Source organism: Natrix helvetica (genome assembly GCF_964273705.1).
Source record: "Natrix helvetica genome assembly, chromosome: 1".
Taxonomy (NCBI): Eukaryota; Metazoa; Chordata; class Lepidosauria; order Squamata; family Natricidae; genus Natrix; species Natrix helvetica.
The window spans coordinates 64,530,401-64,818,758 of NC_138548.1; the positions used below are offsets into that span (position 1 = coordinate 64,530,401).

The 288,358-nt window shown below is 37.4% G+C and overlaps 1 protein-coding gene across 9 annotated transcripts; it reads left to right on the plus strand.

The window, feature by feature from the left end:
• The first annotated feature begins 2,494 nt into the window (after positions 1 to 2,494).
• NOVA1 (NOVA alternative splicing regulator 1) lies at positions 2,495 to 150,839 on the plus strand. 9 transcript variants are annotated; one of them, XR_014173829.1, is made up of 6 exons: positions 2,495 to 3,137; positions 4,917 to 5,060; positions 96,396 to 96,562; positions 109,555 to 109,626; positions 144,824 to 145,068; positions 145,274 to 150,839. XR_014173829.1 is itself a non-coding variant. In XM_081935829.1 (5 exons), exons 1-5 carry the CDS (start codon positions 3,002 to 3,004, stop codon positions 144,923 to 144,925), a joined length of 621 nt encoding a protein of 206 aa, XP_081791955.1. In that variant the 5' UTR covers positions 2,495 to 3,001; the 3' UTR covers positions 144,926 to 150,839. The 9 variants fall into 9 exon arrangements, 8 of the variants coding, with proteins under 8 accessions (XP_081791955.1, XP_081791956.1, XP_081791951.1 ...); XM_081935829.1 differs by having other exon boundaries at positions 144,824 to 150,839; XM_081935830.1 differs by lacking the exons at positions 144,824 to 145,068; positions 145,274 to 150,839 and adding an exon at positions 110,996 to 111,168 and having other exon boundaries at positions 2,497 to 3,137.
• Positions 150,840 to 288,358: the final 137,519 nt, after the last annotated feature.

Consider the following 288,358-nt stretch of genomic DNA (forward strand, 5'->3'; position numbering starts at 1 on the left):
GCACATCTGACAAATTATGCTTTATTTATTTTTATGTACCATTGTGGGATTTACTTTTTCAAGCATTGGTAATAAAATGCTTCAAATAAGTACAAAACCTGATATGTTTATTACCATTGCATGTAGTTAATATTTTTCAGTGTCACCGCTGGAAAATACAGATTAATGTTTCTAGCCACTTTTCCCTTTGAAGTTACTTCTAATTACTCCTTTTGCAGGATTAATCAATATTGATATACAAAAAAGTAGTAATAGTACAAAAATAGTAACAACTGACATGAGATAAAGTATTTCTGTAGTATTAGAATCCATGTTTATTTACAGCCATGCTGCCTGAACTGTTCTATGACCCATGTTCTGTAATGCATATCCCTACAGGGTAGCTATAGCTCACTTGTGAAATTAAGAGTTGAGATAGCAAAGAACAGCCTGTCTGCAGTTGCTTACCCATCCTTTCTTTCTGGAAGACAATTTTTTAAGAATAGGGAGTGATGAATTATCCATTAAAAGAAGTATTTTTTAACTTACTTGCATTCTTTTTATATAAAGGAGAAAAAAATGAATTAGAAACAAACTGCCCAGAGAGAACACGTACACAAGACAATATTGTCTTTTTATATTTCATCCTGGCTTTATTTGGGCCTGTGAAACTTTCCTCCCAAACAGCACAAACAATCATTTCTGCCATGTCATCTTCTTTCTGTGAACAGCAAAGGGGTCCAAACTTGATCAATTTTTCTAAATGGTAAAAGAATGAGTAAAGTTATATAAGAAAGTTAGGGGTATTATTTTATACAAAACACACTAGCTTTGGAGATTCTGCCAGCAGGGATTGAATTGAGCAAGTGTACTTTTTATTGTAAAGTCCTAGAGGAAGAGGAAAGAGAGGAAAAATTATGAGCAAGAAGCATGGTAGAGATCTCATTGAATGAATAACAAAAAGTAATACACTGACTTTTTCTAACCTGAAATCCATAAAGCATCTTTTAGCATGATCAGCCATCTGAGAGGTTTTCAATAAGCATCCAATACTGGATGAATCAGTGATAATATATCTGGGCTTCAAAAAACCATATAACCACTAGATAGCAGCAGTGACGGCAAAAAAAAACCCTACTCTTTTTTTTTGCTGTCTAGTAGTTGTTCGGTTTTTTGAGTTTTGGTAAAATGCTATTGTAGCTCTAAGTGTGATTTAACCAGCTCATATTGAGTATTGCCCAACCAGAAAGCAAGGAACTAACTAGATACCAAAGTGAAAATGCATATAAACAATCTGAAGTGTAGTAATTGTTCTTTATAATCATCACTTGAAAATGCTGGTATTTTGGTGTGCAGGGAAGATCAAAAGAAGCAATTCCTATTCCACTGCCCTTTATTCCTCTCAGAATGGAATACCAAAGGAGGATCAGCCTTCAGTCATATGGGCATGTGCAAATTTTCTACCTGTTGACACACCTCTCTTTGTAAGATGCTTGCTGGAAAGTCAGGCTCCAGAGGAAGTGTGTAGGAAATAAGAGGAAACAGCTTTGAAGAATAACTCTATTCTACTGTTTGTTTCCCTGCTTTTTACACAATACTGAGGAAAGGACAAGGCTCATCTAGCCTAGCTCCTATTCATATGGAGAAAAGGAAATGGAACAACATTGAAAATCTGGTGCCTCCTTCCTACCATGCTACTCCATCACAGAAAGTACATGATCAACTATTTTGGCCCAACACATTTCTGCTGTCTTCTGTTCCTTAAGGTGGGGCAGTCAGAAGCGGAGAATGGTTCGAAATCGGCTGTTTTTATTTATTCCTGGATGGTCCCATCTTAGCACAACCAGGGGCGGGATTCAATTGTACCCATCAGGCACCCTTTCGCTGTCTTTTTTGGCTTAACCTTCCAACCCGCGCCTCAAGTTCTTCGCCTCGATTGGTTCAGCTCTCCGGTTCTCTGGAAGGCCTGCACACGTATATTGTACTCTCTCTCTCTCTCTCTCTCTCTCACACACACACACACACACACACGTTAAATACATAAATAAATACATACCTCACTGCCCTCCCTTCCCCGCTGGAGTGTTTGGGCACGGAAAGTGTGTCCGCAAGAGAAAGCTAGGGCGAGCCCCCTTCGTTTACAACCCGAGTCGCGGGAGCCCGAGTTTTTTTGCGCGTAAGTGTGTGCTGGAAGGAGATAGACAGAAAGAGAAGGAAAGAAAAAGGGAGAGCGCGGCCGGGAAAACCGGGGGGGGGGGGGAGAGAGAGAGACTCTCAGCGAGCAACTCCTGACAGAGTCTAGCCCGACAGCGCGCCTGAGACTCTTCAACTGGGAGAGCGTGAGAACGCGAAAGCAGTAACAGCCCTTCTCGGCTCCGGCAGCCGCTTCTCTTCGCCAGCTGCAAGCGCCCGACTATCGCCGGGAGAGAAAAGGCGGGGAGGGGATTCTGGAGGGGCCACATTCCCTGAATCCAGTTTCACTCTTTCTCTCTCCCTTCCCCAACCCCAACCTCCTCTCTCTCCCCCTCCTCCCCTCCCCGCTCTCCCCTCCTTTCTTTCTTCCTCTCGCTTCCCCTCTCTCCTTTCCTCCGCCTCACTTTCTCCCCCTCCTCTCTTACCTCTCTTTCTCCCCTTATTTTGTCTCTGCTTCCCCCTCCCACCCCACTTCCCCCTTTTTAATTTTTTTTAACCTCAGCTTTTGCTGGCACTGCACTGCAGCTGCTCCTTCAGCCAGCCGTCCAGCCTGCTTTCCCCCCCTCCTCCTCTCCCTTTTTCTCTCCCCCCCCGGCCCGTTTCACCGGTGCCAGACAAACAAGCGCCGGCCCCCCACTCCAAGGAAGCATCTTTTCTGGGGGGAGGGGAGCGGACCGATCTCGCAGATTAGCCTGAAATTTCAGAGGACGGAAGAAAAGCGAAAGAAGCGGGACGAGCCCCTTCCTCCTCCTCCTCTTCCCCCTCCCTGCTCCCCCCACCCCGAAGGGAGAAGCCAGTTATCCTTCTAGCAGCGGCGGCGGCAGCAAACATGATGGCGGCAGCTCCCATCCAGCAGAACGGGACCCATCCAGGGGTACCCATAGACCTGGACCCGCCGGACTCTCGGAAAAGACCACTTGAAGCTCCCCCTGAAGCCGGCAGCACCAAAAGGACCAACACGGGCGGTGGGTATTTTCCCCTCCTCCTCCTCCTCCTGCCACTACCCAATTCCCCACCCACCTTCCCCTTTCCTACCTGCCTCCTCGCCTCGCCTCTCCCTCCTTTTCTTCCCCAAACATTCCTTATTTCTCAAATGTTATCATTCATCAAAATGGCGTCGCCTTTCAAGCATCTAGCAGCCCTGTTTTATTTTAATTTCACATATTCGTAGTGGCGGGGCGGAGTGGTGGTGGTGGGGGGCGCTTTTCAGCCTTGACCCTCTGGGCGAAGGAGCTCAGAAGTCTTCTTGCACCGACCCTCTTGCACGCGTGGTTAACAGTTGGAAGAACTAAACGAATAAATGGCGGCTGGAAAAAAGGCACTTTCACCCCCGGTTCCTTCTCCCCCCTTTTGTGAGTCGCCAGGTAGATTAAACGGCGGCGGCGGCAGCAAAACTTGTCTTATTTCCTGGCACCACTTTCCTTTTCGGTGGAAAATGTTGCACAGATTTGTGCTTCCTGGGGCTGGGTCACTGTGATGGGGTGTGTGTAAGCGCGCGTGTGTGTGTCAGAGAGAGGTTTGAGGAGGGAGGGCGGGAGTTGTCTGTCTTGGTGCGGTGACTTGTTAGTTAACATCCTGCTCTTCCTGGATGAGATGAGTTATAACGGGACCAGCATCTCCTCTATTCATTTGCACTGGAGTCTTCATAACAATGCACCGAGGCAGAGGTGAATTTATTCATCCAGCGTTAAGAAACAGCAGAAGTAGATAGCTGAAGTATTTTAAACGTTTGTATAATGTTTGGGTGGGGGATGCACCTGTATCAGCTGGGACGTTGACTCTGAGAGAAAGTGAGGCTGCTGTTAGGTGGCTCCTTGGTGAAAGCAAACTTCTAAGATGCATTTAATATAAAAACAAAGTTGGGCTGTTTAATAAAGAAGGGTTTTAAAATGTGTGTTGGTTTTTACATGCAGTCCTGTCAGAGCAGGTTTTTTTTTCCTAGTCCATAGAATTGATAGTGTAAGACCCGTGAAGGAGGCAATACAATTGTTCAGTTATAAAGGAAAAGTTGTTTTATTCATGGTACTGATTGTTCTTACCTATTTTGGGACTTTTTAAACTCTTTACTTTGAAAGTATTTACATTAACAGTCACTCTTTAAACGCATGCAGGATTTTAGCTTCCTTTTAACTGAGAAAAATTCTTCTTAATGTCCTTTAATGAGCTTAAGAGATCATTGCTACCAAGAAATGTTGAAGAAATACATCAGGATTACTTAGGCAAATTATCATAACCACATTATTTTGAGTTTTCTTCAGGATAACTTTGAGTAAAGCCTCGGATTCCGGGTTATTTAACAAAAAGCAGTGTATTCTTTGAAGACTGTAGGGAAACAATACATAGCCTTTAGTTCTAACAATTTTCTTTCTTTAATTTGATTGTACCATTTTAAGGACTTTGATCTTTCTTAATCATTTTATTTGCCTGTGTGTCTCTGTGTCTGTGTGTGTGCCTGTACACGTGTGTGTATGTGTGTGTGTGTGGTTGTGAGAAATACACTTTGGCTCATGTTATCAAGTTAAATAGAGACATACAGGAACAATTTTACGCCTAGAATTATAACTTGAATTAGGTCATTGCATCCCATAGCCCCACAAATTTAAGAACACATTAATTTAATATTGGCTAAACAATTACAGTCTGTACAAAAGAACAGTATTAATTTGTAAGATAAAGGTATATTTTATAGGTATAAGAGAAAATGTTTTGGAACATAAATTAACCTTTTTGTCTCTTTTTTCCAGAGGACGGCCAATATTTTCTAAAGGTCCTCATACCTAGTTATGCGGCTGGATCTATAATTGGTAAGGGAGGACAGACAATTGTTCAGCTGCAGAAAGAGACTGGGGCTACCATCAAGCTTTCTAAATCCAAAGACTTTTACCCAGGTAGGTGTAAACCACGGTTCTTTCTTGAATAATTAAAAAGAATCATACCGCTACCATTAGTAGGAAAGTAAATTATCAAGTGTAATTCTGAACAAATACTGATTTTGGTTATTGTTTTTTTAAAAATCAGCTTATTATCTAGTCCTAACTCTTGTTACAATAAATATTTTAAAAAATTAGATTTCACCTTTGGTATTTTGTTCAAGAAAATGTCAAATATTATAATCAAAGCCATAAGTTCAAACCATATCTGTGTGCTCCTTTTAGAATAGGCCATTTGCCTTAAATTTGCTATGTACTTTGGTTCTATTTCATTTCTTTGTTCACTTATATTAGTCAAAATAAAAGAGAGGAAGTTGTGCTCTTCAGATATTTCCTTGGTATTTGGTTATTTTAGTTGTGATAGTTAGTAGAAACCTATTGTGAGATAATTGACACTAATGAGAAAAGGAGATAGATGTAGTTATAATGTGGGCATAAGCATTAACACATTACTTACTATTCACTACATGGTGAATAATGTATAGTGATATATACATAATTTTTTTTAAAGATTTCTGAATTCCTGCATAGATACTGATTATTTAATATAAATTAAAACAAGTCCTTAATGTTTATAGCAGTAATAGCAATAGTCCAGATAGTGCATTGATTTTGTAATTCTAACAGTGGTAGCTTTCCATTGAGATGGCCTTTTTTCTTGTAGTGAAAGGAAAGCTGCTTTGCATTTGCTGATTGTTTTCAAAGATATGTCTTGCCTTTAAAATGAGTTTAAAAGGCAATTGTGAAGGTAATTGAAAGAAGCATCAGGAATGTTTCATTTTTTGCTGTCTTGCATTTTGAAGTTTACATTATGTTTGGATATAGATATTGTGCTTAAGTATTTGTGATTTTACAAACATATATGTGTAGATGAAATTCCACTCGTGAAATGTTTTAAAAATTGATGATACAGCTTATATAATTTTTGGTAAGCATGAAAGACAATATATGGTTGACATAATGTATAGATAATAATACTGAAAAAGCAGTTCTGAGATAATAACCGAGCTGCTAAATTGAATTTGGACACAATAGTTTAAATATAAATTACATATTTATATGATCCATAAAGAAGATTAGAGATGATGGAGTGACGGAACAGATGCTATGACTGAGAGTGCAAATTTGAAATTTTATTCAGCTTAAGTATATACTGCGAAGAAAGATTACTTCTGCCTGCTTCTTTACAAGAATTTCCTTCCTAATTTAAATAAACATTAAATGTTTAATTGAATTGACTCCTGGATGCTTATGCAGGCACTTTACTAAAGCTTCAGCTGAAAATAGAAGCTTTGCCTAAGTTTTAAAAAATACAAAAGGGATGGTGAGAGGTTTACCACATTGTGTTCCTGTGTGACGTAAACACATTCCCTTTGAAGGAAATGATAGCATGGAGTTAGCTTGTGTAATCTGTAACAGGTGTAGATGTTACTGTATAACTGAAGTTATACTATAGGATAGCTTTCATAAATTTGGTATACATGAATTAGATTTTTACCTGAAGAGATGGACATACGTGAGACACTCAGTTATTACTTGAGCTAGAAATTGTTTCCCTTTTAACCATAAACACAAAAAATCTTAATAAACTAACATTTTTTAAGTTGCCAACATTTGGCTTTATTTCAAACTAAATTTTAAATTGAACTATGCTAATATTACAGTAGTCTTAAATTAAAATGAATATTCATATTTATAATTATAAAATTTCAGTTAATGCTAGTAATTTTATACTGTAAACTACTTTTAGTAGGATTATTAGTGCTAGAAATGGCTGATACTTAGAGATATTGGGAACATATTGTACAATAAAATTATGTAACCTATAATATATGTTTGTATTATGTATTGTACTATTGTACTATTATGTACATATAGCACTATATGTACTGTATGTACTATTATGTACTACATGTGATAAATAGTTACTGATCACAGTAAATAAAAGTAAGTCTTTAAATAATGCTTGTAATTAATACTGAAAACTCTTTATTAAAAAGCAATTTAAAAATTTATGTTAAAAACATAATGTAAGTATTTATAACTTACTGAATTTTTTCATCATAAAATTTTCATTCAGAGTTTAAATGCAACTGGCCAGATATTCAGAAATTATTACCATTATTCAGGCATATAACTAAATAAATTGTTAATGACTGTTTCCTACTATGCAAATTGTTTCCAAATGAAGATTTTCAAGAAGTGACATGATTGAATATTGATCATTTTTCTTGATAAACTGTACATTGGTTTGATATTTTCTTGCATTCTGTGTGATAAATCAATGGCTTTATTTCTTGAAATTCATTTTTGTAAAGTGCAATAAGTATCTTCTGAAAACTGTTACATATGTACTTGTGCATATGACAACAATATGTATGACCCTGTTCTAGTTAAAATGCTAGTTATGCGAGAGGGAGGGTTGATATGTTATACTTTGTAAGGAATATTTTAAATTGCTTGATTTTAGTATATCATCTGAATCCAGTGTGGAATGAGAGGGTTTTATGAAAATTTAGTAAATAATGTTGAACAATAAATCGAAGTGTGGATGCAATACTGTTTTGTTTTTCATCTTAAATACATGCAAATGCATGCTCACATACATGGCTAACTATATGTCAGTGTTTGTCTGGGGTTCATAATCTCAAGCTAATTAGAGAAAAGACCTTTTTAAAAGTGTTGTGTAATACAAAAATGGAAAATGTTAATGAATTTAGAAAATAGATGTTAAATATAAATGGTTTCAAATCATTTTTCATGATTTTATTTTTAAAGTGTTTATTAAATGCATAATTAAGATTGAAGTTGAAACTTAAAACTAATACATGAAGAGATTGTGTAACTTGGCAGTCTGATGCTTGAAGATGTGTTCCAATGAAGATGTCATTTTGCATAATGGAACAATGAGATTATATGTCTTTTAAGTTTTAGCATTTGCCCTGCCTTTCCTCTCTTTATCTCAAGATGTTGCTTAAATAAAAGAACATTATTACAGTTGTATTGATGTTGCCAACCTACTTGAGAACTGATTCATAAATAGTTCTGCTGAATATTCAAATTGGATCACTATGGGCCTTGTGATCTGCAAAATTATTTTCCTTTTACATCTGTGTCCAGTCATCGAATCCAAGCTGTTCAAAGGTATAATTCTTAGCTGTACATTTTTTTTAACTTTCTGTTTTAAGAAAAATGAAAGGATTGTTTTAATAATAGTTCTATTTGTTTTATATTAATGTTGATTATATATGTTGTGGGGGCAGCTTGATGTAGTTTTGTGTGTTTAGAATATTTTTGTTTGCTGGCTTTTTTTTACCCAATGGAATTTTACCATTTACCATATATTTTATAATTGTTAAGACTTAATGAATAACAGAGTTAGGGTTTTGGAGTTGCTGATTGCATTTTCTGTTGTTAGAGAAGAGCTAGTTTCTTTCAGTTGTAAATTGAATTGTACGCTTGTAAAAACGTAACATTTTTTTAAAAAGTCTGTTATTTATATTTAGAGTGAATCCTGACCGCAGAAGAGTCTGATGACTGTTTATGAGTATAACTTAAAACTGTCTTCTAGTAAAATGTGCAGCGGATTTTAGCCTTGTATATAAACAGTGCTAGAAAGATTAAAGTATCACCTTGTGAACTGTTAATTCTTGCTCTCTTTTCAAGTCAATTAAGCTATCAATCTCTATTAATTCCTGAAGCAAGGTTCTTAAATGAAAATGCTGCTATATTCTGAGTATGATGTATTCTGCCAAGTTACGTCAAGGAAGCTCAGTATATTTATATGCAACTAAACATTTGGAAGTGATTTCTAATGGAATGTGTTTTGGGATTAGATTATCAATGAGTATAGTTGAGAAATTCTCAAAAGTTGCCTCTCTGTTTTGCAGATGTTACATATCCTATTGAGTTACTGAAATTTGAGAATTACAAAACTGTGAAAGAAGACACATAATTCAGCTATGTTTTGAAATATTAATATTTATTAATTTATTAAATTTCTATTTTAACAAAGTTGTAAGATGTAGCGATACATAATTATATAATTAATGCATGTATTCTCTTGTTGAAAAACATGTAGCGTTTTTTATTTTTGTTAGAAAGGGAGATATCCAGTTTAGGATAAATCTTTACTCTGTTCACTCTTTCTTTTTTATTCATGTTCTATGCTAGTGGTAAAATGAATGTAAATGCTCAGTGTACTAGCATGTTAAGTTATTTCAACCAATATTTAAAACTGATATCCTATTACTTTTTTGAAAAAAGTATGTCCAAAGTAGAAATACCAAGTAGTATTTCTCTTTAAATTAATAGAGTTTTACTTACTTCAAATATAAGTTGGTAAATGTTCATTAAAATTAAAATTATATAATGTCATTCAAAATTTTCATTGTAATTTTATGTGTTTTATCAAACAAAATTATTTTGAATGGAGAACATTTCTCTTTAACTTTCTCTCTGATTTCCCAAATACCATAGGTTTTGAACAATTATTAATTTTTTTTTTAATCACTCTATTCCATAGTTTTTTTTTCTACCAATAAGGTCTAATTCTTAACATGGTTGGAAAGAAAAGAATGTATTATTGAATTGTTTTTGTATGTCAGACAGCATAGTTGGAAAGCACAAATTATTGTGAAGTTGAGATTTAAATGGGGGCTTTGTGTAATAATCACCTTTAGCCATAGTTCCAGTTTAAACAACATCTGTAGAAACTTGATAATGTTTGTACTTTGCAGCAGGTGTAGTTGGAGTTGTAACCATTCTGAGAAAGAGTTCAGTTTGCTTTTATGTATCACCAGTCTGGTGGGAATGAATGATTTGGTAGACTTGAAGGTTGTCAGTTGTCCTGTGTTGGAATGCTGCAGGTAATTGGGCTAGACTGGTGGGAATTATGGCAGTGCACTTCTCACGTTGCACTGCAGCTGCTGTTGATCTTAATTAATCTGACCCTTAGAGGCTGCAGTGTCATAGCATAAAAGGCAATACTTGCTACAGATTTGAAGTGCTGTTGTCATGCACTTGTTTTAAAAACAGTTTTAAAATGGCTGATCATTTATTTTCGCTTTTGACTGTGATAAGGGCAGATGTTTGCAAAACTTTTTGGATCTTTGGACATATATAGTTGTAATTTGCAAGATGTGTTTGTATATTTGGATAAGTATTTTGAGCATTCTTTTGTTGAAATAAGTTGCGTTGAAATCAGTAAGAACTATTTAGAAGAATGTGTGGCAAATGCCAGATTAGAATCAGTATTGAATGCAGTGTAGAATACATTTCTTTACATAGAAATGCATTCTTTATATAGATTTTGATTTATATAATTTTGACTTCACAATTAGTGATATATATATTATCTTTACTTATTACATGGGATTTAATTTGGTATGTTAAGTACTATGTACATATTTATTTCTCCTAAAACTTTTTTGTTGACTGAATCTGACAAAACTGCTCTACATACTGAATGCTATTTTGAATATATATATATATATATATATATATATATATATATATATATATATATATATATATATATATATATATATATATATATATATATATATATATATATATATATATATATATATATATATATATATATATCCATGTAAAAGTATTTGTTGATATTAAGTTTTGACACAATTTTTAGTAGCATAATTGTAAGCATTCTGGTTCATTTTAACAATTCAGGTAGTTGAAATTTAAAATTGCATGATTCTGACTTTATCATACTTTTTTTCAGAACTACTAAATATTTAAATAATTGCTAAAATTCAGAGATTTTTAAATCTTTGCATTATAGGACAGCTATGACTCAGCTGTATATTTTATTTTGTTTGGGCCAAATATGCTAACCTAGCAAGTACAACTTTTCTTAAGGTACTTTGTATGTTCCCAATTTCAAATTGCATCTTACTGTATAAATCACACTCACTGAACAATATTGCTATGAATCTAATTCATTTTAGTGTTCTAGTACTAAATCTAGTATTTTCCGGAGCAAGGGACAGGAAGCTACAATGGATGGTATTGACACGCCCATTTGGCCACGAGACTGGGATGAAGCTGAAGACACGCTTCTGTGCTCCACCCTTTCTCCTCCAGTTCATCTCAGTCTGGCCAATTTCTATCTCTACTGGAACTTCCTTGCCTCTGCAGTCTCTGAATCTAGCTCTCTGTTCTAGCCTGTAAATAGCTCTACGTGGTTTTCCTTCCTAACCACCAGGCAGTGTTACTTTGTATCCTAGGGATCCTTAGCCAAACACGTGGCGCCAATCCCTGGGTTTTTTTGCGATCGAGAGGCTAGGGATTCCCAGCCCAGAGGCCCCCCCATCACCCCCATCAACCTTTAAACGGATTCGGCGGCTGGATTCAGCCGCGGTGAGTACGGAGCACTGGGAAGAGCACGAAGTTTTTTTCAACTGTTAGCGTGCTGCGGAGTGGAGGAGAGCGCGCGAAGCTACCCAAGCAAAGGCAAGCCTCGGCGGCAGCCCCCAAACACATCACTCTCGGTGTTGAGGCAGGGGCTGCCCAGAAGGGGAGAAAGCAGCATTCTCTGAAATTGATTTCCCCTTTAACTGTTGCAGCGGAGGAGAGGAAGAGCCAGGAGGCTGCGCAAGGAGGGTGAGTAGTTTTTTCCTTAGTTTCTTATTCCCCACGTGGCCAAGATGGCGGAGGAGGCAGGGAGGTATCCTGCTCCCCTGGGAGGGACCTTCAACCAGGCAGTGACCCACTGCTTCTGCCAGGTCCCTAAAGGCTACCAACCCCCGCCTCTCTCGGGCCACCCAGAGGGACAAACTGAGGAGGCACAGGGTCCTCTCAAAGACCTTTTCCAGGGCTGAAAAACTGAGGGCCTTGCAGGGTAGGCTCAGTGCTTCCCCCCCGCTCCAGATCTCCATTGGGGGGTGAGTTCCAGCCTGGACACCCTCCAGGTTCCCCAGACTCCCTAGGGAGATTTTTGGGGAAAAGGTCTCTTCTCCCCTTTCCCCAAGAAGACCAGGACATGGACTTGGAAGATTCCTGCACCCACGTGTATTCTAGGAAGGATCAGGCCCTACCCAGGTCCACACTAGCTCTCCAAGCTGGGGTAGCTCATGAGCCAGAGAATTCCGCCTGAGATTCTCTGGATGTAGATAATCTGCCAAGGGGGCTGCAAAATTTCATCGAAAGAGCAATTGCCTCCGGAATTGCACATGGATTGCAGCAGCAGACTGCTCGGTCCTTATTACCAGATCAAGGTGGGAATCCTAGGGCCAGCTCATCCCAGGTTTGGCCTCCATCCAAACCCATGAGCTGCCCTGCCTCTCCTTCTCTGATTAGTGAAGGCTTAGTAGCAGGGAACAGAGCCCAGAGAGATCCTGACCTGTCTGAGGATGAGGAGGATGACAAGCCGGAGCCTCCGGCATTTTCTGGACTATTCCCCCCAAATTTATCCCGGTCTCTTCTACGCAAAGCACGTGCTACTGCACAGGTAGAAGAGGAGGGGGGATATATGGAGCTAGGGAGGGGGCTAAAGAGAGCGCTTCAGATGGGCCTGCAGCAAAAAAGCCTCAGGGCCAAGTTTTTTCTGAACCCAAGGTGTTGAAGGAGGAGATTCCTGCCCTTCACCTCTTCCTGGAAGTCGTGAACAAACAATGGGAAAACCCCACTGCCTTCCCAAACCCTGGCTGTAACGACAGACGTTTTTATAATAGTGAGCCAGATTTCTCCCAAGCATTACAGCTACCCGCCGTGGACCCACCTGTGGTGGCCCTGGTGTCTCCTGCATCTCTGGTGGCCAAGGACGTAGCAGACAACCTTAAGGCAGATGACTGGAAGGCGGAGATGACCCCGAGGAAGACATTCCAGTCAGCAGCCTGGGCCATCAAGGCAGCAGCATCGGCCTTATTCTTCAGTCGCACGGCTATCCTGTGGATGGAGAAGATCCAGGAACACATTCCCCCAGAGGATGTGCGACTACATCAGGATTTAAACAAGTTAGTGGCAGTGGCACAGTTGTCGGCTGATGCCACACTAAATGTGATGAAGTTTGCCTCCAGGGCTATGGCATCATCCGTGACCTCCCGTCGCCTCCTCTGGCTCAGGGGGTGGCAGGTGGACAGCAAATCCAAATGGCAGCTGGCATCGTCCGACTACACGGGGGGCTCCATCTTTGGGGCAGCCCTGGAACCACTCCTCGTGGAGGACAAAAACAAGAAAAAAGTCTTATCCACCTCTGCGAAGAGGGCGGAGCAGAGGTCTACCCCGTTTTACTGCAAGCCCTCGTACCGTCCCCTGAAACAGGCGGCTCAGCAGAGCAGGTACTCATTTCCCAGGTCAGAGAGGACATCTGACCGCAACTTCAGTAGGGACAGATCCCGTTTCCAGTCTCAGAGTAAGCGGCCCTTTCAAGGTGGGCGCCCCTACTACCGGGGCAAATAGGTTGAACCCGACCACCCATTGGCGGTTGCCTGGCTCTCTTCTACGAGGCCTGGGCGAGGATTTCCTCTGATGCCTGGGTAATCAGCACAGTCTCACACGGGCTTCGGCTAGAGTTCCTCTCCATTCCCCCTAAACACTTTTGCCCATTCCCCACGGCACAAAATCTAGACAAGCGCACGCATCAGGCCATTAAGCATCTGCTTGACATTGCTGCGATAGAACCGGTCCCCTCGGACCAGGAGGGCTGGGGGTTCTATTCAAACCTGTTCTTTGTGCCGAAAACCTTGGGGGGTTGGAGAGCTATTCTCAACTTGAAGCTCTTGAACCAACATCTTGTGTACCGCAAGTTCAAGATGGCCTCGCTCAAATCCATTCTAGCAGGCATACGGGAGGGGGAATTACATGGCATCTATAGACCTCATAGAGACGTATCTCTATCTTCCCATCTTCCCACTACATAGGTGGTTCCTATGGTTGTCCTATCTGGGTCGCCACTACCAATACAGGGCCCTACCCTTTGGGTTATCCTCTGCACCTAGGTCATTCACCAAGGTACTGGCGATGGTGGTAGCCTACCTAAGGGGTTTCCCCATTAGGCTGCATTGCTACCTGGATGACATCCTCATCTAGGGGGCATCCCCGGGTCAAACGAGGGCGGAACTCTGGCAGGTCATGGACACCCTTCAGGGGCATGGGTTCTCCGTCAACTTTGAAAAGAGTTCCCTCACCCTATCAACTAGAATTCTCCATTTAGGGGCAGTTATAGACTCCCGTGCAGGGAAGGTTTTTCTCTCCCCGGACCGCAGGGCCAGTTTAGTTAAGATGGTTAAGCAGGTCCATAGGGACCGTTATGTTCCCATAGCCCTTCTATCCAGCTTGTTGGGGACACTCATATCCTGCATCGAGGTAGTACCATGGGCACTGTTGCATGCCAGGACTCTGCAGTGGCAACTCCTACTGTTCCAGAGGACCAACACCAGCAGCTCACCAGCCAAGGTCGAGGCCACCCCTCAGGTACTGATTTCCCTCAAGTGGTGGCTGTCCCCAGCCTTGCTCAAGGGGTGAGAGTTCAGAGATGAGGAGCTCCTCGTTCTCACCACAGATGCCAGCCTGTTCGGCTGGGGGGCAACCCTGGGGTCGCAGTTGGTGCAGGTCCTGGCAGGAGCTCCAACAGAACATCAACTGGCTGGAGTTCCGGGTGATCCATCTGGCGCTTCAACATTTCTGGACCGCTGTCAAGGGTCATCACGTCTTGGTCCTCACCGACAATGTGGCGGCGAAGGCCCACATCAATTGGCAGGGCAGCACACGTTCCAGGGCACTGTACACCGAAGTGATGTCGCTGGTCAGCTGGGCAGAGAGACACCTGTGGTCGATCCGGGCGGAGCACATCACGGTGATCGACAACCATCAGGCTGACTGGCTCAGTCGAGAGATGGTGGACAACGGAGAGTGGAGCCTGTCTCAGGAGCTGTTCCAGAACATCTGCCGTAGGTTCGGACGGCCAGTAGTGGACCTCTTCGCCACTCTGGCCAACACCCAGCTTCCACAGTTCTTCTCTCTGTCCCCATCTCGGGGAACGGAAGGGGTCAACGCCCTTTGCACAAGGTGGCCAAGGGGGCTACTGTACGCTTTTCCTCCCCTCCCCCTCCTTCCCGGGATAGTTCAGAAGCTAGTCAGGGAGCAGGCAGAACTGATCCTGGTGGCTCCTCACTGGCCAGAGGAGACCCTGGTTCGCGGACCTCAAGATCCTCTCAGTCCAGCCTCCATGGCAGATTCCGGAGGAGGAAATAGAGCTGCACCAAGGGAAGCTAATACACCCGGAACCACACTGGCTGCAACTAGCCATGTGGAGATTGACAGGGAGCACCTAAAAGGAGCTCAATTTTCTCTGTGGGTGATTAGAACCATAGAGGCCTCACGCAGAATTCCATCTCGAGGATCTATGACTCTACATGGGTTGCCTTCGTTTCCTGGTGTCAGGCAAAACGGGTTGAACCCACCAGGGCCTCAGTCCCACAAGTCCTGGAATTCATCCGGGATGGCCTAGACAAGGCGTACTGTGCGTGGGCAACTAGCTGCCCTTGTCATGATCCTCCCGGGCGAGGGCCCGGTCTTTCTCACCCAACTACTCGTGAAGAGGTTCCTTCGGGGGGTCTCCAACCTGCACCCCCCAGTGGTGCATAGATTCCCCACGTGGAATCTTCCCACTGTGCTACGGGCTCCCATGGAGGAGGCCTTTGAGCCATTGAGAACAGTTAGCTTGAAGCACATAACCCTTAAGGTTGTATTCCTAGTCGCTATCACGTTGGCTAGAAGGGTGTCAGAGCTAGGAGCACTTTCCTTCAGGGAGGAATTGTGCATGTTCCACAACAACTGGGTCGTGTTGAGGTTAGACCCAGCCTTCCTTCCTAAGGTGAATGCCATATTCCACCGTTCCCAGGAACTTGTTCTCCCTGATTTCTGCCCTAATCTGGCTAGGGAACGGGAACAGCAGTGGCACCAGTTGGATGTTCGACTTGACATGGGCATCCCCATCGCCGTTTATCCAACATTACAGGTTGGACGCGTTCGCATCGGCTGATGCGGCATTTAGGCACAGGGTGCTACAGCAGGTTATTGCAGAGCATGAGTTCCCTGCCCATGGGACTTAGCTTTGGTAGGTCCCATCCACTGGATCCTTCTGTCCCTCGCTCCGGAAAATGGCAGTTGGTCTTACCTGAACTGCTATTTTGGGGACTTGGACAGGAGGCTCCAGTTCCCTAGGTTGTAGGATATCTGGGGTGGTGGGAGTTCTCCTTTGTGTCTTGTTTTCAGGTCTGGGGGGAGCTCACTTCGATGAACTGGAGAAGAAAGGGTGGAACACAGAAGCGTGTCTTCAGCTTCATCCTACTCTCGTGGCCAAATGGGCGTGTCAGTACCATCCACTGGACCTCCTGTCCGAGCCCCGAAAATAGCAGCTCAGGTAAGACCAACTGCCATTCTTAAGAATGCTAGATTTATTTAATATTGCTAAAACCTTAACATGAGAGACACTTTGGTGCGGTGATTAAATGGACTAGCTAGAAAATGGTAGGTTGTGAGTTCCAGTCCTGCTTTAGGCATGAAAACTACTGGGTGATTTGGTGCCAATCACCCTTTCTCAGCTGTGAGAAGGAAACAATGACAAGACACTTTCCATGTAGCTCTTCAGAATGAAGACTGACTTGAAAGCACACACGTATATAAATGGCCATTCTATAGTTTAAAACATTTAGTAATGATGTCATCATTTCTTTTTTGTTGCTTGATTTTATATGGTCCCTGATATTTATTTTATGCTGGGCTCCATATTGCCTCGGTCAGCTTGAATATATCATTCTATCATAATTAATAGATAATATTTTAAGATATGGACATATGCACATCTTTTATTTGTTTTCGTTGGCTTGTGGTTTATGTTTCTTGAAACATGATAACCTGTAACCACTAAGGAGATATTATCTTGTCAGTTTAACCTTGAGCATAGCTTTATTCATTTTATCATTATTTATTTATTTATTTAAATAATTTATATAACTCGGAAAAAGTGACTATGGATTATTATTTATTTATTTATTTATTTATTTTCAATATTTCTAGACCGCCCCCTCTCCTCGAAGGGACTCGGGGCGGTGTACAGGTGTGTCATTAAAACGAATACAAAAGACGAATATCCCATACCCTTAAAAACGAATTAAACCTCATACAACTGTACAAAAAGTAAAAATTAAAAATTAAATTAAAAAACAACTAAAAGTATACCCCTAGAAAATTTTAAAAAATGCAGGCTTGAGGAATTAAAATTGGGAATTAGGAATTAGGCCAGGCCGGCTAGATTGAACAGGTGGGTCTTTAGTTTCTTACGGAAGGAGCGGAGGTCGGTGATAGTCCTGATATCTGGGGGGAGGTCATTCCAAAGGGTCGGGCCCATCACAGAGAAGGCCCTACTCCTGGGCGTCGCCCGCTGGCATTGCCTAGTGGACGGCACCCGGAGGAGTTCCTCTCTGTGAGAGCGAATCGGCCGAAGGGATGTATGGGGCAGGATATGATCCCGCAAATAACTAGGTCCTGTGCCATGGAGCGCTTTAAAGATGATGACCAGCACCTTGAAACGCACCCGAAAAGCCACAGGTAGCCAGTGCAGCCCGCGCAGCAAAGGTGTTATGTGGGAGTATCTAGTAGCTCCCACAATTGTCCGCGCGCCCGCATTCTGAACCAACTGCAGCCTTCGGGTGCATCTCAAGGGGAGCCCCATGTAGAGATGGTCCAATTCACCCCGAAACAAAGCAAATAAAAAATACAAGATAAATTTTCCCATAAATATATATATTTATATATATAGGCAGTAGTTCCACATATTGATATTACTAGCTTTTGGCAAGTTTGTTATTAACAAAAAAATTAGAAAATAGTAGAGCTTATTAGAGTTTACAAGGACTGGAGTTCAACATCTTTAATACTAGCATATGCATTATTTTTACAATTAATGCAAAAAGGGAAAAAATAATATTTTGGATAATTACATTTATGCCTGTACATGTTGAGTAATAGCAGTTTTAGCATGTAATTCGAATTAAAAAAATAAATGCAATTTTCACTGTTACATTGAATGTAAAAGTGATATGAAATGATATACTAAATGTAGTATGAAAGGACTTTATATTTGCTGCTTTATGCAATTCAATAAATGTTTGTTTTAAGTTTCAAAATTGAAGGTTTCGGTTATTTCTGAAAGCTGCAACTCTATATTTTCTATATTCTCTTCTGCATCGTCTCTGCTGTAACTTTTGGTCAAGCAAAATGTAATATAATAGCAGCCATTGGTTTAGAAGTACCTGGAATGATATCACATAATATCAGTTGCCTTAGATACTGTATGAGCAAGGAATTAAAGTTCTTGTTTTGGATGGTGATCTTGCATAAACAACTACAATGTAGTCAAGATTAAGATGTACATGGGAAAGTTAAAATACCATTTCTGAAAGATAATGGTTCATTATTGTAGAATCTCAGATATTCAGATACAGTAGTACCAACAAATAATAATCATCTTTTTTTAATTGCAATAAAACTAATACAATTTTCACTTACAATAATTAGTTGAATCAAATAGAAACTTTGTACTTGTTTTCAGAGGTATTATTACTTATATAGTACTTTATATCCAAGCAATCACTGGTGTAGGAAATACTTCTGTTTTTATTTAAAACAGATTTTTCCCAATAGAATTCAGAGTGAAAATGCTGCATTGGCCCTCTCCCATGCTGTCATTTTGATTCTTTCTCTTCCATCCCTTACCCCCTAATCTACAGGTCTGCTAGCGAAAATGTTCAGATGGACAAATAACAACTTGGGGGCAAGTATGACTATATAAATGAAAAAAGGACATGATTAAGTATTTTAATCTTTTAAATTAAATAAATATTTTAAATAAAAGATAAACAGTCTTTAATATTATAAAATATTGAGATATTTAATTATCATGTATCTTTTCTATTTTATAAAGATAAACCCTTAAGCAAATCCTGTTGTATGGCTTTATTATGTTTTACTCATTATTACATTAGCATGCTTTTGTTTCATTGTGTATTTCTGTAACCATAAGAGGTAAAGAGCTAATTTTTGCCTTATGTGCTTTTTTATCATTTTAAAAACTGTTCAAAGGGTCTTCTTAGCCACTGAAATGCGTTTGGAGAAGGGTTGAACTCAGAAAGGAAATGTATATAAAGTTTTGAGTCTCTTCTACTTACAGAATCCTCTGCCAGATCAAAAAGCCTTCTGTGAACTGAGGGGTAACATTAAATTTTAAACGTAAACAATTCAAGAGTTCATTTCTGAGTAAAGTTCTACCTATATTTCTGATCAGTTAAGCTGGTGGGTTTAGTTTATTGTGTAATGTCTGGGAGTGGGGTCTCCTCAACATAGTGTCCCAGGTATGGAATACTGTCTTGTGTGAACTTCAGTAGACTGTTCTTCTGATTGTTTATTATTTTGCTTGGTTTTTTAATCAAGTTCATTTTAATTAATTTTGTTGTTCATAAGCATTGTTGGTTTTGTTGTGATGGTTTCATTTAAGATAGTTTTGTTCTCTTATAAATGGTGCTGGGTTGTTCTGAGAATAAGAGGTTGTCAAAATAAACAATTATATGTAGTCATAACGGTCTGCTAAATATGGACAGACAAAAAATTAACACTAAATTTAATATTTTATTCTTGCAAATTTACTCATCCAGGCACTATGATTGTAGCACATAGCTGTCTTTGTCTGAGGATGGAAGGGTTGGGACAAATTAGTCCCTCTTTGATTGGACTACCAGGAAATACCAGGACGGTAGATTGGATTGGTTACTTGAAGACATATTAGAAGAAAGCAATACGAGACTGCTTCTTAGAACAAGGCTAAGAAACTTCAAATTTAGGTCACTGAAGACACAAAGACTCAGCCAGTTTGAGGACATCTTTATTGGTCAAGACAGTAGGATTAGTGTTGTGCAACTTCCAGTTAGTTTTTTAAATATGTTTTGGCAATTTCAGCTTTCATTTCCATGATGTTTAATTTCATTTTAGTGTAATAATGCTTTCTGGTGTAACTGCATTTTTCAAAGCTTAAATGAGGAATAACTTTTAAGAATCTGATTAGAGAAAAATAAAGTTTAGTGTAGTGGTTTAAGGCATAAATTATACTCCAATTTTAAAGGTACAAAGCCAACTGGGTAGCTTGGTCAGTGACTGTCTCCCAATCTTCGGAAGAAGGCAATAGCAAACTACTTCTGAAAGAAAATCTTGCCAAGAAAAGTGCAGACATATGTTCAGGAAATCGTCAAGTATCAAGACTGATTTAAAGAGAGAAATAAATAAAAATAAGTAAAGAAATCAGAGGATATTCATAATTAACCTTTATTAGAGTAGCTGCATGATGAAGGCTTCCTAGTCTAACTTTAAAGTTTGCTGAGTGGAACTTGTAGATGAACACTGCAAATTACTGTAATGCAAAAAGGTATTAGTTGCATATAAGAACATTACTGACTAAATTAGCAATTGTTCAAAAATCGTTGTAATAAAGTTAATTTACAGGGAATAACATTTAAGTAGGATCCAGTTAGAATTCCAGATTCCTATCTCATAATGTTCTATACCTATAATAAACTTTATGCTTAGTTATAATATCACGTTGATGTAGTGCTTTTAAGAAATGCTTTTATAGCTGGAGGGATATAATTTTCAATGTAACATATTTACTCTCTTTACGTGTGTCATGATTCAACTACTATTGCTGCTATTCTTTCTCTTTCTATAATTTAGCAGAATTTAGTAGGAAGATGGTTTACATGTTTTCCCTGTCTCCTCTCTCTCTTTTGGGAAATGCTTTTCCTTATTTCTCTGGTCCTTTGTTCTGTGTTCCCTTGGCCTTTGAAGTTCTATGCTGAGAAATTAGTTTGAAGAAAAGAAAATTATTCAGATAGAAGCTTCACAAAATTATGATTATTACTATATATAATTATTTAAGCAGTGAGATGGGTGGCAAACAAATCAAATAAATAATAAAATAAATAATTATTGTCATGTAGCTATATAATAGAGGAGCAGCACTGGCTATTTATGTGCAGTTTAAGGTGCTGGTTAACACCTATAAAGTCCTGTGTAAGCCTGGGAACCTCTGAAGTGGCCTGCCTCAGATACTTTAGCTGGCCAGTCTGTACAAGCACAAAATGCCTGTTCTGAACGTTGACTGCATAAGGTGACGTACAAGAGGCATGAAGACAGGCATTCTCTATAAGTACTTCTTTCCTTTGAAACAACGTATGAACAAGGCTGGCTCTTAGTTCTATGAGCTTCTGAAGACTGTTTAGAAGATCTGTAAAGATTATTTTATCACTTTCTTGGAAAAGATAGATGAATAGTTGAAAACTGAGTTGTAGGTTGTAGTGAAATAAGAGGCATTCAAATTTGGTCAAGTAATTGAGGCAATACTGCTATAATGTTGTATTACTGTATTTATGATTTGCATTAGTTTTTATTGAACACTATAGATTCATAGGTTGAAAGACATTGGAAATCTTATAATCCATTAGAGCAGGTATCTTCAGACCACCTGGAGCAAACACGGCTGTAAAACCTTTTTTTTTGAAAACCTCAAGTGATGAGGCACCTGACATCAAGAGTCATATTGTTCTACTGCTGAATAGCTCTCATGGTTAAGAAATTGTTCTTTGTTTCAACTTGAATTTCAAAATGACTATCAGGCTCCTTAGTTGTCTTTTCTTTAGAAGTTGGCATGTTTAGTACCCAGTTCTATTTACCATTCTTCATATATTTAATCTAGTCTTTTACCACCTTTGTTACTCTTCTCTCCATCTTTCTAGTTCCTTAGCATCTTCCTTGTATTAAGACAACCAGCATTTTAGATGTAGATAGATCGTATTTTAGATGTAATTTGACCAGCATAGAGCAGAACTGTTACTTACTATGATCTCAACATTGTAACTGTTGATAGAGACCAATATTCCACAGAGACTCTTGGCAGCTAGTGTATGTCACTTTGCTCATGCATAATCTATGATTGATCAAGATCAAGTTGTGTCATGGCGGCACAGTAGTTGGAATGCAGTATTACAGCTATGTCTGCTGACTGCCAGCTGACTGCAATTTGGCAGTTCAAGTCTCACTAGGCTCAAGGTTGACTCATCCTTCCATCCTTCCGAGGTTGATAAAATGAGGTTCCAGTTTGTTGACGGCAATATGCTTTCTCTGTAAACTGCTTAGAGAGGGCTGTAAAGCACTATGAAGCAGTATATAAGTCTATAAGTGCTATTGCGTATTGCTATAAGCAGTATATAAGTATATAGATGCTATTGCTACCTAGACCCTTTCACAAATATTACTTCCGAGCCATATACAGCCCCTATTCATGATGGCAAACGTATGGCACAAGTGCCACAGGTGGCACGCGGAGCAAATTTGCCGACACAGCAGCCCTCGGCAGTCCTCAGCTCCAGCATGCATGTGTGTTCTGGCCAGCTAATGTTCGGCCTTCCGGAGTGCTGGGGGAGGCCATTTTCGCCCTCGCCAGGCTTCAGGAAAGCCTCCGGAGCCTAGAGAGCGTAAAAAACAGGCTCAATGGCCCAACTGGAAGTTCAGGATTAAACTTCTGCTGCCCATTGGGCCTGTTTTTCACCCTCCACAGGCTCTGGAGGCTTTCCTGTATCCGGGAAGGGCAAAAAACAGCCAAACGGGCAAACTAGAGGTTTGTTCCAAAGGAAGTTGTTTTCACCCTCCCCAGGATTCAGGAAAGCCTCCAGGGCCTGGAGAGGATGAAAATCCTCCTCCCCACACAGAGAGGGGTTGCTTGCTCATGCATGGGGGGGGGTCACTCAACCATGTGTAGGTGGGGGACCCTTGCAAATGTGCAGGTGGGTGCACACACAGTTTTGCCACACCTTTAGAAAAAGGTTAGCCATCATTGGCATATATGATTTTTGGTATTTAAGTGTAGAGCCCTACTTGCCATTCAGTTCATTGTTTTTAGAAAACATCCAGTGTCCAAACTGAAAACGTCCCAATGTACAAAGATCATTTTGAACATGTCTTGTGAACTGTTAATAATTTTCTTGCAATTTTCTCTGAGTTGTCTGTAAATTTAATAAGCATCTGTTTATCATCTTTTCTAAGTCATTAATATTGAAAAGTGTTAGGTCCAGAATGAACCCTGAGGTAGATTACCATGCGCTTTTCTCTGTGTACATATACGGTAGATTTATTAAGGATTCTGTATTGAGTATGATTGTTCAACGAAGTGTGAATCAATCTGATAGAAGGACCATTTATCAGGTGCCTTATTGAGGTCTAGATACACCAAATCCATCACTTGTCATTGGTAATCTAATTACTTTGTCAAAAATAAAGTAGTAAGATTTGTCTTGTCTGATCAATGTTTAATGAACTATTCTGGCTTTTGACAATCACCTAGTTCCTTTCTAAGTGTTTGCAAACCAATAGCTTGATGATCTTTTCTAGAATTTTTTAAGTATTTATGTCAGGTACTTATTTTTAAATAGAATGTATGTGAAGCTGATTGTAGTAAGTTGCCTATCTCATTACAACTTTGTATCACAGACTAGTTAAGCAATATGCAGTATGGTAAAAACTGAAAGAATGAAAAATTGTGGACTAAAACTTTAATTCATCAATACAATTTCCTGCCAAGACAAACAATAGTAAATCATATGCCTTAGCTAGAGAGTCAGGGCATTGGGGCAACATTAGGGGAAAACTATTTCAGAGGGCAGGTACCATGATAGAGAAAACACACTGTCTGTGTCACTTCATATGACATTGTTTTAAGGGTGGGACTTGCTCAGTGCCTCAAAAGTCTTACTGGATGGCAGAAACAATGGGAGCAAGGTGATTCCTCAACATCATTTGATGTCATTTTCTAATAGCTTAGAGGCCTTAGATCAGGGCTGTCAAATTTGTGGCCCGCAGGCCAGTTGCATCATGCACTGGCCATGCGATTTAGCAAAGGGGAAAGTCCTGATACGTCATGTGATGCTGTTGTGACGCCATGTTGACACTCTGCCTTAGATTGTTTATATGCAATCAGGTTGTTGTCAACTCTTAGCAATTATATTTGTAGTAATCCATGTCCTTGTCATTATCATTATCATTTTCATCATCCTGCTCTACCTTTTAAGGATTTTTGTCATGTGTGCCTTTGAGTTAGTTAATCTTGAATCCTGGTGACTGCTTGGAAAAAATCTAAGCAGTTTTCCTGGCCAAATTTTCGGAAGTAATTTTCCATTGCCTTCTTTCTAGAGTTAAGAAAGAGTGAGTGGCCCAAGTTTGTGGAACATGATCAATATACAAAGGGTTTATTTTTTTCCTTATCTCCTGCGATTTTTCAGCAAGGCTATTTTAAAGATTTTATCCATGGGAAATATTACATTTTTGTTATTCCTGTTTGCTGAAGTGAAAAATTCCATTATCTTTAAGCTCTGCTCTTTCCTTATACTTATTAGACCATGGTGGGAAGAAAGTAGTTAACAACTGCAGTATAAGGTTACATCTCTTGTTGAGTTCCATAGATTACCAAGATTTTCTGGCTTTCTGTTCAACAATGGCAGGAATAACACATCTCTTTCCTGCTTCTGCTTCCACCACGAACAATTCTAACACTGCTGTAATGAAGAAAAGCTGAGATAACTGGGCTAGATTATTGCATGGAACTGTAAATTCCATTCTGTGGAAATTAATACTTTTACTCTAATTGGAAGATGGAAGATTCTAGGAGAAAAATTAAACTGATATTGCATGATTAAGTTCTGCTTATCCATGAATTAACCTGTATTGACTTTTTTTTAAAAAAAGTATATTATAAAATGCCATGATTATTTTGAATAATCAGTAAGATTTGAATTATTCCCAAGAATATGATTCATTTATATTCATTATGATTAAAATTCATGAAGAGAGGGAATGACTTCTATAGGCAGGCAATACTAAAGTTGTGGAATTGTTTTCCCATGGAATTATCTAAGCAATATGCAATGGATTTAAAATTATTTATTACATCAGGAGAAAGTTATATATTCTAGTATATTGAATAAAAACTATATGAAGCTTTCAATTTAAATGTGTAATCCTGTGCCCAAGCAGCACATATGAATTAGATTATAGGGGAAAATTCTGTGCTAGGTACCGTTAAAACAAGAAGAGAAAAATTAAATTGCTACTATTGTGGTAGTCCTATTGTGAAATCTTTGATGTGGTTGCAGTAGGAAAACCATATACTGTTCTAATCTTGGTTCCTGAAGGATTCTGTAGATTTAGAAAAGAAAAGTAAAATGCTAAAGCGTCGGTAATCACCTTCCTACAAGAAAAGGTTCAAGTACTAATGACTGTTGGGAATGTTATAATGCATGAAAAAGAAATATATATTTCTTTTGGTATCTTGAGGTTGTCAGGGTTAAATTGATTTCTAGTATATTTGGAGGTGGTTAATCTCTTCAGATACACTATATTGCCAAAAGTATTCGCTCATAACTGAGTCTGATTATGTGGATGAGTGAGCAAATGCTTTTGGCAATATAGTGTATGTATATATAGAATTTACTATGGCAAGTTGTAGCAATGGCTACAATTAGGTGACTTTAAATGGATTAACTAAATTAATAGAAGATAAATCCCAGTGGTTATTAATCATGATGAATACTTGCAGCTTCTAAACCAGCATATGCTGAATATAATTTGCTTGAAAACAAAACTACAAAGAGGTGATACCTGCTGGACTGGGCAGGTTTTTATATGATTCACTAGGCTTGGGTCTTCTTAAATGTTATTGAATGTATTGCAGTGTGATATAGACAAGAGATTAATGATAAAATATACCAAAATTAAATGTGAATATAACAGTTTTGAATATATAAAGTAACAAAGTTAAGTACATATGTCAGTGCAGTGTGTATGTCAATGCCATATTCTGAATCTGAATCTGTATTCTGTATCTCATTCAGACATGACATTGAATCAGTTTTTATTTCTAAAATCATTTTATATATATATACACACACATATACACATACATACATACATACATACACATACATACACACACATACATATATATACATACACACACACATACATACATACTAAAGTTATGTAGCACATTTAAGTGCAATAGTATTTATTACTCAGGAATCTTTTTAATAGATTATAAATCTAAATATGTAACAATACTAGAGAGTAGATATAAATTGTACATTTTCAAGGCTGTGAAACTTATTGATTGATGGAGTGATTGGTAGTTTGAAGCCACCTTACTGAAAAGTCTCGGGATAATTTAACAATATGTATAGTATTTAAGTATGCATTATTTTAAAAACATGGGGTTATGATGGCTGACATGTTAAAGACACTGAGGTAAAAGCATTCTATGTGCCTCAGTGCATAGTCATGCTGGCCACATGGCCATGGAAATTTCTTCAAAGAATGTATGTACTCTTGGCTAAGAAATGGAGATAAACACCGCCACCTAGAATCGGAGAAAACTGGACAGCGGAAACCCTTACCTTTTACTTTATATTAAAAAAAATATTATTTTCAAAAATGTCTGCTTAGATAAAACCACATAAATTGCAACAAAGATGATAAGGGGTCTGGAAGCTAAATCATATGATGAACAGCTTATAAAGAGAAAGCTTGGGGAGACATCGGTCTTTCAATGCTTGAAGGGATGCCACAGGGAGAAGGGTGTCAATTTATTCTCTGCAGACCTGAGACAAGAAACAGTAGGTGGAAGCTCATCAGAGAGATATTTAATCTGGAAATAAGGATACATTTCCTGACAGTAAGAAGAATTATTCAGTATAACAGCTTGTCTCCTAGAGTTGAGGGTACTCCACTGCTTGAGGTTTTAAAGAAAAGATAGGTAAAATTGGATGGTAAAAGGATTCCTGCCTTGGACAGGGGGTTGGACTAGATGACCTCCAAGATCCCTTCCAGATTTTATGTAATGAGTTCCTTCCCCCCAAAAAAAAATATATATCCTGGCCTGGGTATAAATCTTAAAAGATTTGTGGCTTGGGACCATATGTATGTCTGGAGGATACTATTTCATATGGTAGGGATTGTAACACAGACAATACACTGTCTTGATATCACAAGATTACTATTTAATTGAGGAGGTCTTACTACATGTATTGGAATGGCAGGAACAGTTGAAAATGGGTAATTCCTCAAATAACCAGGTTCCATGCCATGAAAAACTTTATAGGTGATGATCAACACCTTGAATTGTATCCGGAAGTCAACTAGTAGCCAATGCAGCTTATGAAGCAGTACTTACACTTGAGAATAATGAGGAGCTTCCATTATTGCCATACTACTGCATTTTGAGCCAACTGTAACTTCTAGATCAGGGGTCTCCAACCTTGACAACATTAAGCCTGGAGGATTTCAACTTTCAGAATTCATCAGCCAACTGGCTGGGGAATGCTGGGAGTTGAAGTCCTCCAGGCTAAAAGTTGTCAAGGTTGCAGATCCCTGTTCTAGATGGTTTTCAAGGGCAGCCTTATGTACAATAGTCCAATTAGGAGATGTTTAGGGCATGAGTAACTATTTCCTGGTCAAATAAATGGTGTGTTTGTGGTATTAAGTGAACTTTGAAAGGTCCTGCTGCCTATAACACCTGCATTTTGAGCAGGAGCTTTGAGCCTACGAATTGCATAGTAGCCTTGAATTGGAAAGTACAATACTATCCAAGATCTAAAGTGTAAATGTCCCTGACTAGGGGACTAAAACACTTATAGTCATTAAGTCTTTTCAGGATTGAGCCAAAATCTTTTCCTCTCCATCCAGAATATCTCTCTAAACTCTGACATAGAATTTATGTAATTTCTCTTACCTCTCAGGTATCCAAAGCTGATTCTTCTTCAATTTGGGAAAGTCCAGCAGAAAGTCTAGCCTTAAAAAAGAAAACAAAGTTTTAACAGTTTCAGTTATGAAAGACGTTGATGTGTTTACCATGCTCCTGGTACTACCGTGGAGATTACTCTGAAAATTTTACACTATAGAAACAATTTAAGAAATATCACAAGATGTAAAAAACAGTTATGAGGACAATGGATGCTGATTTTCCTTCTTTTTAATTAGCTGGTCAGTTGTACAGTGGACTCAAAAATTTCTTTTCCTAAGTTGCTCAACAATTGTTTGAGAACTTTAAGAACTGATACAAGCATCTTGGAAAGGAAAGCATATCAATGATAAGTGTGTCATGTCATAGTTCAAAGACACTATGTTCCCTAAATACTTTGCATTTGAAAGTAAACTATGTGTAAACATACAGTACATACATATATACTAGAGTGATTTGGGTGCAATAATGTAAAATGTCATAGAAATTGGGGAAAAAAAGCACCAGATGTCTGGTTAGAATAGATATCTTATTTTTAATAACCAGGAATGCCTGGATGAAATAAAAATGCAGTAGGGCACATAAATTATCTGTTTAAATTTGTTTTAAATACTATAATATTTTAATTATGCATTTGTATATAAGAGATAATTGGATAACAAAACAATGTTGTCAGAACAGAGAAATTGTTCTGAATCCTCTTTCATTTACTGTGAAACACACACACACACACACACACACACCATCTCACTGTTGAAATATGTTTGCAGTGCGAGCATGGTAAGTTTATAGACTTTTATTTTTTGCCATTTGTTTAGGTTTTTTTTTTTTTTTAAATTATCTATTGGCCTAAAATAGATGTTTACTTTAGTGCTTGACTTATAATTTAGTAAATGTGTATTTTATGAGTATTTAAAAAATTTCCCAAAAGCGTTCAGTCAGTTACAGTATTTGATTAGAAAAAAATCTAAGAAAGAATCCCAATGCCTAATAAAAAAATCTAATTAATTAGATTATTATAATTAGTATTTTATGTTTAGCACATTAAAAGTTTTGTTTAGAAGGTATCTAATCAGATATTCTTTAAAAAAAACCTTAAGTCTTGAAAACCCAAATTACGATTTGAGTATATAATACTTTTATATTAGTATTTAGAAATGTTCCCACAAAAGAAAAAAAAACTTTTAAAATTCACAGTAGGAGAAAAATGTCCATTTTGGTTTCTGATTCTATAATCTTCTCAAAATATTTTTGTAGAAAGTTTCCTAGTCAATATCACTCACAGAAGCATCACACAGTTCCTTTCTTTTTACCACTATAGTGGTATTTGTAACTATGAAAACAGGACTAAATGCGAAAATAATTGCAGATGATCACTGTTAATATTGTGAAGTTATCTATATGGAGTTAGTATCTACCTTTCTGACATGATTGTTGCAACTAAGAAATGAGTATGACAATGTGAAATTTAAATTGTCATCCTAATGTCAGCTTCAGATCACATTAGTGTGTTCTGAAATGTTTGTAAATCTTAACAGGATTTGTAAATTTCACTTTCATTTGATACCTCTGTACTTAAAACAGTATTTAGTATAATTTTATGTGTATTAATATACACATACATATACACATACACACACACACACACACACAAATACATACATACATACATACATACATTACACGTAAAATTATACTAAATACTTATAAAGCTTATTAAGAATTGATTATATTTATAAAGGTTAATTATAAAAGAAAGACCCCTGAATCACATTATTCAATTGTTAATGAATGGTATTTCAATATTCATTATACAAGATATAACATTTATTTTTACAACATCTCCCACAACAATATTACAGGTAGCTTCCATTAAATAGGTAATCCTCAATTTATGATAGTAATGGGGCCTGCCCATTAAGATGGTCACCCAGTTAAATGAAACCCATTATGTGAAACAGTGTCCATCTTGGATCTCCCCAATGCATACAGTATGTTAAACAAATGCAGAGGCTGTTAAGTGCACATGGGATATCTCAGGGATGCCTGCCTCGGGCGTCCTATGGCTTCCCTTCTATCCCTGAGACACCCTGTGCTTGCTTCCCACCCTTGGTGTCTCCACAGCCACTTCCACCTCTCACAATCCCTCACTTACCCTCTGAAGATCTGCAGAACTCAGGAGGTGGGAGAGGGAAAGGAAAGTAGGACTTTCTTGCTGGGCCATGTGGAATAATTATGTTGGACTGACAGTTCAACAAACCATTATAGTAATAATCCATCCGTGAGGCACTATTTTTACATGAGGCTTGTGTTTCCTGTGTTCTCTGAGGAAGATGATAGCTATGCCAGAGGATCAACCATACTGGACAAGTATGACAGATGAGCCAGATGAAAAGTGATGAGTCTACTATAAACAATATGGTGATGTGTAATTTGTAGAAATCCATACCAGATCAACTGTCGCCCAGGTTAACAAAGACCACAGGAGGAATTGGAGTTCCTGGATGTCTGGCGACAGAAGAGTACAGGACTTTTGGCTCAGCAACCAGGGTCAACCGCAGCTGCAGCACAACTGGAAGAAAAAGTATTTACCCATTGCGAATATACAAAAATTGAAAACAAAGAAATAATGATCTGTTATTATAAATCAAGTTCAATGAATAGAGAATATATCAAACAATGTGCTAGTTCTGGAAAGAACAAGATCCAGAATCTGTCAATGCTCAAAAAAGAAGAAACAGTGCAGTTTTGAGTGCAGTTAAGTGGCAACCTAAAGAAACACACGAAGAATGCAGCTTGCATAAAGAAAGTGGATAAGAATAAAAAAGAATCTGAAGTTAAATAAAAACATGTAATAGCAGCAGAAATAGTGGAAAAGAGGCAGGAATGATCAAAATTTGAGAAGTGCCAGGTGAAAAACTGCATAGGTTTTGGTGAAATATCTGACTGATTTGCACCTACTCATTGCAAGCAGTTTAACATCATGTTGCAAGGTGGTAAAGTTGAGGATTGGTTAGCAGCTGGTAAAACCTATTTGATAATGAAAGATCTGACAAAAGGGACAGCACCAGGCAACTATAAGCCAATTACCTGCTTACCAGCTTTCAGATTGCTAACTGATGTGGTGGTTGATGCAGTTTATCAGCATCTAAATAAAAACAAGTTATTTTCACTTGAGCAGAAAGGAAACATCTCAAACAACAGAGTAATAAAAGATCATTTTGGAAAGTTGCAAGAGAAGGAAAATCAACTTGAATGTAGCTTGGAATTATTATAAGAAGGCATTATTCTCCCTGACATATGATTGGCTAATCAAGTGCCTAGAAATACCAGGAGTCATAAAAAGATTAGAAACTTTGTGCAAAGATCAGTGGCACAAAGGAAAACAGTTCCTGACCAATGCTGGTAGAATATCAAGAGGGGAATCTTTCAAGGGCAATGATTCTGTCACCACTACTGATTGCCATTTCACTGATTCCTCTGTCAACAATATTGAATATATCATGCCATGATTACCAAACATTAAACTATCTGCCAGACTATCCACATCCTTTACATGGACGATCTGAAACTGAATGGAAAAACATTGAAAGTCACTACTCAACATTGTTCATATATACAGCCAACATATTATAATGAAATTTGGACTGGACAGTGTATGGTATGCCTACCATCAAACAGTGAAGAGTGAGAATTGAAGAAATCAAGATGCCGTATGGAAATATCTTTGTCTGGCTCTTTGCTTGGCCACATAATACCTTCCATACCTTCCATACCACATGGAAATACCTTGGTCTTGATCTTTGCCTTAAAAAATGGAAGTAAGTCACGACTAATGAGATAACCCCCCCCCCCCATTGGAGACAACATCAACTCTTTCCATCATGTGAGATCTTAAAGTCCAAATTCACTGGAGGAAATACATTAAAACAATTAACACCTGGCCAAATACGATCATAAATACATAGCTGTACTCCAGTAGAATTGAAAGCCCTGGATAAGAAGACAGAAAATTACATGGCTAGTACATGAAAAACCTAGCAGGCAAAGTAAATAACAACAAGGCTTGGCAATGGAAAGTGCAGGAAAATTGAAGAAAGTGACACAGTGACCAATTGTGGTTGCCCAAGACCAAACCTTTACAATGACAACCTGCACAAGCAGCCGGCGAGTGGGCAAAACTCCATTTGTGCAAGTAGCGGGGGTGCGTGTACATATACATAAAGCTCCATTTGTGCAAGTGGCGGATGCACAGACCCTTCATTTGCACAAATGGAACTTCATGTGCAAGTGCACATGTCCACCACTTGCACAGATAGAGTTGCATGCACACAGATGTGCCCACCACGGCACAGGACCGTCCTCTCTCCTGCCACTGTCACTAGCCAGTCTGCAGTACCAGAAAGGTTGGGGACCTCTGCTATATATCTTTACCATTGTTAAAGGTCAGGAATTTGTGGAGCTATAATTCAAGGAATATGGAGGAATATTGTTTCCCTTTCCTACCATGTATAACATGATTGGGAAATATACTATCTGTTAATTTTTACATTTGCAAATGATCATTTTTACAATGAATATAATGAATAAATATTTATTTTTATAATGAAAAGAGACATACAAATACAAAGCTTTCAGTAATTTAAATGACTCAGTTTCCTAGCCTTTAATTACCTTTCAATATAAGCAGTTAAAATCTCTTCTATGACAGCCAAATGATAATTGGATTTATGGAATGATGTTGATGTTTAAAGCAGGTATTGTTTTTTACTTGTTTACTTCAACATTTTAAACAGATATTGAAACAATCAGAAAATACTGAAATTGTATATCATTGACATTTCTTCATTTATTGTAGTATTAATGTTCTAAGATTCTAAGCTCTTTAATCTATTACAGGAATGATTTTTAATTCTAAATGTATATGTGAAATATGAGATTTATCATATGTTGTGTATTCTGTTGTGAAATGTAATATATTAGTTTCATATATTTAAGTATTTTTCTGAGACCTGACACTATTATGCTGAGATTAAACATGACCTTATTTAAACAGCACTGTTCAGAACTGATGAAATAATTGGCCCAGTTTGCACAAAGTGTCTCAAAGGACTAAGCAATCAGGTCTGTAAGCAGATAAAAATAGAACAAGAAACTACAAATATGGAATGCTTTCAAGAAATGTATAAATAAATTCATTAGACAACAGTTGTTAATGTCCTTTAAACTACTAAAATACGGAGACTAAGAATTAACTTAATGTATCATAATATGAAATTAAAACTCTTTATATTATTCATATGAAAACATCTTTCACAGTTAATGTAAGTTGTACTTCTGGTAAACCGGCAAGCTTTGCCAAAGAACATAGCCTTATCTGATAGCTAAGACGTCTATTAATTTCTGTCTAGCAGTTGTAAAACACGATGACATAAAATTCCCATCAGTAACATCTAGGATTTCCATTCAACTTTCATAAATTATTATTTTGAATATGCCTTCTTCCTTGCTTATGCGACTCTTTATTGCTTGTTGTATCCAATTTAATTGACTATTGTTTGATTACTATACTACAGTCTGTTTTTGTCAAATCTGTTAGAAATCAACCACTATAATGGAAGGCAGGTTTCAAGCTTAACATCTCTTAAATTGATATATTATATTATGTAATGACTTTTAATGTGATATGCAAATCTATCACCTATATTCTATAAATGATTATTTCATGGGGTAGTTTCTTACAAGCTTAATTCATAATAAACCAAAAGTAATACATTGTGATTCAATATATATATATTGAAATAGGTTTATGAGAGTAATATGGCAGGAATCACATTTTGGAGAGCTGCTCCTTGTTCATATTTAGCAAGCATGATTCTGCATGATTCTGCATGATTCTGCTTTTGTTTGACCTTGGCAGGTGGAAGCTGTGTTATTTGCTTTGACAAGGTCAGACTCTCTGGTAACAGCTCACACACTTCCACCACTTCACAAATTCTGCTAGGCCAGGGCCCTACCTACCCCTGTCCAGCTCCCCACATCCCAGCCCATAAAATGGCTGTCTCACACCTCATATATACTGCAAGTCCCGTGGAGGAGGTAGCTGGAGATGAAGCAAAGCAGAGAAACTTCACACTGATCAAAGCCCGGCCCTGACGTCACCGCCCACTGTCACTCCCAATGAGCTGCAGTCAGGCATGTGCACTGTCCTCAAGCAGAAGACTGTCTGCCACAAAAGAAGGGCGGTGACGTCAGGATCGGGCTTCCGATGCGGCCCTCTCACCGCCCTCCCTCCTGTGGCAGACAGTCTTCTGTCGCTCCCAACGCGCCGCCCTCAAGCAGAATATGTAAATGCGGCCCTCCCACGGCCCTCCCTTCTGATTGAGGGCGGCGCGTTGTGAGCAACAGAGGGCGGTGACGTCAGGATTGGGCTTCCGATGCGGCCCTCTCACCACCCTCCCTCCTGTGGCAGACAGTCTTCTGCTTGCCACCCTCAATCAGAAGGGAGGGCCGTGGGAGGGCCGCATTTACACAGAGCAGGGAGGGCTGTTAGAGGGCTGTATTAAACCGCCCCCCCTTATCAGTTGAGCCAGAGAAATAGGTATGTATTTGTGTACATGCTGATAAGGAGGAGAGCCTGTGGCTTAGTGGCTAAGACTCCTGCCTAAGATATAATACAGCCCAGGTATATATATAAAGGCAACATTAAAAATAAAAATATGGTTTTCTGCCTGCATGGTCTTCTGTGATGAGCCGAAGGACAGAAAGAGGGAGTAGTGACCTTCCTCCCATATTTAGGCATACCAGGGGTTGTAACACACACACACACACACACACAAAACCTACCTACCTACCTACCTACCTACCTACCTACCTACCTACCTACCTACCTACCTACCTACCTATATATATATATATATATATATATATATATATATATTTAAATTGTTATATTGTCTTTCCATTATAAATAATAATTCTTATTAAACTATTTATAATAGCAAAACTAACACAAATTAACTTAAAAAATAGAAAAAAGTACAAGAAAAAAGAAAAGAAAAATGAAAATATATGTAAGCACACACACACAAACACCCACACACACACCCCACACACACACACACACACAAACACAGGTACCTTTGCACTTGTCATTAATTGATCCTTGGAAGTGTGACAACTACTAAATATGAGTACCAAACAAACTGTGGCTAATGTATAACCCTTTGTTTGGCTGGAAAGGGTTGCAAGTCAGGAGGCAGCTGACAACAGGTTGTAGCTTGTATGTGGAATACCAAACAAATGACAAGTACTGGGACAAAATGTTCATGTCAAAATGTGTTGAGTACCAAATTCAAATTTCAAAGCAGTTGACTCTGTGTATTGGAATAAAAAGAAGAAAGAAATTACTTCCATCTTTATCACCAATATAAACAAATTTAGTGGCTCTTCACCAAATCATATGCCCTATGTTATATCCGGTGTAAAACACTTTTGTACAGATAGTCCTCAATTTATGACTGGTCATTTAATAACGCTTCAAAGTTATAATAGACTTTTAAAACATTACTACTTAAAACTTTACTTTGCTGGCTTTCCCATGCAGTCATGTGATCATATCTGTGCGCTTATCAGCTGGCTCGCATTTACAACTGGCTGCAGGGTCACACATTAACATGGCATAATTTGTGACATTTTTGTCAGCTTTTGGAATTTTTGCTGGTTTCTAGCAAAAAAAAAAATGTCCATTAGGAAGAATGGATTCACTTAATAACCATGTGATTCACTTAAGAACCATATTATTCATTTTATGGCAACCACATATTTACTTTATGGCTGTAGTAAAAATGGAATCCATGAAACAAAAAATCCATGAAACAAAAGTCCAGCCACAATCATAATTTGATATTGTGGCTATGGGGATAGACACAATTTTCTTGTTTTAGTATAATGGAATACCAGATTTAACATGGGCATGAAATAATATGGAAGTTTATGGTTTCTTAAATTAGGCTATAACTTCTTTATCCCTCAATTTTGATTAAAAAAAATACCAACACTCTATGTAGACATTATTTCATTAGTGTGTTTGTTAATAGGTTATATTATATATTATTTAAAAATTATGAAAACAAAAGAAACAAAATTGGTAAGAAAAATTGTATTTTCATATTATACACATTTGTTTTCTAGGGACTGCAGGTAGTCCTAGACATACAACCATAATGGAGCTTCCCTGTTACAATTGTATGTCATAATGGTTGTAAAATGTAACCAACCTGATTTGTAAATTTTTTTTGAAGTGGTTGTTAAGTGAACGTGGTAGTTGCCTAATGATTGTAGTGGTCATTAAAGTGCATTAATAGTTCGCTTGTGCCTGTTTTCAGCAAAACCATCATAAAATGCAGTCATGGATTGCATCCTACTGCAAATTTCAAATCCAGGTCATTAGTTCTTTTTTTGGGGTCATAATTTTGAATGGCTGCCAGGTGACTGGTTGTAAGTCCAGGTGTAACCTGAATGTAAATTATAAGGCAGAACTATAAATTTGTACTTGAATGGTCTATTTATTAAAAGTTATCAAAATCATTCACATCATCAAAAGTTTTGTCCTCTACTAATAATGCTTAACTGTAAAATCAATTGCTTTGTTTTAGCTAATTTTAGCTAAAGATAGAAATTCATGCTCAAATATTTCATTCACATTAGAACGTTTTGCATAGGAAATTTGCATGCAAAAGAAAACATTGCAATTAACATTTTAATGTATTTTAATAATTATTAATATTATTAAATATTAATGTTAATAATATATTAAAATAATGTTTAGTATAATGTGGTTATTTGACTGCAGAACAATAATATACTATAAAAAACAATACAAGACCCAGGGTTTGGGTCCGATTTTGGTCTTATCGGCACATGTTTGGTGTTCTGAAACCGCAGGGAAATAAGGGATAATCTTCATTGCATTTAAGATACCTTTAATAATGCTCAAATTGTTGAGTTTGGTATAGTTTCTTTGTATTATGGCCTATTTTGTTTGTAATTAAACTTTTTAATTTTTTTCTTTTGATTTTGATGTTGGAAATTTGTGTCATAATAAATCATTCTATTATAATTGAAAAATTATTTCAATAGTGAACAGAAAGCAGCTGTGGTGGCTGTGGTTTTCTGAGATTACAGAGTTTATGGAATAATATTCATTTTTGTTTCCCACTCATTTTCAAATAGTAACCAAACCACTAGCCGCAATATGTCTCTTGGGAATTGCTGTTTAAAGTGATTTTAAAAAGTTTGTTTAACATATATAAGTGAACTGTGCAAACATATTTGTCTTCATGATTTACAGTCCTCCTTAAAGGTGCTACGGATATACCAGTTTTAAAATAATGTGAATGCATTACAAATATACAAGTAGATAAAATGCCCTGAATTTAAATATCAAGTTAATAATTATATGTGCGCTAGTATATTGCTATGACAGAGTTTTATAAATGTTATTCCTGTTTCAGTTATATCTAACACTTTTAAAATAATTTATTAATGAGATATTAAATATTGATGTTGATGCTGGTGATTTAAACATGACTGATAGTATATTAACAGAGCTTTATGTGAATGATGCCATTAAAATAAAACCATTTATGGTATTGGGACATTATAAAACAAAGTTCCATTTTTTAAAATAATAGAATAATAAAATCTATACAATTATTAATGTTAAGAGTTCATATTAATAGATCCCATGTAAAAAGAATCATACCAGTATAGCAGGGATAAACACATGTTTTTGTGTTTAACAGTCTTTGTACAGCAGACAATTTCTGATAGTTTTATTCAAAATATCAGGAGGTTGCTCAGTGCTATAAAAAAATAACCTTTTTATTAAAATAAAATTAATAATATTTTGCTCCATGTTTTCAAATGAGTCTTTACTCCTGAAGCTAATATGAAACAAGCCCAAGCAATTCTTGGCAACTTTTTCAGAAGTTTACCATTGTCTTCTTTCTAGAGTGGAGAGACAATGTTTGGCACAAAGTTACTAAACTGGTTTTTTTTCCCTATGGCAGGATGAAAACTCATAATCTCATAGCTTCCAGTGATACTAATCCACACATCTGACTTTCTTTTGGTTCCTGGCAGCTAGATATAATACTAGTAATAGAGTAAGTTAGAGAATATTTGTCTATGGAATTTTAACCCACATTCCATTTCACATGGACTAACTTGTTGCCAAAACCACAGCCACAAAAACTTTTGCAATTGCTAGTGTGGTTTTCCAGCAAATATATCAAGAGTATTATGTAACCAATCATGTAATTCTTTTGTAACGCAAACAGAAAATAAAAGTGGCTAAAAGAAGTTAATATGCTATCAAGTAAGGATTGAAAGATAAACTTGTATATTCCGAAAATGCTAATGACATTGAAATGGTATCAGATGTACTTTGATATGATGACTGGAATGTTATTTTAAAAAAGCAACAAATCAGAGATTGGATTAATTAGCTAGTATAATTAAAATTATAACAATTTTTAAAATTATTATTATTATTATTATTATTATTATTATTATTATTATTATTATTATTATTATTATTATTATTATTATGTATCAACAGAATTGTATCACAGCGGCCAGTTGTTTCGCCGGATTTGGCATTAATTACTATTTGGGCCCCACCCAGGGGCCTAGGACGTCGTAACGTATTTTCGTAATATGTGTGCGGATCCAAGCAGTAGTAGTAGTAGTAGTAGTAGTAGTAGTAGTAGTAGTAGTAGTAGTAATAATAATAATAATAATAATAATAATAATAATAATAATAATAATAATAATAATAGCTATGCTTTAATAATAGTTAATTTTAATTTCTATATAACAAATAATCTATTGCTATATTTTATTATTATATTGTTATATACAAAACTGCCTGCATTTAAGCCAAAAACATTTCTATAAGGCAGAATTTCTGAAACGGTGAATCTTAACTCTTTAAGGGACTCAGTATTACTTAATTTATAATTTTTAACTTCCTCTAGTTATGTGAGCAGATGGAAATTGCCTGGAGTTATCGAGAGCTTCACTTATAAAATGATAAGCATTATATATGTAAGGAATATAATGTTTGACATTTACTCACATGCAGGGCCATGAATTTTCAACAATTATAAAAATCTTAATGTGAGTACCTCTGAGAACAGAACAGAGTAATGTTCGCCCATGATTGTTTTTCACTTCTTAGTATCATATGATGGAGAGAAAAGCATACTGGATACATAAATAATCCATAGAAGTCAGTCTCTCTCTGTCTCCCACCCCCTCTCTCCCTCCCCCCTCTTTTTTAAGCCAAGTTTTTTTATTTACATATAAATATTTTGAATTTTCCAAGCTTATCATTTTACGAAAGACAAGAAAGAAAAAAATAACACATACATTAATAATAATAACAATAACAACAACAACAATACTAATAATACAGAAGAATAATTCTAACTATATTTATAATTATATTTGCTTATTTATGTTCCTATTATATTAGCATACTTATAATTATAGAAAACATTCATATTTTATTTAATCATAACAATGATGCTTCATCTAATTTCTACCTCTTATCTCTAACCATTGATAAAACCTATTCAACGTTAAATAGTATTCTGTGTCTTCTTTATCTTTTATTTTCAAAGTTTATATATCTCTGCACAATCATCTCTCCCCCCCTACCCCTTGTGTGTGTTGGGTATGTGTATCATCATCATTTAGCCATAGTCCATTCACTGCAGGATGAAGGGCTCTTCCTCATGTTTGCAAGCAACATTGTCCTGAGCTTTCTTTCGCCAACAATACAGAGAGACACGTTTCATTACCCAACTAGGTAATATCATCTGCACTGATGAGATTACCAAATTGGGTAATTATATATCACCAAAGACTCCATGAAACAGGTTCTTTTTTTGCCAAAGGCTAACCTTTTTGTTTCTTGTGTGCTGAAAGTGGATGCTCGACAGTGCATATGTATGTGTGCCCATACCCATAATTCAATTCACATGCGACACCCCCCCTTGCGTGCCCTGCCCCCACATATGTGTGTGTGTGTTCCCCGTGTTTCCTTTCCCCCACAAATGGGCATGTGATCCTCCCAGAGGGGCCTAGCATGCCTCTTTGAAGCCTTCTGGGACCAAAAATAGGATGGGAGGGGGCAGAGACCCATCAGCTAGCTGGCCCAGGAGGGTATTTTGCTTGCACGCGGAAGAAACAGATGACAGAGAAAAGGGGAGAGAGAGAGATAGAGAGAAATGAAAGAGAGCTGGAAGGAGAGAGGGAAAAGAGAGGGAAACAAATTAGAGGGAGAAGGGGGAGAGGGAGAAAGACATGAAAGAGCTGAAGGGAGGGAATGAGAGAGATGGAAAAGAGAGGGAAACAAATCGGGGAAAGAAAGGAAGATAAAAGAAAAAAGAAACTAACTTTGATTTTAATAATCTTTATAGATGTTAGGATCTTTTAAATACCTTATTTTTTTTCAAAAATCTGTTTAATATATACAATTGGAAAATATAATTCATCCATGTAAATGTATGTAATTTGACTGAATAATAAACCTGATCCTATTTCTTCTTCTTAACAAGAATCCTGTAATTCCTTAGTATAAGATTTTCGAGATAGATCACACTATGAGACTAAAGTTAAGAATGCTGACACTATTTTGATTATAAAGTTAGAGTAAAGGGACCTTGAATATCTGAATGTGCCTTCCTTCAATCTCCCTCCCCCCCTTTATCTGTAAGAGAACAAGCTTTGTCAAATTGCTTTTCTGCCTCAGACTCAAATTTCTTTTATCTGACGATTGTTTTGGTTGCAGTTCCTTCCCCATCAAAAGTTATTCCTACAGCCCATGACACTTGGCAAGAAATTGAGAAGTCTCATTTATCTAACTTTTAAGGAATGTAGCATCTCTTCAGTTTTGCTTGTGTAGAATTTGGCAAACAGGCAAAAAAATAACACTAATAACAGAAGCAACATCAACACAGAATAAATGCAAATTAAATTATATAGCTTACATTTTATTCTATGTTGTTTTAGAAAAAGACTTTATTAGGAGAGGACAAAGTGAAAAAGAAAAAAAGGCCATTTTGCCATGTGCCTTATCATTTTTATTCTGAAGAACAGGCACTTGCTACTTTCTTGAATCCTCACAGGTTTTTACAACCACACTTAGGATCACAATTTCTGTGATAAGTTATTGTGGTCAAAAGTCCATTTAGACCTGATCTTGCAACATTTTTAGGTTGATTGTTAAGTGAATCACATGGTCAGTAACCCTATCACACAATCGCTAAACAAAGCCCTTTTCAATGGGTGCTTTTATAAAAGGCCGCAAAGCACAATCATGTGACTATAGGATATTGCAACTAATTGTAAATATGAGCTACTTGCCAAGCACGCAAATTGCAATTACATGACCATAAGGATAGTGCAGTGGTTGTAAGTATGAGCGCATGTGATAAATCACTATTTTCATGTTTTTCATAACTTTGAACTGTTGTTAAAAATGGCCATAAGTCGACTACCTGTATTTTTTTATGATTTCTAAAACTGCTTAATTTTATGATTTCTAAAACTGCTTCGTTTGCACTGAGACAAACGATTTCATCCCATTCCATTACTTTGTTGCTTGACTTGCTATATTTCCAAGTTTACATCAATTTTAACATTTTAACCATAACAAGTTAGAAATATTAGGAAGCGTTCCCTGTTAATTCCTCATTACATTTTTCTACCCCAGTTTTGGAGTGGGAGGGAAAAAAAGAATTGGGAAAATATATTTCTTCAGTTTTTTTCTTCCATATTCTAGGAATGTAAATAGATAGTTGCACTTAACTTCAGTCCAAGTTGCACTATGAACCTAATTCTATTGTTCAATATTCTAAGGTAGTTTTAATGTTACAGGTCCTCAAAGCTGGCCTGCAAAATTTGTGATTTTCACACATTAGCATGAAATTGGATTATACAAATTTTGAAGCTCTTCCATATTTATGTTTCCCCTTGCTGGACCATGTATTCTGACTTGACATACTGTATCTCATTTCAAATTAATCCTGCATTAGGATTATTTTTAGGATAACTAAATTAGAATACAGACAAATTATTGCAGTTCTGTTTTATGCTTGTAAGATGGGATATTAATTAGCATTCAAATTCAGTATATTCAAAGTCTCAAACATCTTCATTGATTTTTCTGAGCAATTTACTTTTATATCCTTTGGGGACATTTAAAATTAGCTTCTCATCGTGATCTATAAAATAACTGTCCTGTACAATGAGACAGTTTGTTTCTTTATGCTTTTTCTTTGCCCTTTTATCAGTCTGTTAGTTCCATTATCATATTTGCTTGATATTCAAATTCTTCCCTTCCCCATATTCTATATCTAACGAACACATTCAGTTTTCAAATGATTGCTTAGGATTTTCTCCAATTAAATTCTTCTCTAAAAATAATTTATCAATTTGCATTACACTTTAGTCACAACTATTAACTCGAATTTTTGACCTTTTGTAAACACTAAGGTTTTTCAAGTCATCCAATACATTCCTTTTGTTCATAGGTGCTGCTACTTTGGCTCTATATGTGTACAGATCACTTCCTTTCAAAGATATGTGATGCATCATCTATGGAAGGTTGGTGTGGTAATGGACTACAGTGGAGCAACAGTTTCCCTGGAGAAAGGGAGTACATTCCAAGTATGAGACCGAGACAGGGAACAAAACAACCTGGAGCTGGATAGGATAAGAGGGCAAGAGGTAGAATAGCTACTCCCTAGAATCACCCAGGATATATCTGCTGGGATAAGAAAAGTAAAGATTTAATCTGGCAAGAGTCTAGTCTATTGGTGTGAGCAATTAAAGAACTGAACTTTGATTGGATTGTTCTATGTCGTCCTTGGCTGGCCCTGACAAGTTCATGTAAAATAACATGATGATTAGTTAGCTCCCTTGTCTCTTAACTATAGAGGTAGCCCTTGACTAATGGCCACAATTGGGACCAGAATCTTGGTGCTTAAGTAAAGCATTTGTTAAGTGAGATGCCCAAGTTAGTGCTTTACTTAGCGACTATAATTCTGGCACTCCTGGTTGCAGTTGTTAAGTGATCTCATAGGTTGTTAAGTGGATAGAATGAAAGAGCTACCTGCCAAGTTCGGTTCCCTTCCATGCATGGGAGACAAGTGTTCCCAGCTGCTGGACCAGATTTGGCATCAAACAACCGGTTGTAAATTGAGGACTACCTGTATGTGTTTAGTAGTTTTTATTCTTTGAAAGTATGATTTATTACTATAGCTTTAGCATGATTAAATATTCTGGCAACCTTATCTCCCCTTTTCTCCCAATGAGCCAATTTTTCATTGGCTTTTTGTATCCAGTAATCTAATATGTGTTATGAATTGGACAAATACAATGAACGGAGAAACTCTTCAGATATAGTAGTCAGAGAGCTAGGGTATTAAGTGGATGCCTCAGAGACTTATTATGCTGCCTATTTTATACAGTTTGGTGTTCAGCTTTACTCCCTCTCCCTGACCCTAATTACACCAATGTGTACCAATATGGATAAACTCTCTTTTTGCTTATGAATCTGCAGAAATAATACATGGCAATGTGACTAGGTGTTATACAGCATCCTTTAAATAGGAAAAATGGTTAATCATGTACATGTGCAAATTTCCTTCACACTATGTATAAAATTAACCAGTTTTCAAAGATAATTGTGAAGGTTTTTTACTTAAAAAAACTGTTAATTTTTTAATTTGACTTTTTACACTTATATTTTCTTTTGGGTGATGCATTTTGTTGATAATTTGTCTAACACTAAATATAGTTAAACTAATATTTAATTTATAAACTTTTACAGAACAGTGGGTTTCATCCCATAGCTATAGGCCTCTTCCATATCTGTGGCTCTCATAAAGAATATTACTGTATACATGAACTTCTCTCTACTTAGCATAAATATTTTTTGCATGGGTTGTCATATGTATAAAAAAATAAGGGGAAAAGGATTTATTTGTAGGAAATGCTTTAACAGTCCAAATAGCAAAAGAGAGTCATTGCTGCCAAGGTTAAACTTTCCAGTCTGTAATCAATGCATTAGTAAGTAAATGTTTTGTTGAATGCAATTGTATACTTTTTTTCATAAATTTTATAATAATTTTACAATTTACTGAACTGCATTAAGGTACAATTTGCAGTTAATTGTATATAGACTTTGTCTCAAAATATATTTGTATACATGTAATATAGTATTATTCATAATACATAGATAGGAATACCTCTTCTATGCCTTAAAGGGAAGTTCTGATGTTTCAGAGCTAGATTTATTTCTTCCAATGAATACATAACATGCATTCTTGACTTTCAATTGTTTGTAAAGGTATATGAGTTCATAAGCCTTGTTGAAGAAAATGATTATACTGAACTGGTTCATTAAAAAATAGTTTCGTTTCAGTTTCAGAACTGAGGAAGCTTCTTGGATGAAAAGCAAAATGTCTTCAAGGAAAAACAAAGGAAGTTTATTTTATTTATTTTATTTATTTATTATTCGTATTTATAGACCGCCCCCTCTCCCGAAAGGGACTCGGGGCGGTTCAGTTGCCTTTTGAAAAAAACATCTTAAGGATAGTTTCATTTCTAAAACAATACCCTACCTTCACCCCCCGCCCCCTTTTAAAGGGAGTTATAGGTACATACTTTATTTTGCTTTGATATACTAGTGGGAAGTAACTTTTATTCCTATGTCTGCATCATAAATTCAGGATATAGGAGGGAGGACATGTTTACCATTATGGAAACCGTCTTTATAGTATTTTTAAAATATTTTTTTCCATCTCCTTCCTCCACTCTCCCCGAACTTTGTTCTTCAAAATAATGAAGTGTTCCTTCTCCGATGGATGAGAAAGATTAAAGTTTTGCATTGCTTGTTAATGTTAACAATATATTCTATTTAAATCAGTGAGCATATAATTAAAATATATAGTTAATATACATTAGATTTCGTGCTTGTATAGCAGGATTTATTTTCTTGCACTCTGATCTGATATTTTCTCAGTGTGCTGAAACTATTGAGGAAGTCTTTCTCATTGAATGTCCAATATTCAAAAATCATCAAAAACCTGAATTAAAAAAAGCAAGTTATTTTTCTTGTGACTTCTATCAAAATATGAACCAGAGAATAATTATTTAAGAGTTCTCATTCCTTAAACACATACATTTTTTGTCACCAACCTCTGAAAAGCAGAGACAGATATGTGTATAAGAAGCAGACAACTCTTTCCAATCCTTGTTTATCTTCCTAGCATGCTGGTTTAAAATGGATATCAGTAAACCGTTTGGGAGAAGAATACATTCCATGCATTTAAGGTTTTAATTAAAGCAACTATATAAAAATACCTACAAAACAAAATAATTTGAAAAGTAATTCAGTATGAATTTGGGAAAGTTTTCTCTTATGTGGTAAAGTAAGAGAAGCTTGGGATTATGATGATAGTTTTTATTAAATCTCTTAGATACAGACTAACATTTTAATTCTAGCATATTTTGTGTGCCTTTAGAACTACATTATTTAATTAATGATATTTGTTTGAAATGCAGCAACATTACTGAATTTCACAAATACCTAATTCATAAATTTAGGGAGTGATTCATGTTTCAGCTTTTGTACAAAGTAGAACAAGTAAAGACTAAAGCTTAATAAAGCAACACTAATGAGTGGTGATGAACATAGGAAGCAAATTATAAAGGCCGGAAACTGTTGTCTAATCATATTTATGCTCTTTTTAATATATTTCAAAAGATAAAAATAGCTTACATTTGATGAGAAATTTAAGGCAATGTGGATTTTGTGCATTGTGAATTTTTTTAACTGGGAAACACAAATTATGTATTCTAGAGGAGTCATACTTGATAAATTGTCAGAGAAAAATATATAAGCATAACTTTAATATTGAAACGAGTGTGATTTGAAAGTAATTCACATTGGTTAATGCCTAAATATTGTGTATTTCCTGGTGAATCTTGTATAAATTTCCACTGTGTTTCCCCGAAAATAAGACAGGGTCTTATTTTCTTTTGACCCCCGAAATAAGCACTTGGCCTTATTTTCGAGGAGGTCTTATTATTTTTGAGGTGCAGGAAGCAGCGAGTGTGGTCACCTCATGGCTGCTGCTGTGTTGCAATATTTTCAGGGAGGGCTTATTTTCAGGGGAGGGCTTATTTTAGTGCAATTTAGGGGAAACAGGGTACTTAGATAAAATTATAGTACTTTTGATATTTTATGTAATTAAAATATATTGTGTTCCTAAATGAACCTTAAAATAGCTAGTAATAATGGACTGATGAAACCAAGCAAGATAAATAACAACAATTTAAGTATTATATTACCTTATGAGCAAAAAGGATATGAAGCATGATTGATTGACAGAAAAAAATCAAGCACTTCAAGTTAATATGCTAGAGAATAATCAGATAAATTAATCAGCATAGTGAAGAAGTAAAAAGGAGGATTCTATGAGATTATGTTAGCAGAACAAGTAGGTTTATCAGAGAAAATTATATTAAAGAAATATGTTCCTTTATTTAATTATGTGCGAATTCATACACAAGATGCACGAATGACCATAAATATATTGAAAAAAATTAAAAATAAATCCAGCATATTTTCCAGTAGTGTGGAGGGAGGGGTCACAGCAGCAGGGTTATCGCAGCCTGATTGGTCCATTTGACTGAGAGAAAGCTTCTTAACCTTTGGCTTCTCCCGTTGGTTCCCAGTTTCCTCTCAGTCAAGGTCCAAGACTCAGGTTTGGTTCCTAGTTAGAGAGTTTTTTATAGCTATTTTAGTATTGGATTTAGTAAAATTGAACATTATAAATTTACAGATTTTTTTATAGTTGGTCTGCCTTGCAGGGCTGTTGTTTACTGCCCTCGGAAGGATGAGAAACAGGGGGGGGCGTTCCATGCCTTCCCTCTCCCAAGGGGATCGCCCGGACTGATGCCTGGAGTCTCGGGCGTGCTGGGCGATCCTGTTACCTCTTTTGCTGCCTAGTCTGCAGCGACACGTTTAAATTGACTGGAGCCGCAGCGCGCTGGGGTTTTTCGGCGCGAAAGCGGCAGATCGGCTTCTTTTCAAGTCGCCTTAATCCTGGGGCCGGTTGCAGCTCGCGGCAGAGGCGCGGGAGAGTTTTTATTGCCTACGGGGGTTTTTAGGCTCCCTCAGTGAGTGCTGGCTAGGATCGGGGCGGCGAGCTTGCGAGCGGCCGCCCAGAGGCTCAGGAAGCGTCAGTCGAGGTCGGCGGCCATTTTTTTGGGCGCGCTTTGTCGGAGGACCGCCCAAAGAAGCCGGCGGCCATTTTGACACACGTGGCTGGGCCTGCAGCACGTAGAGGCCGGAGGAACGTGTTGGGGCGAGTGGCAGAGTCGCAGGGAGCCCGGAGCAGGCGTTTCTCACCAGCTAAAGGGCTATGGCTGCTTATTTTCCCTGCTTTTTCGTTCTGTTCACCACCTGGAGCACGTGAGTGGGGCGATGGCAGAGAGATCAGAGTCCCAGCAGGCCGCGCCATCTCAGGCGGGCGAAGATAGGGCGGATCCCACCCCCACAGTTAGGCCTCGAGCTCCTCGGCCTTGCGCAGAGGAAAGGCCTTCAAGGGCTCTGCAGAGAGATGAGCTCAGGCGATCCAGGGCCATTGAAAAAGTTATTGAAAGGGCTGAGAAAAGGCAGGCCCGGGATCCTGGGCCTAGATCCAGATCCCCACGTCCTTTGGCTTCCTGCCCTTCTCCTCCTGTGGCCAGGGGGTTTAGCCCTTCATCTTCATCTGCCTCCTCATGTAGATCTGATAGGAGTCAGGGGCGGGGGGATCCTCGTTCTCCTTCTCCTTCCCCGGGGGACTAGAGGGGCAGATAGGGAGGACCCTCTGGAGGGTACCTCTGCAGGCCCGAGTAGGGGCAGTAAACGTAGCAGGGCCCATGTGACACCAGATTATGATTCAGAGGGCGATGAGGAGGATCTGGAACACCTCCCTGAGAACCTCAAAAGGCTCATTTCCGCGGCCATCTCTAGGGGCATAGCCCAAAGGGACAGGCCGTATCATCACAGTAGGCTTACTCCTTTTGGTAGATCTAGGTCTAGGGCTTCCTCCCCCTCCCTCATGAGTGAGGTCTCCTCAAGGGGGGAGGCAAGGAGGGATGATTGGGGGTTTTCGGAGGAGGAGGATGCGGCCCCCGAGCCGCCTCGTTCCTCAAACCTGTTCCTCCAGGCCATGTTCAAACCTTTGCTTAAGAAGGCTAGGAGGACCACCAAGGTGGGCACTGGGGACCCCACAGTCCCGCCGCCCACTGATCCAGACATGGTCATGTTCTCAGCGACAGCCACCAATAAGGAGGAGATCCCTGCTCCTCCCCTGTTTTGGGAAGTAGCTACTAGTCAGTGGGCCCATCCTTCTAACTTTTCTCCGCCTGGCAGCAACGACCGTCGCGCCTATAACATGGAAAAGTCGTTTGTGCAGGCTATTCAGCTTCCGAGTATAGATCAGCCCATAGCAGCTCTAGTCTCATCTTCCCCAGTGGTTTCGGGGGACGCGGCAGACAAGCTTAAACCAGAGGACAAGAGGGCGGAGCTCACTTTACGTAAAAATTTCAAGGCCTCAGCATGGGCGGTGCGGGCGGCGGCTGCCGCCTCGTACTTCAACCGTACAACGGTTATGTGGCTTCGCCAGCTTCAGGATCGTATTCCGATCCAAGATGAGCGGGTACACCAGGATTTGGCTAAAATAATGGCAGCGTGTCAGTATTCGGCTGATGCGACCCTAGACGCTGTTAGATTTGGTTCAAGTGCTTTGGCCACCTCTGTGGCCTCTCGTAGGCTCCTGTGGCTCAGGAACTGGCAGATGGACTATAAGGCCAAGTGGGATCTAGTAGCTGCCCCCTTTGAGGGTCCAAATTTGTTCGGGGCTTCCTTAGACCCGATTTTGGTGGAAAACAAAGATAAAAAGAAAGTTATGCCTACATCCACCAAGAAGGCGGAGTCCCGTAGTCATCCCTATCGCAGGCCCCAGTTCAAGTCTTATGACAGGGATCAGGACCAGCGATACCAACCGTACAGGCAGGACAGGTCATTCAATAGGCAGAGTTTTCAGGACCGTTCTAGATATCAGCCGCAGTCCAAGCGGCCCTTCGTGGGGGGGGGGGCGGCCGCCCCTTCCGCAGAGGGAAATGACTCGAACCCGAGTCATCCCATCGGAGGCCGCCTGGCACTGTATGCGGACGAGTGGGATCGGATCACGTCAGACGGTTGGGTCAGGGCGACCGTTCGCCACGGCCTAAGGTTAGAATTCCTCTCCAAACCCCCAAGTTTTTTCAAAGTTTTTCCCCCGGCTCGGGATCCGAAGCGACGTCGCCTCATGGACCTCGCGGCCGCCCATCTTCTAGAAATCAGGGCAGTGGAGGTCGTTCCGGAGCCGGAGAGGGGTCTGGGCTTCTACTCCCGCCTGTTCGTAGTTCCAAAATCCTCGGGGGGTTGGAGGGCGATCCTCAACCTGAAACGCCTGAACCGCTACCTAGTATACAGGCGGTTCAAGATGGCGTCCCTGAAATCCATTCTGCAGGGCATTCGGAAGGGGGATTACATGGCCTCGGTAGATTTGACGGGGCCTATCTCCATGTCCCCATCCTTCAGTCTCACCGGCGTTATCTCAGGTTCTCTCACCGGGGCAGGCATTACCAGTACCGGGCTCTCCCGTTTGGTCTGGCCTCAGCTCCACGGACGTTCACCAAAGTCCTGGCAGCACTGGCGGCTTACCTGCGTTCCGTTCCGGTGAGACTTCAGTGCTACTTGGACGACGTCCTTGTTCAGGCAGGGTCCCTATCCAGAGCCAAGTCGGATCTTCGGCTGACGATCCGTTGGCTTCAGGCGTTGGGGTTTTCCGTGAACTTTCCCAAGAGCCACCTGTCCCCATCCAGGCAGATCCTACACCTAGGGACAGTGATAGACTCAGAGTCAGGGAGGGTCCGCCTGTCTCCAGAACGCTTGTCCAGCCTACGCCAGCTGGTCTCCTCCGTACAAAAAAGACGGTCTGTTTCCATCCTGACCTTGTCTCAACTCCTGGGGAAGATGGTCTCTTGCATAGGGATAGTGCCCTGGGCCCGGCTCCACCTGCGACCTCTCCAATGGGCCTTGATCCCGGTCCAGAGAAGGATGATGAGCAACTCCTTGCGGCCAGTTCCTCTACCGGTGGAGGTGAGACTCTCGTTTCGGTGGTGGTTGTCCCCAGCGCTGCAACAGGGGGCCTGTTTTTGGGAGCCCGAGAGAGTCACAGTGACGACGGATGCCAGCCTCTTCGGCTGGGGGGCCGTGATGGACTCCGACATGACCCAGGGACGTTGGTCTGCCTCGGATCTCCGCCACAACATCAATTGGCTGGAGCTGAAAGCCGCCAGACTTGCCCTCAGGACTTTTCGTCATCACCTGCGGGGGCGCCATGTTCTCCTGCTCACGGACAATGTGGCGGCGAAGGCCCATGTCAATCGCCAAGGGGGCACCCACTCCCGCGCTCTCTGGCGGGAGGCACAGTTGTTGGGCCTATGGGCGGAGAGGCATTTGGCCTCGATCGTAGCGGAGCACATCTCGGGAGTATCGAATCTCCAGGCGGATTGGCTGAGCCGCACGACTCTGGACGAGGGCGAGTGGCAACTGGGCACGGAGCTGTTCCGGAAGATCTGCATCAGATTCGGCTTGCCGCTGGTGGACCTGTTTGCCTCACCCGAGAACGCCCAGCTGCCACGTTTCTTCACCCGGTTCCAGACTCCCTCGGCGGAAGGAGCGGACGCCCTCAGGAGCCGGTGGCCTCCGGGCCTTCTTTATGCATTTCCTCCCCTTCCCCTCATTCCCTGAACGATAAGGAAGGTAGTCACAGAGAGGGCTCTCGTTATCCTGCTAGCCCCGTACTGGCCGAGGAGACCATGGTTCGCAGACCTGGTCCAGCTGTCGGTCGTAGATCCATGGAGGATTCCCCCAGGGGAGGTCGTTCTGCGTCAGGGTACCGTGGATCACCCAGAGCCACAGTGGCTTCATCTGACCGCTTGGCTCTTGAACGGGGGATTTTGAGGGGGCGGAGGCTATCATCAGGAGTCATAGCCACCTTAGAGGCGTCTAGGAGGCCTTCCACGGTTAGGATTTACAACGCCATGTGGAAGGCGTTTGCAAAATGGTGTGTTCCACTGGGGTTGGATCCCTCTAGGGCTACCGTCCCGGATGTGTTGGAATTCCTCCAGAAGGGATTGGAGGACGGCTTGTTGCATAATACTCTCCGGCGACAGGTGGCGGCTTTGGCCACCATTTTGGGGGGGGGAAGGTTCTCCGACTCTTTCCCGTTCCCCCCTGATTAAGCGTTTTCTGAAAGGGGCGGCTAATATCCGTCCACCTCCGGTTCATAGATTTCCGACCTGGGATCTGACCTTGGTTCTCCAGGCTCTGACGGGCTCCCCGTTCGAGCCACTTAGGACGATACATATGCGTCTGCTTACCCTTAAGGTGGTGTTTTTAGTGGCCATTACATCGGCCAGGCGCATTTCAGAGTTGGGGGCCCTTTCTTCCCGCAGTGACCTGTGTGTAATTCACCAGGACAGGGTGGTCCTTCGTTTAGATCCTTCGTTCATTCCGAAAGTGAATTCACAGTTTCACAGGGCACAGGAAGTCGTGCTCCCGAATTTCTGTCCCAACCCTTCGAGGGAGCAGGAGTTAGTGTGGCATAAGCTAGATGTCCGCCGGGCGGTTCGCATATACTTAAAGCGAACGGAGAGCATTAGGAGGACCGAGGCGTTGTTTGTTCCTTTTCACCCAGGCTCGTTAGGACGCAAGGTGTCTTCTTCCACCATAGGACGGTGGATAAGGTTGGCCATAGTTGAGGCTTATGGGGCTTCCGGGAAGCCCCCCCATCAGGGATCACTGCTCACTCCACCCGCAGTGCCGCTACTTCTGCGGCCTGGGCCACCAGGGCGCCCTTAGAGGATATTTGTAGGGCGGCTGCCTGGGCTTCCCCCACGCCTTTTATTAGGCATTATCGTTTGGATGTTTATGCCTCGGCTGAGGCATCGTTTGGCCGGAGGGTCCTTCAGAGGGTGGTGGCCGATTCTTCACCTGGGACCCAGTCTGCCCGCCCAGGGACGTAGCGTGGGTATGTCCCTGCTGTGACCCCTCCCTCCACACTACTGTTGGTCTTACCTGAACGTTTTTTTCTGGAGATGTGGAGGGAGGGGTCACATTCCCGCCCTAGTTAGTTAGACAGGGTCCGGGAGGTGTAGAATCGGGAGGCCCCGGGGGGGCTTGCCCTTGTTTGTGTTTAATTTACAGGTGCTGACCGTGACATTGCGGAAACTGGGAACCAACGGGAGAAGCCGAAGGTTAAGAAGCTTTCTCTCAGTCAAATGGACCAATCAGGCTGCGATAACCCTGCTGCTGTGACCCCTCCCTCCACATCTCCAGAAAAAAACGTTCAGGTAAGACCAACGTTCTGTCTACTCCCTGAGATTCTTAATATTATAATTGATTGGTAGATTGATTGCATATCATCACATTATTTCAATTACTGGTGACTACATAGATAGATATCTCCATGGTGATGGTTACTTAGTCTTTCAGGCCTTCCATCATTGTACCCATTGTCACTGAAATTAAGTCCATCCTTGCTGCAAGTTTCTTCTTCTTTTCCTTCCATCTTCCCCAGAATTGCAGCCTTTTCCAGGGAGCTGAGTTTAAAATGAGCATAAAATAGGATAATATGAATCTGATCATTTATGTCTCAGGTAAGAAATCTGGATTAATTTGTTGGATAATCCATTGGTTTATTTTCTTGTCCGTTCACAGTATTGGAGTGTTCTCCAACATTAAAGTTCAAAGATATTAATATTCTTCTTATTTTGCTTCAATAGAGGCAAATGTTCACATCCATAGAGTATTGTAGGGAATACTAGGGCTGGCACAGTTGTTTCAGTATACTCCATTTTTCTTTCATCTTCTTTGAATTGCTTACTATCTCTCAAAACTAATTTAAGGATGGAATATCTTTCTGAGCTCAGCGATCTTTTGAAATGCTTTTCTTGTTTTTCCAAGTGTTTTTCCACCTTAAATGTTTTTACAGATATTGCAGTAGTGCTGTAGTTCTGTCCTGAGATTGTTTTCTCTCTATCCTCCCTTGATTTCTTGTCTCTTCTTGGCATTTTCCATGGCTTTCTCCCTTGGATCAACAGGAGAGTCCATGATGGGTAACTCTAGCCTGCTATCTCTATTGACTTTCTGTTCTGACCCCCCCCTTCCTCCGTTGCCCACACAGTACACACACTCCGGAACAGTACAAGGGAACAAGGTTTATTACACCAACAGACAAGAGGCTTTGTGGCAGCAAGCCACCAAGACAGAACTCACAAAGACAGAACACACAAAAGCAGCAATCCAGCTTGCCAGGATCTCAGACTAGAGTTGCTGTCCAAAGTCCTTTGTTGATTGCTACGCAGAGCCTGTCCAGAGTCAACCCTTTTATAACCTAAAAAGGGCGTCTCCCAACAGCACCTGAGAGCTCTTTACTGCCTATAATTATGCCCACGCTCCTGGCGTTTGTGGGCGCGCCGGAAACGAGCATCCCGAAACGCCCTACTAAGTCCTGAGTCACTATCCTCTCCGCTGCTCCAAGGCAGGGCAACGGGAGTCCTCCTCCTCTCGCTCTCACCGCTGCTCCATGCCTCTGGCGCCACCTGGTGGCCGACCAGACTCTCGGATTCCTGCTCAGCCTCCGAATCCTGTCCAGGATCGCACATCCCTTCTGTAGCTGACTCGCATGGAGTATCACTCTCGGAGTCTGGTGACAGCGGCACTGGCTGGGCCACAACAACTTGCTATATTTCCAGTTGAAATTCTGAGGACACAACTTCCTGGTAACGATCTCCAGGCTCCCATCTTAGTTTCAGCTCGTTAGGATGCTTTTTTCAGAGCTCAGGGATCTGGAGGAATAACTTTGTTGGTGTTATATTAAATTACCTAGTTATTCCATCAAGACAGTAAGGGGGTGTTAGGAGGTCTTTAAAAGCTGCTGTGAGGCTTCAGAGGCTTTTAAAAAGCCGCGGTGAGCGCTTTTCACACCTTTTGGAGTTGCAGGCAGCAAATGGCCTTTGAAGCCTGGCAGGGCTGTTGGAAGGTGCCAATTTTGCGTCTTTCTTGGCGTGAGCCTGGGAAACCAGGACAGGAGCTTTAGAGATCCTAGCAGCCATTCTTTCAGCAGGTCCAAGAGTCTGTCATTCTTGAGGCTTCTTCGGCAAGGACTTTCCCCGGTGCAGCAGGAACCGAGGTCTAGACGGCTTTTAAAGACGCAGGAGCAATCTGACTCCTCGCTGATTTGGCTATAGTTACTTTTGTGCCATTTTCATCGCAATGAGCCTTTCTGCACAGCGGAGGTAATAAGGTTGCGTTAGGGAGGCTTGGGATTAAGGCCAATATTATCTCCACAGGCACCATTTGGAGAGTGAGTTGCCGGGTGATAGAGCTGCCAGGGTCCTGGATTCTCCACATTGCCGCAGTGAGTTGCTTAAGACTGCCAGGACAATAGCGGTGGAGCCAGCCTAAATTGCCAAGCCTGGGATTAGCCCAGTGACTTGAGGATCCTGCTCCACTTTACATTACTGGATCAGGGCCCCATTGTACTATACTGGGAGGGGGGCGGTGCTCCTGCCCGAATTTCGGGAGTAATTTTAGGAGCCTGCAGCAGGCTTTCAAGTGTGTTGCATTGGTTTCAGGCATTCACCTGTGCTAAATTAAATGATGGAAGAGGCCGGTGAAGGCTCTGGCCCAAGGCATGGAGAAAGAGGGTCTCCCTTAGAAACAGAGAGGAATGACATTGGCCCAGTCACGTCCAGGTCAGCTAGCTTAGCTGAAGTGCCCAAGATTAAACCTAAGGCTTGGGCTCATAAGAAATCCTCCAGGGCAGAGGAAAAGGCTGCCAAGCAAAGGCAGAAGGCCTTGGATGGGGAATTTAATAGAGCCAAAAGAGAATAGGATCTGCAGAGTGCATCAAGTACCTCCTAGAGCCTGGTCCCCAAATGCCCTTAGTGAGCAGGGTGATCAGGAGCAAATCAGGGTGAATAGGAGCAAATCTAGGTCCAGGGCACAGGGAGACCTTCTGGTTCATATGAGGCCAGAGTTTCCTGAGACAGCTGATGGGTTACAGTCTGGTAGGGGACACAGGCATATTCCAGAGGCAACCTTCACCCCTACAGCGGCGGGGCTCTACCCGGGGAGAGGGGTTTCAGGAACAGGACATGGCACCTTTTTTGAGACTTTGGATTTCTCAGGCCATCAGACAGGAAATTGCTGAGATGCATCAGAGCCAACAATTACCTGGGCAAGTTGTCAACCAGGACAGGCATCTTGAGCTAGGGCACCCTGCAGGGGAGCCCCTCAATTACCAAGGGCCGAGCCAAGGGCCTTATTTCCTGGGGATATCTGTCCAGAGCCAGTCTTCCCTGTCTTTTGAGTTAGCGTACGACAGAATTAGATTCTTTATATCACAATTTCTTTAGCCTTAAATACCACAATTTAAGGGGAACAGTGACTAATTAACTCAAGCTCCTTCATACAATTTATATAAACTATAATAGTAAAGTTTTAGCCTAATATGAGCATTTTATAATTTTTATTTATGATCTGTGAAACTTAAGAAAACAATCTAATCAGGACTACATTATTATTCATTTCCACAATAAAAATGTCAAATATTTCTAGTTCAACTTATTTTTGTAATGTTTTAATCTATGTTATGATAGTAGTTGTGCTTTGTCAGAAGTTGGCTAACGTAGAATAGTTTAGTTTAGAAGTTAAATAAAATTTCGTCTATTTGCAGATAGAGAATATCAGGGCCATTGGTTTGATTGAGGAAAAGTCAAAATGACAAGCCAATTCTGTGTTGTTGCTAAGAATATTACATAAACTTGTCCATGAAATTCCCAGGATTCCAGTTTGAGCTGAAGGAACTTTACTTTTTAAGTATTAATATTTAATATTTCTAAATTATTTTTAATTATATTCAGTTAATGTGATAATGAAATGGTTAAAATATATTTATGATAAAATACTTATTGTTCATATCATTTACTACAGAATACTGTTCCAACTTTCTTCTACTTATAAATGCTTGTTTTCCACAACTTTGCCTCATCTCCTTGTTAACTCAAGAGGGTAATTTTAAAAGGATAGTTTCACATTTATCATTGATCTCTTTTCCCCCTGAACACTTCAATTTTGCTGTAAAGAATTGGAAAATAATTAGACTGCAGACCTAGAGGACATAAGTGAAAATTGGCTATTTCTTTCCTTCTAGCTTTAAACTTGGACTGAAGATCCATCTCTGAATAGCCAATGCATCTTCATTTTGGAGAAAAGAATCCAGGATCCAGTCATATTTTTGCTATATACTACGCCTATAGTAACTGTACTATATATGACTAATTACGTCACAGTCTTAATATTCATCCAAAACCTTTAGATTTATTTTTATTCCTCAAATATAAGATACTTGTATCTTTTGTGGTTCAATTGAAGCATGTCACATATGTGGAACGGGTGTCACTCACAGCAATCTTGATCACTATAACTATGTGTGCTCCTTGCTTATTACATTTCTCCTATATTTTATAGATAAGATACCAAAAATATTAAATTTAACTGAATATGTGACATGAACTGAATATGTGACATAACCAATTCGTATTTAAGTACAATGGCAATAAAGATTATACTTACGAGCTACATCAAAATATGTCATTATGCTCATATAAGACTTTCTACACATGAGATGGTACATTTAGATCCGGCCCAGTAACATAAACAAGTAATTTTTCATATTTTAAAACTATTCTGTTTTATTTGTAGATTCATAATTTTAGATGATAAAATATTTCTCTGTGAATTAAAACTATTGCTTTTCATTGTTCCTTTAAAAAAAGAGTCTTAGATTGTATGAGGACAACTACTGAATGATATTCTTTATTCATGTTTTTATCACAATTACCAAATATGCATGCACATATTTATGAAAGAGTGCAGGATGTTCGTGAAATTTTACCTGTATCTATGTTAAGATTTCATATGGTCTTTTTTATGGGACATATAAATAGACCGGTATGCTACTTCATGAAAAGAATAATGTTAAAGTAAATCTATTTATGGTAATAAACATTATTGGTGTAATTATACAGTACATACATATTGATTTCATCAATAATCACACTAAATCTTAATATGCTGTATATACTGGCACACCAAGATTACTTTCTTGTCCCACATGTTTTCAAATAAACTAAATGTATAGATTATTATCAAAATAATTCAAAGCTGTGGTAAACTATGTATAGCCCAATTCTGACAGCAATTCATAGATAGTCCTCAACTTATGATTACAGTGGGAACCAGAATTCTCATTGATAAAGAAGGTGGTTGTTAAATGAGCCATGCCTCATTTTATGAGCTTTTGCCACATTTGTTAAGTGAATCAAATGGTAGTTAAGTGAGTCCACTTTCTCGATTGACTTTACTTGTCGGAAGCCAGCTGGGAATGTCACAAATGGTGCATTTGTCATAAATATGAACCAGTTGCCAAGTACCCAAATGACATTGATCACATGACCAGGAGGATGCTGGGATATGTGGTCTTGGTGAGCATCTGTGTTGTTTGATCTGTCTGCTGGGAATGTCACAAATGGTGATCACATTAGTTCAAGATGCTGCAACTGTCAAAAATACATGGCTGTTTCCAAACACTCAAATTTTGAACATATGGCCATGGGTATGTTGTAGTGGCAGTAAGTGTGAAGTGTGCTATTGTAACTTCAAGCGATCACTAAGTAATGGGTGTAAACCTGTATACATTTGTAAGCCACCTAGAGTTAGTGTTAATTTTTTTAATTGGTCAGCCTATGAATTGTATAACTAAAATAATATTGTCCTAGTTTCAACTAAATTAGACCAAATATGAGTTTACCTAGGTAATATATTTAACTTATAAAATTGTTATAAATATCAAACTGTCTATTCTATTTTTGTAATTGTTCTTCATTAATTGCTTATTTTAATAGTGCTAATTTTTGTCACAAGGAATTACAGACAATATTATATATGTCATTAATTCTGAATGCAATACATAGAACCAGAGCTATTTCACCATTGATTTTAAAATAGCTCTCACAACTTTTTATTTTTCATGTTTTATAGAACATCGCTGAACTTAGCCAAACATGCCAGTGCCATTTTAATTAGACTTAAATGTTAACTTCCATTATGAAAACTTTCGGTGTGTACAGTATGTATATATTAATTTATTTTGTACTTGTGTGTATGTAAACTCCTGTTTAGAATAACTTACATTCATATATATGAACATTAACATTAAGAATAATATAACCATTTTGAATAGTTACTTAACAATTCATAATGTTAAACGTTTGCAACATATCAGATGCTACAACTGGGGAAATTCTCAGCCTTTAACAAGTCTCTTCATTCTAAGCTTAAACATAATCAAAAACTTTTCATGAATAGTTCCAAAGTGCCAAGGACCCACTGATCCAGTGGACACTGCTATTTTATATTTTTCAGGAGCACATTGGAGCTGACGCGATCCTGCCAACTGCTACGTTTTCTGGGACGTTGAAAGAACTGTCAACCCTACATTTAAAAAAAAAAGTTTTTATTTTTAATTATTAATCAAATAGTCTGCAAATTCAAGAACAAATGGCATTTTTTGTAGTTGCTTTACATCACAATTATCCTGGACGTAGCTATATGATCTTGATAATAGAAATTGTATGATTTTATTATTTATATATACCAAATATCTTAAAAAGAGGTTTATATTTCAGGATGAATTGAAAGAAAAATAACAGTGTATGTACTATATGCATTTTGAATCCGCATACATAATTGTTGTAACAATATTTCCAATTTTGTTAACCTATTTAAATATATATATATATATATATAATTTGGAAATTGATATAGACCTGAAGCTATATTTTTACAGTTTTAAAAAACAGAATAAGATTAACTTACACATTGCTGCCTTCAAAATGATGTACAATTTTCTTTTTCTTGGTAACTACAGACTGTTTCATAAAAATAACTGTTGGTTAGTATGGTTTTCAAGTAGATTGCCAAAAATATTGACACGTGATAATTTCTCACAAGAGTTGATTTTTTTTAATAGTAAGATTGCTAGTTAATGTTATGTCCAAACTCTATAGACATTAAAAGTAAACAATTGAGAATAAATACAATTTCTGTTTTAAGTAGTTTCTGTTTTAAGTAGTTTCTGAAGCTAATATTGGATTCTAAAATCCAATTGCTGGATATTCTATTTCTGCCTTTTGTAAGTGCTGGGTTCTATTACTTTAATTAATTAGATCTTACCCACTTGTGCTTTGGGTCATTTCTGTCTGTGTTAAGAAAAATCAAATTCTTTAGACAATTTTGTTTGACTGAAAAATCTTGGGTAAAAAGCAGTGCAATTAATTGTGATTGATGTTACATCTATACTCAAGATTAGGTTACCTATAGTCACCTTTTAATTAATGGCTTAATTAAACAGATACATTGGAAAAATATAATTATATTCAGAAGTATAACACAAAGTTTGTCTGAAATATTTTTAAAAATGCAATCTTATTCAAAAATAAATTGCATGGAATTCAGTAGTGCTTCATTTTAATAAGTGACTATAGAGTTGTAGCCTAATTTTGTAATCCTAAACCTACTAACTTCTGAAGAAAAAAGTTTATATATATATATATATATATATATATATATATATATATATATATATATATATATATATATATATATATATATATATATATATATATATATATATATATATATATATATATATATATATATATAATCTGTTTAATTCATTGTGTCATCCTTTTAAGTGAGGGGATGGCATATAAAATATTAAACACATGCATTGACAAGTTTATTAAATAATCTCTATGTAGGATTAAACTGTTAGTATGCTTTATTTTGTCATATCTGTCTATGTAAATAGATTGTAAGCTCTTTTGGGCAAGTTTTATGAGTTTAAGCCTCATGCAGATTACGCTTGCTATTAGGATAGAAACGTTTTTATCACTTTCTTTTTCTTTATACTTACATTTTGGAATATGTTCAGAGTTATTGATTATTGTATATAATTTTTTTCTTTGAAATATTTAAGGTACTAACATACAAGGTATTTCAGTAATTCTTATTTAATAAGATACCAGCATTAATTTTCAATGTAGACATAGTAAAATTATAATAATAAAATTGTTTTCTGCTCTTTGGCTCTTTTATAAATGAACTCATGGACCAATAGTTTATCTTTCATTGTATTTCACTTCAATTTAATGTAATACTAATTGAAAATAAGTTTACTTTCAGTTCTTGCATACTTTCATTGAGATCTATTTACAATACTGTTTGGTTCAGATAACAGTATTATACACACATGGGATATCCGTTGGATCATTTTGAGTTCCTATTTAGAATGATAAATTTACAGCTATCGACTTAATGGCAGCCATTTTAATTTTGTTAAGGTAGCAGAAATAGAAAGGATAGGGAAAATATTTCACATTTGACAACCAACTGCATTTTGCAGGTGAAAGCTATAAGCATATGGAAGGATGAAAATCATCTGGAGGCATTAGAACAGTGGATGAATGATGAAAGTCATTGATGAGCAGTCATGAGAAGATAGTTTCCAACTTTTAGTAACATCTATTAACAAAAATAAATAAAGAATTATGCTGAATATGTGAAGGAAAACTAAGCATTAAGATTTTTACAAAATGCATGGCTTTAAGGATATCTGCTTTAAGTACTGCAAACTCACCACTAACATTTCTGCAAGGTGTATGGTATAGTGGATGTTATATTTTACTCCATCTGGTTGATTTAAATCTTAAAACATCCAGTTAATTTTCTAATCAAATGTTTAGCTATAACATTTAGTTCACCTGTCTACCAATATATTTGCATAACTTGAATGTAAAAAATAATTTAATTATACACACACACAGACACAATTGTTACATCTATTTACTGATTTGGCTTGTTTTTTTAAAAAAATAGAAATATAAATTTAGATTTTTAAATAAAAGACATATTTCATTATTATTCACAATTTTGCAGCGATTTAACCAAGCTCCTGTATCACTAAGAAATAACTTACTAGTGCAGTGACAACCTTTCTGATCATATATCTGAATAACTTCAATAGGATGAGTGTTACCCTATTGATCTAAGTAGTACTTGAATAGAGGATAGGGTGGTGCTCAGCCATATCCACTAATCTTAAAATAAACACACCTCCTTCCATGTTTTCCAATATGGAATATCATTTCCATATTGTTGCCTAGCAAATCCCATAGGTAATTCTATGTAGTCACAAGTTCCTCAACTTGTGTTGAGGAATCCTTACATTTAGTACTTGAGTGCAACTTCTTACAAATTCTTTCCTCTCACACTTCCTCTTGCTAAATGTAGTTTAAATTCATCATCTCACTTTCTTCATCCTAAAGTACGTGGTTTTTCTTTTTTAGCGGCCAAGTAAAACATAGAATTATGTGACATAAATACGTTTAAAACAGGGTTTCACTGTTTGTTCCTGAACACATTGATTGTATTACATGATTTGTTAACAGGAAATACAATAATATCATTGACTAGGAAAATTGTCCAATTTTTAAATTATCTTTTATTGGAACCGAGTTGAAATTTAACAGTGGATAGTTATGGTAAAGCCAAATTACAAACATTAGTAAAACATGTCCTCTATTTGCATGAGTTAGAAAAGCGAACAGTTACAAGATTTGTTTTGCCAGAACGCAATTATTAACTCTTAACACACAATTTTATTAAGTTTAAATGTAATAGCATTAGACAGTGTACTGATCAATTTTCCTGTTTTTTAGTTGTTTAGATGCTCAGCTGTCAAGCAAGTGTTCATGGTTGAATGAAAACTCAAGCTCTTAAACTAAAATTTGTTACTTTTAAATGGTGCATTGTGTTACTTACAGTGTTCAATATAATTGACCTCAGTGAAGTACTTAAATGTGTACTTGAGTCACTCTCACTAAAAATAATAGAATTTTTAAATGTCTAATTTTTACTTTCACTATTGTTTTCAAAGAATTTTCGGGAGATAGAATACTTAATCCGCAGCAGATTATTCCTTTAATTTAACAGATTTTTTTTTTAAATCAGTGGAATAGAGAAAGATTGTTTTTGGTCATCTCTTTCCGTACAACCATCTGCCCTACTATTTTAAGAGAATACCTGTTAACAATGCAGGGAAGATGTCAAGGGAATCAGTAAAAAACAAAAGCTTTCCCATACTCAACTGACAAAAAAAAACAACCCTCTGTAAACCAAAGAAACTTAATGGAGAGCAATTTAAATCAACTTTCAAAGTAACAGACTATATCCATTTGCCATTTTGCAAGTACGTAATCATTTTATGCATATGTAAAATCCAGTCCTAGTTTATGTATGTGTAAAATGCTTAAAATATACATGCATAAATTGCCATTTGATGATAATTGATTTCTCAGTATCTCAACAATTTTAAAGTTTGGATCTAATCTATCCTGGTCCAAAAAAATAGAATGCAATTTGACCTACTTGAAAAAAGATATTGGAGTTAATGTTTTTATTTGTAATAGTCTTCTGCAAGGCTTTTGACAAAGGCAATCTGCTGAAATGTCAATGTTGACATTGCATGAAAATCCTGCTGCTCAAAGAAAGGAAAGAAATAATTTTAATAGGAAATGGAATCCAATAAATGAGGTTAAGTAGTATTTTGTTCATTGTGATGGTGGTTTATTTTATTATTAGCGTAGTATAATAATATTCGGAGCATAAGACACATCTTTTCCCCCCAAAAAGAGGCTGAAAATCTGGGTACATCTTATACACTGAATACATCATTTTTGGCCTCCTGAAACCCTGCCCCTTTAGCAAAAATGGATATGCAGAGGGTTTGGGAGGCCTGCAAAGATCTCCTGGGCGCTGGGGAGGCAAACACTAAAATATGAATTCCAGTACTTTAATTCTATTTGCAGAAATGCTTGTAGAAGTTTATTAAGGGAGGGTTGAATAATCAACGGAGCTGGGACTTTCTTATCCCCTCCATTTCCTATTATCCTCTCATCTAATTTTGATGGCAATTTAATAAGAAACAGACAATCTATTTTAAGAAGAAAAAAGAAACTAAAACTTTTCAATTCAGAAAATACTCGTTTACATTTTTTCCCATTTTTAAAAAAAATATATTCCTTTTTAACTGTTTGCAGCATTAGCTGTTTTAGTTACACTGGTGTAATAGAACTGCATAGTGATAGCTGCATGTAGTATTTTGTGGCATTTGTGTCAACTTTATTTTTATACAGAATGGCAACCAGTTTCATAGTCATATAACCTCTTCTGAATAAGATTTATGCATTAAAGGGAGTGAGTCATTAGACAGCTTGCTCATAAACCAAACAAATCAAGAATGTACAGTTGAATCATTCTGTGATTAAGCAATATTTTCTAGATATTAGCAATAACTACATATGGTCATTTCATAATCTAAACAAAGATAGGGTAAGCTTAAAGTGAACCATACTTAACACAACCTTTTGTGCTTTTTTGATGTTTGAGATGTTCTAGTTAAATTGAGTTAAAATTAGAAAGAGTTATTGCATTTTGATGCCTCAGTTTGTTCTTACAAGGAAAATAAAAAATGTCCATTAAGTGGTATCCAAGTTATATATTTTTGTATTTAATCACTCTTTGATGTCTTAAAAGAAACACCTATTTTACAAAGCTAGTAAATGACTCTTTTGTAGCTGTCATTAAGCAAATTCTGTGGCTGTTAAGTGAGTCCATCTATTCCTATGAATATTTTTTGCCAGAAACCAGTCAGAAAGCCATAAACTGGTAAAAAAAACATTGTAAATCATGGCCACCCTATGGCAGAACTCTGCAATCGTAAAGCCGGTTTCCAAACACCAGAAATATAGTCAAATGTCTGTGGGATGTGTGCAAATGTCAGGAGTCCTGAACTGGGTCATAAATGGCTTTTTGTGGGGGGATTGTAACTTCAAAATGTCACTAGGTGAGGAGTACCTATGTTTAGTGATCATAGTTCAAGGTCAACTATTTAATTTCATAGAATACTTTTAACATGTCATGTTAAAAGTATTAGAGCATAATTTGTTTTCTTACACTGTAAATATAGTTGCACAACAGTTAATCTGTTTTTTGAACAAAGTTGTGCCAATGATTTAAAGGGAAAGCTTGAGACTGTTTTGTGAGTAATAGAGCAAAATATGCCTTTGTAAGGTAGAATAATAGCATTTTGTAGAAAAGTTTGGAGGGGCACGTGGAACCATATTTGGCAAGTATGTGTGACAAAATTGATAAAGCAACAATTTTGAAACTTCTTTCCAAAACTGCATGGAGTTTTTAAATGCTTTAAGATAAGGGTGAAGTCTTGCCTCCACTATGGTTCATAAAGTAACAATTACAATTTTGTAAAGAATCTGACTAGATTTTGTTCATGAGATAAATAGTTCAGCAGCACAGTATATATCTAATTTCCACGCACAATATAGTTATTAAAAATTACAATATACACAACTGGGTAAAACCACAAATCCTGTTTGATTTTAAAATGTAATCTATTTATTTAACTTTGTATGTATGTGTTGGTGGATGGGCATTTTCTGTAATACTACATTCTGATTTGGAGTATATATACAAAATCCTGGAAATATTTTTTAGACACTTTAATAGTATATTGAGTATGTTCAAATATAGTGTTGTATAATATATAAAAGTTCTCTACAAAACACAAAGTTAATATAAACAATCCTTTTAATAATATCAGTCAGATAATAGAAAATGTGGTAAAAGCATTGCTGTGAATTATTACTAAACTTTTAGTGTATCCATATCAGTGGTGGGTTTCAAATTTTTTTAGAACCTCTTCTGTAGGTTTGGACTGCTTTGTGGGAGTGGCTTGCTGGCCATGTGACCAGGAGGGAGTGGCTTACCAGCCATGTGACTGGGTGGGCGTGGCCAAATTGTAAAATGTGGTGAAACTCACTTAACAACGCTTTTGCTTAGCAACCAAAATGTTGGCTCAGAAACTCTGGCATTTGAAGCACGCAAGTCTTAAAGCTGTCAAGTGACAAGACCCTTGCACCCCTAACCCTTTAGAAAAAAAATCAGGGGCATTCAAACTTGACAGCTTTAAGACTTGTGGACTTCAACTCCCAAAATTCCTGTTCTTGCTCTTCATCTTGATGATGTGTGGATGGGCGGGGGGAGGAAGCTGGAATCTGTTCTAAACAGCACTGTAGATTTGTGGAACCTCTTCTATAGAAGAGGTTAGAACTGGCAGGAACTCATCTCTCATCCATCCATATATATATTATTAACAGAAACATTTCATGTGTGTGCCATTATTTTAATAGTGACATCCAAAGTTCGGAATGAATTAAATCAGGAGACTTGGAGTCCTTGCAGTAAATAGAACCCCTATGAAGTTATGCAGACTGAATTGAAACTATCTGCAGTCTTAGTGTCTTTTGGGACTTCAAGGGTGTATAGGGTAGAAGAAATAAGTGCTTGTGATGATTCCTTGACCTGAAGCAAATATAAATTTCAGATTAGTCAGATAAACTATTCAAACAAAATATTTATAGATACATTTACTTTTTTTAATGGATATAAATTTAAAGAGAGTAGTAGCAATATTATATTGCTGTTTAACTGCTGCAAATAGTAGGAAATTTTTAAGTTATCACTAGCAAATATGTGCAAGGGGAACCTTTACCTTTATGTCCATTTAACTCTGATTCACTCACACTGAATTTGATAGAACCTATTCTAACTGTACCTGTTGAGGTGGTAGTGGCAGGTTGCAAAGTAAGATTTATAAGAGTAATCTATTTGCCAATAAATAAAGTCTAAAAAAAAAGCATAGCTACCATGTGGCACAAAAAAACAGACTTTAAAATCTTTTAATGTATGGGTTTCTAACTTGATCGCATCGTGTGATGTATCATGACTGTTTTGCCTTTGTGGAACTGTGATGGGCGTGGTCTGTGCATGACGCTACCAGGCCATGGGCCATCAATTTAACATCCCTGTTTTAATATATATATGAGGAGAACAGTATTCTTATATTGGGTACAAGCTGATTTTTAGGAATAATTGTAAATTTCTGCAGTAAAATAATAATCCACACTTTGTCTTTAACCACCACCATAATTTATGAAACCTTCAGAAGAGTGAACAAAATCAGAGAGATAACATATCCCCAAATTTATCTTTGTTTCAGATTTTTTTGGAATGTTTAAAAAATTTGAACATTTGACTACTTTATTTCTTATAAATACACACAGTGTTTTCCTCTTTAAAAATGACAGCAATAGTTTTTGAGCATTTGTGAAAAATTGAAATATGCATTAGAAGTATATGCAGTAATAATTATCTTTCTATTATATAAATAGATTTAGGTTTAGGTTTCTCCTAAAGGACTCAGGGCGGCGTACAACATAAAAACACATATTACAAAAGTTAAAAGAAAGATTAAATAAAATATCCAAAAAAAACCAATAGACATTTACAATGAGATTTAGACATTAAATTAAAATTAACAATTAAAATTAATAATTTATTTTATTCAGGCCAGGCCGGCTTGCTGGAAATGCCAACTTTTTAGGGCATGCTGGAAGGACCGGAGGTTGGGAATTACGCGAAGCTCTGGGGGAAGCTCATTTCAAAGGGAAGGCACTTCCACAGAGAATACTCTCCCCCTGGGGAGAGCCAGCCAACACTGCCTGGCCGGTGGCACCCTGACGAGGCCAACTCTGTGGGATCGTACTGGACCGTGGGAGGCTACCGGTGGCAGTAGGTGGTCTTGCAAGTACCCTGGGCCTAAGCCATGGAGCACTTTAAAGATCATAATTAACACCTTGAATTGCACCCGGAAAACAACCGGCAACCAGTGCAGGCCACCTAAAAGGGGTGTAACATGGGAGCACCTAGGTACCCCATGACAACCTGCGTGGCCGTATTCTGGACCAGCTGAAGCCTCTGGATGCTCTTCAAGGGCAACCCCATGTAGAGAGTGTTGCAGTAGTCCAGGCGAGAAAGGAGGAGGGCATGAGTGACTGTGCACAGGGCATCCCGATCCAGGAAGGGGCACAACTGGTGTACCAGGGGAACCTGGTAAAAGGCCCCCCTGGTCACGGCCGTAAGGTGTTCTTCGAAACTAAGCCTCATATCCAGGAGGCCTCCCAGATTGCAGGCCCTCTCTGAGGGGGCTAACATTTCTCCCCCATCATCAAAGATGGTACAAGATGCACAAATTGGGATGATGGGCACCACAGCCACTCAGTCTTGGAGGGATTGAGCTTGAGCCTGTTCATCCCCATCCAGATCCATACAGCCTCCAGGCATCGGAACATCACATCGAGGGCATCGTTTGGGTGGTTTGGGGTAGAGATGAAAAGTTGAGTATCAGCGTATTGATACCATACCCCCAAACCATGGATGATCTCCCCCAGTGGTTTCATGTATGTGTTGAACAGGAGAGGTGAGAGAACCGACCCCTGGGGCACCCCACAAGTGAGGTGCCTCAGGGTCGATCTCTGCCCTCCAGTCAACACGAACTGCGATCAATCCGACAGGTAGGAGGAGAACCACCGCAAAACGGTGCCCCCCACTCCCAATCCCCCGACTCATCGCAGTAGGATACCATGGTCGATGGTATTGAAAGCCGCCGACAAGGACAAGAACAGAGGAACAACCAATGCCGTCTCCGTGCTGTACCCGGGCCTGAAACCCAACTAAAACGGATCCAGATAGGCAGCTTCGTCCAGTACTGGGGAAGCTGACGTGCTACCACACTCTCAACATTGGAGACCGGATGATAGTTGGCTAAAGAGCCTGGGTCCAGGGAAGGCTTCTTAAGGAAGGACCTCACCACCGCCTCCTTCAAGGCGGTGGGAAAGAACCCCTCTCTCAATGAAGCGTTGGTAATCCCCTGGAGCCAGCCTCTTGTCACCTCCCGGGAAGACGAAACTAACCAAGAGGACACGGGTCCAGCACACAAGTGGCAGCACTGAGTCTCCCCATAATCCTGTCCATGCCCTCGCGAGTCACAGGGTCAAACTCATTCCAGATAGTTTCCACAAGATTCATCCCCGTTGATTTGCCCGAATCTACCCAGTCAGAGTCCAAGCCTGTTCGAATCTGAGCGATTTTATCCTGCAGATGCTGAACAAATTCCTCAGCCCTACCCTGCAAGGGGTCTTCCCCAGTTCCTTGATTAAGTAAGGAGCGGGTCACCCTAAACAGGGCGGCTGGGCAAAGGAGATAAGAACTGGAAAATGTTGCCGTTTTGCTGCTTTTATCACCACTAAGTAGGATTTAATATGAATTCTTAGTGTTCAGTCGGATTCGGATTGGCTGGCCCTCCAATCACTCTCTAGGTGTGTTTTCCGACATTTCATCCCCCGGAGCTTGGTAAACCAGGGAGCTACCCGGGATTGACACCGGGTCAGAGGCCGCAAAGGCACAACGTGTTCCAAGGCCCCAGTGGCTGCCCTATCCCAGGCTTCCTCTAGAGCTTTGGTCGAACTGTGAGCAATGGATTCAGGAAAAGTCCCAAGCTCCATTTCAGGGTCCATCAGGCGCCTGGGGTGGAACCATCTAGTTGGTTCCACCTCCCTGCGGCGAGGAGTGGCAGTATGGAAGTCAAAACTAAGGAGGAAATGATCCGACCATGAAAAGGGTTGGATAGAAATATCTCCTAAATCTAGATCATTCATCCACTGTCCAGAGATGAAAATCAGATTGAGCGTGTGTCCCCTGTTGTGAGTGGGGTCTTGAATTAACTGAGTTAGGTCCATAGCCATCATGGAAGCCATGAACTCCCGAGCTGACTCGGATGTCTCACCAATGGAAGGCAGATTGAAGTCCCCCAGACCATAAGCCTGGAAAAATCAACTGTCAATCTGGCTAACACATCCAGTAGCTCCGGCAGGGCCGGTGAAATGTAGCAGGGAGACAGGTACATAACAAAAAGGCCCACCTGGACTCCAAGGCCCCACTTCACAAAAAAAGGGACTCACACCCACCTATCTGAGGCACAGTAACCTCCTGAGGTCCAAGACCTTCCCTAATAACCACCGCTGCCACCCCCGCCCTGCCCTGGGCTCTCTGCAGAAACACCCAGAAGCCTGGTGGGCATAATTCAATGAGGGGAACACCCCCCTCATAGCTAACCAGGTCTCCGTAATGCACGCCAGGTCCGCTCTCCCCTTTTGTATAAGGTCATAAATGAGGGGAGCCTTATATACCATGGACCTGGCGTTAAGCGATACCAGCCGGAGACCCGGGTCCTGTAATCCCGAGCACTCAGGGGTGCGAGAGGGGCAATGAGGGTCGGAGCACGCGATCACTCTTAAAACAGCAAACCCGCATCCCCCGGACATAATTTGGCCCTATAATATTTTACAGATTTTCTATGAACTATAGAAAAAACTTAGGAATCTTGGGAAGAGGAAAAAGGAGAAGTTAGATCCTCCTCTTTCAGGATCTTTGCCTTCATGAATAGAAGCACTATACATAGTATAGTACATAGTATAAGAATTGAATAGGATAAATTTTCCCTGTAATTCATTTTTCAGTTCCAGTACAACTAGAGGTGTACCTTACTGAACAGTACAGTTTTCCAAGCAACCTAAATTAATAATTACATAGTTATCAAGAGTTACCTTGTAGGTTTTTTAAAAAATTAAAAATAGATTTTCCAGTGTGAAAAGATAACAGAAGTAGTAGATAAAAAATAACGGACCAAATAGCAAGCTATAGAATGGAGAAGCTTTTATACAGTATGGACACTGCATACATAAATCTAATTTGTGTATTACTTTATAACTTTAAATAAGGACTCTAACAGCCTGGTTTTCAACAAAGTTATTAGGAAATTCTATTACAGTTTAGAAAAAAAAAACATTAAGTAGGAATCTAGCCATTATGGAGTAGTTCTTGATTATACAACTGTGTATACTGACATAGAACTTCAATAAATCAGTACACTTTTATTTATTATTGGACTGTGAATATTGTTTTAGTTCATCAAAACAAAATGTTGCACTTCCCTGCACTTATATTCAGATGAACAGTATGTACTTCATTAGACTTAGTATTCATCGTATGGTTTATTAAACTCATTATACATCTCGGACACTAGAAGAGATTATTTAAGGAGTAAGTCTGAAAGAGGTTACACTCCTTTCAGACATGAATTATGTCTGTGATTCAGCTATTCCTTAATTTCTGTGTACACAAATGATTAGAAGAATATGCAGAAAAGGCAAAACAGACTATCAACTGTATATTCATAATCAAAGATTAATAGGCAAATTTAAGCAAGAATAACCACTGTATATATTAAATATACAGCAGAATAATTTTAGACATTTGGAGCATGGTTTAAATAAAGTTATGCAGCTAATAAATTATTGATGAAAGGATTCAAATAGTTAAAAGAAATTTTAAATGTTTAATATAAAGCATATATATCTAGGGTTGTACTTAGCAATTGGGGAAAGAAGTGGAAAGAAGGAAAAAAATGTATTATTAACAAATTTCCCCAAGTATTTTATTTATTTATTTTCTTATTTTTCTTTAGTATAATAGTTCCATCTTCCATTAAACAGTGTGTCATCTGGGTACAAGTATCTTTGTGGAATAATAAACAAAATTTCCAACAGTATTCATTACATTAATATTAATTCTCTGATTTTGCAATACTAATATTGAATATTATAAACATATTCACTTCTCCCTCTTAACATATCTTCTAATAAGAATATAATAGTAATATTAAACATAATCCTATGATTATTATTAATAATAATAATTATTAAAGTGTTTACATCTCTCTTAACATATTTTCTATATTTCGATAATCTTTTATTTCCCTATTTCTAACTTCTGTTTTTATTCTCTAACCATCAATAAAATAATTCCTATGTCATGCAATATTCAATTAGTTCTTTTCCCTTAATTGCAAATGTTAATCTATTCATTTTTGCACATTGTAATATTTTCCTAATCACATTCTCATCAGTAGGGATCTCTTCACTTTTCCAGTTTTGTGCAAATACAATTCTAGCTGCATTTAATACATGAATAATTAGATATGCATTTCCCTTACTATAGGTTTCAGGTAAAATCCTCAACAAAAATATTTCTGGTTTTAAAACAATGTCTTTTTAAATCATCTTTTACAGCCAAGTATGTATTTTTGTCCAGTATTTTTTTTTTTTTGCTTCTATGCATTTTCACCACATAAGACCCAGGTATCTGGTGGCACTTCCGACATTTAGCTGACTTATCTTTAAACATTTTTGGCAACCTCCCTGGCACAAAGTGCCATCTATAAAAAAACTTATACAAATGTTCTTTATATGCAATTGACATTGTTAATTTATAGTTCCTGTCCCACAATTTTTGCCATTTGCCATCTAGTTCTATTGTGTAGCCAGAGTTTTTCCTGGGAGGTGGAAGAAAAAGTGTTTCACCTATTCCTTTTTAGGTCCCACTTTAACCCATATGTTTTCTATGGGGCTCTTTCTTCCATGAAAATTAAAAATTAAAGGTTAAGTGTCTCTCACCCAGATCGATCACACTGTTCTTCGATCTACCACACTTTTTCCGGTGGTTATCACAGCTTTGGTTTGGCACACAATAGTAATCTTTTCTTTCCTGTCGAGTTTGAGAGCCTTCGCTGGCTCAAGCAGGGAGTTTGCAGGCTCCCTGAGATCAGTGGAGTGTGCACTCTTTATTCAACACCCCTCCGAGGTGATTTAGGTCCGTCCAGGCAATTCGGATTTCAACACTATCTCATGGAGCCCCATGAGACACGTTATGTCACTGCGACATCAGTCATGCCTTTCCCAAGTGTTTTTGTTTATGTTTTATTTTTACTTAGTGGTGGGTTTTTGTTTTGTATATTTATGTGTGCTATTCAGCTGTTATTATCCAACTTAGACCTTTGCATTTCATTAGTCTAATAATAAAATATCTTGAAATATTTTTACAATAGTATAATAGGATGTTTCAGTGAAACAAAATGTTTCCACATTGCTGTGAGATTTAAATTATGCCTAAACCAAAATATGATACTAATAATAAAATAAATCTTAATAAATCAAGAAAACTAAACTTGTCAGAACTGTACATTTATAGGTAGACACTTTTGGATAAGATAAATATTTATTGGTTAAAAGTAAAGTGTAAATCTGCTGGTATAATCACTACTTTGGATGAAGCATTAGCAGTACTTGACATAACCTTAAGCTATAGTTTAGCATAGTTAGCACATGTATTCCACATGCTAAAATACAGTTTAAAGTGACATGAAAATACACTTTGTCAGTGAATTCTACTTCCCTTTTCTTTTTAAATAATTTAAATAATTTGTTTCAGTTTTGTTTTTTTATTTAAAAAAACCATGTTATTCAATCCATTGGAAGACTTTTAATTTATTTCATGTAATTATTACTCAGCCAGTGACAAGTCCTGTATGTACAGCCTTTAGAAATTAATTATTTACTGCAGCATTTTTTTTACTATTACTAAAATTTTGCACAATAAAATGGTATTTGCTTTTTTAAAAAAGTGATTAGCTACTGGTAGCGCAGCAAATTGCAAATAATAATACTTCTGTACTTCCATCATTGGACACCAGAAGGCAGGGAGAAATAACATGTCCTATGTTTAAGTTTCTTACAGGGATTCAGTTAAAAATTGTGTGACAGAGATGAAGCAGCATTCTTGTGATTTTGCTCTCTAAGTGTTATTTGCTCTTATGTTCATATACGGCATGATCATACATCCATAGTGTTTGCATGTAGAAATTTTGTACAAGCATTACTGAGGCTGTTAATTTTTATAAATGCAAAACTTGGTTTCTCACAATATTCCGTGTTGAAACATGTCAATAGACTAGATAATCATAAAATTATTATAATTATCTTATAATTATATAATATGTAATATATTAAAGTATATTAATAATAAAGGACTAGTGTTAGCACTTTGCCTCAGTATTAAATATTTATTAATGGAAATAAAACCTTAGCTTTATTTGTTGTGGCAATGAAAAAATGTTAAGTGAAAGTTTCACAGAAGCTTCTATTGTGAATAGAGAAAGCAGCAGAAGTAATCTGCAGCTCTCATGATTGTGATCTGCCAACTCTCATTTCACCTGAGCCCATTCCGCTAGGTTCACTCTTGCTTATGATAAAACAGGTAATGAGAACACTATCCAAGCTTGCTAATTGTTTTTATTTAAGATTAACAATTGCAAGATGTTTATTTGATTTGAAGAAATGAGAGTAGCAAATTGTTTGTTTTAAATTTATTTTTTCCTATTTTCCTTGAAAATCTATTCTACAATGATGCTACCAGATCCTGGAATAGCATGGGAAATGTACCCCAAAAGTGCAGACTTTCATTATATTACTCTTCGGTCAGCAGAGACTATGACTAAATATAAACAATTGACTGTTGTTCTCGTCACTGAAGAGATATAGTAAAAAAGAGGAAAAGAAAATCCATGATAATATCAAAATAATTTGTGAAAGTGCTATGTAAGACTTTGGATTTGTTTTGGTATGCATGTGATATAGTACTTGCTTAAAACTTCTTAAATCATTTGTATTCATTGCACATCAATTGGAGCAGATGCCCATGCAATCCCAGGTAAAGACTCAGTTGTGTGGTGCGGTTGCAGCTAGATGGTACATGAACCCTCAAATTCATACCCCACCACTTCTTTTTGCCTCCAATATAGTCATATGTATAGAAAGGTGGATGATGAAAGACTTGTGTTTTGTATGAATTGGTATTAAATGAGGTCATCTTAAATATTATTTAAAAGTTTTAATTTTTTTAAAAAAAATATTTCTTGCAATTAAAAAAAAATTCTCCACAAATTGAAAATGTCTGAATTGTTTAAAATGTCATCCAGCTAAAAATTAGAGGGAAAAATTACTTCAAAAGGAAGAGAATAAAAGTGGAAATTGGAAGAAAATGGCTTCCACTTGGATTTTTAACTTTTTTACATTAAAAAGTTGATACCCAACAAAAAAACCTATCTATTTTACGGTACAATTCTATATTTAAAATATATATGCCTATCCTTAAGTAATTATTTAATAGGAAAATGAGTTTGTGTAGGTTACAGCAAAGTACTTATCTCTTTAAAGATTAACTAGTATATTTTAATTTATATGAACGATTCTGTTGTGAACCTTTAGATAAAGAAGAATGATAGCTAAACTGAAAAAAAAAACCAAAGCGCTCAAATTAGAGTAGACAAAAATGGGACAACAATTAGATACACACATCCCTGTATAATCAAAAAAAATCTGGCTGTGTAAACTATAATGGTTAAAGCAATAGTTTTCTGCAGTATTTTCAATGAATATTGCACAAGCAAGGTTGTCAGATTAAAATAAAAATGAAATCTAAGATTATTTTTTGAAAAACATGTAACCATTATTTGTTTAGTCAAGAATTCCTATGACCTTCCTATTGAAGAGAGATGAGCAAAGTAATTTAAACTTGGATGGGGTTTCTGTTTGTGTCTGGAGTTAAACATGCCTATTTGTCAACTACTATTCTAAGGTAACTGAAACTGTTAAGATGATGATGATGATGATGATCAGTGTCATGGTATATTCACTAATGTATTGGTAATCTGTATGAATAATTCTTCTATGAACATTTAAACACAAAGAATGATGGCTGAACTAGCTTTGCAATAGTAGAAACGGAAGGAGTCATGATATAAGGAACAAATTAGTCATGAAGTGTGAGAAAACTGAATTTTGTTCTTGCTGGGATTTACTTCTACATTGTCCCTAGTGACAGAAACAAATGTGGGTTGCTCCCAGTTCGGACGAACTGGTAGTGGTATTTGGACCTGGGTCGCCGAACCGGTCTGACTCACGCCCTGCCTCGCCTTCGCCATGTCCATCCATAGAACTTCCTCCTCCTGCCTACACACAGTTAAGCATTCACGGTAGCCTAGCCCCCCCCCCAGGGCAGCATTTCCCGAAGCCACTGCTGTTGCAGCTATGGTGGGAACGGGGACAGCATGCTGGAGAGGGCAGCGGTGGCAGGAAATGGCAGTGACAGTGAGAGGAGAGGGTGGCATCCAAAGTACCGGAGTGAAAAACTGAAAGAGACACCTCCCTTGAGCTCCGCTTGTTCCCCACTGGAAATGTCAGGATTTAGTTTGGATCTGAGGGCTGCCAAGGAGCGGCTTGGCTTCATCAAATTCCTGCAATGGGTAGAATGGGTAGACAATCCCGGAAGCATTGTCGGGATCTGCAGGATCTCACTTTGCTCGCCAGAATGGCCCTGACAATCAGCCACCCCCTGGCCACATTCCAGCATTGTCGGGAGCAGTGGCGCCGGGAGACGCCCAGCCAAGCAAGGGCTGGGTGGGTTGTGGAGCACAGAGCCAGGAAAAACCATAAGTTTTCTAGAAGGAATCGAAGCATTCAACTTTGCAGCCTAGAAGCCACACATGTTTAAATCCAGGGGATGAGGAGGGGGCAGAACAACAGGAAGGAAAGGGTGGGAGATAGGAAAAAATGCAGGTGGAGGCATTTTTGACTGTGCAAGCAGGATAGGAGGGAGGGAGGAAAGTTCACCAGCTACTGGCTCATGACAAGGGGAGAGGAGGAACCGACGGCAACCCCCCAAAACACCCCCAGGTGTGCCGGGGGCCGTGGGATATCACAGAGCCAAGATGTCAAAACTATCCCAGCCCCAACCAGGGAGAAAGCATAGGAGACTCAGTTGATGAAATCTCTAGTCTTTACTTCTCTTACAATGGCCGAAGCAACAGGGTACAGAGTGAACGTAAACACACCAAACACATGCAGTCAGTGCTAGGAGCTGCTGCTTCCCACCACATTTTATGGCCTGGGCTTAGGCTACACCACTGGCTTGGCGACTATGCCCCCCGGCCAGCCAGCATCTGGCCATGCATAGCCAGCATCTGCCCATGAGTTAGAAAAGTCAGTGAAGTCTAGCAGGATCTAGGAAGCCTCAGCATATTGGTAGAGAAGCGGCAATGGCGTACCAATCCCGGAAGCATTGTCGGGATCTGCAGGATCTCACTTTGCTCGCCAGAATGGCCCTGACAATCAGCCACCCCCTGGCCACATTCCAGACTCATAGTTGATGAGCGGCCGCTTCCGAGCATGCCACTGCTCTGGATTGTGCTGCTCCCCATAAAAAATTGAGGATCGGCTGGTGTGGGCACCGGGGAGCCGTCCACCAGCAAGATGGACCCCTCCATGCTTCCCCCTTCATGACCTCCACCTCCAGGTATGCTGAGCCCATCCCTGGACAGAAAGTGAAAAAACGCCTCACCTCTCTGAAAACCATCTGAAATAGTATTCAGTCAGAGCATAAAACTTCTTTTTTGCTGAATAAAAGCAGTAAAATTTCTTTTACTGCTCTTGACCTTGAGTGGTAAAGTGCAGACCATATTTGGAAAATTAATGGTTGGTGTCAGGAAAGTAAACTAAGGTTTTTTAAAATTTAAAATAAATTAAAGTTGTAGATATATTGAGCTCTTCAGTAATGTAGAAGGGTCTACCTCTTAGTACATTAACAATTACATGTGAAAGAATTCATAAAAGTATGGAAGCCGCATCTAAGGCATTAAATGACTACCTTCAACCCTGATTGTGACTTCCACCACGTGTGATAGTTGACAGTTTTGCAATGGATAGTGCTGCATAATTCGTAATTATGGTATTTGTGTGTTTAATTTTGTATACATGATCAAACATGACTTCCAGTTATACAATTTTATAACTATTTAGGAATGCCATGAGTACCAGCTATATGTTTTGAAACTAATACTTTTTTAAAGTTATGTTTTTCACATTATATACCACTGAAATATCTTGTAAAAGCAAGGGGGCTGTCAAAGTTAATATTTTGACTTGTAATCCAATTTATGACTATCAATCTAAAGCTACTTGGCAATAGGATATTCTCCTTGTATCTGCCTCATTATAGTTAGTAACATTATCCTAAGACAAAAATAGCACATTTGAGTGGTTAAATGATTTCTTTCAGTATCAGCATTCCTGTTATGAATAAAACAATTCTCTCATTACTTTTCTCATGTAACTGGATAATGTCCACTTGTAGTACCCAACCAGAAATGCCAGTTGTCAAAATGATAGATAATTAAGGATTATGACTGAACTTTTGACACTTTTACTTTTCATAGTATCAAAACTACTTTTTATGCAGCTGTTTAGATAAAGTACAACTTCTTGATATAATTCATTAATAGAAAAACAGTTGGAAATAAAGTTTACATACTCTGAGATCCAGAGGTGGGTTCCTGGACTACTGCCAGTTTGCTCGTGGGCGCTTCGCAAGGGTGCGTTTGGTGCACACTGCATGTGTTTGATGTGCACTGTGCATGCGTTTGATGCATACTGTGTGCATGTTTGATGTGTGCTGTATGTGTGTTTTATGCGTGCTGTGCGTGCATGTGCACTACAATAAAAATTGTTCTGTGCATGCGCAGAAACAAAAAACAAGATGGTGGCGCCTACAGCACCGCCCAGTGAACCGGTTCAGAGACGTGGCAGGCCTGGGTCACTGCCGGTTCCAGCAACCCAGGCCACTAAACCACTACCGGTTTGGCCAAACCAGTCCAAACCAGTAGGAACCCACCACTCATGAGATCACAGCAAAGAAGGACATGTGCAATTCTCATATTCTCACACATATACAAGTACTTATTAATTTAGATTTTATTTTTTCTTCTGCTTAATCATGTCTAATTCTCAGTGACTGCCTTAACATGTCCCTGCAGTTGTTTTGGCTTTTTTTTTTTCATAAGTGGTTTACCCTTCCTAAACTGAGAGAAAGTGATTGGCCCAAGGTCATCCATCTGTCTTTGTTCCCAAGACAGGACTGGAAGTCTCTAGTATCTAGCCTGATGCCTTAACCACTAAACCACACTGCCTCTGTTACTCTGATAAACAAATCCCAGAAATACGTGTAATTAAATCATTTATTCTAGAGATCTCTGTGGAAATAATGATAAAAAATCCAGCTATTCCTGTGTTAGACTTCCATTGTCAGATTCTTTCATTTTTGAATAAATTTTATTGATCTAAAGTACATATCTCTAATTCCCGATATATCAGGCACTCCTGATGTAGTATTTTTTCTGCAAACCATTGTGTTGATTCAAGTTCAGTTCACTATCTGTATTCTTTAAAAAATAAAATTTTCCTCTTAGTTTCCTAAATCAGATTTGCCATTGAAGGAAGATGATAAACTATTTCTTGAGTTTTATAAAGCAGCAAATGGAGGTTTGTCAAAAGATAGAGAACTTAGACCTTTTCAAGAATTGGATAGTGTTATAATAGATTTAGGTAGGTAGGTAGAAATTTAATATGAATGCCATCTTCAATTATCAGATATTATATTTTCATGCATTGAATTCTTTTTTAAAAAGGAAATGTAACAAATATAGTACATTTTAAAGAAAAAATGTAAATATGTTGCATCATATTCTAATTACAATATAAAATTTTAATGACCATAATATTTTGCCTTTTTTTAAAATAATATATTTACTTATCTGCCATCCCGACTTATATTGCAATGTTGATTCAATATTCATCTATAAGCAGAAAAGTAGAAATGTATAGCTTCTATAAATTTAATTTTATGTTGTGCAGATTAATTAAATTATATCCCTATTTTCTATGTTTATAAGGAAGCATAATTCAGTTGGGGAACTTGCTTTGTATGCAGAAGTGCCTGGTCCTTGCATTTCTAAGTTAAAAGATCAGATAACTATTTATAGGAAAGTCTTCTGCACCAGATTCGGGAAAGGAACTGCTATTAAAGTGGATTCTGGACTGGAACCCGAGCAGGCCATCTTAGATATATTTTGTTAAACTAAAGTCCCAAAGGCACTTTTTCAAGAGAGAACTTAACTTTTTTTTTTTTAAGACGTTTGACTTCTCATTCAAGAAGCTTCTTTAGCTCTGACTGGATGGTGGGGAATAAAAGGTTTTATATTCCTTCAAAGAAAAAGCATCTTTGAGGCAACCATGAGCAGGATCACTTTAGAATCTCCATAGACTGTTAAACTAAAGGTATCTTGTAAGTGGGCATAAGAGTTTGGAGATGAAATAGTATTTGGAAAAGAGAAGACCTGCACAACTACCTACTTTTATAGTAATGCACATGTTACTTTTTTCATAACAGTAGTATCTTCTCTTTCTGAAAAAATGAATGTAATACCAAAGCTTAATTGACTTTCTCTGTGTTTTAGCTTCAATGGGATCATCTACTATCTTTTATTTATGTGTGTCACTTCAAGTGGTGACAATTTTTTTTATCTTTAATGAAGTTGATGGCATTCCACTGAAATGTTGGTTATTCAGTTCCATTACTTTTGGAAGCCATTTTATAATTTTAATTCCCTCTGAACAATGAAGAATATCATTCTCTAGGCCAAACATTGCTAATCCAGTTGCCAATTTATAGAGTTATAACCAGCTCTACGAAAAATTCATTTTGTAAAAAAATAATTGATTTCTTTTATAGCTCACATTTTAAGAACTGAAGAACTGAATTTATTTTTCTTCCAGTTACCCATCTTATAACTTTGTTTTTGCCATGGTATCTTTTTTCCTCGCTTCTCTAGGGTTGGCACTGATAGTGGCTGGTTTATTTTCTTTGGAGTCTGGTTCATGGCCATACGCAAAGATTAGTAAGATCAACAGAGAATTTTACTCCCTTTCTGAATAGAGCAGCAGCTGTAAATTAACTCATCTGGAAAAAAAATGAGAATTGGAGATTACAAAAGGCGAGAAAGACAGATCTGGATCTGATTGTGTAAAAAGAGAGAGCAACATAAACTGTTGCTTCTCGTCCAGGATCTGAATTGATTTTGAATAGCATGAATTATTTATCAGTTGGAAGTTTAAAAATATGTTGGTTTACCACAAGCCAATTTTCAGATAAAAGTAACAAGTATGGGAGGAAAGAAAGTTTCATTAATGAATCCTTTAGGCTAATTATATAATGCCATGATAGAAGTCCTGTTCAAGCTGAGACCTCTGCTAAGAGTTATCTGTCCTTTTCTTGCAGCTGGCTGCTCGGAGTAGAGATAAGAGAAAGAGGAAAATGGGAGAGAGAGAAATAGGTTCCCACACTTAATTTTACTTCTGACCCTAATGAACACATCATTAACCTATGGATTTACTTCTACATGAGCTGGTGATGCCCACTACTTTTAAAAGACAATTTGATAAGTTCAGGCACTTTCATCAAGGACTATTCCTATTGCAAACTCTGTATTAACTTTAGTTTGAGCAACATGCCTACAGAAGAAAAATGGCTAAAGATTAACCACTATGAGAAAGAAAATACTTGATTAATGTAAGCCTTGAATTTTTAATTTCTTGTTTCAGCCCACCTAGAGTGGAGCTCGTATGGGGGAAAGTAAGACTTAATGATAAGATGTGGACTCTGATTTATACAATAATTATTATTTATTCTTGGTTTCAAGTTGAAATTCCTGCTTATTTCATTTTTACAATATCATTTCAACAGTTTGTACAACAAAATACTTGTTTTTGAGCTTTTATTTTAACTTTAAAATTGTAATTACATTTTTCTAAAATATTTCACTCTAACTGGAATCTGAGAAAAAGTAATATCTTCAACTGTACTTCAAGTATTTTTTTAATTATGAAATCAATATTCATTTATATTTATCATATTATAGAAGCATTTTTTTTCATTTTTACCTCATGTAAATAACTTTTCATCTATGAAATTTTAGCTAATTCCTATATAATTGTTATACCTGCAGTATTTTCTCTGAACATTAATAACTAATTTTATTTTTATTAAGATTTGGCAATAATTTCCATTATGGAAAGATTATTAAGTAAAGGATTCCATAAAAATCCTTGGCATTCTAGTGGAGCGACATGCCTCCAAAAAGGAAAATGAAGACTTGAACTGTATTAAGAAAAATATAATTTCCAATGAAAATGATCTGCAAGGTATAGTAAAGGAAATCAAGAAACACAAAGTGGAATTATGATTAAAAATGAAGAAAACCAAACTAATAACAACCAGTCTTAGAATTCAGCGTGAAAATACGTAGAAAAGTGTTGGATTAATTCAGCTTTTTAAACAGTCAACTGTCAACAGTAAGGAAACTAACAATCAGGAAATATGCCTAGAACTATCATTTAGTAAGTTGGCAATGAAAGCCTTGGAAAAAAGTTTCCAAGTTTCAGCAAGTTTGGTCTAGTGGTTAAGGCACCAAGGTAGAAACTGAGAGACTGTGAGTTGAAGTTCCACCTTAGCTATGAAAGCCAGCTGGATAACCTTGGACAAGTCATGCTATCTCAGCCCAACTCACCTTGCAAGGTTGTTGTTGTGGGGAAAATGTGTTGGATATGTTCGCCAGTAGTTTGTAAAAAATAATGAAGCTGGGATATAAATAAAAACAACTAATCAGATACCATGTCCCTACCACAAAGATCAGACTCATGCAGATCTTTTTCCTTATGATAAATCTATGGAAGTGAAAGTTCTGCTTTGAATAAGCAGGATACAAAAGGTATTCTGAACTTTGATATTGGAGAAGGCATTTGAAATTATGAATAGTCTAGAAAACAAATATATGAATCACAGAGCAAGGAACAAATAGCAAAGCTCAATTTACATTTTAGATGCATTATGCAAAAATCTTATTTCTCTGGGAATTACCTTTCCCAGAATTAATTCATAATACTGGGAAAGATACAAGAAAAAAAGAAGCCTGTCTAATGAGAAGATAGGACTCATTGGAAAAGACCCTGTTTTTTGGAAAGATTGAAGGCCAAATAAGAGAAGGGAATAGTGTCACTATTCATGAACATGAATTTGGGCAAAGTTCAGGAGATAGATGGCATTATAGCAGGTTGATTGTTTTCTTGCAGAGATTTCATTACCCAACTAAGTAATATCATCAGTTCTAGAAGGGAGTGAGGTTATGTCTCTATTTATATCTAGAAGTGGCTTTCCCTGTCAATATTGGAGGTAAGGTTCTTAATTGTTGGGAAGGTTCTTTGTTTAAGCCCTTGTTGAAACAGCAAGTTCAAGCTTAATAAGTACAAATTTAAATAACGACCAAGCTTAGAGAACACCAACAGTTCAGCCTCACAGTTCAATTCTGAGCTACAAATATTCTCTTCTATTGGCATTATAAGAATTAAATGGAGAAGAATGATTTCTAAAGAAGACACCTGCAGTCTGGAGGAACCATACTAAGGATACCATTTTAATTGCTGAAAATGTCAAAAATAAGCTACTCCCAGATTTAAAATGCATTCCCCTCATGGACTTGACGCTACTGTTTCTTACTATACCAATTAGGTCCCAGGAATGCAAGCCCAATATAGTGAACAGTTCTTCAGAGAATAGAAAAACAGGTTTATTTATAAATAAGTGAATATTATAAATAAATCAGGAAAGAAAAAGGAGACAATCAGGTTGTCTCATTTTTTTTTCTTTCCCTCAATCCTCAAGAGCAGATGTTACTGTTCACGGCTGACAGAGATGACAGAGAAGGGGAAGTCAGCTAATAGTTCAGTCATTGCAAATACTTATTTATATTCTGCACTTTATTTAGGTATCTGAATATATAATGCCACTATGCCTGCTTCTTAACTACATGAAATTTAATTGTATGGGATTGCTATGTGGTTAATCCAAAAACAAGATATTGTAATTAGATTAAAAATAAATATTATACAGCAGCAGACAGGAAAGATATAATTTCAAATCACAACTCCTGAAAGTGAGAATTACGTTTAAGTCTGAATGTGTACATGTGTGGTGACAAGATCTTCCAGTTTAATCAGATTTTAAATATATAATCAAGAAGAATACATTTAGTGAAGCTTAAGTAGAATAATATTATACGTCAGAAGAGAAAGTGGAGTTGAGTTGAAATTTGAACAAAGTATGGTCATCTGAATTTTGGCATTTCTACTGAATTTTGAATTGAGACATGAGAAATATAAATAGAATGCATATTTATAGGTTAAGCTGCTTTTTTATATTTTACATAGCTGATTAATTTCTATAAATGTTTGTTCTTAGTTCATCTCTAGCTAAGGAAGCCAGCGTTATCCAGAGACACATCCATGGTTCATATGGTTGGCATGACTATATGCTGAGGCACATGGAACACTTTCCCACAAAAGTGGTACCTATTTATCTACTTGCACTTGCATACTTTAGATTGGATATTTGTTTAAAACACTTACGATAATTTAACAATCATGAATTGGAAAAACACATTTAAATCATTTATTAGTTTTCCCTGACTAGTTTTTTTTTTTTTAGAAATGTTTTGCCATTGCCTTCTTCCTATGATTGAGGAGTAAGTGACCCAAGGCCACCCAGTTGGTTTTGTGTCTAAGTTAGGACTAGAATACATGGTCTCATAGTTTCTAGCCTAGTGCCTTGACCTCTTCTCCAAAATTGTTCTCCCCTACTAATACAATAATGCACTGTAAAACATCTCTTACGCCATCTCCTGAATACATCCAGGAAGAGGATTAAGTATTGAGCTGTTCTACTGCCAAATTGGTTTTACCACTATGATATTTTTTCCACTAATATTTTCTTAGAAACTTCTTTTGTGTGATGTAAGAACATTTTTCTCTCTTCTTTACTCTTGGTCCAAGAAAATAGTTCGTGACTGTCTTATGGGTTCATACAGTTCTGGTGACCACGATACAAAAAACATACTGAGATCCTAGAAAGTGTGCAGAGAAAAGCAACAAGGATGATAAAGGTTCTGCAGACTAAATCATATGATGAATGGTTGAGGAAGCTAGTTATGGCTTGCCTATGAAGAAAAGGATTAGGGGAAAATGATAACTATGTTCCAGTTATTGAGGGCTATCACAGAGAAAAGGCCATTGACTTATTTTCCAAAGCACCAGAGGGCAGGACAAGAAATAATGGGTGGAAGGTTGAAGAGAGATCCGACCTAGAAGTAAGGAGAAATTTTCTGACAGTAAAAGCAATAGTTTGCCTCCAGGAGTTGTGGGTACTCCATCACTGGAGGTTTTCAAAAGTAGACTTGACAATTATTTGACTGGAATGGTATGAGGATCCTGCCTTGGTTAGGGGATTGTACTAGGAGACCTCCAAGGTCTCTTTCAGTTATGTGATTCTATGTTCTATGTGACAGCTCTTTAGAGATTTTAAAAGTGCTATCATACCTTCCCTACCCCTTAAGTTGCTTTTTTCCAAGGCGAAATATATTCAATTTCCTCAATCTCTCTTTCATTAGTTCCTGAGATATAGTTATTGACACTGTTCTTATCTAAAGTATTTCAGTTTCTCTAAATCTTAAAATGCTATGCCTGGAAATGGATTCAGTAGTTGAGATGAAATCTGATCAATACACAATATCGAATGCAACCATTTACATCTATGATCAGGAAACACTGATGTAACTTACTTGCTTTTGTCCTTTCTAGCACCCAGCTGATTCGTGTGCAGATTGTGACAAATTACAGTTTCAAGATAGCATTTGGAATATGTGAAAACTTAATGTGTTTTCTTACTAAATAATTTTGATTATTAAAATACATTTTTCATTCAAGTTATTAGATATCTTGCAGCCAAACCTCAAAAGAGAAGGAAACAAAGTGAACAAACAAACAAAAAAGATGGATGTGGAGACCCAAAATTACAAGGAATGGATGGAAATTTGTAACAGCTTTCTTATTTTTAAACAATAACTATAGTTACTTCAAATTTAGCATGCAATGATTTCATCATCCACTGGTTTAATACACATAGATTCTTTATCTTGATAGTATCTAAATGTCAAATTAAATTAAATATACTTCTGACAAATTAGTCTGTTATTCTTTCATCTCCTATGTCTTTGTGTGAAACAGTATATTTGTTTTCTTAAATTACTTTACGTAATTTAAGAAATGTAGGTATGTACAGGGACAGAGATGTATGTTTAAGTGTATCGGTATATATAGAATGTTATAGCTGGCTCACTTAACAACTTATTATGAGTTTTAAATCTCTGCTTGGCTTTGTTTGCATTCCTTGAAAATGAGTTTGCATTCCTTGAAATATGCAGGCGGCTCTGCATATTTTGAGTATCTCATGGATCTCAGATTGATAATCAGGAATATTGCACTATTTTGCTATTATAATTTGAACATGCTTTTGTGAATTTGAATTGTAATCTAAATTATAAGTGCCTTACCCTTCAACATTTGAAAACATTTAAGCATTCTTAAGAAAAACAGTAACCATCTATTTAATTATAAATAAACTTTTTATTATAATTATATGTATAGGAGACATTGGTAAATTTATTTTGTAAAGCATATTATATTTTGTCTGTTAATCCTTAATTTTTTTTGCAGGGAAAGTTAATGTTATATTTTATTTTTACTATTTATAAATTCCATTTAGTTAAGTAGCGTAATAATTATTTTGTTTGCTTGTCATAGTGGCTGATGCATATTTTTTTAGGTTCAGTTTTTAGAATCATAAATGGATGAAGCAAAGAACAAACAATGAATCCTGTATTATAATTTACATTTTACCTTTTCTTTGTACCTTTTCTTTATATCTTTTTCTAAGAAACTTACTTATAGGAAGATATCCAGAATTACAACAATGAAAAAAATTCACTACTGATGTTGATTTTTAAATTTGCAGAAAGGCTTCATTTAAAAGGAATTTCTCTTGGGAATATATGTTGAGAATGTATGCTCAATTTATTTAACAGTTTGCATAAAACCTTATGCTGATTGAAGTATGTGTTAATTTTATTTTACTTTTGTCACACAAAGAATTTCTGCTAAGTAAGAAAAATATTCAGCAAACTACTTAGCCAATTTTAATTCATTTTTCATTAAAGAGTTTTATAAGTGTTTCATTATTTCATTCTTAACACTTAAAATTTCTTTTTACTCTTTAGATTGACATATGTATTATGTGGCCTGATTCTTAGCCTTGATGCACCAGCAAATAAGCACTTGTGTTGCTATAATTGTACATACATACTCTGCTTTTACAACTTAACAAAACATAATGTTCATTTGTTTTGTATTCATCTGTATAAATATATATAACTGTGATTCTACCTTAGGTAATGGAGCAGTTCATAAATTAAGTCTCATGTGCTTATTTCTTATTTCTCTTATTTAATAACGTTGTTTCTTCCCAAATTCTTTTTAATCCTGTTATTATTTATCAATTCCTATTTTTTTCCTTTATTGTTGGAAACATTTTGTGTTACAAGTTGTAGTAACAGCTTAGCGTAATGAATAAACCTTTGATGATTTTTCCTAACAGTTCATTTTCATATTTTAAAAATGTATTTATGTGTTTATTTTCTATACCTTTTAACTTCTCTAACAAATTGTTTTTCCTTTCCCACATTCAGAAATGCCCTAACGTAGCAACAAAGATTTTCCCAGTCTCTGTCTGTTAAAGATATTGAGCTTTCCAGTAAGATTCTTACTTGTACGTTACTACAGGGTTTACTGATACTATCATTTTAAAAAGTCCTTTTGAAGTATCACCTAGTGTCAAAATATTTGTATGTTTATTTTTTGGTTATGAACAATTTTGATAAAATGGCAGTGCTATTATCAGCTATAACCTGATAAAAGGAGAGAAATTGGGAACTTTTGAAAATTTTTTTCTTTAGAGAAAGCTGTGCCCCTATTTCTTAGCTTTCGAAAAAATATTCAGAGCTTTGTAAGTTCTAAAATGTGAGGGCTGGACAGTGCCATGGGGCGGCGCCTAGGATCTCATGGTCAGATCACTCACTCCTCCGACTTGACTTCCCTGGTGCTACCCCTCGCTGCGGGGAGGCGGAACCGGAAAACACTAGATGGTTCCGCCCCAGGCGCTTGATGGAACCAGACAGGTTCCAGACGGAGCTTGGGCCACCTCCTGCAGCCCTGACCCGCCCTCGGGTAGAGGACCTGGTGGCCGCGTGGAATAATGCGACTACCGGGGCCTTGAACCGGGTGGCGCCTTTGCGGCCTCTCCGGCGGCAACGATCCACCCTGGCTCCTTGGTTCACCGAGGAGCTAAGGGTGATGAAGCGCCGCAAGAGATGCCTAGAGAGTCGTTGGAGATCCTCCCGATCCGAATTGGACCGAGCACAGGTACGAGCCCATTTAAGGACGTACCTAGTGGCATTGAGAACGGCCAAACGTCGATATTGTGCCGCTCTCATTGCATCCGCAGAGAACCGCCCTGCCGCCCTGTTTCGGGTGTCCCGCTCCCTTCTGTTTCAGAGGCCGCGGGAGGCCCCTCTACAGGGTAGAGCAGAGGAGTTTGGGAAATATCTGCTGGATAAAGTCGCTCAAATCCGGAAGGATTGGGTCCCCTTCAGTGGCCCAGTCGAGACGCCAGTGGCGAGTCTTGAGAAACCTTTTTGGGAGGAGTTTGACTTGGTTGCCATCGAGGATTTGGACAGATTGCGTGGACGACTGCGACCTACCACATGTTTACTGGACCCGTGTCCCTCCTGGCTTGTACTGGCTTCCTGGGAGGTTACACGCGACTGGCTCCTGGGCCTAGTGAACGCTTCGTTGGGTGAGGGGTCTCTCCCGGCCGCCTTGAAAGAGGCGGTGGTGAGACCCTTGCTCAAGAAGCCTTCCCTGGACCCTACGGAGCTGGCCAATTATCGTCCTGTCTCCAACCTTCCGTTTTTGGCGAAGGTTGTAGAGAGTGTGGTGGCTTCTCAGTTCCCACGACATCTGGAGGAGAATGATTATCTAGACCCGCGCCAGTCCGGCTTTCGCCCTGGGCACAGCACTGAGACGGCCTTGGTCGCGTTGGTAGACGATCTCTGGAGGGCCAGAGATAGGGGTTGCTCCTCTATCCTGGTCCTATTAGACCTCTCGGCGGCTTTTGATACCATCGACCATGGTATCCTGTTGCACCGACTGGAGGGGTTGGGGGTCCGGGGCACCATTTTGCGGTGGTTCAGCTCCTACCTCTCCGGCCGGACGCAACGTGTGTTGGCAGGGGGGCAGAGGTCGACCCTAAGCCCCCTTACTTGTGGGGTGCCACAGGGGTCGGTCCTCTCGCCGCTCCTGTTCAACACATACATGAAGCCGCTGGGTGAGATCATCCGTGGTTTCGGGGTGGGATATCATCTGTACGCTGATGATACTCAGCTGTACATTTCCACCCCGAACCACCCCAACGAGGCCATCGAAGTGATGTCCCGGTGTGTGGAAGCCGTACGGGTCTGGATGGATGACAACCGACTCAGGCTCAACCCTTCCAAGACGGAGTGGCTGTGGGTTCCGGCCCCCCGGTTCAACCAGATAATTCCATCTCTGGCCATTGGGGGCATTCAACTTGCCCCCTGGAGCGGGCGCGCAATTTGGGCGTCCTCCTGGATGCCAGGCTGTCCATGGATGAACATGTGACAGCCGTGACCAGGGGGGCGTTCCACCAGGTTCGCCTGGTGCGCCAATTGCGCCCCCTATTGGACCGGGACGCCTTACGCACAGTCACCCATGCGCTGGTGACGTCTCGCCTGGACTACTGTAACGCTCTCTACATGGGGCTCCCCTTGAAATGCACTCGGAGACTGCAGTTGGTCCAGAATGCGGCCGCGCGGGTGATTATGGGGAGTACCAAGTACTCCCATGTGACACCTCTCCTGCGCGAGCTGCACTGGCTTCCTGTGGTCTATCGAGTGCGTTTCAAGGTTTTGATTACAATCTTTAAAGCGCTCCATGGCTCAGGACCTAGTTACCTGCGGGATCGTATTCTGCCCCATACATCCCTACGACCTATCCGCTCGCACAGAGAGGGACTTCTCCAGGTGCCGTCTACCAGACAGTGCCATGGGGCGGCGCCTAGGAGCAGTGCCATGGCGGGCCCAGCCCTGTGGAATGACCTCCCCCCGGATATTAGGACTACTACTGACCTCCGCTCCTTCCGTGTCAAGCTCAAGACCCACCTTTTCCAAATAGCTGGCCTGGCTCGACCATAACTTAGTAACGCTCCTGATGGGTTTTTTAATTTGGTAATTTTATTAGGGGATTTTAAATTGTATTTTTAACTGTCTTTCACTTAAGTCCATCCTCCTCCATGCACATATGTATATGTCTCTGTTCTTTTGTATATATGTTTGTCTTATGTGTATTTTTTTTCTGTTTGATTGTACGCCGCCCCGAGTCCTTCGGGAGAGGGTTGCGGCTAATCAAATAAAATTATTATTATTATTATTATTATTATTATTATTAATTGTTTTAACCATAATAACCTTATTGGATTCCAGTTTTTAAATTAAAGTAAGCATAGCCAGTTCTGAGAATTGTAATCAAGCAACACCTAAAATTAATTGGATTAATGTTCTTATAAATGTACATATGTTTTGATTGCCAAAATGGAATTTCCTCAGTGCTAAAACATGCATTTGGTTTTATTTTAAAACATGTACTATATTTAATGGCATTTAAAAACATTTGAGAAATTTAGTCATTCCTACTTTTATGTTCTGGTTTTAACAGTTTAAAACTGTAAATGCCTTAGCAGTTACATTGGGACATTAATAGAATGCCAAAAGCTTTTAAACTGACAACAAATTGCCAACTTTGAATTATAGATTTTAGTTACACATGTTGCTGAAAACAGCTTCATCTACAAGTTAGTCTATGGTGTTAAAATTAGAAATAATATGAGATTTGAGAATACATGATATATAAAACAGTAAAACAAATAAGCAAAAAAAAGTTTCAGACTTATTTTACCTTCTTATTCTTTTTTGAAAAAAACCCTCTCTTCTTAAAAGTCCAAATAATTTTACACATACTATTTTACATGTAAAAGAATTCCTTTGTATACATTTAGGAAAGTAAGAAATGGGGTTGGGTTTCAGAAATATCCCAAAGGTGTCTCCACTAAAACTAAAATGGAGGATTTGTAAATGCAACTAAGAATAACTACATTGGGGATATTTGGTTTGTGTTTTATATGTTATTACTAAAAACTGGGGAAGGGAATGGAGAGTGATTATTTTGGAGATGGATCCATTGCTCTTGAAACTTAGTTATTACTTGCAGACATTTTGTTACCAGATATTTCGTTGTAAGACTAAGACTAAGTAACATCTTCATTGCTAGAGGGAATGGGCTTTCCATTTATAGTCAATTATCAGTCATCAACACACAGAGATAACAATATTTACACGTCATTAAAAAGAGACAATAAAAAACTAAAAAAGAAATAAAATGATCTGAACACCACCTCACCAGTAATCAACACTCAAATAAGTAACGATTAAGACCAGGATTAAGCCCACACAAGCCAATGAAGGAGTAAACAAAAACCTGATCAGGAATTACTAGTGTAAACTACCACCAACACTGGCATGGCAAGGTACTGTATATAAACAAAGAGTAAATGCCGCTCTCTCCTAGTAGTGAAGATGGTAAAGAAAAGTCTTCAAGGAAACAGCCAATCTCAGAGACCATAGGGACTCCACTAAATCATGAATGTGTTCATTTTCTGTGTCCATTTCTCTTCCAGTATATCCATTGCAAATAATTTGTTAATACATTTAAGTAGGCATGTTTCAAGGTATGTTATATGGAAAAGGTGAGAAAGTAGTAATGGGATATTGAAAATGGATTCATTGAATGCTGGAAGATTGATGAAGAAGACTAAACATTAATAAATTAAAGGGGAAAAAAAAGAATGGGACCTAAGAAATCATTGATTTAGTCGTTAACTCTGCTCCTAGGTAAACTGGTAGAACTTTTTCTAAGCTAGGACAGTTCATTAAATTTGCAGATAATGCCAAATTAGGGCGATAAAGTTGGATACTAAATTACCTCAGCAAGTTTTTATAATGGTCGAAATCCAACAGGATATTATTCAGAGGCGACAAGTAGGAAAGTAGGAATGCAAAGGTAGAGAATTGGTGAGACATCGTTTGACATTACTACATATGAGAAAGATTATACACCAGTATAATGCTGGTGTAATATTTACAGAAGCATTACATGTAAACCACAAGAGGTAATAGTTCCATTATATTATTCTAGATAAATCATAGTTATGAGTGTTGGATTTACTTCAAGAGACCACATTTCTAAAATGATGTGGTCTGCATGGGTTCTGATATATATTACCATGATAATAAGACATTAGAAAAATTGAACACTATAAAGAATGATTAAATAGCAATAATGCTTATACCAGTTCACAGTCTTTATAGCCCTCTCTAAGTAGTTTATAGAATCAGCATAGTGTTCCCAACATTCTGGGTCCTCATTTTACCAATCTCAGAAGGATGGAAGGCTGAGTCAACTTTGAGCTGGTGAGAATCGAACTCTGAACTGCTGCCTTCAATACTGCATTCTAATCATTGTGCCACCCCAGCTCATGAAAAGAAAGAGGAAATTTTAATTTGCAAAAGATAAGATAGAGGGGAAGCTATAGGTAACCTATCAATAGCAGTAGTTGAACCTGTTCTATGTTGAAATCAAGGAACAAAAATGAAATTGAAAGCATGGGCTGAAAAACCAATGGGTTGAATTTTAAAAAAGAAAGAATTCAGACTCAACTTTAAAAGAAATGTGCTAATACCAAGAACTGTTTTAATTTAGGCAACAATATCTTCCAAACAAAGATGGCCTTATCCTTGCTATAGGCCAGGGGTGTCAAAGTTAAGGCCCAGGGGCCGGATCCGGCCCACAGAATGCTTAGATCTGGCCCCCAGGACCCCCTGGAAACAACAAAAGACTGGCCAGAGGTGCCTCTGCCAGCAAAAACAGAGCTTCGAAGGGCCTTATGTGGCCCTCACGAGGTCCATGTTTACTGGCAGAGGGTTGCAGTAGAACCTAAGAATAACTTCAATGCTCTGAGCACATAGAGCTTACATTTCCCCAACTTTTATAAAGACTGATTTGTAAAGTAATAGCAGTCTTCATATCTAGGAGAGGGGGCAAGTTGTAATGACCGTGCAGAGTATTGTATATGTGAAATCTATTTAGTAAGATATAGTACAAGTTCTCAACATATGACCATGATTGGGATCAGAATTTCCATTGCTAAGCAAAGCTGTTGTTAAGTGAGTTGCTTAACAATGTCAAGTGAATCATTACAATTATTAAGCCTATCCAACTTCCCCCACTTACTTTGCATGTTGGAAGCCAGCTGGGAAATTCACAAATGGTAATCGCATGGCCCCCAGGATGCTCTGACTGTTGTAAATACATGCCAGTTGCCAAATACATGGATTTTGATCATGTGACCATGGGAAGGCTGCAATGTCATTAAGTGCGAGGACTGGGCATATGTTACTTTTTTCAGTGCCATTGTAACTTTAAACAACTGTTGTAAATCGAGAATTAATTGTACTTGCCCTTCTTTAGAGTAAATCAAATAAAATACCCATGTTTGGGAAGGATCACCAATCACTTTGGTGTACGTCAAGATAATATTATTGCTAGGCAAAGCAGTTGACGTGTTTGTGATTTGTAATCAGCTAGGATAGTCACAAATGTCTCATTTATTAGTATATAAACTGATGCTGTTGCAATCTCCCTCTTTCTCTGATCCCAGTATTCTTTCTATCACCTGAATCTAACCAAAGCACAAGGCTTCTGTAATAGAATACCTCTGAAGTTTATGAAAACCAAGGCCATTGTTGGAAATAGGAATTATGCAGCTGATTCTTTGCTTTGCACTCTAATTAGCTCCTTCGTTGTAATTAATGCCACATTTTTCAATTAAAAGAATTGTTAAAAAAAATAGGACGATCAAAGAGTCTGGCAGGGATCTTTGGTATACCAGGAATATTGGTACCTCATGGATGTAAACTGGGCCAGATTTATGGAGAGTTCACATTACACTGCATTATGCACATGGTGGACAAGGGGGAAATTTCTTTAGGCTCACAATTCACCATATTGCATTATAATGTGAGTATATTTTACTTTTATGTTGTATTTTTGTTATTAAAAAAACCTACAATTCAGAATTCTAAGCTGAAACTTTGCAGTGCAGAAAAGTTTGATTTGAATGCCAGCTTAATGAAATTTCTATTTGGGCTCTTTCATTTCTGTTGTTTTGATACTATTCATAGTGTTCATCAGTTTAAGTGCTGTTTATGTTAGTTTCCATATCATCAATGTAAACTGATATCTGTTTTATATGAATGTTTTGTCTGCTGATCAAGAAAGAGCACTTGCATTAGCTACATTGATCAATCCACAATGCTTCTTATCATATAGTAGACAATTAATACTTCATGTAAAGACTCCCTAGTGTACTTGTTCAGAAATAGAGCACTTTGATGCAGGAACCACAGGAGTTCTTCTCCAAAAGAGAGCTTGTAGAGAGTAAAGATAACAAGGGAGAGAGAGGGAGCGAAAGAGAAATAAACCACAAGAAATTGCATCCATAGATCAAGTTAATTTATATATCAATAGTTGTGTTTTCTGCAAAATATCTTCTAGAATAATGCTGTAATTTTTTGAAATAGTTTAGATAGCAATTACACGTGTACCGTGTTTCCCCGAAAATACAACAGGGTCTTATATTTTTTTGACCCACGAAATATGGCCTTGGGCTTATTAAAGGGGAGGGCTTATTATTTTTGGGTTGCCGGGCGACTTCTCCCTTGCGACTGTGTTCCCAAAGAGCCGGGCACAGCCTCAGGGTCGAATGGCTGTGTTGCGCTGTCACAGCTGCAAAGGGGGTTGACGGGCAGCTGCTCGCGAGCTAGGTCACCTCATGGCTGCTGTGTTGCTGCTGTGACAGCGCAACACAGCCATTCGACCTTGTGGCTGTGCCCGGCTCTTCGGGAGCCCGCTCACAAGAGAGCAGCTGCCTAGCACCCCCCCTCTTCAGCTGGGCACAGCACCGCTGACTGACCTAGAGGTACTCCGAAAGCACCAAGCAATACGAGTGCCTTTGCCCCCACCTCATTCCCGTGGCTTGGTGCCTTCGGGATACCGCTAGGTTGGCGAGCAGTGCTCTGCCTAGCCAGAGGGGGGATTGTCCAGGGGGCTTATTTTCGGGGTTATATTTTTGCCCATGCGAAAAATGTGGCAAGGCTTTAGTTTCAGGACAGGTTGTATTTTCGGGGAAACACGGTATGTGAGTATGTTTGTGTACAAACACACACAAACAAACATATATCTCACAGTTTAGTAGAGATTGCTGAAACCATATCTTTCAAGAAATAATTCTATTTTAAATTACATATTGTTCTACTGCAGTCAATACAGATTTTATAATTCAGTCTCTCTCTTCCTATAGGTAACATGTTATAGTAAAGAAAAGAATACATTTACCTATGTATCCATAATAACTAGAGGTGTATTTTCAGTTATTAAATTATATCTTGTTATCTATAATTTAAAAAAATGAAAATAATTTATTAGGACCTACCTAAGCATTCAGTAGATTAAAAGTGATGGCAGGAAGCTTGTACATTCAGATGTGCTAGATTCTGTAGAATTAGCTTATCTAGTTGTATTTCCTGTCTGGTTTACTAGGAGGGCTCATATCTGCCTTACTGTTTCCTAGAAAGTATAGAATTGACCAAGAGGAGTCAAGTTGAACTTCACTTTAATAAAAGTGAAATAGACTTCCCTTTTATTAAAATTAAATTACGGTAAATCATTATAAAATCATTCCTTCACACACACAGAAAAACTAGAAATCTGATTTTCTCAATCAGAAGCTTATACATCCTTTCATAGTAAGTATCATTGAGGTTGATCGTTCTTGTATCCAGGTAAATATTTGTTGCCTTCTGCTAGGCTATGTTAGTTTTGTCTATCTTAATCCATGTTTATTCTAGCTTTTCAGTCCTACTTGGTATTGAAACATGAAAATTCTAAGACTGCTATAATAGAATTTGGGAAATGTTTATAGATCAGTTTAGAGCACTATGTCTCAGTATGAATTGTGGTGGTGCAGGGGTTAGAATGCAGTACTGCAGGCTATTTCTGCTCACTGCCGCTGCCTACAATTTGGCAGATCGAATCTCACCAGACTCAAGGTTGACTCAGCCTTCCATCCTTCCGAGATGGGTAAAAGGAGGACCCAGATTGTTGGGGGGCAATATGCTGATTCTGTAAACAGCTTAGAGAGGGCTGTAAAAGCACTGTGAAGCTGTATATAAGTCTAAGTGCTAATGCTATTTGAAATTGTAGTTGAGATGCTTTTGGACAAGTTATAGTCTCTCAGCCTAACTGACATTGTTTTTTAGCCTAAAATAGTCCTTTATATTCCTTAGAGTCAGGGCTTCAGTGGGGCTCTGAGTGGTGCACAATTTAATCAATAAAATTAACATTAAAATAAAAAAAGTTTTAAAATTATAAAAATAACATAAAATTCAAAAATGGGTTGTTAGCAGTTGTTAATGCAAGCAGGGAAGTGTTCCTATGTGGCCAATCAGTCCCACATGTGTATGGGTCTCTATGTTCTTCATGCAATGCTGCACATCCAGATTTTGATCCCTCTGCGCAAAGCCAAGAGATTGGGAGCTTTCCTCCCCTCTGAGGGCAGGGTGCTCCACAATACAGGAGCAGTAGCAGAGAAGACCATCCTCTTAGATTCCACCAGTCAAAATTCTTTGGCTGATGGGATCTGTAGCATACCTGCTCTGCCTGAACAAATGGGATAAGCTGATGTGGTGGGGCAAAGCCAGTTCTGTGATAGCCTGGCCCTATTGGTGTTGACTGAACCCTTGAATTGGACCTGGAAGCAAAGTGGCACCCAATGCATTTCACGGAGGAAAGGTGTTACATGTGCCCTTTTTTGGGTACCTACTATGGCCCACATTGCAATAGTCCAATTGACAGATGACCAGCGTATAAGTGACCAAATAGAAGGCCTTCCTGTCTAGGAAGGGGTGTAACTGGCGCACAACACAGAGATGGGCAATATTTATCTAAATATATCCACATTAATACACAAAAATATTAAAAAAGAAAAAAATGCCTATTCTCCATTCTTGTGCATTAAGCTCTCATATTCTAGTCATTGTGCATCACAATATGATATTTTCATGAATTGGTTATTCTGTTCAAATTAATTAGGCTATATAGTCTGATTAATTCCTGCACACGCTTAATATTTAAAAGCAAGACAACAATATGTATTTTATTTGTTTCTGAAGGTACGACAGAGCGGGTGTGTTTGATCCAGGGAACAGTGGAAGCACTAAATGCTGTTCATGGCTTCATTGCTGAAAAGATACGAGAAATGCCTCAAAATGTGGCCAAGACAGAACCAGTTAGTATTCTGCAGCCTCAGACAACCGTCAATCCGGACCGCATCAAACAAGTGAGTTGTGGGGTTTTTTTGAGAGAAGAATAAACTGGTGATAGATCAAATATATTGCAGAAAACCCTAAGCAATTTATAAGTAAAGCAACCATAGTGAATATATTTTGTATAAGTATCAGAAATGTTTCAGCATTTCTGATTTTGAAACTCTTATTTCATACTTTCCATTCTGACATTCATCTCCTGACTTTGACATCAATTGGAAATCCTACAGAATTACTACTATGTAAGAAGAATAAGTGCATTTATATTTATGCTAAGAGAGAAAGAGCACAGATCAGTAATTTTAGAATTTGTACTGCAGTTAATTTCTTTAAATTTGGAAAGACAGAGGTGAATTTCCACCATTAGGCTAGGAAAAAAAATAGTAGCTCTATTTTTTTTTCCTGCTCAGACGGAGTGAACTTACAGGAAAACTTGTCTGTTAGATGGTTATCACCAAATTTCTCAGAAACCATTGCAAAGGTTTTCAATTTATTTTTCTAAGTGCATATCACTTTTTTTGTTTCAGGGATGTGAAGAAAATTGCTGTGATAATGGCTGTATGGAATAAAATATAAATAAGACAGGCTGAGTTTTGTGCTCCAAGAAAGGAGGTGGCAAGGAATAACTATACCCTTTCTTGAATATGGAGGAGTTGATTGTTAGGTGTTGAGGCAAAACTGGACTTTTCTGAAAAAAAATTAAGGATTTTTTTAGAACTGTTGATTAGCTAACTCAGCTCTTAAAATTTTGCCAGGCATCTCAGGACAAGCACAGATTTGATGAAGCAAATTTTAAAAGTATTTGTCTCCCAAGATCTGGCTTGCTGCTAGTGAGATAACTAATGATGGTACGATTACAAGGATGAGGACAAACTTATCACTTAATCCAGTAGTTACCTTACCACCATTCCCCACTATGAAGTGTTGTATTAGTGACAACTATCTCCATGACTTCTGCAGCAGTACCACCAGTTGTAGCTTAGAATTTTTTTGTGGAGACTTAGATTAAGAACAGTTTAGTTTCATCATCTTCATCCCAAGTACATATAGATTTGTTCCAATTTACCAAAGGAATTTATTTATTATTCCCAGAGTAGTTTTCTGTAACCCTTTCCAAACTACATTCCCACATACACAGGCATTTTTTTTCATATTTTAAAAAGTTTAAAGTGTAAGGGTTAAAATAATAAATTGGCTACCTTACATCTCTGGAATATTTAAGGAGCAATTATGTTACTCAACCCCAACTTTCAGATACCACAAACATGGAAATAAATAAATCCCTCCCCCAAACCAAGTTCCCACCCCCTGATTTAGCAGTTATTAGGCAATTAAAGAGGAGGCAATACACTCTTAATATAGAATCAGTGATTAACCTGTGGTTTATATTAGTTACATTAACATTATGGTATCACCAGTAATACCTGTTACAGCTCAAAAGAATACTTGCAGCCGTCTAGGTAACAAATATAATTATTTGAAATATTAACTTTTCAGATGGATAATCTTTTCAACTGAACATTACAAAAAATATTTAAAGTTGAACATTTTTAAGCACTATTTTTGTTTCTGGTATTTTTCAATTTTTGATTAGATGTAATCATTCTAAATTCGTATGCTACCTTTTCTGTTTTGCTATTTGTAACAATTACATACTAGATGTAAAGGAAGAAAATGTTTTTTATTCTTTCAACACTTTCCAGTTGAAGCTATTTTTAAAATCACTTTATAAGATAGCTAGCTGTAAAACTGTTTTAATGTTTTGTTTAAGCATAATTAAGGATAAAGGATTTTTCTACTTAAAAATCTTGCATACTTTCTCTAACAATTTTCATGAATACTATTACTTTCTGATTTTTTTTAAAAAAATGAAATAATTTGAATCCTATTCAGTAGTATGTTCAGTAGTATTCAGTAGTATGTTAAAATCTGCATTACTGGACTCAACAATTTGAGCCTTTCATTTTATATGCATGTATATATGTAGTCTACTATTTTCTTATCTCCATTAATATCCATTACATTTAAAATGGCTGAACTCAGTTTCTCAAAATTATTATATTTGACTGAACTTATGCCATAGAATATATTACCCATAATATCTCATATCATTTTCTACTGTTGGAGATAATGAAGATGCATATGGGGTAAAAAAAACACCTATTTCAGTTTATCCCTAGTTCTATATTGTTCTAAAGATGCTGTTGGGGATTATTGCAAGAACAAGCTGGGTTAAACTATATTTTTTCTCTTCATGCGCCTTGGCAATTTCAGCCACTTTTATATATTTAACTTTTACTTGTCAGGAAACACAACTGCATGATGACATGATTTTAAAAATAGGCTTGTCCTACGTGATCTACAAAATTATATCTATTGCAATTTAAGTGGATTTTAGATTAGAAGAAGTTGAGTACTTGGGATAAAATATGTATACATGGTGTTGAGAAAGCTGAATAGAGAGTGTTTTTTTCATAATACTGGTAGTAGAATGATGTCACTTTATAATAATGATCATTCTAGTTATGGGAAAGCAATTATCATAAATATATAAATTTTACTATATCTGATAATTAAAATATATGTAGGACTTGTTATTACAAGTCACAATAATGAGTCTGTTTAGATTTTTTTTCAAGTTTGCTAAATTCATGGAAGATAGATGTTAAATGGCTCCCAAACATAAAAGCTACATGCTGTGTCCAACATCACAGAGAGTAGCCCTGGGAAATATCAGCATAGAAAGGGAAACTCCATATGCTTTTAAAGAAATATTACTGCCAAATGTAAACCATTACTCAAGAAATGAGCTCAATGTAGCAGATGTCTGTATTAATAATCTATAACAGGATTGTCAAACTCAAGGCTTTTAGATCTGGCCCGCAGGAGCTCCCTAGAAACAGCAAAGGACTGGCCCAATGCTTCTGCCAGTGAAAAAGGAGCTTGGGAGGGCCGTGTGCAGCCCTCCCAGGTTCTGCGATAGCCTCCTGCCACCCTCGGCCAGTGAAAACAAAACTCCGTTTCACTGGCAAGGGTGGCAGGAGGGCATCATAGCTGAAAATGAATCTCTGGAACCAGTTTTCGCTGGCAGAGTGCTTGGGCCACCACAGTCACACCCAACATGAGTGATGTCAAGCTGGCCACGCCACCCTGGCCACGCCCATTCGTCCCCAAGATCAGACAACCCTATGTGGCCCTCAATGAAATTGAGTTTGACACCCCTGATACATAAAGTCATAATCTTAAACATTTCAGGCTAGTACATACTTGCAGTTTTCTTTTTATTAAGAACAGACAGAAAAATACAAAGAAAACTCTTTTTAAAATCATAATTACTTTATAAAAAATAAGAGGGTTATATAATAGTAGCTTATATTATTGGATTAGAAATGCTCTTAAATTAGAAAAATTGGCATTACTTAATTAAGAAATTAACCTTTTGCTTCATATTCTAGATAGATGATAGATAGATAGATAGATGATAGATAGATAGATAGATAGATAGATGATAGATAGATAGATAGATAGATAAAGGTAAATTAGAGTTTCATCATACTTTATACTTTTAAATAATGATTGAAATCTATTTGAATTATTTCTGTTTACCTTCCTTCCCAAAGAACACTTAATAGGAAGGAAGTCACTTATAGATTGGTTCCAGTTTACTTCAGATAAAAAATATACCTTTGTCATAATAAATATTGTGAATTTTCTAGAAATTAAAATATTTTATAACAATTTAAAAAATATTTTTTCTTAAAGGTTCAAATGGCTTTAATATGTGGAAGTCTCACTAAAATGTTTATTAAGTACAGAACTCATAATTCAAAAACAACTCATATGATCTTTCTATTGCAATAGAGGGACAGCTTTTTATAAGTATATGGAGGGACTTTTTAAATAAATATATAGACTTTTTTCTTTCAGTATCTATCAAAAAATAAATATGGAGAATAAAACCATAGCTTTGCTAAAAGGTAGCTAAAATGGATTGAATGAATGTGCCACTGCCAAAACAGATACCCTTAAAAGTGAATTACTTTTATAGTCACTTTTCAATCCCATTGCTAAAAGATCTAGCAATGCAAGCATTTTCCTAATGCAAAATGTTTTTAAAAGGATTTTTTTCTTCAATATAAAGTAATTTGTTAAAAGTTTCTAGCTTTCTTTAGGCTAATGTACAAAGTATTTATTAAAAGCAATAAACATTTATCATTAAACATGGTTTTTGTGTGTGTATGTATATGCATACTATTATATTCAATTCTACATAGAAATGATAGCTTTTTACTTAGGCTAATTTGCATAAAACACTACTAATAAACACCACAAAGAAGTCTTTTTATTATCCAATATCTTTTTTGTCATTTTTATCAGCATAACTTGCAAACTGAAAAAGCACCATTTGTTAGAGCAAGAGTCTGACAGAATTTTTTTGCCTTTTCTTGGATGGGCAGATTCATTGTATAAGCAGCCTCTTGATAGAGCTGTTACTTGGTCTACTTCAATTGCCTATTAGCTCCACTGCTCCCTTGCCACTTGTTTGCCCTTGACTTAATTCTCTTGCTATTTTCCTGCTATTCTAATTTTCTCTAAAGCCAGTGATGCATTATTTTTTCTATGCTCATCTTGATGATAGATAGATGATAGGTAGGTAGGTAGGTAGGTAGGTAGGTAGGTAGGTAGATAGATAGATAGATAGATAGATAGATAGATAGATAGATAGATAGATAGATAGATAGATGATAGATAGATGATTGATAGACAGACAGACAGACAGACAGAGTCAAAAAGTTAATTATTTATTTAAAAACTGACCCCCGCCTTCTCCAAATCTTCTTTATATGCAATATAGTGTGATTTTGTTGCTTACTTTTAAATTTAGTTTTGGTTTTTTTTTTCTTTAACATGATTTTTAACAAGATAACTGACAGTACTAAATTTGGAAGCATCAAGCAAGTTGGTAAATGGCAAGAAAATGCTTCAACTGTCACTTTTCAACAGTCTTACTTGTTTTGAAATTATTGAAGAAGAAATGTTTTATTTTCTTCCCTAAGCAGTCATAGTACTTTTTTTTTACATTTTCTATTTACAAGATGCCTGAATTACAATTCTGTCCTAAGCAAGGGCACCATTATATTTCAGGGATCTCTGAAAGGCGTCTTTTGAAGTTCCTACCCTTCCCTTACGCTCTACCTGTAAATTTATGTTCTGCTGCCAGTGCTCTACTTTTCTACCTGGCAGTAGAATTCAAGGCAACACATTCTTACTAACTGACAATATAAATCCTGAGCAAAGTGCCTTTATGTTCAGTACACCAAAATTCAGTGATTGAAGACTTAACTGGACAATGGCTCATTGGAAGAAATATACATTTTGGAGAACAGGTTTGCTGGAGCCCACACTGTTCTAGGCTTTCTTCCAATATTTCCACCCAAATGCCTATCTTTTGTTTCTATTCTATGAAAAATCTATAACCTAGAAATGATTGATCTACTTACAGTTTGTACTTTTTCCTGGTGAGTGTTTTGCCCCATTCTGAGAACAGCTGTCTTTCATGAGTTTAGTTAAATTTACGTTTTTCATTTTCTTTTAGTCAATTAGATATTTCTTCCTCTCTTCTTGCTTATTCCTTATTCTTGCTTGTTTTGTTTACTAATTAATACTATTTTGTCATACTCTGCTGTCCTCTTTTTTATGTAAGCATAGCTATTCTTGACTCACTACCAACATTCTTTCATATTTCCATTTGGGGTATGTTTTATTAACATACATCATTCTATATTTTACTGTCTAAATTGTTCAGAAATCTGAACCAGTCCTCATGGAATATCTATTATCTAGATTCAAGGTTCTGTTAAGTAATACTGTTATTGATTAATATCTTAGTTTCTTAATCAACACTTGACTAACAGTAGATTATTTTTAGATGGAATGGATCTATGCATTTCAAAAGGAAGAAATAACCTTAGGATAAATTTGCTTGGTCAGGCACAATTCAGAAGGAACTTATGAAAAATAAAAATATAAAATGAATAGATTAAAATTATTTGTAAGGAAGACTAGCAATCAATAAGGAATTTCCATATAAACAATATGCATTCTCTTATTTTTATTTCCTGAGGGAGAATACCTTTAAAATATCACCTTACCAAATATCTATAAGAAGTTGTGAGGACTGAAGCTGACAAGAGTGCAAAGTGGCTGATGAAAGAGGTCTAAGTTACAACACTGAGCCAGCATGTGTTGGTCTGGATTTCTGTGTCTATAGTAAATGACCATGTGTATAAATATAAAATAAAGGTTCTCATATTAACAGCTTTTGGGTTTGGAGCGAAGGAGAAGAGGATAGGTTCAAGTATTTAAACAGCGGGCGTGGAGCCATGATAGATTAATTTAAAAAATACTCTTCTGAAGTATCCAAAAGGCACTGCCTGTATGCATGGACACATGTGTATGTATTTGCTTGCTTATACTGGTCAAGCAAATAAGTTTTGGTAAATTTATTTCAAGATAGGAAAGAACCGATTAAGAAATTAGCAGAATGCAGAACATGGGATTCTTTTAAAGAGATTTAAAACAAATTATGATGCACAATGTAGGAAGCATGCAAGCAGATGTCTTCCTCATTTCCACAATAAATCATTACATGCTTGTTAAAACATTTAATTTAAAAAAATTCTAGTATTTTGCTAAAGATCAGTTCAACTCTAATTCTATTTATTCTAGTAAGTTAATGGGCAGAATTACAGTTCATTTATCAAGCTTTTGTTTTAAAGATGATCAAAACTTATAAATCAATCATTTCCCAGCACGGGCCCCTATGTAGTGTACTACAATTTGTATAATCCTCCACTACTAGCTTTCTTATATGAAGTTGTTAAGAGTTATAGTCTAATATTTAAGAATTCAAGCTTTGTTTTACTAACCAAACTCTATAATATAGTGACAAGGTTAAATTAAATTTTTAAATGATAGATTTTTTTCACCTGTCATTCTCTCATCCTAAAAACAAATTATAGACATAAAAGCAATTCCAACTTAATTTGCAAATCCCAACAGAAATCATAGAATGACTTTTTATACTTTTTACTGTTGGCTAACTAACATGAGAATGGAGAATAAATGCAGCTGTCTTTATTTTTTTTCTGTAGTTTCCTTCTTCAAAATAAAAAAGAGATAAGTTTGAGCAAAGTTCTTTTAATAATAAACAACAAATACATGCATGCACACATACACAGAGAGAGGAAGAGAGAGAGAGAGCTGCATTCCTCTTTAGTAGTTGCTTTATTTCTAGTTAGCTATTTACTTCGTTAAAAGAGGGAGATTTCATCTGATGTAATTTTTGTCCATTTTTTCCCCCTAAGCCTGTGATGGCGAACCTATGACACGCGTGCCACAGGTGGCACACAGAGCCATTTGTCAGGGCACGCAAGACGTTGCCCTGTCAGCAGCAGCACGCATGCACGCGCTGGCCAGCTGACTTCTGACTTCTTTTGAGGCTCCGGAGGGCAAAAAACGACCCTATGAGCAAACTGGAAGTCACTTCCGGTTTGCTCCTAGGGCCGGTTTTAGCCCTCTGGAGCCTTCAGGAGGCTTCCATGAAGCTCCGGAAGACAAAAAACGAACCTCCGAGCAAACCAGACTTCCGGTTTGCCTGTAGGGCCAGTTTTTCGTGCTCTGCGGGCTTCTGGGAAGCTCCTGAAGCCTCCAGAGGGCCTCCGGGGGGGAGGCTCTTTTCGCCCTCTCCAGGCTCCTATAAAGTCTCTGGGGCCTGGGGAGGGCGAAAAAAGCATGCCAAAAATGGGAGGAGCACTGGCCGTGCACGCACTGTGGTTGTGCGCATAGCATTATGGGTGTGACATGCTCACGCATGATCCCCTGCGGTCCCCCCGCTTTTGGCACACGAGCCAAAAAAGGTTCACCATCACTGCCCTAAACAATTACTTATCACTTAATTTGTCAAGTATCAGAATTAAATTCCTTCTTCCAATTGTGTTCACATTTATTCTTTAAAAACTGAAGCAAAAATTGTCAATTCTAAATATGTCATTCAACAGAGGTTCTGAGAATAAAACTTTTAGATGATAATTATTGTCATAAAACTATGTCTCATCAAAACTGCCACGGGGAACCCTTCTGAAGCAGAACTATAGCGAGAATGACAAAGCCTAAGTTGAACCGCACTATCGTTTGAAAACATCCCATAATCTACTTAAATAACTTTCTAGTAATACAATTCTTCAGACTTCCCTCTCTCCTTTTTGTGGAAGTAGACATGCAGACAGACATTTTTATATATGTGTGTATATATCCACATGCACACTCCTCTGCAGCTTAGTTTAAGGAAAGAATCCAGAAAAGTCTTGGTTGTGGTTCAATTTGAAAGTAGTGGGGAAAAAAACATTCATATATTCTTTTCATCTTTTTGCACTAGTTTTATAGTATATTATTAAGGACCCTATCCATTTTAATTTTTTATTATCAATGAATTAATACTCAAATAGTTAGCATTTATGGAGTTATCTCATGAAATAATTACGGAACTAAAATGTGTGTCTAAACTCTTAATCAAAAAAGTGATCATCTTGCCTACCCAAAGGGCTGTTTGATACTTAATATTGCATTTTTCACATTCTTCATTGAGCATTATGGTGTCACCTACAATTTGACTTAATTCATAGAAAACAAAATTGTTTCTTGGAGAAAAAACTAGTCCTTTTCTTGTTCTGTCTTAACTAGTGTTACTTTGGTTGAATATTTTTATAAGTAACACAAGCTATTGACAAGGAAAAAAGGTGGGTTTCCTTTTTTCACCCTAACAGTTTTCTTACCTTTTAGAAAAAACCTTTTTTTAGGTAGTGGCAATAACCCATAAATATGGTTTATTAATGGACTACTCTTGAAGAACAATACTTTCAGGTAAGCTATTTTTATATCTTAATATTTTTATAATATGTGATTAACAATGGAATATTTTATGCAGTGGACATATGATCTTAATTCATTTGATCTTAATTCTGCTGCTCTTTATTGGGCTTTCTCTATAGCCACTGCTTCAAGAATGGCATAGGGATTATAGTTGAAAAGTGCATATAGCAGGGCCTTTGACCATAGCTATCTTTTAATAAAGTAAGCAATATTTTAATCATACCATTGATGTTTTTGTGGAATTAAGGTAATTAAGGGAAATGTTAACATTTTATTTGTTCTGCTATTATAATAGCTTGGGTTTTATTTTAAATAGAATTGATGTTTCAATAATTAATTAGGTAATATATTATTTCTAATCAATTAAAAGTATTCCCAATTAATCATTTAATGAAATATAAAGCTACATGAAATAGCAAGTGACTACCAATATTTTTTAAAAAAAATTCTCTTATATAAAGGAGGTATACCTTATCTAAATTATTTAATTTGATACATGATTGTAACATCTAACATATAATGTTATTTCAGAAATATTGTGGCTATAAATTTCACGATAATAAAATATGTAAAACTGAGCAAAAATTCTTTAGTCAGATTGTCATCCTAATGTTAAAGTAATTTCATCCGAGAATAATATTTGTATTCTAATTCCATTGTAACTCATGATAATGTTTATAACCAAGGATAATCCATATGTTTCAATGGTTAAAAAGGATGGCTTGTTTTTCAATTTTTTTAATTACAGTTTTGTGAATATTTAGACACTTGTCCTTATTATTTAATGAAATATATATTAGCAGCTTGGTGTGAAGCATTTTTATCATATTTATTTTTACAGGATTCCAAATGTTTAGTATTCATTTTTGTTGTTTCCTCTTTCAACAATAGGAGATAAACCAACATTTATTTATTTATGACATGCTGCTTTTTAGTAAGCAACATCTATATTTTGAGATTATGTTTTTAATACAACTATATCCATCTATGAAATCATTTTGTACTCAGTTATTGTGCTATCATAAATGCAGCATATTTAAGGCACTAGTTTGTCAGGGAACAGAGTGATTAAGATATTATATATTAGAATTGTGTAGAATATTCAAAAGACATTATTTGGAAATCATATTTTTATAATTGAGGAATCTTCCTTGAGATCATTAAAATAGCCATGTCCTTTTACAGGGCTCATGCAATTGCTTTGAAAATATGCTTCACTATTCCTCTAGTTCAGTGCTTTTCTCTTTCCTTATGTCCTTGATTTCCCTGTTTTGTTGCAATGTTACATGAAAACACACTAATAAAAGGAAGGAAAAATATAGCTTATTATCCATTCAAACATGTATCAACTTAATGAATGGAACAAATGGTCCCGTGAATTAAGATTGCATTAATAAGACTATCATTTTACGAAAAAGAGATGCAATTTCACTACTATAGTAGAGATGGTGTGCCTATTAAAGACATACTGTATTGCTAACTGTGGGATATAAAAAAACATGTGACCTCCCAGATGCTGTTTGACTCCAACTTCATCAGCCTCACTGAGGGTAGCCAATAATTAGGTATGATTGATATTGTAACTGAACAAATTCTGGTTCCACTTTTAATATACTATTCTTAATATATTGGATCTCATTTTAAGTTATTATGAGAAAATATAATTTTAAAATAAAAAAGTGGGAAGTACTACAGTACAGTAATGAATGAAACTAGGAGTATATTGAAAGAATTAGTTAATATCAATATTTGAAATTTAGTCCCAATACAATGTTATTGTTTGCTGGTGAATGAGTACTCTGGTCATAACTGTACTTCCTTGAAATGTTGTTATCTTCCCTCTTCCTTCTGGCATCTCCGTTCTGTAAGATGTCTTAAATCTCTTATTTGTTATCATTTTTCTTCATCCAACAATTTTATGAGAGAAGGAGAAAGCAGAAAATTGACCATTGGTGTGATATACATGCAGTTACCAAAATTGTGGGTGCGGGGAATGACAATAATGGGCAATACATGGAAGTAGCACTAAAGTTTATCAGTAACATTAATATGTCTTTTCTCCTTTACCCAAACATACATACTGATCTCCTCAGATTTTTTTTCACCTGTGCTTTTACTCTCATAAATTCTAAAGCTTTGCCTTCTCAACTCATTATCTGCCATTTTCATTTTCTTTGTGACCAAATAAATTTCCATCAAGTTTTGGAAACATCACTTTTTACCTGTTTCTCCTGATTATAATCTCTTAAAGCATATATGCAGAAAAGGACACTAGAACAGGACAGTAGAATTCATATCCGTTAGAAGAATCATTATTTTACGACAAAAGTTGTACTATTTATATATTTATGGAATTGTGATTGTTGTGGAAATTTTATCAGGTCTTATATGTTTTGGTAATGTTTACCTTGTTATATTAAAAATAGTTTTCTGTTCTGATAATTTATCAAATTTAAAATTATTTAAATTTATCAAACTTAATTTATCAAAATTAGTTATTTTCTTTAGCATTGAGATGAATAGTTATTAAATTTTCTAAAATTATAATGTTAAATATTATCAGAGTGTTTCATACTTGAACTATTAAATGAAATAAACCATATAGTGTCTTTGGAAACATATCCCCTAGAGTATTGGTTCTCAACCTGTGGGTCGGGACCCCTTTGGGGGTTGAACGACACCTTCACAGGGGTCGCCTAAGACCATCAGAAAAGACATATTTTCAAAAAAATACGGAAAACATATAATAATTTTATGGTTGGGAGTCACCACAACATGAGGAACTGTATTAAAGGGTCGCAGCATTAAGAAGGCTGAGACCCACTGCCCTAGAGGTTTTCAAAAGAATATACATATCTCTTTAGCACTTCTGTATGTAGTATGACTTTTCTTTTAAAGAGGAAGAGCTTTCCAATTGTTATTCCAGTCCATAATGGTAGTTTTACTATCAGTGTTTCCTCTTTCCCAGTCTCTGTACTGATTTTAACAAGTAGAAATGTTATAGTGCTGACATTTGATTGTTTTAATTGTGATCTTTACCTCTAAAGTAATTGATACTTTTTTTTACCGTAAACTGAACTTTTTACAACTTTTTATTGTAACTGGATTTTTTAAAGTGACATGGGTCAATCTCAGAGCTTCTCTGTATGCTACAGAATAACATTTGCATAAATCAAGAAATACTTTTACATAACAATAACCAGAGAAACTGAGATACTTACAGTTTGGGTATGTTGATAAATTTATAAATATTATTTATTATATTATTTGATGTTAAATCTATTTTGTTGTTGCTATTTCTAATATGTTGAAAAGCTTGAAATATACAAGAATTATCTTACATTATAAGCAAAATTAAAAAAAAAAACCTTTATCTTGAAAGTTGATTTATGGCTTTCTCATTAGAGTTATGTTAGATTGGTAACTGAGACTTTCCCATATTAGAAAGTGCTATGTGAAATCAATTCTTGTTCATTATAATATGATTTAAAATTGTGTAGCTTACAATTAATATTGACGTAAGTTCATTTTAAGGACTAATTTTAGTGTTACTAAAAATTGATTTCAATGTATACATATTATATAATGCATTTATTATATAATATAGAAATCTAAATTTATATTTTAATTGTGTAAGATAAAAGATGTAGTATTGTGGCAAAAATATAACATCAGAATGCAAGCATTACTTTTCCAAGCATATGGTAACAGAATTGGTGGTTCATCTGCTCATTGAACTTGCTGGAATTTGTATTTACTACTCTTTAGTCCCAAGAAACAATTATTGGAGAAATATTCATAGTAGCAGTGTATTTTTTATTTATTTTGTGAGTCTACCATCTTAATTTTAAGCCATTAATTTGTTTTACATATGTATGCATGCATACTTGCATGCATTACTTATTGCTTGATTGGCATTAAATTCCATTAAGTTCCAATGAGGAAGATAAAATTTAGTTTTTCAGGCTTTTTCTATTTAATTTTATATTACATTACATTTGTTTATTTATTTTTTTTGACTGTTTGGTCTAAGGCTTGTTGAGGTTGATTTGCTCCTGAACTGCTTTGTTCCCAGACATTGCCATCATCCCCAACTACCACCAAGTCCTCTCCATCTGATCCCATGACCACCTCCAGAGCTAATCAGGTATAGTATCATTCTATCATCTACACCATATTTTTCACAAGTGGCTTGCAAACTGGAGAAAAAGATATGGTGGGTTGAGGTTTTATTTATTCATTTACACCCATAATCATGAATATTGAATGCTGTTGCTCAAATAATATCATTTTAGCCTGATAAATAACTCAGATTCATTTTTATCAACATGGCATGTGACTCTTATGAAGTTGCAATCTCATTGCTTATATTCACATTTTATTTCTTCCGAGCAGCAACTTTTGGGATTGCATTAGAGATGCTAAATATCTCTGAAGCATCCAGAGTGTAAATTAAATGCAACACGAGACTTTTAGGGCTTATGTTTTTCAAGGGGATTTGGTACTTGATAATAATAACTATATAGAATTATTTTTGTAGTAGTAACATTATGTATACAAACAGGCCGGGAGGATGAAAAAACCTCATTTTTTAAAAAAAAAACAAATTTATGGTCTCAAATTTTAATAGATTTTTGACACCTTAAAAACTTGTTTTGTTTTTAAAATTAAAGTAAAAGATGATGTAAAAATTTCAACTGTGAAGTTGTGATATCTTTTATTGTAGGTCTTATAATTAATATTTATCTTTCTTTAAAGTAGAATAAATTTTCTTCTTTTGCTAAACAAGAAAGCTGTGATTCCAGATTTTCATAATATGGAAAATTGGAAGGTCTATTGTGTTTCTTACGGTGGAAGCTTGAATGAGGAAAGTGAAATTAAATCTGTATTTGCTTTTCTACTTATGCAAATGGAAAAGTAAGATAAGTGCAATAAAACTGCTTTTTAAGAGATAACTTAAATAAATGTCGGCAATAGAATAGATACTGTTCCATTCCTTGTCCTTTATATTGAACTTGTGATGTATTTCTATGGTTCCCTGGTGTCTAATTCCAAGGACGCATTTGATACTGTGAAACAATCCCTAGGGTTCATTGCTTGAGGGTGAATAAACTGAAATTAAATCCAAGCAAGATAGAAGTACTATTAGTATAAGATGTTGTTGTTGTTTTTGTTTTCTGGAAGGAATTCTGTTTTCCTGAAATAACATATCTCTGTCCTGGGAATTCTTAATCCTACCCTGTGTCTGGGTTTCTAGATGCCAACAGTGACAAATTATGTTTATGAGTCAGTTGGATTCATTGTTCAACTAGTCTAAGCTGGCAACAGTTATCCATGCCTTGTTACATCACAACTAGATTTCTGCGTTTCACTCATTTATACAATAGGAATTGCTTTATTACTCAGAAATGCAATATCAGAATAATATTTTAAGTAACTGGAAAGATATGTATTGGTTACAAGTTTTTTTTTTCAGGGCACAAATTAAAGTGTACTTTTATCTTTTATAATTATAGATTTAAGATCTCGCTGCAAGAAGAATTATGTCTGTTTTTATGAAACCTTCTAGAGGTGAACTCCATTTCAAGATACTCTTTCAGATTTACAAAAAGTCTTTCCTATATCACTCCTAAACTGTAGAACTTCATCTTTAGAAATGAGTTTGGTTTACCTCTCTTCACCCTTGGTTTTGAGGACACATTTCTTTAAATAAAATGTTTTCATTAATATTATACTATTTATGTCCTTTTAGCTATGTTTAAATTGCATTTAAAAAGAATAGTTGAGTTTTTTCTTCTTGTTGCTGCTAGTGCCCCAAGAATCTTTTTTCAATTTGAAAGATGGGATATACAGGTAGTCTTCATTTAACTTCTACTCATTCATCAACCATTTGAACTTACAGTAGTGCTAAAGAGGACTGGCCCTGATAGTCGCACCATTACAGCATTCCCACAGTCATGTAATTGCAATTCAGACACTTGGCACTTAGTTTGCAGTGATGATATTAAAGCATCCTCCATTTCCACCTTCACTACTGATGTCCAACAAGCAAAAGTTAATGCGGAAACCAGCAGGAGGTTGCAAATAGATATCAAATGACTGTAGGACACCACAATCACATGGGATTCACATAACAGCAATTAGATCTGCAAGAACTGCAATCCTACATAAATGCAGTCCCATGATGTTATCTTTTAAAACTGTGTTGTTTAGTGATGGAGTTCTTGATCCCAATTACCCTTGGTAAGTAAGAACTCCCTGCCAATCTAAACAACTATATATATATATATATACCTTATTACATTATGAGTCATGACATTAAGCCATAGAAACTGTGTATGTCTAATAAATAACAGTAAAATGTAATCAGTCAATAACCAGAAACATTCAAAAAATATTTAAGAATATACGTCTCCCAGGATAATGTTGCAGAATACTATCTGAGTTATTCACCACAACCAGAGATTTTGACTTCTGAATTTTTGATTCGTGCTGGGAACCATCTTCAGGGAACTTCTTTCTAGCAGAGTATGTGCAGAGTGTAAACATAAAAACTGTGTCCAGATTACAGCTTTTTAGAAATATTTTTAAGAGATATATACCGTGGTGGGCTGCTGCTGGTTTGGACCGGTTCAGGCGAACTGATCAGTGGCCCACCCTAGCACTATCACGTCCTATATAATTGCCAGTTTTTCGATGCCATGTGCATGTTCGGAAGGCACACAAGCAAAGCATGAGTACACTCTCACGTTTTTGCTTCTGGGCGAACCAGTTGTTACAATATGTGATGCCTGCTTCTGGGTATATACCTCTTATAAATTACTATATTTATAATTTATAAACATAATTATAAATAATTATAATGTAATGTTTAGAATAACTTAAATGAACAAATCTTTGTACATTATACTATATCTTTGTTATCAGGTGTTCCATACAGCTGTCTCTGGAAGGTTAATAATAAAGGATATAATCACCTAGAAATTTTAGATCAGTAATTTTAAATTATAGTCAGTCAATCAGTAATTTTAAATTACATAAAAAAGAGTTTTTGAGTTTGCTTTATTAAAACCCTTAGTAAAGATTAATTATATCTCATACTTCTTTCACTCTCAGGACATTCAGTTAGACTTCAAAAATTGTAGTGTTTACAATCATGCCTTTGTCACAACAGTTTCTCTCCACTTATCAGGATAGGAATTGTGAGTAATTTATATTACAATGGTCCTGATTCACTGAAAGTTGGTTTGGTGTAGAGATTAAGATATCAGGGTGGAAACTGCAAGACTATGAGTTCTAGTCTAGTCTAGCACTGTAACTTTGGACCAGTGACTCTTTCCTAGTCTTAGATAGAAAGCAATGGCAAATCACATCTAGGAATACTGCCCCTCAAAAACCTAGCAGGCGTGAATACTGGCATTGAAGGCAACCCGCCTACACCTACCCTCAAAAATCCTGTTTCTTCAACATTTATTTTCTCAGATATAATTCATATTGATATTTTAATCCATTGTGATATTAACTAAGTGAAGTGATTGCATGTGTCTGACTATAATATATCAGACGATATCATGTGCCCATATCCTGAGAGACAGATTGTCTCAGGGGAGTTAAGGCAAACAGAATACAACATCAAAGGAATATTACTAAAACATATCTATAAGTAGGAAAAGAGATAGTGGGTGAAAGTTCTAATGTTTTTTTTTTTAAAAAATCATCATAAACAGGAAAAAGTGGTATTTCTATTCCATAAAGTGGAATAAAGATGTGCTTAGTCATGTGCCTCAAATGATTCTGAAGTTTTCTAATTCTAAATGGTATAGTTTTCTGTTTTCTATCTCCATAGCTTTTCTGAAATCAGTAGAGAATTCTAGTTGTATATTAAAAGTTCTGAAACATGCCGCTGCTGAACATTTCTAGGCCTCAGATAATCTTGATTTAATATTCTAGTCCTTTAGAATATGTCTTAGTTCCACAATAAGGAATGTAGCAGATATATTTAAAATACCACCCGTGGGAGAATCATGACATTAGAGGTGATTGAGTACATACTGCAACTTAATTCTATATCAGAGAAAGATCATCTATATCTATATAAATAAAAATGTAATGTATGTTTGTTCAAAATCTCAAATCTCCTAAAGTTCTTCACCGATTGCTTTGAAATTTTGACACAACATTGCATTCTAATATACATATGTCTTTATATACATAAATTACATAGATGTCACACCTGTGACAGGTAAAAACATGTTTTTTTGTAAAAACATGCTTTTTTGAAAACCAGCGCCATCTGCTGGACGTAAAAGCAACACACGCTATACCAGCGATGGTGAACCTTTTTTGGCTCGTGTGCCACAAGTGGGGGGAGCGCAGGGGGGTCGTGTGCGGGCGTGCTGCACCCATAATGCAATGTGCGACCCCCGTGCGCATGCGGGCACAACAGGCGCAGACCCCCCCATTTTTACATGCTTTTTTCACCCTCCCCAGGCTCCAGAGGCTTTATAGGAGCCTGGGGAGGGTGAAAAGAGCCTCCCCCGCGCCCCCCCGGAGGCCCTCCGGAGGCTTCAGGGACCATCCGGAGGCGTCCCTGAAGCCTTCGGAACGCTTAAAACGACCCTCTGAGCAAACCGGAAGTGACTTCCGGTTTGCTTGGAGGGTCGTTTTAAGCGTTCCGAAGGCTTCAGGGACTGTCCGGAGGCTTCCCTGATGCCTTCGTCGTTTTAAGTGTTTCGAAGGCTTCAGGGACAGTCCCTGAAGCCTCCGGGGGGGCGGGGGGCTCTTTTCGCCCTCCCCAGGCTCCTATAAAGCCTCTGGAGCCTGGGGAGGGCACAAAAATGGCTTTTAAAAACGGTGCCCTGACAAATGGCTCCGCGTGCCACCTGTGACACGTGTGCCATAGGTTCGCCATCACTGCATTATACCATATCATTCATTTCTTGAGTATAGTACAGTGATGGCGAACCTGTGGCACGCGGAGCCATTTGTCAGGGCACGCGAGTTCACCCTTTTTTAAAGCCATTTTTCACCCTCCCTAAAGCCTCCAGAGGCTTTAGAGGCGCCTGGGGAGGGCAAAAAGAGCCTCCCCTGCCCCCCTGCAGGCCTTCCGGAGGCTTCATGAGCTTCCCTGAAGCCTCCAGAGTGCAAAAAAACGTCCCTGGGGGCAAACCGGAAGTTCGGAAACGGACTTCCGGTTTGCTCGGAGGGTCGTCTTGACTGCTTTAGAGGCTTCAGAGAAGCCTCCTGAAGGTCCCTGAAGCCCTCGGAGCGCTCAAAGCGACCCTCCAAGAAATCTGGAAGTGACTTCCGGTTTGCTCAGAGGGTCATTTTGAGCGCTCTGAAGGCTTCAGGGAAGCCTGAAGGTCCCTGCAGCCTTCGGAATGCTTAAAACGACCCTCCGAGCAAACCGGAAGTTTGCTTGGAGGGTCATTTTGACTCCTTCGGATGCTTCAGGGAAGCCTCCTGAAGGTCCCTGAAGCCTCCGGAGGGCTTCCGAGGGGTGGGGGCCTGTTTTTGCCCTCCCCATACTCTTATAAAGGCTTTGGAGCCTGGGGAGGTGAAAAAAGCATGCAAAAATGGGGTTGTGCCTGTAGTGTGCGCATGCACACTGGGGGGGTGTCGCACATTGTATTATGGGTGTGGCATGCCTGCAAACAACCCCCCTGTGCTCCCCCCACTTATGGCATATGAACAAAAAAAGGTTTGCCATCGCTGGTGTACTATATTTGGAATAGTTCGGCCTCTCTCCAGCTTCGTCCTGATGGTCCCTTTATATGTGTAGCTGGGCTGCAGCTGCACCCTTTCCTCTTTCTGCCCCTCCTCTTCGCCATTTCCACCAAGGGGAGCCGAAGCCTTTTGGCCTCCCCCTCCCCTCTCTCTCCTCCCCTCCCACCAGGCCTTTGCTGTCTGTGGCGGAGCAGCGCCTGCCCCATCCCTCGGCCGCCTCCTCCCACCCTGAAGCCGGCTTCCCCCCGCCCAGCCCAGTGGAGCTCCAGAGGAGGTGGAAGCGGAGCGTCTCCTCAGCCCGGCCAGCTGTGCGCACTCTCCATCTGTTTCCGGCCTGTAGCTGACCTCCAGAGCCAGAGGGACGCAGTTTTTGCCCTCCCAGATGATCGAGGTAAGCTTCCAGAGCCTGGGGAAGGTGAAAACTGTCCCCACACCATGGTGCAAGAAGGCCAACTACACCATGTCCATGCCCCCCCAGCATCTGGGCAAAAAAGCCATTGCTGAAATTTTTGAAGTTCACCCTGCGATATAACACAGTTCTGAGATAACTTCATCTCAAAAGAGGCAAAATTACCGTATTTATCGGCGTATAACACGCACAGGCGTATAACACGCACCTTCATTTTAAGAGGGAAATTTCAGGAAAAAAAATTAAATTTCAAATAAAGAACTTTGAAGCAAAATAAGGGTAGCTCAGAACTTTTTTTTATTAATATTATTACCACTTATAAGGTAAATAATGTAAAAGGACAGTAAAAGCAACTATGAACACTGCTGCTTTTACTGCTACTATCTTCCACCCTCCCTTCCTCCTTCCCTTCCTTCCTGCCTCCCTTCCAGTTCCCTCCTTCCTCTTTCCTCCTGCCTGCCTGCCTTCTTTCCCTCCTGCTTATCTATGCTTCCTTCCTTCCTTGCACCTCCCTCCCTTCTGCCTGCCTGCCTTCTTTCCTCTTTCCCTATCCTCCTATCCTTCCTTTCTCCCTCCCTCCTTCCCTGCCTCCCTTCCAGTTCCATCCTTCCCTCCTTCCTTTTTTTTATTAACTTTTAGTCGGGAGTCTGGGGAGAGGAGAGACGGCTCATCCATTCTCTCCTCCTCTCACCCACACCCCGCTGAGTAGCGCTCCGTGATCCTTTTCTGTGCGCCTGGTGTTTAGATAGATAGCCGGATGTTTAAAACGCCAGGCGCACAGAAAAGCAGCTGCTTTTGGGGCGAAGCGCTCCACGATCCTTTTCTGTGCGCCTGGCGTTTAAAACATCCGGCTATCTATCTAAACGCCAGGCGCACAGAAAAGGATCGCGGAGCGCTTCGCCCCAAAAGCAGCTGCTTTTCTGTGCGCCTGGCGTTTAAAACATCCGGCTATCTATCTAAACGCCAGGCGCACAGAAAAGGATCGCGGAGCACTTCGCCCCAACAGCAGCTGCTTTTCTGTGCGTCTGGTGTTTAAAACATCCGGCTATCTATCTAAACGGCTGCTGTTGGGGCGAAGCGCTCCGCGATCCTTTTCTGTGCGCCTGGCGTTTAGATAGCCGGATGTTTTAAACGCCAGGCGCACAGAAAAGCAGCTGCTTTTGGGGCGAAGCGCTCCGTGATCCTTTTCTGTGCACCTGGCGTATATCGCCTGGCGTATATCGGCATATAACACGCATACATCATTTGCCCCCTATTTTTCGGGGGAAAAAGTGCGTGTTATACGCCGATAAATACGGTATATTACCTGTCCAAATGCTTCTTTGATTTACGTTAATATCTGAGGCAGACAAAACTCAGCTTGCTGGTCCTTTTCTTCCCCAGAACACACTTTACTTAAAAAAAATTGTCAGCAGTAAGGATTGTTTGTTTCTTTGGAGAAGGATAGGGTGTAGGGATGGGGTTTTCTTTCTATTGAAATGGATTAAGGCTTTCACAATGGTTTACAAAATTAAAGTATATTTGGGGCATCCATTACATTTTCTAGCTTCTAAGGACATTGTTTTATTCTAGCTGATACTGGGAGGTTCATTTTAAAGGAGATTATTTGTAGCTCAGGGTTGAAATGAGGTCTTTGGTGCTCTCTCAGCGAACTCTCTGGTGAACTCTTGTTTGTTTTCTTGCAGACATTTCATTACCCAAACTAGGTAACACCATCATTGCTAGTGATGATGATGATCACTAGCATTGATAATGTTACCCAGTTTAGGTAACGAAACATCTATAAGAAAATCTCAGACAGCACTAAAGATCGCTCAGGTTCATTTTAATAGTATTACTACTGCTTCCTTCTGAAGGAGATACTGTTGTGATTAATTTTAATAAAGCGCTGGAGAAAGTATTCCAACAAGTCTTCCAATAATGCATCAATCGCCACTGTAATCAAAACTATCTACCTTGCTGCTAGCCATTTTCTTCCTTTTCTTCCATTGGTAATAGTACCAATCACTTATGTTTCCTTTTCATAAAATCCTACAGATTTTTTAAAATGTGAGGAGCACAGTGATACATGCCTTCTATAGACCACTTGGGAACTATCCCATCCCTCAAGGAGACATATATCATCAATCCATCTATCCACCCCATTTTTTGTAGTTTTCATTTGTATGGTGGGAAAGGCAGACTACAGCCTTCAATTATTTTGCTCCATTCATCAAATTGTGCAATTTTAAATAGATCCTCAGTAATAATGGAATAATTCCATGTATCTTTTATTATGTGACAGCAAAGGCAAATAAGTAGACATTAATATGATTAATTGAAATGTGATGCAACTTTGTCAGAGCAACCTTTTGCTTATTCAAAGGGTAGTATCTCATTTTAAAATTTAAAATATTTATTTCTACTCTACCTACTATCTAGTTGGATTGCAAATTTACGTCAAAGCATTAAAAATATAGTAAGTGTGCTACAAAATTCTACTATATCAGTGACATTTTAAAAAGTTCATATGGATATCAGATAAGACTTTCTAAAAGTAATTTCACAAACAATGTTTCACTATTGAGAAGGTATATCATTTTCTAGCCATGTAGACGTTCTTTGCAGATCATTTTCTCCACATAGATTTGCAGAAAGGTGATTATCCGTGAAAATTGAATAAGCCTTAAAAGCTTTTTTTTTAACTTTTCCAACTTATTTCAACATACATTCATTTTAACAATATTGATAAAGAGTATATAGTATAAGTATCATTTTAAATAAGCATGAGTGCCAATTTTACATGTGGAAAAAGTAACTATACCCTTACATTTATCACTACCTGAAATATCTAAAATTAGAATTAGGGGCACTAAAAGAGATACAGATCGTTAGAACATCATTAGAGAGGATCTCAAAAGAATCTTTTTTTTTTTTAAAAAAATCTGAAATATTTAATCAATCCACTATCCAGAATATCATTCACAAGTGGAAAAGTTTTCAAATTGCTACCAGTTACTGGTCCTGGTCAGGCTGACCCAACAAGTTCAGTCAAAGAGCAGAGTGTAAGATGTTGAAAGAACTGCAGAATATCATAATATGACTTAAAAGCTAGCCCTCACTACTGTCAAAGTGCAGCAGTCTACCATTAGAAAAAAACTTCACAAGCTAAGTCTATGTGGGAGGTCCTAGAAGGAAATCTTTTACTGTATGGAAAGAACAGCAGGGCAAAACTTAAGTTTGCTCATGAACACATAGGCAAAGACTGGGATTTCTGGAGTAAGCTGCTCTGGACATACAAGGCAAATATACAGTTATCACACCATATTGCCAGAAGAAGAAAAACAATTACAGCACTTCATCAAGAGAACTTGACTCTTACTTGTAGAGTATGCTGGTGGAAATGTTATGATTTGGAGCTACTTTGCCATCATAGAAGCCACTATGAATTCTTCATTGTAACAGAGGGTGGTAAGAATAATGTTAGACCATCATTAAATTATAGCTTTATCAAAAATGGAGTTTTTAACATGATAATAACCCTAAACATTCCAGTAAATCCATCAAAAATGACTAAAAATTGATCTAGAATAGCCAAATCAAAGCCCAGATCAAAATTTATTTGAGATGTTGTAGAGTGATTTCAAATGGACTGCATGAAAGAAACCTCTCAAACATTGCATAATTGATTTTTTTTTTTTGCGCGAGTGGGGAAACATTCTTCCAATAAATATCAAAGAGACTGGTAGACAATTATAAGAAATACCTATTATGAGTTGTTTCTGTCAAGGGGACAATACAAGGCATTAAAACCAAGGGTGTACTTACTTTTTCCACAGAAGGAAATTGGATATTAATTAATTTTCTATTGAATAAATGATCTCAAGGTCATTTTTTGTTCAAGTACAGCTTGGATAATGGTAAAATATTGATATGCCAATTAAGTTAAAGAGGGACAAAAAATTAGATGGAGTGTGAATATTTTTTCACATGATGGCACAGTAACTGGTGAATATATGTCAGAATTTCACAGGAGATTTTTTTTTTTGTCACTACTCTGTGTATGTTATAAACATACTGTGTCCAGAATACACAACTTCCTTGATAACTCTTTCTTGTTGAGCTCATTGTTTGACCTCCTTACTAATTCACTTTCTTATGTTACACTGGAAAAAAAAACGACAGGTAACTTGAAGTTGGGAAACTTTATAAATTGAATTTAACTATTCAATATAATCGTGTGATATGATAAAAAATATCTTAAAATAGTTAACAGACAAATGCAAATATGTTTATATAACAAAAAACAGATAGATGTGCAAGATGAAGTTACCTGGCTTGATACTACTATTTACAAAAAAGGTTTTGGAATGGTAGTTGATTTCAAATGAATGCTACAATTTTCCTACAGTATTTAATATGTGTGTATTTAAAATAAATGTATATACATACACCATAGAACCATATTGTATCGAAAGTAGGTATAAAAATATGTATTTCCAGAAAATGGAATGCACACACATTTGTTTTTTATTACATTAATTCACAAAACTATCAGGTTTAGTAGAGTTACAGTATTAAAAATGCATAATACATTTTTGTACATAGCAAATGTTCATTCCAAGGTAATTATTGATTTAACAAATAATGGAACGGAATTGAACTTGAAAATAACAAATTTGATAGAAAAAGAAATATTCATCTTTGCCTTTTGATTTAGTCAGTTTGACAAGAAATGTAGCACTTTCATTCCATTGTGTTATAAAAATATGTCCAGCTGGTTACTTTTGCAAAGCTTGTTATATTGATTTGTACCATGTAAATATGCTAACAGATATAACTATTCACAAATCTACCGGAATCTGTCCAAGTGAAGCCTATTCAATCATCAGTGATGACTAGTTTATGCTTGCTGCACATTCTAGGGGCAGGGGCTTGGAAATCAGCAACTATACTGAAACAGTGTAACATAATCGTTTCTATGAAAATAGACTTGACCTCTTGCCAAATACTGCTGATATTTAGATAAGAACACAAGTGAAGAATGCTGTCCCCTCACATACTGTATCTATACTACTAACATAGTAGGAAGTGACAATGCATAAGCTTTACTTTGATATATATCAATTTCATATTAAAGGTAAAGGTTCCCCTCGCATATACGTGCTACTTGTTCCCGACTCTAGGGAGCGGTGCTCATCTCCATTTCAAAGCCAAAGAGCCATCGCTGTCTGAAGACATTTCATATTAGGAAAGAATATTTATAATGTTTAGTTGGAGTAACTAAACATTGCATACCTATATGTTCACTTTACTACCAATTAAAACCAAGTTACAGTATTTAGGATGTTCTAATACAGGGGTGTCCAAACTTGGGAACTTTAAGACTTGTGGATTTCAACTCCCAGAATTTCCCAGCCAGCCATGCTGGCTGGGGAATTCTGGGAGTTGAAGTCCACAAATCTTAAAAGTTCCCAAGTTTGGACACCCCTGTTCTAATAGGTATTAATTAACTATATTTAAAGAAATCTGTTTTAAGAATTGTAAAGCTCTTTCACAGACAAAGAAAATATAATTATGCAGAGCTAGATCTACACAGATTTCCCCAAAAGATGAAATGGTAGAGGTTGCTGTTACTTCTAAATATAGATAATAATTTTTAATTGAATATAGTATTTTTCCCCTTGGGGTTTTTCTTTCTTACTATATTTTATAAAAAATATTTTATCATAAAACTATAAAAGAAAGATGTCGTATTAATATTAGATATACAATACAATACAATACAATAGTAGAGTTGGAAGGGACCTTGGAGGTCTTCTAGTCCAACCCCCTGCCTAGGCAGGAAACCCTATACTGTTTCAGACAGATGGCTATCCAACATCTTCTTAAAGACTTCCAGTGTTGGGGCATTCACAACTTCTGGAGGCAAGCTGTTCCACTGATTAATTGTTCTAACTGTCAGGAAATTTCTCCTCAGTTCTAAGTTGCTTCTCTCCTTCATTAGTTTCCACCCATTGCTTCTTGTTCTACCCTCAGGTGCATTGGAGAATAGTTTGACTCCCTCTTCTTTGTGGCAACCCCTGAGATATTGGAACAATGCTATCATGTCTCCCCTAGTCCTTCTTTCTCTTAAGCTAAACATACCCAGTTCCTGCAACCGTTCTTCATATGTTTTAGTCTCCAGTCCCCTAATCATCTTTGTTGCTCTTCTCTGCACTCTTTCTAGAGTCTCCACATCTTTTTTACATCGTGGCGACCAGAACTGAATGCAGTATTCCAAGTGTGGCCTTACCAAGGCATTATAAAGTGGTATTAACACGTCACATGATCTTGATTCTATCCCTCTGTTGATGCAGCCTAGGACTGTGTTGGCTTTTTTGGCAGCTGCTGCACACTGCTGGTTCATATTTAAATGGTTGTCCACTAGGACTCCAAGATCCCTTTCACAGTTACTACTACTGAGCAAGGTATCACCTATACTATACCTGTGCATTCCATTTTTCTTGCCTAAATGTAGAACCTTACTCTTTTCACCATTGAATTTCATTTTATTAGATAGTGCCCAATGTTCAAGTTTGTCAAGATCCTTCTGTATCTTAAGCCTATCTTCTGGAGTGTTGGCTATTCCTGCCAGCTTGGTGTCATCTGCAAATTTGATGAGTTCCCCATTTATTCCCTCATCCAAATCATTGATGAAGATGTTGAAGAGTACTGGGCCTAAAACAGAGCCTTGGGGTACTCCACTGCATACTTATATGTGTTCACTGCCTTGACTTATTTCTACAAACAATAAAGACAGAATATAAATAAATATTTATAAATGAATCTGAGCATGCCCATTTGAGACATGTTGTATTAGAATAGGAATTGTCATCTTGAATGCCTTTATGTTTGAGGCTTTTAAGTTTTGGGAGCCATGTTTAACTGTTTAAATAACCTGTTTAAAGGTGATTTATATCTATAATGTGGCACAGTAAAAACCTGACATTTTCTTCTTACTCTTGTTTAAATTGTTGCTTTTCTTCGTTTATCAAGGGTAATTGGCAAAAATCTATTCTCAGATTATGGATGAACCTTGAATTCTTAACAAGAAAATAGATGATGATGATTATAAAAACAGAAAAATTATTCAGCTGAGATGCAGTAATTCTTATTTTTTTTAAACTAACATACTGTTTTATACAGTGCCATATCTAATTTATAAAGAAAGCTCATGAGCATAATCTAAATATAATATATTTTTTGTATTTCAGATATTACTATGCCTTGCTGCCTTTGAATTTGAAAACTCACTATACTGTTATCATAAAAGCTTAGTCCCTGGTAGATTCATTATTGATGACTTTGTTTAATTCATTTCAAATGTCATCTGAATAAGTGGCCTCATTTTTTTTCTATCAGTAATCTCTATCAAATAATGATTCAATGCATGGGTAGTATATTCTTGTATTTGTTCTGAATGTATGCATATAAACTTCAAAGCACTAGTATTAGCCCTTGTAATGAATCAACAAATCTGATGGTACTGTTATTTAATGCCAGATTGCTCCATAATAAAATAGTGTGTTGAAAACATTTTGGGATAGAGTTGTAGGGACCGAAGACCTCTTTTATCAGTTCAGGAAATGAAAGCATTTTTCATAGATAATTCTCCTAATCATTTTTGGTGAATAGAAGATACCACTTTCTTTAATAAATGCAGTTACTATTATTATTAGGAACTTTTCCTAATAAGGTAAAGGTAAAGGTTCCCCTCACATATATGTGCTAGTTGTTCCCGACTCTAGGGGGCGATGCTCATCTACATTTCAAAGCCAAAGAGCCAGCACTATCCGAAGATGTTTCCGTGGTCATGTGGTCAGCATGACTAAATGCCGAAGGCGCACAGAACGCTGTTACCTTCTCACCAAAAGTCGTCCCTATTTTTTCTACCTGCATTTTAACCTACTTTCGAACTGCTAGGTTGGCAGAAACTGGGACAAGTAATGGGAGCTCACTCTGATATGTGGCACTAGGGATTCAAACCGCTGAACTGCCAACCTTCTGATTGACAAGCTCAGCTTAGCCACTGAGCCACCGCGTCCCAAGTATTCACTTTTCTATAGCTAAATTTCTATTCTGTGTCCTTTCCTCTGGAACAAAAGAAAACACACCATCATATATTATTGTTAATGTTGTCATATTGCCCAATACCACTATCACCACCCATGCCATCAATAACACCCAGGTTTGTTTTTTTTTCATTTTGTCTTGAGTGGAGGTTTTTTTTTTTTTATGTCTCTGATCAAATTTGTTGACTTTCTCTGATGAAAGCAGAATAAAGTGAAACAATTTCTCCCTGTCATTTTGAAATTATATTTCAATTGATGCATTCTAAATTGGAAATGCTTTTTTTGCTGGGCCATCATACTGCTGACTCATATTAAGCTTGTAATTAATCACAATTCTAAGCTTTTCACACATACTATTACCAAGCCCTGTTCATTTTTTTTCCTAACTATGGAAGCATATATTTTTCTCTGTTTTTATTTTATTACTCCCATAACCAACAAGATTATTTTGAATTTTAGAATATTAGCTATCCCATCTATTTCTGTGTTATATGCAAATTTGCATTTCTGCCACTTCTTAATGCAAATCACTGCTGGACCTAAGGCAAAGTTTTCATCACCCCCACTTAATACCATTGTAGTTTAATGAGGAGCTAATGATAAACGCACTTTGAATATGAATTTCAAATCAGCTATTGATGCACCTAATAGATATACTATCTAAACTATATTTAACTATCTTAAACAGTAAAACTATGGACGTTTTTCCCCCCCAACAATGTGAAGCCCAATCCCATTTTGGCTCTGCTGCCAGGCTGGCCACACCTCATCATCATCAGAATTAATAAGATAGCAAAGGGCCACTGGAGCAGTGGAGCACAGGTCAGCTGGGGTCTGCTGGGGTCCTGGAGTGACGGTACTCCAAGGGTGTACCCCTATATTGCAAGGGTGACTGTGGCTGGGACTGGATTATGCTAAGATGGCTGGAGCTTCCAAGAATGTGGCAAGCCACAGAGCCATATTATTAATGGGATTGCTTGCTGCCCTTCAAAATGTAGGACCGGCAAAAGGACACAGAGAGGGAGAAAATAGTTGTATGTGGGGGACACCTCACTTTAGTGAGTTTTGGGTTTAGGAGGCACCAAACCCGGAGTGGTTTGCATTGAGTTGGGTACTAGATTGGTGACTTGCAATTCTTGAACATTACTAACAAGCGATGCTGTCATGTGGCATCTCACTTTACTACTGCATCATTAATGACATAAATTCCATCCCAATTGTGTTCATGAGTTTGTGACCACTCTATTCTGTGCCTACACTGTCTGCCTACTTTGAATGGAAAACAGCAAAGTGGTTGTAAGGCTACAGAAAGTCATAGCAGTTTGATCAATTATTGTTATGTAACTGTTGTATTCTTCATTGTAACTATCTTGTGAATATGAAACCTCCTAACATCCTAATTTTGTGAGAAAATAAGCAGAAGATTCTCAGAATTCCAAGTGCTCCAATCAGCCTTATAAACTTAGCAGCCTCATAGTGCAGCTTTCTTATGTTAATATAATAATTAATAAAATAAATAAATCAGTATAGAAAGAAACTTGGAAAGTTCTGACTTACATTTTAATAAATTATGCAGCTGCTGTTTTATAAGTATTAATAACATGGGATTTAACACATCTAATTGCATGCTTCTTGTGTCTGAGAATCTGCCAAGAAAAAGATATTAGCAGCCCTGATGTTAGGAAATCATTAAATTGCTCATAATTAATGATGTGCAACGAATAAATGAAATAAGGCTCAGTTGGCTAATGCGCACACTATTGGAGCAGATAATCACTTCATACAAGCACAAATGATATCAGAACCGTATCTTCTTCAAAACATTCTTTACTGTTAAGAGTATCTCTCATCTGCCATTGCATATCTGGCTCTCAGTAGATCTACCAAGTCCTTCTACATTATAGAATGAAGAAAACAAATAAACAGAAGGCCTTAAATAAGCACAATTTAATTTTACCAATCATGGTTATGAAATAGCTACATTATAAAAGAGAGAAATACAGATACATTTATGACCGCCATTTAGAATTTTTCTACATTTTACATAAAAGAGAAAGATTTTATGACTACCATTTAGTGTTTTTATACTTCTGCATCTATGTTTTTGTAATTACATAAATCCTAAAATCTGATATAGTGTAATAACACAGTAAAAAAAACTAAACTGCTTTATGGATATTAGCTTAGGGAATGAAATAATGAGCATTTGTTTCTCTATATAGATAATACCTAGGACTTCACTTATAAGGCTAAAATGTCATCATGCTCTAATCATTTGATTTTGCTTTCAAGAATAATTCTGCTCTATTTCAGTCTCCATAAATTGTCTTGTTTTATCTCAAGTGCTTATATTAATTAACATTTAATTATTTTTGTCTTTAAATAATTGCAGCTTAAACTTTATGTTCTCATCTCATCCAACTTTATGTCATAGCAGAAGAAATGGGAATTGAGGAAAGAAAAGTGATATCTTAAGATATCAGATCAATTGAGAATCATTATCCTTTGTAGACAGGAAGAGCCCCTAAAGGAAATATCCCAACCTACCAAGACTCCAGTTCATCTAGAAATTGGTTGCTAATTTTTTTTTTTTTTGTTAACTATACCTACTCCTCTTAATAGAAGCCAGATATAGCAATACACTAGATGAAGGTTTCTTCACACATACTTGCATCATGATGGAAAGTTTTATTGTTTTACATGAAGAGATGATCAGAAGTGATTATAGTACATGAGAAAAAAGATGACAGAAAAATGAGTTATGAAAAAAGTATAATCAATGAGAAAAATAATTAATCTGGAGATCAAAAGTGTGTATGATGTTGACAGAGAATGGAAAAGCAAGAATACTAAGGGGTCTTTGGTGCTCTCTGAGCTTGGTTATTTTCTTGCAGACATTTCATTACCCAAACTAGGTAACATCAGTGCTAGTACTAGCTAGTATTATAACATCAAACACACTAGTAATAGTACTGATGATGTTAATTAGTTTGAGTAATGAAACATCTGCAAGAAAACAACTAAACTCAGAGAGCTCCAAGAAGCTGTCCTTTCAACCCTGAGCTACAAATTTTCTCCTTTATTGTCAAGAATACTGAGTAAGTAGGTAAAACATCTGAGCAAAAATTGCAATGAAATTTTCAATTAATTGAAATTAAAATTGAACTTAAAAACATGATTCCAAGAAATGAGATTAATCATGTCTTGGACAATATTAGTATTTGTTTTTCATAGAAGCAACTATCCTTGTAATGCTGCACTATATTTAATTGTTACAATGTTTTCTTTTGGTGTATATCCCAGCAGCAATTTCAGCATGTTGTGGCCCAGGTAATATAGAATGAATAATTAAATAGTTAATATTTAATAATGTTAAATACTATTTAATATTAATCAGGATTTGGAGGCTATTTGTATTTGATACATCAAGTATCATACTATTAAATATAGAATTATGAAACACAACATAATACATCCTATTACATTTAAGATAAGTATTCTAACATTCATAAATATACTATTGTCAAACTATATCAGAGAATGAGACTTATAATTATGGTTTTTTTTAAAAAAACTTAATTGTAAGTGAAACATCAGTGATTTTCAGTTGTTCATTCTTATGTTTAATGTAAAACTAAACCAAAGTTGTCCAACGTCTCTACTGTAAATTGTACCCTTCCTTAGTAATATAGTAACAGGGGGACAGAGGTCGACCCCGAGGCCACTCACTTGTGGGGTGCCACAGGGGTCGGTCCTCTCGCCTCTCCTGTTCAACACATATGTAAAGCCGCTGGGTGAGATCATCCGTGGTTTTGGGGTTGAGTATCACCTCTACGCTGATGATACTCAGCTGTATATTTCAACTCCAAACCACCCCAACGAGGCTGTCGAAGTAATGTCCCGGTGTTTGGAGGCCGTCGGGGTCTGGATGGAGGACAACAGACTTAAACTCAACCCCTCCAAGACTGAGTGGCTGTGGCTACCGGCACCTCGATTCAGCCAGCTGATTCCATCGCTGGCCATAGGGGGCGAGCAGTTGCCCCCTGTGGAACGGGCGCGCAATTTGGGCGTCCTCCTTGATGCCCGGCTGTCAATGGATGACCATGTGGCGGCCGTGGCAAGGGGGGCGTTCCACCAGGTTCGCCTGGTGCGCCAATTGCGCCCCCTACTGGACCGGGATGCCCTACGCACGGTCACTCATGCGCTGGTGACGTCCCGCCTGGATTACTGCAACGCTCTCTACATGGGGCTGCCCTTGGGACGCGCCCGGAGACTGCAGTTAGTTCAGAATGCAGCCGCGCGGGCTGTGATGGGGAGTACGAGGTACTCCCACGTAACACCTCTCCTGCGCGAGCTGCATTGGCTACCTGTGGTTTTCCGGGTGCGTTTCAAGGTGCTGATTACCATCTTTAAAGCGCTCCATGGCACGGGACCTAGTTACTTGCGGGATCGCATCCTCCCACATACATCCCTGCGGCCAATACGCTCACACAGGGAGGGACTTCTCCTGGTGCCATCCACTGGACAATGCCGGCGGGCGACACCGAGGAGTAGGGCCTTCTCTGTGATGGGCCCAACCCTCTGGAATGACCTCCCCCCCGACATTAGAACCACTTCTGACCTCCGCTCCTTCCGGCAAAAACTGAAGACCCACCTGTTCCGATTAGCAGGCCTGGCATAATTCAACTGTCCCTCCTGGCAAACGCACTATATCTGGTTATTTTAGGGGTTTTTAAATTCACTGTATTTGTTTTTAGGGGTTTGAACTTATTTTAATCTGCTTTGTACAGTTCTTTTAATGTCATTCTTACCTCCTCCATGTCAACTGTCAATTGTACATACTTAATTTTATTGTATCTGATATATTTTGTATGAACTGTACACCGCCCCGAGTCCCTTTCGGGAGAGGGGGCGGTCTAGAAGCATTAAATTAAATTAAAATTAAAATTAAATTAAATTTAGCCAAAACATTATATTTACTATTACAATTTTATATACCACATTCTGTGATGGAAACCTTAGCAATGCAGTTTACAGATCACTTCATAAATAAACAGTAGCAACTATAAAAAATATGTCTTACAAACAGTTGATGGCAATGACTGCATGTGGGGAGTGTAGTTAGAATAGATTAAAAAAAATTTGTCTATCTTCTTCCGGGTGTTTTCAAGAAATCTTCATACTGGGCAATTTCCAGTATTGGTATATGAAGAAAGGGAGACTGTCAAACACCAGAAAATCAGGAAGTCCAGGCAATTCAAAATAATATGAAGTTTTATTGCAAGCTTGTGCCCTGCACAAGAATCTGAACTGCTAACCGTCAAACCAAATAGGTGGAAGATAAGAGTAAATAGAATTCAAGGTGGGGGGGACTTAGATCTCTTGTGGGTATGAAGTGACACGATACTAATGACATGCTTGATCCTTCCTTTGGGCTCAGCGGGTCATCTTCTACATCAGTTCAACCACTTCAAATTGTGTGGGAATGATTGGGTGATCAGAATCCTACTTTTTTTAAAAATATGCATTACATGCACATTGAAAAACGGTAGCATCTTGATCAACAATCATAGCCACTATGTTCAAGTTAACCACCCATCCAGTCCATATCTTACAGAGAGAGCACAGATAGGTATTTTGTTATTATGTTAGACAAAATTATCGCTCATTTGTCTGAAATAAATGCCAGGGCACTATGTGAGAATGTGCAACATTTGGGCCTTTTATATCAAAAGGCTCTCCCAATCCATTCAAGGCCCTTTTCAACTGCAACTGTAGACGTAACTGTCAATATTGCAACTATATTACAGAAGTATCCTTATGGCACACATATTTGCTCTTTTTTATTGTTTATTTACACAAAATACTATGTCCTTATATTCTGTCAAAATTCAACAAAGCACATAGGCACTATTTCTGGGTAAATATATTGTGCTATTGACATGAAAATGATGCCATTTATTACGGGAAAAAATTGAGATTTTAAACTCATTGTAAAGTTTTACAGACCGCTATATATTTTCAGTTACTGATATGGAAAAGAAATAGAGATAAGCAATAGTATATCAAAGAGTAAGAATAAATTTTAAAGAGAACTTACAGAATTCATTAAACTCTCAGGGCAGGTAAGTAATGGGGAATACTTTAATTTAGGTAAAAAAAAGCATTACAGTTAAATCTGTTCAATTGATGAAAATCTGAAGAGAGCAGAATGAGCCTCTAACAACCTCTGAATCAGCTCATTTCAAGATCTGCCTACTAGTAGAATACCCAGAACATCCTTTTACAAGTTTTCTTATTCTTCTTCATCCACTTCTCTTGTCTTTCATTCCCATAGGCTTCACTGTTATATTGGGTCAGTGACACAATAGCAACAAACAATTATTCTGTAGAATATTGTTTGTATCACTTTATCCCTAAAGGGGTACCCTTGAGTATGTCAACAGATTATCACATTTTCTGCTAAACTGCTATATTGCCTTCGTTTTATTTTGTAAAAAAAAAACCCAATATAGAAAGACTAGGATTTCTGACATGTTTGTAAAATGGTGGTTTTTTTAAAACAAAGATTAATTTAGAAAAATAATGGTAACCTGAAATGTAATTTTCTAGATTACTTACCTAAAAAATAACATTTAACAACTTTATAGCTATTTTTAAAGTAGAATGGGAAATTATACCCTTCCTCCCCCCAAAAATGAGAATAATGGAAAGCAAGTGAACTGTTGCTGCTAACAATGTAATAAAGACATCTTATATAAACAAGATAATATATTTATTTCATATTTTAAAAGATTGCACTAGTGACTCAGTAATTCAATGTGTGTGTGTGTATGTGTGTGTGTAAAATGATTTATCAGATTAGCCATAGAGTAACAATAATAGCAAAGGATAAATACATATCACTCATTTGGAAAGCCACCATTGAAGAGCTTAGACTCACAACAGAAATATGTTTTCTAATACAAATGCATATTTTTAAAATAGTTTATGGACACAGGCTATTTTATTTTTTTAAAAGAGTGTTTTGATATTATAGACTCCAAAATGTTAATCTCCATTGCCTTGATAGACATCTGCTAGAGAGAAGCAAGTAAGAGCAGAAAACTTCCTAACCGTTTTTGTGTGTCTGTGCTTAGCAGGGAATAAACCTATGTAATGGATAGAGAAGGTAGGTAATGGTTTCTAAACATATCACAAAGGCACTGGATCTATAAATCATTGGCTCAAATTGGCACCTACCTTTGAGGTCCAGTATTTTTTTTTCTGCCTTTGATATTGGGTATTATGAGGAGAGAATCTTGGGAGATAATTCCCACACTATTTAATACTTTTAAAATTAAAGCAAATTAAATTCCTTTAATTCTTGTGCTGTGGTAAAATCATTGTTAATTCACTTTCTTTCAATTTTCCTGAAAACAGAAATACTTTCCCAAACAATAAATATTACGTATCTTTCATTTTTGAATCAAAACCTACAAAATGCATGCTTTTATGTTGCTTGGTTAATTAAGAAGACAGGAAAGCTGCACATATGCATTTTCTTTAGCTATTACTAACAAATAATTGAATTGTGTGTTTTTTTATCTATGGAAAACCGTATTGACTTTTTCATTCTCAAACACATTGAAAATATTTATCCATTGACACTCCTCCCTCATAAATCACTTATCTACCCAAGAAGCTCTTTTCCATTTTTGGGGTGGTGGGGGTGGTGGCACTGTGGCTTCTGTCCCTTATCAAATATTTAAAATTGTGAGTAGATATTTATGAAACCATCATGAAACTAATGAGAGAAAATAAGGTCATATTTGCTAATGCAGACAGTTTGCAAAATCATTAGCAATCAGGCAAATTGTAAAGACAAGGATAGAAGGGAATGGATGTGATGTGATGTGCCCAATTTTAGCTTCTCCCAAAGGATCTATAGATAAGGGAAGGGGAGGTAGGAAGGAAGGAAGGAAGGAAGACCAAATAGCAATCTCCAAACAACTAATCTTTTCCAAGCAATCTGATATTAGAAACCCTAATAGTGATGTTTTTTCTCAGAAATAAACTAGACTTTAAAGGAGTAGAATATATAAACTATTCCTTTCCTTTATGTGTATTCCCTCAACTCACAGGGAAGAACCTTTAAAATGTTTGCATTCATTTATAACGACATACAATTTATGAACCATTTAATTATTAAAAACTTTACTTGTTCTCTGACTGGACAGATGAATAAGCATGGTCATTTCACTTTAGCAATAGCAGTAGTACTTAGACTTATACATCACTTTACAGTGCTTTCTAGCCATCTCTAAGCAGTTTACAGAGTCAGCATATTGCCACCCAACAATCTGGGCCCTCATTTTACCCACCTCAGAAGGATGGAGGGCTAAGTCAACCTTAAGCCTGGTGAGATTTGAACTACCAAATTGCCGGCAGGCAGCGGAAGTAGTCTACAGTACTGCGCACTAACCACTGTGCCACATAAATAAAGAACTATTCATGATCTCTTTTAATTACAAATTTTCAAAAAATGTTCAAGACAATTTTCTGTTCTATTTTTGATAATCTTACCTAGATCAGGGGTCTACAAATTTGACAACTCTAAGACTTAAAATTCCAGGAAGTCTAAAAGTTGCCAACTTTGGCCCTTGCTATATATGATCTAGTTGGCTCACAAATAGAGTAACTTTAATTAGTGAAAAGCATTTCACAATGTTGTTCTTTAAAAAAAGAAAATGTATTTATAAACAACTCTTGAGGTTTTAATGTTTTTTTATCAAAAACTTTTGATAGTCAAAGAGAACCATTTTAAATAATTTGCTGGAATGAATATAGGCCATATAATTCTGTGATGAAAATCCTGTTCAGTTAATCCATTTTTGTTTGAAATAGAGCATAACTTTTACAAATAGATTGTGCCACCATCAATGCCACAAAGCAGCAGTAAAATTAATAGATTGAGTTCGCTAGAGAATCAAGTTTTTTAAAAAATCATGACAGGCATCATTTTCTAGAAACTTGTATTTTATTGTTTTTAAGACATTCAGTAGTTCTGAGAAAATGATGTTAATGCATTCATTGGGAAAATGACAACAGATTATTGCTGATTTTAGAGTATAGTGATGTTTTTGTTTAAAAATGAATTAAATATGGTTTTGAGCATCCACTTTTATTAAAAATTACTTTAGCAACTAAAATTGCATCATCTCCTCATGGAGAACACCCTCTCTCAAATGTTCTTCAGATGGCAAACAATGACATTTAAACATTCTGTTCTTTACAGTGTTTTAAAATATGCTACCATATTTTCACTAGTCTTATACTGAATGTACCAATCTTGCCCTGGTTATCCATAGAGGAGAAAAAATAAATCAGAAATATACAGTATCCTTTTTAATATTACAGTTTAGGGTGGGGGTGGGGGAAGTTTCTCTTACAAAGTAAAATAAATCTAACCAATCAATAAATGAGTAGCATTACCAGCAACTGTTTGACCATCTATGTTAAACAAATGTCCCTTAAGTGTGGCCTTTACTAGCTTATAGCCCAGAAATAGTAAGTAAATGGGGGAAGTCCTAAAAGAGAGAGCTTGTAAACTACTGCTTTCTACCCACTTTGAAATCTGTCCTCTAATGTCAGTGGCATTAAGCCTATAGGGAAAAGTGTCAGCTTCAGTCACTAGTGTAACACAGCTTGCCGTCACATAAAATAAATAAACCACATCTCACTTCCCATAGAGTAGAGTTTAAACTTTCAAGAAGTGATTTCTGATATAGCCAACTGCTACTGATTTTGGAACAGTAAAAATATACTCTTATAATATGGGTATTTTGGTAGAAAATTATGCCATTGTCATATTTTAATTCTAGGATTTTGAAATAATCATACCGAATGCTTTTAAATTTAAATGAATGTTTGGGTGCATTATATAACAATATTACACATCTGATCACATTTTATATTACCAAATGTGTGAATTATTTTATATATTGCACATTGGGCTTCAGTACTTTGGATTCAATTTCAAAAGTGTGTGTTAGCATACATGAGAATACAAATGTAATACTTGTCTGGAGTTCCTCAGAGTAGCATATCTTTCCTTAAAATTTTATACCTGCTTCTGCGAGCTTCCATATATTCCCACGTAATTGTGTGGCTACTTTAATAAGTTGTAGGCAAGTTCTTCATTTTCATCTCTGAAATGCTTTTTTGGAATAAAAACCAAAATATTACACAGCCTTATTGTATATGTCGATGTGCAGGCAGCCACATTTATTATTATAAAAAATTGAAGCACATAAATGAGGCAATTCAGAATTCATCAGTTGCTTTTGCAAATGTAATTTGAAAGTTATGAAACATTAATGTGTGAAGTACAAAGTGCCTTTAGACCATGGCATAAAAACAAATGGAAGATACAGATTATATTAAAACTATGCATCAATATAGTGTGCTTTCACTAGTCAAAATATGCTTAATACACAAAAAGTATTTGTATATGTATTTTGGGGCAAAGAAAAAAACATGAACATGTACAATGCATGCACAAGGTTGATTTCTTTTCAAGTAGATATCAAATTATTCTAAATGATATGCCCCCTTCACTCTCTTTATAGCATACAGAGATGGCAGTGGGAAAACAGCTTTGATTCATTGTTTTTATTATTTCTACTTAAATGTATAAAATCTAACTTTTTGCATGGATTTGAATGATAGTGCTGTTTCATATGTGTAGGCAGTAAAATGCACATTTGTTTTTCAGTTTGAAAAAGCTTTCTACAGTTTGAAAGCTCTGTCATTTTTCAGTGTTTATCATAAATTTCCGAAGTAAAAAGCTGCTTAATGAGTTGCAAAAAAAGGCCTCCCTCCCTTATTTTCTTTCTTCTGCTGGTTTTGTAGCTTCCGCAGCATCCAAACCTTGTTAGTCAAATTCATCTTAATGCTGTATATGGTAGTGATGGTAGTCTGCATATGCTCTTACTCCAAATGCTATCCTAGATAAAGGTACAAAAAAAACCAAGTGATTAATTTCAAAGTAGGCAGGGTCACTTAGAATCTTGTAACACTTGTCTGGGACAAAATTTAGAATAACTCAAGGGTTTCCACGTTCCATCTGGAACAAAACTCAAAACTTTCTACACGTGTTGGCTAGAAAAAAAAATGTGAACTCATAATAAGCACTTGCTGTCTACAATTTCACTGGGGGCCAAAAGAAATTATTTAGAAGAAAATATTGTTGGCATTCATGCATTCATGCAACAGAGGCCTACAACTGTCTCCATTTAGGTAAGGACATTGTTATCGTCCAGTCTATACTAGTATAAGATATTCTAGGTGGGACTGGTTCTACAAACCCTTGAAAATCCTAAACCTAAGAATCTGATCCTTAAAAGAAATGTTCTCTAGAAGAAGTTAACATAATTAGCTGTTGTCAGTTCCACTACATCAGGGGTGTCAAACTTGTGGTCCACGGACCAAATGGGTCACTTGCTGGCCACGCCCACCCACGGTTTAGCGAATGGTAAAACTTGTGATATGCACTTGACAAAAACTTGACGCTACGAGTTTGACACCCCCGCACTGCATAGACAAGATCAATTCCTCAAGAAGACTAAAACTATTTTTATTGAGACTAATTTTAAAGAATCTTCAAGTCAAATTGTGTGATGCCTCCTGCTCCTGTTTTTGTAGTACAGTGAATTAGGGTAGTATCTGCCTAATCTGCTTTTAAATCATTCTCCTGGACTTAAAAATTGCTTCAGCCCCTTTTCTTTAAATAACAGTTTCTACACATCTTTGTCAATATTAGGTGGATTAAAAATCAATTTATAGATTTTCATGTAATGAAGAATAGGCAATATATTCTCATTACATTATATTGATTACTAAAATCAAGTTTCTGAACTGTGTAAATCAAATCAGATGAAAAATAAATTATTGCATGTTATTGTATTCAATCTTCAAAGAATACTACAATAAATGTTACAAAACATCGGTAGCAAATTAGATTATTACAGGACCTCAATAATCGTTTCAATAATCATAAAAAACTCACATTCTGAAATGGCCACATTTTTAACATGCATTATGGTTTTCTGCTATACTTTCCCATATGTACTTTATTTTTCAAAAGAACTTTTACTAAGTATTAGAATAAAGTTTAGAATATACAAATAGCAAATGAAGTGTATCACAAGAAAATATTTTTTTTCCAGATATTGGGTAGAAAGTTCTACATACAAAACATGTAATTCACTAATTCAAGTGATTCTTGGTATTTCTATCAAATATGTCTATATTTGGCTCCTGGAGAGACTAAAATTATACATAGTAATTTGAATGTCTTTTTTTAAGACTGGCAAACATTTTTAGGGAAAAGAATACACCTTTGTTATGCAACTTCTTTTGAGCTAACAACAGAACACAATCTCTGAATAGCAGAGAGGGAACCAAACACTGACATTAATAGGAAAAATGTCCAATCATTACATTGACTTGGTTTTATTTTATATTTTGCTTAATTAATATCAAATATAATTGGTATAATTTGTTGTCAATCATACATTTAATTACTTTATTCTGTTATGCTAAAATGTACACTTTATTAGCAATTTTAGTAGGTTTTTGTAAGTTTTCTTTGCCCTCCATTGTGCACTTTTGACTCAGGCATAAAATAGGTGGAAGAATAGAGAAATCAAGTTCATATTAAGATGTTTATATGGAGACGACACATTACATGGTGTAGAATGGTGGGGAAATAGCAATTAAATATTTTAATTATGTATCTGAGTTCTCTCTGTCTTTCATTCAGACCAGTCACCAATGCAACTGTGTTGCTATTAGAAACATAGTATAGTACCTTGAGAATACTGTGATCAGTTTCGGTGACACTTTAAAAATTGAACCATGTGCAGACATCATTTAATAAATGTGATTTGTTCTGTCTACATTAATATGTATCCCAAGCTTAACTATGAAAAATAACATCCTAATATTTCCATGATGTCAAGAGTTATTGAAAGTCAGGTGGCGTACAAGCTTCATAAATTATTATTCTATTGAGAATGAGATATCCATAAAACATGCTAAAAAGATATAGGAAACGTGTTAAAATGGAAGATAGTCACTATAGTATAATCTTAGTTTAGATCAATGTAGTGAGCTAAGTCACATTTACAAATTAGAAGAATGATTTGTTCTTGATTAATTCAAGTGTTATTGTTTTCAGGGGAAACTTAGTCATAAGTACAGAGATTATGATCTATTTTATGATTTGCATACAATTTCAGCATGTGTTGAGCTAAATCTTAGGTAATGGTTGTGTATTGATATACAATATGCTGCGTAAGTATTCTAGGCCAGTTAATTTTAACACTAAATTCTATACAGTTGATTAAGAATTGAACAAATGCAATCATAGTTTAGATTTGGCGCAAAATTTCCTACATTATAGGAATTGCCTTCAATAACATTATTCTGTTGGAAAATGTTTGTCTGGCTCAAACCCAAGTAGCATGTTGAATTAGAAAAACATATATTATGATTAGAGTGGGATATTGGTAGGTAAATATAAGTGGAATACAGATATCACACATTTCTTACTTAAATGTAATTGCACAAAAATCTGATTTTTTAACCATTTGAAGCTATTTCAGTATCAATTAGTTTAATTAGTTCCTTAGCTAAATTATTATCTAAGAAAAATGAAAAATTGCATAGAGAACTATTTCCCCTGAAATTTGACACAAATTCCCATGTTTCCTTATTCTTTTTCATCTTAGATTATTTGTGCATAAAGGATTACTATCAAGTAAGGGCTTTTTGTTAGAAAATACCAGAATAGTCATTGTATAAATAAATAATGACCATAAAAATAATGAACTTAAAATAATCAATTAGAATAGATACATGTCCAATTACTTTTTCTTCCATTCAAAGGCTTTCTAATTCACTGAAGCATTTGTTTACAGAAATGCTGTTGAGTTATGTATTGAATGATGACCAATGATTTATTAGAAGGTGATCTGTTATTGACTATTTGATGAATCGTGAACAAAATTATTATAAAATATGTTTATTTATTTTACTAATATAATTTCAATTTGTCTAAGTATTTCACTGTTAAATGAGCTCTAAGAATTTTATTTTTCCTGCAATGACTATATTTTTCAAACCATATACCGTTTTATGTCAGAATTCATATAAATAGTTAAAAGTATGAGCTTGATTCTTAATTCAAACTCATATTTGTAAGAAAATAACACTTTTGAGCTTTTCCACTTATTAGGGGCAATAAAGAATTTAACTATATTGTATGTGCAAAACAGAAGTATTATTCATATATATTTTTTTCAATTACAGGTAAAGATAATAGTTCCCAACAGCACAGCAGGTCTGATAATAGGGAAGGGAGGTGCTACAGTCAAGGCTATAATGGAGCAGTCAGGGGCTTGGGTGCAGCTTTCCCAGAAACCTGATGGGATCAACTTACAAGAGAGGGTTGTTACTGTAAGCGGAGAACCTGAACAAAACCGAAAAGCTGTTGAACTTATCATCCAGAAGATACAAGAGGATCCACAGAGTGGCAGCTGTCTCAATATCAGTTATGCTAATGTTACAGGTCCAGTGGCCAATTCCAATCCAACGGGATCTCCTTATGCAAACACTGCTGAAGTACTACCAACAGCTGCAGCTGCGGCAGGGCTCTTAGGACATGCAAACCTTGCTGGAGTTGCAGCCTTTCCAGCAGTTTTATCTGGCTTCACAGGCAATGACCTGGTGGCCATCACCTCTGCACTTAACACCTTAGCCAGCTATGGATATAATCTCAATACTTTAGGGTTAGGCTTAAGTCAGGCAGCAGCGACTGGGGCTTTGGCTGCAGCAGCTGCCAGTGCCAATCCAGCAGCAGCAGCAGCCAATTTGTTGGCCACCTATGCGAGTGAAGCCTCAGCCAGTGGCAGTACAGCTGGTGGTACGGCGGGGACATTTGCATTAGGTAGCCTGGCTGCTGCTACTGCTGCAACCAATGGATATTTTGGAGCTGCTTCTCCTCTAGCTGCCAGCGCTATTCTAGGAACAGAGAAATCCACAGATGGCTCAAAGGATGTAGTTGAAATAGCAGTGCCAGAAAACTTAGTTGGTGCAATACTTGGAAAAGGAGGGAAAACATTAGTAGAATACCAAGAGTTGACTGGTGCAAGGATACAGATCTCCAAAAAAGGAGAATTCGTTCCTGGCACAAGGAATCGGAAGGTAACTATTACTGGAACACCAGCTGCAACCCAGGCCGCACAGTATTTAATAACACAACGGATCACGTATGAGCAAGGAGTTCGGGCTGCCAATCCACAGAAAGTGGGTTGATCATGCTAAACGTGAGATTGTTTTAAACCCCTCCTTACCTTATTTTCAAGAAGGATGTACTGTACTTTGCAGAAGTGAAGTTTTTTTTCTGTTATTAATATATAATTATGCAAATGAATGCGACTATGTTGACAATGTGTATATGTAAATATAATGTGTTTTACCAGATGTTTCATAGAAAAAAAAATTCTTGACCTGTTTTGTTCTCTATACTTTGCTTGTGTATATTTGTCAGAGGTGTTTCTAGTGTAAGATTTAAGCCTGCCATTTTACCAGCATTATTGTAGTTTAATGATTGAATGTAGAGAGGGAAATGCGTAAAGTTTTCAGTATTAGTTCTAGCTAACACTAAATTAACTACTGTTAGGTTGGGTATGGTGGGGTCAGTGACCTAAAATGGAGTGAGGCCAAAGCACTGTCATGTCAGTCTTACTTCCTGCTTAGGGCACAGTGAAGTAGGAAAAAATATTTTGAAACTAAGTTTTAAAATTTAAAATTATCAAAAAGCAATATAGTTGCATAAAAGCACTGTAAAATATTTAAAAGGTTAAAACTGTGGAAAATTATATTGGTAAGTTTACAGATCAATAAAAAGCACCTGTTCTCCATCTGAACTAGACAATGGAAATAATGCTGCATGCTGGCCATGGCCCATTCTTCACCATTTGTAAGTTCAACAAAAGTTCTCACATGGAGTCCCACCTCTACCTGAGGTTTGTACATTTGTTTTTAAGCACTGAAATCACTACTGATCCCATTGCCTGGCCAGTAGAACAGTCATTACTCCATTAACATCCTCACTGTTTAGACACATAACTGTGGTACAGTGTATTGGAAATTTTATAAACAAAAAAGTGGAAGTGCCAACAAATTATTGATAGCTGATAATGTTTCATTATCTGCAACTGCTTGAGAAGTATGTTGCATTTTAAGAGCTTATAATTGTGTATAATTTGTTAACACTAGAAACCTATTAGTATTGTGAATGTAGATTTTACTGTGAAGCTATCTGTGATTTAGCTGTTTTGCTCCCATGATGGAGTCTTTGCAGCATGGCGCTAGCAGCCAATGCAGTTTCTGATACTCAGTAATTTGCATGTTTTGTGGAACATTTTTATGTCACCAATCAGACAGTATTTCCTGCATGCTTATTTAGAAGAGGCAGTTTATCTTGAGAGGTAGTGTGGCCTACCATTGTCAGGCTTTTTGACAGGTCATTTCAGACTAAGTCTTTGTTTCCAAGACCCTACAACTGTCACCCTCTTCTGTACCTCTCCTGAGTGCCAACTGCCCAGGCCATTGACCCACCATCTGTTAACCTCTGAGTTTGCCCACTCAAGGCCACTCATAGGGGCATCCATAACCAAGCACGTCCTCATGCTGTGCATGCAGTCTTAAATTCAATGGACAAAAATAAAATGCTGGCTACCTCTGGATCATCTGGCTGAGCAACTGAATTTCAAAAGAGAATTACTTCCATCTCAACTTCAACCCATTGATTACGTCCATCCTAGCAAGCTAAATGGCATCCCAGCTGCTCCTTTCTGTGCAACCAATTAAAGAACAATGAGTGTGATGCTCCATGTCTGAATTTCGTCCAGCCTCTCTCTGAACTGTGATCTTTGTCCTCATGAACTTTCCCTTTTGTTCATTGAACTATATGGACTCTTCATTTCATATTGATTTACTGTGCAATTTACTTTTGGACATTGAGAACTTGAAATAATTCCCTGATCCTTCCCTTCCCCATTCCCCCCACTCCTTCACTATTAATAACTCATTTCTGTCAAACTGTAAGAGTAGAGTCATTTTTATTTTCATTTTAGTTTTTAACATAGGATTGTTATTTCATTTAGTTCTCGGTCTCTAAATATTTATTTAGAGAATTATTAAAAAGGGAATGATATGCTTGTTTAAAATGAAAGAGAAAAGCTGTAGTAAACTGTGTTACTTGGTAATGACTATTTATCGTCGATACTCTGTAGCTGTGTAAGTTTTGACAAATAGTGTATCTCGTGAAATCAGTGGTTAGCATTGCCGCTATTATATTTACTCATTTTATCATTATAAATGTGCTTAGTTCATCATGTAGCATCACTTGTCTCCCGTCTCATTTTTTCCTTGCATGTCACAAGTCTCAGACCATTTATAATACATTAACAGTGAATAATATCTATGTAAATTTGTCCATGCTGTCTCAGAGTCAGCATGGATGCAGGCAAGGCAATTATTGGGGCCCTATCCTAGTTTTAACTGGTAAAGGGGATGAAAAATAAAATGTATTAGGTTGTATAATAGAAGCATTTCAATTGTTGGGTCTTTAAAATGTTTTATTTAGTCTTAGAAGACTTTCAACCTGTTATATCAAAATTCTACTAGTCCACTGTGGAAACCATACATTTCATCTGGAATTAATGTTAAATTGAGATCATCCTTTAAAGAAAAATACACTGTGTATTTTTTTTAGCTGTTGATGTTGACAAAATGCACATAGTTGAACTTTAAAAGTATAATTGACAATCTGGAGCTTTTGTGGCCCACCACCAATGCATATATTTATTATATATGTGTTGGTTAAACTCTATTGCTAAATTGAAATTATTAATCTTTAAATTGTGATAGTAATAACAAGGGTTTGCATGAATTATCTGTAAGCCAGCTTCATGCTGTTTAAAAATATATTTTGAAATTTATAGGTCATATAGTATTGATTTGTAAAAAGATTTAACTTATTGCAAAGCAATTAGTATATGGTTTCAAAGCTCATCATGTGTACAGCAAAGGCTGTTCCACTAAAGTGATTTAAAATGGAGAAAACTAATGATACAAGGGCCAAACATCTTATAAAATGCACCTATTTATAGATTTGTTTTACTATAGGGAGGCTGGTGAACACACTGAATAAGAATTACCTCAGTTCTGCAGCTTTCTATGTCTTTTTAATGCATTCTGTTTCAGGGTCACTTTCAATCAATATTTCATTTACTTACTGAGATTGAATAGGCGCTCTGAGACACAGTGTGCTGTTTATCATACAGATTGGACACCTCATTCTAGATCCAAGATCTTTTCCTCAACGCTGGGAGCTGTCCTTTCAGCACCACAAATTACTGCTTGAAGTTGCATTGCAGTTTTTTTTTAATTTTGTTTTGTTTTGTTTTTCTTTTATCACCTGGAGCTTTTCTTTCAGCACCACAACATTGCACTTAGACTTTTTAAATGGCTGCCTTCCTCTTTGCACTGAAGACCTATTTCGTCTGCACTTCCAGTTATTGCTATTACCTGTAGGACTTTCAATCCTATTCACCCACCACCACCACTTCACCCCTTTCTACAAACAGTTTAAATCTATATATTTCCGTGGAAGTCATTTTTTCTCATTGAATGATCAGAAACAAAGATAAATTCTAACCTTTAACGGCTCATTCCGACTCATTGCTTACAGTAGATCTAAGCTCTTTTTTCTGCTTATTCGACTCCTTCCAGCTTCCCATCACATCTGTAACAAACTTTTAAAATATTGCCACACCACCATGCACAAGCCTACCTGCACAGTAGAGATAGATTATTCCATCACATTCAGATGGTTAACAGAGGTTAGCAAGTCCTGTATTTATATATCTATATATTTATATCGCTTTCTAAGAAAGTGCATATTAATGTTTACTTTAAAGAATGTGTAAATGGTGCTATCAAGAAATCTGATAAATTTTATCCCAGTTTTGTGTACCAGTTCAAATGTATGAGATTTATTTTTCTATTGGAAAAAATAAACAGTCTTGAAGCATTACAATTGGTAGATTTTAGTAATTTAACAGTGAATGTAATCCCTATGTCACAGTTTCATTGGGCATTTTCATGATGGGTCACACAAATTACAGCACATATTCTGATAATTATTGCATACTTTGTAATGAACATTTCCCTTAAGGTTTTGCCTAATTCAGAGTATCTACAAAATCAAGAACCTAATAAATCTGAGACAAACATGCTTGAAGAAAAGCTTTGTTAATACAAAAAGTATTATTCACTTACAGTGTCTGGTGGTTCCTCAAATGGGCAAAAACAGTTTTAACTGAATGCATATGGTGCATATAATTCCATATTTGTTATATACTGCTTGTTTTGTTTAATTCTTCACAAGGAGGAAAGTCAGTTTAGCCTTAATTATCTAAAAGTTTCCTCCTTGAATCTATTTCTTTGCTTCTTAGCATTAATATGCATAGTTAGCTGCAGTTGTATGTCAGAGCCATTTAAACAATTGGTAAGTATTATCAACATTTAAAGATTCTCAGCAGAGCATCTAACATTCAGCTCATTCAAAATTCATGGTACCCAAAGTATTAAACGTCAAAAATCATACATTACCCAAGTCTGGCCACATAGTACAAAAATCCAGTGTCATAATATGAGATTACTGCATACTAAAAATACAGATCAAAATAGTTAAGAAAAAAAAGACAATGTTCCAGAAGTATTGGTATGAAAATATAAGTTAATTTCAGTATTTAGAAATAGAAAAGTATCCAGCCATGTGTATTTTTTTAAAATAAATAACTTTATATCATACTATTGAAAAGACAGGTGTCCCCGTTACAATGGGGATATCTAGATGATGTTAAATGTTAATGTCTAGACATTTTAATAAATTTAAATGAATCTGAAACATAGCAATCTATTTTGGGAGAATTCTGGATAAATGACTTATTTGTATTGTTTTATAAATACACACATGTTTATTTTTTATTTAAATTATATAGAATTTGTAATATGAGTATATAATACTTGTTTTCATTTTTCAGTTTTATGGGAGAAACTAGTGATTCATTGTAATTCATTTATCTCTTTTGGATGCTGGTGCTCCAACATGTGCATGTAATACCCTTTTTAAAAATGGCTCCCTTTCCCATTCTGTAAATTAGGAAAATTAATCTTGGATGCACATTTTATAGCTTATAGATATGCTACTGTAATTAAATGGGAAGGTCATGTAGGAAAGTGCCTACAATTTTTTTAGGATTTATATGAGTCAAGAATCACAGTACCTCTCACATAAAATGAATATTGAAATATGGTATATGTTCATATATGCTTAAAGGAATCAAAATATGTATTATTCCTCAACATTTCAATTGAACAGAGTTGCTCTGGGATACAAAATGAGGAAGTATTCTACTTCATTGGAAATTTAGGGTAACAAAAATATGCTCACATTTTCTATCACATATGTTTTCCCTTTGCTGAAAATAATAATTAGGATAAATTATTTGGATATTCCAGTAATAGGTTATAATTGCACATGGTTTGTTAACATGATGCAAAATCTGCAGAGATAACTAACCAGAAGGTAATAAACCATAGAAAGCAAAACAAGTACTGTAAATTAAAATTATACTCAGTGTCAAGAGGGCATTGTGCAATATAATCCCTGTTTGTAGTAAACTATTACTATAAAATAATCTTGCTATTTTTCTATATCATGATACTAATAATCATTGTATTTCTTCTTTAACATGCAATGTTGAAGTGTTACAATTTTAAACCATGTTGATGTTATGAAATGCAACTAAGGTTAATATTTGCCATTTGCTTGAGAAGAAAAAAAAATCAAATGTGTATGATGGTAGCAGGACCTTGTGGCACTTTTAAACAGTGATCATTTGTATGAAACTACATATATTAAAATATTTCATACTATTGTTGCTTGTATTAACTGTTCTCTTTTTTTTCTTTTCTTTTTTTCCTTTTTTGCACAGGAAAAAAGCATTCTAAGTAATCTAATGGTTGCTATTCTAAATGAACAGCCTAATCTTACAAAGATGCACAGATGTCATGAAATCTGCTCAGTATATAACTGAACAGATATATCATATTTATAACCTCCCAAAGAGATTTTGCATAGTCAGCAGTTATAAGGAATAGGCTTTCCTGAGATCCTGTAACATCAGGCGTGTAAATTATATGAGTGACAAAGACTATGCTGCATCTTACATGTCAATGAGTAAGTTTCTCATCCGCTTTAAGAAGAACATGTTTACAGTTCATTATTTAGTTTTTAGTTCTTTTTTAAAGTTTAAATAATATTTATGGTATACGTCCATGCAATTAAGACAGTGAAACCGTGTGACATATTAGAAAACTCAAATGCCCAAGTTTTTCTTTATTATTTTCTGTATTCTCACTTTAAATTGTACGATTTTTGGCAGGCCTAAGTAAGCAGATTCAAATCACTGGGCGAGGTTTTCACTCAAAGACCATTCATTGTTATCCAACAGAATGAATGCTACTTCACATTAATTATACTTCATGTTAGGAACATCTCCTGTTATTGTCAAATAAATATTCAACATGGAATACAACATTACCACTTGTATAAATGAAACAATCCCTGTACAAAGACCTTCAGACTGGAGTCCAGATGTCTTGCATGCCCTTTAATATCAAGAGATCTAAAACTTCAAGGATAGTAATGTAAAGGTAACTAACAACTATAATTATTTTTAAATAAAAAAATGAAGAACTATAGAGTGCAGTGTTCTTTCTCCTAGCAATCCCATAGTTCCTAAAAATTTTCATTGAATGCACATGTTGAAATAAATCCAAAGTAGCCCTATGGCAAAATAGATGGGAAATAAATTTAATAATAATGATAAAAAACAGTTGTTGAATAAGGGGAGAAAAAAGGGAATGTTATTTTGAATCCAGACAGAGATAGCAAGAGGAACATTGTTTAAAATCAGTGTCCCCTTAATTCCCAGTTCTAATACATGCAGAAGAGTTTCCTATCCCACATTAGCAGAAGGTTCTCCGGTTGTTGGTAGAAGGAATGGAGAAGCCAGCTTCAAGAAAATTATGTCTGTAATGTGATGGCAAAGACTTACGTCATTAGTCATCACGTTCTAAATTTACCTTAATGAAAAGGTGCATGTAATCACTGTTGAGTTGGCAAGTGGTATAAAATTCCATGCATGCCAGATTGTTTTATTCTATAAACTGATTTGATTTCCATTTCTATGCAAAAAAGTTTCAATCCTTCAAGTATTTGTTTCTGAATGGCCTGTTTAAAAAGGACTTATCTGAAAGTAAGAAAATCTTAAGAGGTTTTGTTTTTAATGTTTTTAATGTAGTCAAATTATTCTTAATTGCTATCAACTTGCTGGATAAGTAGTGACTTCCCATTGCCTGCTCCCTAAGGCTGTGAGAATGACTAGCCAGCTAGGAATACAGCATGTGGTCTTCCAACTTCTAGCCTGCCACTTTGAACATCTACACCTAACTGGCTTTCTTAAGAATTTTAGCAGAGTTTATAATAATTGTGAACAATGAATAGGAGCAGCATGATGGCCTAGTGGTGAAGATGCTCACCTCCCACTTGGAAGGTTGAGAGTTCAAGCCTAGGTAGCAGCAGATGTTTCTCCTAGAGTACAAAGAAAAAAAATATCTGTTGTGAACTCCATGTTGCATCAGGAAGTGCATCCAACCAGAAAACACTTCAGCTCCATCCAGTCGCCCCAACTCTAACCCAATTTAAGGGATTACAGGATGATGAATATGGAGAGTGTATAGTAAACATAGATATAGAAATTAACCCAGTAAAATCCCTTAACCTAATCGTGTAATATGATATATGTAGGCAAAGTTATTCCTGGAATAAGGCCTGAATTAAATGACAAAATATCACCAAACAAATTTTATGACAGTTTTCCATCTTCTATTATCTACATGTAAACCGAGTATTGTAATCATCAGTGAAGGAGAAGAAAATAGTTTTCCTTCACTATTTTTACTGCACTTTTCCAGCAGCCATGAAAATCATATTTTATCTCCGAAATCAGAAAATAAAACTAGAATTATGTCTGAATGATATATCTGTTGCTTATTAACTGGAAAATGTTTTTTAAATAAGTTGACTTATTTTGATCTCATATATGTTTAAAAAAATGAAACGGTTAATACTTATTCATAAAAACAGATCTAAAAATGCAAAAAAAAAATTGCATTGTGCCATGCTCACTTTAAGGATCTATGCTTCTTTGTTATTCCATTCTAACAGATGGTAGAACATCTGAATTAGAAATTCACTTCTAACAGGCCAACGAATTTGCTAAATTCTCACACAAAATGATATAAACAATATTGTTAACCGATATGTGTAAGTCATTGAATGTACTGTTTTAATATTTCTGAATGATAGAAATTTTAGTAAATGTCAGTGAAATGAAATAATATCAAAGATCATCATTTTTTGGTTTTATATGATAATCTGGTAATATATATCTGCAAATCTATTTCATTGGAAACCTAAGATGGAACAATTAATAAGGCTTGTTAATTTTAAATTGTGCTTTTTTATAATTCATAAGAATAATAAATTGCTTACAATAGCAGCTTTAGACATTGGCATATTTGGCATAAGAAAATGGATTAAAAAAGCACTTGATTCCTCAGGAACAAAACAATCAGTTTTTGGTTTGGTTTGGTTTTTTTTTTAAAGAGTAATTAATATCTTATCATTAAATTAAATAATGCATTCCAATTGAATCAACTCAGACTATGTTAAACTGAGAAGAAACTTTAGTGGCTCTGATTTTCATCCTCTAGAAGTTTGGACACCAGAAGATAGTCCAGATCAAGATGAATCATCCCATAATTCTGCAAGAATTTTCCACGACATCTTTAATATTCTAAGTACAAAATAATCCTAAATATATTTATGATTCAATATGTTTAATCTTGGGATGTACAATTTTATTGACTATTAAACAGTGATTCCAGCAAGGCCTGCTATTTTTAAGGAGCTGAGTGTAAACACACAATTATGTCACCTTTTCAAAAACCCTCATAATCTGATTATTATACATCACTGCCTTAGTCCTACCCAATAAATTGACAGGAAAGTAATTTGATTCAAAATATGATCTTAGTGCCCCTGTAATGGACTGCCAATCCAGAAACTAATATAATAAATAATAGAGAGCTATAATAAAAACCTGAAAACTTTAACATGAATGATAGTTACACCCATAACTTAGTTATGTAACCATCATTCATGTTAAAAGCATATTCTTTATTTTCCTTTTTCTCATTGAAATTTAAGTTCAATATACTTATTTTTACAAATGTTACTTGTATTTCAATCACTCCTATCTGTAAATAATTTTAAGAAATGGTTTTTATGTATATTAGGGTTTCCTTCAATGTAACAAAGGATGATTGTTTTCCAGAAAACAATAAAATTTTCACAAAGTTGAAAGGAAAGATACTTTTTCAATCAAAAATAATTTGTATAATCCATTGCTTTATAATTGTTATTGTAAGTTTTGTTTAGAAGCAGCTACTTTAAAATTGTTACCCACAGATGGAGTAAAGGTAATTTTGATACTTCTGTCAAATGTACAAGGATATGGGAAGAGGTGTTAGAGTTGTCCAATTTCTATGTGAATTAATACATTCAATGAGATATATAGGAATGGAATCTCTTTTCTGCATTCCCCCAGCCATACATTCAGGTCCTATTAAAATAACTAGAAACTTTGCATAATATACATTATTATTTTGAAACTAACTAAGAATTTCCCCTTCAGAATGGGATTTGATCGGTACAGTTGTTGTTTTTTCTATATAAGTACAGTTGAAATGAATAACACAGTACTAAAGCATTGTTGTACTTTTGCACGAGACCCATTCATTTTAAAGGGATTCGCATAGAGCAGCTTCCTAAAGAATTGCCCTTATGTTATTTTTTGTTTGGTTATTCTGTCCTTTCATGTCACACTTTTAAGTATAACCAAAAAAATGGCCTTTTTTGCTTTTTTACTGTATATCTTTAGAAGAAACAAAAGTATTCCATCCCTAACTGAGTTGTTACAATGGCCATTATGTTAATTTTTTAATATCAGTGGGTGTTGTTGGTTAATATGACTACATTTGGCTTTGATTCCTTTCTTATAAATTCACTAAGGTGCTATATTTATGTTTGCGCTATATGGACATTTTGTAACAGCTGTATTAAGAAGCCACATAATAACTTTACAAAAATAAAAATGGGTGGATAAACCCTACTAATTGAAACAAAATCAGAATGACTTCCCATAAAGTAAATTAACTACATCTGACCAAGCACTTGAAAAAAAAATAAGCAGTGGAGAAAAAGAAAGCAGCATACTGAGTAGCATGTTTTAATGCCACTGGTCATCACAATCTCATACTGCTAAAATACTATCCCAACAAATATACTATTAGTTATTCATATAGAAGAGATAGGTTGCAGAAAATACAGTTGGGCTTATATGAATTCACACTATCAAATGTAACCCAATGAGAGGTAGGAATTTCCATTCTGTTCTGTAATTTTGTACTAAATAGGTAATGCTGTAAGGAAGATAAAAATTTCTAATGAACTACAAGAATGTCTTCTGTCCTCAAAACTGGTTCAAATGTCACCTGAATTATTCATGAGATGGTGTTTAAATTCTGTAAGGAGCATATGCAGCTAAGAGTACAGATTTCAGTTTAAAGTATTCAACAGATGTCTACACGTTGGTCTTGCAGATTCTGAATGCCCACTTTGGGATTAGTAAATATATAATTTACTATATGTGGTGTTCTTGTGCCTTCTCCATTTGTTTCTCTTTCAGATATATGTTCTATTTGACCTATTTTAATCATTTTCTCAATGTTTTCTAATTTGAAAAAAATGTAAATCAATCTGAATATTTTTTTTTAAAAAAACCTGTAAAATAGCCATTGTAATGAATAAATGCAATGTTAGTAGCTCACTGTCATAACATTGTACTCTAGGCAGAAGGAAGATGGATGAGTTAATCAGGGAACTCCTGTCTCTAGACAAATTTTGCGGAAATATAAAGAAGATGCATTTGGCCAGGAATTTTGAAGTCTGTTATATGAAAGGGCATTTTTAGTGACCTAATCAGTTTTAAAGGATATTTTGCCAGAGAATGCCTGGCCTCAGTCAGCCTATATGAATCCTGGTTTCTTAAGAATATTGTAGAATTATGTTATTATTCTACTATTATGTTTGGTTGCATATGTCAGCCAGATGTTTGGTATGGATTTGGCATTTTTGTCCTCTTATCAAGTACTTAAAATACCTGGGTTAGACAGGTGTTATGTAATAATATGAAAGTTATTGCTGCATACAGGCAGTCAGATTTTGGTGTAATTATTGTTAATATTATTATATGCACAACTGTGTGAAATCACAACTGCCAGTCTGCTATTGGCCTTCATTTGCATCACATTTTCCCAAAGAAACTAGGATCTCAAAATGTTTCTGCATAGTATACTGTGTGTGTGGATCCAAGCAGTGTGATATTTTCTAATTAACATGAAAATTTTGTCAATGAACAGATTTTCGGTGCTATCCAACTGTGTTTATTTTTTGGTATGGCACGCAATGTGCAATAAATTGGACCACCACAGTAGATGTTATAAGAATGTTATTTTGTAATATTTTATTATATTATAAATTAAAACTTAAAATATTTTATTTTGTTATTTTACATTGACATTTGAATGAGCACAACTGTTCATATTAAGAAAAAAGTTTTTAATGTTAATATCCATCTTATATGAACATGTATCTGCAATGACAATGTATTTTGTCTTTGTTATAATCATTTTAATTAAACATAATTACAACATTTTACTTCTTTTGGAATATCTATAAGATAAATAACATATAGCATTTTATAAGCAAGGACAAATGTTAGAATTTGAATGTTTAAAAAAGTATTGCTTCCTTAGCCATCAACATTTATAATATTGCTAAAACTCTCATTTCTATAATCTTTGACTGGTCAAAACAGTAAATCATAGGAGAGCCATGTTTGAACCAAGATACCTCAAATGAATTCAAATTCTGGAAGCCGTGACTCCTTAGGCTGTAATATTTAGGGAAGTTGTGGCTGCTTCAAAATTCTGCTGTGGTTGGATTGCTACTGCAGCCATAGGATCCTCATTTTCAAAGTTCTGTGACAGTTTTGCAACCATTTTCACAATCTCTCACTTCCTCCCCCATGCAGTAGCAGTCACTTGCCTGCCTCCTGAGAATGGAGAGAGAGAGGAACAGGACAGAAAGAAGCCCCATGCACTCTTTCAATCACATGCTATTCCCACATGTGCCTTACCCAACCTGAGTGTGCACCTTCCCTGATCCATGTGGCACCTTTTGCATAACCTCTATGAACCACCCCCCACTCATGCTTGCTCCCATTTGCTTAAATCAATGCAGCATTTCTTGTGAACATTCATGAAGCCTTCCTGACCCATGCTATCGCCAATGCACTATCCCTGACCTCTGTGGCATCTCTTGCACACTTGTAAGCATTTCTAGGTATCTTCTCCAACCCTTCTTGCCCCCCAAAGCCCTGCCAGACCCACACACATCTGCTTCTGCACATCCCTGCACCCTTCTTATTCTGAAATCCCCCCCACACACAAACCCTATCCAACCTACACAGCATTTCTTGCTCCTGTGCAGCCCTTAATTCACACCATCCACCTGTACACCTTCCACAACCTATGTGGTGTCTGGTTCCGGGCCCATGTGGCACCTCTCATGCACCTCCACATATCCTTTCTGACTGCCAATCCTTTACACCTCACTCATTCAACTCGCTCAACAGCAACTGCCTACTTGCCTGGTGGCCTTGGATTTGCAACTTCCTGATGACTTTCTCCTTGCAAGCTTTTCACAACCAAAGTAAATGAAGAAGCTGGCAGGAAGAAGGCAGAGAGACGAAGGAGGAAGGTAAGGTTTTCTATGCTCCATGCCAGCTTCCCAGAAGAAAACAATAGGAAAGATGACAAGCAGTTGGAAGTTTTCTCCCACTGCCACTGCTTTTTTGTCCACTTGTTATTCTGTTTCTGTTTATGTAAGGAAATATCTCTGACGCAATGGGGCACAAGTTGTCTAGTGACAAAGTAAAATCTATCTTTGTTAGTGATACGGTATTTATCTATAATGATGGTGGAATGATACTGAATGATAATATAAATCACCATCTGGAAATTTCTTTAGTATCTATAGCACTTGGTTTTCAATCTTCAGTTCAATGGACAGAATCTCATGTTCATATAAAATGCCCCAATGTCCCATTCTGCTTGAAAAGAAGAGTCTTCTTTCAGAATTTCCTTTTGATATACGTGTAGTGTTTTCTTTCTTTATTGGATTGAACAGTGTGGACAAAACAAAAGTCCACCAAATCATGTTTTTTCCCCTATTTCATCAGAAACATACAAAAGAAAAAAGCTAATATAAACTAACCAACATGTAAAAGAGGAAAAGTAAAAAGTGCAGAGAGACAAATGATGAAAGGGGTTTTCTTCTGTTTCTTTATACATATGTGAAGGAATAGAAGAAAAAATATGAAAAAAAATGGCTTTCTCCTTCAAGTACAAACATTTTTAGTAACTTAACACATTCTCTAAAGTTTCAACCATCAGCTTTCACTCAGGGAATGGCGCTGTGAGTGCATGTCAATCCTCTAATAAAAAAGTTTTCAAACTTGAAATTATCAGACTGTTGATAAAATCTTTTTAGAACAAAATAAAAATTTTGTTTCATTTTTTTTTAAACTGAGCAATGGCAACCAGACCCATATCAACAATGATAACTCTCAGCTTACAGGGTTCTAAAACATGCTGGAGACTACTGTTTTACAATCTTATTGTGAGCAGCATATGTACAGAATACTCTGGATGATCTCAATTCTTCTCCTTAATCTAGAGAGGAGTTCAGGAAGCCAATTCATTCACTTTCATCTTCAAATTTTTTCTTTTAGCTACTCCATTTATGTGTTAATGGTCAACTTAAAGTATTCAACAATATCCATATCAATTTCATTCTGTGTTATCAGTGTTACTGAATTGGCATTGATTCACAATGTTATGAAGAACTGAGAAATGGAATCAACTTACTTGTTAGTATTACTAACGATTTAAATATTTTTTCTTTTATATTCTTGGATAGTTTGGAGAGACCTTGAAGATGTTTTTTCAGCAGCTGGACTTCCATTTAATCAAAAGTAATAGGTATTTTCTCCTATGTTTTACTTACTATATATTTTAGCAATATTCATTCACTTTCTGTGGTGAAATTACTTTCCTCATAAAACCAATTGAAGATAAAGCAGCTGAGTGCTTTAATGAGGTAACCTCATGAGATCTGGGCAGCACCTGTGCATTCTTCACCTGTTGGAAAATTAAAATTGCAAGACATTTATGAAAAACAAGTACCACAAATTCAAGTTAGAATTATTTGTGAATAACCAAACAGATTATCAAGTTTATAATACATTTATAAAATATAACTAGACAACCAATGCCCCATTGGGTCATTATTTCAGATATATTTCCATACCTAAACAGATGACCATGGACAGAGATAAAACCAGTGGGAACTGGAGTGATTTCTGATTTCCTGTCAGCAGAGGTGGGCTGCACATACATTAACAACTGGTTTACTGGAAATGTGAGTATGAATGTGCCTTCCTCACTTTCATACAGCCTCAAACACAACTAATCATCTCAGGCAGCCGCGATGAATAGAGCAGGCGAGGCGCGGCAATCAGCTGGGCTGCGCACACAGGGAACAAAGCCAGAAAGTGAGATAAATAGGACAAACTAGCGCTGGGGTAAGTGGGCAGGTCCAGCTAGTGGTCAGAACTACCGGTTCGCCCAAACCGGTCTGACCAGGCAGCAGCACAGCACTGGCTGTCAGCTTATCCATTACGTTTTCTTGTGGGAAGCTGGTGTTAAGCATCGGAAATCATGCATGCATATGCATGCATGCTTCACTGAGCCCCCTAGTGTAAAGGGAATAGCATTCTGTTGAATTTGTGGGAAGGTGTCAGGGGACATTGAAAATGAGGATTTCCTGATCTTGGCTAACTATGGCTGTACAGAGGTGGCACTGAAGCAGCTGTAGCACAACAACACTGAAACAATCAAAATTCTCCCAAATGTTATTTCCGTAAAAGTCATGAGACCCAATGTTCTATAAGTTGGCCCATTTGGTTGAAAATGTTTTTTTGCCCTTATGATGCCCAGTTAAAGATTACACAAATGAGAGTTTTAGAATTATATAGATATGCCGTAATATTGGGAGAAAAATGCTTCATTGAAAATTTTGAGAGTCACTACACACTATCAGAACGAGCTATGGTGCTGCAATGGTTAGAATGCAATATTGCGGGCTAACTCACTGCTCACTGACAGAATTCAATTCTGACCAGCTCAAGGTTGACTCAGCCTTGCATCCTTCTGAGGTCAGTAAAATGAAACCCCAGATTGTTGGGGGCAATGTGCTGATTCTGTAAACCACTTAGAAAGGGCGGTAAAGCTCTGTAAAGCAGTAAGTGTCATTGCTAAGAACTGTAAAACACAGTCTCCTTTAATAATATTGCAACGTATTCACATTCCCGCATCTCCAAATGGAAGTACTATTTGAATAACTTAGCATTAATCTTTTAGATCAGGATCTAGATTAGAATGAATAGCCAAAATGCCTGATGCCCGTATCTTTAATAACACCAAAAGAGAAATGTTATTGTTACAGTATGTATGGCAAATTTGTACTTTGAAACACCAGACAAGATAAAAGCCAAACTGAATAAATTTATTTTTTTTCTACTTCCTTTACTGTCACTGAATGAACTGATACCTTGTCAGGAGTCCTTTATCCTGCATTGATGTTTTACCACTTTTTGCTTTTATTACAACGTGTACAGGAGCTTGTTTTAACAGACTGTATTTATACAGGAAGACAGTATATGGTCATATTTTGGTCATTTTTGCATGATTTCTTTTTTTTTTCAAGTTCTTAATAGTTCTTATCTTTTTTCACCTCCAACTGGAAGAGAAAAGAACTGTCAACAACTGGTTTAAACTTATATGAGTGTTGATTCAACAGTTAATGTTCTAAAGGTTAATCAGGTCAGTAAGACTTGTTCTAATAACACCAATCAAGACTCTCCTGACATTTCAAAATAGATAAATCCTTAGGAAAATTCTTTGGACAACATGGCATGGCTAATTAAATTATGTTGCCACTGAAAGGGACACAATCAAATAATTTTGAATTAAGCCAGTTAATATGTATTAAATAATGTTAAAAGAATTCAGATCACACCTATATTAAAGTTAAGTATTATCCACATCCATGCTTGGAATAATTTATTTATTTAACCCATTTTGCAGACTATCTTAACAATGTGAAATGTTGATGGAATGATATTAGTGATGCAATTATATTAGCTTACTTAAATATTAAGCATTTCAGGATATACATGCAAAGAAATACATTATACTTGACACTTAATCAAAAATTTTACATTTAGTTGAAATGTGAAATGTTTTGGAGAGCTAATGCCTAATCAGCAAATTGTCCTTTTCCATATAAGTATGCCAATCCATTATGTGAATCATCTGTTAGTGTCTTGGCTGAGGATTTCTAAAATGATTATCCTGGGCAAGTCCCACAGATCAATGAAGCTTTCTCCAAAGGGAAGGTTTAATTAATAAACATGTTTCAATTATTTATTTTCTTTTTTATTAATTCTGTAAATTGCCTTCAAAATGCAGCAATGTTAACATTGGCAAAAAACAAAACAAAACAAAAAAAGCAAGTTTATAAATAAATAAACATGTACACATACAAATGTGGTCCTTTGAAAAACCTGGTGGGCACCTTCCTTTGATTTTATGCATATAGCAACAAAATTCATTCCTCCGAAATGTTTGTTATTTTGTCACGAACACATGCTCAGGTGCCGAATAAACTCAGCTGCAGCAATTTTCCCTGCTGCTGTGGCGATTTCCCCTTCTGCGCCATTTTTGTGTGTGTGTGCTCATGCGCATTCAGTCTTCCTTCTGGTCACAACCAAATTGGGTGCCAACCAAAGTCCTGGAATGGATTACGGTCTACACCTGAGGTCCCACTGTAACAAGAAGAGAAACAAACAGAAAATAACTTCGAACTAATCATCTGGAGCTCTACAGTATATAATTCAGCCAAAATCTCTGATGGCTCCTGGAAAAACCAACTTGTTTCAGGGGCCAGGTGATTTTACAGAAGGAAAGCCCAGACATATTAATTAAGTTATGTATTTAATTTGTTTTTTAAACCTTAACCCCCTCATAGAGGAGCTCTGGGTGGTAAATAGCAATCCCATAATAAACAATCCATATAAGACTTCATTGGCTATTGTTTATATAACCAACACATCAAATTGCACTTAGAAACAAACCAATAGTCAATGTATCCTCTGTAATAACAGAAATACAAGGCAGTATTGTAATGAAACAAAGTTGTAAATACTTTGGATATCTGTGGAGTCCTTAGTGCTTTCTGATCTTGGTTGTTTGCAGACATTTCATTATCTAACTTTGTAACATCATCAATGTTAGTATGGATGGAGTTTGTTCCCTGTTTATAAACAATAGCTGCAAATTGTCTTTTTTGAGACTATCAGTCAGACAAACAAGAAGAAAACAATGTGCTAATCAAGGAATTACAGAGGAGAAAACCACAAACCCACCAATGCTGGCAGGATAAGCTACTGTATATAAACAGGGAGCAAACCACACATCACTAACACTGATGATGTTATCTAAGCAGGTAATGAAACATCCGTAATCAATTAACCAAACAGATCCCAAAGGCTCCATAGTTCAACCCTAAGCTACATAGATTTTTCTTCTATTGATATATGGATAGATGTGTATTTCACAATGTGATATTTCTGGGGGATCTTCAAGTGCAGTCCCATGTACAACAAATTGCAATAATTCAAGCAAGAAGTCACAAGAATGTGAGTGCTTATTCTCAGTATGTCTCTGTCTGGGAATGGCTGCAATCCTGACTGCCAAGGATACTGATAATCTGCTTCTTAAATCCTTTCAAAAGCCACTCACCTTCTAATCTACAGTATAATTTCCCCAAATGAAGAGGTGGACTATGAGGTAGAATTTATCCAAGATGTTGAATCTATGTGAGACTTAAGGAAGTGATGAAGTAGCCCCTATTTCAAAACATGTGGCATATCTTATTCTTTTAAGGAGGCATTAATTACAGCAAGAACCAACTCTTGTCCCATTTCCAGCCTTTTTAACAAACTAGGTGGAGTGGGGAGCAAGGTTGCATAAGGAGAAACCTGGTGTCAAAAACATCCCAATAGCACTGCAAAGTGCTATTCCTGCCAGCACACTGGATACTATTCATCTCCCTTCCAACTTGGAGCAAATATCTTCCCCCCCCCCCAAAAAAAAAAACCACTGGCCAAATTATTACAACTCATATTAGGCAACGCCTCCAGCCCATCTTTCCCTAAAATAACCCCCAGGTTAGTTCAACTGGTTGACCCTGCAGATTTAATGAGAAGTAATTTAGCTTGGTTATCCTTACTGCAACATGTCAACTTGAACTTATCAATTAGCATGTGATAATGTGTTCATCATGTTACCGCCTCATTTGCTGCTAGTATTGTTAATAGCATGTCTTTGTCCATTTCATTTTCTAGACCTTCTCAGAATATAGACAAGGGAACAGAGGTAACTCAGGCGTTGAATGGGGCCAATCAGAAGTGAGCCCATCTAATGCCTTAGTCACATCTGTATTCTAGAGATCATCTATATGGACCAAATAGAACTGATCCAAAGCTTTGGGAAATTCTCCAAGGATCATATGTAAGTCTACCTTAAGTGCATTAGGCACCTGGGGTGGGCCATCTCCATTGGTTCATTTTCTCTGCAGCAGTTAGTGGCTCTATCTAATCCCAAGATTCTCCCAAAAAGTGACCTTCCCACAAAAAGATATAACAGAAGTGTCCTACACCACCATATCTTATTCTGCTTCAAGTATACAAGCCATAACGGCTGAGTCACCTATTTCAGAAAATCCAAAGCAAATAATATTATAGCTTAATGCAATGGGTAGATCCACCTCATATGATTATAATGCATTTGCAAACATTTAATCACCTTTTCCAAAAGAGCTGTTTGTAAATTTAAGGTAAATTAAATTTGTAAATTAATGGTTATTGTTCAATTTATGTTAATCAGCAAAGATGCAATATTTAAAATATTTTGTGCATCCTGAATTATGTAGCTTCATTTGCAAAACATGTACCCAGTTCCTTCACTATCAATCACAACTGAAAATGAAAATGATATACATCCCAAGAATCACATTTCCCTTTAGTTAGGAATTATCTAAGAGCAGTGTTGGAAGGGGCCATTTTCAGTGTGTAAGGCAATGAACCAGATGCGATTAGCTGCTGTGAAAGTTCTGCCAGTGGAAGAGAAAAGAATTAGTGAGAAGCCCTTGTTGTTGAGCCAGTAAGGCATCAGCCCAGATTGGCCTGCTCAGGGTAAGTGACCTTCATAAATCTTCCTGTATATCAAGTGCCAAAGTAAATTCATATTGATTACATCTGAATTCCTGACTAAAGCAAAACCAAGATACAGGTGGTGTTCAAGAAAAAGCAGTTCTTTTCTGTGGTTTGAGCCCTGTTATAACAGAGCAGTCCAGCCAATTAAGGGTCCTAGGGACGGCAAACTGGTGAAAAAGAAGGAAGGTGGAAAGATGTTTATGTCTTGCTGGATCTTTTTGCTTCCATTTTATTTTACTGATTTATTTTTGCTAGCAATAGGAAGTAAGCCCTTGGAATAACAAAAGATAGCCAGTTGAAATTATTTTCATGACTTGTAGGAGAGAAAGCCAAGGAGGTCTTGAGTTAGTCAAATCCCTCAGGTTTTCCGAAACACCTTTATGAATCTCACAGCGAGCAAGTTGTGACTTAAGGTCAGATTCTCCTTACCTTAAGACCCATATGCATCTAAGAAAAACTCCGCTAACAACCAGAAGCAAAAATATTGCACCTGTTTAACAATTTGAAAAAAAAAGAAGTAATGTGAGAAATTCCTTTATAATGTCTTCTCTTGGGGTATGTTTGAAATATGGAGAGGTGGTTAGGCAATAAAAACAGAGCAGTAGAATCACATACTACCATAATTTACTTTTTTACTTAAAATTATCTGGCCTTGTCCTGACCCCATGAAAATTTCATCTATTTCTTTTCTTTGATTAAAGAAAAAAAATCACTAGCAATTTCTCTTTCATCTGGTTCAATGTGTGCAATGAAAAGTTTTAAAAGAACAATCATGATTCTAATTAAACTAAGTCTAATAAACTTCAAATAATTCGGAATAGGTATTTGTTCTTAATTCACAACTTGCTTTCTATACAAATGACATATGTCCTATTTTTGGCTTCCTGTTGCTTTATCCTGCTGAAACCTCTCCTTTAATCATTGATTTCCTTTAATAAAATGAGTCCTCGTTTACCCATTGCCTCACTGAAATTATTACGGTGTCAAAAAAATAGCTTTGGGACCATATATGATATCATAGCATCCCACAGCCACTCATCATTATTTGTGTGCTTTGTAACTGGTTTCAGGCAAGAAATCCAAAGTAAAATTGTTACTTGCAGTTATTAATGGCCAAATTGAAAGTGACATTATAAACCATCACATGATTTTTACCTTTCCACTTGGTGACAGTAATCCTTCAATGGGGTTCCCAGGCCCAATTGTGATAGCTAAGCAATAACTACCGATAATCATGAATCTGATTTGGCAGCTTTTGTTCATATGTTTCTAGCCTGGCAAATATCATCACCCCCCTTCAAATATCTGAATGGAATAAATAACAATTCTCAAGGGGTTGTTGCCTTTGAAGTTTCTTTTAAAGGAAACAAACAAACATTAAAATAATTAGGGATTTTTGGTAGCCAATCAAAGGTGGGTTGTTCCCGGTTCAGCCCGGATCAGGTAAACCGCTAGTGGCTGCAGTGGGAGGCTCTGCACATCCGCCCAAACGCTTCTGTGCATGTGCAGAAGCCTCCCACGCTTGTGTGAGCGTGCACATGAGCACAAGCGAACTGTTAGGGATTTGCAACCCACCTGTGTAGCCAATGTATTTATTTTTCAAAAATGGAAGCCTATGTTAAACCGATTAAATTTTATATCCTACTTAAGGCATGTATATAATAGTAATAAAAGTAATATTTATTAAAAAAAATACATCTGTTAAAGGCAAAATTAAACATTGCCTCTGACCCTTCCTTCCTTCCTTCCCTTCCTCTTTCCCTTTCTGCAGTAGAAAGCATCACTTTTTTATCTAGCCTAGATTTATATCTGATCCTTGAATTGGAATCTGACACATTTCTTGATCAAATGTGATTGATTTCATGTCAGCTTAATAAAGTTTAAGCTCTTACGTCTTCCTATTCATTAGCCTAGGTAAACTCCTGCCAAAGGCCACTACTGCCTTCCTTTTCTGACAACTTGCTGAACTAACAGATTCCTGCAATACCACTTTCCTCTCGGGAGATGATTTCACTTCTTAATATTATACTTCATTATCTCTTCAATTACATTATACATCGTGGACTTTAAGCACCCTGCGTAAGTGAACTGTAAATCACTTTTTGCTAAAACAAAGATAGTAATAATGGATCCAAACAGCAAAGTTCACTTTTGGAACATGAAAGGAAATGCACACTACAGCTTACACAATAATAATGGTGTGTGGATCTGAAAGCAATGCTTAAAACATTTAGTGGAATCTAGGTGGAAATCCTAAACTACATAAAAGAGTAATAAAATATTAATGCATTCTTTAAAATGAATACATGCATCCTAACTTGTAGATTTCTAAGAATTAATAATTTAGTAGGTTGTATTGATGAGAAGCAAATAAGTTGGAAGAGTATGTTGGCACCATTAAAGAATATTTAAAGAGCTCTCTATCCCTCTAAAGAGTTCTCAAATATCCTTTGGAGTATTTGAACTGACATGGATAAGTCTTGTTTTGAAAGCAGAACACTGCTAGTCTTTAAATTACCGTTTCATCTGTACATCTATAACTGTCATGCATTTCTAATTGGCTTCATTCTAAATATTCAAACAGAGATCTACAGGAGATATATTTAGAGCTGAAATTTTCTGGGTATGAATTTGAATATATATTGAACAGTCTTAATAGTAAAGCACGTTGTAAGTTTAACTTTTCATTTTTCTCTACTGTTTCCAAGTAGGTATCAGAAGGTTCCCTACAAAGCCATGAAGAATCACTGCAAATCTAAAGTAATACTACATCTGTAGATCTGTACTTGTCCTCTTACTAGGCAATGTATTTGTCTATTAAATCATTATAAAACATTGCAGCTGGTTACTTTGGCCATTAAACATGGTTATTCAGATATATTTTCATGTATTAGAGTTTAAAGTTTAGTAAGAACGTTAAAGCAGTTATTCATAACTGCTGCAACAAAGAGAAAATAAATCTTATTCCACATTTCTTCATCAGTTTATATCCTTTTTTTTAAAAAAAAAAAAACTTTTCTAGCCTGCCCAGTCAAAAAAAAAAGAACTTCAGTCAGTTTTATCAGAGTAAAAATATAAAAAGATATTCCAGCAAGATATACCTTGTTTAACTATCAAATAGGGTTTAAGGCTCAGTGAAATTTAAAAAAATGAAAGCGCTTTTCAAAATAACTATAAGGAGGCACCTTTGGAATCATCTGGATAAAAGAATGCCAGTGTAAGGATGGTCACAGAGAAGTTCTGTGCTCTCAAGATATTTCCTCTCTCTAGACATCTGAGGGACTTTTAATGGGTCTGCCTGAGATATTTGAAACTAATTAATCCTTCCTTCCTTCCCTCCCTCCCTCCTTTCTTTCCTTCACCAATTGGTTCCTTAACAGTCTCTCTCACACACATAAATGCACATTAATAAAATCTTAAATAAACCTAAAAATTGCACACAAGAAAACAAAAATCTTTCAGAAAACAGCTTTGAAATAGCTAGATGATAGCTAGATGGATGGATGGATGGATGGATGGATGGATGGATGGATGGATAGATAGATAGATGATAGATAGATAGATAGATAGATAGATAGATAGATAGATAGATAGATAGATAGATAGATGATAGATAGATGATAGATAGATGATAGATGATAGATAGATAGATAGATAGATGATAGATAGATAGATAGATGATAGATAGATAGATGATAGATAGATAGATAGATAGATAGATAGATAGATAGATAGATAGATAGATGATAGATAGATAGATGACAGACAGACAGACAGGCATAGCAGGAAATTCACAATATGTTAGGATGAAATAGCAATAGCATTTTATACCACTCCATAGTGCTTTACCAATTATGTACAGCTCTTAGCAATAGCACTTACATATTGCTTTACAGTCCTTTACAGCCATCTCTGGGTGGTTTATAATATCAGCATATTGCCTCCAATAATCTGGGTCCTCATTTTAGTGATCTTGGAAGACTGAGTCGACCTCAAGTCCCATCAGGATCAAACTCCAAGATGTGGGCACGATTAGCCTGCAGTAATGAATTCTAACCACTGTACCACCAGGGCTCATGCGTCATGCCAGGGCACAATCTAATCTAAATCAAGTATATCACTGAACATAGAGAAACAGGACCCCAAACATTACTGAAGATATTACCTTACTCACATTGGTTTTGGTAGATATTGTGACCCAGCATCTAGTTATGTATGCTCCAATACCATACCAGTTACTAATCTTTGGAAGTAACTACTTTATCTTCTAGAATAATTAACACATTGTTATTATCCATCTACAAGCCAAATTGGAATGAATAGAGCTAATAACAACTAGTTGTAGATATAGCAACTAGTCTGCCCCCACTTGTTCATAAATATAAGCTGCAACCCTGCAGTACCAATGCTCTATGTTTTGGTGCATCCCAAAAGTGTTATCACTAATGGTACTCAATATATCTGCTATCACAAATAATGAATAATGACTCCAGTGTACTATTGACATTGAAATGGCAATTTCCTATTTTTAGAATTATCTGTAATCACATCTATAGCATCCCAGATCATTAATCCAGGCCATTAATCCATTTTATACTTTTTGTACATAGCTAGCTGTACAAGATAATATATGTTTCCGCTGTAATATTTTTTATGATATATACAGGCATGTTATATGGCTACTGTAGATAAACTACCAATGTCAGTGCAAATTCACAAAATATTTTCAACATATTTATGCAGACACATGGAAAGGGACTTATTCTTAATTAAGAATGTGTGGAAGCATTCCCTTTATGCTTAGACATAAACGATATGTCTAAGCAGGGCATTTCAAACAACAGCACATTATTTAAACAATATATCTTGCCATTATCAAATGTCCCCTCTGAATGGCTTTTAAAATATGCTTGCAAAGATACCCATAATCTTATAGTTGGGGATGTTTACTGAGAAGGCACAGAGCTTCGTCCAGTAGCACCTTTTACCAGCCATTTCCAGCCATTACATGAGTGATAAATTCCTCTTGGAGACCACAGGCATTTTTTGTTTAGTATTGATGGTCTTTCTTAATTTCTTGTACCTTTCTCAACTATTACCTCACCTGCCAGGACATATGAATATTCATGAAACAGATTATCAACTGTCTGCTGAGGGATTCAATTTGATTTCTACCTTTCTCAATGCTCAGCTGGGATCTGAGTTTGATTCTAGCTGTTTAGCATCTATTGTGGATCTTTCAAGGCACCTGTTAATACTGCTACTGGTATTCTGCTGGGTGCTGTTGGCCTTTGTCTCCTGTTGAACTTCCAAACAACCATATTGCTCTATCTTCAAACTGCCAAATATTCCTTTGTTTTTATCAGCTTTTATGTTTTGACAATTTGAGTTGATACAGGACAAGTTTCTCCTCTTTGGGGAAGCTATAGGGTAGAACCTACAGAGTAACTCAGAAAGCAAATTATTCTCCAAAGCATCAGAGGGAATGACAGGAAACAATGGTTGAAAACTAATCAAAAAGGGGAAGTAACCTGGAATTAAAGAGAAACTTCCTAACAGTGAGGACAATTAACCGTGGAATAGCTTGCCTTCAGAAATTCTGGGTGTTCTGTCACTGGAGGTTTTTAAGAAGAAAGTGGACCGTCACTTATTTGAAATGTATAGGTTCTCTTGCTTTAGCAGGGGGCTGAACTAGAAGACTTCCAAGATCCCTTCCAGCTGATTCTATTCTATTCCACCTTGAGGCCTCTCTGTTGCTAAGTCAAGCAAAGCCATACATATTCCTTGGTGTCCAAGTGAACTTTTGGGGGGGGGAGGGGAAAGGTGACTCAAATCTATATCAGATCAAGCACAAGGCTGAAATCTCTTTGGGGGTTGTATCTATACTACTTCATTACTCCTATACTTTGGAGAGAATGTCAGCATGCTGGGTTGCAATGTCCCTGCTTTATGGTAGGCTAAAGAGAACATTGCAGGACTTTTGGTAGAATAATTCATGCCCGAACCATTCTATCCTTGACTCTCTGACACCAAGAGTGCCAACTTGCTTAGCCACAAAACCTTGTGAGAGCTTGGGTGTAGCCAGTGGCTTCTCCACCTGCAAGAACATGGATGGCTTTTGTGCTGCAGCTGTGATACCACTCCAGCCTTGCTGTATTCTCCACAGTATGCAATTGCTTTACATTAATTTAGACTAAGTACTCTATTGTATTTTATTATGATCTTCATTAGTAGATAAAAAGCACATCAACAGCACTTTCTTATTGGCAAACAAATTCATTGGTAGTACACAATCAATGTTGTAGTGTCTGTTTACTTTGGGAAGTGATTCCAAAGGAAAATACTGTCCTAAGTTATAAAAGTTCCTATTGGCAAGAGTGAAAAATACAAAGCCTATCCAATGAAGTCAAAGTCATATCCTAGGATGGCTGATCAGCCAAATCCCACCTACCAGGCTGATTTTCAGTCGCAGTAGGTTCTCTCATAAAGCCTTTTGACTCTGTTGCACCAGTGTTGTTGCCTCTGGCAGTGGTCAATAGCTCTTGGCTGCTGTGCCAGTGAAACAGCAGGGATTGGTTCATAATGCCAATAGCACATGAACAGGTTTTACTTGTATCCTTATAATTTTATTTCTAGTATAATAGAAAGCACAAAGCATTGATCAAGAAAGGCGGTCTATTTAATTTATTTATTTTTAAAATGAGTGTAATAAAGTTTGATTTCTGCTATGTTGGATTTAATTTTACATGTGAATATTCTGTTTTACTGGATTGTTCTCTATAACTCTTTTGATAAATTATACCCAACAGATAGATAGATGCAATAAATCCTCTTTTAAAATTACAAATACTAAAAACAAAAAACAAAACAGAAGATCATTTTTTTTTTCTAATTGGGTCCATCTGCAGTTTTTACATCACATAAAGAAAACTTAATTGATAATCAACACTTTTAATTTCATTGACTCCTGAGATTCTAAAAAGGAAAAAGAAAAGCTTGCTGCTTTAAAAGAGAGATGAACATTTTGATCAGCTAAATCAAATTCATGTTCCGGAGATAAATTAAATGTAAACTATTTTCATGTTCCTGTTAGATTAAAAGTAACAAATATATCAGTTCGGATAAAACCTACCTCACATTTTAGATTTCTACCTAGCAGAAAGCGAAGACAAGAATGTTAAAATTCTTTCTTGGCTCTGAATTCTCAGCTTCATATTCCTAGGACTGTGGAGAGCAAATCAAAGATAATGAGATTCGGCTACAATATAGAGAACCAGAAAGTCACTAGCTATGCACTTGTATATCCATGGAGGTCCACATGGGGAACAAATCCACGAAAGGGAACAAGTGACAAAATGTGCTTTGTAAACTCACAACACAAATTACCTGCAGACCTTCTGATATGTATTGTCCAAATTACCTGCAGACCTTCTGATATATATCGTCCAAATTACTTGCAGACCTTCTGATATGTATCGTCCAAATTACCTGCAGACCTTCTGATATGTATCGTCCAAATTACTTGCAGACCTTCTGCTTTTAACTCCATACTTCATGCAAATATTTTCACAGTTACATTAATAGTGTTGAAAACACCATTCCAGTGTTTCACTAATGAGAAGAAATAACCTTTTTTTTCCACAGAGGAAACCAAACAAATCCAGGTCTCTCTGAATTCTATCAGCATTCTTCACCATAAAAAAAAAATGTTCATTTGCAAATAAATAGATTCTCATTTGCTATAATTGGTGGTACCAAATGTGAATAGCTTTTGAAAGATATTGTATTGCTTTGTAAGATTCAATAGTAGTAGTAGTAGTAGTAGTAGTAGTAGTAGTAAAGAACGGATGAAAGTATCAATTATTATTATTGCTGTTGTTGTTGTTGTTAAGACAAGCAGTGGCACAAGGCAGGGAGCATTTGATTTTTTTATTATTATTCTTAACTTTTCCATAATTAAAATTAAACAGATAAAAAGACTATCATAATAAAAAATAATCTCAGTACAATAATAAGTAAGTGAGCATTATGGGGACAGTAAGGTCTCCTGCTATAGAAAAAGGTAAATGTATGTGCCTTCAACAGACATTAAGGACTTTGTTCCGAAGATGTTCATGTGTGTTAAAGAGAATGGAAAAATGGTATTAATTACAATATCTAGGTTTGAAGTAGACAATCCACAGCTCATGAAGAAGCTTTATAAAAAAAAAACCTTCAGGATCCAGCATTTAATTCTAATGTTTCTAATTCTGTGTTTCATTTGTTTGCATGTTTATGCATGTACATATTTTATTGTAACCTACTTATGTAAAAACATTATTCCAAGAAACAATGAAACTGTATATTGTTTGCTTGCTTTAAATGTGATTCATTGATAAACAACACCTGGAGGATTGGGGAAGAGAAAAGTAATAAAGTATGTTCAACACACAAAAAAAATCATTTTACTCTGGTTAATTTCAAAATATGTACTCAACAGTGCCAGGAAGAAAATAAATGTTGTAGCTTGGCTTTGGAAAGAGAACAACATGGGGACCAAATGTGCCTTTGGTCATTGAAACAATATGGATTCTGAAACAATAATCATGAAACATCGGTTTGGATCCAAGTACCCCAGTGTATAATTACTACTTATAATGAGATATCCCTGGTTTCCTATCTAAGTAGCAACAATTCATCTACCTGACACTTCCTAATGCTCCGGAATAGAAGAAGGGGTTCATCTTGTAAGGAAGAATTGACAATATCCATTATTAAACAGAAACTCTTCTTGTGTTCAGGCATTTTTAATCCTTAATTTTAAAGAAGAGAGAAGAAAGGAATATGCGATGTTCAACCAATAACTGCATTTACGTTCAAGAAGCTTGATAAATATAACTGCTGGCAACACTGGTAATATTTGAAAATGAAAAAAGTGAAAGCAAAAAGAAACCTGTCAACTCTTCTGCAGAACAAAATGTTACATTTTTCTTTTTTTATTTCAGAGCTGCAGCTGTACATGTACAATACATGAATAGAAAAGAAAAACAATCTTCTTATACACATGGAACATGGGAAACTGTAGAGCACTATACATACAAGTAAAGTTCTCTGAAATTGTATTTTTAAAGGGAACTTAGGCAACTAATTCACCTACCAATTATGAATTCTGTGACTTGGTTTAGAGAAGTGACTATGATGTTACAAAGAATGATGTTGATAATAAGCTTTGTGTGTGTGTGTACATAATAAGCGTGCAAATGTTTAAAGCTGCAGTTGTCACAATGGGGGAATATTTGTAAAGTGGCTCCTGATAGAAGTTTAAAGAAAATATGAAAAGGTAACTAACTCCCTTTCCCCCGTAAATCTTGTATTTCAAAAATTCATAAAATGGAAATCCACCTCTTAATCATAGAAGTTTTATTAATCTATTGACCTCTGTAGTAGTAGTTGTAATAATAATAATAATAATAATAATAATAATAATAATAATAATAATAATAATAATAATAATAATAATATAACGGCTGTGACCTGGACATTGAAACTACCCAATTATGGATGAAACATGTAACAGTGATACCCATTGTCATCAGGGCACTTGGTACCATGTCCAAGAATTTTATAAGATACATCAACAAATTGCAGCTTCCTGCAATAATACCAATAGAATTGCAAAAAACTGCACTACTCGGAACATTGTGGATTTTAAGAAGGTACTTGGTTGATACCTAGGATGCTGGCAGCAACCTGTATCAACCATTAACACCAGTTAATGGTATTTGTGATACATTTTTGAATGTTCAGTTGACTTTCATGTTTAATGAATAAATAATATTTATTTATTTATTTATTTATTTATTATTACTAATAATAATAGTAATAGTAATAATAATAACTGGGTGGGGCCCGACTAGTAATTAATGCCAAATCCGGTGAAACAACTGGCCGCTGTGATACAATTCTGTTGATGTAATAATAATAATAATAATAATAATAATAATAATAATAATAACAACAACAACAACAACAACAACAATAAACACTTTGAAAGATACTCCCCCCTTCCCCCCAAGATTGAGAGAAAAATATTTGGGCTGATTATAAGGCAGTGTAGCTGAGCAGGGTTGAGAGATATTGTAAATCTATTAGCAAGGCAATGCTTGGCTTCATTTCTGTTTAATATTTCTTTAAGCTATAAAAGTGCATTATGTTAATGCAGTGTACAATCTAAATGATAAAAGCTGCTAATGTGATTACCTCTTGCTGTGCTATAAACCTTTCAGTAAAGCAAGCATTCAACTATTTCTTATGATGGCAGTGTTATGTGCAGTGGATTACATGCAGATCATTTTAAAGCGGTTGGAACATGTCTTAAATTTATATATTCTAGCAGGACACCAGGTTAAAGCATTGGAAGCGGACTCAAATAACCCTTCCTTGAACTGCATTACTGAGGCCCAGGGGACTGGTCCCTGTCATTTCACAGAAGTAAAGGTGACTGTGAAACAGTAGATAAAAAAAGCATTTTCTACATCCTATCATTAAGCATATGAGAAATCCCATTGACAAAGTGAGTGCAGCCCAGAAACACTTCCGAAAGGAATGATGTGTTCTTTTTTTTAACTAAGATTAAAGAAAGTGAATGTGAGACAATAAGTCCATCTCACTGAGTCTCACTGTCTGAAATACAGTAGCACAAATTCCTTTACAGGATATTTCCCCTTTAGAGATCTCCCATGATTCTGCCTCAAAACTATAAAAAAGAAAAAGAGACAGGTTCTGGATAGGCCATTCAGGATCATTTTGATGCCAGTCAATAGGTAGTGGAAAAGCAAGGGAGTTTTAAAAAAAGGTCAATTATTGTTTTCTTTATTATACTGTACAAAGGCCCTTGATTATGTAGAAAGCAATAAATTCTGGATAATCCTTAAACAGATGTGTGTTTTGGACTCTTTCGTCCCTTTAATTGAAGTATTTTAATGCTGGTCAAGAAGAAATGGTTAGAATGGAACGTCAAACAACCAAATGGCTAAAATTTGGAAAAGGAATATACCAAGGTTATCTATCTATCTATCTATCTATCTATCTATCTATCTATCTATCTATCGATCGATCGATCGATCGACCTACCTACCTACCTACCTACCTACCTACCTATCATCCATCCATCCATCCATCCATCCATCCATCTATCCATCCACCCATCCATCCATCCATCCATCTATCTATCTATCATCTATCTCCATCCATCCATCCATCCATCTATTTATATCGCTGTATTATATCAACAGGCAAAACCAACCCAATACAAATAGGCAAAGTCAAAGTTAAAGTGAAAACAGGTATTATTTTTCTATTCAAGCATCTCAACATAGACCAGATGCTTTGGTGTTAATACATTTTGTATTAACAAAATGTATTCAAAATTACATATTTGAAATTAAACCCACATTATTTGGTAAGAATTATATAAAATTAAGCCAAATTAATTAAAAAAAGAAATCAACTATTACAGCTCATGGATTTAAAGAATTTGAACACCTAATTTAAAAAAATTCTATGGTTGTAATTCTTTCAATGTTAAATTTGCTTCAGAGGATATATAATTATATAGAGATTTTAGGAACGTATAAATCTTTATGTTAAATAATAAAACTTTGTAGCTTGACTATTTTTAAGAGTACTGGTTGTATTGTCCCTGAGGTGTTATTAAGAATATTATTTTGAGAAACATAGTAGGGTTGATATTATTAATTTAAAATAAATTTAATTTTTTTTGAAAAGGCAATTTTATCTACTAAAAAAAAAAAAAGACTCAATTCATTTTCAACTTTATACTTTATAGTGTCAGATATTTCCCCCCTAAGGTAGATTTAGAAAACTGTTTGACATTTGATTAAAATATGAGGAATGTAGATAGTTTCCAGTTTTTCTGTTTGTGTTTGTTATGAAGTTTTTCATTAGGGAACTATTTTTGATTTCATTCTGTAAAACCTGTTAAAGAAAAATATCTAAATGAAATAAAAAAGAACACACACACACACACACACACACACACATAATCTTTCTAGATTAAAACTTTCATAGAGCTAGTGACTATAAGGTAAAGGTAAACTTTCCCTCGCACATATGTGCTAGTCATTCCCAACCCTAGGGGGTGGCGCTCATCTCCGTTTCAAAGCTGAAGAGCCAGCACTGTCTGAAGACATCTCTATGGTCATGTGGCTGGCATGACGAAACGCCAAAGGCGCATGGAACCCTGTTACCTTCCCACCAAAGGTGGCTCCTATTTTTCTACTTGCATTTTTACTTGCTTTCGAACTGCTAGGTTGGCAGAAGCTAGGACAAGTAACGGGTGCTCACTTTGTTACACAGCGCTAGGGAGTTGAACAGCCAAACTGCCAACCTTTCTGCTTGACAAGCTAAGCCACTGAGCCACCATGTTCCTGTGCTGACCATATTGGCTATAGCCCTGAAATACAGAGACATCTGCTACTATGAAAAATGTAGCCAAAAATTAAATTTTCCCTGATGAAAATAGTGCCCACATATAAGAGGGGGGAAAAGCACATATGGTAAAAGAGATGGTGTCCACTTGTAACAAGTCGGTGAATGCTGAACCTTCTGAAAAGCCGAATGAAGAAAATTGTTGAGAATTTCTCCATCACAACAAGATCAAATTGTTCAACAGTAGATGAAATAAAGAGTTTGGTTGCATGCCATTTTAATAACTTATCATTATTATTATTACAAAACCAGACTATTTATGGGAAACCGCAATAATGAAGCAGCTAAACGTAAAGATTTTGGGGGAAGAAACACTGAAAGATGAACTCAAAAATGGGTGTGTGTGAGAGAGATAGAAAGAGAGGTGGTGATGATGAAGATGATGATGATGAAGAATTACAATTTTAATTCACTTGATAGATGGGGATGAGGGCTTGTAATTTAATTGTGCCTCTGGTTGCTAACCATTTAAAATCTGGTGGATTTTTTTGCTTCCTTATCCCCTGACTCATGTAAACATTATGATGCTATATTTTTGGTAGTGAAATAGATTGCTCAATTGAGTTGCTATGGCAATGCAAGTTTTCACTTACAGTTGCCTCCACTTCTTACTGCAGTAAGATGTCTCTTGAGCCCTTTACAGCTGTCTCATACAGTCAGATTGCATACACAGAGTATACTTGCAAACCTGACTCTTGTATTCAGTTCAACGGAGTTAACATTTATTAGCATTATATCATCAGGGACAGCAGCATCCAACTGTGGGTTTGTGAGGCTACATTTACAACAGCTCTGAGTGTTTTCAACGTGTGTGTTTTTAATGAAGTTGCTGATAAAAGTGCTGGAATTCTGCTTTGTAAGCAGTGAAATTCTTAAATACTAAGAGCACACTGACTCTAAATCCCTAAAGAGTGACCATTCTCACAAAATGGGAAGATTAACATCTTATGGTTCCTGGTGGAAGAGCCTTAGACTTCCCTTCCAGTGCTGATGGAGCAGCAGGAACTTGTTCTTCTCCTACAGTGACTGGTGGAGTTGCACTAGGCTCAAGTCAAAGATTGCTTGCTTATTTCTAACACGAGCTGATGTTATTTATAATGGCATCCAAGCAACAGAGAGGAATTTTCCTGTACATTTTCCAGAGGCATTACTTATATGAAAGAGAAATTAATAGATAATAGTGAGACTTGCTTCCGAGAAAATATTTGCACGTCATTTGTGGCAGGAGGTCCAAATGGAGAATGTAGGGCATATAGAGATCAGTTACACACTGTATAAATATATGTGAATAAATGGTATGAAAGTTTCTTCTGAGTTCTATCATTCACTTCTCAGGGAAGAACAAAATGTATCCAAGCCATACATTTTCTTTCAGTATCCAATGGTTCTTTCAGTATCTAACATATATATAAATGTATATATGGGTAGTCCAGAGCATATTGTTTTTTTCTTGGAGACAAACTCCTAACAAAACAAAGCAAAAACACAGCAAACAAAAGCTTAGTTGGACAGGATTTCTTGAAAATTTCACTTGGAAGTTCAATGATGGAAGAAAATTTTTATTGTTTGCTTATCTTCTCCAACTAAAGTATATACACCAGAAGTGGCATTCAGCAAGTTTTGTCAGTTCTGGAAAACCGGCAGTGGGAATTTTGAGTAGTTCGGAGAACTGGTAAATACCAGCTCTGACTGGCCCCACCTCCATTAATTCTGTGCCTCCTGAGTCCCAGCTGATCGGGAGGAAGTGGCGATTTTACAGTATCCTTCCCCTGCCATGCCCGCCAAGTCACATCACGCCCACCAAACCATGCCCACCGAACCAGTAGTAAAAAAAGTTGAATCCCACCACTGATATACATCCATGCTTAAGTTACAATTCTATGAAACCTGGGAGAACATCCCAAAAGTAATGATTACACTGAATGTCCAAGAGCAACTACTTCCTAACAATTATGCATCTGATCTCAACCCCACATCCCCTTGCCTCCCATACTAGGCTGATTATTATCCAATACTGGAACTTTGTCCCCAGACTGGGCAGGAACAGAGCATGATCGGCTGTGCCAAAAGATGCATTGAGCTATAGCTTTCCTAGATTTTCAAACTAAATAATCCTATGCCAGTCCTGAAGTTAATGTGAACTATTTCTCTCTAATTTGAAATAGTGGGATAAACCTAATGAGAAAACTAAAAACTATTGAGGAGACATTGGTGACAATTGTTCAGGATTATCGGTCCAAAGATATTTGCACATATAATTAATTCTCTTTCATGTAATTAATATAATGGTATTGTTCTTAACTTGCTTCCTTTCCAAATTGTTCCTATTAAATCACCAAATATTAGTTATCCCCACTATTCTCTACTTTTTCCCTTCTATGATGCCCCACTCTTTCCAACATCTTAAATAATAATAATAATAATAATAATAATAATAATAATAATAATAATAATAATAATAATAATATTTTATTTGTTAGCCGCACCCTCTCCCAAAGGACTCGGGGCGGCGTACAATAAAAAACACATAAAATACAAATATGGACAATACATACACACGAATATAGACGTATACGTGTACGTGGAGGAGGTAGACAGATGAATGGAAACAATTAAAATCGCAATTTAAAATCCCCTAAATAAAATTACAAAATTAAAAACCCGTCAGGAGCGATATGATCAAATTATGGTTGAGCCAGGCCAGCTACTTGGAATAGGTGGGTCTTGAGCTTTACACGGAAGGAGCGGAGGTCAGAGGTAGTCCTAATATCCGGAGGGAGGTCATTCCACAGGGCTGGGCCCGCCACAGAGAAGGCTCTGCTCCTAGGAGCCGCCCCTCGGCACTGTCTGGTGGACGGCACCTGGAGAAGTCCCTCTCTGTGCGAGCGAATGGGTCGCAGGGATGTATGGGGCAGGATACGATCCCGCAAGTAGCTAGGTCCTGAGCCATGGAGCGCTTTAAAGATCGTTATCAGGACCTTGAAACGCACCAAATAGACCACAGGAAGCCAGTGCAGCTCGCGCAGGAGAGGTGTCACATGGGAGTACCTTGTACTCCCCATAATTACCCGCGCGGCCGCATTCTGGACCAACTGTAGTCTCCGAGTGCATTTCAAGGGAAGCCCCATGTAGAGAGCGTTACAGTAGTCCAGGCGAGACGTCACCAGCGCATGAGTGACTGTGCGTAAGGCGTCCTGTTCCAATAGGGGGCGCAATTGGCGCACCAGGCGAACCTGGTGGAACGCCCCCCTTGCCACGGCTGTCACATGGTCATCCATGGACAGCCGGGCATCCAGGAGGATGCCCAAATTGCGCGCCCGCTCCACGGGGGCAAGTTGTACGCCCCTGATGGCCAGAGATGGGATTAACTGATTGAACCGGGGGGCCGGAACCCACAGCCACTCCGTCTTGGAGGGGTTGAGCTTGAGTCGGTTGTCATCCATCCAGACCCGTACGGCTTCCACACACCGGGACATCACTTCGACGGCCTCGTTGGGGTGGTTCGGGGTGGAAATGTACAGCTGAGTATCATCAACGTACAGATGATATCCCACCCCGAAACCACGAATGATCTCACCCAGCGGCTTCATGTATGTGTTGAACAGGAGTGGCGAGAGGACCGACCCCTGTGGCACCCCACAAGTAAGGGGGCTTAGGGTCGACCTCTGCTCCCCTGCCAACACACGATGCGTCCGGCCGGAAAGGTAGGAGCCGAACCACCGCAGAACGGTGCCCCGGACCCCTAACCCCTCCAGTCGGTGCAACAGGATACCATGGTCGATGGTATCAAAAGCCGCCGAGAGGTCTAATAGGACCAGGATAGAGGAACAACCCCTATCTCTGGCCCTCCAGAGATCATCCACCAACGCAACCAAGGCCGTCTCTGTGCTGTGTCCGGGGCGAAAGCCGGACTGGCGCGGGTCTAGATAATCATATTCCTCCAGATGTCGTGGAAACTGATAAGCCACCACACTCTCTACAACCTTCGCCAGAAAGGGAAGGTTGGAGACAGGACAATAATTGGCCAGCTCCGTAGGGTCCAGGGAAGGCCTCTTGAGCAAGGGTCTCACCACCGCCTCTTTCAAGGCGGCCGGAATAGACCCCTCACCCAACGAAGCGTTCACTAGGCCCAGGAGCCAGTCACGTGTAACCTCCCAGGATGCCAGTACAAGCCAGGAGGGGCACGGGTCCAGTAAACATGTGGTAGGTCGCAGTCGTCCAAGCAATCTGTCCAAATCCTCGATGGCAATCAAGTCAAACTCCTCCCAGATTGGTTTCTCAAGACTCGCCACGGACGTCTCCACTGGGCCACTGAAAGGGACCCAATCCTTCCAGATTTGAGCGATTTTATCCTGCAGATATTTCCCAAATTCCTCTGCCCTACCCTGTAAAGGGGCCTCCCGCGGCCTCTGAAACAGGAGGGAGCGGGTATTGTTTGTTCCACCAGTTGCAATAGACTCTCTTTCCAAACCATGCTATGTTGACTGTTTGAAATCTCAGCTGATTCTGGTCAAAAGGGTTAACCTTTTCCTTGCTCAGGAACACAAATCCCATTTGTATATCCATCAAACTATATATAACACCAATCTCACACAGAACCTGACCTAACCCTTTCCTTCTTGCTTGTACACTTATTTTGTTTTACATAGTAGCATACACATGACAAAATATTTGTTGGTTTTTATTATTGATGTAATCATCTTACTATCTTTACTATAGCTTTACTTTTATTGGTAGTTATATTATTTGCAGATACTGTTTATTGTTATATCCATCACCTGCTTCTTAGTGCATCCCAGTCTTTAGAGAGACCACAAGTCAACAATACTTGGCTCACATTTAAAATTATTGATTTTTAATGGATAAATTAAGCATGTGCTTCTCTCTATCTGAAAATTGATGAGATTTAAATATGCTTAGATTTAGCTGATTGAGGCCAAAGTTTGGAGCATCAGACGAACACTTTTCAATATCTTTTTAATGATGATTAATTTCTTTGATATTCATTTTAGTAGCAATAATCATGATGAATTCATTTAGCACAACGGCAGACAGAGCATTGCAATTCCTGTAGCATTTCAGGGGAAACCATTTTAAATGAATAATTGGAGAATAATGAATAATAGAATGGAAAGAAGTTAGCAAGTTAGTTATAAATTGTACAGTAAAATACTTTAGTCTAGAGCACTTTGGTATAATGGAAAATAAATGAATGGTAGATCCATCCAGATGCAAATATAATATAAATCTATAGAATTATTATGCAGTAAAATATAATATTCTTTTAATTACAACTTCCCCCTCTGTTTTGATACTCCCATTGAGTGACGGTTTGTATAATAGGCCTATAAATATTCCCCCCCCCCATGCGATTAATAGCCACAGAATTGGATTTCAAGCAAAGGTTAGAGAGCCACCTCTTGGTCAATCAGAACTAGCTATAGTGACCCACACAAAAGCAAGTTATATTTAATCTCATCAAAAGAAAGAAAGAAATTAAATTTGCCTGGATTGTGCCCCATGTTTTAATTTTTAAAATTATTCCATCACAAATTTGAGAATGAAAATGTAAATATTTAGAAATCAGTTAACAGCTTTTTATTTTAAAAAGAAAATACCTGATATATGTCTTTGGTAGACCCCCACATTCTTATTAGTAAGCCAAACTATAACTTCTTTTGAATATGTACATTTTCAACAGACGCCATAAACAAGCTCAAGATCTGCATATGTCAGCTACCATGTGAGTTATACATTTACAGCCCAGAAAAATGGTTAGGAAAATGAGTTATTGGCATTGGCATGTTAAAAGCAGACTCTCATGCCAGATGAATTATATAAAGAGCAATAAAAGAGATGTTGGAAGGTACCACCTTCAAGAATGATCATGAAGGTCATTTTCAAAATCACCTAGGCTTCTCGGCATTGCTTGGGTTACTTCCAGGAAACCTTTACAGCTCCAAAAGTAATGAACCAATGTGGATATGCCATAAACTAAAAGGACAGTGAAAAGCTATGTGCTAAATATGTACTAACAATAGAATCTCTGTTTCCTGTGCGAAGACATGCCTGATTCTCAGAGATCAGCTGTGAAAACCTTCAAAAGGACCAAAATCCAGCACGAATCCCTCTGCCTTATAGGTCGATCAGTTGTTCTATGTTGTGATTTCAAGCCTTGTTTAATTATTTATTAAATTTACTTATTTATTTTTCAAATTTATTTACCACCCATCAGGTGTTCAGGCAACTCTTAATGGATTTTCACATGTATTGTCATATGTATTGCTAAAACATATGAAGAACGGTTGCAGGAACTGGATATGTCTAGTTTAATAAAAAGAAGGACTAGGTGAGATGTGATAGCAGTGTTCCAATATCTCAGGGGTTGCCACAAAGAAGAGAGAGTCAAACTATTCTCCAAAGTACCTGAGGGTAGGACAAGAAGCAATGGGTGGAAACCAGAGGTGGGTTCCTATTGGTTCAGACCAGTTCGGCCAGACTGGTAGTGGTTTTCTGACCTAGGTCATCGGAACTGGCACGTCTCCAAACCGGTTCTCAGATCTATTTTGGGGCAACTGTGTACACGCACACCAAACCGCCAATAATGCCAGCAGCAACCCACCCCTGGTGGAAACTAATCAGGGAGAGAAGCAACTAAGAACTGAGGAGAAATTTCCTGACAGTTAGAACAATTAATCAATGGAACAACTTGCCTCCGGAAGTTCTGAATGCTCCAACACTGGAAGTTTTTAAGATGATGTTGGATAATCATTTATCTGAAGTGATGTAGGGATTCCTGCCTAGGCAGGGGGTTGGACTAGAAGACCTCCAAGGTCCCTTCCAACTCTGTATTCTATTCCATTCTATCAAGCCACAAAATATACAAATCAGGGTATAATTTTAAATAGGATGACTATTAATAAGAGATACTGCTATAGGTCCTGGCAGCAGTCTCTTTATAAAATGATACCAGTATTTCATAAATAGGCTATATACAGTGACAGATCAATCACACATATGGTGAAGATATGAATTTAAAAAATGGATGAATGAATGGTAGCCATAGCATGGACTATTCTATTTTCATGAATATTGTCATAATTTTGAACGTCATAATCTGATCTGGATAAAATAATCAGCAAAGCAATTGAAAAGTAGTGTTGCTAAACATAGAATAGTAGCAGCAGTCTATCATCAGAATTCTATACATTAAATCACAACAAAATGTACAGTATGCTCAAAAACACACTGTAAATAAAAAAATGTATAAGTGCAAATAGCTATAGTGGTACACAAATTCAAATATACTTATAAACTGTAACATCTTTGTAACGTGTAATCCATGAAAAGCAATATTCTACTGCTAGTGGAAGTTTAGTAGAACAACATCTTCCTTTCATTTTGATGTATAACCCTAATAGCTTAGAGCCACTAACTTAATTTTGTTTCCTTATTCATAATTGATCACATACCGATTTTGGGAATTCATTTTTTGAATGTTAGATGATATATTATAGGACACCTGGAAAATTCAGATTATACCGCCACAATATCTTTAGAGATATGGAACAATTCAACTTTTCTGTTTCTATTCTGTTGCTGCATATATTTCTAACAGGTAAACAAGTGGAGGAAGGCATATGAATAAGCTTGAAAAACTCGTTGGCTTGAACAGATGTATGTTTTATTCCAGCCCAAGACTAGGGATGTAAAAAGGCAACATTTTAAACAAAAGAAGTTAATAAAATGCAAAAAAGAAATGGTATGTTATACTCTAAAATACTGCAGCAGAATTGTCCTTAAACTCATGCTTTAACCTTTATATTCCCAATATAAGTTTATTTCTAATAACCATGGTTCCAGAAAAAAGAAAAAGCACACTATATTAAGTAGAGCCTGTATTGAAATTAAAAAAATGCATATAGTATGTTCAACTTACTAGGCAATTTCTTAATATAGATGCTATTAGTAGATGTCAGGAATCCTTATAAAAGGAATATTGCAATAAAACATGTGCCATTGATTTGATAGACTTGAAAAGACAAGTACCTTGCCATTTTGAATATGGAACACTTGAAAATCTACTTGGGGTAATTGCAGAAAGTAGAACATGTAGTAACGTTGGAGAAAACACACAATGGTATCTTGTAAAGGTAACTGAAAAAACAAGAAATTTTGGCAGTGATTTTCATAAATTAGCAGCAGCAAAACATGAGGCCATTTTGATGACACAGTTTCAAAATGGTATCCCAAATATTCAGTAATAGAAGTACATTCTTCCTCTGAATTGCAAAAGAGATGATGAGAAGCCATATTCCTTTGATTTTGTTTCCAGTCAGCTTATGCACCTGGAATGATGTTGATCAGGTGGCAGGGGAGCGGTAGGGAGAGTGAGCCTCCTAGGCAATATAACAATTTAGCCAATAAATGTATATACTTTGTTCAAACTGGGCTTCTAGGGAAATAAGATGGCTTTAGTACACATTTGGAACAAAACAAGGAATCACAAAATTTACCCTCATAAATTTAGATTCACGGTTTATAGGCACAGGTTTTTATCTAATATAGAAGCTATTGGTTTTCTTCTGGAAAACTTAAAATATAAATTGGACTTCTATTAGATAGAAAAATTTAAACTGGAAAATGATAACCTCTAGCCATTTACTATGCAGAGAGGAACTAGTGCAGGAAAGAAGGACTAATAAATAAAATGTCTTGATTACAGGTTTTAAATAAAGGCTAAATCAAAAGGACCCAATATGCAACTCTGATTCACTATTTATCTATAAGATGTTATTGGTTTCATTCATTCAGTGCATAGGCAAGATCTTTTGAATATAATGGGTCTGCCCTAGAATGAATGAATGAATGAATGCATGAATGAATGAATGAATGAATGAATGAATGCATGAGTGAATGAGTGAATGAAATAGAAAAACCTGATAGAGTATGGTCTTTTGGAATCACCAAAGAAAAGTTGATGGCAGTAAAAAGGCTGTTAGTGCTTTAAACTCTCCAATCAATATTAATTCAAGTAGCTCAGAAGAAATATAGTTTCTTCCTGCTGATTTATCTTCTTATGTCTTTCCTTTTGTTTTAATTTTTTATATTAATAACTAGTAACTGGGCTGGAGGATTTAACTGTGAGAAAAAATACAACAAAAATTATAACTGCTTCTGAAACAAAGGGAACTTCAAAATGCAATTTCAAGGTGGTTATTATTATTTAAGATTTAATCTTTAATTCAATTCACAGTCTGGGCCTGGTAAAAACCTAACAGTTCAAGTCCCAACCCAGGACCTAAGAAGAAGTTAATGCCTGAGTATATAGGCAGTTCCGAGTAAGATGGCTTTTTTGCAAGGTCAGAATATTCAGGTCTAATATTATGATGATAATGATGTTATAACATTAGCCAAGAGACTACAATGCTGATGCAGAGTAGTAATTTGGCTACCAGTTTATTAGCTCTGTTGTGGTACATGCATGTGTGCTTCTCAAGGTGCCACAGGGGCGTAAACTATCTTTACCCCAGAAAGAAAGATGAGGGGCTCTTTCTGCAGCAGCATCTAAGGCCCTTCCCTTCACCAGAGATGCCTTGCAAAAGGGTATCATAACCAGGACAATTCAGGAATAAGATCAGCTTATCTCCACATCAAAGTGGTACCTATTTATCTACTCTCATAGATCATGCTTTTGAACTGCTAGGAAGGCAGAAGCTGAGGCAAGTGACAGGACCTCACCCTTCCACACAGTGGAAGTCTTGAACCCCTGGAGCAGAGACTATTTTCAGCATCATTAAACCCTGAACCGCCGCATCTCTTTCCAAGATAATTGAATAGATACAACAGGCAAGCAGGGGTCTTTTTTTAACTGCAGTCTACCTGAAGGAGAACTGACCATTTGACTTGGCAACCTGAATAATGTTCGGATCACTCTTCCTCTCTGGCATCAAGTTTCTCTCTCTGGTCCATCCATACACATGCTGTGGATGGATTGGGGACAGTTAGGAATTGAGATTTCACTCCTTATGACACATCCTTCCACTCCTTTTGACAGGCATGAGTAACACAACTATAGAACTAAATTTAGATTTTGTTCAAAATCAATCTTCTGTCAGGAACAATCTGTCCCTCATCCATCCCCATTGCATCCAGGCTTAAGTGATTGTTTTATATTCAGAAGTCATTTTGTGCATCTCTCTTTAGTTAAACTGTTACGTTAGCAGTTACTAGACAAATGTTATCTTTAAAATATAAAGTGCCTTGGGAATTCCTTTTTTTCCCCAAGTCACAAAATTTGTAAGAAATGTCTTTTCTTTCTTTTTACTTAACTGCAAACTTAGATCAATGAGCAAAAATACTGTTCAAAAGTTTAAAAAGTTAGTTTAGCATTGCAAATGTTTCATACTTTTAAATCACTAAATGCATTCTATATTAAAACTTTTTAAAGCAATTGCTTAACTGGTCTTCCTGAACCATGTACACATAAGAAGCAACTGAGGTGTGCATTGAAGAACTGTGGTGAACTGAACTTCATCTCTTTAATTATATATATGTGTGTGTGTGTGTGTGTGTGTGTGTGTGTTTTGTAATTCCATTTCTACATAGGAGTTCATGACCCATTTCAATGCTGATTCAAGTGGAGAAGTTATCCTGCTATTATTACATATTTCATTAATAAATAGAATTGAATGTGTGGGACATTTACCTGAAATGAACCAGAAATAAATAGATACTCATGAACTGCTGTCACCAGCAACACCAGAAATGTAGCATTTCCAAAGGATTCCTTTTCATTGCTCAGCTATTATACAAACTGCTGGTGTGAAATTTTCTGAAGCATGGACTGCTCATGTCATACCTCAGGGGTGTATAACATTTCCTAGGCTGTGAGATTTACTTGGTTTTTAAGGGGGACAAAAACAAACAAAAGAAGGATATAGTCCAAGAAGGGAGGGACAAAGATAAGTCAAAAATGTAAGTAGGTTTATTTTCATTTCTATTTATTTAAAATTAACCAGGACTATATGCTTACTTTTCACTTATTCATTTAATAATTTTCTCCTCCTTTCTTATAATTTATAATTTGCAACAACTTTTCAAGGCCACATCTTCAGATCTTCGGAGCCACATTTGATCATACTGTCTCAGTCTGGACTTTTCTGAGATACATACTGTGTTTCCCCGAAAATAAGACTGTCCCCAAAAGTAAGCCCGAGCTTGATTTTTACATGTGCGTCTGTATAAATCCTACTACAAGACAGGGATGTCCATTGTCCTATTTACTATTTAGTTTGACATTGGAAGTGTTAAATAGAAATATTCAACAAAACACAGAAATAAAAAAAGAAAAAATACAAATTATAGTCATTTGCAGATGACATTGTATTTATCATAGAGGAAATGCAAGAAACTGGACCCAAACTGATGAAGAAAATACTATGGGGATGCTGCAGGATTAAAAGTAAACAAAGAGAAATTAAAATAAAATAACCATAAAAGAAAATAATTACGCTGAATTGATACAGCAAATTAAACTTGACTTGGAAAAGTGGAAAAACCTGCAGCTATCACTGATAGTTACCATTAAAATGAATACTCTACCAAGATTACTATACCTGTTCCAAACAATTCCAATAAAGCTGGAAAAGAAATATTTTGAGGAATTAAACAAATTAGTATCAAACTTTATCTGGCAAGGTAAAAAGCAAGAATAAGTCTGAAATTGTTACAAGACTCTAATAATAGAGGAGGCTTTGGGTTGTCATATTGGGAGTTATATTACCAGGCATCTGCACTTATGTGGCTAAAAGAATGGATAATTCTGAGACATAAGCGATTATTAACTTTGGAAGGACATGATTTGAAACTGGGGTAGCACACCTTTCTATGGCATGGGAAAAATAAAGTACACAAATATTTCCAAGGACCCTGTCAGGCCGGGAAGCCATGTTTTGCATTGGGCCTTCAGGCCTGCCACATTTAATGCTGTGGGGAAATGGGAGGGGGGATTATATGGGAGATATATAGTCAAAATAACAGAGAGTCAAGGACATCTTGTCTTGTATCTAGAAGGGTATGACTGGGAGGAATCTCCAGTTGGGATGGTGCCTGACTGGGACATGGGGGTACTGGGCAGGGATTTGGGCCTTCATTTGGGTGAGGAAAACCTGGAAGCTTTCAGATTCGGGTTTTCTCAGATGTACCAATGTGACATCTCTAATAAAATGGAACATTGATGAACTTCAAGTCTCAGAGTCTTCTTTCCTTGGGAATGTTACTTGGAATCCTGACAAACTACATTAGAAATGCTCTGGTTTTAGTATGGCAATAATTAAGGAAAACCATTATTTGAAAATACTAGTCTGGCTCTCCATGATGGAGGCACTGATGCACTATATTGCCAAAAGTATTCACTCACACATCCAAATAATCAGAATCAGTTGTGAGCTAATACTTTCGGCAATATAGTGTAGATCAAAATGTGGTTGATACAAAAAATAATCATAAGATATAAAGATATTCTGAATGAGAAAGGGGAATTGAAAAGCAAACATGAATTGAATAGTCAAAGGATTGATTTAACATGGTGGCCGCAGGTACAAATACTATCAAGATGTGAAAAAGATGCTAAAACATATGGTTTTTATAAAGAACTAACAGAATTGGATCAGATTCTAGCATGAACATATGAGAAAATAATTTAATTTTTTTTATCTACTAAGTATTACAATGGAAGAAAAGCAAGTAAAGGAAATGATAATAGTGTGGGCTAATTTTTTTGTTATTCTATAGAATTGGATAAATGGCAAAATAAATTATACATTAACAATGTCTACCGCATAAAAGCAAACTTATACAAAATGTTTTACAGATGGCACTTCCCACCAGCAAGATTAGCTAAGATGTTTAAAGATATGTCTGCTAAATTTTGGAAGGGTAATCAGATTCCGGGCTCATACTACCACATGTGGTGGACGTGCACAAAGGCAAAAGCACACTAGAAAAAATATATACTTGGCTAGAAAAAATGAAACATATATGGTCTAAAACCAGAAATATTTCTGTTGGTTATCATACCAGAAAAATATAATAAAGGGACTAAGTACCTAATATTACATGTGTTACCAGCAGCTAGAATTGTATTTGCACAACATTGGAAAAGTGTGGAGATGCCTACAGAAGAGAAGAAGAAGAAGAAGAAGAAGAAGAAGAAGAAGAAGAAGAAGAAGAAGAAGAAGAAGAAGAAGAAGAAGAAGAAGAAGAAGAAGAAGAAGAAGAAAATAATAATAATAATAATAATAATAATAATAATAATAATAATAATAATAATAATACCAATACTTGAAAAGTATTGAAGGCAAAGCTGACCAAAAACTAACTTGGAACTGGTTAAGATCAGGAGTACTGAAAAAAGAAACAGAAGGCTTAATTTTGGCAGCTCAAGAACAAGCCTTAGCCACAAACTGCATGAAGGCAAAAATTCAACATGTTACCACCAAAAGCAAATGTCACCTCTGTAATGAGAAAGATGAAACAGTCGACCACTTGATCGATGCAGAAAAATTTCGACCACTTGATCGGTGCAGAAAAATTTCACAAACTGACTATCTACAACGCCATGACGGTGTTGCTAAGATTATTCACTGGAAATTGTGCCAAAAGTTTGGATTTGAGTACAGCAAAAACCACTGGGACCATCAGATTGAGAAGGTTTTAGAGAATGAGAAAGTCAAGATTTTGTGGGACTTCAGAATCCAGACTGACAGGCACTTGGCCTACAACACACCTGACATAACAATAATTGAAAAGAAAAAAGTATGGTTCATTGATATTGCAATACCTGGTGATGCACGAATTGAAGATAAACAGCAAGAAAAAATCACAAAATACCGGGACTTGCAAATTGAGGTTGAGCAACTGTGGAAAAAGAAATCATGTGTTGTCCCAATTGTAATCGGAGCCCTTGGAGCAATACCTAAAGGGCTACCTCACTATTTGGAAATTCTAAATTTACCTGACTTGAACATTCTGACTCTTAAAAAACCCACCTTACTTGGAACAACTTATATCCTCTGACGTTACCTTAACAGTTCCTAGATCCTTGGTTAGGACTCGAGCTGTTGAGCTATGAACCAGCCCCAAAGGCTGTGAATCTCACCAAAGATTAACGTAATAATAACAATAACAACAACAACAACAACAACAACAACAATAATAATACAGTAAATGCTACTTACCTTCAGACAGTTGCAGCCAAGCCTTGCACACCCCAACACCTGCCTTGTTGGCCCATTTCTTTCTGCAGGCAAGGCTTTCCTGAAGGCCTCTGCAGCCAGCAACAGAGCTCCAGATCAATCAGAAGAAGTCCATGGAGATCTCTGAGAGTGAAAAGGAGGCCAGGGGTGATGTGCACAAGTGAGATGAGTTGGTGGATGACATCTCCCTTGTAAATAAGACCTGGTGCCTTTTTTGGTGGCAAAAAAAGTAATAATGGTTTTATTTTCAGGGAAACATGGATGGATGGATGGATGGATGGATGGATGGATGGATGGATGGATGGATGGATGGATGAATGGATAGATAGATAGATCGATTGATAGATAGATAGATAGATAATCTTCATTGTTTTAGAATCATCCATACACTGCCTTCTACTCATTGACAACCTGCTCATTGGGATAGATAAATTTCAGGTGAGAGTTGCAGGGGTTAGTTCTGTTGCTACATTCAACAATGTAGTCATTCATTATTGAGAAAACAAGTCAAATGATATTTCACCCAAATATTTATCTGTGAAATCATTCTCTAAAGTACAGGAAACTCCTGATATTCAGGGACTTCCGGTAGTTTTGTGGACAGAAATAGATAGATGGATGGAGGGATGGAGGGATGGAGGGATGACAGAGAGATAGATAATAGATAGATGATAGATAGATGATAGATAGATGATAGATAGATAGAGATAGATAGATAGAGAGATAGAGAGATAGAGAGATAATCAGCAGCAGCAGTTAACATTTAATGGCATCTATCAATCTTTTTTTTAATTTTAAAAACTTCATTAGATATATTTCAACATTAAAAAGCAATATATAGTTCCAATCATTACCGCATTTCCGTATCAATGTCATTCACATTACCATAGTTATTAACTATATAGATTCCTATTCTGTGTATTATATATACAGTTAAATTATATCAATATTTACAGACATATGCATTTCTCTTTCTTTTTGATATATACAGTATCTTACATATTCTTTATGTATTAGCTTTATATCTGTCTTCCAGCCATATATTCCAGATTTTATAGAATTCCAATTCTTCTCAATCTCATAAATCTTAAGCATTTGACTATCTTGACAGCTGACATACAGTGGCCACCATTTTTTTTCCATTTCCAACAAATGATTTTCAATAGCAATGTTTTAATATGAATAGAAACAAAATTGCCACAAACTTGAATCTGAATTTTTGAAATCTCATGCTAATTTAATTTTTTTAAAAAATAAAGCTTCAAAAGCAATTTTTAATTTGTGTTTCCTTAAAATAATGCAATTGTTGACATGCATGAATTTGTCATGTTGTAAACTTTCCTGACATGTCTCTCCTTTTTAGACCAGCACATTCGTATACAAACAAGGTTTTTGACTGACTTTAACCTGCAACATATTTATGATGACACTTTTCATAACAAAAGCTTGAACAGAGTCACAGAGCACTTTGTCTTAAGCTGACAAAAAGATAACTAATGTGACTCATTTCAATAGAAGCTTAAAACATCTATTTCAGAAGGGTATATAGAGATTAATGGTATTTTTGTGCAATTGTAATTCTCCTGCACAGAAAAGAAAAAAATGCTATAAGATCCACACAGTTTTAATGTTACCATGGCAATGAGATGCTTGGTATTTTATTGAATGCTATGTCTAAAGTTTATTCCCAAATCAAGTAACCAATATGCAGTGAGCATTAGCTATTTCTCTCCTGAAACCAATAGATTGCTTGGTAGACATGATGCTTAATTAGCCTTCATCACCTCCAAATCCATATTATGCGATTTTAATGCTCTTTCTTTCATTCTCTCACACACACATACATATATACAAATTTCAAGGTATGTATTTGGAACTTGCTTTGTGCTTATATTGAAAAAAGGGCTGAAACACACCCTGCTTTATTCATCCCTGAAACATGTAGCAGAGAAATTACCTCACCTTTTGAAGAATAAAAAGAACCTAAAAGAGAAGGAGAAATTTCCACTGACTACAGACAGTCTATTAAATGATTTAATGAAGTATTTCCAGAGCCTACCTTTTCCATTAAAAAATATCACATTTACAAATGGGTATGTTGATTTTTGTTCTTCGTGATTCTGGGTTGGGAAGCAGTGCTGTTAAATGATAGTAAAATGATAGAACCTAGTGTAGAATAAAAAGAAGAAAATACTACTAAACTACTTTTTTTTTGTAGAAAAACAACTATACAGAATATTACAACATTTTTGGGGGGAGGGGCTCTTTTCACCTAGCTCTTGAACTAAATAGGCAATCTGTATGCAACTGAACTCACCAGTTTCTGGGTCTAATGTCATATTTCATCTGTTATTACATGAGCTAGTAAAAGCAGACAGTAAATTAGTTCTAATCTTTTCTCAGGACCAGGATTTTCTGGGAGTGTCATTATCAAACAAATTGAAAAACAATTGTGAGTTGGAAAGACATCCTTAAAATGCAATTTAAGCCCATTTCATCCATTGTTTTTATTTTATATTTTTTGATACAAAGCCATATTGTTATGGTTGACCTTTACACCATCACATAGTACTGCAGTACCATAATACATGTAGTCCTTGTTTAGCAACCAAAGAGAGACTGGCAACTTAAGTGTTCAGCAAAGTGGTCAGTAAATGAAACATCATTGTCCTTATGACCATCAGGTTTCCTTTGCTTTACAGATCTGCAAAGTTATAAATGCAAGGATTCGCTGGAAGCAATAACAGGGGTTAAAATAGAATGGAAACCTGAATTTTTTTAATTAGGAATAATGTCTGCGAAATGCAAAAAAGAAATCCAGTATTTAATACTACATATAATTACAGCGGCAAGGATTGCCTATGCCCAGAAATGGAAAAACAAACTAACTCCAAGTGAAGATGGAATAATAAGAAAGGTTATGGACTGTACTGAAATGGACAAACTAACTAAAGAAATTCAGGGAAAAGAAGAATCAGAATTCTACCAGATATGGGATAAATGGTATAGGTGGATGGAGGAAAGAAACCAGAATCAATGAAGGAATGTAACAAAACTCAAAAATAATAGTTATGAGTAAAATAAGAAAGTTAAGAATGGTGAAACTCAAATGAAATACAATTAAATGGGAAATACGTATTTTTCGCCCTATAAGACGCTCCGGAATATAAGACGCACCCAATTTTAAAGGAGGAAAATCTAGAAAAAAGAGATTCTGAACCAAATACTGTAGTAAAATATTTTATATCAACTGTATAAAGTTAACAGCAGTTTAAGAACAATTTTATGTCAACCATGTAACATATTAAGAACTATCTTTACTCTCATTATCAGTCAGTAAAGTCAGTAAACAGTGAAAGTAACAAAAATAAGGCTGTAATGTTTTTATTCGAACCCCAAGAATTCCTCTTCTTCGCTGCTATCAGAAATGAGGAAGGACAGATTCACACAGTCATTGTCATCGCTTTCTTCCTCACTGGTGTTTGCCTGGCCCATTTTTAGATGACCCAGGTGGCTACATTTGGCATATAAGACACACCCAGATTTTCACCCTCTTTTTTGGAGTAAAAAAGTGAGTCTTACAGGGCAAAAAATACAGTAATATACGGTGAGCGCTATCAATTGATAACTGCTATTAGAAAGAACAGGAAGCTCCTGTTTGTATTGCATTGTGTAAATGTGTTATACGTCTAAGTTTTGTGTGTGTGTATTTTATATGTTTGTTAATAAAATTGAAAAAATAAATAAATGCAAGGATTCATCCTAAAGTTACTTTTTTATCAGCTTCATAACTGTGAATAGTCTCTAAATCAGTCAACAAGGTTTATTGTTAATGTGTCTTGTTACTGAGTAATGTTTTATAATCACATGGATATAAATTTGTAAAGTTGACCCCAAAATGGAGAGCTTATTTAAATGAGCTCAACCTTCTCAGCCTGAACAGTTTAGAACTTCACAGCTTGGAATTCATTTTCAGTGGTGGCTAGGGATTCTGGGAATTACTGCCTCATGAATTCTGAAGAAGTTGGCAGACTGATATATTTTATTAAAGATATGCATGCAATCAAAAATGCTCATATTTTATCAGCATGCATCCTGCTGTGGGACAATTTAGTTAGGACATTATAGCCCTAAGCAGGCTATTAGGGCCCTAAGCATTATAGCTATAGCAATAGCACTTAGACTTCTATACCATTTCACAGTGCTTGACAGCCCTCTCAAAGCAGTTTACAGAGTCAGAATATTGCCCCCAACAATCTGAGTCCTCATTTTATTGATCTCAGAAGGATGAAAGGCTGAGTCAACCTTGAGCCACTCCTGGAGTTAGCAGTGAGTTAGCCTGCAGTACTACATTCTAACCATTGTACCACCATGACTCTTATACATTATACATTATAATGTCCTTGGATCAAACATACAGGATGACAAGTACCAACATTTTTATTGTTATGAAGGCTGCCATCTTGCCCAAAGACAACACTATCTCTCACATACGTATATCAAGTCATATATTATTAGACATACAGGGAATTCTACTCTAGTGCACTCCACCAAGGCTGAAATACCTTTAGCACATTGAAATAACAAATATTAAAATTGTATGCCTCCCAGCTCATTTCCTCAGGCCCTTAACCATTTTACTGAAAGTTGCTTATCCTTTTTAATGGCATGGCATCCTTAGGTGGTGCCAGAGACAGAAAAAGAAGCCCATGATTACTTAAAGTCCTTTGATCTGATTTTCTTTTTTCTAGGTTAGAGATAAAGAAATATGAACTTGAACAGCATGCCCAGTGTCTTGTCATAGATAAACAATTCATGTAAACAAGCTTATACAGAGTGGGGGAAAAAATGTCTCCAGACCGTGAAACTGTGAAAAGCATATCACTCAAAGTGGTGTATCTAAACCATGCTTCCTTGATGAAAAATGTACCACCTTAGCAACCCTTTTGCTTCAATCAGTAATCATTTGTGGGCAGTCTTCTTTTTTAATCTGTAACATACTAGCTCTTCAAAACTCCATACATAAGGAGTCTGCAAAAGATGCACAGAACTTGAACTATGAAATGGAAAAATCTAGGCTATGCCAGCCTTTTCTGACATCTCTATTTATCGATCTGATTGTCTTAGTGTAGGCTAAGGCTGGTGCAGCCTCAGGGCAGAAAGCATGCCAGGCTTCCAGATCAAAGGGTTTTGCTTTCTCCACACATAGGTGCCAAAGCCATGGCTTACTTCCAAGAGAAAGTGCCTGCAGCAATGTCAGCTAATTACAAGTTGTGTTCTGCTGTTTCCAAACAGGGTGAAAGTGACAGAAGTTTAACTGTGAATAATTATACACTTGAATAAGTATGTGATTAGCCCTATTTGTTGTGGTTGGAACTAGAGTGACAGGACAAGAATGGAGTGATTGCATTATTTACAGCTTAATTGTAGACAAGTAATTACTTTTGTAAGCTGGTGTGGTTAGGTCATAGAATTCATACATAAGAATGGAATATGAGTTTAACAAGAACTTCAGAGAGTTGCTTCTATAAAATATTGACCGAAACTATGTCTTTTTCTCTATCCATTTAAATTTGATTATAGAGATTTTTTTTTTTCAAATTAAATTTCTGATAGTATTTAGTATCCTGTTCTCTCTAAAATCAGGGATATATTGAAATGTTTCTGAAGCAAAAGCTCCTAGAGTAATATATCACAAATGCCATCTAGTGGTTTCTGTTTCTTAGAGAATTATCGTGTACACTGAATGAGTGAGTGAGTGAATGAATGAATGAATGAGTCCCACTACAGAGTCCAGGGAATCCTTGACATTGATTAACCCATTTAAATGTCTACATGTGTGGGGTGGAAAGAGTTGAATTTGCTCTCTCAAAAGTAGGTTCTATAAGAAGTCCTCTACATAGTGCTAGCCAAAACCCCCAAACTGAAATTCACCATGTGGTACTCTGAGGAAGAACTTTTAACTAATAATTTAGGAATCCTGGAGCTGATATTTTACATTCTATAATATGAACCAAAACCATAAATAGTCATCTCTAAGCGTTTAATTTGAATCAAGATAGAATAAATACTGCAGGAAATTATAAGCGAACAAGCATTACAAATTTTAGAGAAATGAGTCCTGGGCTTTGAGCTATATGTCTTTAATTTTTGTTTTTAATAAACTTGAGCAATGAATGTTCTTAAGAAATTTCAAGCAGATAGGCTGAGAGAAAGCTGAGCCAAAAGACGAAATTGATTCTTCTTCTTATAATCAAAATATTATAATCTATAATCTAATCATCTAATCTAATCTATAAACATGGTAATAAGAAATAATAACATCCCTTCATGAAGAGACTTAGTGATGAGTCCAAATTGGAGACAATGCACTCAGCGAACAGAATAACTATTTCCACTATGTCAGCCTTCCCAAAAAGTTGGAATTGGAAAAAGATGAAATTCTGATCACAAAATTCACTTTTGTGGATAAACCTGTCAATCACAGTCATAGTCTCTAATGCTCAACTTCCTCTTTCTATCATCTCCCCTTGATTATAGAACTCTGAAAAGTATCCATAAATAATAAATGAAAGACATTATCTGAATTTGAAGCAAGCGGAACATCTGAAATATTCTTACAAAAATAAACTCTATTATTATATGGTTATTCACTCATTATGAAATAGATGTTTTAAATAAATTTAATTACAAACCACAAGATGAAGTATGTAATACAGAAGTAAATCTCTATTTATTTGTAACCAGATCTGATCAACATAAAGATAATAAAACGTTTTAAAGAAATACTTATTAGACATATGACCCTTAGTTCCTACTCTTAAATAAAATATGTAGATCTATCAATATTTACGTATACATGCCAGTCTATTGTAGAGAATTTAAAAACTGGGTGATAACAGCTGCTGAACTTAAAGATTCAGAACAGAATCTGAGAACAAGTTAAAATTGACATTTTGCTTCATTTTAATACAATAATACAATAATTTTACCAGGTTCCAAGTGGCTAAACTTTCTTGAATGCTCCAAGTCCTGATCTTTAATTGATACAGCTGGTATAAGAGGAAATATAATCAGCCAAGATCACTCTGGGATTTGGCCAAATCTTAATCAGGCTTTGATTATCAAATTTAAACACAAATTAAAGATGCCAATATTATACTAAGGTATTATCACCCGTAGCAAAAAAAAAGACAAACTTTCACATTTAAAAAAATCATTAATTAGAGTGTGAAAGATACCCCAGAGATATAATCTGAGAAGAATTACAAAAATCACCTGAAAGCTTTCTTAGGTCATTCTTATCTAATGGGATTCAAATAAGGCATGAAAATAGAAATTAATTTGATACTAAGTATTTAGATTTTTAAGGATTCTTGGGTGGAGTGCCTTTTAATAAAACTGAAATGAGTTTCTTGTAATTGACTAAATTATACATACATCCAGTCTAAGGCAACCATTTTTACAATACTATGGGGCTCCAGCTTTTTGCAGCATCATTTTGATGAAAATTGCCTCCAGACCACAATTTGCAAAACTTCCCATCCATGCTAATTTCAAGTTGTTCTTGTCTGAATTAAAATGCTTGCTTTAGGTGGTTTGGTCAGGTCACAGAACAAACTTTTAGAACACAATGGGATGTTTTGCTTTGGGAATGTAATAAAACATGGCTGTTTTTTCTGATGTTGGTGGGGATAAAAAAACAACAACATCAAGGACACCAGTACTGATGGAAGACAGAAGAAGAATAGAAGATCCTGACATCCTCTCTCTCTCTCTCCCTCTGTCTCTCTCTCTCCACTTTTTTATTTAAATGGCTCCTATTCTATGAAATCCCCCCATTATGATTAGAGTCCAATATCTTAAAGTTTAAGAAAGTCATTGAAATATATCTTTCTGAAGCTTCTTTGAATACATAACAACATATTTTGGAAGTATTTAATATAGATTTATGTTGTAGTGTAGTGGTACTAGGACTGTTTATATTGATTACTATATTTCATTGCTGTTATTATATGTTTCATTGATTTTCATGTACTGCAATTGGATATAAACACACACATACACAGAGACATTCTTTTACTACATTGAGCTATGCACTTTGGGACAGACCTGAAGAAGCTGCTTGGATGAGAAGCGAAATGTCTTCAAAGAAAAACCAGAAAGTCCAATTGCCTCTTGAAAAAGCACCTTTGGGACTTTAGAGGGATGACAACAATGGGAAGGTCCAGGATAGTGCAAACAATGCAGTTCTAGGCTCAGACTATGAGTGAAAGAACTGAAGAAAAAAGAGTTACCTATAAACTCTTACTGCACTTCAAACACAAAATCTTCATGATCTGCACCAGAAACATCACTCTGCCTATTGTCAGGAAGTGGCAGATAAAATTAGAGGTTGTTACTATTACAAATGTTTACAAAAGCAGCCTATTATCTACAGGAATTTTTACGTACATGACAACCAAGACAGGAAACTATGAGCAATTTTGAGTTCAGATGAGGGGATCAGAAAGAAGGCAAATGGATGGTAGGAATCTCAGTTTTGTCACATTGAATCTGAGATGATGCATGCTCTTCTTTCTCATAACATTATTAGACAGCTTGAGATAGATTTCCCGAGCTATCATTAAGCATGGGATTGATACATATCCATGTAATCAGTATACTGGCATATATTTTTCTAAAAACCCAGGAAAGAAATAAGTTAACCTGTGGAAAGAATAAAAAGAAAGAATAACAAAGGTTCTAAGATTGATTCATGTGGAATATCTATTTGAGGAGAAATAACCATTATGAAAAGTCACCAACCGAATTAAAAACCACAACAACCAACGTCTCAAAGTGTAAGAAAACTACAAGAGGCCCACAGAACTAATGTCCAGGGATCTCAATAAGGAGTGGAATTTTTGATTATACAAATTATTGCATTTTGCAGAAGAAGCACCAGCTCATATAGCAATGCTTTGACTAGACCATTCAGATATCAGTCAACAAGACAGTGCCATCTCAGTATGATGGCTTGCTAAGAACTATAATTAAAAGGGGTCCCTGAAATAAAAATAACTAAGATGAACTGCCAGTGAGAACATGGGATATTTCACCAGGACTTCTAAGAAGAAGAAAAGGAGGTGAAGAAACTGAAAGAACACAATGATGAAAGAAACTTTTCAACAATGGGTGAAAAACAGTTTGTGTAAGGGTAGATTAATGAGGTGAGAATCTTTGACTCTAATCCTAGAGAAAACTATTTTGTAAACAAGAGATAGGTGTTGGAAATTTTCTAGGTTGGGAAATAAACAACTACAAGACCATTTTCTTGAAAAGTTTGAAGGAAGGGACAGAGGGAGATAATTTAATCAATGTACCTGAATTCACTGAATTTCACTGAATTTGGAAAATTGTCAGTAGCAAGGGAGCAGTCTATCGGGTGGGTAAGTAAGAATAGTTTCAGGTAGAAAGGAAGTAAGCAGGAAAAAATAAATGAAAGGGGGAGACAAATTGCAAGAAGAATGAAGAGAATGATCATTGCTCTTCTTTCTAGATTATTGACTAGAATTAATTTTTATATGACTGAAAAATTAATATAGTGGTGGAAGAAAACAGATGGACAGCACTCAAGCAGTTTTATTCATATTTTCCACAAAAATATTGTCCGTGGCCTTGGCAGTTAAAACAACATGACTAGCAGCAACAAACAAAATCACTAGGACCAAGAGAGACTGAAATGTATAGAAAAGTTGATGAGAATATTGGGTTTAGGTGAAGATAGTAGTTAAAAAACAGCCTAATTCAGAGAATCAACGAATGAGTGGAATAGAATCATTAAAGAAAGGATGCCAAAGGGAGACAAAATAGAATGTGAATGACAAAAATTAAAATAATTTTTAATTATTTTAAATAATTAAATTGAATAGTTGAATTGTGCCATAGCGAGTTCTCCTATGGTGAGTTGTTTTATGGTGAGTTCTCCTCAGTACGTTGGTGCAGCAGATTGGCCATGGTAAGATGATCATGGCTAGTAGGCCATGTTGACTTGGCTGTGGTGAGTTGTCCCATTCCATGTACAGTAGAGTATATATGTCCAATACTTCCTTAGTAACACTGCAGAAGATAGATGTTAATTTATCAACCAGAGTATCACTAGGAATAATATAAGCCAATGTTTCTCAACTGTGGCAACTTGAAAATGTGTGGACTGGCTGGGGAATTCTGGGAGTTGAAATTCACACATCTTCAAGTTGCCAAGGTTCAGAAACACTGGCCTAGATGTCTGAATTAGAAATAATATGAAAATGAGAAGAGAAGGAAAAATGGGGAAAAAGAACACTTAGAAGTGGTCTAAAAGATAGGAATTTGGTACAGTGTTGGAAGAAATGTCCATATGGGTTCAGTTCCAAGTGGGAAGAAAGACCCTGGGAACATGGAGACTGCATGGAAAGATGATTTAATGGTGGGCGGAACCACATGGTTTGAAGTCCTGGGCAAAAAAAAGCACACGGGTGAGAGAGGGAGATAGAGTTATACCCTCTCTTGGGTCCCACCTTGGAGCTTCCTGTTCCTGTGTAAGAAATGTATTCTGATTAGTTGTCAGACTCCCATGGGGCCAGGTTGAATCCTGCTGGGTGATAATGTAATGAAGACGGTTTGGACCACTTCCTATTATGGATGAGGGCTAATCCTACCTTTGTTGGATCTTGGGTGAGGGCATTTGCTTATGAATAAACCTAGCTATCTCTTTTTCTCTTAAGTGCTGACATTTGCTGTGAGCTATTGAGGACATGGGGGCTATTAAGAGTGATGTTTCTCAATTTCTCATCCAGGGAAATATATTACCAGGGGTGGGTTCCTGCCAATTCTAACCTCTTCTATAGAAGAGGTTCCACAAATCTACAGTGCCATCTAGAATAGGTTCCAGATCCCACCCCCTGCCCATCCACACATCATCAAGATAAAGAGCAAGAGGAGGAATTCTGGGAGTTGAAGTCCACAAGTCTTAAAGCTGTCAAGTTTGAACACCCCTGGGTTTTTTTCTAAAGGGTTAGGGGTGCAAGGGTCTTATAACTTGACAGCTTTAAGACTTGCATGCTTCAAATGCCAGAGTTTCTGAGCCAACATTTTGGTTGCTAAGCCAGAGAGTTGTTAAGTGAGTTTTACCACATTTTACAAGTTGGCCATGCCCACCCAGTCACATGGACACAAGCCACTCCCACAAAGCAGCCCACACCTATAGAAGAGGTTCTAAATTTTTTTGAAACCCACTAGTGTATTCTGCCTTTTTAATATTTCCTATAATATTTCATTCTTCTAGGACAGTGGTCGGCAAGCCGCGGCTCGCGAGCCACATGCGGCTCTTTACACCCTTTAATGCGGCTCTTCTGTGTGCCGGGCGCCCACTCCCCTCCTTCCTCTCGGGCGGCCGCCCCAAAAGTCAGGACTCTGCAGCTAGCCTCTGTAATTATGCCTATGTTTTCCACGGCGTGGAGCAGCGGTGAGGCTCTGCGTGGCCAGCGATGACTCTGGGGGCCATCCGGGAAGACGAGGAACGCGAGGGGGGACCCTGCCCCCCACTGATGGCCTGATGGCCTGCCCCCCACTGATGGCCTCCGGAATCATCACTGGCCGCGCAGAGCTTGCCGCTGCTCCACGCCGTGGAAAACATAGGCACAATTACAGCCCGGAGCAGGAGCAAAGCCCCTTTCCCAACTGGCCCTTCCTCCCTCGGAACGCTTTGGAGGGAAGCTTCTGCAAAAGCCCGGGCGAGTGACAACAAGTTCCCGCCGTTACGAAGTCTCCAAGGCTGTAATTTTCTGAGCTGTGCGCGCGTCCCTGTTTTCCACGGTGTGGAGCAGTGGAGAGCGATGATTCCGGAGGCCATCAATGGGGGGGGTCAGGGTCCCCCCTCGCATTCCTCAACTTCCCGGATGACCCCCGGAATCATCGCTCGCCATGCAGAATCTCGCCGCTGCTCTACGCAGTGGAAAACAGGCACGCGCACACAGCTCAGAAAATTGCAGCCTCAGAGACTTCATAACGGTGGGAACTTGTTGTCACTCGCCCAGGCTTTTGCAGAAGCTTCCCTCCGAAGCGTTCCGAGGGAGGAAGGGCCAGTTGGGAAAGGGGCTTTGCTCCTGCTCCGGGCTGTAAGTTTCCCTCCGAAGTCTTGGGATGTTCTGAGGAGCCCCCCAAGGCAAAACACCACTGCCAGGTAGTTAAAAGTACCTCTCTGATTCTGTCAGACTCTGTCAGTCTCTCTCTGATTCCCTCTCTCACTCCCTCTCTCTGTTCCTCTCTCTGTCTGTCTGTCTGTCTCACTCACACACAAACACACACTGTGGTCACCTTGTTGAGTGTTCCAATCACATTTGAAACACTCAACAACTGGCCTGCATTTATGGTATTTTGCAGCATTCTGCAGTCATAGGACCAAAATTGGTCCTATGACTGCAGAATGCTGCAAAATACCATAAATGCAGGCCAGTTGTTGAGTGTTTCAAATGTGATTGGAACACTCAACAAGGTGACCACAGTGTGTGTGTGTGTGTGAGTGAGTGACACAGACAGACAGAGAGAGGAACAGAGAGAGGGAGTGAGGGAGGGAATCAGAGAGAGACTGACACACACACACACAGAGACAGAGAGAGACAGAGAGGGGGAGGGAGGGAGAGAAAGATAGACAGACAGAGAGAGACACACACACAGAGTGAGTGATTAAGTGAATGAGTGAGAGACAGACACACCCACATACACAGAGTGACAGAGAGAGAGGAAGGGAGGGGAGAGAGACAGAGGGAGAGACAGATACAGACACACACACACACACAGAGTGAGTGAGAGACAGGCACACACACACAGAGTGACAGAGATGGGGGAAGGAGGAGAGAGAGACAGAGATACAGAGAGACAGACAGACAGATAGACACCCAGAGAAAATGACAGAGGGAGACAGAGAGGGAGGGAGGGAGGGAGAGAGAGACAAAGAGCCAGAGAGAGAGAGAGAAAGAAAAAGAAAAAAAGAAAGAAAGTGGGAGAGAGAGATGAAATTAAAAACAACAACATACAAACCTGACTTACTCAAACTATCCAAGGAAATGCAAGGCCAATGTTCACATTAGTGGTTGTGACTTTGTCAGTCATTGTCAGGATGTAATTTTCTCTACATTGTAAGGCAAATTTTACGGAATTTAACGTTATCGATAAATAATATCGTTCTAAAGTTTTTGTTTTATTAGTTGTGTTATTTGTATCCTCCCGACCTATGTGGATACTTGCATGCAGAATATTCTCAATAAAAACTTATTGAAACTAAAAACAGTGTACCATCCTATGTATTTTTGGTTTTAAAAATGTGGCTCTCAAAATAAATTTCAATCGTGGTTTTGGCGAGATTTGGCTCAGTTGAAAAAAAAGGTTGCTCACCACTATTCTAGGAGATGGGTGGGTGCTAGCTTCCTACAACAGTAAATTCCATAGAGGGAATAATTCTTCTTAATATTCCAATTCCTACATTTGGGTACCACTGTCTAGGTTGTAAAGCCTTAGAATTGTATCCAAACATAGCCAAGCTCATTTTAGACAGGCATGTAATCTTCTTTCTTCTCACAAAGTTCTCTGAAGGTTTGTAGAATTAAGATGGTGTTAATTCAGCCTTGTAAATCTGTATAACTGGTTTGGAATGCAGGATGTGAATCTTCTCATTGTTTTCATCATTCAAAAAAGAAAAGAAATGACACATGTCAGATTAGGAATGACAGAGAATAGGCTTTTGGAATTAACAATGTGCTGTTCCTGGAATTTTTAATATCTTTTGTTTTATTCTTTAATCCTGAAATACATATTCAATCCTTTTTGTCCACAACCATTATTTCTACTTGTCATAATGTTTGTATTTAGAGAGACAATAAAGATTAAACAAAACAAAACAAAGACCGAGAGAAGAAATTGGAATGGTTTTAATCACTGAGTAAAAACTGAGATGACTTTCTCCCAAAAACAACAAACATGTGAAAATGTTGGTACATTCCAACCTGTTAAGTGTCAATGGACAGTACTTTTATCTATCTTACTTAGGGACAACTGAACATTTTGGGGCATATATATAATTTGAGAATTTGCCACCAATGCATTCCCAAATTCAGTGTCACAGGAATGAGGCTTAAATATTTACAGAAGCACTGCCAGGACTATAAAAAAAAGTTATTCAGGACCACAGGAAACTGTTTACCACTTAAGATTACCTTTGCCTGCTTATTGGTATGTTTGTCTTTCTCAGCAGATCGAACACTTTCATACAAAGCAATGGGCTACAGCAGAGGCGTCAAACTCAAGGCCCATGGGTGCTTAGATCTGGCCCACCTGGCTGCTCTGGAAACAATGAAGGATTTGCTGACGGTCCCTCTGCCAGTAAAAATGGAGTGTGGGGAGGACGTTTGCGGCCCATCTGGGCTCCATTTTTGGCCCCAATGGCCTCTTGCATACCTCTGCCAGCAAAAATGGAGTCTGGGTAGGCTGCAGGGCCACCTGGACTCCTTTTTCAGCCTCTGCCAGAGAAAATAGAGCCACGCCCACCCTAGCTATGCCCCCATCCCCCCAAAGTCAAACACAATCCTGGTGTGACCCTCAATGAAATTGAGTTTGACACACCTAGGCTACAGCTTACTAACATTTGTAAAGTTATCATCAAACATACCTACAGATCTGATCTTATCATTGAACTTATTTCATCTGATCTTATTTTATAGTGGACCAGGACATTCTTGGAAATAAGGCTTCTTCTGCCATTTCAATTCGCAGTGTGGCTGGTTCCAATTTATTTATTAATTTTAAAAATTAAAAGTCTTAATGAAAATTAGGTGGGGCTGGAAGTCCAGAAAATCTAAGAGAGAAATTAGTGGTCATGGACACCAAGGTGTTTATTATTTTTTCCCACTTTGAATTGCTTCACTTTTCCAGTTCAATCATCACAACACTTACACAACCAACTTGGCAAATCCATTCTTTTTAAATGTATAATCTCCTCTTGCAATCAGCTCAAGATCTCTGAAGCATGAACTGCAATACCACTCACCAAGGGACATAAGTAATGATATTATACAAATTTGTGCAGTGAAAATTTTACTGCATGGTTTTCCTTTTGTAGCCTCTCTATATCTGAAAAAGCAATACATATCTGACAGGCAAACATCAGCAAGGAAAAAAAAACCACTAAACAAGAAGCTTTGGCTTAGATGACTTCAGCTGGGCTTGTAATTAAATCATATGGGAATGAACTGGGAATGTGATTTATTTTAATTGGACCATAAATAAGAAAATAAATAAATAAAGCAGTAGCAACAGACACAATCAAGAGTGATATCTGATGAGCTTGGTTATTTCTAAGTTGTTTGAAGAGAGTCCTTGGTCTTTTCAGATGTTTTCCACCAAATAATCAGAGGGAAAAATGCTGGGTGTACTACCAAGATGCATGTGTCAACCTATAGGTGAGTCCACTCCATTTGTATTTAGATTACTTGTTAAAGTGGCTTCTCCCTTATATGCATTCTTGTCTTCTATATTATAAAATGTAAAGAAATTGAGATGCAGATGGTTCCAATAAAAATAAAAATAAAATTACAACACTCAATTCCCTGCATTAATAAAATATGTAGTATAAATAGTGGAAGCGGCCTAGAACTGAAAACTTCCTGAAATCAAAGTTTTATTCTTTTCTTGAGAGGCTCAGAATAGGCTCTCTACATAAATTATTTTTTGTTAAAAGACTAACCCAGTGAGGAGGAAAACAATCTTGCCCTTTCAAACACTCTGTCTCTGTCTCTGTCTCTCTGTCTCTCTCTCTGTGTGTGTCTCTCTCTCCTCTCAATCTAGGATGATGATGATGGTGATCAGATGTGGATTTCAAATAATTTTACCACCAGTTGGCTGCACCCTGAAACTGTGAGAGTGTGCACGCAAGGTCGCTTTGGGAGTGTTAGCACCTTCTACGCATGTGCTTTGCTTGTGCACAAGGCTTGCATGTATGCGCATGGCTTAGAAAACATGGCTAAATAGGACAGCATAGAGCTGCGGTGGGTAAGGGTTTAATTCTTTTTAAAACTTGCCATTCCCAAACCGGTCTGAACTGGCTGAATACACCACTGATGGTGATGATGGTTAATTTACCATCGAGCTTTTGCAGGAAATAAGAATTCAAGCTACTCAGAAGTCAATAGGCAGTTGCTTTCTCATTACAAATACAAATCTGCATAAAATATATATTTCCCGTTTTTAATAAATTGGGCCCAGGGCATTCTTTTGTTGTACTTGAACAATCATAAATTAGTTTCTAGGAAAAATTTCCCCCAATCAACCAGACTAAATGTTGTATTTTGATAACATTTCTAATCATTTTTCCTGTGACTTTGTCCTTTTAAGCTCTCTAATAACTATGTAAAGAAGGGACACTTTTTTTCTAAATTCACTCCATGTCCGGCCTTACTTTGAAGAATTTACATGATTTGCTATAAAAAGAGCCAGAATTCTAAAATATTTCCTTCATTTTTGCAAATAGTACAATCTCTAAACAATATAAAAAGGTCTTTTATTTTTCACATATTTACCAGTTACTTTTAACATATATCAGGTAATTTAATACAGTTTCTTCAAAAGGATAATTTCTGTATGGGACAAACATATTTTTAGAAATCTGCATTTTTGTTCCTTAAAATTGTGTATGTTGTTTTCACCTAGTTATAGATCTTTGAATAACAGAAGTTACATTTTATGATTCACTACAACTCTGGCTTAAATTATGTAGTACTTGGGTAAACTTGGTGAATGTTATTCACCTTTTTCAGATGAAAGTTATCCAACAGGTGAATTAGCAAGCTTTTTTTGTGTACGATGTCATAATAGATACAAGCTAAGATAGATTTTTACTGTGAGAGAGTCTTGAAACTTAGCAAAATGCCCTTAAGTCTAGCTTACCTTTCAGTGGCTAGAAGGAAACAGCTGTTTTATATCTAAATTTAACAACTGTCCCATTGTATTTCACTTTTCAAGCACATTATTTTTTATATCAGCATATCTTTTCTTCTCATAATTTACTTTTTCCAAGTTCAGGATGACAGTAGTACTTAATGAGTGTTATGAAGGTTATGTTTAAATTAATTATCCAAAGCGTTCTCTGCTTACTACCGTGACACAAAGGAGGACTCATCGGTGCTTCCTTTTTAATTCTTTTTAAAACTTGCCATTCTTTTTCATACATCTTTGTACAGTTCTGTGAGAGACAAAAAACAAGTCCACCATCCTGGTGACTACACTTCTAAAGCCTTCTTGCAGCTATGAATAATGAATACATCTTAGAGTGTTGGCTTAAGGGATTTTCAGATTTAAGGGAGTTTGGTTTTTCATCTTCCCCTAATTAAATAGAAAATGTATAACTAGTGCTATTGGTTTATTCTGTTCCTCCCCATATACAACTGCAGTCAGACACTGACCCCATTCACTTATTTCTCTGCAATAAACATCATTTGTTCTGGTAGTCCTCGTTCATCACAAAGTTAATGAAGGGTAATTATTAAAGATTTTTCTTCAGTCATTGTAATTAACACTGCACCTCAAATTGGCTCTGTGCAGAGAAAGTGAGATATTTCTTATTCTGCGTCTCCCCGGTGATGTAAACTGGCAGGAGAGATAACAGCATGCCTTAAACTTGTTACTGCTAAATACCAAAATCAGGATACAAATTAGACAGAGGTGCCATGAAAACCATTAAAGCTGTTGTCTCTAATACTACATTGCATTGTTTCTTGGATACACGTGGCTGGCTTCGCTATGAGTGCATGAAGTCTTCAGCTGAGAAAGTATGCATACACTTTGGAATATCAGTCAAAAGAAAGGGTAAGATATTTGCAGAATTGTCAAAGAGAGTTGCTTGTTTTAAAATAAGTTCATTAAGGTTTATATTTAAAAATGGCTTCCCGCCAGGGCTGGTATTCACTTATTTTTCCTACTGGTTCGCAAGTGTGAGTGTGTGTGCACATGCTTCACTCACACACGCACCATCCATGCATGTGCTCGGCCTTCCGTGCATGCACTTTGATCACATACGTGGCTTGCACATGGCTTGAAAACTTGCCTAAATAGAACGGCACAGAGCTGGGGCAGGTGGGCAGGCTGACCCACAATTTCCACTACTGGTTCGGATGAAACCGGTCCAAACCAGCTGAATACCACCCCTGCTCCCTGCCTTTTTTTTTCTTGAGCACATTCAGAGAGCAGAAATGTATCAGAATAAGAATCTGCATTGTGAAATCCTAGACTTCTTTTTTTTGAGTGGGAAAGGGATACTGCCAAATACAAAAGGTCCCTTTATTCCTAGATGTCACCAAGGGTATCAACAGGTACCATAAGTCTGCAGTCTAAATGCTATTTGGAGGTTATTCTGGGCTTTCACTTACTTTCTTAAGAAAATAAGAAGCAAAAATTGTACAAAAGACCCAGCACCCAAAAGAAGATAAAATAATAATAATAAGAAAAACTCTTCCATTTTTTCAAGGGATCACAACCATGAAGGGTTTTTTTTTGGTAATAGCACAAAAAAATTCACTTTCCACAAACCTGGAATTCTCTCATAGCCTCTCTTGTAAGCAAGAACTAGGCCCAACCTTGCTCAACATCCTTTAAGGTTAGATAAGGGCTCTCTATAAGGGGCTGTATACCTGGGCTGCATATACGTCCAAAATGGGTTTCAGGAAGAAGGAAAAATAATGAAATATTTTGAAAGCTTTTCAGGGAGTGAGTGCTTTGTGTGCACGTGTGCTCTTTGCACGTGTGCATGCCTAATGTATGCTTTGCATGTACATGCAGCATTCAAAAACCGCCCATTAAAAACTTACCTTCTATGTCAGTGCCAGTGTGTAAAACAGCTGACGCATGGCAATCCGCTGTGCCGCGTGATTCAGCTGGGCTAAAAAAAACAGGGAAATACAGGACAGGAAAGGGAAGAGGTGGGCAGGTGGGGAACTACCGGTTCACCTGAATCGGTCTGAATCAACTGAATCCCACCCCTGGATGAGAGTATCCCTGATACTCAGCTAGAGCTATTATCACTTTTCCGAGAGGAGTAACACTGCTATCTCATTCAATGGCTATGAAGAAACACAGGACCATCAAAATCAATGTGGTTCTTCTGTTCTGCCCCAAACATTGGGAATGGAAATCCTCAGTCATTCAAATCATGGTTGTACCAAATGTATTTTTTTCAAAAGGCAACTGTACTTTCTTTGTTTTTGCTTGAAGACATATCACTTCTCATCCAAGAAGCTTCTTTAGTTCCACCTGAAGGATGGAAGGATTTATATTCCTTTCAGTCATCTGATCATTAGCACTCTCTCTGAGAGTCATTTAGCCTGCTTAGAGGTTTATCCATGCCCTCAGGTCACCTGAATAGTGCAAATGGGTGAGGAACCTTCTTGGAACTGCTGAAAGGACTGTGGTGTAAACAGGAGATAAGGGATGTTGTATCCCTCTCCCCCTGTTGAGAGAGGACTGTTCAATCTTAATGTAGGTGGCCTCTTTGACCCCTCTTTCTTACCATTTTGATTTTTAGAAAATGCATGATATCTATTTTACTTTAAAAATGTATGCTCTATCATACACTGCCTCTTTAATTTTTCTTTAAGATAACTTTGCTTGGAGAAATATATCACTTTACTCCCAAAAATATTATCTGGAAAGTTAAAAAAAATAGAATGGAACAAATACGTAAAGGCAGTATGCCTTATTATCTGCGAGAACTAGCATTAAAAATGTGGTGTTCCATGCATAATACATGTGAAATTTGTACTGGCTCTTAGCTGAACATTCTTGCAGTTCTATTAATTATTAGCAATTTCTCTTTTACTGCTTTGCTTCAACTGTGTGCAAATAGCAAATATACTTTTCTGCATCGCTAGCTGGTCTTTGTTATCAGGTGTTGACATCTCTTTGCACCTGGACCCCAAGAGAAGAATTTCAGTGGTAGGCTATTTTTTTTTTAAAAAAATTAAATATATTGTATGTATTAATATATGCCTGGTCTTCCAGATCAGGATACCATTCTGTGGGAAGACTTATTAAAATGAGTTTGTTGTTTCTCTTCAAGATAATATTTGGGTAATTTCAGTGCAATTCAGCTTAAGGCATTATCGGAAATCCTCCAGGTTTCAGTGACCAGACTAATATCTACAAAGCAGAAATCTTAATCTCAAATGTCACATGGCACAAACTATGCTTCCAAACTGCAAGAGAAGGTGAGGTGGGAAACAGCTAACTGTAACTCAGCATGTAAAAAAAAGTAAATTCCTATTGTATTGATATCTGCTCCTTCAGTTTAATTTCTTGTAAAGTCTTGCCATTTTTCTATGATCTGATTCTTCAGAAATTCATCCTAGCTGCCAATGAATATCCCTTGGAAGCAAAAAAATATGCATAATTCATAAAATAAAATTACCCAGGTAGTATCTCCTACATAAAAAAAGCTGGAGTGTTTTATCATGATAATGTTTTGTTTGCTAGTTGAATTGGCTCCTAGTTACAAGCTTTCTCTAATATCAGATGACATCTTAAAATGTAATGAGAATATTTTAGAACTTTGAAGAATGAAGCATTCTTCTATACATCAATGAATGATCACACTGGCAGAAGGACAAAACCTATTAATATTCATTATTTCATACTTAACATTTATTTCATTACATCCTGGAGTTCATTCAGATATGTAATTTGCCATGGATACTTTTTATTCCTATATGTAGTAAATTGCCTATTGAGATTCAGAAAAGACCAGTATATAACTTTGGTATATTGGTTCAGGCAGGGCTGGTGTGACTTAAATTGAAAAATGCAAATTAACTGGATATTTTACTATTATTATAGACTATTTTCAGTACTTTCTTGTGGCATTTTTGTTTCTGTCTGTTCTTCAGAAGCATTTTAAATAAGGATCTAATTTCAAATGGTTTTTTTTTAATTTGATCACAATATTTTCTTGACTAAGGCATTAAAAATAAATTTATTTCCCAAGTATTCCCAGGCATAATTTATAAAAGATCCTTGCAATTCTATGTTAAAAGTATAGTCTTCTAACTTTTGATTATTTCATTAATTCTGTTCTTTCACTCATCAATGTATATTAGAATTATTGATGTGTTTTTAGCACCAATTTTATGAATTCCATGAAAAGTTAGCATATCTGGTTTTGGATTTAGGGAAAACAACCTAAGTTCTTTCCTAACCACAACATTTAAAGTCATGAACATTCTACATTTAAAGGTGTATCTTAATTGTATGCATTTTCTGGTAATTCATTATAGTAAGTGAATATAAGATAGAAAAATGTGCATTGCATGAACATCTGTTTAGAAAACAAGAGGATGGAAATACTACCAAAAGAAAAATATGTGTCAGGTGTGCAAGACCAGGATCACACAAAATTCCAATGAAAATGATTTATTGCTATTCAAGTCTATGCAGAGGGATCTACTAACAATTAGCATTATTTTGATGCCCAGGGCCAATGGAATTCAAGAGTGGTTGGTGACTACATAAATACTCTAGACTGATTCCTCGTTTAACTCCACTGCCAAGTTCTGCTACTCTATCTTCTACAGCCTGCAATGTAAGCCCTGTGTTTATTGCTAATGAATTATGGTCAGAACATAACAACAAGGCTTATTAAATATATAGATGGTAGGTAGGTAGGTAGGTAGGTAGGTAGGTAGGGAGAGAGAGAGAGAGAGAGAGAGAGAGAGAGAGAGAGAGAGAGAGAGAGAGAGAGATGGATAGATAGATGAAGTGGTAGGATTCTTTTTTTTTACTACTGGTTCTGTGTACATGGCATTGTGGGTGTGGCTTTGTGGGCATGGCAGGGGAAGGATACTGCAAAATCCCCATTCTCTCCCCTCCTCACTAACCTGCTTTCAAGCTCAGGTCTCCTGTTCAGGGCAACAAAGGAAGATCAGCTGGGAGGCAGTGGGGGTGAGGCCAGTCTATTTGCCAGTTTTCCAAACTACTGTGTGTGTGTGTGTGTGTGTGTGTGTGTGTGTACTGTAGACAGCTACTCCAACATCACTCTGTTATTATTTATATCTGCTTTCCATTTTCCATTTTCAAGAACTAGGAATCAATAAACGTTCTAAGAAGCAACCATCACAGAAAAGAAGTACCTTGGTCTTATTGGTATTGGCATCCTCAGATGGCAAGGTAAAGATAAATTCTAGTGGAAAAATTTGTATCCAGTTTAGATTATTTGGAATTATTTTTCTATTTAACTAATCATAAGGAATGGAGCAGCAGTATTTTAAGTGAAACAATTCAGGAATGAGTCTAGAAATATGATTTTTCTCCAGCAATCCTTTTTTCATGTAATACATTTCTGCCTTCCCAAGAATATTATCATGTTTGCATAATTCATAATTCTCCTCTTGAAATTGCTTGACAGATAAGTCTACCAATGTTAGATTAGCCATCAGTATTTCATCTTCTCCAATATTTTTAGTCAATTGTTTTTTTCCCCATTTATTAAAAGAAAAATATATTTTTAAAAACATTCTATGACTTGCCTCAAAGGTGTTTTTTTTTCCTTCCAAAGGCGATTGGTCTCTTTTTTCCTTGAAGAAGAGAACATTTTGCTTCTCATCCACAAAATGGGGATGGATGGATAGGTATCCTTCCACTCTGCCACTAGAACTGATGAAGTTTCTTGAATGAGAAGTGAATTTTTCTCCTCCTCCTCCTCCTCCTCCTCCTCCTCCTCCTCCTCCTCCTCCTCCTCCTCCTCCTCCTCCTCCTCTTCCTCCTCCTCCTCCATCCCCCCACCATGACCACGACCACAACCACCACCACCACCACCACCACCACCTTCTTATTCTAAAAAATAAAACAGTCCAACTGCATTTTGAAGGTAAAAAAACATTTGGGACAACTATGACTTGGATGACTGATGACATTCATCACCATAGACATCCATTCCATGACTTATAACTATATTTTGTAGAATGAAAACCAGCTGGAAGGCATTTCAACTTACTTGAGGGGATAACTGTTCTGTGGCTGCTCCCTAGAATTCATAAAATTCAGGAGTGGGTTTTGGAGAGTGAAGAATAAACCATTGCTTGACTTCATTCTGTCTCATCCCAGGATTGGAAAATCCAAGTTCAATGGAATTCAATACCGGGTCCTTTGGACACCTCATTACATTGTCATTTACCTCTGTCTGCTTTAGTCATGTAAGGAAAATTCCTACAACCCCATAATCCTGTGATTGTAAAATACTGTAGGACTTTAGAATACAGACCAAAAGCTTTAATGCTTTGCTATGAAAAGCAAAGAAACAAGCAAAAAAAAGCAAGTAGAGAATTACTGCAGCAGAGAGTCTGTCTCACGCTTCTGACACAGGAGGCTTTAACCCAGAAAAGGTTTGAGAACAATAAGCTGATTATGACACTTCAATATCTGTTTGCTTTTGGATCTACAAACCAAGTTTACACCTCACATGATGGAGCAAAACCAGTGTAACATGGGGTATTTTGTACATATGTAATTTGAGCTAGATTAAAATTCCCTTCCATCTTCTGTTTTACTCACTTTCTATTTTGTCATCAGTTTTTCACTTTGGGGTTCACTCTCCATCTGTGATAGGATGTGGTGTTGAATTATTAACACCCTGTTGCTCTTTTAGAGGAGCCATTTGCCGTTTAGATCAGGTTAAAACAGACCCAAGAGTAAAGAGAAGAAATACTAATTAGGTTAATACAACAATATCTTCATGTTTTATCTGATCTTGTAAACTTCCCAGCAGTATAATGACACGCTTGATACTTCATTTTGAAAATAATAATAAAGGAGAGAGAGAGAAAAAATATATATCTGTCATTACAACATGGGTATATGTATCATAGGCAGCAGAACACTTAAATCTTCCTCTTCCTCTTCTTCAGACAAAAGAGCTTTAAGTTGCAGATGGCATTTTTAAATTAAATTGATAGAGTTTGATTTTCAATAACATAACCAAAGCTACAGATATGATGGATTACACGTTTGGCATAATGCAGGGATGAATATACAGATGAATTGGTACAGGGCTCCATGCTGTGCCTCATGCATTAATCATGAAGCATCATGCTTATGCAAATGTGAAAAAGCCCAATTAGGCACACAGCACAGAGCACTGGGGATAATGTTGTGGGCCATTGAGCTTTTGAAATACATTCCCTGGCCAAATTTTTCAAGGAAAAGCAGATTTGAGATACCTTTTTACTATGGGAAACAGGTGTACAATTGTTCTGCTTGGTCCTTATTTTATGTCTTTGCCCTTAAAACAAAACTTTATCTCTCTTGGCATGACTTTCCTTAGTCATTGAACAACTGTGGTGCAAATTCCAAAGTCACTGACAAGAAAATAAAATGTTCTTTCAGGAGGCAGGCGTGCCAAGAATATTGCAATGTTTCCCAATATTTAGATATTTGCTCTCTGTGCTTCAAAAGGTTCCACATTTCAGAATGTGCTCTGATTTCCACCAGCATATTTCTTGAGCCTCTCTCCCGTATGCACTTAATCAAAACCATCTGATTTACACGCAGAAATACCTACTGCACAAAAAATGCAAATACTTTGAATATTAAGAGCTACGCCTTGGAATGTGCTGTCACATTAGGGAGACTAATTCATATTCAGGTCTAGGACGTTCTGCTTTTAGGAAGCCGATCAGTGGGCAGCATTTTCACTTCTTACAGAAGCTGCATTTTTCACATTTATCAACAGTATTTGGTTAAAGCATGAAGCAAATATTTGTTTACCTACTTCACATGAAAGAAAAAATGGAATAGCTTATTCTAATGGAAACCAATAAATCCGTTTCTTAATAATTGATGTACAAATCAGTGGTTGTAGTCAGCCAGTTCTGACAGGTTCTAGAGAACCAGTTGCTGAAATTTTGAGTAGTTCAGAGAACCGGCAAATCAACTGGCCCCACCCCTGATGCCTCCCAGCATTCCAGCTGATCTTCTTTTGTTGCCCTGAATAGGACACCAGAGCTGGGAAGCAGGTTAGTGGGGTGGGGAGGGAATGGGGATTTTGCAGTATCCTTCCCCTGCCATGCCCACAAAGCCACGCCCACAAAGCCACACCACACCATGCCCACAGAACTACTAGTAAAAAAAATGGAATCCCACCACTGGTACAAATGTTCTTTTGGTGACAAATAGAAAGGATTTGATTAAAATTGCCCATTGAGTAGAGTATCACTGAATAGACATTTGTCTTTTCATCAATTAACTGATTGAAACAATTTTTTGCATTGAAATATCCAACTCTGCTATCCTCAAACCTTTCACTTGCAAATCATTCCTACTATATTTTCTAACCCATGTTACTCCCAGTTTGTCCACAACCCCCCAGATCCCAAGCATTATTCAACCTCACTTAGCCAATTAACCTTGAGAACACCAGCCTATTGATGCTTACTCTCTCTGCTACAGAAGTACTGGTCTCAACTGTCCAACCTCGTTGTAATAAAAAGAGAAGCACACAAATCTTAAGTTCACCACAGTGCTGATCTGGCTAGCTTTGTGAAAAGTGTGACCACACCAATTCTTTTTAGTGTAGCAAGCTATCAAGTCAACAAAGCTCTTTTTGAAGGTTTCTCCCTGAGCTAGCTGAGTGAAATAGAACAGGGAGATTGAGGATTATGGAAGCAGGCTGTCCAATGAGAAAGAAATTGCTATAATACAAAGAACAAATTTGTTGAAAGGTTTTATGCATTGTGGAGAATCGGGAGGAGGGGGGAATACTTTGCTTTTAAATGGTAAGAGAAGAAGTGACGTTTTGGGACTTTGAAGCACATTACTGCTGGGTTTTGTTGTTGAAGTTGTGTGACAGGTAGGAAAATACAACAAAGTTTCCATTTGATAGGATCTGATTTTTTCCCACATTATGAAAAATAGATCTTGTTTCTCACAAATAAAGTGAAGCTTTTTATTCAAAACTGGTGAAGTCTTTGTTGATGAATAAAATAGAATGAATTCTACTGGGCCCAGAAAGACCTGATTTCAAAATTCAAGGTGTTCTTGAGAGTCTTTTCAAAAGAAATTGGGAAGTGGAGGAAGAGACAGGAAATGTTCACCATTTGAACTCCTTCCTTGCAGGATCGTTCAAATCCATAGCTGTACATTTGCAAGCTATTCCGACACATCTAGATCTCCAATTCAGTGTTATCATTTTTCCTGCCAGTAAGATGTTTCCTGCCCCCCCCCCAAAAAAAAATTCCTCACCATGTTTTGAACTACTCTCATTCTATTTGATTGAATCAGGAACTGGAAAGATATAAGCTTATATATTTTTTCTGCTATGGGGTATCCTGTTGGAATGTAGAATAAATATCCCATCAGCCAGCTTGTCAGTCTGTTGCAAGGTTCAAAGCAAACTAGAGGAACCTGGTTTGGTAAAATGCACTCCTAGGTTCCAGTCATCAAACAAGTTAAGAAAGTAGAGAAAATAATTGTTATTATAGATCAGTGATGGCGAACCTTTTGCGCACTGAGTGCCCAAACCAGAACACAAGTGCATGTGTATGCAGGTGGGCATGCTGAGTCTCCAGAAACCTAAAGACCAGCTGGCCAGCGTGCGTATGCCTATTTTCAGATTGTTTTTCAGGACATTTTCTGGCTGTTTTTGGCCCGAAAAAAGGCCTGAAAGCAGCCTGAAAAACTACCTGGTTTTTGGCTGTTTTCAGGCCATTTTCTGGCACTCCGGTGCCCATGAAGATCAGCTGGCTAGCGTGCTGGAAACGAGAAGAGCATCCGGTGATGGCATGTGTCCCCACAGAGAGGGATCTGCATGCCACCTCTGGCACACATGCCATAGGTTTGCCATCATGGTTATAGATGGCTTCAGACAATCCCCATGTTAACTACCATGTTAGTCCAGTTTGTATTTTCCTCAAGATACAAATGTTCTCTGTGAACATTATCTATATAGTATAGAGGTCAAAACAAATTCAGCTAATGATCCCTTTGTGAAGTTTAGATTGTTTATCAACTCCCCAATATTTGTTATATAAAATTAAATAAAATTAAAATTATTTATCTAATTTGATATTAGCTACAATTAGATACTAATTAACAATAACACCATTGACTCCTTGACCTCAATAGAAATATATTCAATAGGAATATTGACCCCCTTTCTGTCAATATTGAAAGACTTTGGAGAATCCTGTTGTAGTGGAATGCTTGCTTTTTGCATTTATCTTAGATATGGAGTGTTTAACAGGTATATGTAAGAATTCTGTCTTTTACTGTAAACTTCCATAACTTTCTGCAGCTTTCTTGACTCCCTATGTTTTCCTTTCTCAAAGATGTGATAGCAACGCTTCCCAGAGAACTTTTTCAGATCTGGAAATATGGAAATATGGGCCGACCATTCTCTTGCAACAATATTAGTCCAAGAACACCTAAAGTGGAAGTGTTGAGGAACTTCTAAAGCAGGGGTGTCCAAACTTGGGAACTTTAAGACTTGTGGACTTCAACTCCCAGAATTCTGGCTGGGGATTCTGGGAGTTGAAGTCCACAAGTCTTAAAGTTCCCAAGTTTGGACATCCCTGTTCTAAAGGAACTTCTAAAACAACCAGAGAATGAAATAGAGAAAAATGTAGACAAAGAAAAACACTGACGAATCCAAAAATAGTGTTTGGTATAGTATTCAATTGCAGGTCCTTTCCCATTTCTTCTCTGTTTATTGCTAAACATTACTAATTAAAATTCTTAATGGATCTTAATCAATTAAAAGATTCAATTTTAGGATTTAGTCCTATAATTGCTTACCTAGGAATAAGTTTTATTAATCTCAGTGGAATTCTGAATAGAAAGGTATAGAAAGTGCTCTGTTAAAAACTTATTGTAGAGCTTGGAGCTACAAAATAATAAATGTTCATTATCTCACAATTCTATGCCCTTTCCAAGCACGTAGTTTATTGGACATCTGGCATATGGTTTGGTGTTTTGTTTTCATTCTTCCTTTTTAATTTGTCATTTGTTCATAAATTCAGAACAAATTGCCTCTGGTCATGGTGCTGAAATGGATGGTGTTGCTTAGGTGTGAGAAGCAGAATGGAAGACTATAATCCCTGGCATTTGAAACAAATGTCTAAAATTCTCCTGTAGGAGTAAGGGAAAAAATGGTTGACCTTTTAATAAATGTATCTTACACATAACTATATCAAAATGCTCCTAGCTGTGATGACTCATAAGCCACTGAAGTATTGGCACATATGTTTGAGATCTAATATCCCTGAATTACCTGTTCCAAAAGCCAGACAAAGGCCCTGTCATCTTTCCAGTCTCACAACATTTCCCCTTGTTGCTCAGGGTGGGTTGAAGGGTAGCAGCCAAGGATGCCTGGAAAATGGAATAGCAGTGAAGGATTTGAATTTCAACGGCTCATATCAAAGGGTTAAGAAGGCTTGATCAAGTGGAAGGTAGGGCTAGGGAAAACTAGATAGTCAGGGAGAATCTGATATCACTTTCAAAACCAATCTTTAAGGAAAGTGTTGGTGATGAAATGGTGTCCCTGGAGGAAATAGGTGGCCATTTGGGGATCTTTGGTTCAGAGGTGGTGTTCAGCAGGCTCTGAACAGTTCTGGAGAACTGGTAGCAGAAATTTTGAGTAGTTCAGAGAACCGGTAAATACCACCTCTGACTGGCCCTGCCCCCATCTATTCTCTGCTTCCTGAGTCCCAGATGATTGGGAGGGAAGGGAACGCTCACCGAGCCATGCCCAAGCCATGCCATGCCCCACTCACCAAGCCACGCCCACAGAACTAGTAGTAAAAAACATTGAATCCCACCACTGCTTTAGTTGTGTGTAGATAGAATAGCTGAGTCAAGTCAAGGAGAAACTTAACATCCCCACCTCTTTCTTCTAATGAGGAGAGGAGAGGAGAAGAGAGGGGAGAGGAGAGGAGAGGCAGTGTCATTACATTTCAGCATTATAGATTTAAAGCATTAAAGGGTCTATGGCATGAGAAAACAACAAAGCAAAACAAAACAAACAGGATTCTTTACTCTGACCCTTACTATTGGGAACAATTGACAAGTGAGCAAAAGGCCAAATTTATTTCTATTGGTAAGATCCAAAATAAAGGATTCAAATTGCTAGAAAAGGAAATTAGCCAACAAGCCTTGAAAGGCTGAACTCTTCCTTTGTTAGATACTTTCTAAAGTAGGAATGATATGAGAGGATGCTGAAATTACACCAGGAGAGGAAAAGTGGACTTCATTATCTGTAAGGCCCTTCCTAACTCTATGCATATTCTAGGCTTATTCAAAATGCAAGGATGATTAGAATTTCTTTAAGTAGAAGCAATATTCAAGCATGAGCAATATATTTGCAAGCAAAATATTTCTGCCTGAGTAGGGAAACAAGCAGGCTATATTTACTCAGAAATGTGACATTAGATTCAAACAGGATATTTATCAGAGAGCCTTAAAAAATATAAGAAGCTTCTGAGAAAGAAGCAAGGAAACTGAAGAAAGAAAGTCAAGCAAAATTAAATAAAAATAAATTAAGACGGCAATCATGTACAAGTGGGTGTGGAAAGCCTTCATTACTGTGGCAGTAACATTGACCTCATTAAATCAAATTTTTGGAGGGGGAGTCCCAAAAGCTGTAGGAGGGAGATGTGCGCAGTAACATTACTATAACGACTCCAATCCAAAAACATTGCGACCCTACCTTCTTTTCTTTATATCTCACATAACAAAACAGATTGCCCCCAAATTAGCAGAGAAGGCTTGTTTGGGTCAGGACTGTACGTAAGTCTCTCTGGTCCAAATTCAATGACTTAAGTACTTTGGAGCAGAGGGAACTATGTTTTTGCTAAGCTTCTCAGAGCCTTAACATATCACTTTAAATGGTTGTTAAGAGGAAAGAAAACCTTTCCTACAGAAATTACCATTTTGTTGTCATATTTTGGCAGCACTATTTTATCCTTGAGATTGGAGGAGAAGCAAAAATGGGTTTAGTACCCCCACTGATGGTGGGATGTCTGCTCTTGTTTCAAGTCTCAAATCAATGGGTTGACATATAAGAAACTATATTGCTGGTTGTAGTAAACAAGAATTAAACAGAACAAACATAGAAGGCTTGAAATTACAGTAATAATACAGCCCAAGTAAACTGTTCAATTTCAGTTGATTAACCTAGGGTGGTCCAATCTTGGCAATATTAAGACTTGTGGACTTCATGGCTGGTGGGGGAATTCAGGGCATTAAAATCCACAAATCTTAAAGTTTCTGAAGTTGGACACCTCTGGATTAATCCTAAACAGAGATTTTTTGATGTTAAACCTAACTCCTTCACCATGCAAGTGTTTGGAGGAAATTCCATCTGGTTCAGTTCCAAGCTGGGAGAAAGACATGGGAAACATGGAAAGAAAGGTATATTGATGAAGCAGAACCACATGTGATTATGGGCAGCTGACAAAATGGAGTTGAGAGTGGTTGGGGTTTTATACCTTCTTTGGGCTTTGTATTTGACCTTCCTGTTCCTGTGCAAGAACATGCCCTATAATATTCTATTGGCTGTTGTTACATTCCTATGGAGTCATGTAGGGGTTATGTAGGGGTCATAGCTGTCTCTATAGGTAAAAGAGGAAATGCAAATCCTTGGTGTTTGTTTGAGCTAATCTGGTCAACTTCTGGTTTATTGTTTATCTGAGCTCCCAGGTTTTTATGACTTTGAAGTTTGGACTGCTCTGAGGGTGGTGCAATGTAGGGGCTTGTGTTCTGAAAGGGTGTTGGGCAATTCCTATTGTGGCTTATGGGTTTTGTCCTATGTTGGACCTTGGGTGAGGGGCTAATTTCTAATCCTACCATTCTGCCAAGGAGTTTTGAAATATCCTGTCTGGAATGGATTACCAAATCTGTATTTCTAAAAGCTGGCCTCCTCAGTTTCTGCTTGGGGGCAGGGAGACTGGGGCCGGTTTCTGTCTCCCTTAAGAGGACGCTTCTCCATTTCTCCCTTTGGAGAAACATAATATCCTGCCTTTTTAATATTCTTCAAAATATTTCATTCTTCTAGGAGGGCGTGGGGTCTTCCCACACAAGCATTTATATTGAGAATGTGATGTGAATTGGTTCAATACATTCTTACTTTAGAGTAGAGCTCATTAGGTTTACCCCAAAGCATTATTTTCATTTTTATTTATTTATCAAATTTATATTCTGCCCAGTTCACATTTAGATATAAGGGATTATAATTTTAATATGCAAAACAGAAGCTTAAGCATTTGCTCCTCTGATATCTTTCACCCGTGGTATTCTTGCATCTGTCCATGGCTTTATTTCGGTTTTCAAAGTTGTTTCAGAAATGTAACTTCTACATCCTCCATCACTACTTATTTGACTCTCTAATCAAACCAAAGAGTATTACATCAGAAAATGTAAACAACCTAGCAGGGGATTTCATTTTGTTGACATGCAACTGTAGGGATTCAATTTTAATTAACCGAAGAATCAGAAAATATGACAAGTCTTCTTGTAAAGAAGCATATTTAAGTGAAAGACATCAAAAGTAGACCCCAACTATGTAAGGCTGCTCTTCCATTTCACATACACAATGCTAATTATATTGAGCTAATGTAATTCTGTTCACTTAAATAATGAAAGTGAGCAGCAAATGTCTTGTTGATCTTTTGAAAATCTCTTCACACTTTCAATCATGATGTGGAATAGAAAAAGCTGACAGAGACATGACTTTCATGCTGTTCATATGAATGAATACATATTAATGCTGTCTTACATTTTATAGAATATTGGAAATAGGAATCAGAAAATCACGTTACCAGATATGCTGACAAGCTCATATATAAACCCCCTCACACCAGTGCAAGACAAAATCCTTTATATGTATCTCTAATTTATTTTTATTGATTGATTCATTTCATTTATTTAGAGATTTATATGCTACCCATTCTAACAGATTTGGGCCATTTACATGAATGCATACATAGCATTTTAAAACCAATTCAAATTTTAAGACAATGCTCTAAGGAATGAGTTTTTAATTTTAATTGCCACATATTGAACACTTTATCCCTGGACCATCTTATGAAATTTGATAGACTTTAGATTTAAAAAAGTTAGCTTTATTTCCAATTTTCATATCAAGTATATATGACTAGGAAAGCAAGTTCTTACTCTCTACTCCTACCTGCAGGATGCATTTATTGCATACATTTATAATAATCTCAGTCGTTCACTCTCACATTCTCAATATATAATACAAGCAGAAAATGTTACTATTACTTCTATTCTACTTCTGTTATTTTTGTACTGCTATTGTCATTCACTATCAAATTCTATCTAAAATTCAAAAAGCAGAGTCAATGAAATCACCATTTCTTCACATTTATAATTGCATCTGTGTATGCAATGACTAAAGACCTTTAAAAACTTATCTTGTCTTGTACAATCAAAATAACCATATGATAGATTTATATGACAAAAGAAAGAGAAGTAAACTTCAAATAAAATTGAATGGATACATGTTATCAGAAGTCCAAACTTAAGTAGATACCAAAAACAACTGATTGCATTGTAGTATACAGGTGAAACTCGAAAATTAGAATATCGTGCAAAAGTTCATTTATTTCAGTAATGCAATTTAAAAGGTGAAACTAATATATGAGGTAGACTCATTACATGCAAAGCAAGATAGTTCAAGCCATGGTTTGTCATAATTATGATGATTATGGCTTACAGCTCATGAAAACCCCAAATCCATAATCTCAGAAAATTAGAATATTGTGAAAAGGTGCAATATTCTAGGCTCAAGGTGTCCCACTCTAATCAGCTAATTAAGCCATAACACCTGCAAAGGGTTCCTGAGCCTTTAAATGGTCTCGCAGTCTGGTTCAGTAGGAATCACAATCATGGGAAAGACTGCTGACCTGACAGTTGTGCAGAAAACCATCATTGACACCCTCCATAAGGAGAGAAAGCCTCAAAAGGTAATTGCAAAAGAAGCTGGATGTTCCCAAAGTGCTGTATCGAAGCACATTAATAGAAAGTGATGTGGAAGGGAAAAGTGTGGAAGAAAAAGGTGCACAAGCAGCAGGGATGACCGCAGCCTGGAGAGGAAAAGGCCATTCAAATGTGTTGGGGTGGACTGAGGCTGGAATCAGTGCATCAAGAGCCACCATACACGACGGATCCTGACATGGGCTATTCCTCTTGTCAAGCCGCTCCAGAACAACAAACAACATCAGAAGCGTTTTACCTGGGCTAAAGAAAAACAGACCTGGTCTATTGCTCAGTGATCCAAAGTCCTCTGTTCTGATAAGAGTAACTTTTGCATCTCATTTGGAAACCAAGGACCCAGAGTATGAAGGAAGAATGGAGAGCCACACACTGCAAGATGCTTGAAGTCCAGTGTGAAGTTTCCGCAGTCAGTGTTGATTTGGGGAGCCATGCCATTCGCTGGTGTTGGTCCATTGTGCTTCATTAAGTCCAGGGTCAATGGAGCTGTCTACCAGGAGATTTTGGAGCACTTCATGCTTCCTTCTGCAGACGAGCCTTATGGGGATGCTGACTTCATTTTCCAGCAGGACTTGGCACCTGCCCACACTGCCAAAAGCACCAAAAGCACCAAAATCTGGTTCAATGACTGTAGGATTACTGTGCTTGATTGGCCAGCAAACTCACCTGACCTGAACCCTATAGAGAATCTGTGGGGCATTGCCAAGAGAAATATGAGAGACATGAGACCGAACAATGCAGAAGAGCTGAAGGCCACTATTGAAGCATCCTGGTCTCCCATAACACCTCATCAGTGCACAGGCTGATAGCTTCTATGCCATGCCGCATTGAGGCAGTAATTGCTGCAAAAGGGGCCCAAACCAAGTACTGAGTACATATGCATGCTTATACTTTTCAGAGGTCTGATATTGTTCTATGTACAATCCTTGTTTTATTGATTGCATGTAATATTCTAATTTTCTGAGATTGTGGATTTGGGGTTTTCATGAGCTGTAAACCACAATCATTACAATTATGACAAATCACGGCTTGAACTGTCTTGCTTTGCATGTAATGAGTCTTATCTCATATATTAGTTTCACCTTTTAAGTTGCATTACTGAAGTAAATGAACTTTTGCACGATATTCTAATTTTTCGAGTTTCACCTGTATATGATTGTCATTCTCTTCAGTTCAACCTCAAACTGCTAAAGGTTTTTTAAAATATAAATGTCATGAAATCACTGGAAAACTAATTTTCTAACATCCCAAAGCTGCTAGGTCCATATTACCATGCACACTATTCAGCAAATACAGTATATTCTGCCTATATGTATCTATCAGTGTGAAGATTTGTCTTTTAATTTGTTTCACAAGTTATACATCCACTGCCTTTTCTAACTGCAGGGTATTATTCTCAGTTTCAACATTACGATTCATAAACTATGTTGTGGGGAGAATAGATAAAGAAATAGTACATTCTATCATACTACTAAGACATATTTGTATTTGCTATTTAAGCTGTGCCTTTTCTGTTCTATGCTGACTTGAGTCTAAACTGCAAAACATTTGAATGGGTCTGCAGATTGTGGTCTCCCACCTTGTGTTGCAGGAAAGCAAATGCTAGTTACATGTCTTCCTGTGGCTGGAACTTCCTGGATGCATGGATGGATGGATAAATATATGTATGTACACACATATGGTGGCTCAGTGGCTAAGACACTGAGCTTGTCGATCAGAAAGGTCGGCAGTTCGAATTCCTAGTGCTGTGTAATGGAGTGAGCTCCCATTACTTGTCCCAGTTTCTGCCAAACCTAGCAGTTCAAAAGCATGTAAAAATGCAAGTAGAAAAATAGGAACCACCTGGAACAGCATTCTGTGTGCCTTCGGCATTTAGTCATGCTGGCCACGTGACTATGGAGATGTCTTCGGACAGCGCTGGCTCTTGGGCTTTGAAACGGAGATGAGCACTGCCCCCTAGAGTTGGGAACGACTAGCACATATGTCAAACACATATACACACATATGTCAAACACACACATACACACAAAGCAACTTAAAATGCTTTCAGTTGCCTGTGATGAGTGAGCTGCAGGTTACCAATTTACAAATATTAACATCTGTTAGTGAGAAAAGGTGCCATGAAATCGCTTCTGATTGTTTTTTATGCCATAGATTAACATCGCTCTGCTACAAGTTCTTACTCCCTTGTTATTTTCTGTTATCTTTTAGAGGTACCTTGATCTAATGGCTATAATTCTTAACTCACAAATGCCATTTCAAATTCTGGTAGAAATATGAAAAAAAAAAAAAAAACTTCTCCTGACTTTCCTATTTTTCCTGTACTCTTTTTTGAAATAGGTTAGCCATCTATTGCTGCCTGGTATTTCTATTCACTGCTGTAAATCTATTCACTGTTGTGAACCTGGAAAATTTGTTTCATGAAAAGAGTCCTATTTGATTAGTCAATATCTACTTAAACGGGGAAGGGGTGGTTAGCATCAGTCTATACGTGTTCATATTATTTGAGAATAGCAACAATTCTTGGAATGAATGATTTAATGACCATCTCTTTCAAAGGTACTATGAAGGTCCTCTTGTTCTGTAAAATGGATTTTATAGAGAAGCTGGAACTGATTGGGGGGGGGGGGGGAGAATCACTCCTGCTAGTTCCTCATCATGACCAAAATCAACCAATGGTTCAGTTGAAGGTAGAACATTACTTCCCCAAACTTATAATGAGTAAGCAGGAGCTCCTCTTTTCTTTAAGTAAATGGTCAAAACTGCTTTCTTCATTTTGGATATGGGAAAAACTGTGTACTGCATAACTCCACGTAGTTTTCCTGATACAAAGGCCCCCATTGACTCTAAGGATGGACAACCATATCACATTTTTTAAAAAAAATTACACTCCAACGTGTGCATTTCCCCCCCAAAAAGTGTAATTGAACTTTGCACTGCAATATTGCAGTTTTCCTAATGCAATTTTGTACACTATTTTGATACAAATATGTGAACATTTCCCAAGTATCTTCCTTGAGAAATTTAGAAAAGTGTGAGTAATTCCTGTAAAGTGGAAGCTTCTTCTAGTAGTGTCTTTTGGTACTTTCTCCTTCTCCCATCAATCCAAGCCTATTTAATCCAAATCAATTTATTGAAAGCAAACAATGCCTTGTAAGGTGGGATATTTGATTTATTGGGTGGAGAGGTAAAGAATGCTGTTCTTGTTAAAATCATGAGTGTCTAGTTTTGGCTGGATGCAATGTTATAAAATGAACACTGACCTCAACTGAAGGACTCCCTGTGGATTTTACTCCACTAGTCATTGCCGACTTTAGGGGCAGTGCTCATCTCCATTTCAAGGGCATTGAGCAACTGCTGTCTTAAGACATATCCATGGCCATGTGGCCAGCATGATGTAATGGAGCACTGTTACCTTCCCACTGAAGTGGTATCTATTTATCTACTTGCATTTGCATGTTTTTGAACTGCTAGGTTGGCAGGACTAGGACGAGGGCAGGAGCTCACCCCATCATGTGCCACTTGGGTCTTGAACTCAGACTGCTGGTTTTCCAGATGACAAGCACAACATCTTAACCACTGAGCTGATCTCATCAGAAGGCATTAAAATAGGAAGAAAACATCATTGCTTAAGACAAGTGTGAACTCTTATTTATAAACCTATCCTTCAGCAAATTCTACTCTCGCTGGCATTTTCTTTGGAGTACTGAACTCTGTTATTGTTCTCAGAATATATTTCTGTTTTATAGACTTTAACAAAGGAATGAATTAAATGCTAGCTTTTCCCAGTAAACAGTTTAACTCAGGGGACCTATATTACATTCCTCCTATCCTCAACAAATATTTGCATACGTCTTTTGCATTTTAAGAAACGATCCCCTCCCATTTAACTGGAAACTATCAGAATGGTCACATGAACTTTCAAAGGGGCTGTTAAAAAAAAAATCCCCAGAGAGACATAGCAGTGACCGGTTCACTGCATTTATAATGTTATCACTGCTTATAATGCTTTGAACAGTTGTCAGATATACCCTACAGGTTTGCAAAATATCTGCTAAAAAGAGCTGTTTTGCACTCTTGTATCAGTTACTTAAATGTGTTTCTCACTGCATTAAGTGGCTAATTCTTAAAACATTGATTCAAACCCTTAAGGCTGAACTCTGATGTGAATCTTTCTAGAGAAAAAATTCCTTGTAGCCTTGGAAAAGTTGGTGAAATTATGCCATTTTTGGAATAGAAAATTATCCTTTTTGTCAGTACTTGACACTGATGGATTTGCCAATTCTTTCTATATCAAACAAGACTGGAATTAAAAATTACAATAATTCACAATTACCATTGAGAAGAAATACCAGTGCTAAGAAATGGAGTGGGGATGGAAATGGAGGGAAATTGCAGCATTTGTTGTAACTTTTTACAACACTTCCTGTTATGGATGTTTGCAATGGGACTGTGTCAAAAAAATAAATAAATCAAGATGGCAGCCTTGACATGGAAGCCTCACACCATTTGACAATATACTATATATACAAAACATGTATAAAATAATCAGGCCCTATGTCATCTTGTAAAAGCATTCCAGGCCTGCTTTCAAGTTGCCATAAGCAGGAGGAGGGGGAACTGATGGATTAGGGCATCTTTTGGAAACCTGACACCCTAGTGTGTATTAAGCCATTGTGCAAAAAACCCTGATACCTAGAATCGCCATGTAGATTAAATGGAAATGGATGAGCAGAAGGAATTCAGTCAGGCACAATTGTATATGTCTGACATCTGACTGTCCATTTGGAATTGATCAAGTCCACTTATGGAGTGTGTGATCTCAATTAAATGCAATTTAATGTATTCAATGCAGCACCTTCAACTTTCGTTTGGATCGAGGTTCCTTTGTTGGTTTTATTATGAAACTCTGAACAATGAGAAAGTCGAGGCATAATCATCGCTGTACCAAAAAAAAAAAATGTTTTCTAAAAGCCCAGCATCTGATTTATCTGCATTGATATAGAATATCTGTCCTCAGATGAGAAGTTATTAATGATCGCCCTGTCAAGTGAAATATAGTGGCAGGGCTAGAAAAATTGTCTTCAGGGCCTTCTGTCTGTAATAAAATTTACAAAAAAGGACTTTGTATGGTTTTAAATCTATACTCAGAAAAACAAAAAGGATGAGAAGAGTTTTTGTTGGAAAGAAGAGGATGCGAGGAGGACGAGGGTAAGGAAGAAGCAGCTATAAACTTTAACTCCACATAGGCTTGGTTTATTATATATCTCAAAGCAATTTGAAAAGCTTCTGAGGTATATTCCTTTTCAGCCTGCAAGAGAACTTAAAGCAATAAAAGAAGGAAAGTAGTCTCTGAAGTTCATTTTCATATAGATTTATGGGAAAACTGCTTTGATGTCTTTTGCATTCCCTTGCCAGTTAAAGAAGGAACTTCTATTGCATTTAGCACCACTTCTCTCGTTCCTTTTTTCTCTGCTTCTCTTGCTAGTTTTTCGCTCACCTCCCACCCTTTATGCTTCAGACCTCATTTATCTTTTATGAGTACTAGGCATCTTTCCATAATAATGCTGTGAATAATAGAAGACTCTTGTATTCATTCGAGTTTTTACTTTTCTTCACACAATCAACATATTGCATTATTGACTTCCTCATTCCAGGTGGTGTCACGACTAGCCCAGTGCTGTACAGAAGTACTACAACATGTGATTGGGAAGGTTGGATAAGATGAGGTTGACAATTTAACTTTAGGGATGCATTCTATGCTGTGACTACACTAGACAATTTTAGTGATTTCAGGACAATGTTTAATAGCTCTGCAAATCTATTTCCTTAACTTGTAAAGGAAGCTCTTGAGGTGGAGTTAAGAACACCTCAAATTAGGCTGCAAAGTAAGCTATTGTGTTTTTTTTCCCTTTGGAGAAGTATTATGAGATTTGTAATGCTGAGGTTTCAGGAAAGGTAAGACAGGATAATGATGAATGTAAAAAGGGAGTGCATATTACACATATTATTAAGTATAGATTATCAGGATCCTTTGAGATTGTTGCTACTATTGCTGTGTACATCCTCGCTACTTGAACTGTCTGAGGCTATTTCAGGGCTGGCATTGAAGTTCCCTTTATGATTGTAGGGACTTCAATTTGCCATTGCTTGGGTTGGGCTTGGAAACAACTCAGGCCTATCCCAGGTCATTTATGGCCAAATTCAAAATAATGGCCACACACCGAACATGATTTTCTTGCCTGAGCAGAGGCAATTTGATTGAAGGGGGAAGTTACCTCTGTCCCCTTATTTAAGATAATCCTATTTAAAGTTACAGAGACCCTTATTTAAGGTTAGCCAGAGGGTTTTTTTTTTGGGGGGGGGGAATTTGTTGTGCATCTGGTGGATAAAATCACTTGGATTCATTCTCAATTGGAAGCCAAGCATAGTGCAGGCCTGGGGAATGAACTTATCCTTTTGATCCTGTTGGATCTGAGGAAATAGACCGGATCCTTGAGGCTGTAAGCATGGCCACTTGTGGATTAAACCCATGTCCTCCTGGCTTGTCAAGGCCACCCTGGAGGTGGCATGTGTATATGGCTGCTGACAATGGTTAACTCATGCTTCAGGAAGGGGGTATCCCTGGTATCATTTAAAAAGGTGCTGTTTCATCCTCTCCTTAAAAAAGCCATTTTGGGACCCCACCATCCTGGACAATATTTGTCCAGTCTTCCATCTTCCCTTTTTAGGGTTAGGGTTACGATTAGGCTTTTCCACCTTCTCATAGTCTTTCTTCCTGCTGTCACTAGGCACCTCTACATATATCACCACTTTTGAATACTGGTCTTGATCTAACACTATGGTGTCTGATTGATTGGCAGGAACTATATGTCTGTCTGGATCTGGAAGATTCTTTGCCCATTCTCCATGATCATAGCTCAAATAATGCACAGATGCTTTGGTATACAATATCAACTACTTGGTTGTGCTGTTCAGCATATGCTGTTCCTGCTTCCATTTTGCACCATGATGCTATGTGTTGGACTGTCTCTGAGGCCTGTCTGCATATTCTGCATCTCAGGTCCTATTTAGTATGGTTAAACCCCTGCTTTTATGGATCTATTGCTTAGAGCCTATTCTTTTTCTGCTACAATCAGTGCCTCAAGATCAGTGCCCTTTTTAGTGCACTCCTTTCCAGCCACTGGTGGGATTTTCCAATGCTTGCTACATCAGCTATCTGTTGCTGGTACTTCCCATGCAGTGTTTTGTCTTGCCATGGTACTTCCTCTGCCTGATCTTCCTTCCATGTCTGATACTACGTCAGCATTCTCTCAGCAGCACATTTTTGAGGGCCATCTCCTGTGGTTTCTGGTTTTAATCCAGATCGATAGTTTTGACACTCACCAGACCCAACCCGCTTTTTTTCTTTCTGGTGTACAGTTTCTGGATAGTGGACTTGGAGTAGAAATCTACACTCATTGTGAGGAACTTTTGGGTCTTAAACCAGCAGCTTCCACGTCCTCATTTGGCCAACTCACTACACTGACAAGGTATCTGATGACTGGAAGGGCATCTGTTTTCATAGTATTAATCTTGTTCTTCCCAAGAAACCAGTCCTACATTTTACCTAGAAAACTATATGGATAGCTAAGATAAAATGATTGATTATAGTGTTTGATGGCCCTCTTAGGTCATATGGCACTTACCTTGTGTCTGAGCAAATTTAAGGATATTTTTGAAGTATGACCTAAGAAACAAATGGAATCTGTTTTGCCAATCTAATGAGTTCTTCATTGCTAACACAATTTTACAAACAACCCAAATAAAAGAGATTTGGACATCAACCGATGAAGCATACACATAAAACTGACAATTTTATTGATAATAGGAGATAGAAGAGATCAATTATGATAAACATTATGTCTAGTAGCTGAACGTTGAGCAGGTAATGGATTGCTCATATGCAAGTTTCAATTAACCTAATTGGTATATGTATATATGTACATAAGTAATCATAATAAGAGGAAACCAGTGACAGTTCTTAAAGAAGGTAGCATCTTTGCATAATATTGTTAGATAAGCAGAATCCACATGCTTGTTGTGCTCCTAAGAGCTTTGATATTATTGATGCTAATGGATCTCTGTGAAGACCAGGACAATAGTCAGAAGAAGCAAATCTGCTCAATTTTAACATGTGTAAATGAATGTAAGGTACACTCTATCCCTGGAAATGTGAAAATTCCCACAAGAAATGTAGATCAACCTGATTTGATAATTGACAAAGACATTGAAAGAGATTGTGACCACACCATATCTTTCTACCCCTTAGTTAAGTGTTGTGGCCCAGCAGGAGCCGTTGGAGCTGCCACCAGACTCTGAGAGTGAGGGTCCCTATGAGTCGGCTTTGGAGGACCCTGGGCAGGGTTCTGACTCTGAGCAGGGATCGGAGAGTCTGGTCATCCACCAGGAGGCGCCTGAGGCATGGAGCAGCGGTGAGAGCCAAAGGAGGGGGGCTCCGGATGCCATGCCTTGGAGCAGTGGGGAGGAGTCACGGGACAGTGACTCAGACATAAGCAGGGAGTTCTTAGATGCCCACAGGCGCAAGGAGCAAGGGCACAGTTACCGGGGGTAATTGCTCTCAGCTGCTGATAAGTAGACTCCCCTTCAGTCTATAAAAGGATTGATTGAGCATACACCCTTTGCAGAAGTCAACAAAGGAACTATTCGGAAAGTTCTGTCTTGGAAGCTTAGCATGCTGGACAGCTGCTATTGTGTCTCTGTATTGGAGGTGTCTGAGAGCCTTGTCGTGGTAGATTACTGCCAAGGATCTGTCTGTCTGTCTGTGCAATAAATCCTGTTGAAGTAGTTTTGTTCCGGAGCGTGTTCTGTGTTGGCGAGGGAAGAAGGGGAGTCAGAACAGTTAAGCATGAGCCAAAACAACAAAAAATGGACACTTAGGGTTGTCAAATGTTTGAATTGCATTGTTAGATATACAGAAGCATCTAACTTTAGCAAATTACTTAAGATACAATTTAAATTTATTTGGTGCAAAATACAGGGGATAAGGGATGTCCATTGCCTTGTGTATCCATGAGAAAACTAATGCCCAACAATGTAATTATGTAAATCTGTGTCAGATATCAGGATGCAAAAGCACAGTGAGTGTGGTATGGCCTCTGTGCTTAAATATTTCTGGAATAAAGTGAAATCTGTCTGCTTTTCTTTTCTTTTTCTTTTTGTTTTATATTAGAAATGCTGTGTCCCATCTTACCATAAAACTTCCTAAATAGACTTCAGTTCTAAACTTCAACCTTTGAATGGATAACTGACTCCAAAGACAAAAGGTACTATGGGAATAAAGCAATGAAAGGAAAGAAATGATAGACAGCCAATTTATGGATGGCCAAAATATCAAGTCACTCTGGAGAGCACAAAATAGAATATTACTTTATAAGCTGAACATCAATAAATGAAAAACTAGTCTAGCTGCTATATGCACAGTCATCTTGAGATACTGGTTATATATGAGACATATGGAGACTGGCACATGAAATTCTTGTTTGTAGAGGTCACAAACATCATAACTAACTTGATAGAATGATGAAAGGTATCAGAAGTTTTCTTGATGAGCACGATTGCTCAAAATTTACATTGCTTAAATAAAAACATATAGTTCTAAGATTTGTTTTTTTTTTGAGATTGGAACCCAATCTGGAGTTGGTGCTGGACTCACAGCTCCTGCTTAAAAAGCTGGTGGTAACTGAAACCTGGAGAACTTTCACATAGGCCCATCTAATGTGGAAGTTAAGTCCTTTTCTTCAGACAGTTACTCATACCTAAGTCCAGAGGTGGTATTCAGCAGGTTCTGACCAACTCTGGAGAATCGGTAGTGGAAATTTTGAGTAGTTTAGAGAACCAGTAAATACCACCTCTGACTGGCCCCATCTATTCTCTACCTCCTGAGTATCAGCTGATCAGGAGGAAATGGGGATTTTGCAGAAGCCTTCCCCTGGAGTGGGGAGGGAATGGAGATTTTACAGTATCCTTCCCCTGGAGTGTGGTGGGAATGGAGATTTTACAATCATGCCCACCAAGCCATGCCACACCCACCAAGCCACGCCCACATAACTAGTAGTAAAAAAAATGAATCCTACCACTGCCTAAGTCATATTAGAAATGGACTTCCCCAATAAACTTCACATATGGCTCTCCTAGAAGACAATTTGGTAGTTATAACTGGTCCAAAATGCAGCAGCACAGGCAATGATGGGAATGCAATAATACACATTTGCGTCATTGCTGCTTCATGATCTGCACTGGTTATCAGTTGGCTTCTCAGTGAAATGTATGATATTGGTAATCATTTATAAAGCTGTCCTAGCATAGGCCTTATTATTTAGGCAACTCTGTCTCTAATAGTTTTTGCCCACCCAGCAAATGCAGAACAGGCCAACTCCAGGTTCCCTCAACTATACAATATCATCTATCAGGACCTAGAAAATGTGCCTGTTCTATCGCAATGCTGCCCTCTGGAATAGCATCCCACTTGAGACTTTCAAGGCTCCCACAGTTCTGAACATCTCTGAAAACCTGGTTTTGCTCTCAGACTTGAGACTAGGGAGCTTTTCAAGCTTCTGTTGGTTTTCTTTTGGGTTGTCCTTTTCTGGATGTCTGTGTTTTTTTAAACTATAATTATGTTCTTCCTATTTTTAAAATATAAGGCCTCTGGAGATGTCCGGCAACCACTAAATTGCATTAATCAATGAAATAAAAATTAGGTAGGAAGGTGAAAATTCCCTACCGCAGTATCAATAATAAAAATAACATCAATAATTAATTAATGATTGCCTGCAATTGGGAGTACTCACCAACCCATGAAGGAGAGTTGCAACTCTCCATTGTTAGGGTGTCAGCTCATGCAGAAGACTTTGTATCTGGAGCAAAAGCTATGTTTTTATTGTTTCAAAAGCCATTAGTTTCAAAGGTGTTAATACCGAACCAGTAGAGTGATTCCTGGGTTCAACCAGCTCCAAGCAACTCTGCATGCACCCAGACAGCTGGGGGAAATGAGCATTAAATCTGTGCCTGCTGGCTCTGTTCAACTTGTTTGCCCTCCTCAAGAAAGATTGTGCTATCAGGATTGACAGAAGATGATGGGTAAGATAAAAACAGTCACAGGAAAGTAAGCAAATTTCTGAATTTTCAAAAATTTGTGAAACAAAATGAAAGTATCTTATCCTACTGAGCAGAAATTATCTCAAGTAAGATGAATGAGGAAATGAGGTGCAAAAATGCAGAAACATTAGTCTTTAGGAAAGATTGAACTCTTTTGACAATTTTTTATCAATCAAACCAATAAAGACCATTTTTATCAGAATGGCCTTTGTGTAATGTTATGTCTTCTAGATGCATTAGAACTACAGTTCCTAAACTTTTGCTGGGTTTTGCTATACTTCCAACTCATTTCAAGATTATGAAGCATGGAAGACTGATGGAATAACCAAGCAAACTGAACAAGTGCCGCTATACAAATGATGCATTCTGAATTGTTTAGTAAAAAGCCAGATTCAATCTGTGAAATGAAGATGATGGAAATGATGAAAAATTAACTTGAATGTAAGATGATGATAAATTGCAGTTTGAGGGGAAAGCAAAGTCTCTGCTACTGTTTGATATCAATCTGAGGTCTGAGATTTATTTTACTTTGCTAAAAAATATGAAACTACTTTCTAAATTAAAAAGAGAAAAGATGGACATGTTTGTTGGTTGAGTATGAGGAAAATCAAGAGCTGATTTGTGGTTTAGTTCCCAAGGCTATGCAAAAATTTCTTACAGGATAATGGACTTGGTAATGTTCCTACTGAGTCAGCCTACATACTATCTTAACTCAGATTAACATTAATGGAAGCAATTTGACTACTTCTGAGAGTCTCCTACACAAAATGTATCCATAGCCCTGAAACTTTTGCTCTGATTAATCTTGATTGCTTATCCTATTATTTGACACATGCTTGAGATAAAGGTGCAAACATACAAATCACTAGTTTTAGCTCCTTTTATTTCCAACTTCAATTGGGGGAAAAAAACCTAAGAAGCAATGCAGTCCAACAGATTTCCATTGTGGTGGAGTGTGTCTGTCTTACTTTCTCCGTGTAGAAGTTTTAAGGTTTACAATGGAGTTACCTCAAAAGAAACAGAGTAAAGCAGCTTTTGAAAACCCAGAGTCCTCTGGTTGTATGAAGGGTACGACACAACCAGGATTCTGTATCTGTGAATTCTAGATGTTGAAGTTTAAACATATCCATAACCTAGTCCCGATTATCAGCCCATACAATTAGATTTGGCAGAGAAGGCATGCTGTGGATACCATGAGCTAGGGTTGGTCCCTACCTAGCAATTTGGTTGGTTCCAGGAGATGGGTCTTCTCTTCCTTTCCACCTGCCTTATGGAACATTATTTCCCCCATGATATGATTAGTCCCATCTCTTTTGATAATCCAGAAGTTGTCTCATGACTTGATTGTGTTATCAGGCCTGGGGGTGGGGAACTCAGGAAACAAGAGACATGCTTCACTAATTCCATTGTTAAGGTGGCCATTCATATCCTCTCTTTATCCAGAGTTTGAATATTTGTTTTTTATAATATTTAATCTTCTAAAATGGATTTTATATTTTTGTATCTGTTGGTTTATTTGATTGCTGTATACTGTCCAGAATCATTTTTTGAGAAATGGTTGCCTATACAAATTTGATGATGAAAGAAAGAAAGAAAGAAAGAAAGAAAGAAAGAAAGAAAGAAAGAAAGAAAGAAAGAAAGAAAGAAAAGACTAAAAACCTTACCTCTCTTCTATTTTTCCAAATTTGTGCAAGGCACTTGCAAAGCAACATGGACAGAATTGTCAAAGCAGAAGAGGTAGCTGCATATGACTCAAGAAATTTAATAGAAAACACCAATCTCCACTTGTTCAGTTGACTTATTATTTTTCTCTTTGGTTGATGAAGCAAAAAAAAAAAAAAAAACTGATTATGGATAAAGCAGTCTTCTCATGCTTTTATTTCTTTACCTGAATTGCCTGGGTTTAATCAACCAAATCCTCTGTGTTGTGCCACCATAACACAGGGAAAAGTGAGAGAAAAAGTTTATATATATATGTATATATGTATATATATATGTGTATATGTATTCGGGTCTTTTCCCGTGTATGATTGAGATTGTCTTGGCAACATTTCAGTGAGGTCTCACTCGCCATCTTCAGGCTGGGTTTTAGGCTTAAAGTGTGATCGGAGGTGCCATATTTCTATAAAACTTGGTGGAGGTGTGTGGAGTGCTGGCTTTGTTTCAGTAAGTGGAATGATTGGTCGGGTGGTTGTAGATTGGTAGATTGGTGCTGATTGGTGCTGGCTGTGTGTCTATTGTTGTTTCATGTTGTAACTGCCTGGGTGGTGGGTGGGGCTCGTTTGTTGACTAGGGTTGGTTTCCAGATGTCTGATAGGCGGGAGATATTGTAACGTTTATTTATTTTGTGGGGGTGTTTCTCCATTTCAATAGCTTCCATAATTATTCTCTTGTTGAAGTGTTCTGTTTTGGAGATTAACCTGGTTCCTTCAAAATTAAATTCATGTCCTGTAGCTTTAAGGTGCTGGAAAAGGGAGGAAGCTTTTTCTTTTTTTCATACTGCGTTCTTGTGTTCTGCGATGCGTGCATTTATTCTCCTGTTCGTTTGTCCTATGTATGTTGCAGGGCAGATTTTGCATGGTACTTCATGGTCTTCTAGCTGGATTTTGTCTTTGGGGTTTCTTAAAATGTTGGCTATTTTTTGGTCAGTGTTGAAGGCTGTCTTGATATTGTGTTTGTGGAGAATTTTGCTGATTTTATCTGTGGTGCCTTTGATGTAAGGGAGGAAGGCGATGCCATTATCTTGTTCTGTGTCTTGGTTTTTTGGGGGAGTCTCCCTTTGGATTAGGTTGGTAATTGTTTTCCTTTGGAATCCATTGGAGATTAATACATTTGTGAGAGTGTATAATTCAGTTTTCAGGTGGTCTTTGTCAGCTAGACATTTGGTTCTGGAGATGAGGGTCTTGCTACAGAGTTGATCTGTGCAGGGTGGTGATGGGATGGTGAATTTAAGTAGCGGTTGGTGTGTTTTTTCCCCCGGTAGATGGTGTGTCCTAGGGAGCCATTGGGATTTTGTAGATAAGGATGTCCAGACAGGGAAGTTGGTTGTTTGCTTCTATTTCAATGGTGAATTGTATTTTGGGATGTAGGCTGTTGAGATGTGTGAGGAAGTTGTCCAGTTTTTCTTTCCAATGTGGCCAAATCACAAAAATGTCATCAACATATCTAAGCCAGAGTTTGGGTTTGTGTTCAGATTTATCTAAGGTGTTAGTTTCAAAATGTTCCATGTATAAGTTTGTGATGATGGGTGAGAGGGGTGATCCCATGGGTGCTCCTTTTATCTGTTTGTATCTTTGTCCATTATGGATGAAGTATGAGTTGGTTAGGCAGTGGTTGGTCAAGTCCAGAATGTGTTTAGGGGGGTTGTGTTTGTTCTGGATGGCTGTCAAGGCTTCTTTTATAGGCACTTGGGTGAAGAGGGATATGACATCGAAACTCACGAGTAGGTCACTGGGTTGTAGGTTTTGTTTCTTTATTGTTTCTTTGAAGTGGAGTGACTTTTGTATGTGTGAGGTGAGGGATTCTGCGTAGGGTTGGAATTGTTTGGCAAGGAATTTGGCAAGATTCTCTAGAGGTGAGCCTATGGAGCTGACTATGGGTGTTCCTTCTTTGTGTATCTTGGGGAGGCCATAGAGTTTGGGGCATCTGGAAGATTTCTCTCTGGGAATGATTCTTTGCTGGATCTCTTCACTGATGGAAGAGGCTTTTATTTTGGATTTGGTGGTTTTTCCAGGTAGGTGGTGGGGTCTGTGTTTAGAGGTTTGTAAGCGGAGTCTTGGAGTAGGTTTGATAGTTTTGCTCGGTAGTCAGATGTGTTCATCACCACTGTGGCATTACCTTTGTCTGCTGGAAGAATGATTATGTTGTTGTCAGATTGCTGAATGCTATTTCTTCTTGTTGCTGTGAGTTGCTTCTGGGTGGATTACTGGAGCAAAGGACATTGCTGACTGCAAGTCTGATTTTATTGGCTTCATCTGGGTTTCTTTTGGCGAGTGTATGATGTCTTCAGTGGGGATGCGTTTAGAGGTGACTGCAAAGTTGAATCCTCTGGACAGGATATTGGTTTTGGCTGTGGTCAGGGTTCTGTCTCATATGTTGTGTACTGTTTGTGTACAATCCAACCCTGCAAAATACGTACATAGGACAAATGAACAGGAGAATAAATGCACCGCAGAACACAAGAATGCAGTAAGAAAAAAAGAAAAAAACTTCTTCCCTTTTCCAGCACCTTAAAGCTACAAGATATGAAATTAATTTTGAAGGAACCAGGTTAATCTCCAAAACAGAACACTTCAACAAGAGACTAATTATGGAAGCTATCGAAATAGAGAAACACCCCCACAACATGAATAAACATGACAATACCTCCCGCCTACCAGACACCTGGAAACCAGCCCTAGTCAACAAACAAGCCCCACCCACCACTCAGGCTGTTAGAACACGAAACAAGAATAGACACACAGCCATCACCAATGAGCACCAATCTACCAATCATGACACAACCAAACATTCCACTTACTGAAACAAAGCCAGCACTCAACACCCCCCCCACCAAGATTTATAGAAAGATGGCACCTCCGATCACACTTTAAGCCCAAAACCCAGCCTGAAGATGGTGAGTGAGACCTTGTTGAAACATTGCCAAGACAATCTCAATCTTACACGGGAAACAACCCAAATACAACAAGACCAGCATATATATGTATAGCTTAGAGAGAGGGGGGGAGGGAGGGAGGGAGAGAAGTCAGTCAGACAGACAGACAGACAAAATAGCTAACCATGAGGAGGAACTGGATAATCAAAGAGCAAACTTACACACTTAGAACTAAATACTTTTTATTTTGGTGGACTTCCTCCCTGGCAATTGAATGTAAGAATGCAACTTAGTTTAATCAGATTTAAGTGTACTTTGCATATGGAATTGCTGTTGCTGTATGAAATATATATAGCTACTTTGCCCCCCTCTCCTGCCATTCTATGTTCCAGCTGCTTCCTATCTGCATCCTCCATTCTACCCAGTCCAGGGCAAACTGGGTAGAATGGAGGATGCAGTTAGGAAGTAGCTGGAACATAGAATGGCTTGTCTGGCACCAATCTTCAGTATGAAATTGATGAAAGAAAATAGAAGGCACAAAGTTGAGAAATAGCTTCCACTTAGTCCACACTTTCTCCAATTTGTTTGGCTCTTACAGATACATAGAATGCCTGTCAGCAAGCGGATGCTTAAATAAAACAGGTGTTTGCCACCTGCAATTGCTTTTGCTTTTGACCGTGATCAAAAGGGAAAATTGAGTGAGATTTTAATTCCATCTGTTCAAAGAGGAGGACCCATTGCTTTTTTGCATCACTAGGAAAGTGTCAAATTAGTGAGCAACCCAGGTAATAGTCAAATAATTTTCTCTGCTAAAGAGACTAATTTGGGTTTGTTGAAAAATGTTAATGTGGTTTCAGCAAATACTAGATGTATACCGGTTCTGTCCCGTGATTCCAATGAATATGCACAGGCTTGGCTGTCTGCCATGACTAATTACATAGATAAAGCCACCCCTTGGCTAGGAGCCTAGAAAGTTATCTTCAAGAACCCAAGATTAAAACTTACAGAATGCTTCTGCAACGGGTCGTCTAATGGACTGTTGTTTCCTGCAAAGATTCCCCTCCCGGCGCTCCACCTATAAACTCTTTGGGAGGGGCCACACCCTTAACCAGCTGTCTTTACTTTCTTCTATGATGTCTTCTCCACAGCTGTTCCTTTCTCCTCTCAGCTCTATGCATACGCACATCAGGGACAACCTCCCTCTGTTCCTCCTCACTGCTCCCTGACTCAGATGCCACCTGGTGGCCAACAGGCCTCTCTAGTTCCTGCTCTGACTCCAAACACCCTCCAGAGTCTTCCTCATCCTCCAGAGCAGTCCCTTAATGGTCTGAGCATCAGAGTCCACCAACAGGTCAGCCGGCTGCTGCTGGGCCACAACACTACCTTACATAGCAAACTCCTTCTGAGTCAGAGTACTTCACATCTTAAACTGAGAGAAATCTTTATAGGAACAATCCTACTATTCTTCAAGGTCTTCAATTGGTTGTCTATATATCTAATGATTAATTAATATAATATAATATATACAACATTAACATATCTAATGTCCACGGGGTTGTGATGGGTCAGACACAGCTTCACAACTAACAACAAATATCTAATGACATGCCAGGGTCCTGGTAACAGTAAATCTAAAAAACAAAACACACACAAAACCCCTGAGGGTTATTCGCTGGCTGGACTAATCCAACTTGAGTGTGGGAAAGGAAACAACGTCATCATGCCACTCTTCCAAATGACTCTGTGGTTAAAGAGGCTAACTTTTCAACCAAAATAATCTTAGATAGTTTTATACTTACTTTTCCCTGTCAGTTATGCCATGGAAAAATTGGACGTCTTAGCACTCAATTTCCTGCTATTAGAATAAAAGCAATGTTAATATGAAACCTGGTCTGTTATTGGCATTCTATTGGCATTTTTCTCCCTAAATTCCAAACAAGATTTAACAGCCACCCAACCACTTTCTACCAATAGGAGGGTAAGTTTCTTGTCGAAGTGATTGCTTCATGTTTGACTAGAGCAATCCTGATCTTTATTGTCATCAAGGTAAGTGCCTATTGGATGCAGTGATAGATTCAGGCAAATGAAATGTGTGAACCTAGACACAGTATGTCGACAGTGTGCCCTTTTGAAGAAGCTTCTTTTTAGCCTGGGTTTTTGTGTGTGTAATTTAACAATAGAGTTATGTGAGAAGCAACTTTTGGATAAACTGGGGACCAGAGATAACATTAGGGATGGGATAAAAGCTGCAATAGGAAAGACAACAATGTGAAGTAGGTGGACATTTCCACAATTGGAACCAGATTTTCTGAAGTCCTTTGGGAGGCGGTTCTTAGGTTTCTAACATTACTTCTATAGATTTTTTATGTTTTCTAAGACAAAAATCCCAAAATTTTGGCTTTGCAAGCACATGGTCAAAATTCAGCACCATGGTTGGAATGAATTCCGAAGCGCTCACAGGTAGCTCTGGGGCCATTAGTTGATACTCTTTGGATTAAGAGAAAATAAGAAAGATTGAATGGTTTCTCTATTGTAAGGCCATTGTCCTCAAATTAATTTACATTTAAAACCTCACCTTTGGAAAGAGTACTTCAAAGATGAAAGGAAATTTGCAAATACATTCTAATTTATATGAGATGCCCTGAGGCAGTTGCTATACTTGATAAAGGAATATTAATAGTGTATTGATATCTTATCATGGGAAATCATATCACTGATATTGAATGAGAAACTCCAGGCAGAGAAGAAACATACCTTTTCTACCTATAACCAAGGATAAACTAATCCAGGAGTTTATGCAAACATTAGGCTATAATTTTATATTTTAAGATATACCTGAAGAACAAAGGTTGAAGGGTGGCTTAGGCTAGCTGTTTTGTTGAGATCTGTGATTGGAAAAGTGGAGTTAGGCTGAAGTGGCGCCTTCATGATATTTGCCCATTAATCTGTTGCATTCATAACTTAATTGATGCCATTGTATACATTGCTAAGTAACTGTACATCACAAAATAGCAATGCACTTCCAACAACTTACTCTCAAAGACAGTCTCTTCCCCAAACATACAGAGAATCCACGGATCAGTAAAATATTGACTAGAGCCAACAAAAATAGAGAACAATGTGAAACCATTGATATTTCAGAGATCAAAAACAAGTAAATGCTACTAATTTAGAACTGGGTAAGTAGAAAACTCACATCCTTCCTCTTCTCCCTGTTAGTTGACAAGATTTTATAAGTGTTGTCTTTTAACAAAGAGATGCACAATATGAGGTCCCGTGGTTGAAATAGCTTTTAAATTTAATATGATAAAGATCAAATATATTATGTACATACTTGGAGAATATGTACATGGAACAGAATGGTAATATATAGATTCCTTGTCATCCTTCCAATGGATTCACAGTTCCAGCTCCCACTGTATTTTTACAGCAACTTTGTTAACAAAGGCATTTGCAGAAGGATCCAGAAAAAGTTAAGATGGCAGCTGTGATTACACAACTGAATGTCTGCTGTGGGCTTCAGTTATGTGGTTTCAGCTGCCATCTTAACTTTCAGTATTCCTCTGGAGACATCCCAGCCTACAAGATTTTGAGATAGGCCCAAGATATATACTCTGCAACAGACCCAAGTTCCCCTGTAAACTTCATGATTGACTTGAACATCAGTTCTAGATCTATATTCTCATTACTACATTATGCTGCACTTTCTCAGTGAAAACCAGGAAGACTAAAGAATATAATGAATTGCAAATATGTCTCTGAAAAAGCTGAGACCGCCCTTGGCTATTATTAGGCAACAAGAATATACATTACTAGAACTGTTATTAAATTGACAGCATCAGGCCTAGAATTAGAAGGATGAGAAGCATATACCCAGACATTCAATATCTTTGATGACATTCTGAAAAAATATAATGCTGGTAAAGACAGTTGCTAGCAGCTGCAAATTGAGGGAGCAGAAATGGAATGATAAAAATATAATGATAGGCCACTAGTTGCTATAGGGATCAATATGGTGAAAAATAAAGATTCTTATTTCTAATACTGAGACACAATACTGTTATAACCAGGTGATTTGTAATGATGGACAGATCAATCCTAAACATTTACATTTGCGTATAATAAAGACCTTTGCTTTTTTTTCTTGTTACTCATCTCTAATAAAATTGTACTTATGTCATGGAAATTCATGACTATTCTGAATGTTCAAGATGGACACACTAAACTGGTGCTAGGACACCAGTAATGGACTCTGTATAGACTTGATAGCTACATTACTCAGAGCAGAGAAATAAGTTACATTAACAAGCAACGATCCTATAGAAACATATTGGTTTAAAAAGAATATTTAAAGAAATGTTAGGAGGATGCAAAATCCCTTTTTAAAAAACTTCATGGAATTATGGAATAAATGGAGATACCAGCTAATGCAAGGAATCTCTCCTTTAACAAAGGTGTAAATGGAGTGTTGCACATGACCCTCTCAAGCTCTGTTTTCGCTGGTAGAGGCTGCAGGAGGCCATCACAGCTGAAAATGGAGTTCAGAAGCCTGTTTTCACTGGCAGAGCACTCAGGCCACCACACCACCCTGGTCACACTCACCCCCCGCAAGGCCAAACACAACCCTGATGTGGCCCTCAATGAAATCAAGTTTGACATCCCTGGTGTAGACTATTCCCTCTAACCTATTTTAGACACACCGACTAGTATTGCCCATCTTTCTGTTAAATAGGAAAGCTCATCTTATTTTTTTTAAATAAAATTTTTATTGTATTTTTAATTTTCAAAACAACACAACACATCCTTCTTTACATACTGTAGAAAGTGTATCAGTTGGTGACAAAAAGGCTTTCGTGCATCTCTTCCACAGTCAACAAACATAATTCATATTAACTCAAGTAATTTAACTCAGATATTTATACATGTTACCATCATCATACCTCCATTTTCATTTGACCATAATTGTTTAAACATCCTTCATCATAAAATATACCAAGATTTAATTCATAACCACACACTGGCATTTCATTTGCTATTTCTAAAATCCTCCAATAACACTGAATCCTTATGGCTTATTCTGGCTAAACATCCATAATATTTAGTAACAAAAATTTCTTTTTTTTTTAATCAAAGTTTTATTGGTTTTTTGAAAAATAACAGGGAAAAAGGTAATGGAATGGTTACAAATTTTGGCAGTTGCGATGTGCGGTAGGTGCCCCCTCCCTCCATACTCATAATATACATTTACAGAAAATTCATTACTAAATAGTAATATATAGTCAGCATATGAGTTCAATTAATAATTTCAATCAATTTATGTCAAGCAGATTTTCTTATTCATTTTTGTGATCTGAGTTTTCTCGGTATTGCCCCATCTCCCCCTGCCGCCAGAGCTCCGGCCCCTCCCGTGTCCTGTATGTCTGTTGTAGGATCATCTGGTTTTTCTAGGAGTACTTAATTTTTTTCCATAAAGGCCTGCGCCTCTATGGGTGTATTAATTCTAACTCTTGTGTCCTCCCAGAAAATTAGCATACCTTCAGGCATCAACCATCTGAACCACACCCCTTTCTGGTATAATTTCTTCGCTAATTGTGAATAGCTTTTTCTTTTTCCCCTCACTTTCTTGGGGAACTGTTTCAGGATGGTTATTTCCCTATCTTGGTATTTCAAAGCTTGCCCCCTTTGTGCACTCAGAATTTCATCTCTTTTACTTTTTCTGAGAAATTTAATGTGTACCTCCCTGGGTACGTTATGTGTTCTAGCATAGGCTGAATTCACTCTGTACACCAGATCTAGTTCCCACCCCATCTGTTGTTTGTCTTTCTGAATGTATCCAGCCAAAATACTTGTCATAATGTCCCTTATATCTTCATCATCTGTCTCTACCACATTTTGAAATCTAAGGTAAAAGGACATTCTCTCAAATTCTATTTTCATCTGTTGGGTGTCAAGTTCTTTGTTCCCCTTCTGCACCCCTTACATCCCCTCCCTCATCTCAGCCATCCCACCCTCCAAAAGATCCAGTCTCTGTGAGTTTTTATTAATTTGGGCCTGGTTCTCTTTGATTTCTTCTTTCATCTCTTTTAATTGTCTTTTTATTTCCTCTTGTCCCTGTAAAAGCTGTTGAAACATTTGTTGAAATTCAGTCTCTGTAGTTTTAGGTTGCATCAAAGCTGTTATCGTTGATTGTGTACAGGGACTGGATGTTGTAGATGTTGGGGCAGAGGCAGCAAAGCCAGGCTTCCCAGGAGGAGGTTTTTTACGAGACATTGTTTGTGGAATAAAGATTTCAGTCAATACAGAGAGTGATCAGTCAGATAGGTAGAACAGCCAGGAGATCCAGGAGATTAAAGGTCCAGGCAGAAGGTTATTTTTCTAGTTACACTGGCAGTAAGATAAAGTTTTTCACACCAGGGAGTCCAAAAAGTAGCAATCAACAAGAGATTTATCTGAGTAGTATGTAGACAAAGACCGGAAGCCTGAAGTTTTAAAGGTGGAGTCAATTTTCACAGTTCATAAAGACAATGGAAGTGTGCCATCTTGCCCTGGCAGCTTCGGGTTTAGAGGCATAACAAAGTTTTCAAAGTGTCCAAAATTCGCTTTTAGTAAGAGCGTGACATCATTGGTTGGCTCTCCCCCTCCTCCTTCCCTTGGGGCTGAGAGCAGAATTGTTTCAAGCCGCCTGTCCGGGGGGGGGGGGAAATCCCTCTCCCTCCAGCCGCGCTTTTCCAGGCAAGCCAAAAGAAAAGTTTAAACTGCTGGCAATTTCTCCAAATTAGTAGAGGGAATGGAAGGGAGTTTTCGCCTCACCGCACCGCAGCCGCGTCCTTCTGCTTGTTTATTCTTCCGTCAGCCTCGCAGCGAAGACGCCGGAGTGTCTCCCCATCATGCTCCCCAGTGCCTGGAGCGAGGCGCCCCCCCCGGCCACCACCAATCTAGGGGATCCCCTATGGTGCCGCTCCTCCGGCAGAGCGTCCTGTGCCCCCCAAGGAGTGGGGAGCCCACCGGGAAAACGCGGGGCGAGCAAAGCTTGCCCGTCGCCGTCAGCCGCCGGAACCGGAAGCAGTAACAAAAATTTCTAATCCTCCTTTCCAAATCACATCCAGTTTCCTTATGTTGTACACATACCTGTATATACTTTGTTATCATTATCCCTCCTTTATTTAACTATATCCTGCATCATAACATTTCCCCCCTAATAATCAAGACTTAACTGTATCTAACTTAGTTCTTTTTTATTAATCTTTATATATAATCCAAAAAAGATTTCTAATCTTCCTTTTATGGGTACCATTCAATATTCATATCCAATTATTGCTTATCATACCACTACACATTGTATACATTATTATCATTATCAATTATTTATTTAACTCTATCTATTGTCACTAAATTTCATTAAGTTTAACTTGTTTTAAATTATACTCTTCCATTTATCAACCTGTATCTTTCCAGTAGCAAAACAGTCTCATGTCTCCTGCCATTTGTGGTGTCAGTGCTCTAATCATCTCCTTAATCAACTTTGTATGGACTCCTCTTAGCAACTCCTTGTTTATAAAATCTCTCATATAATTTCAATGCCCTTCTTCTGTTTCCTTAATCAGCATATTTTTGATTGTCGGTAGTGTTATCAATGATATTGCTAATAAAATTTCTCTCTTTAAATCCATAAATTCTTTTGTTTTTTCTTCTTCTGTATCTTGCCATCTCGAGTAGATTTCCCCTCCATTTAATTCCTCTTTCAGTATTCCACTCTTTCCAGAGACAAACCAATCACCATAAATATCAACAATTTTAATTTCTTTATATTCATTTTCCTCTTCGATTTTTAGGAGAGGAGCCAATATCGCAACGAGGCAACGTGCTATCTCAATGTTCTGAGATCGCCATTGATACTTTTGCTTCTGGGTGGTACAAATGGACCTAAACCATCCCGCAGAGATGGTGAACAGGAAAAATACATCTTGCTGATCTCAGGGACATCGCAAAGTCCCTGATCGATCCAAGAGAAGTTCTTCAAGCCAGCGACAAAAAATCCTGTCATTAGGCTGATGAAGTCGGGGCGGCTCCGAAACGGAAGGATATGGAAAGAGAAAGTGTTTCCAGCTGGTGATGAATTTTTACCGTTTTAAAAGAGACTGCCTATAAAAAACTTAAAATTAATTTAAATTGGAGAACAGAAGAAATAAGCGGTAGAATTAAATTTGGAATGGTTTTGGACAGTGGGTTATCTTATTTTTTAAATGCTATGTTCATGGATGGAATGTATGCAAGCCTTTTAAAATGAATGGATTAAGTTTTCTTCTTCTATTTTTTTTTCTTTTATTATTCTTTGTAACCTATGGACTAAAATTCTCCTCCTTCATTACTGTGGGTGTTCTTCTAATTCATTCAAGAATAGATTTTTTAAACTTGAAATACAAAAAAGATACAAAAAGAAAATTGTAACAATAACACTGCTACTCGGAGGCTGGAGGTTTGTGTATTGAAAACAAAACACTCTTACTTTTCTCACTGATTATCCCGGCTTGGCACTCCAAGGTCTCACTGCTTGTTTATAGAGAGTGATAAGAAGAAAAGCATACAGATGCCCCTTGGAGTAGATCTTTAACCAGAGAAAGGTGAAAATAAAATGTTATTGTGAATCTATGCTTTATCTTGTTAAAACGTTCCAATCTAGAGCAGCAGTGTTTGTTAGCTGGAGATAATGGCACAATTTCAACAGCAGAAAGAAATTTTAAATCTGCAAAAGATATTCTCAGAAATACAGAAATTATCAAATACATATGAGAGGATAAAGAAGAAGTTGGAAGACTTACAGCATCTAACAGCAAAATATGATGAAGTTGGAGATGTTTATCAAGTGGAAAAAGTGGTAGTTAAAATCCTAAAAAAAATTGGAAAGCTCATCTTAGAAGAACACTAAAGACTGGAGTAATGAAAGAATGATAAGATTGCAGAGAGAAGACTGCAAGGGAGGGAAGAACAAAATGTATTTTAGTTGTCTCCTCACAGTATTTATTCCCAGCAGCTCTATCACCAAGTTGCATGACAAAGCCTGAGGCTTATACCTGCATGTAGGTAGTAAGATATAACTATGAGAGACTCTAAATGCTCAGCTATGGATTCTCTTCTAATTTTATTGCTTAAGAGATTTTGTTAAAATGGCCTAGCCTACCTAGCCAAGTTATTTCTCTTGTTTTTCTCCCTTCTTTTTCTCCCTTTCAAATTAAATCCAATCTATTGTTTTCTATTACAGAAGTCAACCACTGTTGTTTTCCCCCTCCTAGATTTTGGGAAATTTACAGTTTGATGGAGAACTCACACACTGATTTAGATTCTTTTCATCCTTCTGTCTCATCCTTCTCAATACAACCAAGATGAACCAATATAACTTCTCTAAAAAATTTCAAGGAAGCCACTTGGAAGAATTCGTAAAATACTGCACAAATATTGATATAACGAGATACATGATTGTATGTCAACATAGCTTTCTTTTGTTTTAGTGTTTTCGTTATTAAGGTGCATCATAAAAGCACTTTAATACAACCATAAAGATCCACATCAAGGACACACACACACACACACACAGTGTTTAATACAACCATATGTACAATCACAGCAATAATATTCTAAACAGAGTTTATCTCATGTGGATTGGAAAAGAATGGAAGAGTGAAATAAATACGAATATTGGAAAAGTTCTGAAAACTTTAAGAGTTGTGCCTAAAAGTTCAAAAACTAAAAAATGAAACCATGCAAAATTCCAGTATTTTACTTTGAAAATAAGGCCAGGTAATTCCTAGCTCTAAAAGCAAAGAATTCTGATAGTTTTGTCAGCATTTTCATACTGATTGAATGTCAGTATTCTAAACATTTTTATTAAACTGACACTTGTTTTGATATGCTCTTTGTTCTTTCTTTGCAGTGCTTTCCTATTACTTCCTACTTCTTTCTTAATACAGTATTTGAAACTTGTACAAAAGAAAAAGAAATTAGGTGATAATGTATCTAAATCTTAGAAGCATAAGTGACATATTTGTGCCCCAGTAATAAATTCATAGCAGTACCCTAATAGTAACAATAGTTGTGCTCACATAACCTAAGGCATCCAGAAAAAAATAGCGTTGATGTTTCATCATTGCCCCGTGGGTCTACTAAATCTTTAATAGCACTTGTAATCTCTGTTGTCATCAAATAAGTTTGCAATAATCATTTATCTTTAGTTCTCCTATAGGTTCTCTTCTGAGTGGTTTGTAAGAAATGTGCAGTACACAGTTAAATATCCAAGGAGAGCTAACTTAAGAGATACACATGCTTTTGATTTAATTATATTGAAATTAATACACCAATGCATTAAAATAAAGGATTTAAAAAACATTTTAGATATGGGCAATATAAATTAGATAAGAAATCATTGACAGAAACTGATCTTTTTATTTGAAACCATTTCACTAATATTAATATCCTTGTGTCTTGGATGCTAAATATAGGCTCAGTTCATTTATGCTATCTACTCAAAGAAATGTTATGCTTGTTCTATTGGGTAAGAAGGCAGAGTGTCTGTGAAGGAAGACCAAGAAATGTTGGAGATTGGCTGGTGCTGTTACACCAGTACTATATTCTGATCTTCCTTTTCTGGAGTGAAAGTCAGTCTTGAACCAAATTCTGCATTGGAAGCAACACAGTGAGTAGAAGAGAAAGGGCTTCAAAGAAGAAGACTATTGAAACCCTTCTTTGCCACTGGTCGTCCTTCTCTAGTTTAGATTATAAAATCTGAGATCAATTCTGCATCTCATCTGGAAATGAATTAGGCACTTTAGCCTTAGCAATTCAAACATTGAATAAAGATATAAACTGCAAAGACATACGATCAGGCTAGTTATGCAAATTATAATCCATTACTTTGTAAGGGTAGCAAATGTGAATCAGAATGAGATTTTATAAGTTCAAAATAATATGCCTTGTAGTTGCAAGAGACACCTTAAAGGGGTGGCCAGTCATCATTCTGTACTTAGGAATACATCTGTCTACATCAATCGTTTATTAGAAGTGCTGCTGATTCAAGCTGAAGAGAAAATTTCTTTAGCTATTTGTTGTCATGGAATCAGCAAAATATTTATTAATGTTGATGTGACAGACTCACGAAATAGATGTTTTCTGAACTGTGTGGCATCACTGCAATATCCAAGGAATATAGACATCGCTTAATTTTTTGCCCTAAATCAGTTGCATGTGTTTGTTTATGGGAGATGCATGAGCAATGGGTTTTGTTAAAGTATATTGATACAAGATGAAACGAAAAAAGAGAAGCAGCCTGGCAGAAGGCCAAATATGCCAGTTTGGTTATGTTCAACCATTGCCAGCTCAAATCTCACTATACCCAGCAACAAATGAGCTCAGCTGAGAATTGTACCTTCAGTGTGCAGCATGACTACAAAGTATAAATCTTTTGTTTAAAATTACTGAGCTTTTTTTTTAACTGCCAGTCATAACCATGTTTTGTGGGCTCCAATTCCAGCCATCTGGATAATCTTGTACAGTGAAAGAAAATATTTCCCAAGGGAGCTTGTAATTAGTGATTTAAACACACACACATGCACAAACACATACACAAACACACACCATTCCTCTCTTGATATTATGTTTGCCTAGAAATTCAACTGAAGAAAAGAAAAAAAGGGAAGAAAAGAAGGAAAAAAGAAGAAATGAAAAGAAAAAAGGAAAGCTAAAAAAGAAAAGAAGAAAGGAAGAATTCTGTGGCATTTTATAGACTAAAGTATGTCTAATGAAGAATATTTTAAAGGTAGGTTCCTCAAAATATGTTTAGTGTAGCCAGCATTTGTAACTACTCTTGTGGAATCTTTTCTAAATGTCCAGAAATGTAACATGACATCATTTTCTTCATTATAAGAGCAACATACAATGAGAAACGTGTCTGGTGCAATCTGTCAAGAGTTTGCAAGGAAAAATAAGGAAGTTAAATTGGTTGTTGAAGATTTGATTGCACAGTTTTGTAATTGGAAGAAGTCCTAATCAGATGAAGAAGGATTCTCACAGATGCTAAGGCAAATATAGGTAGAGATTAAGATAGTGATGAGAGATTTCTTGTAAGACTGCCTGAAGTCAATAAGGAACTCAGGAATTAGGAAAATTCTCAAAGGGAGGAGTCAGTCCGGAGAATAAAGAGGGTAGAAACTATCAGCCTCCTAAGTAGACCAGACAGGAAATATGACCAAATGAGCTGATTCTACTTTATTGTAAGGATATATTAATAAATCTTGCAAGTCTGAAAATACAAATTTCCTGCCATCCTTTTTTTGCCAAATGAATAATTAGAGCAAATCCTTCCCAAGTTTCTTTCTCTGCCCATTATTCTGTTGTGGGTTTCCTCCCCTCTTTTGTCTTTCTCTAGAGAGTGGCTTTTTCTTACTCTGCCAAGATCATCCTCACATTCCATAGGAGAAATGAAACTCTGAGTTAAAATGCATAGAAAAAGCAATGGAACTGTGAGAGACAGATAGCAACTCATGGGGAAGAGGGAAGACAGGATCAAAAGAACTTCAACTTAAAGACCAATGGTTGGAATAGACAGAAGGGGAGACGGGATATAGATAGATAGATAGATAGATAGATAGATAGATAGATAGATAGATAGATAGATAGATGATAGATGATAGAAAGAAAGAATAAATAACAGAATAACAACAGTTGGAAGGGCAGTTGGAGGTTTTCCAGTCCAGACAGATAATATAGCTAGATAGATCACAGATAGGTCATAAATAGGTAGACAAATAGACAGGCAGACTGAGTAAGTGAGGGAGGGAGAGTGACAGGGGTGGGTTCCTGCCAGTTCTAACCACTTCTATAGAAGAGGTTCCACAAATGTACACTGCCGTTTGGAACCGGTTCCAGCTCCCTCCCCCCACCCGCCACACATCATCAAGATGAAGAGCGAGAGGAAGAATTCTGGGAGTTGAAGTCCACAAGTCTTAAAGCTGTCAAGTTTGAACACCCCTGGGTTTTTTTTTCCCCTAAAGGGTTAGGGGTACAAGGGTCTTGTAACTTGACAGCTTTAAGACTTGCACACTTCAATGCCAGAGTTTCTGAGCCAACATTTTGGTTGCTAAGCAAGAGCGTTGTTAAGTGAGTTTCACCACATTTTACAAGTTGGCCACGCCCACCCAGTCACTTGGCTGGCAAGCCACTCCCACCCAGTCACATGGCCAGCAAGCCACTCCCACAAAGCAGGCCACACCTACAGAAGAGGTTCTAAAAAATTTTGAAACCCACCACTGGAGAGCGAGAAGGGAGGAGGAAGTAGAGGAAGGGGAGAGAGAAAGAGAGAGAGAGAGAGAGAGAGAGAGAGAGAGAGAGAGAGAGAAGGAAATGTTTAGAAGTACATTAAGAAAAGGATTGTTAGGCTGTCTTGCCATGCTACATAGAAGAGATGGCAAAGGAGAACATGAGTGTCTTTTCTATTTCTTTGAACAGAGATAGAATTTCTCTTACACAGGAATATGGTTGAATTAACCTTCTAACCATGAAGGTAGCAAAACCTTGTACTGACTGAGCAAGATCTTCACTAGGACAGGCAAGTAATTTGGTGGGGGAAAGGAAAAATAGCCATTAAATAAAGAACCAAACTATTCTGGAGATAGATGTAGCAATGTTTAAACACTCAGGGGCAAACTACAGTAAACAGGTTGAAAGTCCCAAGAGTGTCAAAGGCTAAAGATTATATACCTCAAAGAGAAGAATATGTGACAAATTACAAACTCAACTGAGTCAATATACACCCCTAAAGTATGACACTTGTGAGGCGAGAAAGAAAGGATTCTACTATATAGTGCTAAGTCATACTGACCCATTCAGTACTTTCAAATTACCATTTATGTGCTTTCTTTCCATTTCTCTGGTATTTATAGTATAGCACAATAAATATCAATACTTTATTATGCTCATCTGTTGACCTTTGTAACACTTTCCTAGGAAATGTCAGTCTGCTTTTCATTATCTATTTTAATTCCCTTTCATTACACCTTGGAGTTTCAGTTTTGACCCTTTTTTATCTATTTATAAGTTTTACATTTTGTTTTCATACCACTAGTGAAGCATAGTTCATCTCTAAGACAATGGTTCCTACAGTTGCTGAATATAAGTAATGAGATAATGTTTTCATAAACAAATCTGTTTATAGAAATTGGACTTTGCTTAGTCACACTGAATATAATATAAGTCCTTTGTTTTAACTCAGATCTGGGTTTCCTAGTACAAAGTTAAGCAGTGAGGTAAATATCCCACAATATGTTAAAACTGTGAATATTTATGAGGAATATATAACATTGTCTTGCAAGGTCAAAGAAGCCAAAGTAAGAGGCCAAAAACCCACTATTTCAACAAGCAAAGTTATATACAGGTCTCCATGGGCATTAGAGTCTGAACTCAGCAGAGAATTCAATACTCAGAGGGGCACTCATAAGAAAGGTCTCAAATTTGGACTGAACAACCTCTACAGAAAGTCATGTTAGTAATAAAATTGCATTCTATGGCTAATGATCTTAGTTCTGATTTTATTTCTTTGTTGCAGCTGGGATAGGTTATTACCATTAGGTCTACCAAAAACAAAAAAACAAAAAAACCAAAACTGGATATGAAAGTTTATGAGCTTTAGTATATGCTGATAATTTCAGGTCACTGAAGTGTGGAAGGTCATATAGAAATGAGAGTCAAATGGCAAAATATGTTAGAGAGAGAGTGGATGGTTTGAAAGACCAAGAAAGTTGTGCTTGATTGAAGTTGATTAGAGATCTTCAAAGACAGATATAAGAACTTATTTTTTTAAAAAAAAAACTATGTATAAATCAGTATATAGAGCTGGTAAAAATAAGGATGTTTTGCAAAGATAGAAAGGCATGAGGAATATACTAAAAAGTGCTGGTGACTACTCATTTAGGCACTTTTTTCATGCCTTTTATTTCTTTGGCCCACTATTTCTTACTCTTTGTATGTATGTACCAGTATGATGTTTACAGGCCCTGACAAATTATTGGAGAGTTAGGACTACCTATTGGAGTCTCTAGAGAGACTCTATGGAGACTCTAGAAAGAGTGCAGAGAAGAGCAACAAAGATGATTAGGGGACTGGAGACTAAAACATATGATGAACGGTTGCAGGAACTGGGTATGTCTAGCTTAAGAGAAAGAAGGACTAGGGGAGACATGATAGCATTGTTCCAATATCTCAGGGGTTGCCACAAAGAAGAGGGAATCAAACTATTCTCCAAGGCACCTGAGGGTAGAACAAGAAGCAATGGGTGGAAACTAATCAAGGAGAGAAGCAACTTAGAACTGAGGAGAAACTTCCTGACAGTTAGAACAATTAATCAGTGGAACAGCTTGCCTCCAGAAGTTGTGAATGCCCCAACACTGGAAGTCTTTAGGAAGATGTTGGATAGCCATTTGTCTGAAACGGTATAGGGTTTCCTGCCTGGGCAGGGGGTTGGACTAGAAGACCTCCAAGGTCCCTTCCAAGTCTACTATTGTATTGTATTGTATTGTATTGTATTGTATTGTATTGTATTGTATTGTATTGTCTGCATGCCACCTCAGTTCTAGTTCTTAATGGCTGTAACAAAGGTTACATCAAACAAAAGAAGCATTTTGTCTAATATATTATTGAATCCAGCATTCATATTAAACTTAGCTTAGAAACAGTCCTGCTATTGAATCATGATTACAAAGAAATGCAACACCCACAATTTTTGAAAGAATTACCTCTTTATGGGTTCTTGTTTGAATTTTTTAGTTTTTTACTTATAAATATTGCTCAATGGGTCCCATGAGAAATCTGTGTCACCATACACTGAGCATAAGTTCAGTTTTACTTTAACCTTACAGTTATTTTATCCTGATATCTTCCTTACATATGAATATGTTTGCGTTCTCTTTCCTATCTGCAGCACTGGCCCTCAAATTGCTAGATTTTGTTATCAGAAAAGCCACTCCAAAATTCCAAACGAAGTAATAAACAGAAAGTTGCTCTTTTCACTGCATTTTAGAATCACTGTGAAGCTGGACTATGAAACAATTAGTAGAGCTTTTATATGAATTAGATAAAATTAGGACATAAGATGTTATGATAACATAAGATGTCAAGATAAGGTAAAGTGAGGTTTAGAAAGGAAGGAAAAAGGGAAGAGGAAGAGGAAGAAGAAAAGGAAGAGAAGAGAAGATGGCAAGGTAAGATAGTATAGTATAGTATAGTATAGGATAGGATAGGATAGGATAGGATAGGATAGGATAGGACAGGATAGGACAGGACAGGACAGGACAGGACAGGACAGGACAGGATAGCATAGGACAAGACAAGACAATAAGTTAAGGCAAAGCAAGGTAAAATAATCTTTATTGTAACATTTTACTGTGAGCACACTGGTCCACATTAAAAATGAAATTCTTTTGCCTGCTCTCAAAAGAAAGTATATATCTACCCATACAGATACATAACACACATTTACACATGCTACATACATATGCAAACACACACACACACACTTAATATTTATCATTGTTCATTTTGAATACATAACAGAAAGAGGAAATGTGAGAGATCCCAAGAGTGATGCGATATGGAACAGTTCACATTTACAATTTGCTCTTATTAAAGTTTTCTTTGAATATATGAGCACTAAAGTAAACGATCGGATGATCATGCATAGAAGTATCATTCCATTATCTTTGTCAATCTAAGTTCTTAAAATAGTTCCATATTACTCAGGAAATTTCAATATAATTTCTAAGAACAACATGGTCTATATGTGGTTGGTGAAATTTACCAATCTGGTGAGAGGAGGTTCAACCGGTGGACCTGGAAGTAACTTCCAGAATGCCTGCCCTGGCCCTGTAACTCATTTGCCCTGGCGTCCCATCGCAGCTTGCTCGCTCCCCCACCCGTCTGCACTAAACTGACCAGCCTGCTGTTCACTGATTGGCTAGAGTCCACACAATCAGTGAACAGACTGAAGGCGACCCGTTTAAAAGTGTGGTGCCAACGGCCAACATTCCTAGTCTTTCTCGTTCCTGAGCAGCTGTCGCATTGCACTTGCTGATCGGTCCTGCCTTCACTTCAATTCGCCTTCCAGCCACTTGCTGCTTCCCTCAGGTAAGCAACTAAGCGCGATGTGGGGCGGTGGGAGGCTAGCTTACACCAGCTCGCGGCTTTCGCAAGGGAAGGCCTTCCAGGCCGTGCCTCATGAAAGCCGTGAGCTGGCGTACACTGCATGGCCGAAAGGTGCTGGTTGGTGATGGCGCCCACCCGTGGCTTTCACCCATGGCCAAAAGCAGGTGGGCAGCAGCGGCAGGCTAGCTTTCGTGAAGGAAGGCCTTCAGGCTTTGCCTCGCGAAAGCCGCGAGCTGGAGTACGCTGCATGACTGAAAGCCCCTGGTTGGTGATGGCGCCGGTGCCAGCTTTCGCACACGGCCAAAAGTGGGTGGGCGGCAGTGGCGGCATCAGGCTAGCTTTCATGACTTTCACTAGGTAAAAGCGGGGGGTGGGGGTGCAGCCAAAAGCGGGGGGTGGGGAGCGGTGGCAGGCTAGCTTTCACGAGGGGGGGCCTTCAGGCCTTCTCTCACAAAAGCCGCAAGCTGGCATTCGCCGCGTGGCCGAAAGTGGGTGATCCTTCCTCTGTAAGTAGCTGTCTTTATTGCTGGGTGTGCTCTGTGCTGGGTTCATCCTTGAGATAGTGAAGTGCAAGCAATTAAAGTCTTGCTTTCTGTGTCTCTCCTTTATGTAAGTTGTTGGAGCAAAGTGGCGAGGTGCTGGTGCAGAAGATTCAAAAAAGAACAGTAATTTTCCTTTTCTATTATTTTGTGTGTTTGTTTCATCCTAATGCAGTGCATGCAATTAAAGTCTTGCTTTTTGTGTCTCTCCTTTGTTCAGGTTATTGGAGCAAGGTGGTGAGGTGGTGGTGCAGAAGACCAGCAATGCAGTAATCTTCCCTCTGTAAGTAGCTGTCTTTATTGTTTTGTGTGCTGGTTTCATCCCAATGCAGTGCATGCAATGGAAGTGTTCATTTCTGTGTCTCTTCTTTGTGCAGCCCATTCATTGGAGTCAGTGATACTGAAGACTGGCAAGAACAGTCATCTTCCTTGTGTAAGTACCCCTTTTATTGTTTTTGTACTTATTTTAATCTTATTGTAATTCATCCATTGGGGCAAAGAATTCAGTGACATCGTCTTGGCCACTCCCACCCAGTCACATGATTGCCAAGCCACTCCCACCCGGTCAAATGGCCAGCAAGCCACTCCCACCCAGTCACATGGCTGGCAAGCCACTCCCACAAAGCAGGCCACACCCACAGAGTAGGTTCCAACATTTTTTGAAACCCACCAGTGGTGCATTCTCAGTATGTAAGGAACTAAAAACAAAGTGGTGACATAGAATTTGTGCATGAGACTAACAAGATTACTTTATACTGGTTGAAACTGGAGTGCATAACACCAGATATGTCACTGCAAGCCAAAATCACAAAACTGTGTCATGTGAGGGAATTCACTGGAGAAGGCAATTATGTTTGGAATAATTAGCAATAAAAGGAAACCAGGTCACCCAAGAATACAGTTTCTGGACATCATCAAAGCTTATACCAGCCAGCACATAGAACAACTCAAAGAAATAGTGCAAGATCAGAAGATGTGGACAGACCTGGCCTATAGATTCACCACCTGTCTGAATGGATAACATCATCATTATCATTATATTCATGAGAATGTTTGTATTGAAGTTTTGAATGATCTTTACAATAGTGAGGTCATTTGTCAACCCTGAAACTGAGCTGACTGAAGCCATTTTGACCATTTCAGTGTTGCCACACTGCAGCTGAGGGATAGGGAGGGGGAAATTGAGATGGAGGTGCACCTCTAGCCAAAACAACATACTTTCTCTTGAGAACCACTTGCTCACACTTGATCGGAAGAAGGCAGAGTGATGCCACCTGGATGCCAGCCCATTCTGTGATTGGACCATGTGACTGATTGTTTTGAGAAAGTGAAAAAACTTTTACTTTTAATTAGGTGAAAACCATGGGAGATCCCAGAGTCGGTTTTCACCAGATATGTGCCAATATAATAATTCCAAATAAAAGCATTCTTTGAGGAATCTACATGCCTCGGAGTCTTGCTTGCTGTGGATTTATTACTTGGAATCAGTGGCCTCTGAAATAGTGAAGTCAATCAAAATTATGGACCATTTTCATCCTTAATTTTATTGTCATAATGTAACAACTATGACTACTTACATTGAGCCTTTTTAAATAGTCTTTATTTTTTAAGGACAGTGGCTAATGCAGAATTTCCACTTCTTCAATAGAAAAGACAGTACTTACTACTTGCAGAACTTAAACATAATGCATGCAGAGTAGTGGAAATTGCATTAATGTATTCTCAGAGTCCTCATTAGGGACATTATTTTGATATCAAGCAAACCAGTAGTAAAATAAATTGAAACCCACCATTGGTACAGTAGCCCAGCAATTAAGATGCTGGACTTGTTGTCCAGAAGATTGACAATTTGAGACCCATATACTGCATGCGGGGTGAATTCCTACGATTTGCCCCAGGTCTTGTCCACTTAGTAGTTTGAAAGCATGCAATTGCAAGTAGATAAGTAGGTACTACTTTGGTGGGAAGGTAACAGCACACTGTGCACCTTGATATATAGTCAGGCTTACCATATGACCACAGATATTCTTTAGACAACACTGGCTCCCTCAGCTAAAAAAACAGAGATGAATACCACTGTCTTGAATTGTTCACAACTGTCACAGGAAACACTTTTACCTAAACTACACAGAAGCTTTGTGCAAAATTCTGCATTTCTATGGTTGTGCTATTCTATTACACTTCATGACTTGAAGCTGGCTGTGGATGATCCAATCTTTCCAAACTGGTTGCAAGCCTCATATTCCCATTTATTCACAAATGTAACTAGGAATTATGAATTCTCCTATTTTAAACTATTTTAAGGAAGACTCCTATTTATGGGATTTTTATACAATATGCACACTGCATATTGTGATAGTGCAGGGTTCATTTCTTCATTTGTTTGACATATATTTATGTCTCATTATTTTTGGAAAGAATGGTGCATTTTTTAAAAAAACAAAGCCTCATAAATGAGGGAGAAAAAAATAAAAATTTCATGGATTAAAATGATCATGGATTAAAATATCATGCCTAAAAGTCCTGGTAAATATTGTTTGTCATTTTTTATTTAATGAATAATAGTGGCAGGAAAGGCAATACTCTCTAGAAAAGGATCACTATCCACTAAGTATCACTATCCACTAAGAAGGGATCCTTTGAATCAACATCAGCCACATGTAAAATAATGCAGAAGCTTGAAGGAAGAGTCTAAAAATGAAAGCAAACACCAAGTTGTATAGCATGGGAAAAAGATTATAGCCAAAAGATTGTCATACAGAAGAAAGTCAAGATTCAGGATACTATTGTTTTGTCGTAGAGATATCTGCCTGATAAGATGCAGAAAGTATGATATTCAATCCAATAAAAGTTCTTAAGTGAAGTTACACAATTAGCTTTTATATAGCCAAACCAGATTTGGTTCTGTGATGATAAAGGTAAAGGTTCCTATGCTGATATGTGATATGTGCTAGTCATTCCCGACTCTAGGGGGCGGTGCTCATCTTTGTTTCAAAGCTGAAGAGTCAGCGCTGTCTGAAGATGTCTCTGTGGTCATGTAGCTGGCATGCCTAAATGCTGAAGGCTCACAAAATGCTGATCCCTTCCATCAAATATGGTCCCTATTTTTCTACTTGCATTTTTTTATGTGCTTCTGAACTGCTAGGTTGGCAGAAGCTGGGACAAGTAGCAGAAGCTCACTCTGCTACACGGGGGTAGGGATTCGAACCACCAAATTGCCGATCTTTCTGATTGACAAGCTCAGTGTCTTACCCACTGAGCCACCACATCCCTTTGTCTGGGATGATAGAGATCAGCCAATGAATACAATTAAAAGCTAGGAGAAAAACAGAACATTAGTGCATTGCTGAACCTTTTTTGTAAGGAAATAATAATAACTGTATAATATTGAAGAACACTTTTGATATTATATATTTTAAGTATCTGCAGTATTTTCTCATTATTAATTTATACTAGTGTTCCTGCTTCTTTTTCCTCCCAAATGCTAGTTTGATCTCAAAATTATCTTCAACTCAGGGAGTTGGCTGTAAGAATGCTGATAGCCTGGAGATGTTTGTGCCATCTTCTCATCATCATGAAAATACTATTTTATTTTTTAAATGTTACTTTCATGTTTCCTACTTATAGTTCATCTCTCTTGGAGCCCTAGTTTATAGTTTATTTTTCCAGTTCACCTCTCTGTAGATTTTCTATGAAGGTAGCTAGGAAAATGGTTTTAAAAAGAAATCCCTCAGGATACAGAATTGCTCAAATCAAATGATTCATTGCTTATGCAAACTAAAAGAATGCATGACAAATTCCCCTACTTTCCACAAGAAAGTTGAAAGATTTGGGTTTCTCTTCTAAGTTGAAACATGACCTTTTTTGAAAAAAAGAGAAGGTTGTTTTGGAATAATTGGTAAATCTGTTCACCTAGAAGCATGACAATTGCTTTGATTTGCTTAAGAAACTAAATAGTGAATCTGAAAATGTTTTGTTCAGTTGTTCAGTTATAAAATCTACTGTCACTTTATGGTCTCAACAAAAAAAAAATCTTATTATTATACCATTATGGGTTAGATAGGATACCAGGTCAAGACAGTTTGCTGCCTAAGTTCAAATTATTTTAGCCTGTAGAGCAGAAAATCTCAGTATCCTTTTTAATACCAAAAAATTAAATGTCATAAGAACCAAATCTTTTCATAACAACCAGACTGCCTTAGGTTAATCTATCTAATGGTGCATCTGTCTTGTAAAAAAATATCTGATTTATTGTAGATGTAATATTTGATATTTAAAACGTACTAAGATATGAAGATCTGAATAGATTTATATTGTGTATCATCTTCCACACTTAGTTAGAAATTGTCACAAGATGTTCATGACTCAAGTTAAAAATTGAAAAATTGAATGTAAGACATGGTTCCAAATTAATCTACCATTCCACCTAAAAAGGAGCAACTGTGAACTTTTGTGAAGTTTTAGTGACAATACATGACCGAGTCAAATCTGAAAGCCAGAAGTACTGACCATCTGAATGGATTACTTGAATTCATGATGAGCTGCATGCCACATATAACAGATGATAGATATTAGCACTGCACAAAAATTCAATTCAGAGATTTAATAGCTAGTCAATCAAAACATTGAATCAAATCATCTTTCCGAATCTAATTGGAAAGTTGACCTGTAAAAAAGATTTGGATAACTCTGAAATGATTTGAGTGACTAGAATTCTGCTGTGCTACACAGGAATAAAGCACCTTCTTCTGTCCTATGGTATATAGCACAGATTACTCTGAATTTACACATAAACCTGAACTGAATCAATCAAATCTGACAATTTCATTTGAGTGCCCAAATTTGGCAGAATTAATTGACTTATTTTACAAATTAAATCAATGACAGGGATTTTAAAAAAATGTTTAGTAGATAAAGCATACTGCAATAACACTGAAAGTTGCAGGTTCAGTTACAAATTGGCTGAATTTGGAATATAATGCTGTTCCCAACAGAAAAGACTTTTTAAAGATCAAACATAAGATATTAATTTAAATGTTTAATAACCCAGTCCTATGAATGTATTGGAATATCCTACTTAGTTCTATTAGGCTTCTTTCCAAATAAAAGTGGTTAATCTTATGATCCTGTCTAGAAATTTATTCAGAGATGACTAGGACTTTGTTCTTATTGGATGTATTTTCTCCTTATATCCAACTGCTTTCCTCAACCCATTCTGATTCCCTTCATTTATTTGCTTATGTATTCTTTTATTTTATGATACCCTGCTTAGCATTTCAGTTTATCATTTCTTATCCCAGAAGATGTTTTTAATGCAAATATAATTCTGGAAAATGGCTTGGGAAAAAGGATCCCTGGGGTGAACTCTTCATGATGAGAAGCAGGCACAGAATATTTGGTTTGGGGGATTGTATGAATACAGTTGGGGACAGCAGTTGTATTTGTTTGTTTGATCATTTCTCTGAATGGTGGTTCTAATTTTGCCCCCACCAAATAACATTCTTACCACCTTATCTAAATAGGAAAATGCCAGTGAAATTGTTCAGTCTTAAGTTAATTAAAGCTGCAATTTCACTTGAGAATCCAGATCTGTTGACTGGTTCTTCTGGCCAGATTTCAACAAACTTTGCACAAAACAATCGAGTCCTGGGGTATTGCAGCAGCTCATATTATCGGAAAGATTATGGATGACAGCTGCGCTGGTCGACGATAGCAGAAGAAAAACAAGTTCTGCTAGCTGGAGAGATTATTACTGAAGGCCTCCCAGTGGTGTTGATAATGTAAAAAAAAATCAAATATAGTTTATGCATTTGGAGCTGAAATTCTAATAATCATAAAATCTATGCATGCTATCATTCTCTTTCTCTCCCTCACCCCCTCTCTCACACAATCTCTCTTCCACTCTCCCACTTGTACTTCTCTCCCTTCATCTATCCTTTCCTTTCTTTCTCTTTGAATATTACAAATAAATATATATGTTACATCAGTGTTGGACTATTCTTGCTTTGTATGTTGTTCCTTTTGAAATAATGTAATTATTATCAATGAGCAAATATGCACTATGGGCCCCACAAATGAACCACATTATCTTTAAAAAGAATATATATTTATAATATTGTTTAAAGTCAATTGCCATAATTTAAATAAAAGCAAAATTCAGGATAGAGAAAAGCTTGGGAAGCCTTCAGAATCTTGCATTCAGAATCTGAGGATGTAAAAGAAATCAAGAATCAAATACTTTTGTTCTTTATTTTTATTTGGACTTGAAGTGGACAGTTTTTTAGACAAATAATAGTTTTAGATAGTGACTGTCACATGATAGTTCTGCAGAAAATCTCTTTTGCCAAGTTGGACATCTAATCATTTAATAAACCATGATCACATATGTTGGAATATTACTAATAGACTCTCTTTCACACAACCTGTGTGAAGGCTGCTCTGCCACACTGTCTACCCAATGGGGATGGACCTAGTTAGAGGAATAACCTGCCACTTCAAAACACTCCAAAGTGCCAATAAAAGGCAATATTTGTAGCTCATAGTTAAACCATAGAGTTCTTGTCTACGGAGATTCTCAATCATCCAGGTCATGGTTGTCCCAAAAGTGCTTTTTCAAGGCAGCTGGACTGTCTGCTTTTTCTTTGAAGATATTTTGTTTCACATCCAAGAAGTTGGATGAAAGAAAGAAAAAGCAGAAAGTCCAGCTGCCTCTTGAAAAGGCACCTTTGGGACATAGGGTTCTTGGTGTTTTCTGGTTGTTTTCTTGCAGACATTTCATTACCAAACTACTTGAAATCATCAGTGCTAGAAAACAGTGGTTTTTGCACTCTGTTTATATACAAGTGGCTTATCCTGTGAGTCTTGTTGGAAGTGATCTTCATAGTTCTTTGATTAGGCTGTCGATTATTTTGCTGTGTTTGTAATTGTTTGATCAGGGTATTGCTTCCTGCTTGATTATCCGTCTGCTATTAGTGTTAATCTCTGCTTATCTCAGTGTTGATTCCTGGTGAGAAGGTACCATATTTTCCTCTTTTTGTTCTCTTTTTGACTTGTTGATTGTCTCTTTTGAATGGTATATTGATGTTGTTTATCTCTATGGGCCCATGAAGGCTAATTTGTATGAGTGCCAGGCTTCCAAGACTTCTGTAGCATTTTTAGACTTAGCTTTTTCTAGTATGCTCAGTTTCCCACTTGGAACCTATGGTTAAATCCATCCATGTGTGGGCAATTAAGGAGTTAGTTAAATTTATTCTAACTACTAGTTGATGTTCATGGATCTGATCTGCTAGTCTTCCACCTGTTTGTCTGACATAGTGGCTTACAGTCCTTACACTGTATGCCTTAGATTACTCCTGCCCACCCCACCCCACCCCACCCCCGCTTATAGAACTAATAGGTCTTTTGGTGAATTTAAGATGTTTTCGAGGCCTTTAGTTGGTTTGTGTGCTAGGTAGTTGCCACGTGGCTAGATATTTTTGATGTATTGATGTCTTATCTTTTTCATAGCATGTATTGATTGTGCTGTAGTGCCTTCAGTGGTCAGAGACTTATTCACTTTGTAGGAAAAAGTTGTATAGATGGTTCATTTCCTTTTCTTGATCTTTTGGTGCAGTGTGTTTGTGCTTTTCTGAATAGTATTCTTACTATTGTTACTATTATTCTTACTATCTCTTGTTGGAAGTTGTGTTATTACTTTGGCAGTGGAACACTTGGTTAGTGTGGGTAGTCATGAGGTAGATTTGTTTCTAATTTGCCACCATTACCTCTGCTGATGAGGTTAGCCAGGAAGGATAATGTGTTCTAGTGATTTTTATTCCATTGAAGATGTTGCTGATTGTTTCTGGTGTCTTTTCTAGTTGCTCATTTTTTTAAATTTGACAAAGGCATCAACTACACACCAGATATATACAATGGGTTGTATGTGTGGGAGTGCTGTAATTTCTAGGCATTACCTTACAGTCCTATAATTTCTGAAAGTGGAAATACCTGGGCTGTTCCTCTGATTTGTTGATATATTTGCCTGTCAAACTGAAAATGTCAATGGTTGAGGAAGCTCATGATTTGGGGTACTTCAATCTTAGTTAGGTAAAGTGTATATCTTAGTAATGTTTTTGCTAATTCTGGGTTTATGGCTGTGAAGAGTGCTATGACATCAAATGAAACCATAATCTCATCTTTTTCTATTATTAGGTCTTTGATTTTCTGAAGGCACCATAGTGGGAAATTGATAGAATAGTTTTCCCCTCTGTGGAGAGCAAACTTCAAAGTTTTCTGTATGATACATATATGTATATGTGTGTGTATATTTCTCTCTCATACAATAATATATCAAGTAATATTGCTTACAAAAATACACACATAAAAAATAAACTCAACTGCAATGAAATTTAATACAAAATTAGAATATCAGATTTATACATGAAAAATGAGAAACAGGGAGAAACAAAAGGTGGTTGATTTATTCATATTAGAACATTGAGATTGAAGTTTATTGGTTTATGAAAAGAGATGGCTACAGGTTAATTAGTAATGGATGGAACTTTTTCAGAATTCGTAACAAATGGCATTTTAGACTAATAATTAATACAGTTTAACTGGTCAGATCAATAAAACATGTTCCAGGTGTACTTAAAAAACACTGCAAAGGGATTATGATACGTGTAACATGGCAGCAGAATCAGATGATTTCATCAAAATTATGAAATTAATGTCATGATGATGCAACGAAAGCACCAGCACCAGGAATGTAACATCCCAATGAACAATACTGATTTTAACATTTGCCTCCTTTGCTCCCCCATGGATGCCTTTGCTCCCCCATGGATGCCTATGAATCTCAGATAATTCTCTTGAATAATGCATCTATTGCTGCTAGAATATTTTTGCTTACATTTGAGTGCAGCTCAAACATTAAATGTTGGATCAATACTTGGCACAGAAAAAATAGAGAATTAGAAAACTTAATGCAATTATAGAAAAAATAAAACATAAAGTAAAAATTAATAAGTCCATGTTTATTATAGCTGATATTTTCTCTAAAATCTAAGAAATACTTTATACAATTGCATTAAAATCTCTTTGATAAATCTGCATGGAGTACTTGTAGCACATAAAATTCAATTCTTACTATTTTATATTTGGTGGCAATTAGCCAGACTAGAAACAGGATTCCTATTCTATTTGCATGGTAATGAATTATTCTTTGAAAGAAATCAAACACTAATGAGATTTTATTCACAACACCTGATGGTTGACATTAATCAGAAAATGTGGCAAAGATGTTCATTTGTTTACATCAATATTCCTATGAGTACTAGAGCACAAAAGTTGTTCGTTTGCTAAGACAAACAACCAAAAGTAACATGCCTTTTAGGCACCAGGGTCTTTCTCAGCTAAAATTAATCAAACCTGGAAAAGAAATCATAATAAAAAGCACTCACCTTTTACATTCTTGATATGGATAGAATGGAATGAAAACCAGGAGCGAATATTCTGAGAATAGAGGTTCTTTCTCTGAGATTGTGGGTTGGTTTCTCAACATTTCAATAGTAGGTTAGGTAACATCTTCAACAGAATGTAGGGGATGTCAATGTTCTTCTGCTTATAAGGGCTTCCTATGGTCAGTAAATCTTGTAATGGGGAGGTCCCATCACATCTGTGAGTATTATATTTTAATTGAAACTGGGTTTTCAACACAAAAGGACACCCCTTTGCTCTCATTTCTGTCTCTTGAGGCACTATATGTTTAGCCATGCTTAAAAGGAAGCAATGAGATATATTACTCTAAGGAAGGCCCCTTTGAACAAAAATATTGAGTGATGGAAATTGTTTTTGGTCACTACATCTCATGTGGTGGGAAGCCTAGGTCTGCCATTATTGAATAGCCAAGGAGATAGTCAAATCATTTACTGCTGGTGTTTAGAATTGTCTCTCCTAAAGTTGATTCTCTGTATGGTTATTCACATAATTTTCCTCTTGGGACCTCAGGCTAATGGATACATCCTTGAGGGCCAAGATGCCAAGAAGTGATAGAGGTAATGAATTTTTCAGGGGCTCTGGAAGATTGTCTGTTAACATGGTGGCCTTATCCAAGGGTGAATTACTATGTACGTAAATTCAGATATAATTCAAGAATTTGCTATATCTGTCTTACAGGGATAGGTGTGTATGTGCATGTATGTGCATATATTAACACTTTACAAATGAACCAAATTGGATGGAAAGATTAGCAATGACTGGATCAAATTGAAAGCTGGTTGGGTGACTTTGGGTCTGTCATTCTCATTCAGCCCAACTCACTTGACAGGGATATTATTGTGGAGAAGAGGAAAGAGTATCAGATGTTTACCACCTTGAGTTATTTGTAAAAATATTAAATGTGGGACAACTTTTTAAAAAATTGTCTATGAACACCCATGCTGTCTCCCTTGGACAGGCTTTTGTTCATTTCTCAGATTAATTCAAAATAGCAGTCTCAGCCTTTAAAGGCTGAAGTGAGAATGCTAATATTACATACTAATGATGTCCTTTCTCAAAATTCTGAATAACCGCCCCCCCCCAGTTTCCTGTAAATATTAAACTACCCTGTTTCCCCCAAAATAAGACCTTCCCAGATAATAAGGCCAATCGGGCTTTTGAGTGCATGAGCTAAAATAAGCCCTCCCTAAAAATAAGCCCTCCCCGAAAATATTACAACACACAGCAGCCATGAGGTGACCACGCCTCCTATACTTCAAAAATAATAAGACCTCCCCAAAAATAAGATCAAGTGCTTATTGGGGGTGGGGGTGATCAAAGAAAATAAGACCCTCTCTTATTTTGGGGGAAACACGGTATTAAAGGAAGACGGTAGAATCTCCATACCACAGGTATAAAACCTCGGTATCATTAATTGAACTTAGCTTTTGGGAGCAGTTTTTAAAAAGGGAAGATACGGGTACAAAATAAGCACAAGACAGAATCCTTAATAGTCAGTTCTGCCAGACTGAACAAAACATGGCCAATGGTATTAAAAGATTCTGAGAAGGAGAAATAAAAGTGTCACATTCACAAGTCCATCTCAATATTGTTCATCCATCTCAGTACTGTATTCTAAATGAATTCCCAAGTGAACTCAGTTCATATAAACAATTTTATCTAGATGCATCTGGAGTTGGAAAGCTACCATTTTCATTTGTCTTATACAAGAATATTATATTGGAAATTGGCCTATAATTACAGAAATCGTTCAGGTCAAGGGAGGGCTTTTTCAATAGAGATATCACGACTAGACTTTTAAGTGAGGGGAATATGCATTCCATTAATCATGCGGTTAGGAGGAGCAAGGATCAAGCAAGCTTCAGTTTTAAGCAAAAATATTTATTTTTATGGGTTAATAATTCTACAAGAACTGTTTAAAAATTATGAGAGGTTTTACAAATATAGTTAATAAATATTATTTCCAATAATACCCCATATACAATGTAATAGAAACGATTCATGTATTTATGTTTTGACTGGAAGGTCACACAAACTTCCTTTTTTCATGAATTAGACATTATAGGGGAAAAAAAGGCTTTCCTAATGTACACTTACCAGCCATTTTTAAAGGAAGGCTTCTGTTATACTGAGTGCCATTTTGGACAAGTAATGTGTCATTATTTTGAATTTTCTTCTACTTACTTCATAATGGAAAAGTTGGGGATGTAGGCAAAGAACTTTACAAAGAGCCAGCTTGGTCTAGCATTTAAGGCAGGGGCGTCCAAACTTGGGAACTTTAAGACTTGTGGACTTCAACTCCCAGAATTCCCCAGCCAGCATGGCTGGCTGGGGAATTCTGTGAGTTGAAGTCCACAAATCTTAAAGTTCCCAAGTCTGGACACCCCTGATTTAAGGCATCAGGCTAGAAAGCAAAAGACTGTGAGTTCAAGTCCTGTCTTAGCTATGAAAGCCATCTGGATGACTTCGGGACAGTCACTCTCTGGGGCCAACACATCTCATGGGGTTGTTGTGTGGAAAATAGGATGAGGAAGATGTGTTGGATACATTATCCACCTTGAATTGTCTGTAAATATATTAAAGGCAGGGTATAAACAAACAGACAGACATAAAAAGTATTAATCTAGATCAGTGATGGCGAACCTATGGCACGCGTGCCACAGGTGGCACGCAGAGCCATTTGTCAGGGCACGCGAGGCGCTGCCCTGTCAGCTGGCCAGCACGCATGTGCGCGCTGGCCAGCTGAGTTCACCTTTTTTTAAAGCCATTTTTCATCCTCCCCAGGCTCCAGAGGCTTTATAAGAGCCTGGGGAGGGTGAAAACAGCCTCCCCCGCCCCCCCCTGAACGCCCTCCGGAGGCGTCAGGGAAGCCTCCGGACAGTCCCTGAAGCCTTCGGAGCGTTCAAAATGATCCTCCGAGCAAACTGGAAGTGACTTCCGGTTTGCTCAGAGGGTTGTTTTGAGCGCTCCGAAGGCGTCAGGGAAGCCTCCGGACGGTCCCTGAAGCCTTCGGAGCACTCAAAACGACCCTCCGAGCAAACAGGAAGTGACTTCCGGTTTGCTCGGACGGTCGTTTTGAGCGCTCCGAAGGCATTTGGGAAGCCTCCGGACGGTCCCTGAAGCCTTCGGAATGCTTAAAACGACCCTCCGAGCAAACAGGAAGTGACTTCCAGTTTGCTTGGAGGGTCGTTTTGAGCGCTCTGTAGGCGTCAGGGACCGTCCGGGGGCTTCCCTGACGCCTCTGGAGGGCATCCGGGGGCACGGGGGATGCTGTTTTCACCCTCCCCAGGCTCCTATAATGCCTCTGGAACCTGGGGAGGGCGAAAAAAGCATGTAAAAATGGGGGGGAGCACCTGTAGTGCATGCATGTGCACTAGGGGTCGCTCATTGCATTATGGGTGTGGCACGCCCACACATGACCCCCCCCTGCGCTCCCCCCACTTATGGCACGTGAACCAAAAAAGGTTCGCCATCGCTGATCTAGATCCAGCCAAGAGTCAATAGGAAATATCCTCCTTGTTCAGCCACATTTTCAAAGGAGTGATTTTCCACAAGATCATAAAAAGGAAAGTGCTAAATTTCCCTACCACACTGTGTTTCCAGTCATATTTAGCTACTGGAAACATCTGGATAAATATGACTTAGCTTATCTTTAAGCAGCACTCCCATTTTTGTCTCTTCTTGATGGTGCCCAGGATTTATTCCCTGTGGATATTCCCTTATCCCATTGTATCAAATTTCCTTCTTGATTTGGGAACACTGAAGAACAGGCACTAGAGGCTGAGAGAAAATTATTGTGAGTAGCCCTTCTCGCTCTCTATTTGTGGTGACTTCAGAGCATGGGATATTTTAGGGTAACTATGTGTCACTGAGTGAAGCTTCCTAGAATTTTATGATATGATTTAAGGCTTTCTTATTATTTGCATTTTTTAAAGTTTTTCTTGTTATTTTTACAGCTGTTCTTCATAACACATTACTTTAATTCTTTGGAGATATTCTTAATCCATGAGCAGTTAAATGAGATGAGAAGGGCACATTCCTTTATAAATAGCTTGAAATTCAGGCCTCACTGAAGAGACTCTCAAACAAAGTCCCAAATGTAACATTTACACAGAAATTAAAACAAATTTTTCAAGCTTGTCATTTGGTTGAAGAAATTATTTTTTCTCCTTCCTCTTCCCCCTCCCATTCTCTTTTTGCCCCCTTCCCCTCATCTCTTTTCTTTAAAATAAGATTCAATTGTATTTTTCAGGGATGAAAAATAACTTTTCCCACCCCAACGTAAAGCTGTTGATAATGCCAACATATGAAACTTTATGAGTTCTGTGTTCCTGATTGTATTTTTTGATAACCAAGAAATTGCAATTTTTGCAGTGAGATTTCTTGGGGAACGAATGCTAAGGCTTTGATTTGGGCCTTCACTTTTATCTGCAACTTTAATCAGTATCCAGTGTAAGGCTTTCTCTGACATTTGTAGCAGCATTCCCAAGATTGATGTTGCCGCCCATTATTATAGAGGAGAACATTTGATACTAAAGGTTCCCAAAGCTCCCATCAGCTTTCTATAGTATGTCTGCTCTCTTGACATTTAATGTCCCTAAAGCTTGATATGGTCTGATAACTTCAATGTGCTGTGTGCCTTGGAAAGGGGCAATGGGGAAAGAAAACACTAAGGTATTTTTGCTATTCAATTTAGAAAGTCACTATCTACATCCAGAGAGCTTAATTTTGTTCCAACTTTATTTAATTTATATATTAAATTAAATTAAATTAAATTGTGTGTGTGTGTGTGTGTGTGTGTGTGTGTGTTTCGACGAGATCCCACTCATCCTTAGGCTGGTGTCTTCGGCTTCATGCTTGTGCGAGCAAAGCGTGATCGGAGCTGCTGTCCCTCTATAGATACTGGTGGGGGTGTGTGGAGTGCTGGCTCTGTTGCTGCAAACAGATTGGTTGGTTGTGTTGTGACATCTTGATTAGTTGATACTGTTGATGTTTGCACATTAGTCAGCTGTTTCGTAACATCCTGTGTGGCTGAGGTACTGGCTGTGTGCCTATTCTTCTTTTTTGTTGTAATGACCAGGGTAATGGGCTGTGTGATGACCTCCTGAGCTCTATTGTAGGGATATCCTGAGTCCTGTGGTGCAACCTCCTGGGGGGGGTTGGCTGCATTGTAACATCCTGAGCCTTTGTGTTGTAATCTCCTGAGTTCTGTGATGTAATGTCCTGAGAAGATGGCTGAGGTGTAACATCCCGGGCTATGGTTTGGCTCTGAGTTTGCGGTCTGGCTATGTGTTCACGGCGTGTGTCAGTTTGCTTTGTGTGGGGGTTGGAGCAGGGTGCAGCAGTTGGTGAAGCCACCATGGTTTGGCTTCTAGATGGTGGTTGCATTTGGTCTATGGGATGGGTTTGGGTTTGAGTCTGGTGAGAGTGATTAGTGGTTGCGTCCTGTGTTCTTGGTCCAGTGTCGGTTTTTGTGGCTTGGACTCATTTGTTGAGTAGGGCTAGTTTTCAGATATCTGGTAGGCGGGAGGTATCATCACGTTTATTCATGTTGTGGGGGTGTTTCTCTATTTCTATGGCTTCCATAATTATTCTCTTGTTGAAGTGTTCAGTTTTGGAGATTAATTTGGTTCTTTCAAAATCAATTTCATGTCCTGTAGCTTTAAGGTGCTGGAAGAGGGAGGAAGGTTTTTCTTCTTTTCTGACTGTGTTCCTGTGTTCTGCGATGCCTGCATTTATTCTCCTGTTAGTTTGTCCAATGTATGTGGCTGGACAGATTTTGCATGGTATTTCGTAGACTCTTTGGTTTTCTAGCTGGATCTTGTCTTTATTCTATATAAATATATGGCAGGGCAGATTTTGCATGGTTTTTTCTTTGGAATCCGTTGGTGATTAATACGTTTGTGAGAGTGTGTAATTCAGTGCTGATTGGTGCTGGGTGTGTATCTATTGTTGTTTCATGTTGTAATGGCCTGGGTGATGGGTGGGGCTCATTTGTTTACCAGGGCTGGTTTTCTTACTGTGTTCTTGTGTTCTGTGATGCATGCATTTATTCGCCTGTTCGTTTGACCTATGTATATTGCAGGGCAGATTTTGCATAGTATTTCATAGACTCCTTGGTTTTCTAGTTGGATTTTGTCTTTGGGGTTTCTTAAGATGTTGACTATTTTTTTTGTCAGTGTTGAAGGGTGTCTTGTGGAGAATTTTGCTGATTTTATCTGTGGTGCCTTTGATGTAAGGGAGGAGGGCGATGCCGTTGTCCTGTTCTGTGTCTTGGTTTTTGGGGGGAGTCTCCCTTTGGATTAGGTTGGTAATTGTTTTTCTTTGGAATCTGTTGGAGATTAATAAATTTGTGAGAGTGTGTAATTCAGTTTACAGATGGTCTTTGTCGGCTAGGTGTTTGGTTCTGGAGATGAGGGTCTTGGCTATAGAGTTGATCTGTGCAGGGTGGTGATGGGATGGTGCATTTAAGTAGCGGTTGGTGTGTGTTTTTTTCTGGTAGATGGTGTGTCCTAGCGAGCCATTGGGTTTTTTGTAGATTAGGACGTCCAGAATGGGAAGTTGTTTGTTTGCTTCTATTTCCATGGTGAATTGTATTTTGGGGCGTAGGCTGTTGAGATATGAGAGGAAGCTGTCCAGTTTTTCTTTGCCATGTGGCCAAATCACAAAAGTGTCATCAACATATCTATGCCAGAGTTTAGGTTTGTGTTCATATTTATCTAAGACGTTAGTTTCAAAATGTTCCATGTATAAGTTTGTGATCATGGGTGAGAGGGTCCATGCAAAATCTGCCCTGCCACATACATTGAACAAACTAACAGTAGAATAAATGCATGCATCCCACAATGCAAGAATGCAGTCAGAAAAAAAGAAAAAACTTCCTCCCTTTTCCAGCACCTTAAAGCAACAGGACATGAAATTGATATTGAAGGAACCAAATTAATCTCCAAAACAGAACTTCAACAAGAGAATAATTATGGAAGCCATCGAAATAGAGAAACACCCCCACAACCGGGATAAACGTGATGATACCTCCTGCCTACCAGACATCTGGAAACCAGCCATAATCAACAAATGAACCCCACCCACCATCCAGGTCGTTACAACACAAAAGAACAACGACATACAGCCAGCACCTCAGCCACACAGGATGTTACGAAACAGCCCACCAATCTACAAACATCAACTCCATCTACCAATTAGGATGCAACTACACAGCCAATCAACCCACTTACAGCAACAAATACCCCCAACAAGATTTATAGAAATACGACAGCTCCGACCACGCCTTACTTGCACAAGCACGAAGTCGAAAACACTAGCCTGAAGATGGCGAATGGGACCTCGCCGAAACATTGCCAAGACAATCTCAATCTTACATGGGAAGAGACCCAAATACAACAAGACCAGCGCGCGCGCGCGCATACACACACACACACACAATACCGTAGGCTGATAAAAAAATAAAGGTGTGTGTGAAAACAGATTAGAGGAATACTCTTAGAAGGAAAATGCTTTTGCAAAAAAAAAAAAGCAAACAAAACTTATTTTCTCAGATACTTTGCTGCTCTTATTGAAATTCCATAAGATGACTTAGAAATATATCATATTGAATGGAGGAGCATCAATATGTTGAACAAATGAATGTATGGAAACTAAAAAAGCTAGATTCCTCTGAGTCAGGAGCTGACAGTAAGTCTCTAAAGCTTCTCGTCAAAGAATTTTCTAATCCCAACATTTCTCAATTAGCAATTTATAACCTTATGCAGGTTATAAATAAAGCAATATTTCACTAAGGTAGACAAACGTGATATCATTAACAGCATCAATTGGTAGTGTGGAAACGATAGTGTAGAAATAGTCAATTCTATCCATGAACTGTGGCCATTCTGACACCTAAGGGTGCCATAGCAAAACCAGAAATCTCAATATCACCATAAATAATAATTCCATTGTATTCTGTACAGATTAGAACGTATCTCCGGGAATAGTTTCAGTGATGGCTGATTTCATTTTACAGTGGACATTGACAAATTAGTTTGTTTTCCAGAGAAGTCAAGGGTGATGAAACTAGCCCCAGTAAAGGGCCTAGGTATGATTAATCTAAAGATAGTGAGATGGGGAAGATATATGATAATGAGATTTGATTGCTTGACTGAAATATTTATATAACGTTATTCAGCCATAAAATTCTGAGTGCAGTGTGTAAGAAGAAAACAGAAAACTTATATTTTTTAACACAAAATAACTTATGAAGGACTGTAATGTAGGAATTCATTGCTTGAATGTTGCTTGATTTCTGTACTCTCCTATTTGAAGGGCTGATTTCTCTACAGTTTGATTTTTATTGAACTAAAATTTTACTTGTTTGGATCAGGCTAAGAAAGTCATTGACCTACCTCTGAAATGTTAAGAGGTGACTAAGATGTTCCTTCTTCCACTCACTTATCTTTTTAAAGAATCCATTCTTGTTTTCTGATGATCCCCTAAATTGGCAGTTCCAGTGGTTATATGATAATTCCTGATGATTCCATGATAATGAGAAAGGGGGAGGAAGAGAAGGAGGAAGAGGAGGAGGCATATCTCAGACAACTTCGAAAGTATTAATATATCACCTTCTTGCCTCTTTATACATTTTTGTGTAAAATAGACACTTGGAATTTATCTTGGCTAGAAGCAGTCCCATCTGGAGTTCTAGCATCAGCAAAATGCCCAATTTTACTTCCACCAAGCTTTCATGTGTATGTCATTTTAATTTGATATGTAGAAAATGGAACATGTTTATTTTTCATTACTCTGGGAAACACAGATGTAGAACTCAGGGGTGGAAATTACAGATTCTGGAAAAGTCATTCTGGAAACTTTTAAAGAGTAACAACATTCATCATGCTACCTGGAGAGGTGATGATTTCTCTTTCTCTAAAGCTATTTCAACAAGTCTTGATAGCTATGATCAAATATATTGTCCTTGTTTGATTCCTAACAGGACTAGATTACTGTTATATCGTTTTTTATTTCCTATTGCTCCTATTGATCATCTTGCCCAAAATATGACTGAAAAGTGGTAAAATACTTTCTATATCAACAATGTTGCGTGCCCATTGAATGATCTAACTGTTAGAAGTATCATCATAAGCTGAGCTTCACATTTATTAGCTGCCAGTTTGCCATAGACGGGGAAGGGACTCAGATGCAAGGGATAAGTAACTACTCATTGTGCCTTCCAAGAACACCATCTCAAGGTCAAAGACCTAGGAATGTAATGCAATGTCTAACCAGTCAGCCCACTGTTGAAGAAACTATTACTAAAACAATATATTCAAATATAGTTGGATAATAAGAGACTATCAAGGGGGAGAAATCAGGGAGGAGCTGGACAGGGAAAGTTAACTGGGAAAAATTGGCAAACCAATCTTTAGTTCTGGCTTTGCTATATTGTGATCCATTTGGCTATTAATAAAAGTATACCTTTCACTACAAATGGAATTGAGGGTCTTTCTTTGCTAAGGGATCAAGTCAGGACAAGCCTGACACTATCATAAATGAATCTGCTATAATAACCTGCAAAGTAAGTTAATCTGAAACATTGTCATTTATAGGTATGATTGATATAGAAATGGAACAATCTATCTATGAAGACTATGAGTTCACCATCTCTGGGTTTTTTAAGAACAGTCACTTCTCATATATAGTTAAATTGGTTTTCCTGTATATTATAGAGGGTTAGTTTAAGTGATCCCTGTGATCCCTTCCATTTCTATTATATTATGATTTTGGAATCTAAAAATTCAAAATGCTTTGTACCTGAGACTATTCCAAAATTCCTATTAAAATTCCTACTGGTCCCCACATTGAAACAAATAACTACATTGTAACCAAGTTTTCTTCTTGCTTGATAAAGAAATTCATTTATCTTTACATCATACCCACTATACAAAGCATCCAATTTCTGCAAATTTGTTCCTCCTCTTCTTTTCTTCCCTTCCTCCCTCCAACCCTCCATCCCTCTTGGGGGTTGCAATATCACTTTGGTTGTATCTTGAGGGTTCAGTCTAACATAATGGGTCAGTGATTCATTTATCTAGTTCATCACAAAGTGCAGTGACAGCAAAGTCACCTAGTGTGCTTTATTCCACTGAAGCAAATAACATGAAGAAGCAACATAGGTTGCTTCTTGGAAAAACATTGTAGTTTATTTGGCTATGTACACTCCTTATTGCAGTCAGTTTTGCTGGATACTTGCTGTATTTTATAGAATACAGATGGAATTCAGTATGCTTTAAGAGCAATCACTTTTTAAGTAATCTGGATATTTCTGGATTGATTTTTCTACTTACTTTGAAAGATATATTATATATAGGATATTTAGGAGTATGTGCACAGTTCTAAAGTCATGCTTTGCTTTGATAATGGTGTAACCAAAGCACCACTTTGGAGTTGCTTCACAAGGCAATGTCACTCCCCTCCTTTTTTAGAGAAAGAAATGAAGTTGTTTTACAATCTTGTTACCAAAGCTGGGCAGATATGATACCATTACAGGCAATTCTGGATAAGGAGAACATGGATCCCTCTAGAAATGTACTTAAGATTTTCAAGACTAAGCTATCTTGCAGCATACCTTGAAGGTATCCAAACTGAAACCTCCTCTATGTGTTGAAAACTGTACAAGTGCTGTGGAGGAGGCACCATGTTCAGGAGTAGGAAAGAAGTGAAAACCAAAATTTTGATGAAGTCTGAAACATCTTTGCCATGTGCCATATTTCTCAGGCTTTCAGCCTGTCTGAGATGTCAGGTTTCCTAAAAATGCCCTAATTGATTCATGAGTATGGAGTCAAGTTTCAATTCAAAACTAGTCATTTATTAAGAACATCATAGGCAGTCACGTCTAAGCTTTGTTTGAGTTATAGCTGAACTTTAACTCTGTTCCTCCCCTCCCCTCAGTATGTGTCATAAATCACATTCCCCAATGAGGTGCAGCACTCCCAAGCCTGCTGCAGTAATCTGAGATCCTACTTCAGCCAACAGTATGCGTGGAATGCACTCCCTCCCTTCTCTCACTATGACATCATTGGGAGTTGACATCTGATACTTTTTCCAAGTGGGCAGCACATAGGCAATCAGCATTGCTACACAGTATGGTAGTGGACTGGGGAGATAATTGGTATGAGAAAGCAAATGTGGGCATGGTTGTTAATTCTTCTTGGAAGAATATGGTAGCTGAGATGCGGATGATAAGAATCATATAAAATTTAGGGAGCTTTCATTTTGAGTAAGACTTGCCAATCATTCCTCCCAACTTTCTTTTCTTTTCTTTCTTTTCTTTTCTTTTTGAGTCTGGTATGAGCAAATTTCACTAGTACTTTCAATCAAAATTTCTATGAGTTGAGAACAGCTTTGAACAATCAAAGAGTAAGATTACACAGATTGTATGCTTCATTCACCGAGGGAATTGTTCCATAGTACAAAGACAAAGTGAGGTAATATATAACCTAAAGGGGCTTGGGGAAATCATACTGAGGATGGGGAGAATAGTTTGTCAAAGAATTTCGTTTTGTGACTGAAATGGTTAGGCCTGAAGATAATGAAGATGATTTGTTTCTGGTCTTTAAAGACAGAGTTGGAGCTGTTTTGTGACTTTGCTGCTAAATTAGTGAATATCGAAACTTATAGCTTTGTTTACTCATTCATTTGGATGCAAATGAGCATATGAAGAACCATGCTAGCTGATCTTATATACTCTAAAATAGTAATGGGAAAAAAAACCCTGGCCCTACTCATCTTCTTCTCCAGACCTGAGCTTTGACCTATCTAGATGTCAGAAGCAGGAACAAATAACACTCTCAACTGCATGTAGTAACTGATTGAAAAGAAAGCTTCTCAAAGTGTTGTTCTGGAAAGAAAAGCATCTAGTATCATCAGTGAATGCTTTTAAAAATTGTGTATTGAATGGGGACATTTTTGGAAAATCACTGCTGAGGTGCGAAGACTAAGCATCCTTTCATTCCATAATCAGTCTTCTCTCCAAAGAATCCCTTCAAAAATGGATCTTTTGTACTTAGGATTTTTTTTTGGGGGGGGGGTCCTCCATTTGGTCTGTAAAGGTTTTAAAAAGTCTGATCCTTTCATAGAAGTATTGTTTGAGAGGAATTTGTGGGTGTGAGCATTAAAATAAGTGAAGATGATATATATTGATTGTTATGTGTATGTATAAAATAGAAGAAAGCATTTTTTTCCTTCCAAGAGTTTTCCCACAGATGCAGAGTTTGCTTTTTGGGGGATGGGGAATCAACTGAGTGTTAAACCATTGGTTGCAAAGGGAAACTATCCAGTGGTTGGAGCCTGCCAATTTAACATCTGGTTCGGCGATCGCTTTGCGCATGTTTTAAGAAACTTACCTTATGCATTACTGCTGGGGAGTAACACAGCTGAAGCATGGCAATACGCTCTGCCACATGAATCAGCTGAGAAGATATTTAGGTCAGTAAAGCTCAGGGGTGGGCGGATGGGCCCACCTGATTTTTGGAATGAACCAGTTCGTTCCCAGATGATCATCAGAGCTATTGGTTCAGACAAACCGGTCCAAACCAGTAGAATCCCACCCCTGAAATTATCGTGTTGTGAGTTCAGAGTGAGTGAATGGCCCATAGTCACCCAGCTGTCTTTGAAGCCTAAATGGGACTGGAACTCAAAGTCTTCTGGTTTCTAGCCTTGTGTCTTAGCCAACTGAGTAATAAAAAAATACCAGGTTTTGGATTATTTTTTTAAAAAAATAATGTGGTACATAAATGATGAATGTGTGTTTGCTTCAGCAACAATGTCCAGCGCATTGGATATTTGTGTGTGACACCATGGAATTGAGTTGTAATAAGAGTGTATGACCTGGGGTGCATATATATTAAGTCAATATCTAGCTTAGCAGAACCTAATTTCCCCAAAGCCAAGGAAAAGTTCTCAGTAGGCATTCATTTCTACCCTGCTATACATGTAAATAGAGCAACAGACACATGCCCTTCATGCAGAGATGGGTCTTGTAAACATAATTAATAAGACTTCTACCTCATTCAGAAACACTCTTTCAAAGAGGGTTCAAATTAAAAACACCTTCATCAATGTGGATAAATTAAAAAGCTTTTAGCTGAAGGTGCAGCCATATTAATGGACTAATTGCCATGGAACAGGGATGGGTGAGTAGGGTGATAGGAGAACAAAACAAATCAATTATAATTTGGAATAATGAAAATGTGGAATAGCACTACTGTATAATAAACAAAGGAACATGATGGTATGAGTGCATGTATCTAATATTCTGTCACAAGAAGCAGCAAAATAGGATCCATTAATGTTCTATTACCATTTTGCTATATGCCTGGATCAATGTTTCCCCAAAGTCACCAACCTCAGTTTGAGCAAAGAAACACATTGCTAGCACACTGAAATCCTGTTTTTATTTTCAGCCTATCCATCAGATTTTAAATAGGCAGTAAAAGCACTAATAATGGAAAACTACATAAGGAGTTGTGGGAAAATATTCAAGAATTTAGTTTAGATTTGGAGCGGGCAGTTGGTAGCAAGAGTTATTGTTCTTTCAAGTAGCATTTGGTACAATCTAAAAACCAGAAAGGAGTTTTAGAAAAGACAAATTGGTTATTTACACCAGATTGCTTCTACTGCCTTACTCTTAAGTGTCCTTCCAGCTCGGTTGCTATATTATTTTCTAAGTAATTTCCTAGTAGATAATTCCCCCCCCCCCCCAGTCTGCATTTCTGAGTGTCCTTCCTTTCTGCTATCCCATTTTCTTACAACCATTGTGGGAAGATAAATGAGTACCTAAAACTCTTTAGCTGGCTGAACAGACCTTGCCCTCAGGATCCAAAGTACTGTACACTTAAATTAAGCTGCTAGAGAAAACAGCAAGGCCAGGTTAACTTTCTTATTGTATTTACTTTTGTGTGATACACACACACACACACACACACACACACTGTGCGTCCGTGTATATATATATAGTGTATATGTGTATATGTGTATATGTGTGTGTATGTATATATGTATATATATATTTGGGTCTTTTCCCGTGTAAGATAGAGATTGTCTTGGCAATGTTTCAGCGAGGTCTCACTCGCCATCTTCAGGCTGGGTTTTGGGCTTAAAGTGTGATCGGAGGTGCCGTATTTCTATAAATCTTGGTGGAGGTGTGTGGAGTGCTGGCTTTGTTTCAGTAAGTGGAATGATTGGTCGGGTGGTTGTAGATTGGTAGATTGGTGCTGATTGGTGCTGGCTGTGTGTCTATTGTTGTTTCATGTTGTAACCGCCTGGGTGGTGGGTGGGGCTTGTTTGTTGACTAGGGCTGGTTTCCAGATGTCTGGTAGGCGGGAGGTATCATAATGTTTATTTATTTTGTGGGGGTGTTTCTCCATTTCAATAGCTTCCATAATTATTCTCTTGTTGAAGTGTTCTGTTTTGGAGATTAACCTGGTTCCTTCAAAATTAATTTCATGTCCTGTAGCTTTAAGGGTAGATGGTGTGTCTTAGTAAAAGAGTAGATGGTGTGTCTTAGGGAGCCATTGGTTTTTTTGTAGGTTAGGACGTCCAGAAAGGGAAGTTGATTCTTTGCTTCTATTTCCATAATGAATTGTATTTTGGGGTTAGGGTTAGGGTTAGGGGCATAGAGTTTGGGGCATCTGGAAGATATCTCTCTGGGGAATATTCTTTGCTGGATCTCTTTATTTTGGAATCCAAAATAAAAGCCTCTCCCATCAGTGAAGAGATCCAGCAAAGAATCATCCCCAGAGAGATAATCCTTGCAAAACCATCTCTAGCTCCTGACTGGATCACCCTTGTCCAGCAAGAACTGAAGGAGCTAGGATCTGAATTTGTCCTGGTGTAGTCTTGTTGGAAAAGTAGATAGAAGACATGGCTAGAAAATCTTTGCTTAGCTATGGCTAGTCCTTCCTGCCCAGTTCCAATTGACACTGGGCAGGGTAAAAAACTGAAAAATATATGAAAATAGATAAAACATAAAACTACAAGAAAGTCCAGGATAAAACAATCAAACCAATAGCAACGATAATCAAACCAAACAGGGGTCCATGGGACCAAAGCCAGGCTTCTAGATCTTTCTGGAAGTTTAGGAGAGAGCTGGGTCTCCATATCTCTGGGAGATACTGTCCCAGCGGGCCACAACAGAGAAGGCACATTTCCTTGGAGTTGCAAAATAGCAACATTTAATAAAGGGACCTGCATCATTACCTACTGACTGCAATACACTTGATAGATAAAAATGATTGGAGACAAGCAGTCCCTCAAATATCCAGGCCCTATGCCACATGCAAATGCTGGCAAACCCACCAAAGGACATGTTTTCAAAAATGCAGCCAGTGTTAGCTATGGAATAGAGGTTCTGAACCCTAACATGTCTCCAGCAGGCCTGGGTGCAGCAAGTCAACTCATTCTTCCTCGAAACAAGTATTTGCATCAGGAGAAAAGCTTCTCTCTAAAAATTAACTGCATGGGAAAGCTGAATAGCAACAAAGAAAGAAAAATTAAATCCTCTTCATTTCTGCTGCAAACCTGGTTATTATCATCCTGCCCCCTGACATTAGTTTCCCATTTTCTATTTAAATATAAAGAAGCATATGAGGTTATATCTAACTCCGCTCTAAATGTGACCAATCTTTTCCCAAGGGAATAAGAAAGTGCCTGACATTAGCTTTTTTGCCCCTAAGCACGAAGCATTGTGGGCTCAGTGGCCTTGGAGATCATCTTCATATAAAAACGCACATTATTTCATTGATGAAATAACCACAATCTTTCTATAATGAAGAACTCTTAATGTTTGACCCTTTCCAAGCTACCATAGCTTAAAAAAAATAGAAAGCAGGGATAGCTTAAGTCAATATGTAATACTAGTTTACTTCAACATTCTATCTAAACCAGATTTTAATTTAGCTTAATTATGGAAGTTATGCTAGGTTATTTTTGAGGTTTTTCCAACCCTCATAATTCTATAAATATTTTCTTTAAAAAACAGTTGTAATAACTTTTGTAGTGATTTTAAACATAATATATTTATTATGAGGTACAGTTCTTTAGGTACAGACCTGAATAAACCTGAACAGTTTCTGGCCATGCAGGGCATCCGCCATGCACCCACCGCCCTGTACCACCCTGCCTGCAATGGCCGGGTGGAACGTGCTGTCCGCTCGACCAAAGAGGCACTGGGCAGAATGGAACGGGGCGATTAGCCGGCAAGGGTGGCTGCTTACCTCCTAGGTCAACACTCCACCCCTTGCCCTATTGACAACAAAAGCCCCGCTGAGCTCCTGATGGGCTGGCGCCTGCAGACATCCCTGGATAGTATGCATCCGCTCTATTCAGGGGAGCAGCCTCGCAACCTGGGGGGCCCTCCCTGTTCTTTTGGGGTGGGGGATCTAGTCTGGGCTAGGAGTTTCACGGGGGATCCTAAGTGGGTACCTGCCTCCATCGCAGAAATAACTGGCCCCTGTTCTTACAGAGTCCACCTTGCCGATGGGTCCGAGTGGCGGCACCATGTGGATCAACTAACGCGCCACCACCCAGCTGAGGTTTCTGCTCAATCCGACCCACAGCCAGCCTCCGTTCCACCGCAACTGGCAGAAGCAACCCCTTGTGAAGCCTTCCCCCAGTCAGGCCTCGTCTACCCAGGTGCCGCCGACAGGCAGCCGTTCCATTTGCCATCTCCGTCCATTCACGTCCCTCCTGGTTTGCATCTTCCGGAGGCCTTCCCCCAGTCAGGCCTTGCCTACCGAGACGCCGCCTACCAGCCATTGTCCTCAAGCCCGCCTCCTACGGACGCACCCCCTCGCCCCGTCCTACCTGGGCCTTAAGGTTCACCCTCTGCCGCAAGCCCGGATGACATCACCCGGAGCTACACTCCCTCGAGGGAGAAGCTTCCACGGGCACCTCTTCCTCCGCCGATGACTCCGCCTGGATTGAGGAGATCAGGGTGGGTCCGGCGCTGCCCTGCCTACCTCAGCGAGTACGCATGTTCCACTTGTGTGCCTGCATCCTCACTGGGGGAGAAGGAGTGTTATGTCCTGGCAGCCAGCAACAGCCAAGCCGCGCCTGATTGGCTGCCCTGCCTGACAGCTCCATATAAATAGCTGTCAGGCAGGGAAAGTGCTGAATCTCACTGCTGTATATACGTTGCTGTTGCCTGTAATAAAGAAAGCTGTTAAGTTGCCTCAGACGTGTCCTGCCTCATCCTTCAGCCAATCTTTTACAGCTCTAGTGTGCATGCGTATGCCGGCCAGCTGATTTTTGGCTTTCCGGTGGGCTGAGGGAGGCCATTTTCACCCTCCCCAGACTTTAGGAAAGCATCCAGAGCCTGGGGAGAGCAAAAACTCCCCTCCACATGGGGGGGGGGGATCCATGCGCATGCACAGGGGGATTATGCATGCAAGCACAGGTGGTTGGGAACGTGTGCGTGCATGATAGCATGCATGCACATGCAATAGTGTGTATGCGCACAATTTTGGCACACCTTTAGAAAAAGGTTAGCCATCACGGGTTTAGGTCATCTAGTCCAACCACCTGCTCAGACAGGAGATCCTATAACATTTCTGAAAAATGGCATTCCAATCTCTTCTTGAAAGTCTTAAGTGATGAAGCTTCAAGGATTTTGATGAATGTATCTTTTCTTTTATGTACACTGAAAGCATAAGCACCAAAGACAAATTCCTTGTGTGTCCAATCATATTTGGCCAATAAAAAAAATTCCATTCCATTCCATTCCATTCCATTCCGTTCCGTTCCGTTCCGTTCCGTTCCGTTCCGTTCTGTTCTGTTCTGTTCTGTTCTGTTCTTAATCTTAATCTTATTATGCTATTATTAATAATAACAATAGTTTTACAACAACAATCCTGTAAATTAGGCCAGACTGAGAGAGTATGACATGTCCCAAATCAACCAATGCACTTCCATGGCTGATAATGGAGCTGATGCTGAGCTTTCCCAATCCTAGACCTGAACCTTAACCATTATACTATGCTATTGATTCATGATCTAAGAGTTTTAGTTCACTTTCAGTCAAGCTTTCTTTCTTACATGGTGCATTTTTACTGAATCCAATATAGAATGTAATAAATTGTACACTAAAACAGGCAAGTTCAAAATTGCTTTGCAGCTTGCATTGCTGCAGCAGCTGTGATAAGAAAGACTTTAGCATTGTTATATTTGAGTTTCTTAACATAATGGAGGATTTCCTTCATTAAAATGGTATTTTGTTGAGTAAATTGAATAAATCTGCATTTTGCGGAGGAAATAACATTTCTTGTTTACTTTTTGGCAAGGCAACGTTGCTTTTTTCCATTTTTCACTACTAAATAGCTACTAAGGCATTTTCATACTGAATGTTTTGCTGTTTGTTTAAAATATAATTTTCATTGCTTTCTTTGTGTGCTTCATTTGGATGTATTTTGCCCATTAAAATATCCATCTCTTTTTCAAATATTATAGATAGATAATTTTTCAAAGTCTGTATAATTGTACCATGATACAATCACAGGACATGAGACATGCAATTTATACATCTCCAAATCTGATCTTTTGTATCCACAAGATGTGTCAAAACACTAGAGACTTAATAGTCATAGTAACTATACTTAATTACACTTAATCAGATCTTAATTGAAATTAAATCAAATGTCCTTTTTTTTGGTTCCAGTTCCACCCAATTCTGCTTCATGTCACTCAATGTCACTCAATGCTAGGCATTTTTCAGGAGCCCCTCTGCTCTTATAATCTAGTTTCTAAGTCCAGAGTAACACATTTCTCAGAAAAACCTCACTAGCCTTGGTGCTACTAATTCCCCTTTTCTTTACAGTTATAATTTATATATTCCACGCCGTCACTAACAGAGACTGTATAGGTAATGCTTAACTTACAACCGTTTCTTTAGTTCGAAGTTACGATGATACTAAAAATAAGTGACATGACAATTTATCACACTTATGACAATTGCAACATCTCCATGGTCACATGATCAAAATCTGGATGCTTGGCAACTAGTTCATATTTATGATGGTGTCTCAGGGTCATGTGACCACCTTTTGCCACGTTTTGACAAGCGAAGTCAATGGGGAAGCCAGATTCACTTAACAGCTCTGTTTCTAGCTTAGCAACTGCAGTGATTCATTTAACAACCACGGAAACGTTGTAAAATGGGGCAAAACTCAAATAACAACTGTCTTGCTTAGCAACAGAAATGTTGGACTTAATTGTGGTCACAAGTCAAGGTATGCATCTATGTTATTAATATTGTATCATGGGTTTGAATGTGAGGGTGAAACAGTAGCTTCCTGTCCATACTCCCCAATGCATAATTTGAATCACAGTGGAATGTTCAGAGTGAGTCCCTGCCCTTCTACCTCTGATCTACAGGAGTTAAAAGGGGAGATCTAAGCCACAGGTGTCAAATTTATTGCATCACATTGCCATCACCTGATGTTTTGCAATGGTTCCCCCCTTTGTGGAGCTGGGATAGGATTCATCCAGTTCACAGGCTGCCAGTTTGACACCTCTGATCTAAGCCAAGAACTTAAATAGAGCAGCAGAATTCTTTACCATTTTTCTACTGTATAGTTGTATTCCAGAGTTTTACATCCCAGACATAGTAGCTCTTCCTATTATGATATTTTATGTTTCCAAGCATTTAAGCAAGCTTGTATTTCTCCATTGACCTATATTACAAGTCCTTCAAATGTCTCAGAATTGCATCTAATTGTCAATAAAAATGGCACCAATGTAAAGATCTTATGACATGATCAAATTTCAACATGTTAAATTTTAGTTGTAGGGAGATGACAGACAATGACCTGTTTGGGAAGTCACCTTAGTTTCCCCCCCAAAAAGTGGTGGTAGGGAGCCTGGCAAAGATGGTTATTTTATAGTTAACAGAGATGGTCTCTGTGAAAAAAAATCTTCTCTACTCTCACAATTATTTTTTTCTATCCTCTTCACCCGTGGCTTCAATTATCTACACATTCACCTGGAAGTAAATCTGAATGAAATCAATGAGGCTTACTTTTGAGTAGACATTAATTAGTTGGTGCCGAGAGCCCTAATATGACCTGTTTCTGAAGATGGAATAAAGTACAACTCCAGCTATGTTCTCTGCATTTAGATACAAACTTCATTTGCTTTGTCCAGGCAACCTTGAGCAATTCCAATCACCCAGGAAGTCAATAATTGACTACAACTAATGCACTTGTGTAATGAATGGTTAAAGGGACACATTTGGCTTTAATGGACTTTTTACTTCTCCAGTGAAAGATTTCAAGGCTGGAGATTTACCTCTGGCATCTGGTGTAGCACCTGTCTCTAGCAGAAAGAGCCACTACTCTTTTTTTAAAGTGTTCCTTCCTCACAGGATGCCCTTGTAGATCTATTGGTTTCACCTGTCCCTTTTAAGAAGTTTGTTCCCTCAGATCTCATTAAGTAACCACTTGCATGTCAAACTTCCTGGTGCACACCTGCAATCTTGAAACCATTCATAAAAGATAACCTTACACTGAAAGGGAAGGTGACTTTTTGTCAAGTGCCTTTTTGCCTGTGCAAAATGCATTTGTTATGCAAAGATAGAACCCAATTGTACTGGATTTATAAATCAGGTAATTCCAATAGCATTACACATTTAAAGAGGGGTGTGTGTATGTAGTAGATTAATCCCTTGAATTTTAAACAATTAAGGGATTTCTTATATATTTCTGCAATCACAGTATATTGGCTCTTTTAAGGTATTTATGGAAGAGTACGATAACTCATAATTGTATAAACAAAACCTGCAATCTATTTGATGGACTTTTTGGCTTTAAATATGTTTTTACTACCTAATTTTGAAGGCTCAAAGTTTCATTAAACCCAATCCAAAATATGTCTATATAGATAAAGTATTCAGCTCCCTAATTCAGACATCATTCCAAAGGACACAATATTTAAGTAGTCTCACCTTAAATAGGTGAGATTTAAGACAAGCAAAACATTGAACATAGGCTGCAGTGCCACTTCTTTGTGGTAAGTGAACTAGATACCTTAAAATGAAACAAAGTCCTCTATTTCTGCTGCCAGCATTGTATGATCACATCACACGGAAGGTCACATGGGAATATGTTAAGGAAAATAGTCTATTCTTCCTGGAATGGGAGTACACATTAAGGAAGACAGAAGTCTTAACATTAAAAGTTACAGAAAGGCCACACACAGAGATCAATATTTACATTTTGATTCCCACCAGCCACTGGAGCACAAAATGGGAGTCATCAGAACCCCACACCACTGAGCTGAAGGCCTGCCTCCCAGCAAAGATGGAAAAGAAAAAGAACTAAAACACATTAAGGAAGCCCTCAGAACATGTGGCTATCCCAGGTGGGCCTTCATCAAATCTCAAAACAGACCATACAGGGACTCCTCCATAAGAAACAATGAAGAGAATAAACAAAGCAACATTATAATTCCATATGTTGCAGGCATATTGGAAAACCTCAGGAGGATCTTCAGCCAACACAACATATGTGCACACTTCAAACCCAAGAAAACACTAAGGCAGAAACTTGTCCACCCCAAGGATAAAACACCCAGACACAAACTGAACGAGTAGCATATGCAGTACAGTGCAATGAGCCATGTGCAGATCAGTACATTGGAGAAACAAAACAACCACTTCAAAAATGCATGGCACAACTCAGTCACAATCTGCTGCTTAAGTTTATAATAATTATTCTCTTTGAGTGTGCTGCATCTTGCAGTTAAGTATATCCCCAAATATCTGACCTTATTTATGACTTGAATCTCCAAAATTTCTGCCAATTCTTCCTTTTGTCTTGATGATATATTCTTTGTCAAAATCTTCATTTTATTTTTATTTATTTTCAAACCTGCTACTTTTCCATATTCCTCTATTCTTTCTATCAATTTGGGTGCCGCTCCTAATGGGTCCTCCAGGATAAAAACCAGGTCATCTACAAATGCTTGTAGTTTATATTCTTCTTTTTTGATTTTCATTCCTTTTATTTCTTTTTCTTCTGATCTTTCTATTTAAAACTTCTAATGTTAAAACAAAAAGTAGAGGTGATAGTGGGCAACCTTGTCTCGTACTTTTCTTTATTTCAATAGAATCTGTCAGTTCTCCATTTATCATTGCTGTTTATTTGTAGTATATGGTTTGTATGGCTTGGGTAAATTTCTTAGCAAAATTCATCTCTTCATCTCTAATGTTAAAACAAAAAGTAGAGGTGATAGTGGGCAACCTTGTCTCGTACTTTTCTTTATTTCAATAGAATCTGTCAGTTCTCCATTTATCATTATCTTTGCTGTTTGTTTGTAGTATATGGTTTATATGGCTTGGGTAAATTTCTTAGCAAAATTCATCTCTTCCAGTTGTAAAAACATAAATCGCCAATTCACATTATCAAATGCTTTCTGTGCATCTAAAAACATCAAAACCATTTGTTTTTCGGGGTGCGCCTCATAATACTCCAAAATGTTATGAATTATTCTCTTATTATCTTTAATTTGTCTCTTTGGTAGAAACCCATTTTGATCAGGGTGAATAAAACAATTTAAATATTTTTTTAGTCTTTCTGCTAATATTGAAGCAAATAACTCATAGTCTGAGTTTAACAAGGAGATGGGTCTATCATTCTTAATTTGTGATAGATCAGCCTCCTATTTTGGCAAAAGTGTAATATATGTTTCTGACCATGATTTGGGCATCCTGCTCTCTGACATCACCTCGTTCATAACTTCTAATAGTGGAAGAGATAATGATTCCTGGAGTGTCTTGTAAAATTCCGCTGGCAACCCATCTGGGCCTGGAGTCTTTCCATTGTTTTGTTTTTTAAGTGCTTCGGTTAACTCCATCATGATTATTTTGCCCTCTAGTATTGTCTCAATTTCTTCAGGTATCTGGGGGAGGTTGGCTTCTTGTATGTATTGTTTAACTCCTCCCTCTTCTATATTCTCTTGTTCATACAGCTTACCATAGTAGTCTTGTATAATTTTCTTCTTCTCAGCATTTCCATAACAAATTTGCCCTTGATCATCTCTTAATTGCAATATTTTCTTAGATTCTCTCTTTTTTCAATTTATACACCAACCATCTACCTGGTTTGTTTGCATTTTCAAAGTAATTCTGTTTAGCACCTCTAATTTTTTGTGTTAGTTCTTCCTTTTCCAAGTCCATTTTGTGCTTATTTATGTCCATTTTTATTTTAATGTCCCTTTTTTGTGGGAATTTCTATAACTCTTTTTCAAGAGCTTTATAGTCATTCTCTAAACCTTCAAAATGTGTTTTTTCTTTATATTTCTCTTTCTTATGTAGTCTATTATCAAGTCTCTGGTGTATGCCTTCATTGTATCCCAAAGGTTCTGCATCAATGTGTCTTCTTTTCTGTTTTCTTTGAAAAAGAAGGCCAGGTTTTTTTCCATTTTCTGTACAAAATCCTTCCCTTTTAATATAGTATTATTTAAAATCCATCTAGATCTTTTCCTTTGTCCTTTCCATTTAATTGTAATTGGATTGTGATCTGCCAAAGTACTTGTTTCAATCTTAATTTCCTGTACATTACAAGTCAATTCCTTTGTGGTCCATATCATGTCGATTCTGGAACATGATAAATGTCTACTTGAATAGAAGGTATGTTGTTTTTTTGTGGGATTTCTTTCTCTCCAGACATCTTTTAGATTTATTTTATCTATCATTTTTTTAAAAAGGATTTTGGGAGTGGTTTTCTATTTAGCTTTGTTTTTTTTATAGTCCATATTCTACAATTCCATTAAAATCTCCCATCAAACAAATATCAGCATAGTCCAAATCAATTATTTTCCGGTGTAGTTTTCTATATCATTTATATTTATTGTTAGGACCAAAAATTGTAATTAAAAGTATTTTCTTAGTTGTGTCCATAATTTCCACCATCAGCATTCTTCCATCTTCATCTGTATAAATTGATTTCACTAGAATTGTATCTTTAATGTAAAAAATAACTCCTCTTTTCTTACAGCTTGCCAATGCGGTAAATCTTTTCCCAAGTTTTGGCTGCATTAATAAGTATTCATATTGTTTTTGAATATGCACTTCTTGTAGACAGATTATGTCCAATTTTAATTTTTCTAATTTGTGAAATATTCTTCTTCTTTTAATTGCTGAGTTAAGTCCATTTATATTGTTTGTAATCATTTTTTCTTTCATGTTTATGTTTTATAAGTAGGATCCCGAGTCCCTTTCGGGAGAGGGGGCGGTCTATAAGCGCTTAGTAAATAAATAAATAAATAAATTTATAGCTCTAGTTGATCTCGGTTCTCATCAGTGACGTGCGGTGAAGTTTATGGCTGGTGAGGCTGGTGACATCATCAGGAAGGCGGGGAATGGGACCACGTGTGCTGGAGGCTGAGGCTGCCTCAGCCTCCAGCACACGTGATCCCATTCCCCACCTTCCTGAGCGCGCTCCGCCGGCTCGCGCTCCGCGATCCACAACAGCAGCTGCTTTTCTGTGCATCTGGCGTTTAGGACATCTGGCTATCTACCTAAACACCAGATGCACAGAAAAGCACTGAAAAGCACTTTGCCTCCAAGTCACTTTGTTTTGATGACATCGCCGACAGGCGCGGCCGGACGGAGGTAACCAGAGTGGCGCTGAAGGGTCCGGGCAGACGAAAGAGCGAGCGAGCGAGCGATGGAGGATCAGGCAGCCTGATCCTCGGTTGCTTGTCCACCGGACTGCCTCTGCGCCACTCTGGCTACTTGCGTCTGTCCGGGCATGGCAGCTGCGGCAACGTCATCAAGCCCCTGCCACTTCTGGACGTCTATTGCAGTCACGAGGAGTGCGCAAAGTACAGTGGAGGCAGGAAGGTTATTGGCGCTTCCGAGAACTCTCCTGCCTCCGCCGGTTGCCCAGCTGGCACCGCCCCGCACGCGCTCCTCCTCCTCCCTCCCCTTCCTTTTATATATATGAAACTCCCTTGTGGATATTATTATTATATATTATTATTTCATGATGAGAGGCGAGGCTCTGCCTCCCCTGCCTCCCCTGACCGCACGTCCCTGGTTCTCATGGTTCTCTAATATCAATACCACCAACAGCACCTTCTTCTATTTCAATCCCGCCTACAGCACCTTTTACTTTCTCAGTCTTGGCTGTGGATGCATCTTGGAGTTCTACCAATAGTTCTTCTTTTCCAGCCTTCTCAGCTTTTCCTCTCAGATGTTCTATGAAGGATGCTTCTGCTTTTTCGGTTGTATCTATTCTGTATCTTTGTCCTTGACATGCAAATTTTAAACCTTCGGTATAAGCCATCTATAATTGATACCTTTTAAAAGTAAAATCTTAGTTAGGAATTGATATTCTCTTCTCGTCTCTCTCACTCTTCTTGGAATTTCTTCAGAACTACAATCTCCTTGCCTTTATATTCCAATTTTCTATCTCTTGTTTTCTGTAGTATTTGTGACTTAATTATTTTCTTAGTGAATCTTACATGAACTTCCCTTGGGAGGGCATTTCTCACTGCATATCTTCTGTAAACTTGGAACATCTTATCTATACCATCTATCATCTTCTCTTGGGTTATCTCTAACACACCTGTCAGAATTTCTGATATTATTTGTGGCAAGTTCTCTCCTTTTTCTTCTTATATATTTTGAAATCTTAAGAAAAATTCTTAGGATCCATTTGAAATGGGACCTAAATTGATTGAGAGAATATAGGAATATGGGAATGTAGTTGGTTTGAAAATAAATAAAGGCAAAACAAAAATTTTGACAAAGAATATAACACTGAGACAAAAAGAAGAATTGGCTGAAGCATTGGAGATCCAAGTGACAAATAAGGTTAAATATTTAGGGATATATTTAACTGCGAGATGTAGTACTCTTAAAGAGAATAACTATTATAAACTTAAGCAACAGATTGTGTCTGATTTAATGAAATGGGAAAATTTACAACTATCAATGACAGGGAGAATTTCTACAATCAAAATGAACATTTTACCTAGAATTTTATATCTGTTCCAGACAATATTGGTATATATATGAATTGAATATTTAGAATATTTTGTTTAAAATGAAGGAATAACAATTGTAGTTGAACATGTGATGTACAATGATACCAACGTATCTATGTATATTTGATGGATAATCTGTGACTTTATATACAACTGAAAGTGGTGATACACAAGTACAAAATGTTGGAGAAGATTTTCATATTTCAAGAACAATAGAATGTGATACTAGAAAGACATATTATTACTAAATAGACTAATAATGACACAATGGAATGTTGGTATATACATGAATCTAATCTCTAGAATATTTGTTTAAAATGAAGGAATAACAATTGTAAGCTGAACATATGATCTGTAATGATAATAACATACCTATGTGTTGTGGCCCAGCAGGTGCCATTGCCGCTGCCACCAGACTCCGAGAGTGAGGGTCCCTACGAGTCAGCGCCAGAGGAGATGGGGGACCCTGGACAGGGTTCGGATGCTGAGCAGGGATCCAAGAGTCTGGTCAGCCACCAGGAGGCGCCTGAGGCATGGAGCAGCAGTGAGAGCCAGAGGAGGGGGGCACCCGATGCCATGCCTTGGAGCAGCGGGGAGGAGTTACGAGACAGTGAGTCAGAACTCAGCAGGGAGTTTCTGGAAGCTCGTTACCGCCGCGCCCATAGATGCAAGGAGCGTGGGCGTAATTACCAGTGGTAAGAGCTCTCAGCTGCTGTTTGGGAGGCTCCTTTCCAGGTTATAAAAAGGGTTGACTGTGCATACGCCCTTTGCAGCAGTCAACAGAAGACTTTTGCCAGAAGTTCTAGTCTGGAATTCTAGCAAGCTGGATAGCTGCTTTTGTGTTCTGTTCTTGTGAGTTTTGTCTTGGTGGCTTGCTGCCACAGAAACTTCTGTTTGTTTTGTGCAATAAACCTTGTTCCCTTGTACTGTTCCGGAGTGTATTCTGTGTGGGCAACGGAGGAAGGGGGGGTCAGAACACCTATGTATACTTGATGGACAACCTGCGATTTTATATATAATTGAAAGGGGTGATGCACAAATGCTTGTAACCAAACGACATGCTATATGTATATGTAATTGATGATGGTTTTATGTT

Coding starts and splice junctions, on each gene's coding strand:
- NOVA1 (XM_081935823.1), top strand. CDS start 3,002: ATGATGGCGGCAGCTCCCATCCAGCAGAACGGGACCCATCCAGGGGTA. Junction 3,138..4,916: donor CAAAAGGACCAACACGGGCG/GTGGGTATTTTC, acceptor TCTTTTTTCCAG/AGGACGGCCAATATTTTCTA. Junction 109,627..138,062: donor CCACCTCCAGAGCTAATCAG/GTATAGTATCAT, acceptor TTTCAATTACAG/GTAAAGATAATAGTTCCCAA.